This window comes from Ahaetulla prasina, chromosome 2, assembly GCF_028640845.1.
Source record: "Ahaetulla prasina isolate Xishuangbanna chromosome 2, ASM2864084v1, whole genome shotgun sequence".
In the NCBI taxonomy this organism is placed as follows: Eukaryota; Metazoa; Chordata; class Lepidosauria; order Squamata; family Colubridae; genus Ahaetulla; species Ahaetulla prasina.
The window spans coordinates 98,848,176-99,114,974 of NC_080540.1; the positions used below are offsets into that span (position 1 = coordinate 98,848,176).

At 39.2% G+C, this 266,799-nt stretch overlaps 3 protein-coding genes, 1 long non-coding RNA gene and 1 pseudogene across 6 annotated transcripts; 2 read left to right on the top strand and 3 right to left on the bottom strand.

The window, feature by feature from the left end:
- Nucleotides 1–2,179: 2,179 nt before the first annotated feature.
- Nucleotides 2,180–69,121, top strand: SLC22A4 (solute carrier family 22 member 4). 2 transcript variants are annotated; one of them, XM_058166054.1, is made up of 10 exons: nt 2,180–2,710; nt 37,662–37,765; nt 40,603–40,757; nt 48,133–48,304; nt 54,666–54,792; nt 57,718–57,815; nt 59,227–59,441; nt 62,163–62,345; nt 63,468–63,603; nt 65,615–69,121. In XM_058166054.1, the coding sequence occupies exons 1-10, from the start codon at nt 2,318–2,320 to the stop codon at nt 65,694–65,696; spliced, it is 1,665 nt and encodes a 554-aa protein (XP_058022037.1). In that variant the 5' UTR covers nt 2,180–2,317; the 3' UTR covers nt 65,697–69,121. The 2 variants fall into 2 exon arrangements, with proteins under 2 accessions (XP_058022037.1, XP_058022038.1); XM_058166055.1 differs by lacking the exons at nt 54,666–54,792; nt 57,718–57,815.
- LOC131189731 (uncharacterized) lies at nt 68,998–76,876 on the bottom strand. Its single transcript, XR_009153114.1, has 3 exons — nt 76,738–76,876; nt 75,555–75,657; nt 68,998–69,135 (listed from the first exon to the last, which is right to left on the bottom strand). It is a non-coding gene; the product is annotated as an uncharacterized LOC131189731 (long non-coding RNA).
- A 66-nt stretch (nt 76,877–76,942) lies between these two features.
- Nucleotides 76,943–110,177, top strand: LOC131189726 (organic cation/carnitine transporter 2-like). 2 transcript variants are annotated; one of them, XR_009153112.1, is made up of 11 exons: nt 76,943–77,528; nt 93,325–93,428; nt 94,255–94,409; nt 95,693–95,864; nt 101,028–101,154; nt 103,093–103,193; nt 104,506–104,720; nt 105,896–106,078; nt 106,380–106,515; nt 107,510–107,683; nt 108,372–110,177. XR_009153112.1 is itself a non-coding variant. In XM_058166053.1 (10 exons), exons 1-10 carry the CDS (start codon nt 77,136–77,138, stop codon nt 107,595–107,597), a joined length of 1,674 nt encoding a protein of 557 aa, XP_058022036.1. In that variant the 5' UTR covers nt 76,944–77,135; the 3' UTR covers nt 107,598–110,176. The 2 variants fall into 2 exon arrangements, 1 of the variants encoding a protein (XP_058022036.1); XM_058166053.1 differs by having other exon boundaries at nt 76,944–77,528; nt 107,510–110,176.
- On the bottom strand, nt 83,944–84,217 carry LOC131193587 (transcription elongation factor 1 homolog; annotated as a pseudogene).
- A 96,844-nt stretch (nt 110,178–207,021) lies between the features above and the next one.
- IRF1 (interferon regulatory factor 1) lies at nt 207,022–219,234 on the bottom strand. Its single transcript, XM_058166063.1, has 10 exons — nt 219,076–219,234; nt 215,158–215,251; nt 214,399–214,498; nt 212,824–213,000; nt 212,475–212,515; nt 210,946–211,072; nt 209,819–209,938; nt 208,814–208,836; nt 208,177–208,345; nt 207,022–207,938 (listed from the first exon to the last, which is right to left on the bottom strand). Exons 2-10 carry the CDS (start codon nt 215,242–215,244, stop codon nt 207,847–207,849), a joined length of 936 nt encoding a protein of 311 aa, XP_058022046.1. The 5' UTR covers nt 215,245–215,251; nt 219,076–219,234; the 3' UTR covers nt 207,022–207,846.
- Nucleotides 219,235–266,799: the final 47,565 nt, after the last annotated feature.

The window sequence follows — 266,799 nt, forward strand, 5'->3', positions numbered from 1 at the left end:
TATTATATTATATTATATTATATATTATATTATATCATATCATATTATATTATAATAAGTCATAAAATATGACTTCTGTAACAGTTATTAAGGCTTGGAACACATTACCTGACTCTGTGGTCTCTTCTCAAAATCCCAAAATCTTTAACCAAAAACTAACTACTATTGACCTCACCCCATTCCTAAGAGGTCTATAAGGGGCATGCATAAGAGCACAAACGTGCCTACCGTTCCCTGTCCTATTGTTCCTCTTCATTATATCCAATTAATATAGTTATTACATACTTATGCTCATATATATGCTTATATATTATATAGTTACTTCATGTTAATGCTTATATATACTGTTATGACAAAATAAATTTTAAAAAATCTAACTGGTCCCATCTCCCTACAGATGTTTGTGCTACCAGTCAATCCATAGTCACTAGCAAGTGATCTGTCCATGAAACAGATGAAATTCTTATATCTCCTACTACCAGACCATATTTCAACCATTCCATGGTATAAAATAAGTCTAATATGTAACCTCTTTTGTGTATTAGGTTTACGATGATTTGGGGCAAACCATAGTTATGAAATCCCAACTATCTTAAGTAGCTCAGGGAGAATAGAAATCACTCAGTACTATCAACTTAAGTGTCTCACCTAAATCACCTTACAACTAGGTTGTTCTAATTATAATTCAAATCATATAATTGGAAGCTGATTTAAATTTTTCATTTTTTTTTATAAACACTAGCTTTAGAAAAAACTCCGTCATCAACAACATCAACAGGAGTGAAACAATTGGCAATAGAGAAGGTAATGTTTTATATAAAACTTAAAAACAAGTTGATAAAAGAAGCAGCATGGCTGTATGCTGGCTTTTGATTCATGAGGCACTGCTTTGAAAAACATGAAATTCTGTTCTTGTGGGTAAACAAAAGCTAGTGAAGTATGTGAGAACCATTTTCTGTATGGATAATACTTAAGTTAATATTTGCAAATACAATAATTATTTGGCAACATTAAGTGGAAACAATTGTGGGCAGTAGGCTTAGAACATACCAATGCACACCAGCGGTGAAATCCAATTTTTTTTACTACCTGTTCTGTGGGTGTGGCTTGGTGGGTATGGCAGGGGAAGGATACTGCAAAATTTCCATTCTCACCCCACTCCAGGGGGAAGGATACTGCAAAATCCCCATTCCCTCCCCACTCCTGGGGGAAGGATATTGCAAAATCTCCATTTCCACCCCACTCTGGGGCCAGCCAGAGGTGATATTTACCGGTTCTCCAAACTACTCAAAATTTCCGCTATTGGTTCTCCAGAACCTGTCAGAACCTGCTGGATTTTACTCCTGATGCACACCCTTTACAAAGCAATTCTAAAGTCATTTCTCCACAATGAGAGATGAACAGAGCATTTTTACATAGCACTCTTATGGCTGTTTAATTTAAACCAGGGTTTGTGGAATTAAGTATTTTGGGGTTCTCATGAGAGATTGAATCACCAACTAACCAGGGTTGGAAGCCATCACACAATACACAAGAAAAAATGTGATTCAATGATGTCTGTGAAGATTCTCAGTCATCCAGGTCATGATAGTCCCAAAGGTGCTTTTTACATCAGGGCTGAAGAAGCTTCTTGGATGAGAAGCCAAATGCCTTCAAAGAGAAACAAGAAAGTCCACTTGAAAAAAGCACCAATGATCTTTGTCACAACTAGCTACTACTGTATGGCTGATTTCCAGCAAACTAGCCAGCCACATTTTAACCTCAGGTATTTGGTGAACTCAGACCAAAGGTTAGCTACTAGCTCAATTGTGATGCAAGCCTTAGACCATTGTGTGAGTTAACCACGAGTAACCCACGCCAAGCCACACTTCAGCTTCTGTCCATTTCTCCCGCAGAGCCTTCGCGAGCACACGCGAGTCCTTTTAGCGGAAAAAAAGAGCAAGAGGGGCGGGTAACGTCTCATTCTCAGGGCTCACCGCCGGCACATAAGCCGGCTTGTTTACGAGCGTTTCGATGCCTTTTCCCGCCCAAAGCCTAGGCGTCGCCATAAGGACGCCTCCGGGCGGGCTTATAAGCAAGTCGCCTTCCGGCAAGATAAAACCTCTCCGATCGGCTGAAGGTTGTCTCGGGCGGGGCCGATCAGAATCCAGCACGGGGTTGGGGTGGCGAAAAAGGCGGAGTCTGACCGGGAGAGACCCCACCTCCGGAGGGATGCCAGAACCAGTCAGAAGGGCGCAGCGCGGGCTCCTCTGTTTCGCACCCGGTGTGGGGGGTGTATCTCTTCCTCCGCCGGCCGTTCTTTGTGCCCGTAGCTGCTATGCGGGATTACGACGAGATCATCGCCTTCTTGGGCGAGTGGGGCCCCTACCAGCGGCTCATCTTCTTCTTGCTCAGTGCCAGCATCATCCCCAATGGCTTCAACGGCATGTCCGCCGTTTTCCTAGCCGGCACCCCCGAGCACCGGTGCCGGGTGCCCGCCAGCGCCAACCTGAGTGCGGAATGGTTGAACGCCAGCATCCCCCTGGAGGAACGCGACGGGCGGCAGGTGCGGAGCCAGTGCAGCCGCTACAGCCTGGACGCTCTCATCAATTTCTCCGCCTGGAACCTGGTGCCCGGCCGCGATGTTAATCTCAGCCAGGTGAAGCAAGAGAAATGCCTGGATGGCTGGGAGTATAGCCGGGAGGTTTACCTTTCCACGATCGTCACGGAGGTAAGCGAGCGCCCGATGCTTCGGGACCGGGACGGCCGGGAGAGGAATCGGAGGTCGCGGCCCGCTGCGTGGTTCCGGGGTTGGGCTGCGAGGCGTCGGGGAGGTGGGTGGGCGGCCGCGTGGACCGGAAAAGCGGCGACAGAGATGCAGATGCATGCATGGCCGTGTGGGAAAATAGGAAGGCGGCGAGGCGGAAAATGGAGTAGGTAAGGGTCGGGGCGCAAAGGCGAAGGAAGGGTGGGGCTTTACTGGGGCCATGTTGGGGGAGGCTTTCCCAGCAAGATGATATCCCCGTCCCAAAAAGAACCGCTTGCGCTGCTGCTTCTTTTTTTTTTTGAAAGAGAGGGAGAGAGAGAGAGAGAGAGAGAGAACGCGGGGTTTGTTGCCGGAGTGTGTTCGAGAAGCACATGGCAAGCCTGCGATTGCGTAGCTACAGTGCGGTGGTTTTTCAATTCGGCGGCGCCGATTAATAATTGCCAACTTCTCTGAAAAGGGAAAGGTTTTCGCAGCCGAGCCTTTGCGAGATCCTTCCTTAACAGAACGCCTCTTCTCGTGGTTTGGAAAAGGGCTTTTAGATAGAGGCATTTGTTCGCGGCGTTTTAAAATCTTGTAACTTGGCGGGGGTTTTCTTCGTCGCTCCTCTTTCAGGAATGGGGGGTTTGGAAAATAGCGATGCTTGTAATGCCTATTAAGTGTTTGGACACTAGCGATTGGTGATATTACTCTCTGATTGCATGATAAACCCTGTCTGAATGAATGTATCGGATTTCATACGTCGAAATGTTGGCAGATTGACGTTATACAATAATACCCGCATTTCTATTTACTTGGGCATTGAAAATTTCAAAATTATTGTAATTAGCATTTTTCCATTCAATCGTACCATATGAGCAGAACCAGAATAGAACAACAGGGTTGGAAGGGACCTTGGAGGTCTTCTAGTCCAGTGCTCACCAACTGGTAGTCTGTGGACCACTGGTGGTCCGTGAGAAAACGTTGGTGGTCCGCAGAAAAATTATTTGCATTTTTTATGTTGCACTAAACAGGGGTCCTCAAACTATGTCCCCTGGGCCAGATATGTGCAATGAACATTTGTGTTGCTGCAGAGAGTCTCCTCCTTCTGGGATCTTTTTGTGCGGGTCGGAGGGAGGCAGAAATTCTGACCTGGGTTCTGCTTCAGCCTCCTGGTGCGGGGCTTTGGGCAAAGGCTGGAGGGAAATGCCTCTGGTGGCGAAGAGCCGGAGGGCCTTGATCCAGTGGGACTGTATCATGGCCTGGAACTGGCTGACTATCTCAGCCTGCTGAGTCTCCAGGCGCTGATACCTGACCTTGCACTCCTGCAGATCTTCCCTCTGCTTGGAAAGCCTATGCTCGTAGTTCTCAGTGAGGTGCTTCTACTGAGCTTCCTCTGTCAGATCCAATTCGAACTGAGCCATCTGTTTTGCCAACTCTTTCTTGTGGTGGTTGCTTATATCCAACAACTGCTTCCTTTTGGGGCCCTAAGGAGCCGGGTGGGGGTTGGGTGGGGAGTCGAGGAATGAATGGCAGGGGAGGGGCAAGTAGAGGCTGGCGCAGCACCCTCGAAATGAGTGAAATTGAATTGGCCATGCCCATGCAGTCACATGGCCAACCCGCCCAATTTATCTAATCTCTTCTTAAAAACTTCCAGTGTTTGGAGCATTTTCTGGAGGCAAGTTGTTCCACTGATTAATTGTTCTAACTCTCAAGAATTTTCTCCTTAGTTCTGGGTTGTTTCTCTCCTTGATTAGTTTCCATCCATTACTTCTTGTCCTACCCTCAGGTGCTTTGGAGAATAGCTTGACTCCCTCTTCTTCCTGGCAACCCCTGAGGTACTGAGGAACACTGCTATCATGTCACCCCTAGTCCTTCGTTTCATCAGACTAGACATGTCCAGTTCCAGCAACTGTTTTTTATATGTTTTAGCCTCCAGTCCCCTAATCATCTTTGTGATTTATATAACATGATACTTTTGTATATAATATACATATACAGATGCTACTTATTCACACATACGCACACAAACAGAAAAATAATCATCATAGATCCAGAGACCATCAACTATTCATAAATTTCCAGATGAATGGAGAAGTCTTTAAGCCCTTAACCAGGATATTCCGATCGTCACTACTAGTCAAAGAGCGTTTTCTCTTCTTATTTCTAATGGTGGGAACAACTCGGTCTGCAGTGGGAATCACCAGTGTCAAAATAGCAGTGTGGCTGGATAATTGCACCTTCTCCTCTTTTTAACATGTATTTTTAAAGTTGTTAGCACACACACATCCCATGAACATTCATGGGAGGGCCATGAGATGGACATGACATTGATCTAGGTCCCATTTAAAGTAGAGCATAGGATTTGACATGGAAAGGTTGACAGCTATTATCCTTATGCTAACCAAATACATTTCAGTTTTTTGAATTTTTTTATATACTTCTTACTTATCAGACCACAACTTAAATAGATAAAGAAGTTACACTGATGTAAGATGTAGTAACAGGTAGCAGCAGAGTGGGAACTTTGGCTGTTTGCGGAAGTTAAATAGTTAAATAGAAGTTAAAAGTTAAATGGTCTAGTTATTATTTGAATAGGGGAATAATTGGGAATTCTAGGTCTGAAAAATCAAAATACATGCCAGAAAGGGGCAGTGACTAATCTTTTCTGTCATTCTGCCAAGATAATGGGATAGGTATAGTTGCCAAGGGTTGAGCTCAACTTGAGAGCTTTGTAGGATGTGTTGAAAAGTGTGGGGGAGGAAAAATTTAAATGATTGTTTTTATCCCCATTCTCTCAGAACCTTAGACGAAACTTTTTCTGTTGACTTAAAAACACATGCAGGCTGATAGAGGGAAGGATTCTCGTTTAAATTTCACACAGAGAAAATGGACTTTCAGAAATTGAAATGCTAAGAAAGCTATTAAAGAGAATGTAGTAATTGGAATATAATGTTTTGGAGGAGGGGGGAATGACTGAAAATCATACCTTGGTCAGATTCTATGGAATTTGCTTGGCAGGCAGTATTTAGCCTTACTGCCACCCCAGCTACTCTTGAGGTGTTATTGTACATGGTTTTGAGTTGCCAGTTTCCCATGACTGTCTGGAACAATAAAATAGTACTGAGTTTTGTTCTGATGGAACACAGCCAACTCTAAATGTTTTTTTTATTATTTGCATTTATATCCCGCCCTTCTCCGAAGACTCAGGGCAGCTTACACTATGTTAGCAATAGTCTTCATCCTATTTGTATATTTATATACAAAGTCAACTTATTGCCCCCAACAATCTGGGTCCTCATTTTACCTACCTTATAAAGGATGGAAGGCTGAGTCAACCTTGGGCCTGGTGGGACTAGAACCTGCAGTAATTGCAGGCAGCTATGTTAATAACAGACTGTCTTACCAGTCTGAGCCACAGAGGCCCAGTTTAACAGAACCTGTTGATTGGAGCTGTTGTTTCTTTATTATATAAAATAAATTATTCATTTCAAATATATCCATAGTATTTACTTACCTGTCCACCACTATTTTGTTGGATTCATTATATGTTTGCAGATTCCTGGGAGAGAAACCACTCTGATTATTTCCCTAAAAACCAGAAAAATGATCTAAAACTTTTTTTAAAGCCCGGGGCATTAAGAGCAGGGATGACTGGGAGGTAAACTTTAAAATGATCATCCTTATTCTCACTCGTAAGTCCCAGGACCACCTCTGACCTCCAAGGTACCTTTATGCAAACTTTTTTTTTTTTTTGCCATGAGAGCATCAAATCATATCACAAGACAGCTTGGTTTTCACGGCACTTCATTCTACATTTTCGTTTATAGCGCATGTACAGACATGTGAAGTAGTAACTGGGTGAGCTTCTCTGCAGCACTATTGTTCCCAACAATTGGCCCTTGTATCATGACATCTCTCTCCAGTGCACAAGTTGGGTAGATTTAGCAAGACCACTGTAAACAGGTATGCAACAGTGGTCTTGCTAAATCTACCCAAAATGGGCTGAAATTCATTGGTGTGATTTCAAGGTGTCTAGGGTCATAAATGGAATCTGATTATGTCTGCATGCAGGCCCACATGTTCCTCGTACTCTTAGAGTAAGCCAGGTAGTCCCAGTTTGAGAATTAGGGTTTCATAGTTCTGTTCCTCAGCTCTTAGATCATACACTGATGAATATATAAATCATCATTCTGCAGAGCATTAAAACTGGGTAAGTTAATAAGAGGTGGCATGGTACAGCCACAACACTTTCATCTTCATAATTAAGTTTTTTAAGCTTTTGCACAGTAGACATTTCTGGAGAGCATGTGATGGGACTTTAAAGACTCCTGATTGAATCAGTGGAGATGCTGCCAAGTTTCTTCAGCGTCTTATTCCTATACAAGGGAAAACAATGATAAATACAGATCTGCAGTAGATGTACCCTATCTTCACATGTGTACAGATTGATATCAGAAGCATTGACATTACCTTCACATGTGTACAGAAAGATATCAGAAGCATTGACGTTACCTTGTTCTGTATAGGAAGAAAGGCATTTGGTTAAAGCCAAAATATATATGTCCTGTTTGCCAAGTGCTTGATCAGAATGAAGTATAAATCATCTAAAGATGCAACCCTTGATGATTTAGTATCTAGTATTCTGATGTTTTAATGTAAAATTATGGGCTTAATTGATAAACTTAAAAAGACTTGTCAGATGTTACATTTTTTCTATCCTGCTCTATGGAGTAGAGAGTTCTCTGGTCTCTGCCAGAAAGCCACTTGAAGAGACTAGAAGCATTTGAAATGTGGATTTACAGATGGCTGTTGTATAAGCTGGGTTGACAAAATCAGAAATGAGGTGATAAGCCTCCTGGGAAAGCCAAGGAAAATCATCAAAACCATTAAAAGGCAAAAGTTAAGAATACTTTGGAGATGTGATGCGATACCCGGAAAAATACAGCATACTTCACTTAATCCTCCAGGGAAAGTTTGAAGGCAAATGAGGTCCAGGCAGAAGAACATCATGGCTTCAAAATCTAAGGAACTGGTTTGGACAAAACTCAGCGGCATTTTTTTGTGCAGCTGTTGATAAAAATAGGATCGCCAACATGATCGCCAATGTCCGATGACAGATATGGCCCAAGAAGAAGAAGAAGAAGAGACTTTTATAATCCATCTCTACATCATTTTTAAAAAAGTAATGTTATAAATAGTTTCTGTACTGGATAGGCTGCTAACTGGGGATTTGGCTCATTTTCTAAAGCAAGGGTGTCCAAACTTGGCAACTTTAAGACTTGTGGACTTCCTACTCCCAGAATTCCTCAGCCAGCAACCGGCTGAGGAATTCTGGGAGTTGAGGTCCACAAGTCTTAAAGTTGCCAAGTTTGGACATCCCTGTTCTAAGGTGTCATTCACTAACTGGAGACTTCCAGAGCTACACTGTGTGCATGTCACAAGGAATCAGGGAGTCTATTTTTATTTGTTCTGACCTAATTTTGATTATGACTGTAAATGTTTTATTAGCATGGAACTTAAAGATACAGATACAAATAAAAGCATATAGATTTCTAGCCCACAACTATCCCTATAGTCATAGAAGAAGCTAGCAGATTCAATTTCTCCTGACAATAGAGATCCCAACTGTAATGGCGCTATATGGAATTCCAAATAGTGATGATGATAATGGAAAAAAACTAACACAAATTAAAAAAATGTTTTATTTATAAGATTTGCATAACAATAAAAACTCTGAACTATAAAAACCATAACATTGTTAAATACAACCAAAATCTAGTACCTCAGTCATCCTATTGTGGTGCCCCAGCAACCAACACCAATGTCACTCACTCTATCCCAGCACCTGGTTAAAAATCCAGGTCTTGATGGCCTTCCAGAAGGCTATAAGAGTGGGGGCCTGGTGGATTGCTACTAAGATGTTCCATGAGTAAAGGGAGTCTCAGGAAAGTCCTGCTTCAGAGATCCCATGAGATGGCAACATTTTCAGGAGGAGACCTGGTGCTTGCCTACCCTATCCAATCTGATACTCTCAGGGAGAGTATCTTGCAAATAACCTGATTCTATGCCAGACAGAGCTTTAGTTTAGTTTAGTGTCATTGTACCTCATGCAATGAAATTAAATGCTATCTTCAGTGTACATTATAACAATAAAAATAAAACACAAACACCAGGGCCTCTGGTGGCTCTACAGACTAATGGAGTCTGTTATTAACACAGCTGCTTGCAATTACTGCAAGTTCAAGTCCCACCAGGCCCAAGGTTGACACAGTCTTCCATCCTTTATAAGGTAGGTAAAATGAGGACCCAGATTGTTGGGGGCAATAAAAGTTGACATTGTATATAATATACAAATGGATGAGACTATTGCTTAACACAATGTAAGCCGCCCTGAGTCTTCGGAGAAGGGTGGGATATAAATTCAAATAATAATAATAATAATAACAACAACAACAACAACATCCTTCACATTCTATACAATTGAATTGAAAACCCAGTATTGAATTAATATTGCACTATACAGCAGAATTCACTATAGTTACTGCCCTGGGATAGAAGCTGTTTTTCAGCCTATTAGTCGATTGAAAGGTCGACAGTTCAGCAGTTCGAATCCCTAGTGCCGTGTAATGGGGTGAGCTTGCCATTACTTGCCCCAACTTCTGCCAACCTACCAGTTTGAAAGCACGTAAAAAATGCAAGTAGAAAAATAGGGACCACTTTGGTGGGAAGGTAACAGCGTGGTGTGCACCTTTGGCGTTTAGTCATGCTGGCCACATGACCACGGAGACGTCTTCAGACAGCAGTGGCTCTTCGGCTTTGAGCACCGCCCCCTAGAGTTGGGAAACGTCTAGCATATATGTGCAAGGGGAACCTTTACCTTTACCATCTGCCAGATGGGTAATAGTTAAAAAAATGGGTGCCCAGGATGAGATGGATCTTTAAGAATGTTTTGAACTTTCTTAAGGCAGCGGGAGCTATAAAGCTCTTCCCAAGAGGGGAGAGGGCAACCAATGATCCTCTGGGCAATGACGTTAACCCCCTTACGTGCTGTCCTATCTGCCAGTGTGCAATTGGCAAACATACACAGGTGCAGCAAGTTAAAATACTCTCTATGGTGCAGCGGTAGAAGGCTACCAGCAGTTTTTCATTCAGCTGTTGTTTCCTGAGAAGTCTCAGGTAGTATAATCTCTGCTGCACCAATGCTGCAATGTGAGTGCCCCAGGTCAGGTCCTCTTTTATGATAACACACAGAAACTTAAAACTAGATTCTTGAAACCTATCAGAATTTCTCTCTGCCTGATATATCAAAGATAATCAAGGTGGGGTAACCTTGAGTTTCTTTTTCACCGCCTCCACTTTCTCTGAGTTGAGCTGGTATTTACATAATTGCTCTTGCATTCCTTCTTCAAGGTTATGTCCACATAGTTCTAGCTTTACAATTTTTTTTTATAAAAGTGACTAAACAATAACTCAAAAACATTTCTATTATTTCTAGGATTCTCAAAAAATTGTTTTTCAGTAAGATGGAGAAGAGGTAAACTAGTGACTAGCCTTAGGTATACCTGTCCCCTTACAAAACAATCTCTAACAGTAAAGACAGCGTTGGTCAGTTTTAGCACATTGGGCCAGTATACCACAAACTCAACTTTTGCTCAAGAATGCAGGTAGTCATTATCTTACAGCTGTTTGTTTAACAATGATCCAGAATTATGATGGCCATCCAAAATATGGCATTAGTATCCCAACGGTCATGTGTTCTTGATCTGGATGCTTGGCAACCTGTTTGCACTTGGCGGTGGCTGCCAAATGCCCTGGAATCATGTGATCGCTATTTGCAATCTTTTCTGCCAGCTGCCCTAGAAAGTCAATGGGGAAGCCAGCGGTGAAAGTTGTAAGATGCTACTGCCTGCTGATAGGATTTCCTCTCGAATCTGGGGGCTGGCAGAAACAACTGCCTGTCAAGGGGAAGTGAACTCTTTCGATAGGGTGAGAAATGGAGCTGAAATCCTGAAGATATTCAGTTGTGGTTCTTGCACCCTGGTTAAAGAGTTTCCTTCGGTGCACAGAGGGGAACTGGCCTCTTTCAGCAGGCAGCTCTATCGGCCAACCCCCAGGGATGAGACGGAGCCAAAATCCAAACAGAGAGGTAGCATGATAAAGGAGTGCAGGATGCCTCAGGCGGACTTGGGAAGCCTGGTACAGGCCACACAAAAGTGCCTCTTTGTTCAGGGACTGAAAATCCTACTTGGATTTTGTCAAGGAGGATTTTCATTTCCCGAGTGGATCTTCCTAGGATTTCTCCCACCTCTGAGGCACCCTGTGCTTCTTACCTGGGACTGCGTCTGCTTAATGACTCTTGAAATCATTTAATGGCCACAACTGGTGCCAGGATTGTGTTTGTTGAATTGGAGTCACATGGGCATGGAAAGGAAAGGAAAGGAAAGGAAAGGAAAGGAAAGGAAAGGAAAGGAAAGGAAAGGAAAGGAAGCTAAAATGAAAGTACACATCAGGATATATATCAAGCGAGAGATGGATCATATTTTTAAATTTTTTAATCATTTTATATGTTAACTTCTTTATAGAATCACTTTTCATGAGATGGGCAGCCATATACATTTGATGAATAAATAAATGATCAGCTAGCACAGAAATGATTGTAGTTGGCATATTAACTATAATTGAAGCAACTCTGATTTAGGAATCTGCAATTCCATCCGAAACAGGCTTCAACTTAATCCCTGACTCTTGTCTTGTCTTTTCCAACAGCAGCATTAGACAACAGAGTACTTACTAATTGTCTGGAGTTAGGCAGTAGGGAGCAGTAATGTGTATCATCAGAATATTATTAATATTCTGTGGCTTAGGGGCTAGGACGTTGAGCTTGTCAATCAAAAGGTCGGCAGCTCAGTGGTTCGAATCCCAGAATATTATTAGATCCCACTTTGAAACTTTGAATGAACTTCTCCAGTAGTTTTAAATAGATGTTAGGAGACAAGGTAGATCCCATGAATGGTCAATGATTTACATGAGAAATTGCAGTTCCCTAATAGTACCATCCAAGTACATCCTGATAGAAAGGACCAGAACCACTCAAATTAGAAACTATTTCTCTGGAAACCAGTCCTATTTTTAGACAAGTATGCATCTAATAACATCAAAATTTATGTCTTTGGTCATCTTTAGCTAAGTGTTTCAAATTTGGTTAGCTATTTGGTCAAATTATAAGGCTGTAATTTTAAGCTTCTTATTTAATTCTTTGGTCATATGCACTTGATGGTCCTTTGAAGACTATGTGGAAATTATAACTGATACAGAATGCAACTGCATGTGCAGTTTTGGGTACCCCTCAGTTTGCCGATAGATATGATCAGGTACTGCTTTTTGCTATTGCAAGTTACAATTGAATATAAATTTCTGTGCTATGAAAGGACTTCAGTATTAAGAATGAAATGTAGACATAAAACCAATGCCTATATATAGAACATACAATATCTTCTTTTTTCCTTATTACCTATAGCAATTCTTGCTTTTTAAAATCCTGACAACATATACATAGACCTACCTACAGGTCATCTGGTAACTATCTTAGGTTGTGACATAAAAGATATTTATTTACCTTTTTATATTTATGTTAAATATACATATTTATATTTATTTTCAGCTGCATTGTTTTGGTATATTTGATCTAGAGCAGGGGTGTCAAACCCGAGGTCTGCAGGCCAGATGCGGCCCGCGTGGTGCTTAGGTCGGGCCCGTGGGGCCGCCCTGGAGACAGCAAAGGACCCGCCCACAGTGCCTGTGCCAACGAAAATGGAGTGGCCCTCCTGAGCTCCGTTTTCGCTGGCAGAGAGTTGAAGGAGGCCATCCCAGCTGAAACCACAGATTGGGAGCCCGTTTTCGCTGGCAAAGTACTCGGGCCACAACAGGCACCCCCAACATGAGTGACATCAAGCTAGCCATGCCCACCCTGGCTACCCCACCCATCCACAAGGCAAACACAACCCTGATGGCGGCCCTCAATGAAATCAAGTTTGACACTCCTGATCTAGAGTCTTGAAAACAGGATCAACATTATTGTATTGGCTATGTTCACAGCAATCTTAAACAAGTATTTTTAAGATCATGTTTTTTGGACAAATTATAACGGTCTGGTTTCTACATTGATGCAAATACATAATTTTTTTTGTTTTGTTTTTACATTTATATCCCGCCCTTCTCCGAAGACTCAGGGCGGCTTACAGTGTATAAGGCAATAGTCTCATTCTATTTGTATATTTTTACAAAGTCAACTTATTGCCCCCCCAACAATCTGGGTCCTCATTTTACCTACCTTATAAAGGATGGAAGGCTGAGTCAACCTTGGGCCGGGCTTGAACCTGCAGTAATTGCAGGCTGCTGTGTTCTAATAACAGGCTTCTTTACAGCCTGAGCTGTAAATTTTTGCTTTCAAAATCTATTAAAGTTCTGTTAAACTAAAAGAAATATATGAAATATATGAATCTCTGTTTCCTGGCTGATATGAATGAGTAGAAGACTCTGGATTTTAGATGAAACCCTATGTCCTAGCATTCACAGTGTTTAAGATTCTGCTTAAAGCAGGTGGGTTGGAAGCACCTTTTGGTGATTTATTAAAGCACCCATGTCTTTTTCAGAAACAGAAATCCAACTATTTAGTGGAATCCTGTATGGTTGCAAATAATTTCATAGATTCAAGGACCAGAAGCATGAAAGCAAGTGCCTTTCCAGGTTCATGAATCCAGTTCTACTTTGTCTTGAAACTAATCATTATCTTCGTTCTCCAACAACAACACATTCTTTTTAATTTTAACCAAATGGATTCATAATTCTTAATTGCCACAATGCTTACTGAAATCATCTATGGCAGACCTGTCAAACTGGCAGCCCTCAAGCCAGATATGGCCCGCAGTGTCCATGCCCACCCCAGCTCCGCAAAGGCAAAAGATGTTGCGATACATCATGATCCGGCCTGTGACGTAATCGAGTTTGACACCCCTGATCTATAGTATGTCACTAATAGTGTATGCAAAGCATAATGTGCTTTCTTCACTGGAAATCAAGTAGAATAGTTATTCATACACATGGATGCGAAAATAGTGAGGAAAGATCTGTGTGAACCTTCCACCTCACACGGATGTTTTAATGATTTGCACAGATGCCTCATTCATACTCCTTCACATTGTTATCACAATTATTGCACTCTTCATTTGAATACTTTGCACAATGCTATTTATAATTATTGTACAAAGCAAGAATTGTTTGCGCAATATAAAAAAAAAAACAATTTGCAAGAACTGAGTACAGTGGTTTCCTATTATACAATAGTCTTTTAAGCAACCCAGAAATTATTTGGTTGACTTGGGATTTTGGGAGTAGTATTCCACTGTTGCTGGAGGGCACAAAGTTGCGAAAACTGTCTGTACCTAACTGCATTTAACATCATTTTGAGAAATGTATTTGCACTGTTGAAAGAATAAGAATACTAAGACTGCGCAGCTTGCTTGACTAGGTACTCTTTGTTGAGTTGTTGAAATTGTTTTCAGGACATGCAAAATTGGAAATGGATTAATGTTAGGGCATGTCAATCAAAAGACGAAGATATGGTATATAAAGGTTTTTATAATAATAAAGGCCTCAAAGTAATGATGAGGGAGTTAGAGTGCATTGCTTTCTAAGAAGGGGTGTGTGTGTATGTGTCAAATATCCTTAGAAAATATATCAAGCTATCAAAGGCAGAATAGAGTATTGTTATAGGAGTCATTTTGTCAGAATCTAACAATATGACCGTGAGTTGAGCAGACCATGGCCATAAATTCAAGGACTGGTCATAATTACCATTCATTCAGCATCATGAGTTCAAAAAATCACTGAATAAGTGATCAGTAGTCAAGGGCCACCTGTACAACTACTGCTTGCTGTGTTGAGACCTTCATTAAAGTAATCTATGAGGAAATTTTGGAATGCTATTTTTTCTATATCAGAAAAATATTAATGACTTTCAGTGGCAATATTTGGCACAAATGTAAATCAGATGCAGGAATATGTTGTTACCCACCCAAATAAAATGCTTAGGGTAACTGATACAATGAAAAAAATCAGGGAGGCATGCAAAAGAGGTTCTAATAGGATCAAGAAATCAAACTTGTGGAATATAGATGTTTATACTTTAGAACATTTGATATTGGAGCTGATCAGAAAGAAGACAATCCTAGATTGACGAACATTTTTTTTTTTTAAATTTATTTATTTATTTATTTTATTTGATTTTTATACCGCCCTTCTCCCGAAGGTCTCAGGGCGGTGTACAGGCATAATAAAACCGACAATACAATATACAAGTTTAAAATACGATTTAAAAAACTTATTTTAAATTAGCCCAATGATTAAAATTTACCATACTAAGAAAACCCCGTTTAAAATTAATAAATTTAAACATTAAAATCCCAATTTAAGCCAGCCCTGCGCGGATAAAAAGATGAGTCTTGAGTTCGCGACGAAATGTCCGAAGGTCGGGTATTTGGCGTAAATATTTTTAGATTATTAGGTATTTTCAGATTATGACTGCAATTGGAAGTAGAATTTTGGTTGCAAAGCAGAATGGTTGGGAAATACAACATTACATGACCACATTGCCTATAACAACAGTAGTCCTGGTTGCCATCGTGACCTCAGGACAGCATGGGTCATTAAGAAAGGATTTCACATGAGTATGAGTTAGGAAGAGATGGGAATCCTAGGCAAGCAGGCAACTCAGTGCATGTGGGTAGGTACCATGAGCAGACACTGTGGAGGGTGGTGAGTGGATGCCATGATAGGTGAAAAATCATTGGGAGCAGGAATGATTTGCAACCACATATGTTGCTATTTAACATCAGGCAGTCACTAAATGAATGGTCATGTGAAAGTATATGAGAAAGACTTTGGGAGACTGGGCCAAGGGACAGAATAGCTCTCAGCTGGATAATATGTGGGGCAAGAGGTTTACCCAGTAAAATAGAGCTAGTCTCTCTAGTTTACTGGGCTATAAAGGAGATGAGGGGGAGAGATTGTACTTTCAGAAGCAAGATTCTGTCAATGTAGTATTACAATAATGTGGAATTAGCTTATCTGGTGGTGGTTTATCTCATGTGACTGACAGATCATAACCCAAGGATTACCAGTAATCTTGAGTGGTAACTGTGGCCTAATGTAAGACATAAGTCTTGTGAAACCAATAGGAATCAGTGACCATATTATTGTTAAATTGAGCATACATGTGGGTGGGAAGTAGCTGATGGAACCTATTACTGCACAGTTACATTTTATTACAAAAGGGAAATTTCCAAAATGTAAAGGGGATTGATAAAAAATACTGAAATGTTTAATCAAGAAAGACATCCCCCCCCCCATAATGCGTGCACAATTCTATGCTAAAGGAGGACAAAAGAAAAAAGTATTAATTATCAGCAATAACATACCTACTGGTATGTAATACGTAACAAGCAGAATCACAGTTATAGCATTATCATATAGATGCTGGCCACATCGTGGAAACGTCTTCGGACAGCGCTGGCTCAAAGGCCTCAAAATGGAGATGAGCATCACCGCCTATAGCGAAATCTGTAGGGACTTTTATAGTTAGGGATGACACAGCGAAATCTGTAGGGACTTTTATAGTTAGGGATGGATGCCTATGTTTAGAATGTAAGAACCTAATCTAAAGACCAGATGATTTTTTCTAAGAAAGCTGTAAAATATAACAAACTTTTCTTTGGTAAACAGAACTTGCTATAATAAGAGAACAAAAAAAAGAGCACTAACTTTGGCATAAGCATTTTAAGGTGAGCATAAGGAATTATAAAATTGAGCAGATGGTAAGTACCATTCCAGGAAGCAAATATAACTTATTTAAATATATCTTTTATCTTCTTCACAAGAAATGTTTAGAATGCTGTGGGAGTCTTGCACAGAAAAATAAATGTGGAAACAGGGAGATATTCTACCTCAAAACATCAAATTAAAGAGTCATCCAATGAAACTGGCTAATCTCTTCCAATCAGTTAAATCACAGTGCTCAATTCACCTATTAAAATATGATGATAGCCACAAACTGGATGTCATTAAAGGGAGACTGGATACATTCATGAAGGACACAACTGACAAGACTATTGGTCTTAAAGAATTCGTGTTACATTGGGATTGGAGCGGCATTCCTCAAATTGCTGATTGCAAGAGAATATTAGCAAGAGACAGGAATCTGGTCAGGGAGAATATTTCTGTTTTACATCCCTAACTTTTGAGCTGGCCTGCCTCATCCCTCACCCCTTGAAATCCCCGCCCTCTTGGTTCCCAGCAGCTGCTGCATGCCATTAATAAATGACTCCAGAGGGATATTTTACTGAAACGATCTGCACACATTAAAAATAGTATTGTAAAATACTGTCAAGTTTATATCTGCTTACATTTGCTCTACATGCTTCTCACTATATATATATGTAGAATTCGCTGGTAAATATCCCTTTAAAATAATGCTTTGAACCAGTGATACACAAAAACAGTTTACATTGGACATGTCCTCCTTCCCGTTCACCCCAAAACAATATTGTTTAAAGTAGATTGGAGGACCTACCAATCTTATTCCAAAAATTTGGAGTCCAGCCTGAGCGGCCTTGCTTTTTATTTTTGAGTTTTTGGGATGCTGCACTCACAGAGATCAAAGTCATAAAGTTTGAGACTTTGTGCCCTCAAGAAATAAAAGAAGTGGGTTTGCTTAAATAATGTCATAATCAATTATGGTTCACTCTCATTCACTTATGGCTTGATTCAAGCAATCTCAGCAGATGGTTTTCCTGGCTCAGAAATTTTCTAATAAGTCCTGTGATTCCATTTTCCTTTTTCTTTAACCATGAGATTGGACAAAATTAAGATACACTTAGCAAACACTAGAAGGTATGAGTCTGTAGAGATTCTCAGTCATCCAGGTCACTGTTGTCCCAAAGGTGCTTTTTTGGGAGGCAACTGGACTTTCTTGTGTTTTCTTTGAAGAAGTTTCATTTCTCATCAAAGAAGCTTCTTCAGCTCAGACAGGATAGTGGGGAATGGAAAGATTTATATTCCTTGCAGACAGCTGATAATTTGCATCCTTTTAGAAGGTCTTTGAAGCACTTGGAGGTTTATCTGGATCCCCAGGGTCACCTGAGTCATGCTCCTGGTTCCTGTAGTCTGCAATTTTTCCTCTGGAAATTCATTCCTACTTCCGCACCATTCTTTTAGCTATACAATTTGGGATGAACACCCTTTGAATGGTGTGGGAGTCATAACATTTTACTGGGTTCAGATCCAGCAACAGCATAGGTTATTTATTTAAATAATGAGATTTGATTTTATTCTCAAATTACCGTATATACTCGAATATAAGCCGATCCGAGTATAAGCCGAGGTCCCCAATTTTACCCCAAAAACTGGGGTAAACTGGGGACTCGAGTATAAGCCGAGGGTGGGAAATGAGGCACCTACCGGTTGGGGAAACCCTCCCTCCCTCAGCTGAGAAGGCTGGCGGCTCCCCCGCCCCGCCCTCTCACTGCACCGGCAGGGCTTCAGTCCGGTAAAATGTGAAAAAAAGAAAAAAAAAAACTCGAGTATAAGCCGTATATACTCGAGTATAAGCCGAGGGGCTTTAAAAAAAAAAAACTCGAGTATAAGCCGTATAGACCCGAGTATAAGCCGAGGGGACGTTTTTCAGCACAAAAAATGTGCTGAAAAACTCGGCTTATACTCGAGTATATACGGTAGTTGTTTTAGCTTCTATACTGTAACTGTAATAATTTTTTTTCATTCCTCCTTTTATAACCTATACAGATTCATGAGCTTTGAGGTCTCTTTGGTGCTAGTCATTCCAAAAGTGGGAAATCAGTTTCTTTCTCTCATTGGAACTATGATCAGAACATCTCCCTACCTCAAGAGCAAGTGGCGAGATAGATCCACTGTAGAATGACCTATCTTCACTGTAGCAACATTCCCAATCAATCCCATAGACCATTTCTGTATCAATTTTCAGAACAGAAAAAGGACTGTTTGCCATTCCATCAATAGTTAAAAGTTTCAGAGGACTTTAAAATACCTGTATATCATTCTCATGTTTGGGGATACACAATAGCACTAATCTTGGGATAATGACCTTAACAGTATTAGATTGCCAACTAATTTTCAAGAAGTATCTTTAGCAAAATTTTATAAATAAAGAAATTTCCAATAGGAAAAAAAGAATGTGGTCAACTTTATTTCAGTTATTTTCCAGCTTCTTCCCTTTTTATTATTCAAGTAGAATATCTTAATTATAGGTTGTAGTTAGCAGCAGCATTGAGATAAAGATCATGGTCTGTGGCATACCAGAAACAGGACCACGGAAACAAGCAAAGCCTTATCCACAGGATGCAGGCATCCCTGAAACCACACACCCTCCAGTCCATGGAAAAAACTCTTTCCACAAAACTGGTCCCTTGGTGCTCAAAAGGTTGGCGGGGGCACTGCTTTAAACAGTTACTGAATGAATGGTCATAAGTTGAGGATTACCTGTCCTACCTGTTTGGCTTTCAGAACATTGAGTATATATGCTGTGTAATGTAAAAGTGTACTTAACTCTGGATTTCATCTGTACCCAGTCCTTTTAATTCCCATTAGTTTTCAATATGTAGGTCAAACACGCTGTATTTTGAAACTAGCATTTCTGCAAAGTTACATGTTCCATCCTGATAAGAGATTTGCAGGTCAAGCTTGTAAAAATGTTTTAGTGAGTTCAGTGAACTTTAGCAAGTTTGTGTAGGATTGTTGCAGATGGCAATATTTGAGGGGTTGGAGACTGTAACTCAACTTCCCAAATTTCAGGAAACCATCTGGCAGCCAAGAAAGAGCAGGCCCATCACTGGAGGATCTTAAGGGTGAGATAAGACTAAGAGGCCCAGGCAGGGTAAATCATTACTATGAGCACCTTTAAAACACATTAAAAAAAACTGAAAACAGACACTCAGTGGCCATTCTCACCCTTAATTTTACAAGCTAAAAGAAATAAAAATGCATTCCATTTCTAAAGCAGAGAGAGCTGCAGTGTTTCCGAAGCTGAATTAAATTCCTGGTGATTTCATTGACATAATTATCTTTTCTTGGCAGCAGTACAGATAGTGGTTTGCCACTGGCTTTTTCAGGGTGTTATTCCATCTTTCCATTTTAACCTACAAGCTGGGGTGCTCTGGGGGTCTCCTATTCAAGTCCAAATAAAATTCACCCTGGCTTTGTTTTTTGAGATGGCTATAGACATCTATATATCTATAGACATAAAGAACACGGTGGCTCATGTGGCTAAGATGCTGAGCTTGTCGATCGAAAGGTCGGCAGTTCAAATCCCAGATGCCGCGTAACGGGGTGAACTCCTGTTACCTGTCCCAGCTTCTGCCAACCTAGCAGTTCGAAAGCATGTAAAAAATGCAAGTAGAAAAAAATAGGGACCACCTTGTGGGAAGGTAACAGCGCTCCCTGCGCCTTTGGCATTTAGTCATGCCAGCCACATGACCATGGAGAGGTCTTCGGACAGCGCTGGCTGTTCGCCTTTGAAATGGAGATGAGCACCACCCTCTAGAGTTGGGAGCGACTAGCACATATGTCCGAGGGGAACCTTTACTTTTACCTTTATAGACAACATAATTTAAAAGCATACAAAAAAATCATATTCAGTTGGGAGCTGATATTGACAGCAGAATATGCAATGCACAGAGGCCTCTAATTCTGGGCTGGCCTAGGTTCTGGAACCAGCTTCTACCCCATAGTGATATCATATCCCTCACTTCTCTCCACATTTTAAAAATCTTGCTACTGCCTTCTCTGGTTCATTGCTGAAGTTGGAACTATCTGTCAAGGAGAAGAAAGGCTTTTCCTCAGCTTTGAATGAGATGAGGGTAGAATAGAGGTTGTCATTCTTCCCTTTAGCTTCAGATTTTAAAATGCCATTCAGCTTTGTCACATATGCCAGTAACTGGCTGAATAGTCGTCACGGCTGTTGAGATTGTCAAATATTTTTTTTTTAGTATTTCTGTCAGTTTCATTTGACAATTCAAACTAGAAGTACCCTTCCCAAACACAGCTGAATATTTGCCTAAAACCTTAATACATATAATAAAAAGCATTGAGTTTATTTCCCTCAGAGATCTCTATCACTATATAAATTATATTATTTTTACTTTATTATTATTATTATATGTTATTATATAGGGTGGCTCAGGGGCTAGGACGTTGAGCTTGTCGATCAAAAGATCGGCAGTTCGAATCCTTAGTGCTGCCGTGTAACAGGGTGAGCTCCCGTTACTTGTCCCAGCTTCTGCCAACCAGCAGTTTCGAAAGCACGTAAAAATGCAAGTAGAAAAAATAGGGACCACCTTTGGTGGGAAGGTAACAGCGTTCTGTGCGCCTTTGGTGTTGAGTCATGCCGGCCACATGACCACGGAGACGTCTTCAGACAGCGCTGGCTCTTCGGCTTTGAAATGGAGATGAGCACCGCCCCCTAGAGTCGGGAACGACTAGCACATATGTGCGAGGGAAACCTTTACCTTTACCTATGTTACTATATACTAAAATTATTTTATTTATATTATATAAATAGTTATTAAATTATATTAGAATTATATAGGCAGAATCTATCGCTATATAAATTATATTATTTTTACTTTATTATTATATTTTATTATATACTAATATTATTTTATTTATATTATATAAATAGTGATTAAATTATATTAGTAGAATTATTATATAGGCAGAATTGGAATCTTAAAACACTTTGAATTTGGGGGGGGGGTTGTCTAGGAAAAATATGCATTTTTATTTATTTTTCATTTTGAATATATCCAAGTTGTTAAACTTGATCCAGATGGAAATATTAGTACAAACCTCAGGAGATCTCTTTTCTCCTATTAGAAATTAGACTCTCATTTCCTGGAATATTGTTTTGGAAATTCATCCGGAGAGACTGTTATTGTGGGATAAGTCCCTGTTTTCGCTTCTTAGTTTTCTTTGTCAATAAATGCTTGTAAAATTTGAAGGCTAGCTGCTTCTTGGAATATGTCCTTCCGTGCCCTAGAGACTAACTGAATTCTTGCCAGATAGAGGGCTTCTCAGAAACTGAAGAACTTCCTAGAATCCCTTTTGTGAATTCTTAATAAATAGAGGATATCACACCTTAAACTTCACCTGTGTACATAGATTGCCTATGTAACTGATGTTAAAGAAATAAAAACTTCCCCCTTCTGTTGTGCCTGATTATGTGGATATATGTGAGTGAGAAAGAATAAGAATGTTTTCATGGTACACAATGCAATGTTTATTATGTAAATATGTTTAGTAATATTTTTTTTTCTTCCGCCCTAACAACTAACTGCTATTAAGATGTTGCCTATATCACAACTGCTCCTTTCTTAGACACCAAATGTTAGCATTATGTTGCTCCCTTGGGAACAGAAGTTTGTTGAATGGTTATGGACCAGTCACTCTCTCACAGGTCAGCCTACCTCATAAGGGGGTTGTTGTGGGGAAAATTAGGAGGAGGGAGCACTATGGATGCCATCTTGAGTTGTAAAAAAGTAAAGGCAGGAAATAAATCAAATTACAAAATAAAAAAAAGGTTTTGACAATTCACTGGCTAACTGGAATTTTCAGAGTTACATCTAAATTTTACCTTTTTTGTGCATGCAGTAATTTAATCTGAATATATGAATGTAGCAACTTATTTAGTATTAACAGCATTATGCAACTGCGGCTTGTGAGATTCTTGGGCAAAGAAGTGGGCTAATAACATTTGTTTAAGAAGCGAAAAGTGCTAAATAGATTGAGTCAAAAGTAGAAATACTGTGCTAAGTAGATTGAAGTAGAAATACTGTTAGAAATAGATTGCACTATATTGAACATGGTGCTAGTGGAGAAACTGCTGCTTATTCAAAAGAGTGATAACATATTCTGGTTATCTCCATACAGTGTAAGTACCCACGCACCAATTCTTGCAGTCTTCTATCTCATGCCAGTGCAGTCTTCATGGCTAATAATCTCACAGGCAGCTGAGGCAAACTTTGGGTTTTTTTTACAGTTTCCCAGTCTTCACAGTGCATACATAAGGGCATATAAGACACCCCGGCAGCATGTCAAGATACTCTGGGGAATTGGGAGTTGTTAAAAATATCTCTTGTTCACATCCAGTCTTTCACTGCTCACTCAGGCTAGATAAATTCCATAGCTTGAATAATTTGAATGAATGATGAAAGGGGAATTATGGGACATACGTGCTACTCTTCTGTTCCTGAAAGAAAGAAGACACAAACAGCACAAATCAGATCTACCAATTGCAAACTTCAATCCTTGTTTTTTTTCTAAGAAATGCTACAGCTGTATACGTGCAGGACTAAAACTGCATGGATTACTTCAGGAATCTAGATGGGAATCTTTTATCTGTTACCCCAAATACAGAAACCAAGCAATGTTCAACTTCTCAAGTTTCTGCGCTGGCTTTTTTATATGTAGGATATTAACTTACGTGGATTCCATTATTGTACCCTAAACAATCTGATTTTTTTAGGATAGTATTCGTCATCTATATATAATTGAAATACCACTCACGCATCATCACAAAATCTCCAGAACTGTAAAGCCTACAAACTTGAAACTTGCCACGTATGTTTCTCTTGGCTTCTAGGTGCTCACTAAGAAAGGATTTTTCTAAGTGACCATCAGAGCATCAGTATTTCCTATATTATTATTAACATACTCTGATGCTAAGGAGTTCTACTTCCCCTCCCCACCTGAAAAGAAATCTGTTCCAAATGCAAAACACAAGAAGAGGGAGGAGTTTCAGTTTCAGTTTTACTTTCACAGCAGCAAGCAGGGGATAGGATAAAGGAGTCTTCTGTGGGGCAAGCCTGAGGAAGAGAAGGGGATAGGATAGACGTTTCTGTGGGGCAAGGCTAAGGGAGAGAAGGGGGATAGTTTTGTAGTGGAGCACAGGTATTCAGCTAGTTAAGTTCATATTATCCAAGCTGTAAATAACTCCATCCTTTTCATAATGTGAGGTGTATGCTGTACAACATGAAAATTTAAGTTAGTCTTAAGTTAAGTTTGCTCTGACTGGGCTACTGGTCTCAAAAGCTTCTGTAATTCTATAAACTAAAATCTGACCAATTCTAGCCCTGCTCCCACATTAATAAAGGTACAGTATCTTTATTTCAGATTTCTAAAGACTTTGCCCTATGATAATGACAGAAACACTCTGGTTAATTAATGACTAACACACAAAAAACTCTGATACTTCACAGGGGCAGTTTACAAGTGCGCTATAAAAAATTAAAACTTCTATAGTTTGTATAAGATAATCATTTGAAAATTTGCAATGAGCTGGACTGGATGCACATGTTAAGAATTCATTTATAAATTGGTAATTTAGAGAAGTCTTAAACTGGATGGGATAAGCCATCACTTCCAAGGCTAGCTGGCTGATTCTGGATACAGCAGTAGATGACAAGGTAATTTATTGAACTGTTCAGCCTAACTCAGAGTAGTAAATCTGAGGTCCAAGGAGTCCAGTTCTTCCCAGTTCCTATTGTTTACATTCCTTTGAGTCTTAACTGAAAATCACTGGCAGAATTTTCAGCTATTTTTAGCAGCAAACACACCAAAAACGGTAGCATAAGTTCTAAAATAGTGTCATCATAATTAAAGTGCAAAAAATGTCCCCTTAAATTCCTCCCAAAATCATTAAAAAAAAAAACCTCAAAACCACGACTGCCTATGTGTATGATTTGGCTCCCCAGCCTGCTTAATTGCCCTCTTGGCTACAATCCTCATCCTTTTTAAAATATGTTAACTGCCACTCTAAGCTACCAAAAAATGTCTCTGACTTTACAGATGTTCACTATGTGGAATTATCCTGTCTGTTTGTGGGTACATATAGCTACCTGGATCTGTATAGGAAAACTAGCTATCCATGGGTATATTTGGGTAATTAATATACTTTTCAATAGAGCAGCTTCAATCTTTTTACCACACATAGAAATGCAAAATGGGGACTTATTACAGTACCACAAAAATACTTTGGAAATTACTACAAGTTTTCAATGGGATTCCTGGGTTTGACATGTCATTAACACTGATCTGCTAGCAGGCAGGTGCTGGTCGCTCATCATGCCCAGTTCCAACAAGTTGGAAGTAAAAATTACTGTACTTTTGTTCAATTAGTCTTGTTCAGTTTTTGTTTTATTTTGGTGGGAGATTGTACTTCATCAGAGCAAACTATATTAAAAACTAGTAGCATTGACAAATTCAAGAGGCCTAGCCCAACCTTGTGAGTCCAGGAAGATGCCAACAGAAAATTCACAGATTGAAAATAAGTGTAGTAGCGCCTTCTCACCTAGGTTTCTTAGTAATTACTATTGCGGTGCTTATTGTCTTTACAGTAACAGCCATGCTCTATATGACAACCCATATACATAGTTTATTGGCCAATTTGCCTCTTTGCTGGCTTCTACTTTCCTCCTAAGCAGCGTGACAAAAAAAATCACCAGTTAGTCTATTGTAAAACTAATGTGTTCATCTAGGGCTAGGCACAGATAAACCGGTCATTCCAGTAATAAGTCTATAGTAAAACTGTAATTAGTAAAAACTGCAATTAATCTACAGGCAACATAAACTAAAAACAGTTTCCTAGACAGGACATTGCTGCAGGAGCCAGTGGGGGTGAGTATATGCTTAACTTGAAAGTGTTAATCATTGCTTATCATTTGTCTTGCTGTCCTTTCTTAGATCTCTCACCTTATGGTTTCATCTAATGATTCTTCTAATTATGGGAGGGGGATGGCTTTTCCATTTTCTTGTTTTTAATGGGGCTGTGCAGTATTTACTTTTTCATTACATTATTTTCCCACAAGCTAAAGATTCTCAAACCTTAAAATCTCGTGAGAGATTAAATTGTGGTTTCCTTTTATTTACCTTGTTTAAAGTTTTACTGTGACTAAGGTATGCTGACCAAAATTATCCAAAGCATTTCCACTGCTCTGGGAACATAGATTTCTGTTCTCCATTATGCAACCTATATTTTTATTGATATTTATTCCTACATTATGTTTTTTATTCTTGCATTAATTAGCAATATGGAAGAGATTTTAGAATAGAATAGAATAGAATTTTTTATTGGCCAAGTGTGATTGGACACACAAGGAATTTGTCTTGGTGCATATGCTCTCAGTGTACATAAAAGAAAAGATATGTTCATCAAGGTACAACATTTACAACACAAATGATGGTCAATATATCAATATAAAAGAAAAGGATTGCCAGTAACAAAGTTACAGTCATACAGTCATAAGTGGAAAGAGACTGGTGATGGGAACAATGAGAAGATTAATAGTAGTGCAGATTTAGTAAATAGTTTGAAAGTGTTGAGGGAATTATTTGTTTAGCAGAGTGATGGCCTTCGGGAAAAAACTGTTCCTGTGTCTAGTTGTTCTGGTGTGCAGTGCTCTATAGCGTCGTTTTGAGGGTAGGAATTGAAACAGTTTATGTCCTGGATGTGAGGGATCTGTAAATATTTTCACGGCCCTCTTCTTGATTCGTGCAGTATACAGGTCCTCAATGGAAGGTAGGTTGGTAGCAATTACTTTTTCTGCAGTTCTAATTATCCTCTGAAGTCTGTGACTTTCTTGTTGGGTTGCAGAACCGAACCAGACAGTTATAGAGGTGCAAATGACAGACTCTTTCTCCTCTTATTCCATGATTGTTATGGGCAATCAAGAATCTTGAGTGAGGGTCTTTATCAAAAGCCTTTGAAAATTCAGGAAAACAATGTGCAGTAGGTTTTGTCTATTCAAGGAGTGTTGGCAGTCAGAGAAGGAAGAATTTATATTTGCATTAGCCATGTTGACTCTTGGGAAACAAAGTTGAATTAGATACTGTACTAACAGAAATATAATACTTTAGATTCCCTCAGTTCCTTTTAAAATAACAAGTGACTCCTTTGCTATTGACGCAAATCTTAGGCAAATGTTTTTTGAAACATGCTAATTTTTCAAATTTTGAAAACAATTTTATTTAGTTGGAATTATTGTCACCACTGTTATTATATTAAGTATTAAATCACTAGGACATGTAATAAGCTAAAAAGCAGTCACTGTTTCTTTCAAGAAAAGGTATATAAAATAGGTTTCTGAAATGTGTCAGCATATTATTTTATGAAACCCATATGCATATTATCTTTTGTTGATTGCACTTATGCTCATTGTACAGACAGACCTTGTTTAAAAATTCTGGAACCAGAATTTTTGTTGTAACAATCAGGTCATGAAGCCCTGTGCTCTGAAGTTTCTGCCGCCCAACTGACCTTCACTGTCTTTTTCCACTTCTGATAAGTCATGCCATGCAAGGCCTTCTTCCCAAGACTATGCCTGGCCTTCTCAAAGTTGCTGGTGGCCTTACTGAAGCATCTTCTTATGAAGGTCAGTTGGGGCAGCAGGAGCAGCAGAGCTCTGGGCGTCTTGCATACCCTCCTACCTTGGCGGCAGCAACTCCCGGCCCAACTGTGCTCCTGAAGATCCAGGCTAGTGCATCCGTTCAGTAACGGGAGGTACAAGACAGCAAAGGGACAGCAAGTGCAGAGAGCATAGGGCAGCCAAAAGACAGATAGGGGGAATTTGAAGCATGCACACTCCATTGTAAATGCAGGCGGGTTGCCAAGCACCCAAATTTTGATCATTTATTTATTTATTTATTTATTTATTTATTTAATCATATTTTTATACCGCCCTATCTCCCAGGGGACTCAGGGCGGTTTACAGCCAAGTAAAACATACATATAAGTACAAGTTAAAACCCCAATTTAAAAAACTTATTAAATACGGCCGAATATTAAAACCACAATAAAATAATAAAACCCCATTAAAACCAAATTTAAAATTTAAAATTCTAGTCCAGTCCTGCGCAGATAAATAGATGTGTCTTAAGCTCACGGCGAAAGGTTCGAAGGTCAGGAAGTTGGCGAAGTCCTGGGGGAAGTTCGTTCCAGAGGGTGGGAGCCCCCACAGAAAAGGCCCTTCCCCTGGGCGTCGCCAGCCGGCACTGCCTGGCTGACGGCACCCTGAGGAGTCCCTCCCTGTGAGAGCGCACGGGTCGGTGGGAGGCAATCGGTGGCAGTAGACGGTCCCGTAAGTAACCCGGCCCAATGCCATGGAGCGCTTTGAAGATAGTTACCAAAACCTTGAAGCGCACCCGAAAGGCCACAGGTAGCCAGTGCAGTCTGCGCAGGAGAGGTGTCACATGGGAGCCACGAGGGGCTCCCTCTATCACCCGCGCAGCCGCATTCTGGACCAACTGGAGCCTCTGGGTGCTCTTCAAGGGGAGTTCCATGTAGAGAGCATTGCAGTAATCATGTGATTGAAGTTGCTCTAACTTTGAGAATCGGTCATAAATACCATTTGTTCAGTGGTGTTGTAACTTCAAACTGTCACTGAACCAATAGTCATTGAACAAGGATTGTCTGATAGCATCATGACCTAAGTCCTTTATAATTGATCCTGGTATCAGATGCAAGTAGTTAAGTCATGTAGTTGCATTGCACTCTTGGTTATTTTTCTCTCCAATTCCATCGTATCTCACTTTGAGCCCACTGAAGAAACATATGACTAAGCCAGAAAACCTACAAGAAGCCAAGAAGCTGTGTGATCCAAATGTCAGCCTTGCGAGGACAGAGCCTGGCTAGGTGGCTCAGTGACTAAGACACTGAGCTTGTCGATTAGAAAGGTCAGCAGTTTGGCAGTTTGAATCCCTAGTATAGGTCTCCTGCGTGAGCCGGGGATTGGACTAGATGACCTCCAAGGTCCCTTCCAACTCTGTTACTGATTTGATTTGGAAAGACAGGAAGAATTTGACGAACTAATTCTACTTTATTGTAAGGTTACATTAACAGAATATTGCAAGTCTAAATTACATTTCTCCCCCGCCCAACCTTCAGACCAAAAACCAGACAGGAAACACGACTAGATTTTCCAATTATATTTTATCACAAGGCAACATTAACAAAATCTTGCAAGTCTGAAGGCACAAACATCCTGTTGCCACTTTTAAGTGCTTGATCAATTAGGAAGGGTGGGTCCTTCCTAAGATTCTTTTTCTGGTTGTTATACTGCTGGAGGTTCTTCCTTCTCATGTCTGGTTATTTCTTATATACCAGCGGTTCTCAACCTGTGGGTCGGGACCCCATTGGGGGTCGAATGACAATTTGCCAGGGGTCGGCTAAGACCATCGGAAATATGGGAAGTATACTTGCGAGTCAAAGAATCGCGCTCCAATGGTTGACTCCACAAGCCAGCTGTAGGCTCTTCAAATCACTAGCCGAATTCGGCTTCAGGCGCGATGAATTAAAAAAGAGAGAAATCTTTGCTCTGATGTCTCCCTCTCAAGCCAGCTGCAATCACTCCCAATCGCTAGCCTAATCTGGCTTCAGGTGCGATAAACGTAATAGGGGAGGAGTCTCCGCTTTAATGCCTCCGTCCTCAAGGCAATCGCAAGCAGTTCAGATCGCTAGCCAATACGGCTTCAGGCGTGATAAATTCAAAATGAAAATAATTTTACGGTTGGGGTCGCCATATCGTGGGGAATTGTACTAAAGGGGTAGCCACATCGTGGGGAATTGTATTAAAGGGGTCACAGCACGATAAAGGTTGAGAACCACTGTTCTATACCATCTCTTTCCTTCATCCCCCAAGGTCACCCATACATTTCCTTATAAGTGTACAATTCAAGAAACTAGAGAGGTTTCCTTCTGAACTGTTTGCCCTGCCCATATTCCTGCTGTGGGCTAAGTTGCCTTTTATCTGACCATTTCTGTTTCTTCTCTCTGTCTGTATATGGCTGTATTAAAGAACTCTAGACCAGGGGTGTCAAACTGGCGGCTTGCAGACCGGATGCATCAACGCAGGCCACACTCACCCCAGTGATTTGAATTTTTAAAAAATCTGATTTTTTTAAAAAGAATCATCAATTTTTATCCACCTTGTCCACAATTAAGCCCAAAACCTGATTGAGAGACATTTGTTAAATGAGTTTTGCCCCATTTTATGACCTTACATGGTTGTTAAGTGAATCTGGCTTCCCCATTGACTTTGCTTGTCAGAAGGTTGCAAAAGGTATTGCATGACCCCGAGAAACTGCAACCATCATAACTATGAGTCAGTTGCCAAGTGTCTGAATTTTGATAAAATGACCATGAGGATGCTACAACTGTCGTAAGTGTGAAAAATAATCATAAGTCATTTTTTTCAGTGCCGTTGTAATTTTAAACGGACACTAAAATAACTGTTATAAGTCAAGGACTGCCTGTATTGAGTGAGATCAAATATGCAGATAGGTCTAAGAACCTATACTGAATATTACAAACTCCCATTTACACATTGTAACAAGATCACATAGATCAGAGGTCCCCAACTCCCAGTCCGTGGACTGGCACCGGGCTGCATTATGCCAGAAACCGGACCACGCAAACAAACTAAGCCCCATCTGCGATATTCAGGCAGAAGGCGAAACCATCCCCCTCCAGTCCCTGGAAATACCTTTCTCCATGGAACTAGTTCCCGTGCCCCAAGGGTTGGGAACCTCCGACATCGATTATGCTGTATGCTAATTGGAAAATGTTAAAATTTCCTTACTCAGTGGTAGTCAACCTGGTCCCTACCGCCCACTAGTAGGCATTCCGGCTTTCATGGTGGGCGATAGGGGTTTTGTCCGATACTGAAGCACTTTTCTTTTTTTTTTTTAATTTAATTGACTTTTTTAAAAAAAATTCATAGCATTATTTAAAAACATTTTCATTAGGTTTTCATAAAATTCCCCATGACAATTTAAATTTCTGAAAATATACTATTTGTATCGCCCGCGCATAAGTTTAGTTCACGTTACGTAAGTGAAACTAAATGGCGCTATAGTGCGACCGCAAACAAAAGAGCCTCGTCCCAGAATAGCTCGCTCATTTCCTCCCCCCACACCACCCAACTGTAACAGACAAGCAGAGCTGGTAGCTGGCGTCCCCCCCCCCCAAACCCAATCCACGATGTGCGAGAGGCATGCGCAGACAACGATACACGGTGCATTACTGTGGAACCGGTGGGCGGTTAGAAAATTTTACTACTAACAGAGATACAAAAGTGGGCGGTAGGTATAAAAAGTTTGACTACCCCTGCTTTAGCTCTATCCATTCCTTTGCTACTAGTTTTACATATATGTGTGTATACACACACACTTTGTTTGGTGCAAGATGAATGAAGTGCATGCAAAGATTTACAGATGTAGGTAAAAGGACAGCGTATTTTGGACGGAAGTTGTTTTTATAGGAAATGTTCCCATCTACACTTCTTCTATTTTGTACAAATGTAAAAAATGGTGTTTCGTAATATTATGGCCACCCATTCCTGGAAGCAAACTGAAATAGGATAGGATAAAACCTTTTTTCCCCATGATAGATGAAGTAATGATTTCTGTGAGGCTTAGAAGAAAGTATGTAACTCTGCTAACTGCTCCAGCCAGAGGGAAGGAATTAAGTAGGTTTCTTAACTATTTTCCACTGAGCCGGGTCCTGAGTTAGATCCTTCTTGATGTATACTCTGATTTGATGGCATTTCCGGCAAAGAGAGAACTTGCGCTGCTGTGTATTCCTATTTATTGGCAGCTATGGACGTACTTCTCATTCAGAAATGCTTATAGTCGATATATTATCTCTTATAGGGAAGGACCATGCATACTGTTTGAGAATTTTGGCTTTAGTCTGAAAAAGAACTTTGGATTTAAAATTTGTGTATCATTGTTAGACTGATAGCATCTCAGCCATGTCTTGATTATTGGTTTCCCACAAGGTTTTAACAATGATCTCTTAGACAAAATCTAAAAGGTCATTAAATGGATTGTTATTTTTATTTATGATATTTATAGGCTGTCCCCGATGGAAAGTTCAGTAGAGGCAAACAGTATAGTATTACAGAAACAGCACATATATTTGTAGTTGAGAAATTAATTTGTGATAACTTCACTGTTTGAGAATAACGTGATCGGTTTCTCTGCCATTTTGGTTTCTTGTACTTGACAGCTTCCCTGTTTTTTAGGATTAATTAAATAAGGTTTATATAACATACCATATTTCAATCGCCTTTCATATCTTTATCTACACCGGCGTTTGAAAATTGGTGTAACTAATAGCAAAAATGAAAGGCTCTATCATCTAAAAAATAAATTCTGTTCTGACCATGTCCACACATCTTCAGTAGATATTTAGGTTCAGAGGCATTTATTCAAACATGGTTGGGAACACACAGGTATCATGTAATACCTAGTTTTTCTGCAGTCTTTCAACAGCCTTTCTTCTTGCCTCTAAATTTTGGTAGTAGGTCACAAAAATTTTGGTAGTAGGTCACAAAAAGTTGCCTTGCGGGAAGGAGTTACTGCATCAGCATCACATTATTTAAGGCCTTTGGATTTTTTTTAAGCGAGGCCCTTTAGCACCAAAAATTCACCACTCTTGTTTTAAAATAAAAATAAATAGGCTACTTTTATCACTGTTTGTGCAGCCGGTAGCCTCTGTAGCAAGGACCAAGCATGTCCTTCATTCAAGATTAAAGAGAAACACCTGTTCCTTGCCCAAGGAGAGAAGTGTTTTGTTGATCTCTTTTTCCAAAATATTTTATTCTGTGGAATATGCAAGTTTTCTATGCAAGTGAGTATTACTAATATGTGGCAACAGTTAAACTTATTTGCAGCCTGAAGCAACCTCAACCCACTATGCTTTGTAAGATGGAAAAAGAAAAGATCATAGCGATAACTTTGGAGAAAGCTCATCCACCCCTACCTTTAACACAACCCATCAGTTTCTTGTGTTCTGTATTCCCTTTTAAGAAGTCTGGGTTTTGAGGGGAAAATTTATTCTTTTTAAGAGCAAAAATAAATTCCAGAGTATTTTATAAATGGAGAAGATAGTGCTGACCTCCATTTGTAACTTCCCTATCTTGTCCCAGCACTTTTTCCAATTATTGTATTTATCATTACAAATTGTGTATATTAAAGAAGATGAAATTGCTGCACAATGCCCATAGCTTTAGGAACGTTCCATATTAACCTGGAAGTCTAAAAAAAAATAATACATTGCATATGTATACCATAGGTTCTGGTAAAGATCTAGTACCGTGATGGCGAACCTATGGCATGCGGAGCCCTCTGCGGGCACGCGAGCCATCGCCCAGCTCAGCTCCACTGCGTATGCACTCACACTTCCCCCCGGCCAGCTGATTTTCGAGTCTGCCCTGCAAGCAGGAGACACGTGGGGAGACCTACCTTTCTCCTCACTTTCTGCTGCCTGTGTCTTCCCAGATCTCTGGATCTCCAGTGCTGTTTTGGGAGGTGAGGCTTCCCTCCCCCCATCCCCAGCTGTTTTGGAGGCTTCCCCCCAGCTGTTTTGGGAGGCAAAGGCTTTCTCCCCCCCCAGTCATTTTGGAGACTTCCCCCCCCCAGCCATTTTGGGAGGCAAAGGCTTCCGCCGCCGTTTTGGAGGCTTCCCCCCTCAGTCATTTTGGGACGCAAAGGCTTTTTTCTCTCCTCCCAGTCATTTTGGAGGCTTTTCCCCCAGCCATTTTGGAGGGTCCCCCCTCCAGCCATTTTGGGAGGCAAAAGCTTCCCCTCCCCCAGCTGTTCATTTTGGCAGGCAAAGGCTTCCCCCCCACATGCTGTTTTGGGACCTGAGACCAAAAAGGGGGGGTGTCACACGCGCATGCATGGGGGGAGAGGGTCGTGCGCACATGGGGGGTTGTGTACACATGTGTGGGTCACGTGCATATGCAGGGGGGGCATTGGGAGTGGCATTGCATTATGGGTGTGGCCACATGTGCGCGATAATGCATGCATACACGTTTTTGGCACCCAAGGAAAAAAAAGTTTAGCCATCACTGATCTAGTACATTTAAAATACATTCTATATTTTTAATCAAACGTAATTAAATCAAAATAACATTTAATCTTTAAAATTAAAATCCATAAGCATCAAAGACGTTTTCTTTCTTTTTGCAGTCTTTCAGTGCTCACAATAGAAAGAACTTCTATTTTTAAAATCCCTTGCATTTCTTAATGAAAATGTGATATAAAGATATTTGATTCAGATGTCCATTTCAATCTGCCAGCCACCTGGTGGCATTAAGAGTTTGGGAATGCAAAGAGTGATAAAGCTTTTTAGCTGGCATGGGAGGGAATAAGGATTCCAAGACAGACAATATTATTTGGTAGACATAAGAGAGGTGCCACCATGAACTGGGTAGCAAGCAGTTGATCCTGTAAAGTCAATAAGGCATGAGAAAGAAATTCAGTAATAAATCTTAGGACAGAAACGTAGAGAGAGCTAGATTCTTAGACCCTATATAATCTGACCTTTGTCACAATTAGAACTTCTTGGTATCTGTAAGAAAGTTACTTATTTATCCAAGGTTTGCCCTTGAATCTCTTGCTAAGACCATTAATAAATATTCTATGTTCCGTCTGTTTCCACAAAGTAAATGGCTTCATTTTAAGTTATCAATCTGGCCAAATAAACCTATAAAACAGGGTGGATACAGTATAGTACATTATGATACCGGGATGCACTCATTTTAGATGGTGACACACATCTCTTCTAGACAGATACTTGATAATCTTATAGAAAGTTAGGAGTTGATTCAAAAGTCTGTATGTCTTTATTTACTGTGAGAAGTAGAAGGGGGTGGTTTGAGAATAGAATAGAATAGAATAGAATAGAATAGAATAGAATAGAATAGAATAGAATAGAATAGAATAGAATAGAATAGAATAGAGAATAGAATTTTTTTATTGGCCAAGTGTGATTGGACACACAAGGAATTTGTCTTGGTGCATATGCTCTCAGTGTACATAAAAGAAAAGATATGTTCATCAAGGTACAATATTTACAACACAATTGATGGTCAATATATCAATATAAATCATAAGGATTGCCAGCAACAAGTTATAGTTATACAGTCATAAGTGGAAAGAGATTGGTGATGGGAACTATGAGACGATTAATAGTAGTGCAAATTCAGTAAATAGTCTGACAGTGTTGATGTAATTATTTGTTTAGCAGAGTGATGGCCTTCGGGAAAACACTGTTCTTGTGTCTAGTTGTTCTGGTGTGCAGTGCTCTATAGCGTCGTTTTGAGGGTAGGAGTTGAAACAGTTTATGTCCAGGATGCGAGGGATCTGTAAATATTTTCACGGCCCTCTTCTTGATTCGTGCAGTATACAGGTCCTCAATGGAAGGCAGGTTGGTAGCAATTGTTTTTTCTGCAGTTCTAATTATCCTCTGAAGTCTGTGTTTTTCTTGTTGGGTTGCAGAACCGAACCAGACAGTTATAGAGGTGCAAATGACAGACTCAATAATTCCTCTGTAGAACTGAATCAGCAGCTCCTTGGGCAGTTTGAGCTTATTGAGTTTCATCTTGTTGATAATTAAATATAATACTTTCCCATATAGTCAAAGTTTATGCCTCCTTAAAAGTGAAAACAAAATATATGGGTGTCAGCCAAGGCTACCTGCAAGCTATTGCTACTTTATTAAGAATGTTGAAAGTGGACTTGTGATGCAACCTGCACACTTTTGAGTAATATATGCAATGTCTTGATCCCTGCATAAGAGGAAGGAGGCCTAGAGGAGACATTATGATGCTGACACAATACATGAACTCTTGCCTAGAAGCCATCTGCTATAAACGGTTTGTGCTGGGTTTTTTTAAACACAGGGCTAAAGCAGCAAATGGAAATTAGTTTGTCCTAATTCTTGCTGTCGTCCCCACCATCTCTCGAGAATGAAGCAACTTACAGGTAGAAAATATAATTCATAACAAACTGTCCATCTGCACTGATTACTTTTTGTAGAAGCTCATACAATAATATCCTTTTAAAACTTTAACACAAAATTAGAAGGGAGTCTTAACAGGGCATGTACCCATTCTGTGTTAGTCTCTTTTATAATACTCACCTGAGAATGTGAACTAACTGCTTGGAAGATAAGAGATCAACCTTATGTATACAGGTAGTTTCTTCATCTTGGTTGATAAAATCAGCTACACACATACTAGCTGTATGGATTTACTTAACGTCAGACAGTTTGGAAAGAAATAATGTATGTGTGTGTATAAGATCTGAACCCAGATAATAATTATTGAATCCAGTTTAAAGGGCTAGCATTGACCTTAAACATTCTAAAGTACTAAGCATTGGATTATTTTAAAGGCAGGTCTCCTGGTATGAATCCAACCAACACATAATATGAGAATGATCACAGCCTCTGATCCTTCTCATAAGAGCACGCTGATAAGTGGTTGTACCATAATTGTAGAATTCCATTTCTGCTATGCTCCCTCTCTAAATATTTTTAGAAAACACTAAAGACTTGTTCCAGACAATACTGCTTTTAATTTCCTGTTGTTGGCTTTTAAAATGTTTATCACTGCCTAGTCTGCTTCTCATATGTACTTCGTGGTTTTTTCCCGTTTTCTGGTCCTTTAATTGTTTTCAACTTGATTTGATTGTTTGTTTGTTTTTTGCTACATGTTTTTAGATTTGGGAATCAATCCCCAGCCTCCCAAAGGCAGGAAGTTTTCATCCAGTCTATTGAGTTGATTTCAACTAAAGGAGATATTTTGTAAAGAGAGATAGAGACTACTTAACACTTGCTGCCCTGAACAATCTTTCTTCATAAGTAGCTCTATGTTAGTTTTATCGAACATGAATATGAAATTCTCTACCTGATTCCCTAGCACAGATGGATTCTTCGTCCGCATCTGGGTCAAACTTTAAACTGCTAAACCACCTTCCTGGTTTTATCATTGGCCAAAAATCAGTCATTATCGGTACATGTTTCTGGTAGAAGCTGACATATCAGCAGATGGGCTGGTCACTGTGTCTCTCCACATTCACACAGCATATTGTTATCTGCTAAGAGCTTCCACTTGAGTGTATTGGTTTTACACATAGATACACCAACTCCCAAACTATCCATGGATCAGTATAAGGGAGGGCAGATGGATTAACAAATTATTATTTTAAACAATTTGACATGAGAATATGTGAGACCCTCCCCTTTCTTTGCCTTTGGTTGATATCCTCCATCCTGATATAGAATGCAGTAGACTGATAGTATATATATATATATATATATATATATATATATATATATATATATATATATATATATATATATATATATATATATATATATATATATATATATATATATATATTATTCTGATTACATTTCTGGCTTCTTTTTAATTTTAATCTGGGAGGTTGTGGAAATTGGAAGGAAACCCATACGTTTCCTCCTGTAGTACTTTTTATTGCATCTGTGGAAAATACTGTAGGTAGAATATCCAAGCAGGATATTTATCCAAAATAGAAAGGAGTGGATATTTTCCACTTTGTTCCAAGTGATTTTATCTCTAGTTGATATTTCCAGGTGTATGTATTCTGCAAACAAGATTCATGCAAGGTTATAATCCAGGGTCTATGGGAGTAAAATCTGTGGGTCAGCATTTTTCTGCTTACTCTACTCCTATTGAAAATACATTTGGCCTAGATTCCTGGAATATTGATTTCATCTTCACAGATCTAAAACAGGCAAATTTTAATAAGGAACTCATTTTTAAAAACATTTAGGTGCCAGTTATAAGATGCAGCAGTACATCAAATTATTTATCTGTTCAGAATGGTCTCTTTATTTGTTCAATAACAATTATTTTTCCTAGCTTTCTACTGCCAATTTATACTCTGTTATTGTACTTCTTAAATAGTTTAAACCATTGCAAAATGACATTAAGTTTGCTTGTCTTGTTTTGTTTTCTTACAGTGGAATCTCGTATGTGACAATGACTGGAAAGCTCCTCTAACCACATCTTTGTTCTTTGTGGGTGTGCTGCTTGGATCCTTTATATCTGGACAACTCTCAGACAAGTAAAGTATACATACTTAAAATAGCATTGGGGTGTGTGTGGGTTTAAACATATTTTTGTAATACTCTTAAAAGGATTATGCAGAATCATGCTTAACTTGATGGTTAATTCCAACTGAAAAAAAGGATCTGAAATCAAACATTTGTGGGAATTTAAGTTAGTAGACGACCGAGTTATCTATAAGTGTGATATATTTTTACATTTTTATGAGATATGTCTGCTCCTATATGAGAGATAAATGAATACATTTCAATTTTAGTACCAGCAGTTAAGATCAGATAAAAGAGATTGTCAGCATTTGTCAGAAATTTTACACAATCTGCTTGTCACTTTTTGTAGGGAAGCTGTGAGGATAAAAAAACATTAAACATTTCTGATGTTTTTTCTTCTGATTGAAGAAGAATTTTGGAATTCTGGTTTTGGACAGATAACTAAATAAGAAATATATGCTAACCTTTTCCCTTATTGCACATTTTCTTTTTTTTTTTTAAAAAAAACCTGTTCTCTGGGACATTAGTACATTTATTTCAATGTAAAATTTAATTTTCCCTTTAGGTTTCTGGTGGAGGGAACAATCAGTTTCATGCAATTCTAATACAAACCAAGCACAATATATATTATATGCTATTTATTTCAATGTTCCAACCCAGTCCTTTGTAAGACTGCCTACCACAGAACAGTCTTTTTTTATCAATCTTATCAGAAGTGATGGACTACAGCTTTAATCTTTCCCATCCAGTATAGAGATGGGAGCTCCAGTGCAATGCTTCAGGAGGTTAGATTAGCTTGACTGTTGGAAGTGCTGGATGATTGAACCCACCACATACAAAACCAATCATATAAACAGTGAAAGTAATATACTGCCACCATGTGTTCATCTCAATACATTACAGGTAGTCCTCGAGTTATGAATGGAATGGAGCCTGCCCATTCCATTCGTATTTCGCAGGATTCGTGGGAGTGAATCTCGAATGAGATCACTCCCTGCTTTCACCCATGCATTTAATTAAATGCCTGGGCGAATGCGTGGTTCATTAAGTGCACACGAGGTATCTTGGGGGGCGCTAGTGATGGGACAGGCCTCCCTAGCCCAGTAATGCTTCCCATTCCCTGCCGCGCTGGACTCATCTTGCAAAGATCTGTCTCCTCTCTGCTGCAGTTTGAGGGAGAGGAGAGTCAGTGGAAGCTCCTGGGCGTGACAAGTGTTTGCTGCACCTGTCTCCTACTCATCCTCCACCCCCGCAACTCCTTTCCACCACCACAGGGACACTTTTTGCCCAGATGGAGACCTGTCGGAGACTGGACAACTCATCTGCGTGCAAATGGGGCCTTTGAAAACAGTTCCTGCTGCACTGGAATAATTTACCTTACAAGATCTGTCTCTTCTCTGCTGTGACTACTTTCTTTTGAGGGAGAGGAGAGTTGATGGAAACTCCTGGGTGCCGTAATATTGCTCGAGTTCAGGCACCCATCCTCTTTTGCAGAGACTGGGTGCCTGAACACTTACGAGATCACAGACCCCAGAAACTTAACTTTCTCGGTGCAAAAAGTGTTTGCGGTTCCTGACTTCTGTTTCTCCCCCCAAACTCCTTTCCACCACCACTGGGACACTTTCACTCTGACGGAGACTGGAAGCTTCATGGAGGGATTCACTCCGTTTTGAAACACTTCATAGGCATCTGTGAGGCCTTTGAAAATGGAGGGATTTGCTTCATTTTGGAATGCCCCATAGATGCCTATGAAAACGGAGCAAAATCCCTCCATTTTGAAATGCTCCATAGACCCCTATAGGTCTTTGAAAACAGAGCGAATCCCTCTGTTTTCAAAGGCCTCATAGGTGCCTATGGATCGTTTCTCTCATAACTTCGAACAGGCGCTAAGTGAACACTCAGGCGCTAAGTGGACGCTCGTAACCCAGAGATTGGCTGTACTGAGAAAGGCAAGCCACATTTTATCAGTTAATGTTATTACATGATACTACTAACTGAGCATTTTGCTACTCTTGATCAAACTTCATTCACATTAGATAGAGGATGCTATCCATCTATATTTTTTGTAGTCCTCCAGAAATATTTGTGTGTGTGTTTTTTTAAATTTGTGTTTCTATGTTTGGTTTTTTTGTAAGTTTGGTGAACATAATGGATAGATTACCGTTTAAATTTGCATCTCAATCTGCCATTACGAGACTCGTATTTAGATCTATTTAGCAACTGGATTTGGAGTGCCCAAGATTCTGACTACAGGCTGTTTTCAACTTGAATTAGTTTTTTGTTTTGTTTACATTTATACCCCGCCCTTCTCCGAAGACTCAGGGCGGCTTACAGTGTATAAGGCAATAGTCTCATTCTATTTGTATATTTTTTACAAAGTCAACTTATTGCCCCCCCAACAATCTGGGTCCTCATTTTACCTACCTTATAAAGGATGGAAGGCTGAGTCAACCTTGGGCCGGGCTCGAACCTGCAGTAATTGCAGGCTACCGTGTTCTTAATAACAGGCTTTACCAGCGTGAGCTAAACCGGCCCTTTTCCTTTTATTTGATTGGAAGAATTCTCCTTTCCCACTATATCCTTTTGTATTTGATCCAAGTAACTCTAGAGAATGGAGTAAAATAACCTCTAAACTAAGCTTGGGTGATTCAGGCATAGATAACCTGGAAAGTTCTGTTGCTAAAGTAGAAATCTGTTCACATGATAATGTGCCTATATCTCTTTGAGATCTACTGATAAATAAAGGGGAGATTGGGTGGACCTATTCACTCTCCCTAAAACAAACAACAATTATATTCTGATTTCATTTATAATCTTTTGGCTTGCTTGTTCTTTTTTCCCCCAAAAGGTTTGGCAGAAAAGCTATTCTATTTGCAACCATGGGTGTACAGACAGGTTTCAGCTTCCTCCAGATCTTCTCAACCAGCTGGGAAATGTTCACAGTGCTTTTTCTTATAGTTGGCATGGGGCAGATTTCAAATTACGTTGTGGCCTTCATATTAGGTAAGATTTTTTTCACTCTTAAACTTTACTTGCCTGTTTCAATATGTCAGAGCAATCACATTTCACGAGAAACAAGCCCGTGCTTAAAATATTCCCACATATAAGTATCAAAACTTTATTTAGGAAAACTAGCTAAATTAAAAGAAAGGCTAAGAATTGGTAGAACCTGAGAAAATTCAGAAGTTAAAGAGAATAAAATTTGCCAAGTGAACGAAAATACTTTCTGTCAATTTAGCTGGTTGATTCAGCGACTTAGATGACCCATTCCCTCTGTATGGTTTTGAGGTTTAACATAGCTTAACAGAATATAACAGAATTGGAAGGGACGTTGCAGGTCTTCTAGTCCAACCCCCTGCTTAGACAGGAAACCTTATATCATTTCAGACAAATGGTTGTCCAGTCTCTTCTTAAAAACTTCCAGTGTTGGAGCATTCACAACTTCCGGAGGCAAGTTGTGGACTTGTCTGGACAAACATAGACATTTCAAAAATTTATTTTGGATTGCTACAGAAGTAACTTTCATTAGCTATTCTGAAATCTTTGTTAATTCGTCAGAAGCCAGAACTTGGTTAACAGGGAAAGCAGAGGGAATATTTGAGAAATAGGTGACTAGGCTGAGGAATATCATAAATATGAAAAGGGGGCATTTTTAGCATAAACAGCAGGATTCTTCTGAACTCCCTTAGCCATTTTGTCATGCTTTTTTTCAGATAGCCTCCTTTCCACCCCCCAGTCTTGAATAACATTTGGTCGCCACGATGTAAAAAGGATGTTGAGACTCTAGAAAGAGTGCAAAGAAGAGCAACAAAGATGATTAGGGGACTGGAGGCTAAAACATATGAAGAACGGTTGCAGGAACTCGGTATGCCTAGTTTAATGAAAAGAAGGACTAGGGGAGACATGATAGCAGTGTTCCAATATCTCAGGGGTTGCCACAAAGAAGAGGGAGTCGGGCTGTTCTCCAAAGCACCTGAGGGAAGAACAAGAAGCAATGGATGGAAACTAATCAAGGAGAGAAGCAACCTAGAACTAAGGAGAAATTTCCTGACAGTTAGAACAATTAATCAGTGGAACAACTTGCCTGCAGAAGTTGTAAATGCTCCAGCACTGGAAATTTTTAAGAAAATGTTGGATAGCCATTTGTCTGAAATGGTGTAGGGTTTCCTGCCTGGGCAGGGGGTTGGACTAGAAGACCTCCAAGGTCCCTTCCAACTCTGATATTATTATTATTATTACTATTATTATTATTATTATTATTAATAATAATAATAATAATAATAATAATAACAACATGAACTGGGAACTGTTGACAGATACAGGAACTCTTCTAGCATTCATAGTTAGGAAATTCATCCTTTGCTAGTATGATATTGAAGACTGCCAAGAGCCTAATGTTTAAATCAACAATGGCACTACTTAAAAAGCTTTGGCAGCCCGGCAAGGGGGTAAGGGGAACCAGCTTACCCAAGCTGAGCTGCACATGTCCATGCCGGACCATTGCCCATGCAAGTTGAGCTGTGCGTGCACATGCGCTGGCCAGCCGCTCACATGGCCCAGTTCCAAACAGGCCCCGGTAATGGGCTGCGGTGAGGTAAAGTCTCCATCATACTTTTTATGCCGACAGATCTACGTAGTATCATACTAAGTTCTATGCAGGTCACCAGTTTCAGATTGTAGCCTTCCTGGAGCCTGAGGTAATTATTTGGCTTCAGGGCGGTTTGTGAGTTCAGAGTTAACTAAAAGTTTCATGTTCAGATACAATAGGGAGTTAATTTCTTGCTGTTTTAGCTGGATCTAAAACATGCTCCTGGGAGTTGAATTGGCTCACTAGTTTTATTACAGCTATTTCTTTACTATGGCATTGCTTTTTTAAATGCTCTCAGCTACCAGATGACTACCAAGGGTTACCAAATTTGTCAGGTTGAATGTTGATGCTTCAGAAAGGGTATTAATTGGAAGTAAAGAATATTACTCTATCCCTATTTAAATGACAGTGTTTACAATTAAAGAATAAAGAGCAATGATATGTATTTTGTTGCTCTTTTATATAGAAAAAGAAATCACCACCACTTTGTGGAACAGGAGAAAAAAATACAGCTAAGAACAGTATTGACATTATGTTTTCTTATCAGATATACTTAATCCTCTAAATTTAAGCCTAGTCATCAAAATAATGCAGTTTTTTCCCTTGACATTGACATGAGAGAAAAACTTTGAATCTCAGCAGGAGCAGGGGTGTTTTGTTTTGTTTTTTAAAAACAACTACCAATTTGGTCATGAACCAATTTAGAAGCTACTTGTTAAAATATAAATATGTTAATAATTTATATTTAAATATTAATAACTTACATTTTAATATTTACTAATGGAATATTTTAAAAATATTGTTTGCCCTTAAAAACTAATTTTCCCCTGGAAAATTTGAATGACACAATGTTTTTTTAAATCAACTTTTCCCTTGTTGTTTATGGAAATATTTACCAAAATGTGTCAACCCTGTTCATGAAGTTCTACAGAATTATGTAACTATAATGGGGAGCCAGGGAGGAGGTAAAGGGAGGACATAGAGAATAGTGAAGTCAATGACTTACTATGCAGAATAAGTCTTCTATGAAGTAATCTGCAGGTGGTTACCAGATTGTGGTTGTTTACAAGTGATTATCCTCAGACTGGGTTTGGAAGTGTCTGAGAAAAGTTTTTAATTCTAACAATATTGGTCTTATGAACTTGGTCATAGTTTTGCTACTAATTCATTTAAACTTGCAATTTTTAAAAAATATTATCTTACGTTTTAGAAACTTTGACAGAAAATGTATTTAAATACATTAATCCCTTTGGGATGTCCCTTAGGACATGCTTATCTGATACATTTTAGATTTATAATATAGAAAGGGCAAATTGATGGGTGCTCTTTTTCAAGTGCAATAGCCAAATGTTTAAATCAACAATGGCACTACTTAAAAGCTTTGGCAGCCCGGCAAGGGGTAAGGGGAACCAGCTTACCCAAGCTGAGCTGCACATGTCCATGCCGGACCATTGCCCATGCAAGTTGAGCTGTGCGTGCACATCGCTGGCCAGCTCACATGGCCCAGTTCCAAACAGGCCCGGTAATGGGCTGCGGTGAGGTAAAGTCTCCATCATACTTTTTATGCCGACAGATCTACGTAGTATCATACTAAGTTCTATGCAGGTCACCAGTTTCAGATTGTAGCCTTCCTGGAGCCTGAGGTAATTATTTGGCTTCAGGGCGGTTTGTGAGTTCAGAGTTAACTAAAAGTTTCATGTTCAGATACAGTAGGGAGTTAATTTCTTGCTGTTTTAGCTGGATCTAAAACATGCTCCTGGGAGTTGAATTGGCTCACTAGTTTTATTACAGCTATTTCTTTACTATGGCATTGCTTTTTTAAATGCTCTCAGCTACCAGATGACTACCAAGGGTTACCAAATTTGTCATGTTGAATGTTGATGCTTCAGAAAGGGTATTAATTGGAAGTAAAGAATATTACTCTATCCCTATTTAAATGACAGTGTTTACAATTAAAGAATAAAGAGCAATGATATGTATTTTGTTGCTCTTTTATATAGAAAAGGAAATCACCACCACTTTGTGGAACAGGAGAAAAAAATACAGCTAAGAACAGTATTGACATTATGTTTTCTTATCAGATATACTTAATCCTCTAAATTTAAGCCTAGTCATCAAAATAATGCAGTTTTTTCCCTTGACATTGACATGAGAGAAAAACTTTGAATCTCAGCAGGAGCAGGGGTGTTTTGTTTTGTTTTTTAAAAACAACTACCAATTTGGTCATGAACCAATTAAGAAGCTACTTGTTAAGATATAAATATGTTAATAATTTATATTTAAATATTAATAACTTATATTTTAATATTTACTAATGGAATATTTTAAAAATATTGTTTGCCCTTAAAAACTAATTTTCCCCTGGAAAATTTGAATGACACAATGTTTTTTTAAATCAACTTTTCCCTTGTTGTTTATGGAAATATTTACCAAAATGTGTCAACCCTGTTCATGAATTTCTACAGAATTATGTAACTATAATGGGGAGCCAGGGAGGAGGTAAAGGGAGGACATAGAGAATAGTGAAGTCAATGACTTACTATGCAGAATAAGTCTTCTATGAAGTAATCTGCAGGTGGTTACCAGATTGTGGTTGTTTACAAGTGATTATCCTCAGACTGGGTTTGGAAGTGTCTGAGAAAAGTTTTTAATTCTAAACAATATTGGTCTCCTTGAACTTGGTCATAGTTTTGCTACTAATTCATTTAAACTTGCAATTTTTAAAAAATATTATCTTACGTTTTAGAAACTTTGACAGAAAATGTATTTAAATACATTAATCCCTTTGGGATGTCCCTTAGGACATGCTTATCTGATACATTTTAGATTTATAATATAGAAAGGGCAAATTGATGGGTGCTCTTTTTCAAGTGCAATAGCCAAATTTTATCTCCTTGAACTGTATGACACTATTTTTTCCACAGGAACAGATTGCAAAGAAAAAGAAATGTGAATATTTCTAGAATACTTTCACAAAATGTACAAAAACATGAAAATGAATTTTAGCACATTCTGAAAATATACATATCATTAACACACTTGTTAAGCAGCCTCTCGAAGTAACAGTAACAGAGTTGGAAGGGATTTGTTTAAGTAAAATGTTTACTCAGTTGTAGCTATTTGGAGGCATTTTTAAAGTGTTCTCGGTGAATTTAAATAAAATATATTTAAACTATTTTTAATTCTCTAATTATCAAATAAACTTTGAAACAATACCCTTCTCTTAATAACAAATCCCTTGCATGAATTTTTCATATATTTTTGATGACCTTAAATACCAAGCATTGGAATCAAGAATCAAACAGATATGTGATATCCTTTCCCCAAATGGGAGAAAATACATATATAGAATAAAATCCCAACCAAACAGCCCATCCTATTAATGCTTTTCCCTACCATTCCTTATAATAATCATATAATACTTTACAGTGCTTGCCTCAACACCTCTCGTATGTCTGCTGAGTTGTACACACACTTGAGTCACAAGTAATTGCTACACAATAGGGTGCAGCAATGTTTACAGGAAGGTATGTCTATAAACAGATTAGTAGTGAAAACTAAGGAAATTATGCTATTTTCAGAAGTCTGGAATCTTTAGCATACAGTACAGATCAAATTGTGCAATTTATAAGTGCGTTCAGTAGAAAATAATTATCTTTAGTTTCTTTTATTTGGATCAAACAGATTTATGACTATACTGGCTCATAAATGTTATTATACCAATTTCTTTAACACTGTACTATATCTGAAAAGTATATTGTTCTGTAATGTTTTTCCAAGAAATCATTTACAGAAATTATGAAGTTTGTACTCTTTAATGTCAAATAATGTGTTTCATAATGAGAATGAAAGAGAACATTCAATAAAAAAAAATATATCCCTTTATCATAGTTGAATAGAGGACAATACTGATGATTTTCCTGCTGCCCTGCAGTAAAGGAATGTTTTTCCCTATATGTGAATGAAGTGTCATAGTACAGTTTAGAAAAAAAAAACTGAAAGGTTTTGAAAGGTTTCCTTTCAATTTCATTGGAGAAGGAAAGGGAATCATGACACCAAGCATGCTATTGTTTATTTGGCTTAAGTACGTTGCAGTAAATTATGTGAGGTTATGATTACTTTGATTTTTTATCCAGTCCAGGACCAATTATTTTCTGATGGGTTAAGCATACAGTAAAATGTGGGAAGCAATATCTATATTCCTGGAAATGCTTCGTGAATATTAAATGGAATTCTAAAATATTTTTTAAATACTATCCAGCTAATGTAATATCTCATATATTCTGCATGGTTGTGCATGGCTTTCTAGTCCAACCATAGAATTACATTTGTAGATACTGTAAATTATTAATTACTTAGTTTAATACTTATGTAATATTCCCTAAACAACTGGCCCAAGTGAGCATTCTCCTTCAAAGAACTCAGTATGGCTTGGATAGTCATTGATATAATATTTCTGTGAAATTATCTGATATGAACATTTTTTATTACTCTTTAGAAGGGGTTAATTTATTTTCCTAAATATATATGGATAGATAAATAGATAGATAGATAGATAGATAGATAGATAGATAGATAGATAGATAGATAGATAGATAGATAGATAGAGTGAAAAGATGTGAGTAAATCATTTAGGCCCAGAAAACATTCCCTTTTTGCTGAGATTATTATTTTGTACATGTGTCTTCTAATTAGTCATAAAATGGCTAACTAAACAGTTTAATCAATCAACTTAAACATGGATTAAAATACATAGAAATAAAAGCAGTAATTTTAAAAAAACCACCAGTATTTTTGCTAAAAAAAATTAATCAAGAGTGAATTAAAATAGAGATGTCCTATCCCTAATTCATAGAATGAATGCATTCTTAATTTTTTTTTCAAAGAAAGTTTTTGGCTGGTTGGTTGTAGGTTTTTTAGCACAAATTTAATACCCTGTTTCCCCCAAAATAATACATCCCCTGATAATAAGCCCAATTGGGCTTTTGAGCGCATGGCAATAAGGCCAAGCATTTATTTCACGGTTCAAAAAAATATAAGACGGTCTTATTTTCAGGGAAGCATGGTAATGAGGTTGATCCCTCAGAGATTCTTAGCAGGACTGGAGTAAGGCATGTAATGCCTTAAGTATAGTTCAATAATGGTACCCCTTGGCCCCTCCATTGCTTAACTGGCTTAAGACATTTAATGAGTGCTGAAAACCAAAGTCAAATGTGTAGTGATTGCCTAAAAAGACTCCAGTTGTGGGACTTCTCTTTCTGGCAGCCCCAGTCAGTATGGTCAGTAGTCAGTAATTACAAAAGTTGTAGACTTAACAGTCTCCAGACTACAGTTCCATACTCCAATGTAGAATTAAAACTGATGGTTATTGAAAATGTAACCATGGTCTAACTGAACCACTGACCGGCTCAAGCTAAAGCAGTTCTAATACTCTTATGCATATTAAAAAGTATTTTCAGTTGTGACATGGCTATGTTTCAATAACCTCTCTTATTTCTCTCCAAAATATAACTGAAATATATTGACTAAATATATCAATTCTGATGCAGTGTGTATTGATGTGTAATTTAAGTTAAATTAAAGTTAAATTACACATCAGTACACATTATGCCTCAGAATTCCTTGCTAATCTTGTTCAACTTTAGGCTAAAATTAGTGCCATTCCTCTCTTGAAAACTGTAGGACATGGCTCCATTTAAAAGACTGTATTTTTCAAGCTGCAAAATAACATATTTTGGGTAAATTTTAAAATAAGAGTTAAATGCTAACCACACTCCTTGTTTTAAACAGGCACAGAAATTCTTGGCAAATCAGTTCGTATTATATTCTCTACGTTAGGAGTTTGCATATTTTTTGCAATTGGCTACATGTTGCTGCCACTATTTGCTTACTTCATCAGAGAATGGCGGATGCTGCTACTGGCTCTTACTGTCCCTGGGGTGTGCTGCATTCCACTGTGGTGGTGAGTTTAACTGTTCTGAAAGTTGTTCAGCTTCAGAAATGTCCTCTCTGTAGCTGATAACCTTCACCCTACACTGTTATATAACCAGCGGGCATTTTACAGCCTTGAGTTGATGTAGATATCTTTTCCCACCTTTGGCATTTGATTGCAGAGAGCAGTGGATTGTTTTGAATGTTCTTTTAAATTATCTTTATTATGAGTTTGATTTGACTGGTTCTACAGGACTTACCCTGTGTGAGTTCTGGATTATGTTATTCTGACCTCTGATTTTTAAAAAAATAGTTTTAAAAAAATTGCAAGTCATTGTCAGATGAGTTCTCCTGTTCAAATTTCTCCCTTCTCAATTATCTTTCAACTTTTTTCTGTCGAGGCACCAACAGAATTTTTTGATAATCAAAAACAGCCCATGATGTTTGTTTAAGAGCAGCTGCAGAAAGCAATACTACTGAATGGCTATTGCCTTACACAATGTAAGCCGCCCTGAGTCTTCGGAGAAGGGCGGGATATAAATTCAAATTTTAAAAAAAATCTCTCTGTATTTTTTCTAGTTAGTGGGTATGCATTGAATGTTCACAATCATGTTTATATCTTTAAGAAGAAGAATTCTAATAAATTAACTGAATAAAACAAATAACTGCATCAAGAAAACCCGCTTCCAATTGCTAGTACCAAGAAATATTGAAGCTATGAAATTATATACATTTTTTTCTTACTTGTAAAACATTCTGAAGGAGAACTATAGTACCTTACTATAACTAAAACTTGGAAAGTGTATGGTAGGATCTATTAAAACTAACCAATTTTATTTTTAAGCCTAAGCATCTGATAAACTGAGCTCCCACTTGCAAAATTTTATGCCTTTTAATAAAATTTATTAGACTTAAAAGATAGCCCAGACTTCTGAGTTTTGTACAGCACTCGTATCTTAAAGATCTGGCACTACTGACACATCTCCGTCAACATTCAAGTCTCAACAAGTTTTCATTTGTTGGCCTGTAATAATGATTCAGTAATAGATTCTGATATCGTATTACTGTCGGTATTTAATATGTCATTTTAAAGAATTTGTTTGCTATTTAAAAGATTGCTTGCAAAGGTATAGTTCACTAATACTTATATATCAGTTTTAGAGATTAAAAGCATTGGAAAGTTACACATTTTACAATGTTTTTAAGGAATTTAAGAATATAATCCTTGTTTCTGCATAAGTGTTATACAATTTTAACTCAGAGGAAATACTGTGGTTTCTAATTTATGAACCTCTCACATTTTACTTGATATTAAAACAAACATCTTTATGTTTTAGATCTCGATTCTTGCTTTCCAGTGTATCAGGCATTTCGTTCAAATGTTTATACTGGATTTGCTCTAAAATATATTAGAAGTGTATTTGGAGATTTATGTTTAAATGTCTCGGTATTTTAGCCTATGTTCTGCAGAAATAATGTTGCAAATTACTTTAATCAAAAACTTGGTTAATTCCTACATGTTTTGTTTCACATAGCAATTGTTCTGTAGAGACTATTTCTCTCTCTCTTTTTTTAATTTTTTCCTATACTTTATTGGCCTCCTTATTGCTTAACCATCTTCCCAATTAGCTCTATGATCCAGGAACCACATTTTTGTGATCAGTGGTATCAATAGAAAGCCACAAAAGTAAAAAAAAGTTTAGCTTTCTATTCCAGGTTTGCAAGCAGAGTGCCAAAAAGATAATCCAAAAATCTGATGGGACAGATGGGAAATATTTCTCTGGATCAGAATAAGAAAATTCTATTTCAGAATATCTACTTGCTAATAATGACAGGAACTACTTTTTGATTACTATTTCAAAAAGTAGTTGTTGCCACATCAGCATTCTTTGAATAACGTAAATAGAGATATTCATATGAATCGAATGTGAGGTATTATCTTTCCTTCACCTTTTAAAATGGCTTCTTTTTGTCTTGTTTGGCCTCTCCTCTCCTATTCAGTTCTTGATCTATTCAGTCTAGATTTGTGAACTCAACACCTCTTTGCATATAATCCAAATTCTCTCACCCCACCCCCAATTCTTGGTCATTGTACTTCTGGCTTTTAGTTGAATTTTCTTCTTAAAAATTTAGCTCACTTCCTAAAGTTGGTTTAAATGTATGAAATATGCAGTATGGAGCAGAAACAAATATTAAAAACTCTTGACTTTTAATGGTAGGATAAAGGGGAGATCTAGAAGATGGGGATCTATTTCACTTAGTTAGAGCTACCAGCTCTAATTTGCAAAAATTCCATACAATGAGATCAATAGCAAAACAATACAGAACTCTCCCTCCTGCATCCTTGCTGCCTCTACTGTTTGCTTCTGTCTAGCAATTTTTTTGATTGTTTCAGCCCAGCAATTGTCTGTTAACCCTAATATACGTTAATTCTACAAGTTACTTAGTCTGTAAAGGTCCTAACCAGTAAATATCCTCTTTTCTCCACTGATGCCAAAATATTATAGATATTTTGGGTATAGATATTGGTTTATAGATCAAGGGGATTATATTTTACTGAAATCCCTTGTAAATATATCATTCCTTCCTGTGAGTAGGAAACTGCATATAAAGGACATATCAAATGTATTGCTACAAACAACCCTGTGGTTCATGAATATTAAAACTTTTAGATGAAATAGGAATTTTATATTTGCAGTCGCCTCTGTTTTGATCAAATAATGAATCAAAGGTTGCATTCCTTGAAAATTCAAATAAAGATTCAGGTATTTTAAATGTAGGTTAGAAGAACAGGGCCGTACCACAAGCTTCTGTTTCTGACTACTATTATTGAGTAAGAAAAAATTAGGTTCATAAAATAAAAGTTTTTAAATTTCTTCAATTCTAGCCTGTTTGAAAATTGATAGTATTAAATATGATATTTATAAATTTGGTAGCTAAATAAATATGTTTCATAATTTTCAGTGTTTCCCTGAAAATAAGACCCTGTCTTATATTTTTTTGAACCCTAAAATAAGCGTCTTATTGCCATGCGCTCAAAAGGCCGATTGGGCTTATTATCAGAGGATGCTTATTTGGGGGGAAGGGGGAAACAGGGTATATGTATTTAAAAAACAGTGCAATCCAAATTTTCTTCCCATTGTGAAGCAAAAAATTCAGTACTCTTAAATTGCATTTCTGTGCACATATCTAGATATAAGCCACCTTAAACTTAGTGGAACACATCTGGATCTTCATACATAGGATGCTATGTTTTGTACTGCTTATTTCAATAGGTTGTCTTAGGACTAGCATACTTGTTTTATTAAGTTGCAAGGAGGGGCTTTTTTTTTTTATTTGCATTTATATCCCGCCCTTCTCCGAAGACTCAGGGCGGCTTACACTATGTTAGCAATAGTCTTCATCCTATTTGTATATTTATATACAAAGTCAACTTATTGCCCCCAACAATCTGGGTCCTCATTTTACCTACCTTATAAAGGATGGAAGGCTGAGTCAACCTTGGGCCTGGTGGGACTAGAACCTGCAGTAATTGCAAGCAGCTGCTTTTAATAACAGACTGCTAATGCAGGCCCCTGTGGTGTAAACATTGGCATATAAATTAAATAATTAACAAAGAATACGTTCCAGGGTTTTCAGGAAATAAAGCAATTTTAAAAATAGCAAACCAAATCTGTGGCTTGAAATCAGATCATAAGTATGTTAGTGGACAATTAGATTTTCCATGTGCGACAGAGATGGATGTTTCCTCTTTTAGAAAGCTTCAGATGATAGATGCATTTATAGCATTTGTAAGTGTTATAATTTGTTGGTATCCCACTTAACATTAATTAATTTAATATTTAAAGATCTGGTATTTTGCAACACTGTATTTATGTTATGTTGTAGTGGCAAAGCTGAGCTGGTAAGATGGAAGTTGGGAGGTCTCAAACTTGCTTTCCTAGCAAATCATAGCTCTGCCCTCCTGTCTTTTGGGCAGTGCTTTGGTAATTCCTGCTGTTGTCACATTGTTTCCTGGGAACACCTTATGTGGTGTTATCTCCTTAATCCTATTTATGAGACAGAGGCCTCCCACAATCTGTGCCGACTTATTGGCAACTAAAAAGGTTTGGAAAAAATCTATCCTGTAAGTCCTGGATATGTGGTATAGTGACTTGAGGTTTCATCAACAACATCACTCAAAAAAGGAGCAGTTTTACCAGAGATGGATCAGACTTATTCTTTTTTTTAAAAGAAAAGTTAAAAATGTACAATTTTAGATTTTAAAAATATATCCAGTTCAGAGATGCCTCAATTATAAACGATTCAGACATGCCTTCCAAATTATTAAGAAAAGAACTGTAAGATAAGATGCAAGCCAGAACACACGATGGCACTGGTTAACAACAAATACTATTGCTGTTCTTATAATTGCTAACAAATGGATTTTAGAGGCAAAACATTGCATTTATGGCCAATCTGAATTATAAATGAATGAAAGTTGACATTGAACACCCAACTTCCTATAGTTGTCCAACAAAACAAAGGTATTCAGGAACCCATTAAACAATCAAAGAATTGTAATTTGCGTACTTCTAGAAAAACAGGGATTTCTTGAAATTGCTGCTCCTCTTGCTTCATTTTACCTGGTAAATCCCTTTCTCTCTGAAGGCCCACTTTATTCAGAGGCTGCAAACTTCTAGCTCACTCCTGTTCCTAGTCCTCCACATGCCTTCCTCCTCCTCTGTTCCTTTTTGAAGTTATTTTCTTTTGAAAACCCATCAAAGTTTCTACAGGTAGTCCTCGACTTACAACAGTTCATTTAGTGACCATTCAAAGTTGCAATGGCATTGAAAAACGTGACCTATGACCATTTTTCCACATTTACAACCATTGCAGCTCCCCTTGGTCACATGATCAAAATTCAGCTGCTTGGGAAGTGGTTCATATTTATGACAATTGCAATGTCCCAGGAACATATGATCAGCTTTTGTGACCTTTTGACAAGCAAAATCAATGGGGAATCCAGATTCACTTTAACAACCATATTACTAACTTAACAAATCCAATGACTGACTTAACAACTCTGCAAAGGAAAGTCGTAATATGGGGCAAACTCACTTAACAAAAGTTTCACTTAGCAACATAAATTTTGGGCTCAATTGTGGTCGTAACTCGAGGACTACTTGTATCTCTAATTGAGAAATGGATTCTGAGTTCTTTCCAAATTTGCGCCACAAAAGGGAAGGAATTACTTCTTCATGAAGATACTGATTATACATTTGTCAAGCACATAAATCGAAAATATTTTTCCTTGCTAATTTTTAAGTAAAATCAGAAGTCCATATAAAATTTTATTAATATTTCTTAACTTTTTGAAAAAGTAATATTAATAATATAGCAGGCATTGAAATATTTAGAGGCACTAAGTTATTAGATTCATGAACTATTTTTCTGGATGTTTTAATAATTTCCTTTCCAAGAAAATATTCTTATGAAGAAACAAAGAAACTATCATCAAGAAGACATGGAGATTTATTGACCCTAAAGATAAGACCTTGCTAATTGAATTTTTCAGATGAAATCAACACATAGCTCCTAATGTATCAATTTACATAAAATAAATTGTGATATATTTAGGGTGGATTTACATAACAGATTTTATTCAAATGAGTGTGATGTCACCTGTTATTTTATAATACCAAATCTTCCTTGAAGCTTTGAATACTCACTGCAGAGAATTAGTATTACAGGTTTTTATACATATATTTCAGTTTTCTCCAAATTATAGAAAGTGGCTAGATAAGATGTACAATGTAGCTGAAGCGTTTGTAGAATTATTAATCAAGGAAAGAAATTAGGATGTAAGGAAGAACATTATATTAACATATGTTAGCTCCTATATAGCATTTATATAGGACCCAGTTGACTTAGTCTAAACTACAATCATGTCAAAGATACACTATCTGTATTCACTTATATATTGTATATTCACTTCCAAGCAAATATATTTATTATGAACACATTTATAGTCAACCTGCCCAGTTCAGTGGATTATACACACGTTAACACAAATTGTATTAGAATTAGCAAGTATTTACTCAAATTTTTGTCTTTTTATATTGAAAGGGAAGTCTTTTTAAACAAAGAGTTGCCTTGAAATGAGAAAAATGTAGCATCTACATATTTTTCTACATTTTTCCGAATTTAGCTTCCTGATCATTACAGAACAGCACAATGCAGTGAGTTAGTGGTTGCTCTCCATGGCACAATCCTTTCCATGCTTCCTATAGGCAAATGGACCAGACTTTTGGTTTCTCATATCACAATTAAGTGAAAACCCTTTCAATCACCGTGATGGCATCAATTTATGTAAAAAAAGAAAGCAATGAGATAATTTGAACTTGTTACAGGTTTATTCCTGAATCTCCTCGGTGGCTGATCTCTCAGGGAAGATTCAGAGAAGCTGAAGCTATTATTCAGAAGGCGGCAAAAACAAACAGGATTCCAGCTCCAGCAATAATTATAGATCCAGTGGACGTAAGTATCAGGAGTTGGTGTAGTGGTTAAGATACCTGGCTAGAAATCATAAATTCTAATCCTACCTTAGGCATAAAGCCCCAGCCTAGTCACTCTCTCTCCACCCTAGAAAGCAGGCAAGGTCAAACCATTTGTCCAGGAAGTTACCAGTTATTAACAATTATTTGAAGCCAAAGACTCAAAAAATTGTATATTTGTATTTTTGTTGTACTTGCTATAGCCCACTATTATAATAGTGACTGAGCTGGGTAATTTTGGACCAATCACCATCTTGCAGCCCAGTCCACTCACAGGATTGGAAAATAGGAGAAGGACATATTACATATGATCACAGCTTTGAGTTGCTTATAAAGTAATAAAAGTGGGATAAAAATCTAATCAGATAGATAGTTAAGACAGGAGACGACAAATAGATAGATAGCAGGTCTCACTTGTATTACTGGTCATGTTAAAAAACAAAACTCTTAAGGTAGAGCAAGTGATAGTTTGCATGCACCAGTACTTATATTTGAGTTAATTATTACTTATTATCAGTAAGAACCATTAGTGATTCATATATGACAAGGATCTTCAGAAGCATTAACAATTTTTCCAGGTGAACTTCACTATAAACCCAGTCATATGTGCAATAAAACACCACTATGTCCTTGAAGAGAACAAGAGCAGACAATATGCCATGAATGCCTGCCTGAAAATAATAAAAAAAGTATATAAATCTAGGTAGCTCATTAACACAGCCAAGATCACCAACAAACCTTCCTGATTCTAAATACAATGTGGTCTCTCATGTTTTCTGCCTACGTTCTGCTTTTCTACCCCACAGCAGGCATTTTAATATATTTCAGAGGCGTCAGCTGTAGTTCTATTCTCACTCAAATGTTGTAGATTAATCACATAGGCAGGGTTTATCATTTAGCCATAAATTGTTATAGATTGTGTTTCTGGTTTGGACAAGTATGCTGCCCATTTTTCTTAAAAGTTTCAGCTTTTAAAAGCTTTGGAAGCCATATTAGGCCGGAAGCTTCCATGCTGCCAGATGGCTTTTTACCGTCTTCTCATTTGCCAGGAAAAAAATCACATCCCTCCCCTTTTGAGCTGTAGACAAATAATCACACATGTCTGAACTTGATCGGGCCACCAACATAGTTGTGAAATGGACGTTGGACAAATTGTATTTTCCCCTCCTTCCCAAACATTTAACAATAGAAAAAGTCGAGAAAATGTGCAGTCCATCTAGTGTAGCTCATTTTCATCTTAGTCTTGAAATAAAGGCTGCTATATATGTATGCTACCAGTTTATTCCCTTGTAGCATTTTTTTTAAAAAAAGGATCTGGCCACATGGTATGTCTCAGTTTATTTTTTACAAAAACTTGGGAAGGGTAATGATTTTTGGAGTCAAATGGAACAAAGGTTGAGCAGCCACCTCCAATGTAATTATTTAGCAGCTAATGAATGAAGTTGTTTTCTCTCCCAATTATATATTCTTGGTTGTAGGTGGCGATAAAGCAGAAAATGGTGCTAAGAGAAAATAAAAATTGGCAATGCATTGGTTGGCTGTTGTGTGTCTCTTTGTGGTTCAGTTTGCAAGGAATTTTAACTTCATTTAATTTTGATATGCCTCTTCTCCGAACCTAACTCAATCAACACTGTTAAAATAAAGATTATAGAGGGAAACAAATGAACTCTTGTGGAAGGGCACAAAATCAGTTTTGTAAAGAGAACTCCTCTAATTTTACCAGAGACATGCAAAAAAACATTTTTTTTATTATTATTATAACTTAGGGACATACTTTTCACTGGGACTCCCCAACCAAATTCCTGAATGGAAAATCCCAGGAAAATGTTAATTCTGCTCTAAAAATGAAATCAAATAGCTGTACCGCATTACTACAGTAGTTGAGTATCTAGTCATCTCTACTTGTTGATTGCTCTGGTTTCATAGACATTACCTGTCTTTTCTAAGGAGCTAATGACTTGCAGCTGCAGTCATTAATGAAGAAAAGAAGCTAATCTGTCAGCTATTTTACTTTTGTTATGAGATTATTTTAAGGAAAAAAGTTTACAAACATACCCCTGATGGAGGAAGCTACAGTAATCCTTGCCTTACAACTACAGTTGGGATTGGAATTTCCATTGCTAAATGAAGGGGTCATTAAATGAGTCGGGCCCAATGCTGTGGCTTCTTTTGGCTGTTATTAAGTGAATCATCATGGTCATTAAGTGAATCATATGACTGTTACATGAGTTCAGCTTTCTCCATTGACTTTGCTTGTTGGAAGCCAACTGGGAAGATTGCTAAATATCCCTAAATACATGATGGTTGCCAAACACTCAAATTTAGATCAAATGACCATGGAGATGCAACAAGTCATAAGTGCAAGGATCAGTCGTAAATGCAAGAACCTTTTTCAGGACCATAATTTTGAATGGCCGTAAGTCTAGGGCTATAGTAGCTGTACTTCTAAGGAAACTACCCATGAAACTAGGGACCATATCAACACGTTGAGTATTTTATTTCATTTTTATTATGGAACTCTTGTTGCTTGAGTACGTGTCATGTGTTCATCAATAAACATAATTTATTGGGTCTCTTTTCCCAACAATCCTTATTAATTGATTGTTACTAATTTAGGCTCATTCTCAAACATAGACCGTTTTTCATACAATAAAGAATTTTGAAAAATAATTCACTTTTGAACTAGTCTCCAAAACAGGTTAAAATCTGTGCAGAATGAGAATGAAAATACATAAAATTGTCAAAATGAAAGCAACCAACCAACCAACCAATCAATCAATCAATTCATCTTCTTTAAACCAACGGCTTGATTTTCCTTTTCTTTGCCTTGTATGCTATCCAGGACATTTATGTTTGTTTACTTGCTTGGTTTTGGAATGTTCCCTTTTTCCTTTCTTTTCCTCCTAAGGTAGAAGATTTGAAAGCCAAGCAACATCAGGGTGTGTTTTTGGACTTGTTCAGATCACGAAACATTGCAATTATGACTTTTATGTCTCTTCTTTTATGGTAAGGTTCTGATAGCAGGCTCATTAAATGCAGAGGCCCATTAAATGCAGAGGCCCGATGATCTGGTGTTTTTTTTTTTGTTTTTTTTTTGTTCAGGGCAAGTTAGGCTGTTTGGGACATTCCAACCCTTATTTATCAAATGAGATTTTATTTTATATTTTTAATTGATCAATTTATGTCGCTGCCCTGCTTGGCGTATTCAGCTGCCTTTAACATGTGAATTGCCATTGAAACGTGATGTAGGTCAGAAAATTGCAAATGTTTTTATAAATAATTTTCTACGCCTAGAGGACGTTTATTAGATTGCTTGCTGATGCGTGTAAGTATAGAGGGATATTGGAGTTGTGAGCAAGGGAGTTCATGCAATCAGAAGCACTTCAGTAACTAAACTGCATCAGAACACTTTTGCCTACTTCTTTATGTTAATATTTTAACCAGACAAAGCTAATTACTAACCAACGGGATTAGATATAACACCAGACTAAACAATATCACACTATTATTATTTCCAGCCCTCCAGGTCAGATAGAAATAATAATAATAATAGTAGTAGTAGTAGTAATCATCATCATCACCATCAATTTAATTAAACAATGAAAAGTCAAGAAAAAAAGGAAACAATTTACATTTAAGCACCAGAGATGTCTTAGTCCAGTCAATTCTTTGCAGTTTTCTTTTTAATAATTTTATATTATTGAAAATACTGAACTTTTATTAGCAAAGGTAAAATGCAAGAAATAAAACCTGCTTATTTAAATAGCCATTTGGACATTAATTTTTAAAAGCTACTATTAATGCAAGCACTTTTGGCACCAGATAATAATGAAGGTTGTCACTGTACTATAGGTTATTAGGAGATTCAGATACAAGCTATTGTGTAGACACCATTTATTGTGTAACACTTTCCACAATCATACACATTTTCTGAATAGAAGGAATCAATATTTAACTCTCAGTTCAGTTAAATCTTTAGCATCTCATATACTGAATTGGACAATTGAGAATCTTGTCTCTTCTCGTATGAGCAATCAGCATTTAATCATTCATTGGATGGCTTGCCTCTAACAGATACATGCCATAAAACAGCACTAAAGATACTTTAGGGCAAATAATCAGCTTTTCCCTGTTGTCATTAGAAGGACTGAATTCTATTTCATCCAGGGATGATATGAATTTAGCCCCGTTTAATTAAGATGCTTGTTTACATAAATTATTGAAAAACAGAAAAGCAGCATCAAAACATAAATGTCCAGGGGGTTGTATGTGTAATTTCCCAATGCATATTCTACTCCATTCCAATTCAAAAAAGTGTCATCTGAAATAATAAAAAATGAAATAAGTCTGTTCTGCTATTGGGCTGATTGTGCCAGATTGTGGCTATTTATATTTGCTAATTTCTCTTTTATTTCAGGATGTTTACATCTATTGGCTATTTTGGTTTGTCACTCAGCACCCCCAATCTGCATGGAGATGCCTACTTCAATTGTTTTCTCTCAGCAGTCATTGAAGTCCCAGCCTATGTGATTGCTTGGCTCCTCCTGCGGGTTTTACCTCGACGTTATACAATATCTGGCACCCTCTTCTTAGGAGGAGGAGTTATTTTGTTCATACAGTTAGTACCCTCAGGTAAGATGTGTCTGTGTGTGTCATTCATTTCATGTCATTTGCGCTGTAGTAATTGACAATACTATATGAGGAGATGGAACGAATGTTAAAGAATTATTTTTTACACCTATGTCATATGGATTCTCAATTTTCTATTCCAGGAAAATTCATTAAGATTATGTATAGATAGAGATCTGCATTCACAGAACATTGTAGGAATGTTTATCAGTTTATTTTTGTGACCTCTGTGTGCCACACATCTACAAAATACATCCGTACAAATTTTTTTTTGAGGAAATGTCCAAATGGTAGAGAATTTGATGGAAAGCCAAACACGGTTGCTCAGCTTTTGCGTACTGTGATCTCTTACTGGCCTTCATTGGATTTAAGGCTGGACCAAAGAATAAATATATAATTGCTCTTTAATAATTACATTTGAATCTCTAAATGCAAACCTTCTTAAACTTAGGCCAGTACAATCCAGTTCTGGTAGCAATAACATTCTTTTAGTATTTTTATATAAATCTTTATTGTTTTATCAATGTATAAAATACAATGGGAAATTAAGGGAAGGAAAAAGAAGAGAAAGAAAATGAGGTACAAGGGAAGAGAGAAAAAGGCATTGACTTCCGACTCTTTTTAGCACAGTACAAGTTAACATTACAAACGTTACTACATGGTAGCAATAACATTCTAACATCATTCCCATTTTCTCTGTGCAAGATTCCTTTAATTGCTCATGATTCCCCAAGTGACTTCAACTCACGTTTGAGATGCCTCAGTAATACTCTTGCAGTACCTTCAATTATTCGGCAGTTGCCATACAAGCAGTCTCTACTTATAACTATTTGTTTAACAAATGTTCAAAGTTACAATTGCACTGTGAAAATTGACTTATGATCAGCCCTCACGTGCCCCTGAGTTTGTGGATTTTTAATTTTTTTAATAATTGCATTTTTGTAAGAGTATTAAGTTTGGAATTGATTTGCTTCTAACCAATGGGCATAGATTTCTTTACAGAAAGGAAATTACCACAAGGCCTTTTATCCTTGAAGTTCTTATTCCTTTCCCAAGTTCCAGAGTTATTGAGACACTCTTCTACACTCACTTTTGTTCAGAATGCCAGATTCTCAACAATTAATGTTGCTACCAGGATGCCTGTTTTTTCCAATCCTTCTTTAATTCTTGCTTCATGATCAGCTCCAGTGTTGATTTTTTTGCATTGACATTGCCTGAGATCCCAAGGGCCATGACTTACTTGGTCTTCTGTAAGGCTGTGAAAACCTGACTTTTCCTCCACGTATTGGGCCAGGATAATAGATCAACCCAACATAGGTATGGTTGTGTAATTCAGTTTATTGTATGGTGCCTTGGTTAACGTTTTGTAATTATTTTACCTTGTTTTCTGTTGTTCACTACCCAAGTTTTTTTTTATGCTAGAGCAACTATACACATTTTATAAAATAAATAAATAAAAATAAATTTTAAAGCATCATGGTTGATACCAATTTTCATGTGGCCTCAGTCTGGACAGTATCTCTAGCCAAATGTCTTCTCCTTTATATCTATCTGACTATACTTTAGATTTGAAAGATACTTTCTTTGCATGCCTATGATTTTCATTTTCAGGCCCAACAGGCCATTCCTTCATAGAAGAAGCAACATTAAAGAAACAAATCAAATCGGTCAATATTATGGTTACAGGCCAGCAAAATATTGAGCAGTTATTTTGCATGGGTTCTACTTCAGGTTTTATGGTGCATGACATCTCTTTACCTTTTGAAGACTGGTCTTTGTATCTGTGATAGTGTCCTCGGTTATTAAATGTATTGTAGATGAGTGGCAAAAAAAATAGCTAGAAAGATTACTAGTCAGGTTTTTTTTTTATTTATTTGCATTTATATCCCGCCCTTCTCCGAAGACTCAGGGCGGCTTACACTATGTCAAGCAATAGTCTTCATCCATTTGTATATTATATACAAAGTCAACTTATTGCCTCCAACAATCTGGGTCCTCATTTTACCTCCCTTATAAAGGATGGAAGGCTGAGTCAACCTTGGGCCTGGTGGGACTTGAACCTGCAGTAATTGCAGGCAGCTGCTGTTAATAACAGACTGCATTAGTCTGTTGAGCCACCAGAGGCTATGCTCTCAGACCATCATGCCTGCAGTTTCACATAGCTAGAGTTGTGCTTTCACCTGGGTAGCATCTTTATGAAGAGTATTGTTTGGATAGCTATATAATCAATGCCCGCATTAATTAGGTAATTTTTGCCAATAGTGATTTTTCTTCCTAGTCTCTGATAGCTTGCTCTAGTACCTTTTTTGTGATATGCCGCCATGAAGACGTAAGATAGTTATTTGTGATTGATCAAGTGATATTTCATTCATGCACAGTCATCTTTGTATGCATAGCCACTTCCGTTCTGGAGATGTCTATATTAGTATCATGATTCTTAAAGATTTTGTATCAGTTTCTGAGAATTCATGGGATGATACGAATTAGGCCTTAAAAGCATTCCTAAGGAAGTTTCTCAGCTTTGTATGGCAAAGGCCAAGGCAGTCATAGAATGGATCCCACTTGATAAAAAAGCATCTGCAGAAGAGGCCTTCATCCTGCAGTGCATAGACAATGACTAAAATGATGATGACGATGATGAATTGAGGTAGAAGTAGGACTTGTGCAAAGTTGATAATAAAAGAATCACTGAAGTTTTGTTTCTTCCTTAATTTCTTTCCACAGATCTCCACATTCTGTCTCTCATCTTAGTGATGCTGGGGAAATTTGGGATCACATCAGCCTTCTCCATGCTTTATGTCTACACTGCAGAACTCTACCCAACGATAGTAAGAAACATGGCAGTGGGTTCTACTTCAATGTCATCCCGGGTGGGCAGCATTATTGCACCATACTTTGTTTTCCTGGGTAAGAAATCTGTCATTTTTAATGTGCTGAAAATAAAATGCTCCCTAATTTAGCTTTGAGATGATGTAGAAATACTCAGTAAGTTTTTCTATGGTCTCATTAATCCTGTGTTCATTTTATAGGCTTAACTCACATTGTCTTTCAAAAGACCTAGATATTCCGTGCAAGCAATTGTTATTCTCCTAGAAGCAATAGCACTTATACCACTTATACCAATAGCAATATACCACTTCATGGTGCTTTTACTGTCCTCTCTAAGCGGTTTACAGAGTCAGCCTATTGCCTCCAACAATCTGGGTCCTCATTTTACCCATCTCGGAAGGATGGAAGGCTGAGTCAACCTTGAGCCTGGTGATATTTGAACTGCCAAATTGCAGTCAGTCAGCAGAGGTAGCCTGCAGTACTGCACTCTAACCACTGTGCCCCCATGGCTCAGCATTTGATTCCTAGTTCTTTTCCAATAGTGGATTATAATTCATGACCAGTAATTATTACCAGTAGTAGAGAACTATTTCAGGATAGTGGTTAAAGGTATCAGGCTCAGAAAGGAGGCCTTCTAGTCCTTCCTTAGGCACAAAGCCAGCCTGATGACCTTAGGCTACTAACTCTTTTAGCAATGGCAGTAGGAAGTAGCAATGGCAAACCATTTCTAAAATATTGCCAAGGAATCAACACTGATTTAAGGGCACAACAAAAAACCAATTCTTAATAAAATACCAAGAAATATTTTGTTGCGTAGTATGCAATACTGAAACATGGATTTCAAACATATAGATATTAATTGCCAGTCATTCATAAATCTTACCTAATAAATCACACTCTACATGTCTGACTTCTTTAAAACATACCTTCTATCTAAGGTGTGCAGTAAAAAACATATCTTAAAATGTGATTCAAAGGAGCAAAACCTGCACAATAAAATCACATGACAAATAGCACAACACTGCATTAGATAGTGCAAAATAATATCATTTTAAAGTAAAGATCATGGAAGATTGCTGTTATTAAAAGGAATACATCTAGATAAAATACAGGAGGAAAGGACAGGAATCAAATAGATAAAGTGATTATTAATTAATATTGTAACATTATATAATAAACCTACTTTTTCTGTTTTACCAGGTGCCTATGGTAAATTTCTGCCTTACATCCTCATGGGCAGCCTAACGTTATCGATAGGGGTTCTCACCCTCTTCTTACCAGAAAGTTATGGGAAACCCCTGCCAGAGACATTTGATGAGATGCAACAAATTAAAGGGTAACTTAATCTTACTGAAATAGAATTCCTTACTGTATTTCCATATATATGGAAAAAGATATGGAAAAAACTATGGGTAATTCATTCAAAAGATCTAGAGTTTCCAACCTCAAATTGGAATGCTGAAGAATGCCAGTGGACAGATAATAACTGATTCAGAGGGATCAAGCAAAAATGGAAGACTAAAATTCTGAATGTTATGCTAATGACCAACATACTTTAAAAATAATTTTCTGTTTATAAGAAATGCTTCTGCCAAAAAATAATTAGATCAGCATTATGACCATTATGAAATCAAAGGATTATAGCAACTGTATCTATATAAATATTGTAAACAACAGAAGAAGAATCAGTAAACCTAATTAAACTATGCCACCCAGTCTGGAAATTGACATGTTGGTCCAACAGATGGGAAGAGGTCATTCTACCAATAACAAGAAAAGGAAGCTTAACAGAGTTTACAAACTTGCAAAAATATCCTTGATTTCACATATAACCAAAACAGTGTTAAGGATTGTGCCATTATAGCCCAACTTGGAAAGAGAAATACCAGATGTTCAATCTGCTTTTAGAGACATTACTCTTACTCAGACAACTGGATAATTGAGAATGGCAAAGAATACCAAAAAGAAGTCAAGAAGGGCTTCATTGATTATAAAAAGCCTTTTGATCATACAACTACATCAAGCTATGGAATGTCCTTAGGAAACTGGGAATCCTAGAACATTTAGAATCACTGAAGTTGTTGGGTAGACAGCCAAATGAATCTATTGAAATAAATAAACTCATTGTCCTCATGAGAAACCTACACATAGGAAAGGAAACAAGGCTGTATGGAAGATGGTAAAACAGGAATGGATATACTCCGTCTTTATTTATTTAAACTTACATGGAATATATATTGAGAGCCGGATGGAAGAAGATTAATGTGATTTTAAAACTGGAGGAAGATACATCAACTTGTGCTGATGACAGGACTCTGATAAATGAAAATCAAAGGATTGTAAGCTCTAATAATGAAAATAAAGACACATAATGAAAAAATGGATCCGTGATTAAATATAAAGCAGATCAAACTAATGACAACAGATGCCATACAATAGAATTGACAAGCCATTGAAGTGGTGAACAGCTTGTTCCTTTTAAAACAGCAAGGGAACCAATAGTTGAAAAATACATCACAGGGCAGCGATAGGAAAAGAAAAGTATCTTGGAGAAGATATTCAGATGTCATGATATATATATACCGAAAAAGTTTGGAAATGTGTAGGCAATGTTTTTTCCCCCCTGTGATACCATATGGAAGCAAAAGTTTTGCTCTGAAGAAACAGTATATAAAGAACATTGATAATTTTGAATTTTTAAGTTTGGGAAGATTCCTGAGGATATCATTGATAACCAAGGGGAAAAAAAGTTATCATACCGGTAGATCTTGATTTAACAATCATTCATTCAGTGACCGTTTGAAATTATTATAGTGTCGAATGAAAGGATTTATGACCTGTGCCTGATTATGGCTGTTGCACTGCTCCCATGGTTACAGGATCAGAAGTCAGGCACTTGGCTGACTGATCACAGGGTGCTGCAACTGCCCTATTCCCTCCCTCCTAGTTTATGACCTTTGGCAGCAGCACTGGGCCTGGACCTGAAGTAGAGGCTTGAGGCTTTTAGCAGTGTCAGACAGCTGTCACCACCCCTGGCTTGGACTTTTCATAGAACAGTTTTTGGAGAAGGAATTACATGCAGAGTTTACAGAATGAGGTTTTCATTTTAGCATCCCATTCCTCCAAGGCCAGGTTCTCCAAAGTATGTTTTTCATTCATTTTAGTAGAAATAATTTCCTACTACCTGTCTTTGGGACTGATTTAATTAATCAGAGCCACTCCTTTCTTAAGAAGTTCACATTTATACCAACAAATATTTTGATAAGACTGCATTAGTCTTATCAATAAGAAAACTAATTGTTTGCTGCCGTCATTTCTAATGTACACAATTTCCTATTTGTTTTTAGGTTAAGCAAAAGAAAACATCTCTACAGGGTAGAGAATTCAGAGCAAAATGATCTGACCATCAAGAATATAACATCATTTTGATCATAACAATTGAATGGAGGAGTTTGTTGTTAACTGTTTTTCTAAAGATGTATGAAAGTCAATAACACTATTAGAGAGACTTTTCCTAATAATCCTGCGGTTCTCAAAACACTGATGTACCAAATATGTGGAATTGTGTTAAATTGCTGTGTTGGCACAAGTTACTTTTATCAGTAACTATTTCTATTCCTTGGCTTGGGATTTGCATTTTTGTGATGTCTTGAATATTTTCATCTCTTCTTGAGGTGCAGGTATTATTTTATTGTTATATGTCTATTTATACTTTATATAACATTTTAGTTTTGTGTTTCTTGAACTCCAAACATCATTTTTAAGTATCCTAATGTCTGGATTAAGATCTATAATGTTACACTTTAGAAAATAAATGGCAGAATTTTTTATGGATAGGGCTGTATCTTCTAAGGCTCGCTTGAAAAATCTTTCAAAGAAAAAATTGACTGTAATAAAATGTAACTTTAAACTTTAAAAATATATTTTTAAAAGTGACGCACATTTTTTGAAATTAGTTTACGTATTAGAAATAAATTATAACCATATTTTCCTCTGTAAACCAGAAAATAGCTCTGAAAATTCAAAATTTAAAATTAACTATCATTGGCTTCTACCTTATAGGAAATTTGCCTGTCAAAGAAAGAACAATGCGCACAATATGTAGACAGGTTTTCTCCACATTTCACATTCTAGTTATTTATATGATTAATTAATTTACTGGACCCAAATGCAGCTCTTTATTTTCTTCAGTGAGAAATATAAATCAGGTATTATGTTGGAATGTAAGTCAGCCTGCCAGAAGAAATTATTTCATGAAACTGGATTTTTAAAACATTTTAGGTGATACAGTAAGTATTAAAGATGACGGTGTGCATGAGCTTGTCAGCAATCCATTGCTGAGAAAGTCATATGATAAGATAATAATTTAAATCAAGTATTCAGACAATTGCTTCTTTATGTATAGATCACAATTTGTTGCCCATTTAACACTGGAATTCTTTATTTTTTGTCAACAAAATCATATGCCTACATCTATTTCTTGTTTGAAAAGCTTAAAATGGGATTTTATGAAAATGTTAACCTTTGTAATTCAGATCTAGCCTGCATCATGCGAGGAAACTGGCTTTCCTGCTTTTACTGGGCAAGTACCATTCCAAGTAATACATTAATCAGATTTAATTCATTAAAAAGTATGCAACCCACTTAACTTAAATGTCAGAATCATAACTGTAGCAAAACTGCACAATATGCTGTGTTTTTATACCATTAATCTGAACACGGCATGTTTTGTTATAATACTACTAGTCCAGAACAATTTGTTTTATGACCTTAGATGAATCTCCTCCAATGTGATGATCCCAAGAAAATGCTGACTATTTATGAGATTGATGGAGTTTATTATATTCTAATACATCTGATGGACAAGACTATCTTGGACATTGTGATGGTTCTGTGAAGGCTGCTTTAAATTTTACTTAGCAAAAGTTTTAAATATGCCAAAGGAAGTCTTTATAAAAGCAGCTTTTTCTAACCACTCCTTTGAAAACTAAAGATTAATAACTTCACATTCTGTATGGAGCATCTGTATCCACTTTGAAAAACAATGGCAAACGAGCAGAGCAGCATTTACATCAACCCCTGACTTTCAAGTGACAAATTCAGGACCAGTACCTCTTGTTCCTTGTAGGAGAACACTTTGCCTTATGAATCCTGTGCAGTGATGCTAACATTATATTAATGTATGTTATGTTCATTTCTTTTTCAAATTTTTATGATTCTGGTACAAAACATTTCCATAGTCTTTAACATGACACTTCTAATATTCAAGTTATTTGTAAGATTGCCAGGTTTTGAATCACAAGCTATCGCTGTGGATCAAGGGTTTTCTCAGGTTATTACCTATGGCAAACAGTCAGGATTCTGAAACACCATTTAGGGGGGGAAAAGTTCACACTAATGACTTTCTCAACAAAAATCTGTCAGATAAAATTGTTTAATAATGTATTGTAATCTGGCAATATATTATATATAAATATATTATGTATAAATATTTTAAAGAAAATAATGGATTCCTATACAGTTTTACCCTGTTGTAATTGTAACTGTTTCTAAGACAATATTTGTGGTACTTTTTTGGAGAATCTAGTTTTGCTAGAGTTTTTTCGTTGTTTAAGAGTCTCTTGATTTTTAGTTCAACACTGTCCAGTTTAGAAAGCTGCACTTTCTAGAAGATTGTGACTTTGCAATTTTATTTTTAATTTTTGGAGGGAACACTTCTCAAAACTATTACAGTATTATCTGATCTAGTACAAGTTGTAAAGACATTTTAACCTTGTGCTATATCCTTAATTTCTTATAATATAGCTGTTTTCATAACGAGGTCCAATTTAGTAGTTGAAGAAAGTCTGCTGAAGAAAACAATAATTGTATTTCTTTTTGCCTTTCATTGCTCCGTAGCTGAAAATTTATAACTTCCAGGCATGGAATTTTGACATTCTAAGTTCTGCAGTGTTGATCCTATAATTACTGCATCAAAATATTTTTCAATAAAATGTACATTCTTTGCCAATATAGACTTTTCTCAGGGATTTTTCAGATAATGATAGCAAACTTCCGAAGGACCACCATTTGCAATGGAAGAAGGCAGGTCATTGTCACATTTTAGTCCTTCCTTTACTCTATTTTTTTTCTGTAAAACAATTGTGGTGCTAGCCAAAGTTTTAATTATGTCTCCTGGTAGGCAGTATGCACAATTTTGTTTCATTCACTGAAAGACATTCACCAGTCATGCAAGTAGGGAATCAATACTTCAATACAGCTCCATTTTTATTTTTATTTTATTTTTTGCTACTGCCTTGAAAGACATTAAAAAGGAAGGAATCTGGTTCCTATTAGGTTGCAATAAAAGGCTACAAGTTATAAATCAGGCTGAACTAATTCCATTTAATTGTTAACTTTGTAAAGTGCCTTGTAGTCAAGTTTGGTGTTCCTTATTTAAAAAAAAAGACTGAAGTTTCTCAGTTAACCAAAGTGTGAGTTATCTATTCCATATATCTCATCTAACAGCTCTTTTAGATGTGTTTTGGATTGCACTTATACTGTATCTGATAATGTACTGAATATTGCTTGGAATCAGGTTCTCCTGTTGAAAGAACTGGTTTTGTGATTAGAAGGGGGAAGGAAGTGCAATGGTCTTTCCTATTGGAGGATCCTCAGAGCAGATTGAGACAAAGGTGTAAGGTAGAGAGGAACACCTATCTTAAACATTTATGTTCTATGTTGGACTCTTCGCTGTTCATTTGGATTGTGCCAATTTGTATAAAGTTTATGGAATCTGTCATGTATCACCCTGTAACAGTATCTCTTTATTTTCTTCATTGCAAGTAAAACATAAACAAAACCTTCAAAACTTATGCTGAGTTGTTTTCTGTGAAGAGTAAAAAAAAAAAGGAAATTCCGTAAGTATAGTAATATGTATAGTAATATAAAAATACATTTCCTTCAGATTCTGATAACATTGTCCTTATTTAGTACGAATAACTAACAAATCAATATAAAATATGAATATATATTGTAAGATGGAGGTTGGGGAACAAATGAAACTTAGCCTGAGGATGCTGATTTAGTATTAAATAACACAGATATATCAATAAATATGAAAGAATCACTTTAGGACTATTATGAGGGCACTACAATCAATATTGTGTTGTAATTTCAAATTTGGGATAGGGTATCTTACACAAATAATATCAAAATAAAGCAGCCATGATATCCCAAAGCAGTCAAAATAGTTTGAACAATTATCAAAGCTATTACCATAAATATTTTTTGTTCACATCAATACTTTTCAAGATCAAAAGAATGCATGCATGTACATTAGTTAGTTTGATAGTTCTTATCATGTGATAAATGTGGCAATTTATCAAGTGACATTCCAGAATAATAACTTGATTTTGCACCATAAAAAGAACTGTGCATTTTTAAAGATTTACCGATTTATACTTTGCACAAATTTATCAAAACTGCAATTCCTAAATCAAAATTATATACAACTGATTTGGGGACTGGGTCTCTTTAAAACAGCAGACTGATCTGTGTTTCAAATAGAGATGTACAATACATTACTAAATGTGGAAGTATTTCAGGCACAAAGTATTTCTCGAGTTCAAAACAGGTATCAAGATGGAAATTATACCATTTCAAGACTGAAACTTACAGAATAGTTGAAAATCTTCTATTTTGAATTTTGTGCTTCAAAATTTAGACAACTGTATCCCCAATAATAAATTTAAATATACATTCTTGCTTTGAATAAAAAAGGTGAACAAATAATTGGAAATAAATTATTCTCATTTTCTTAATTTCTAAAAATCTTCACAAAGTTAATATTTCAAAAATATCTTCTACTTGGAAAGATAAACTTTGAATTATAGTTTTGGAGACAATTATGACGGCCCCTGGTTATCTCAAAATGATTTTTGAGGTTTGGATCTAGTTAGTTTTAGGTTAAGAGACCACTTTGAAATTTCAACACTGAGGGGTGGAAATGGGTGTTTGCAAACAGATTTTGCCTTTCTACTTATATACCAAGATAATGTATTTTGAACTTGTTTCTCTAACATTTTATTAAATGAATTTTCAAATCAAATCTTTCTCCAAGTTAGCTAGATGTAAGCTGTTAGTTTATAAATACATCTACAGCCTCAGGTCTTCTGAATGATATCTTGCTAAGTGAAGTAGATATATACTAACAAGTTCATCTGTTTCCTATCTAAGCAATCATGCAATAAATAATCATTCTCCATTTAATTGGGAAATACAATAAAGCCTTTTCAAAGACTTTATTTGCAAGCTCTATCATTATTCAGGAGCTGTAGGAGAAATAAAACAAAGCAATGTCAACCATATCTGTATTGTTTCAAGGAAACCCATGGTCATCTCCATAAAGTCATCAAAAGCTGAGCTCAACTTCAGAGGCTTTACATTTTACCCTAAGAGCACTATCTTTCACAGGCAGAAACACACATTTGAGGTTTGTAATAATTGGCTTCTGAATTGGAGAATTTTTTTTTAATTTTAATTATTCAAATGCCATGGCACATTCCCTTCCTGGAGTATGTTCAAAGAAAAAAATGTGTAGAGACTTGTAGAAGCCTCAAGGATTGGTCTCTGTACAGACTTGTATGAAGCCTCAAATATTCGCAAGGTGGACAATTCCAAGATAGCAAGCAAGAGTTAGATTTAATTGAAGTATAGTATTTCATTGCTTAATGCAATAAAATTTTGAGTCCCTCCTGCTATATAATTGGAATATACATCAGGGGTAGGTTCTACTTTTTTTTTTTAATTATTTATTAGATTTCTATACCGCCCTTCTCCCGAAGGACTCAGGGCGGTGTACAGCCAAAGTAAAAGCAAACAATACAATATACAATTAAAACGAAATTTAAAAAACTTATTACACAATTGGCCGAAAACTTTAAAACATTTAAAATTCTAAAAACCCATTAAAATTCATATAAAATTTAGGAATATGGAATATAAATTTAAAAATACAGCAAAATTTAAGCCAGCCCCGCGCGAATGAATAAATACATTTTCAATTCGCGGCGAAAGGTCCGAAGGTCAGGTATTTGGCGTAGACCAGGGGGAAGTTCGTTCCAGAGGGTAGGGGCCCCCACAGAGAAGGATCTTCCCCTGGGGGCCGCCAGCCGACATTGTTTGGCGGATGGCACCCTGAGAAGTCATTCTCTGTGTGAGCGTACGGGTCGGTGGGAGGCATAAGGTAGCAGTAGGCGGTCCTGTAAGTACGCTTTACGGAGTGCTTTAAATGTAGTGACCAAAACCTTAAAGTGCACCCGAAAGACCACAGGCAGCCAGTGCAGACTGCGCAGGAGTGGTGTTACATGGGAGCTACGTGGAGCTCCCTCTATCACCCGCGCAGCTGCATTCTGGACTAACTGAAGCCTCCGGGTGCACTTCAAGGGGAGCCCCATGTAGAGAGCATTGCAATAATCCAAGTGAGAGGTGACAAGAGCATGAGTGACTGTGCACAAGGCATCCCGATCAAAAAAGGGGCGCAACTGGCGAACCAGGCGAACCTGGTGAAAGGCCCTCCTGGAGACGGCCGTCAAATGATCTTCAAATGACAGCCGTTCATCCAGGAGAACACCCAAGTTGCGCACCCTTTCCTTTGGGGCCAATAACTCGCCTCCAACAGTCAGCCGCGGCTGCAGCTGACTGAATCGGGGTGCCGGCATCCACAGCCACTCCGTCTTGGAGGGATTGAGCTTGAGCCTGTTCCTCCCCATCCAGACCCGTACGGCTTCCAAACATCGGGACAGCACTTCAACAGCTTTGTTGGGGTGGCCCGGGGTGGAAAAGTACAGCTGAGTGTCATCAGCGTACAGCTGGTATCTCATCCCAAAGCTACTGATGATCTCACCCAGCAGCTTCATGTAGATGTTGAACAGGAGGGGCGAGAGTATCGACCCCTGCGGCACCCCACAAGTGAGGCGCCTCGCAGTCGACCTCTGTCCCCCTGTCAACACCGTCTGCGACCGGTCAGAGAGATAGGAGGAGAACCACCGATAAACGGTGCCTCCCACTCCCAATCCCCCCAACCGGCGCAGCAAGATACCATGGTCGATGGTATCAAAAGCCGCTGAGAGATCTAACAGGACCAGGGCAGAGGAATAACCCCTGTCTCTGGCCCTCCAGAGATCATCCACCAACGCGACCAAAGCTGTCTCCGTGCTGTCTCCGGGTCGGAAGCCGGACTGGAACGGGTCTAGATAGACAGCTTCATCCAGGTATTGGGGTAGCTGCCGTGCCACAGCACACTCTACAACCTTCGCAACGAAGCGAAGGTTGGAGACCGGACGATAAACTTAACTTTACTACCGGTTCACAATGGGAGTGTGCATGTGCAGATCATCCATGATGACATCGGGGCGGGTGGGCTGAGCCTCCTGCCAGTTTTACTATAGGTTCTATAGACCTGGACCGAACCGGAAGCAACCCACCACTGATATACACACACACATAATATATAACTATTAGATGTAAAGGTGACAACAATACAATTGGCTAGATGAGCAGAACGGTCTAATGTTACATAATAAATATGGTTGCATATATATATTTTGAATGCATATTTATATATTGGCAGGGAGCTAAATCTAAATATTACTGTCAAGTCTTGGGCCAGTCATTCTCTCTCAACCCAACCCACCTCATAGGGTTGTTGTGGGGAAAACAGAAGAAGCTGTGTTGGATATGTTAAGTGCCTTGAGTTATTTGTAAAAATAAAGGATATAAATAAATAAAAAGAAAGAACTATTCAACCAATGTATGATTCTCTTTTCTGATTTATTTTTAATTAAAATATATTTAAAGGCTTGAGTTTTAATATGGGAGTACCATGTTTCCCCAAAATTATGACCTACCTCAAAAGTAAGTCCTAGCTTGATTTTTACACATGTGCTTAACATAAGCCCTACCCCCCAAAATAAGCTCTAATTAAGGCCCCACCCACTCGAGTGCAGGGGGTGGGGTGAGGTGCATGGATAAAAATGAAGCTGGGGGTTGGAGCTGCCCTACTTATCAGGCCTCACACATCCCGAAACCTGCCTTGCTGGCCTACTTCTTCTGCAGCCGCTTGCGCACATCACCCCCAGGCTCCGTTTTGCCATCAGAGGCCTTCAAGAAAGTGAACTCCCCCCAGGACTCCGTCAACTTCCGGACCTCCGAACCTTCCGTCGTGAGCTCAAGACACATTTATTCATCTGTGCAGGACTGGCCTAGATTTTAAATTTATAGGGGTTTTAAATTGGTTTTAATATTTATATTTATATTTTAAAATTTGGCATTAGAATAAGTTTTTTAATGGTCATCTTAATTTGTATATAGATGTTTTATTTGCCTGTGAACCGCCCTGAGTCCTTCGGGAGATAGGGCGGTATACAAATATGAATAATAAATAAATAAAATAAATAAATATGATAGTGAAAGGGAGGCCAGGGTGACATGCACAAGTGACGACAAGTGGGCTGGAAGTGGGCTCCTGCTAGGTGGGGCTGTTGGTGCCACCGCCACTCCAAGGTGAGTCAGTGGAAGACCCTCCCCCAAAAATAAGAAGTGGTGCCTTTTTTGGTGACAAAAAAAAAAGACGAGGTCTTATTTTTGGGGAAACACGGGTAGTAAGAGTTCTTTTTGCCTTTTACAAAACCTTTCTTATTCTCCCAGCCACTGTTTGATTTACAGTTAAGCACAAGTATGTAATTATTTTTTGTCTACATCATTACCTGCCTCATATTTCATGTGTCATACTCAGTCACAATATAACTTGGTTTTGGTTAAGCCACTGTGCTTTGCAAAACATGATTTAAAACTGTGTATATTATTTGAATTCAGTTTTGAGCAGATCACATATTTCACTTGTTATGTCGATTATATTTTGAGGTAGAAACTAAGGTTTTTCTCCTATTAAATTTCTGCTTGGTAAAACTCAAGTTTGAAGGAAAATGAGCATCCAGTATAGGAAAAGTCTCCTTCAGAAGGATTCACAGATTTTTTGCTGCTTTTGCTAAGAGTGATAAAAGCAGAAATGCTGTTCTTTGGGTGTACATACATGTGAAGCTATAGAAAAAGGCTTGGAAAAGGGTCAGGGCTTGGGTGAGGAAGCTGCCATGCTGTTCATATCATCCTCATTACCTTTGTTCTACTAAAAATACCCCCAGTCTACCTCAAGTTTGATTCCTCATAAATTCATGACTGTCTACATAGGCTTTTCTGGCATAGCATCAAAGGGATTTGCCTTCGTCTTTAGGTTCTTTTGACATCCCATTCATGGATAACCAGGCCTACCTAGTTTAACTTCTGAATTCAGGCCATGTCAGAAAACAGCTCCAAGCTAAAAGCAATCGCACACAGTTACCTAGAACGTTGTTCTCACCTGGATTCCTGATTATTATGTATCACACACACCCATATTATGTATACTTAACCTTTAATCAAGTTAACAGAAACAAATTTAAAAGCTTTTGCTACTCCAAGATTTGACAGTTGGTTTTATGGAAGCTCATTACTGATATTTATTCAGTTACTACTTGTATTTACAATTAATTCACCTTGTTTTAAAAATATACCTTATTATTTGCCTATTATGTAGTAAAATCTGCAATTAGCTTTACTTATATGATTGGATTTTATGTTCTGCCACTAGATTTATATAATCCACCAAGAGTCCTGAGGGATTTGAGAATACAGATGGTCCTCAATTTACAACAGTTCATTTAGTGACCATTCAAAATTATAACGGCACTGAAAAAAATGACTTTTTCACCCTTACCATTGCAACATTCCCATAGTCACATGATCAAAATTCAAAAATTTGTCAACTGATTCATATTCATGATGGTTGTAGTGTCCCGGGGTCATGTGATCCCATTTTGCAACTTTTTGACAAGCGAAGATTCACTTAACAAACATGTTACTAACTTAACAACTGCAGTGATTCATATAACAATTGTGGCAAGAAAGATTGTAAAATGGAGCAAAAATGTCTCAGCAACATATATTTTAGGTAGTCCTGTATAGAAACATTTATAATACACAGTACAAAGAAATAATCTTCCTGGCTCATTTTAGGTTATGAAATTTTAAGAACTAATCTATGCCTATTCAAAATATTTTTTTGATAATGAGGATACTAGGCTTACTTTACACTTTTACTTAGTTGTTTGAGGAAAAAAAGTTTAACCTGATCTTTTTTTAACTAGCTTGTATCAAAATGCTTAACTATACTAACTTCAGTGCTTTGGAATTTGAAGTAGGGTAACTCACCTGGAACGTTTTACCCAGCGCTTTCACTGCATTGTGGAGAAAGGTCACATAAATTGTGGTATGACTCATTTCAATAGTAATCATCATCACAGACTTCATTGCCCTAAAGAAATTTTGTATAGCAGCTGGTAAATCTGAGTAACAAAAATGCATTAAGAATTGTGAATATAAACAATTTTGTAAGTATTTACGGCACCCCAATCTAAACTTTTGGAAATCTGATAGTAATTTGTGAACCAATATCAACCTTTGGGTAACATGTTTTGTTTGTGTTTAAATGTATATTTTTAAAAATAATCCTACAGTAAATAAACCTCCAAACAGTCATTTAAAAGGTACTTTAAAAGCTGCGAAATGACTGGATTGGATAGTACCAAGTGCTTTTAGAACAGTCCATGTTTATACCAATGTGCAGTATTGGAATATGGTAATAGACACGGAGGGAATATCATTGTCTATTCCAAAATATTTGATAGGGGGGAATAATTAGGTTGGGAAAGGCTGACATAAGGTTGAATTCCATGTGATAACTGATCATTTAATTTAACTATGATTTGGTGAATATAATACAGTGGTCATAGTGCAAAGCCATAATGTATCAATTTATATTTTATGAGATGCCAGAAACAATAAACAAAACAAACATCATGGCTTTCTGCGAAATCTACAGAAATTGGTGTGAGCATTTCATTAGCCTAAATAAAATAAATAAAATGTAATAGTTTGTGGGATTGGGCAAGTAAGGAAATTGGGTAACTAACTTCTGTACTGTTCTTAGAAATTCAGGGCTAAACAGTACAGAGGCAGAGGAACAGATGAGCCACTAGATCTATTAGATATTCTCCTAGTTTTGTACATGTTATACAAATATGGTTGCCTAGGCCCTAAATATTTTATTTATTTATTTATTTTGTCACAACAATATATGTAGGTATCATACAAAAAGATTATATAGTAAATAAATTTATATATATAAATAAACAATGTGGTGTGTTTTTTTAAAGTAATGCATTTCAAACCACACTGCCTGTCACTCTCCCTTGCGCTGCTTGGATCTGCATCCGTTTTACACAATCAGCCTGTCAAGAGTAAAGGCGGACATGCTAAAAAAAAAGCCGTTTAAAAGGTTTGCTTTCCATCTCAAGAGAGAAACCTGAACCGAACAGCTCCCCTATTTACCCACCGGTACAGCAATGTACATTGTTGTTGTTTTACATTTAAAGCAAAATTCTCCGCGCTCGCTCTCTCGGGTCGGAGTTTAATAATAAACTCAAAGTCCTTCAGCCGAAGAGAGAGGCGGGCGGCGATTCCCTTTCTTCCGCGCGGGAACTTGCAGAAAGAGGCGGCCCGGGTTTCGGCGGTGGCCCGAGCGCGGCGCTCCAGCCCTTTGTGTACAAACCACACCTACTACCAGCCTCCTGAACCGGCCCCTGCTTCTTCCCATTTACTGCTTGCGGCCGGCTGGCTTTTCTTTTGCCCGGCTAGCAGGAGCCGCTGTATTTGCTAACTAGAGCGGCGTCTCGGGCCGCGGCCGTTCCTTGGCAGCCGTTCTGCATTCGCCCTGCCTGCCTGTCGCCAGTTATGTTCAACTACGACGAGGCCACCGCCTTTCTGGGCGAATGGGGCCCCTTCCAGCGCCTCATCTTCTTCCTGCTCAGCGCCAGCATCATCCCTAACGGCTACACGGGGCTGTCGGCTGTCTTCTTGGCCGCCACCCCAGAACACTGGTGCCGGGTGCCCGCCAACGCCAACTTGAGCGCGGCGTGGTTCAACGCCAGCATCCCCCTGGAGAAGCGCGGCGGGCGGCAGGTGCGGAGCCAGTGCAGCCGCTACAGTCTCGAGGCCCTGCTCAACTTCTCGGCCGGCAACCTGGAGCCCGGCCGCGACGTCAATCTCAGCCAGGTGGGGCAGGAGGAGTGCCTGGACGGCTGGGAGTTCAGTCGAGAGTACTACGACAACACCATTGTCACCGAGGTAGGCAGGTGCGTGCTGACTTTGGGGCTGCGGGGGGCAGGGAGGGGGAGAGGTAGAGGAAGGGGGGCCGGCAGCGTGACGGCCTCCCAAGAGATCAAGATCAACCGGGCGATGTTGGGAGATGTTCGATTAGGAGGAGAGAAACTTGGATTCAGTCCCCGCGCAGCCTGAAATTTGTAGGGTGACTTGGAGGCTGCTTCGCAGGGCAGACGTGGGTGTGTTAGGGCGGTTGGGGAGTCGGAAAAGTTACCGCCTCCTCGAGCTTCTTAAAAACGAAATGGAATAAAAATCGGACCGTAGATGGGTATGACTTCTCCTTCTCCATTCAGCTTTTTTGCACCCTCTGCGTCTGATCTTGACAGCATTGCAAATCTGACTATGGTAGTTTTGTGCAACTTCCTATTATCCTCAGGCTGAGGTAGGCTGATTTAATTTAGTTTTCCCCACCCCCACCCCCACCCCCTTGTCTTGCACAAACTTCTAGAATGCAGTAAAGGATTCTCAAATATCTAAAATTTTCCAATAATATTCATGAATTCAGAACATTCCACTTTCCCTTGGAATTCATCATTACTTTTCTCGAATAGCATTTTTAACAAATTAGGTTATTTCCATTCTACAGTATTAATGCACCCATTGCCTCTCAGTTGTTGTTGCCTGTTATTTTTCCTCCTCTATACATAAGGTATAAATCTCATACTATTTCAGGCATGGAATAGAAGCTGGGAAGGTCAAGATTACACAAACATATACCTTTCTCCCTTGATGGGTGTTTGGAGATGAAGGCTACTAGATAAATACTAGATTTCAGTGAGTGCATTAAGTAACATTCCAATTATTAGTAGAGTAACTAATTACTCATAGATATTTGTTTAAAAAATAGTAATTCTGTGACAATGAAAATATAATTCTGTGTGCGTGTGTGGTATGTGAGTATGTATATACATCTTCCTGAATAGATTTTCTCTGGTTTTATACATTTATCGTGTTTTTATACTGTACTGTACCAGTAAGTTCCCTAGGTGGCCTTCAAAGTGCATCTAGTCACCCAAGATCTAAAATATAATATCTGAACAGAAGATCAGCAATAATAAGGTAAAGGTAAAGGTTCCCCTCGCACATATGTGCTAGTCGTTGCCGACTTTAGGGGGCGGTGCTCATCTCCATTTCAAAGCTGAAGAGCCAGCACTGTCCGAAGACGTCTCCGTGGTCATGTGGCTGGCATGACTCAATGCCAGAGGCGCATGAAACTCTGTTACCTTCCCACCAAAGGTGGTCCCTATTTTTTCTACTTGCATTTTTATGTGCTTTCAAAACTGCTAGGTTGGCAGAAGCTGGGACAAGTAACGGGAGCTCACCCCGTTACACGGCAGCACTAGGGATTCGAACTGCTGAGCTGCTGACCTTTCGATCGACAAGCTCAATGTCCTAGTCCCTGAGCCACCGTGTCCCCAATAATAGAATAATAATAATAATAGAATAATAATAATAATAATAATAATAATAATAATAATAATAATAATAATAATAATAATGACTTAAAAAGCAGTAAATCTTATTTTTTAAAAGTTTAAATCATTTTTTAAAAAGTTGCTGTTGAACAGACCAGAATTGAAAAGAATGTCAGCATTGAAAAAGACCACTTATTAGGCATATCATATGCCTAATCCATATCATTCTATAAGAGGTGGATAAACTTCTTTAAATATGATCCTAAGATCCAGATAAATATATTGAGTTATGGGGGAAGATCATCCTATTCCAATCATAAATTTTATTCATTGAGTAGTAAAATAATCTGCTTTAGGCAAATGTGTGGACCAGAAGGACTCACATTCCTGTTGGAATCTAGCTATGGAAGTTAGGTTGTAGAATTTGCCTCACAATTCAGAATAACCTGTTTTGTTTGATTTGTTTATAAGATTATTTTAGCCCTAGCTGTTCATTGGTTTGATGTTGTACCTGTTTTTATGGATTTTCCAGTTTTGTATACTGCCCAGTCCATTGGAGTTGGGCAGCTAATAAATTCAAATAAATAAAAAACATCACAATCATCTCCTCCAAGCAGAATCAGCCTGTCCTGTCTATGCAGTACTTATGGAGATGCTCATGATTCCTTTACATCAGAAGTAAGAGGGACCAGAGCCTAGAATATCTTCTCAATGGTAGCCCCAAATTCTGAAATCAGCTTTTTGTAAACATATTTTTGATAAATTCCAATTCAAAAACTAAAGCCCCTCCCCCAGTATTTAACTGTTACATTCAACATCTGGCCCACATTTTTGAAGCCTTCTTTTCTGTTTAGAATTTCATAATGTTCAATAATGTTCAAACAAGCCTTGATGCATAAATTTCTCCAGGAAGTTGCACAGATTGAATATGTCATAGAATTGCCATAACTCATCCCTGAATGTAGGTTTAAATCTGAGACTTAAATATTGCACCTTCCTTTATCAAAACAATCCTTTTAGACTGTAATCCCATTTATGGTTATCAAATAGTAAGCTCAACTTTTAGTTTATATGAGCTCCTAAATTGCAGCCAGCCAGCCAGTTTGGTATAGTGATTAAGATGCTGACCTAGAAACTAGAAGACTATAGGAATTCTAATATTGCCTAAAGCATAACATAACATCAGAGTTGGAAGGGACCTTGGAGGCCTTCTAGTCCAACCCCCTGCCCAGGCAGGAAACCCTACACCATCTCAGTCAGATGGTTATCCAACATTTTCTTAAAAATTTCCAGTGTTGGAGCATTCACAACTTCTGAAGGCAAGTCGTTCCACTTATTAATTGTTCTAACTGTCAGGAAATTTCTCCTTAGTTCTAAGTTGCTTCTTTCTTTGATCAGTTTCCACCCATTGCTTCTTGTTCTATCCTCAGGTGCTTTGGAGAACAGCCAGACTCCCTCTTCTTTGTGGCAGCCCCTGAGATATTGGAACACAGCTATCATGTCTCCCCTAGTCCTTCTTTTTGTTAAACTAGACATACCCAGTTCCTGCAACCGTTCTTCATATGTTTTATCCTCCAGTCCCCTAATCATCTTTGTTGCTCTTCTCTGCACTCTTTCTAGAGTCTCAACATCTTTTTTACATCGTGGCGACCAAAACTGGATGCAATATTCCAAGTGTGGCCTTACCAAGGCATTATAAAGTGGTACTAACACTTCACGTGATCTTGATTCTATCCCTCTGTTTATGCAGCCCAGAACTGTGTTGGCTTTTTTAACAGCTGCTGCACACTGCTGGCTCATATCTAAATGGTTATCCACTAGGACTCCAAGATCCCTCTCACAGGTACTACTATTGAGCAAGGTACCACATATACGGTACTGGTGCATTTTGCTTTTTTTGCCTAAATGTAGAACCCTCCTTTTTTCACTGTTGAATTTCAATTTGTTACATAGCCCAATGTTCAAGTCTGTCAAGATCTTTCTGTAACTTGAGCCTATCTTCTGGAGTGTTGGCTATTCCTGCCAGCTTGGTGTCATCTGCAAATTTGATGAGTTCCCCATCTATCCCCTCGTCCAAGTCATTGATGAAGATGTTGAAGAGTACTGGGCCTAAAACAGAGCCTTGGGATACTCCACTGCATACTTCCCTCCATGTGGATGTAGTTCCGTTGAGGACTACACGTTGAGTGCGGTTGGTCAGCCAGTTACGAATCCATCTGGTGGTGGTGCTGTCTAACCCACATTTTTCTACTTTATCTAGTAGTAGGTTATGGTCTACTTTACCAAATGCTTTACTGAAGTCCAAGTAAATTATATCGACAGCATTCCTCTGGTCTACTAATTTTGTCATTTTGTCAAAGAATGCGATAAGATTAGTCTGGCATGCAGTGATGGTTAACCTTTTTGCCATTGTGTGCCAAATGCGGGGGGAGCACGGGGGGGTCACGTGTGCGCATGCCAACACCCGTAATTCAATGCCCCCCACCCCCTGCGCATGCGCACACGACCCCACGCATGACCCCAGCTTTTGGTATGCGATGGCACGGTGTTCCTGGGGAGGCCTGTTTTCTGCCCTCCCCAGGCTCCAGAGGCTTTCTTGGAGCCTGGGGAGGGCGAAAATGGCCTTCCCCACCCCCCAGAGGCCCCCTAGAGGCCAGAAATGGCCCGTTTCCCAACTTCTGGTGGGCCCAGAAGGCCCAAAAATCAACTGGCTGGAGCACACATGCATGCTGGAGCTGAGCTAGGGCAACACGTGCCCACAGATATGGTTCCACGTGCCATCTGTGGCACACGTGCCATAGGTTCGCCATCAAGGGCCTAAAGCATGAAAGACAGGTGTGTGGTTTTGGTGCAGCCACTCTCAGCCCAACCCACTTCACAGAGTTCTTATGGGGAGAATAGGATAGAGTTTTAGGTATGTTCACTGCCTTAAGTTAGTTATAAAGTGAGACGGATGGCATAAAAATCTACTAAATATTATGTATTAGGGCAGTCAGAAGCTTTGCTGTGCATGGGAGCTGAATGTAATGCCTGTTTGCTACTCTTTAAAGAGCTGCATCTTTTGCCAGAATCATGTGGCAGCTGCAAAGAGAAAGAATTCAGCTCTTTCAAGAATTACAAACAAGTGCTATGTTTGTACACTATTTTTTCTGAATTAGTTCCAAAATGTTCCACAGTTTTGTTAGGTGTTCCATTAGACGTAGAAGATGTGTCACCCTATTTATTTTTATAGATCAGATGCTGGGTCACTCAGCTTTATTGAATACGAGACAACCCATGACCAGCTGGGTCATTATTTCAGGGACACTTCCTTACTTAAACAGAGAAGTAGAATAACCATGGGCAGGCAAAAAAGCAATAGGAACAGAGGAACTTCTGACTTACTGCCAGCTTCCTCTTTGACTTTCCTTGTAGGAAGCTGATGGGGAGTGTTATAAATGAAGATCACATGACTACAGCACTGTAGCAGGGACAACTTTGCCAAATTTCAATCCAATAGGAGTCATGGATCCCAAACTTTGGACACATTGATTAAAAATTGCTTCCCTATGGCACACCATTTCACTAAATTGAAGGTTTGCAAACAATCAAATGGATAAAAAAGTTTTAGTAATATATATATGAGATATGAATGACTCACAATTTCAATGGTTAGTAGGTGAGATTTGATAATTAAGCATATGTGTGTGTGGATGGATGGGTGGATGGATGGATGGCACCATGCTTCTTCCTGCCAAACAATATTTTTGCTTTTAATTAATAAAACTATTTTGTTCAATTTTTTAAAATCTCTGTGTGGTCCTGACTTCATACAAAAAGAGAAGCAATGGTAAAATATAATAAAACAATAATGAACACTACTAATTAATCATCAATGGTTTAGATTAAAAGAGTGAAAAATGATATGTTCAGAGATAAAGAATGTCCTCACCAGTCACAAGTTTGGCAGAAGCTTATTTGCCCCTTGTCTGACTCTCTAAAAACCTGTTATAATTGGTGTTTCATTGGCAAAGTTTTATTGACTCTAACCGCTTTTGAAATGTAAGCTGTTATGTTCCTGAAGAAGTTGTGTAAGTTGTACATATAACCTTTCACACACTTTTTCAATTCTAGTTTTACGTTTGTTTAACTCTTAATCTGTTGATTCATTCTTGCCAATTTGTTTCCAGCTGAGCTGCATGTTTTAGCTTCCTTTGTCATTTTATTAGAGGCTGATCTCTCCTTGAGAATGAGCCTTCCATGACATCTAGGGGGAAAGTGCTTAAATTTGGTGTAAATTGCATTCCGTCTCTTAAATCCCCATGCTTTATTTTCTAACACTTATTTGGAAATGCCTCCTTTTGGGGGATGAGTTATGTGACAGAGTATCAGGCTCACGCACTCTTCTGAGCCACTGTTCACTTAACCATAGTGCTTTGACTAAACCACAATACCTGACTTCACAATATATACAGTTATCCTGACCACATCACATTATGCCTTGCTTTCTTATATAAACCTAGAATTTTGAATTGTAAACTGGTTTATGGTTTAGCGTTTTCTGTGAAGCTAGCCAATTGTGGTTTATTCAGTAATCATTAACCAAAACATAACTTGGATGAATCTACAAATCAGTTCAGTGTTCCAAACCTGCTCATATTCCTCAGCCTTCAATTTCTAAAGACTAAAACTTTTCAACTGCAGTTCTGTAACAAACCCCACCTGTATCTCTTTTAAAACTTATGTTTCAAAAGTACTGAACGTTATAGAAATAAATGTGATTTTTATGAGAAAAGCAGTTGCAATCCCTTCTCATTACATATTCAGTAAGAGTTTCTTAGGTACCAAATTAAAACAAGTTACATTTCTAATATTAATTTTGCATTTAAGTGTAAGGTCACCAATATCCTAGTCATTTCAGCTGTATCTCCAATGTATTATGAAATGAATAGTCCCATCCATGAATAAGAAACATTGTTTAACTTCTAATAATCTCCACTACAGTTGCTGTTATTGATTACTGCCTCACAAGCATCTATCCAATCACGGTAAATATCCATTGGTTCTGAAGGATGAGTGATAGGAATCTTAAATTCTTCTTGACATACAGTATATAAGATATCACCCCAGTTTTCCAAGCTCTTTCCATCTTAACGTCACAGGATTTAGAGAAAGGATATGTAAATTGGATCTAAGGGGTTCCAGTCATCTTCCAGTCATCTTGTGTTTAGACTTCCACTTAGATTCCCTACAACCCATTCCCTACAACCCATCTTTGCCTGGTCAGAGAACTCTAAAACCTGTTATAATTGGTGTTTCATTGGCAAAGTTTTATTGACTCTAACCGCTTTTGAAATGTAAGCTGTTATGTTCCTGAAGAAGTTGTGTAAGTTGTACATATAACCTTTCACACACTTTTTCAATTCTAGTTTTACGTTTGTTTAACTCTTAATCTGTTGATTCATTCTTGCCAATTTGTTTCCAGCTGAGCTGCATGTTTTAGCTTCCTTTGTCATTTTATTAGAGGCTGATCTCTCCTTGAGAATGAGCCTTCCATGACATCTAGGGGGAAAGTGCTTAAATTTGGTGTAAATTGCATTCCGTCTCTTAAATCCCCATGCTTTATTTTCTAACACTTATTTGGAAATGCCTCCTTTTGGGGGATGAGTTATGTGACAGAGTATCAGGCTCACGCACTCTTCTGAGCCACTGTTCACTTAACCATAGTGCTTTGACTAAACCACAATACCTGACTTCACAATATATACAGTTATCCTGACCACATCACATTATGCCTTGCTTTCTTATATAAACCTAGAATTTTGAATTGTAAACTGGTTTATGGTTTAGCGTTTTCTGTGAAGCTAGCCAATTGTGGTTTATTCAGTAATCATTAACCAAAACATAACTTGGATGAATCTACAAATCAGTTCAGTGTTCCAAACCTGCTCATATTCCTCAGCCTTCAATTTCTAAAGACTAAAACTTTTCAACTGCAGTTCTGTAACAAACCCCACCTGTATCTCTTTTAAAACTTATGTTTCAAAAGTACTGAACGTTATAGAAATAAATGTGATTTTTATGAGAAAAGCAGTTGCAATCCTTCTCATTACATATTCAGTAAGAGTTTCTTAGGTACCAAATTAAAACAAGTTACATTTCTAATATTAATTTTGCATTTAAGTGTAAGGTCACCAATATCCTAGTCATTTCAGCTGTATCTCCAATGTATTATGAAATGAATAGTCCCATCCATGAATAAGAAACATTGTTTAACTTCTAATAATCTCCACTACAGTTGCTGTTATTGATTACTGCCTCACAAGCATCTATCCAATCACGGTAAATATCCATTGGTTCTGAAGGATGAGTGATAGGAATCTGAAATTCTTCTTGACATACAGTATATAAGATATCACCCCAGTTTTCCAAGCTCTTTCCATCTTAAAGTCACAGGATTTAGAGAAAGGATATGTAAATTGGATCTAAGGGGTTCCAGTCATCTTCCAGTCATCTTGTGTTTAGACTTCCACTTAGATTCCCTACAACCCATTCCCTACAACCCATCTTTGCCTGGTCAGAGAACTCTCCTAAACCTTATTTCCAAAGGAAATCAGCAGATATTCTTATCTTACCTCTTATCTAAAAACAAATTTGTAAAGCTCTGAAAAATTCTCATAATTCAGTCCTGATCAAGAAAAATACATTAAGAGTTGGCAGAAACAACAAATATAATGTCCCAAAGGTGATTGCTTTTCAGTTTCTCTTTGCCTTTTGTCTGGAATTTCTTTATATGTTTATCCCATCTCTTTTGTAAAACAAAGATAAGAAAGTTATCCAAACCATTCTTCTGATTTATTGTTCACATTTCCCTTTTAATTATGAAGATCTTAGTTGGTTTCATTTTAAATCTAGTTCCTTCCCTGTAATGTCCAAGTATCAAAGTCCCATTTTATCGCCTTTCTGTTTAATTGTTTAATCCACAATCTTTTCCCAGAAAATATTCTCCTAATTAATTTCAAAATCTTATTTCAAATCCATCTGATTCCTTAATTTATATAAAGTAATTTATAACTTTTCAGATCAACATTCTAATCCACTTTTGCTGTTTATTCCAAAATATTTTTTAAAAGTCCTTGCATAAAACTTTCTTTCATCAAGGATTGAAGGAGATTCACCCCACATGATAAGACTTGTCTTTCCAAAAGTTCTTTATACTGTTCTGTTCTGTTCTGTTCTATTCTAATTCTAATTCTAATTCTATTCTATTCTATTCTATTCTATTCTATTCTATTCATTATTATTATATACACATATACACAGTAAACAAGCTATTTCCAGAAGTGATTAAGAACAGAAATATGTGAACCCAGTGGCTCAGCTCCCAGCACTCTAAAATCCACAACTGTCTTCTTGTCTTCTCCCACAGAACCACTGTATGGAGCACTTGTAGGCAATCCAATCCTCCCCTTCATTATTATACATTTCCTTCATTATCTGGCATTCTTCTGAAGTGATCTGAAGTCTGTTTAGGATTTAGATTTAGGATTTAGAAATGTAACGTAAACACAATCTCAAGGTTGAAAAAGCCTTCAATCTATGGAATTACCATCTTTCAAAGAAATCCATGTAAGCATGGTTTGGGGATTAAGAGACTTTCTAAGTAATTCATGGGCTAGATTCACTCATAGAATAATATGTAAACTTCTCAGTGGAATGAAGCTGTTAATATTTTCCTAGCAGAGACCTACTTCATACTTTCCATTAATGAACAACTAATAATATACCTTGTGTTAGTTACCTTCATATAGCCTATATTTTTTTAGCTTCTATTTTTTCTAGTATTGCAAAACCTACGGCTTATTCAAGAAAATAAATGCTATATATTTAGTTAAGAATCCTGATGATTCCACCTGGATTTTATTACCTCATTTTTTCTGTTAATCAATCAATATTAATCCAGAAGCCTTAAAGCAATATTCTACACATTTTCAAAATGACTTTCGCAGATTATTGGCATTATTGATAGTCTTTATAAATATTAACAAACACAAAGATACATATTTTTTAAATAACATTATTGCTTGGAGATTACACACATGCCTTGTAAATTGAAATTCTAAATTCCAATTCCTGTGAGATGCCAAGCAAGGACTTAAAAAAAGGCAGCTATCAGCAAGTGTGTTACCTTTTGCTCCAGGGAGCTGTAATTCTTAAGGCAGACAACTGGTTAAGGTTTGTAAAAAAAAAGGTACCTCATCTTGTGAATTGAACTTAGAAGCAAACTTCTCACTTTGAACTGTTTGTTGTGTGAGAACAGTAATCATGTTTTGTCCTTGTAAACTGCCTTTGATTGGGGCCGGGATAGCTCAGGCAATAGAGAAGCCTGTTATTAAAAAACACAGAGCCTGCAATTACTGCAGGTTCGAGCCCGGCCCAAGGTTGACTCAGCCTTCCACCCTTTATAAGGTAGGTAAAATGAGGACCCAGATTGTTGGGGGGGCAATAAGTTGACTTTGTAAAAAAATATACAAATAGAATGAGACTATTGCCTTATACATTGTAAGCCGCCCTGAGTCTTCGGAGAAGGGCGGGGTATAAATGTAAACAAAAAAAAAATTATTATTCCGATTCCGGCCTTTTGATTTTCACCTTTCTGTCCCAAATGTTTCTGTTGATTCCAATTAACCTGTGATTTTTCTAGTCCATCTTACTAGCCCTTACCCTGTGGAGTCTCTGACTCTAGCTGGATTATTAAAATATATTGGTCATTTTCCCATATTGCAGTGCATTTTCTAGATTCATACTAAAGCAGCGATATTCAGACAGGTTTTATATTACTTAAAAGTAAGATGAAAGCTACAATAAATCAATAAAAATAACTTTGAACGGTCACTAAATGAACTGTTATATATTGAGGACTACCTGTACCAGGATTAAGACTTTTATATTTATTTCATTTCTTTGACCTGTCTTGCTTATTCAACCGGATTTTTGTTTTTTGTTTTTTACCTTTTCTGATTTTTTTTTTAATCAACTCAGAAAATTCCAGACAGTGGGTAGATAGAAAATATAGTTTTAAAAATTAACTATATTTATTGAAAAGCAGTTGCAATTGTTTCTGGTATCCATTTGAACAGATTTGGATTTTTTCTTTGCTGTTTGTAGTGATTTATCTTTGTAAGAAATCTGCAGTCCTGAGACAGTGCTCAACTCAGGAGTGTACTCTTTTATGCCAGGTCTGCAAGATCATTAATCATAAGTGCCTCTGCAGGTTAAAGTATTGATGTACATTGTGATTCTTACAACTTTCCATGTGATGCATCCCACTATTTTACTAATAACAGTAAACAAATGTTGTTCATTACCCCCATGGAAAGTTTGCCATTCTCTAGTTAGAATTATGACTGACCCAATAAGATAGATAGCGTGTCCATATTTTAGATTTCCTATGACCATGCTTGTAAGAGTGGCCATTTAAGTTCAATCGTATTTAACATGGGGTGAGTTATCAACTGTACGCGGATGACACCCAGCTGTACATTTCCACCCCTGACCACCCCAATGTAGCTGTTGAAGTGTTGTCTCGGTGTGTGGAGGCCGTACGGGTCTGGATGGGGAGAAACAGGCTCAGGCTCAACCCCTCCAAGACTGAGTGGCTGTGGATGCCGGCATCCCGGTACAGTCAGCTGCAACCGCGGCTGACTGTTGGGGGCGAATCATTGGCCCCAATGGAGAGGGTGCGCAATTTGGGGGTTCTCCAGGATGGACGGTTGTCTTTTGAAAATCATTTGGCGACCGTCTCCAGGAGAGCTTTTTACCAGGTCCGCCTGGTCCGCCAGTTGCGCCCCTTTCTAGACCGGGATGCCTTATGCACGGTCACTCATGCCCTCGTCACTTCTCGCCTGGACTACTGTAACGCTCTCTACATGGGGCTCCCCTTGAGGTGCACCCGGAGACTTCAGTTAGTTCAGAATGCAGCCGCGCGGGTGATAGAGGGAGCCACTCGTGGCTCCCATATAACACCGATCCTGCGCAGGCTGCACTGGCTACCTGTGGTTTTCCGAGTGCACTTCAAGGTGTTGGTTACCACCTTTAAAGCGCTCCATGGCATAGGACCGGGATATCTTCGGGACCGCCTTCTGTTACCACATGCCTCCCACCGACCGGTACGCTCTCATAGAGAGGGCCTCCTCAGGGTGCCGTCAGCCAGACAGTGCAGGCTGGCGACCCCCAGGGGGAGAGCCTTCTCTGTGGGGGCACCTACCCTCTGGAATGAGCTTCCCCCAGGACTTCGACAACTTCCAGACCTCCGGACTTTTCGCCGCGAGCTTAAAACATATCTATTCTTTCGAGCAGGACTGGCTTAATAGGGTTTTAAATATGGATTTTATTGGGGTTTATTTTATATTTTGTATTGTATTTTAAATTTAGGCTATTGGAATAAGTTTTTTAAATATTGTTTTTATTGAAATGTATCGTTTTTATTTTATCTGCCTGTTCACCACCCTGAGTCCTCCGGGAGAAGGGCGGTATACAAATTAAATTATTATTATTATTATTTATTATTAACAGTAAAATCATTGGTTTGTGTTGTTGTTAGTACAATCTTCACACACGCACACACACACGCACATTTCTTTATTCAGTCATGGATCAGCATGTGTACAGTCTGCATTTTCCACATGAACATGACAGCCTAGAGCAGGCCAACACATTTATATCTGTTATTCACTTGAGAATATTATGAGATTCTTTGAAGCTGTTTCATAAACAAGAAAAACAATGTTGAATACTAAAATCTTAGCAGGCATCTCCAGTTGACCACTGTTTTCATTACTCAGTTTGTTCCAAAAGTGTTTGAAAGCAATATACAATCATTCTGCAGTTCAGAATTCCTGAAAACAGATGAAAATTACTATTTAAAAGCTTTACAACCAAAATCCCACAGCTCTACATAAAATGGTAAGAAAGAGAGAAAAATTGAAAACCTCAGCAGCTGCTTTTCAACAGCTGTTTTGGGGATGAGAAGAGAAAAACTGTTAATCTTAACCATTTTCAAGTTTCCTTTCTTTGTCTGGACTACTTAGGAGTTTTGGTATCTTCTATCTTCCCAATTAGCATTCTAGTTAAGGCTGATGGGACTTGAATATTAGATGAAGGGTCACATTTCTGATGTAAAGATTAAGTGGTACATATATTTGTTTGGGCGGTATATAAGTTTGATAAAAAATTGATAAATTTAATAAAGAAATTATTTTATAAATAAGCAAGATGCAACAGATTTTCCTTACCTCACATTTTTAGTCAAACAAATTTGTTTCATCTTCCGTTCCAAAAGGTGAATTTTATTTTAAAAGCAATTTTTCATTGCAGAAGCAATGCTCTAGTAGATTGTATTATTAACTGACCACAGATGAACATGTTTCAGCCCATTATCATATACAATGCTAAAAGCAAGGAAGTCAGAAAATATTTTTCCAAAATCCAAGTGATAGAGAATATTTTTCCCTAGTGTTTGGGAGCGGGAGCGGGAGCGGGGGCGGGGGGGGAGATCAAATATCACATTTTAATAAAAAACACCTTATTGGTACTTTTAAAAGGTTATAAAAAAGCAAAATTAAACACACTTTTTCTGTCACCAAATATTCTTGGATACATTTTACTTCATTTGAATGTGGTTGGAGGTTATAAATATAATCCCCAAGTATTTGCTAGGCTAACTGAATATCACATGCTGAGTAATCTACCTCACATTTTGGTGTCATGCCATTGCATACTATGTTAAATATGACCTCAACTGTTCAGTGTCCTCCTCCTTCTCTGTCATTATTGAATTCCTGACTGAGAAGATGAATCTTGTGTTCTGATTGGCCCTGAGACTCCAATAAAATTGATTGATGGGCTGACTGACTGTTCTGCATACTCCTGTGTGTCATCTCTGAATTTAGCCCTTTTGAATTGTTAGTTTATTTATTAAATTTGTGTACCATCCAACTCGCATCAAATCTAGGCAGTTCACAAGTAAAAACATTTTTAAACAATTACAACAAATAAATAAATAAAAAGTAAACGATAGCAAATATGACAATAATTGGATACGAACAGGAAAAAAAGGACTATCCAAAGGGGCTTGGCTCACTCTTGCTAAATGCTAGGGAATGAGCCAGGTCCCTTCAGAACACCAGTGGTGTTAGTAAATGAAGATTTGAGAACTATGGCTAAGTTTTCTTTTATTACAATCTTCTATATCTTGTGTATTGTGTCTAAAAATGTAATATTAAATATAGTACTATAATAGGTGGACAGCCTAGGTCAGTGAACTTCAGTAACCTATCTTGGAAAGCATTAGAGAATGAAAATAATTCTTGCCTGAGCTGATACACTATACAGTAGTGTGTTCAGTCCAAGCAACATTTCTCTGTCATAGTATAATTCTGCATTTGCATGGTAGTGGTGGATACTCCCTGTGCAAACATAACTTTAGTGGTAATTAATATTGTTCCCTGTCAGCTAGTTTCTGTTCCCAGGATGAAAAAAGTGATGGAGTTCTGCTGTTCTGAAAGATATTTGTAAAATCTTGTCAGAGAAATATTTATTATTTCCCCCTATTCTTTGAAATTCGGGAACTGAATCAAGTAACAATGTAGAATTTAACACATTTTGCTTTTTTCATTCTGGAATATTCAGTATTTACTTTTTATTCATGTGGCAATAGATAATAATTTGTGACATTAAGCTGGTTTTTCTACGGCAGTTTATAATCACTAGGGATATACTGTAGATTGAATTCACATGTTGTACCAAGCCAAGTCTCAGTTTGTTTAATTTTATTTTATTGAATAAATTACAATTGGTTGGCTTTCTAGAACATTTAAAGCCATTAACATGGTCTGTGAATTAATTGGCTATATTCACACCATGTGCAAAGCCAAAATTAAATAAGTTATATATGTCATATAATATTCCAAAAAGTTGGCCTCAGGTTACAGCATTTTTTTTTTATTTACATTTATATCCCGCCCTTCTCCGAAGACTCAGGGCGGCTTACATTGTGTAAGGCAATAGTCTCATCCTATTTGTATATTTATATACAAGTCAACTTATTGCCCCCCCAACAATCTGGGTCCTCATTTTACCTACCTTATAAAGGATGGAAGGCTGAGTCAACCTTGGGCCTGGTGGGACTCGAGCCTGCAGTAATTGCAAGCAGCTGTGTTTCTTACAGCCTGAGCCACCCACGGCCATTTCATGTTTTGTTTTATTTTTTCTTCTTGACCCTTTGTTTATCTGTGATCTGATCTGTGTCTGCCAATAAATATCATTCAAAGGTGATTTTAATATAGACAGTTCACAAAAATTAGCCGTCTGGTTCATTTTATGTTCTTGTGCAAAACTACGGGTTTTAACTAGACATAATAAAAGGCTTTTGCTCTTCTGGGCATTTAAAAACTTGGCTTAAAATGACCACTAGAAACCGCTTGAAAGTGTGGGATAAAATATAGCACTGATTTCTGCTATCATTAACACTGCTTGTGTGCTGTGCCTAGCAATTAACTCCTTATGTTGTTAGGAAAACAATGAGGAAACCTAGCATTAACATTCAGTATTTATTTTCAAAGTGGAAAATTCCTACTTATTCATAGTGACCAGCATGCTATATAATTTATGTGTGTGACATCTACACAAATTAGCAGTCTTGCTTCTCCAAATGTTGGCACTTATGTAGTCAAAATAGCTAGTTCTAGTTGTACCAGAGGCTCTCCAAAACAAAAATAAAAACTCAAATAAACCAATCAATCCTGGGAGAATGAACTATATAGCCTAGGTTTGAATTTGCTCATTTTTTACAGAGCGTTGGTTGACTGAAGTGGGGAGAAATGGGGGGGGGAAAGGGTAAAATGGAGTTCTGTAGACAAATAGCTGCCTGTAAAGAGAATGGAAAAACTTCACACTGTAGTAGTTGTTGCAGTTTTTACGGGGCCAATCAATGCTGTTTTACTGTAATATTTTAGTCAGTATACCTACTAAACAGTTTTAAAACAACCAGAGGTTAAAAGCCAAGGCCTTGTGTGAATAACCAATATATGACTAATTTATCCCCCCAAAAAATTATGATGAATATTTGTTTAACTATTTGTATAATTGGTCTCCCTACTTTGTGAATGCATAGTGTAAGTTAGCCTTAACAGATAAGAATTTAAGAGAATAGTTTTCATATGACAATGAGAATAATAAATAATTGTAAACATTTTTTATCAAGTAATAGATTATGGAATGGTTATTAGGAAAATAATGTTATAAGAAGTTAAAAATAGATATTTTAAAACAAGTTAAAATGCTAACCCTCTTTTTTTTTCCCCCAGTGGAAACTTGTTTGTGACAATGACTGGAAAGCACCATTAACTGTCTCCTTATTGTTCGTGGGTGTGCTGTTGGGATCCTTTATATCTGGGCAGCTATCAGACAGGTATAGAATATGTATGATAAGCTCTTTATTTATTATTTTCATGCACAACTCATTCAGGATCACATTTTAGGATGTCATTTTTGTCCAGCACTATATATTTATCTCTAATTAGATAACATTTATTCATTTATAATTATTGGTATGCCATTTACATCAGCAGTTCGCAATATTTTGTATGCAAATAAAATATTAAAATATTGTTTTAAAAATCTTTAAAATGTGGTACTTTTTTAAAAAAAAGTCCACAAAAGACTTGAAGAAAAGGTTGGTATTTTTTGTCCCAAAGGTGCTTTTTCCATTTTTTTGTTTTTTGTTTGAGAACGTTTTGCTTGTCATCAAAGAAGCTGCTCAATTGCCTTTCGGAAAAAGCGCTTTTGAAACAATCATGACCTGGATGATTGAGAATCTCCATAGATGTTGGTATTTCTTCTGTTTTCCAAACAATCAAGCAGGGAGAATAGCCTTACCTCAGAGTGTAACCTGTTTCCAGGGTGAAGAGGCTGCCACTAGGAATGTCATTTTTCCTTTTCCTACCCCTTTAGTTGCTCCAAGGGTCTAAAATCCAACCATCTGTTGTTTTCTCATGTTTTTTGTGTATGTATTAAATTTAAACTTGTACAAAGAATCTTTATCATCATCTTTCTTCCTTTAAAGGTTTGTTGAAATTTCATAAAAAGATTCCACTGCGGTCTTCATGTTCATATGTTTGAGAATTGGCATATCTTTCTAATGCTAATTAGCTGGTCTCGGCTAGTTCATTATTTTCATAAACTCTTGTTTAATAGCCATCTGATTTGTTTTTATTATTATTTTTGTCTCATTACAGATTTGGTCGGAAGAATGTGCTGTTTGTAACAATGGGGATCCAGACTGCCTTTAGCTTTATCCAGGTCTTCTCAACAAGCTGGGAGATGTTTTCTGTTCTCTTTCTTATTGTTGGAATGGGCCAAATATCTAATTATGTGGCAGCGTTTGTTCTTGGTATGTGATTGTCTTTATGCAAACAGAAATTCTCAATAGCCTGACTCACTGGCTCAGTGAGGGGCATCTTTAGTTTCTGTCTTCTCCACAACAGTATTTCCAACATTGCTAAGCAGAACATAATTTAAAAACGTATCTGATAAAAGTAGAACTGGTAGCCAACCTTCTTATTTTAAACTTGCATTGAACGTGTATGTTTGTTGTATACAACTGGAATGAGCATCTGATATGAGATACCCTTAAACTCTTCTGATGTTTTGACCATGCACTATCCTTCCTGCAAGGGCATTAACAACATCCAGTGTACATCAGCCGGAAGGAACAATTTTATTCCTCACTAATGGCCTTGATGATTGTAATACACTTGCCAATTGGTGAGCTTCTCAACCCTCTCCGGTTGTTTTTCAGCTATGGTAGATTATTTCCCCTTACTTAAATATTAATATTTTTTTAACAGCTTGCTCAACGGTCTCGCAGAAGAGGAGGAATTCTTCTCCTATTGGAAAATGTTTTTTATCTTTGTGATTCAATCTCCTCTCCTCCATCTCTTTCCTGTGAATGTGTTTGTAGGTAATATATGCTCACAACCTACTATCACTGCATACTATCTTCTGAACACAAAATACATAGTTTTCTGTATACCTATAATACAAACTACCAAGAGGTTGTGCCTTGAAAGAGTGGCTGACAGGTAGAGCAAGAGTGTTCAGGCTGGCTCCAAAGTACCAGTTCAGATCTGATTCTGCATTCCTTCAAGTAAGAATGGTTGAGATACAGGTAGTCCTCGATTTACAACAGTTCATTTAATGACCGTTCAAAGTTACAACTACTGAAAAAAGTGACATGACTTTTTTCACACTTACAACCCTTGCAGCATCCCCATGGTCACATGATTTACATTTGGATGCTTGACAACTGACTCACATTTAAGACAATTGCAATGTCCCAGACTCACGTGATCCCCTTTTGCGACCTCCTGACAAAGTCAATGGGAAAACCAGATTCACTTAACAACCATGTTACTAATTTAAGAACTGCAATGATTCACTTATACAAATGTGGCAAGAAAAGGTAAAATGGGCCGAAACTCACTTAACAAATTTCTCACTTAACAACACATTGGGCTCAATTGTGGTTGTAAGTTGAAGGCTACTTGCATATAAACTCACAGAAGAAGCAACAGTTCAATGTATTTTCATCAGTTTTTCCCATATTTAGTACATAAAATAATTGGTTTGTATATTACAGTAAACGTGTTAATTCATTCTTCCTTGTTTGAACAGGTGCAGAAATTCTTGGCAAATCCATCCGCATTATATATGGCACATTAGGTGTCTGCATATTTTATGCATTTGGCTACATGATGCTGCCACTGGGTGCATACTTCATTCGAGACTGGCGATTGCTGTTAATGGCTCTTACTATTCCTGGGCTGTTATATTTTCCATTGTGGTGGTGAGTGTTTACTATTTTGAAGTCCCCATTGCCCTTCCCAAATTAAATGACAACACCTTTTATGTTAATTGTGATAATTGACATAATTAAGGTACAATGGGTACCAGCTAATCTTGATAATTGGTTTTTGATTTATTAATGAAATAGTAGTACTAAGTGATTATTTTGCTACTTATTTGCTAATAAGCAATCTGTTCCAAACAAAAATGGCTAAATTGGATTGGATTCCTAAGGAAACAAAAATAAGTTAACAGTTCTCTTAGAACTACCGTACATTGTTAAGAAAGATTTAGGATTTGAATGCAATGCAAGTGAATGCAATTATACAGTGAAGAGCATTAGTGCATTAAATTTCTGACCCATTCCCCTAAAGTTTCAGACGAAGAAAAAGACCCACAAGAGAGAATGACTTGGGAAACATGCATTTCTCTCAAATTTGGTCTAGCACAGTTTGTTATTCATCCAGATTTGGTTCATGCTCAACTTATTAGAAAGGACTTAGTAGCATTTTTTACGATAATAAGTAATAGTCATGCCTTAGGACAGGGGTGTCAAACTCACGTTGTCATGGTGGCATCATGTGATGTATTGGGACTTTTCCCCCCTTCAGTAAACCAGGCGTGGGCGTGGCCAGCGCGTGACGCATCTGGTTCATAGGCCAGGAGTTTGACAGCCCTGCTCTAGGATATTCAGTCCTCACTGCATATTTTAAAAGTATAAAAGTCCTACTGAAATACTGTATTTTCTGATATACAGTTCATTTTTACTACCCATCTAGTAATAAAACAGTGTTCTGAATTTAATTTTTGTAACTAATAATAACTTTTATATAAATATATTTCTACAGTGTACTTGGTTGGTGACATAAAAAAATCATAGGATCTATTTTGAAATTCAAACACAACTGTGGGGACGCTGCAACCCCCCATCACATGTCTCTTCCCTCCTATCTCAGACACCCACCCATCTCACCAGCACTCATAAAGCTACTGTGACACAGGAGGCCTCACTCCACCACACCTGGTGGGGCAGTCCCTCTCCTGCCCAACCAGACTCAGATCCACTTATTTTTGCCTTTTGTGCAGCTGCTGACAGGTGTGTCAAACTCTAAAATATGAGGTGCAGACAGACAGCTAGCAAACACAATATTTCTGAAGGATAAAAAGAGGATTGTTCTAACTTTCAGGATAATCATAATAAGAGTGCCATCTCTTACAAAGTTTCTGGCTAGAAAGCTAGTGAATGCGATGTCTCTGAAGAGTAGAAAGGCTAGCACATGAAAGGGAAGACCTGTGGTGGGCTGGAGAAACAGTGTGTATTGCCTTACACACTGTAAGCCGCCCTGAGTCTTCGGAGAAGGGCGGGATATAAATGTAAATAAATAAAATAAATAAAATAAATAATAAATAAAATAAAGGATCTGAGCTTCATTTCTCCAGCCCACCACAGACGTTCCCTTCTGCTCATGGCTACTTCATGCCTACCCTCTTTCAATTGACAGTTCTTTCACTCCATCCACTCAATGACCCATGCGATTACTTAATGACCACAGCTGAAAAAGCGAGGATTGTGGTCATTGAGCAAAGCTGTCATGTGGGCCTCTCAATTAATAACCATAACAACTTAACAGCCAAAATTCAAGGTCCAGTTGTAGTTGTATGTTGAGGACTACCTATATATAACTGTTCAATTCTCACTGGCTCAAGGTTAACTCAGCCTTCCATCCCAGTTCGGTAAAATGAGGACCCAGATTGTTGACGGCAATATGCTGATTCTGTAAACCGCTTAGAGAGGGCTGTAAAAACACTATGAAGTGGGTACATAAGTAAGTGCTATTGCTATTGCTATAATGAATTGGAAATTAACCAAATGGATCCATTTTTCCAAACTTTCTAAAAAAAACTAAGCTATGCTGTAAATGCATTGTAGGTTGTTATTAATTAATCTGTGAATACAGATTTGGATGACCTTTTGAGATCTCTTGTTGTTCTATGATTTTATATCTTGGTTTGTTTATTATTTGGCAGTAGTCTGATGTAGGAAGATACATTGTAATAATGTTTATTCAGCAGGATCTTCAATCAAATCATTCTTCTGAGTTTAGAGTTAATTCCAAAAAAACTTTAAAAAAAAATAGAAAAAAGCTACTAAATAACAATTCTGCCATTGAACAACTGTGTGGATAATTTATTAAAAGCATATAACATATTACACCACAAGATGGTGCCACTGTACTCTTAAAAATTGGAGAAGATACACCAAGCTAAAGTACTTTAGAATCCTATGTCCCAAATTTTGAGATATCTGTTAGTCCATAGTTATTTTATTTCTAGAACAAGTTTAAATATATTGAGCCACTCCATCTGAAATGCTTGGATGCAGCTAATTCCATCAATCAGAGCCAAGGTATTTGTGGAGCATCCCGACAGCGATAGGCCTGATCACAGTTTCTATTATATTGACCTTTCCTTAGAGAACTCATTTTTTCCAAACTTTCTAAAAAAAACTAAGCTATGCTGTAAATGCATTGTAGGTTGTTATTAATTAATCTGTGAATACAGATTTGGATGACCTTTTGAGATCTCTTGTTGTTCTATGATTTTATATCTTGGTTTGTTTATTATTTGGCAGTAGTCTGATGTAGGAAGATACATTGTAATAATGTTTATTCAGCAGGATCTTCAATCAAATCATTCTTCTGAGTTTAGAGTTAATTCCAAAAAAACTTTAAAAAAAAATAGAAAAAAGCTACTAAATAACAATTCTGCCATTGAACAACTGTGTGGATAATTTATTAAAAGCATATAACATATTACACCACAAGATGGTGCCACTGTACTCTTAAAAATTGGAGAAGATACACCAAGCTAAAGTACTTTAGAATCCTATGTCCCAAATTTTGAGATATCTGTTAGTCCATAGTTATTTTATTTCTAGAACAAGTTTAAATATATTGAGCCACTCCATCTGAAATGCTTGGATGCAGCTAATTCCATCAATCAGAGCCAAGGTATTTGTGGAGCATCCCGACAGCGATAGGCCTGATCACAGTTTCTATTATATTGACCTTTCCTTAGAGAACTCATTTTTTCCAAACTTTCTAAAAAAAACTAAGCTATGCTGTAAATGCATTGTAGGTTGTTATTAATTAATCTGTGAATACAGATTTGGATGACCTTTTGAGATCTCTTGTTGTTCTATGATTTTATATCTTGGTTTGTTTATTATTTGGCAGTAGTCTGATGTAGGAAGATACATTGTAATAATGTTTATTCAGCAGGATCTTCAATCAAATCATTCTTCTGAGTTTAGAGTTAATTCCAAAAAAACTTTAAAAAAAAATAGAAAAAAGCTACTAAATAACAATTCTGCCATTGAACAACTGTGTGGATAATTTATTAAAAGCATATAACATATTACACCACAAGATGGTGCCACTGTACTCTTAAAAATTGGAGAAGATACACCAAGCTAAAGTACTTTAGAATCCTATGTCCCAAATTTTGAGATATCTGTTAGTCCATAGTTATTTTATTTCTAGAACAAGTTTAAATATATTGAGCCACTCCATCTGAAATGCTTGGATGCAGCTAATTCCATCAATCAGAGCCAAGGTATTTGTGGAGCATCCCGACAGCGATAGGCCTGATCACAGTTTCTATTATATTGACCTTTCCTTAGAGAACTCATTTTTCCCCAAACGCACAAATGTCACATTTCCATCACATCACCTTTAATATTAGGTGCAAGTGATGCTGTGTTATTTGCGCTCCTGTTTCTTTACTTTTGTTGCTGTTCTTGTCCACTCTGTATGATGGGTCATTTTCATGTCTTTGAAAGCTTTCTGATGTAAACCAGAAAAATCACATTTTCAGACATTATAAAATAACGAATGATCTTATTTACCTTTGTTGGGAAAAGGGAAAGCCTTCAAGTTACAGCATCTCTGCATTTTTCAAGTCTAAATAGCATATCAGCAAAATAATCAACTTACATTTTACAGAAAAAAAGAAAATTCAGTAGAAGAGGCATCCTAGTTACCCTTCTCTTTGTCGTGTCCCACTCCTCCGCTGACGGCCGGGTCAGGGAAATCCGAATCAGGTGTGCCTCTGCAGCTCTGCCAAAGTCCTAGCAAAGTCCTCAGGGCAGGCAGGAGACCAGAAAGTGACTTCAGCAAGATATGTTTAGACTTTGCCTGACTCAGAGAATGCCAGAAAGCAGATCCTTTATATAGGCCATGGGGTGTGGCTCCATGACTCAGCACTTATCCAGGCCTGCCCCTCCCTTCCTTCTGTTGCCTCCACCCATCAAGTCTTCTGACGCGAGGGTCACTCCAATCGGCAGCTGTTGGTAATTGACCTTCCTCAGGCTCACATGCTGTGGAGGAGGGGGAGGGGTCTAGTTGCTCCGTTTGCCTGGGCATGGAGCCAGAGCTGGGGCTGGAGATACTTGCTCTTCTTCAGCCTGTCTGGGCATGGAGCCAGGGCTGGGGCCGGGAGATGCCCCCTCCTCAGCCTGTCTGGGCATGGAGCCAGGGCTGGGGCCGGGAGGCATGCTAGGACATTCTTCAGCGTTCGGAAGCAGATAAGCAGACCCCGGCTGCGGTGAGAGCGGGCAAGACACAACACTCTTCCCTATTCTCCACTAAGGACAGCCAGTCCTTTCAATAATTTTTGGACCAGAAAAGGGAACATTGCCATTGAGGGAAAATTTCCTGGATGCCCATTAACCAGTTTTCTCTGGCAGTCAAAACTGAAATAGTCCCGGCGGCAAAGAGCCCTGTAGCTGGATAGAAGAGGCAATCTTTCAGTGAGCCAGTTGGAGCTCTGCAACTCTCTCAGGCTCCTCTTCTATGTGACATAAAACATTTACTCAGAAGAGGACTTAATGCAGTTGTCCAATGAAAAATACTAGTTTCCTTCCAGATCACCTTGATCCAGCCTCAGGCTCCCTCAGCAACAGACCAGCCTGAAAATGGAGTTCTGATGTGAGGGTATATACATTTTTAACCCAAGCATTCTTAGCTGACTAAAGACTTTCTTAATGGACATATTTTTTCCTGAAATAGGATTTGCTTGATAACGTGGGAAAAATATTTGGTGATATGTATATCATTAGGTCTGCAATTCAAGTTATTCTATTGATGTATTAAAATACTTGCAGGTACATTCCAGAATCTCCTCGCTGGCTACTCTCTCAAGGAAGGATTCAAGAAGCAGAGGATATCATTCGTAAAGCTGCAGAAAGGAACCATGTTGTAGCCCCCGAAGTAATATTTGATCTTGCTGAGGTAACCATGTGTACTGAATTTGCGAATAATTTATTGCCATGCTCCTGTGCTTGGACAAAAATAACATGAATTAAAATATTCTGTCCTATAAGTCCAAAGCCTTCCAGACCCTTTTCATGAAATTGCTGGTTATTGATTCTATAACATGATACTGGGACATGATTCTAAAATAGGTACTTCTTATGTGAAAATTATTCGATGCCATTTGTTGTAAATTTGCAGCAGTTTACTTAACATACTGTCTTTTTCAAACACAGTCACGTCCGAAATTGTTGGCACCTCAGAAATTTTTCCAGAAAATCAAGTATTTCTCACAGAAAAGTATTGCATTAACACATGTTTTGCTATACACATGTTTATTCCCTTTGTGTGTATTGGAACAAAACAAAAAAAGGCAGGGAAAAAAGCAAATTGGACATAATGTCACACAAAACTCCAAAAATGGGCTGGACAAAATTATTGGCACCCTTTCAAAATTGTGGATAAATAAGATTGTTTCAAGCATGTGATGCTCCTTTAAACTCACCTGGGGCAAGTAACAGATGTAGGCAATATAAAAATCACACCTGAAAACAGATAAAAAGGAGAGAAATTCACTTAGTCTTTGCATTGTGTGTCTGTGTGTGCCACACTAAGCATGGACAACAGAAAGAGGAGAAGAGAACTGTCTGAGGACTTGAGAACCAAAATTGTGGAAAAATATCAACAATCTCAAGGTTACAAGTCCATCTCCAGAGATCTAGATTTGCCTTTGTCCACAGTGCGCAACATTATCAAGAAGTTTGCAACCCATGGCACTGTAGCTAATGTCCCTGGGCGTGGACGGAAGAGAAAAATTGATGAAAGGTTGCAATGCAGGATAGTACGGATGGTGGATAAACAGCCCCAAACAAGTTCCAAAGAAATTCAAGCTGTCCTGCAGGCTCAGGGATCATCAATGTCAGTGCGAACTATCCATTGACATGTAAATGAAATGAAACGCTACGGCAGGAGACCCAGGAGGACCACACTGCTGACACAGAGACGTAAAAAAGCAAGACTACAGTTTGCCAAAATGTACTTGGGTAAGCCAAAATCCTTCTGGGAAAACGTCTTGTGGACAGATGAGACCAAGATAGAGCTTTTGGTAAAGCACATCATTCTACTGTTTACCAAAAACGAAATGAGGCCTACAAAGAAAAGAACACAGTACCTGCAGTGAAATATGGTGGAGGTTCAGTGATGTTTTGGGGTTGTTTTGCTGTCTCTGGCACTGGGTGCCTTGACTGTGTGCAAGGCATCATGAAATCTGAGGATTTAACAAAGGATTTTGGGTCACACTGTAGAGCCCAGTGTCAGAAAGCTGGGTTTGCGTCTGAGATCTTGGGTCTTCCAGCAGGACAATGACCCTAAACATACGTCAAAAAGCACCCAGAAATGGATAACAACAAAGCGTTGGAGAGTTCTGAAGTGGCCAGCAATGAGTCCAGATCTAAATCCATTGAACATCTGTGGAGAGATCTTAAAATTGCTGTTGGGAAAAGGCGCCCTTCCAATAAGAGAGACCTGGAGCAGTTTGCAAAGGAAAGTGGTCCAAAATTTCTTCTTTATAGGAAGTGACTGGTTTCAGTTATTTTTTTCCAAAGGGTGTGCAACCAAATATTAAGTTAAGGGTGCCAATAATTTTGTCCAGCCCATTTTTGGAGTTTTCTGTGACATTATGTCCAATTTGCTTTTTTTCCTCCCTTTTGTTTTGTTCCAATACACACAAAGGGAATAAACATGTGTATAGCAAAACGTGTTACTGCAATACTTTTCTGTGAGAAATACTTGATTTTCTGGAAAAATTTCTGGGGTGCCAACACTTTCGGCCATGACTGTAAGTAATGTTTGCAGGTTATCTGCTTATAAGCCAACAGGTGTCGTTTGATTCTCATATGTATGTATTATTTTATATAGCTGCAAGAATTGAATTCCCAAGTTCAGCAGTCCTGCAGCATTTTGGATCTAGTGAGAACCCAAAATATACGAACAATCACTATCATGTCTGTGATTCTATGGTAAGCAACTGATAAATCAATTCCTAGAAAATGCCCAACTTTCCAAAGTCCAGATTTCAAGAAGACAATGTCATGAAATTATTTTATTTACTTGCAGATAAATAAGGGCATGAGACACTTCTTAGACTTGCTCATGGAAATCTATATATCAATCTAAATCTTAAGCATTTATTAGCCCAAGTACCATCATCTTTGAAAATTAGCTTTCAAAATATCATCCACTCTAGAGATTTCATATCTCTCTGCTTAATACGAGTATGTCAGTCTCAGATGATTTTCTAGTTGAACTGTTTCCAGGAGCAAGTTTAAATTCTCCACATACAAACTATTATGTCTGTCCTGGTTAGCTAATTATAGGTATTCTGAATGACTTGGAAGTTGAAAGAATACTAAAACACTCATTCTGCCTCTTTTTACAGTTACACTATTTCAGCATGTAAATTGTAAGATGTGGCTGGCCTCTAGAAACCACCTTTCTCTGTTGTTCATAATGCCCACAGCCTTCCATTTTATATCTCATCTGACATTTAGGCTAAGGATTCCTTGTAGATAAGGATCTATGTATAATTATTGTACATTTATGCTGGTTTATGACTGTAATAAAGATTGATTTATATTAACACACGCATACACACATGCCCCAATTTATATCATCTTTTCTCCTTAGCAAAAGTTATACATGTCCAATACTCTGTTGTGTGCTCATCTTGGATTTCTATGCATAACAAAGGGAGAAGGGCACCTTCCTATTCTGTATGAATGGAGCACAGCCCTGGAAAGAAATTTTAATAATATTTACTCTCTGAAATTTACAGGCAATTGTTTTGTCAATTATATAAAAATGGTATCAACAGTCTAAAGCAGGGGTGTCAAACTCGCAACAACATGTCATCACGTGACATATCACAACTTTTTCCCCTTTTGCTAAAATGGGTGGGCGTGGCCAGTGTGTGACACATCTGGCCTGTGGGCTGCAAATTTGACACCCCTGGTCTAAAGTAAGGAATACAAGTGCATACATAGAAAATTACCTCATAGTGTATAACATAATAAATATTCTGTCATTGCAACACTCTAGTAGAGATGCAGGTAGTTCTCATTTAACAGCCACAATGGGACTGGCAATTCTGTCACTTAAAGATGCAGCCATTAGCAAAACATCACATGACCACAACAGACTTACAATCTGTCTTACTGCAGCATTCATAAATGCCCACTGGTTGCAAAATCTACCTGTATGGCACAGCTCAAGTCCATGCAGAATAGTGTCATTGCCCCTATATGTTTATTATCACCTAGATCTGTCTTTCAGGATGGTGATTTCCATAGGCTACTTTGGCCTCTCTCTGGATACCCCTAACTTGCATGGAGACATCTACCTCAATTGTTTCCTTTCAGCAGTAATTGAAGTCCCAGCTTATACTATCTCTTGGCTGCTCCTTCAGCATCTGCCCCGGCGTTATTCAATGGCAGGAGTCTTGTTCTTAGGAGGCTGTGTTCTTCTTTTCATTCAGTTTGTGCCTGCACGTAAGACTGCTTTCCTTGACATTTTTTAGATATAATCCATGGAGATAGCCAACTAAGTTTTTTTAAAAAGCAATATTCCATAATAATGCTATGATACACAGAGGTATGTTACAGACCTATTTCATTTTGTGTTCATTTTGTTTCTCTAGTGCAGGAGTGTCAAACTCGCGACGTCACATGACGTATCAAAACTTTTTCCCCCTTTGCTAAAACAGGGTTGGGTGTGGCTAGCATGTGACGCATCTGGCCCACAGGCTGCAAGTTTGACACCCCTGCTCTAGTGGTATAAAAAAAGATGTGCTGTATTTCTGATTGTTTTTATTTATTTGTTCTTTAGTGTAGTGGCAATTGAACACTAATATATTAGTTTTGCATTTGATGTACCACTTCATAATTAGAAAAAAAAATAGAAAATCTAATTCAGTAGATGTATCTGGTAAAGTAGGTTCTTGCCTGAAGCAGAACTAAATAGTTAATATACCATAGAATTATAATAAAATACAGATATTCCTCATTAACTGTCAACAGTTGGGACTGATAACTCCATCACTAAGCTAAATGACCATTAAGTGAAAAATCACATGACCGTGACTGTGCTTTCCTTTTCTCCATTCCCCCACCCTTTGGAATCCCCCCCTCCTTCTACCCACAGCGCTGAGATAGTTGGCTTAAAACTAATCAGGCTCCTAATCACTTCCCTGCCCTTTGGAATGTTCACTTGGGCCCTGGGATAATTAGCAACAAGGGAATTAATGTTTGTATTTACATTCATTGGAGAAAAAGAGATTATAAGAGAGTAAGCAGGCACATGATGGAGAATACACATTGAAACCAAGCCGGTGGCAGTGGCAACACTGAGCATGCTCAGCTCACTGCCAGTATTTTCCTCACTGTATGCCAGCTTACTCTCTTGTAATTCTTTTCCTGTACAGTGAACAGGAAAAAGAAAAACAACAGGTCAGGCACAGGGCAATGTGCACTGACTGTAATGGCATTCATGTGATTGTGGTGATATGGTTACTTAGGGACAGCACCATCATAATTTTGAACAGTTGCTGAATGAGGCACTTGATAAGTGAGGATTATCTATAAATGAAGAAGAATAAAAAGGTAGGCAATTGTTTTATTGTTTTCCTGGCAGCTTTAATTACATTTTGTTTGGCTCTTGCTTATAGACCTCAATGTTCTGTCCATCATCCTTGTGATGATTGGAAAATTTGGGATCACAGCCTCCTTCTCAATGGTTTATGTGTACACTGCTGAGCTATACCCAACTATTGTGAGAAACATGGGAGTTGGAGCTAGTTCAATGGCCTCCAGAATTGGCAGCATTCTCTCGCCTTATTTTGTATATCTTGGTAAGTTGCCTATTTTCTCTTAATTCAAGATTGTACGTCCTGCTTTTTAGCATTACAGCAAATGCTTACTGGTTTCTGATGTACACACTTATAACATGTTGCTGCTAGGAAAGATGTATAGAGATGGAGAAGCTGATCTCCATTTCTGATCTTCATTTTGAGGAAGTCATGATCATCTTCCAGATCAGATCCAAATAAATCTATAAATATAAACCAAACCTCAAAATCACAATATTAGGAAATGTAAATTGTTAAGCAATCTGGACATGAATAACTCATTGCTACTTGTCCTTTCTACTAGGTGCCTATGATAGATTTCTTCCCTACATCTTAATGGGAAGTTTAACAGTGCTTGCAGGAATCCTGACCCTGTTTCTCCCAGAAAGCTATGGCACTCCTCTCCCGGACACTATTGAACAGATGCTAAGAGTTAAAGGGTAAGGATGTTGCAGAATGGAAATAAGCAGAAATACCAGCTAATATTGTAGCAGATCATTTTGGGAAAGTGTCTGAAATTTATTACAGAAAATACTAGAATATTGTAATATTAGGATATTTAAAAGAATGGCATGAAGAATAATATAATGGAAGAAATATTTGAGTCTAAATTCATGGAGTCATTGAGAATTAGCAGCATACAAGTTTAGTAAATTATAAATTATTAACGTTTAAGAAATTATTATTAAATTACTGAAGAACAGAGTTACGATACGCAAGAGAAATTCCAATTGTCCCTTTTCTAACTTTTGAGACCAAATCACAGTCCCGTAAATTAAAGCTATGTAACAATTTCACAACAACATTTTCTGCAATTATTTAGCCTAGATTGAAAGCATGATTTAGATCTATAGTAAGTTCCTCACAGCTGAAAAAGGTGAGTTGAGTTGACATTTGAGTAAGACGTGTTTAAACATAACAAGCCAACCATATATTTTTCATGCTCACTTCGTTCCTGAGTTTAACTATTCTGGGCCAATAGGCTTTTGTCAAGATCATCTCTGTCATCTTTTCCAAATCACTAAACCCAAAATGTCTAGGTAGTTTCCAGAGATCTCTAGAATGCTACTTTTGTATTATATGATAAGCCTATATAAACTACAGTAGGTTTCCCAAGTGACACAGCCATAGACTTCCATAGAGGGGTGAAAATAGAGTTTAATGAATTTACACAACAGCACAATTCTACTCTTTATGTACTTGCACAAAGTGTTTCAACATAATATGATAGGGATGACTATCTTTCTGACCTCATAATGCACGTTTTATCATTTATGCCTTTGTGCAGTGGTTGGTTTGAAGCTAGGTATGTAGACATATTTACTGCATATTAAAGAACAACCATATTTCTTAAATATGAAGTTGAAATATGCTTAAATTATCCTGGAGGACTATGTTATGAAAATGTCTTTTTTTCCATTTCCTTTTTTACAGAATTAAAAATATAAAAGCACTGAAACATCAAAATAGAGCAAAGCATACAGAAGAGAATTCAGTTATTCTAAAGACCTCAACATTCTGATGAAGCTGCATTGCTCACAGTATTATACCTTGAACATTTCCTCTAATTTGCTTCCAGAAAAGACTAACCACTTTTTTCCTAGGATGGTAAATATATTTATTAAAAATACATTCATTTTGGGAATGTAGATACAATCTATCCCAATATGGGATTTTTGCCAGCAACTGCTTCATGGAACAGTGTTGGATATGGAATCTTGTTCACTTTTAGGACATATTAACAACTATCCTTTTTGTGATACTGCATTTTTAAAAGATGCTTCAAGGTGCAAGTTAAATGTCTTAATATCACTTTTTCCACACATAGTGGCAAAAAATTAAATAGGTAAGAGAGTTTGGATATTGTCACTGCAGCTTAAGATTTTGCACCTCTTTTCTTGAGAGAAAAAATAAGCTTGAAATGATATAGAAAAACTGGCAGAGTAGACCTTAAAATAATTATGCAGATGACTGAATGCAATAAAAGAAGAAATTGAAGCTGATTCTTTTTTATGAACAATTTGACCTAGAAATGAAAAAACAAATGTTCTAATGCAAAACACCGGCAAATGAGTTTTGTTTGCAGAATTAATTTCTTCACTGCAGATTTAAATGATAGCTACATACAGTTGTTTACATCTGGGAATAATGTTTTGTCTTATTTAGACATGTTTATTTTTTATCAAAAAATTGCATTTTTAACTCTTTCATTTTACTGTTCATTGAATTTCCTCTGATGCTAAAAGACTGGAAACACGTGCTCATCTGTATTTCCATTTTTTTTAATTTTGTCCAGTTTCTGCGTAAAATAGATGATACAGGTATGTAATAAAGATATTTTGTAATGCAGAATGTGTTAATTTAATGGGAATGTACCAATCTGGGTCCTTCAACTTACCTAATTGTTGCCCTTGGAATAAGCAGAGAACTATTTAAAGTGAGTATCATGGCATTTATAAACAAGGTTGTTGATCATACAGTTAGAACAAATCTACACAAAAATGTTAACCTTAGATTCCGGGAACTATAAATTGCATTTGTATGCTGTTTTTTAAATCAGGACTCTGATTTACATACTATATTATTAAAAAATTAAATGATTTTTATAATGCATATAGTGCAATGAATTTTACACAGATTAATAAATCTGATGTAATATCAAGCTGTACTTCTGCTGTGATAATTTGTTGGTTGCTTTAAAACTCTAGCAAAAGTGACACATAAATATTTGAAATATATAAACGCTTTTGCTTCTGGTAGATACAGAGGATATAAATATTTCAAATAAATGTATGGAAGCATTGTAGATTGTCCGTACTCGAATTGCTACACCTAATTCTTTGAACTCACTGTTTTCCCAGTAAGAATATGTATAGCATCTTATCATGGCAGTAACTATTGTGTTAATGTTAAAGACATCTCCCAGATGATGTTGTAGCACCATGCAGAGCATGCTAGAACTACTTGCTTCATCTGATCTGTTTTGAAAACCTCGTAATGAAATCTTACTCAGCGATACATGATAGGTTTTCAGCATTAGTATTCTAAAAGCCTTTTGTACCTTAAGTTTTCCTCAAGAGACTATTGGATTTCATCTCTTCAACAAGTATCCTACAATGTTTCTTTGAAAACCAGGTTGTCAGCCTTACAGCTTGGCAGACTACTAACAGGAGTCAATAGAGTTTATAAAGAAAATAATAGCGTACTCTCTTAAAAATATTGTGCCTAAAAATATTCCCAGGTCTGTGGCCTTTGTATGTGAAGTTGCATTTTATCAAATGTTTTTTCTCCAAATTCTGAATAGTAAGTCTGAAATGGTTTATTTATAAAATATTTTAATATTGGGATGTCACATTGATTCAAAATAAAAATGAATTTATTTCTTGGAAAAATGTGTTACTCTTTTTGAAAGTGTTTTCTACATCTCTCATATTTGCTCAATGTGAGCAACAAAAATCTCAAATTTGGAAAACCTCTTAGGAGAAGTTCTTGATCATTTTCACTGTTCTTTTCTATATCAACTTTTAGCAGCCAAGTAGCCAGAACTGTACAGAGTTTTCCAAATGCAATAACATTGTAAACATTACAATGTTGTTGATTTTGTGACTTTTATTCGTACTCTGGGATTTATACTTTTCACTGTGGTGGTAGATCCTGCACTAGCACTGATGATGTTACCTAGTAATGAAACTTCTGCAAGAAAACAGCCAAGCTCAAAGAGCACCAAGGACCCCTCATTTCAGTCCTGAGCTACAAATATTCTCCTTCTCCACTATCATTTTCCATCAAACTTTATGGGTCACAATTTGCATCATGGATGATTGAAGACAAATAAGCACTATGAGTTATGTTCCCTCTCTGGATTCCAAATGTACAGTGCTTGTTTTAATTGTTAGTGGTGAGTTCCAGGAAGAAAGAATGGAGGCCTGGAGCAGGACTGGTTTATCCAGACGTCGCTAGCCGTCCATCTTCCAGTACTGTGCATTGCTTAGAGTTCTTTTCAGGACTCTGCAAAAGCACAGATTCTCCATCTGGTTTTGAGAGACCTTTTATAATGAGACTATAGAAATGCAAGTATGGAAATACAGTATGGTATGAAAATTGATTTTTCTTTTAATATTTGCCTAGTAGAATAAAATTTCTGAATTGTCAATGCCCTTTGTTGTAAATTACTATGGAAATGAATAATCTACATTCATGCAGTAAACTTGTATGCAGATTAGTTTCATATCTTTATTGTCAGTGCACAACCTATGTACAATGAGATTGGTTGAGCTCCCTCAGTGCATCCCCCCAATACAATAGAACTCACATTGAAGACAGAAAATCTCTAACCCAATAAATCATATTAACAAAACACCCAGTCCTATTGCATCAGTGTGAACATGTTACACATTGCACTGGCCCTGCAGTCCATCATACTATATAGTTATGACGTTATTTCTCATTCAGGAGTCTTGACAGCCCATGGATAAAAACTGTTCTTCAGTCTGTTTGTGCGGCTGGCTATACTTCTATATTTCCTTCCCGATGGTAGGAGAGTAAAGAAGTGATGACAAGGGTGAGAGTTGTCCCTGAGAATTTTCCTCATTCTTCTAAGGCAGCGAACCCTAGTGATCTTCTCTAGTGGTATCAGAGGACAGCCCACAATGTTTTGTGCTGTGCTCACCACCCTCTGTAGTGTTTTTCTATCCGCAGCTGTTAGACCACCGTGCCATACTGTGATGCAATAAGTGAGGATGCGTTCTATTGTGGACCAGTAAAAGGTCATCAGTTGTTGTTCCACTCTGTTTTTACGCAAGACCCGAAGGAAATGGACTCTCTGTTGGGCCTTCTTGGCCACCTGGATTGTGTTGTTTTTCCAGGTGAGGTCTTTGCTGGACTCCCAGGAATTTAAAGGAGGAAACTCTCTACACAGCCCCCCTTAACGTAAAATGGGGCAGGTTCCTCTCTCTTCCTCCAGAAGTCCAACATCATCTCCTTGGTCTTGCTGATGTTTAGGTGCAGGTTGTTTTTTAAGCACCATGTGGATAGTTTTTGAACTTCCCCCCTGTACGATGTTTATTATTTATTATTATTATTATTATTAATTAAATTTTATCTCCACCTGTAATAAGACCCAGTATAGTGGTGTCATCTGCGAACTTAATGATCACAGTAGATGGCTCTGACGGTACACAATCGTGTGTACAGTGAATACAGGTAGTAGGGACTGAGCACACAGCCCTGCGTGGAGCCAGTGCCAAGCTTCAGGGGGGTGGATATGACACCCAAAATGTGACAGATTAGTGCCTGTAATGATGCAATTGAAAGAGTTTCAAGTACAGTCAGTAGAGAATCAAGATAGCAAATAATAGCTTTGGCCCGCCAAGAATTATTTCTGCAAATACCAGATTCCTTTTTGATTTCAACAGTGTATCATAATATTAAAAAATGATTAGGGTACTGGAGGCTAAAACATATAAGGAATGATTGCAGGAACTGGATATGTCTAGTTCAATGAAAAGAAGGACTAGGGATGACATGATAGCAATCTTCCAATATCTCAGAGGCTGCCACAAACGAGGGAGTGAAGCTATTTTCCAAAGAACCTGAAGGCAGGACAAGAAGCAACAGGTGGAAACTAATCAAGGAGAGCAGCAAATTAGAACTAAGTAGAATTTCCTGACAGAACAATTAATAAGTGGAACAACTTGCCTCCAGAAGTTGTGAATGCTCCAACACTGGAAGTTTTTAAAAAGATGTTGGATAACCATTTGTCTGAAGTTGTGTACAGTTTCCTGTCTAGGCAGGGGGTTGGACTAGAAGACCTCCAAGATCCCCTCCAACTCTGTTATTCTATTCTAAACTTAAGTTCAGAGTTGTAGCTCAGATTAACACAGATTCCTCAAACATTCACCTCTCTGTGAACACCCTTTTCATTTTCTCTTTCTGAACCCGGACATAAAACAGTGCAAAAATAAAAGTGAAAGCAATCGTAATCTTGTTTTGATTTAGGAATCGGAGGCTTGCAGTTGACAGAACTGAATGTGAAAGAGAGCCAAATAGAAAAGAGGTTGTTTTAAACATTGAGAAGTAATCAAACCTGCCAGCAACACCTGGATTAGGATTGCTAGTTGTTCCTTTTTCTTCTATATGACCGTTTGAAGGATATTTGAAGACTCCTGAAGAAAAGAAGCAATGCACTGGAGGTACCTTGATAATTTCGTGAGGCAACAAGTTGGAAACCATCTTGAAAAGTGCATAAAGAAACTCAGAAAAGATAAGTTGCTTATACCCAGGAATAATGAAAAATAGAAAGGAGAGGAGAGGCCAAAGGGTAAGGACCTCTTTATTATACTCAAAAGACTTTTATTTCCTTCCTCCTTTTCCCACCCTAATTTTGTTTGAGCCCAACCAACCCTTTTGTGAAACTGAGGAGTTGGCTTTCTGATTTTTAATTGGCCCTAGTCACTATAACTGAAACTTTTTCATCTGCATTTTTCATCTTATAGGTCTAAAATTAATCGTAAAGGAAGATGTTTGGTGTATTGTTTTGGGAAACTAGTCCTCAGTTCAATAGTCTACTTTTTATTTGCAGTGTTTTTGTCATAACAGGGCTAGACGGTTTGTGGACTGACAAAACAGTACAAATATTTTTATAAAGGAGCATTAGATACTTTTAACTCGTACAGATGATGTAGCCATGATTAATGTTTTCTTATCTATCAGTGTTACCAAAAAATTTTCACTGTACATGATTGAAAGAGCTGTTTTCACTTACAGCGAAGAATGCAGGGGAAAGAGAAGCTTGTAAGAGGAAAATGTTGACATTTGTGTCACAGAACAGATGTGAACAAGAATAGCTAGCCCTTCTTCCCCTTCTCTCACTTTCCCCTGCATTTATTTTGTTTTTTAAATATACACATAGCCTTCTGGAGACTACTTTTGGTTAGTGAAGGGACAAGGCAATTTGTTTCCTAATGCAAGCTGTGCTAATAAGTTTTACATTATAAGCTAAAGCTGCTGCTACATTTTGATAAATATTTCACCCAGGCATATGCGCATGCTGGTGAAAAGTTCAGCCTTGATTATGTATTGACCGCAAAGAAAGGATATCTCTGTATAAGAAAGTTTCTGATCTTTATTTTCAAAGATGTTTACAGCAGGCTATTTATCAGTAAATAGAAGCAAATGAGAGCAAAATTCAACTGTTCTGATCAGTTAGATCTTTAACTAATGTCAAATAATCCCTTCACACATTTTTAAAAGATTATTGGGAAATGCCTTATAGCAGTGATGGCGAACCTATGGCACGTGTGCCACTGGTAGCACACAGAGCCCTCTTTCAAGGCATGCCAGCCATTGCCCAGCCCAGCTCCACCGCGCATGCGTGCATGCCTTCTGCTGGTTAGCTGGTCAGTGGGTCTTTGCCACACATGCATGGTATCTTCCCCAATCACCGCAATTTCTCCCCCCAATACGCGTTAGCTTTCTCTTGCATTTTTTCCACCTGTGCCTTCCCTGATCTCTGCAGTTTCCACCTCTGCAGGTGCCTCTTTGTGGCAGAAATGCAGGAAAAAGCTAGGGCATGCTGGGGGAGAGAAACTGAGGAGATTGGGGAAGGCACAGGAGGCAGAAATACAGGAGAACCAACCTGGAAGCCAAAACGGAAGCTGGGGAGAGTGTGGCACATGTGCCGGGGGGGGGCATGCATGGGGAATGCACATACATGCATGGGGCCAGGATGCATGCACGGGTGTGTGTGCTTGGATTGCATTTTGGGGGTTGGGGCACGCACACATACATTCGCGGTTGCGTGTGCTTTGGGCACTCAGCACCAAAAAGGTTAACCATCACTGCCTTATAGCATTGCAATATGCCTTGAAATATATTTTACCTAGGGCCCTGTCTATGATTTTTTTTCTTTAGAAAAAAGATATTGCATTATTGTTACGTTTGGTGACACAGTCAGCCAGATGGTAGACTGGATTTGGCATTTTAGCCACCTATCCCAAGCACCTGCAATAGGCAGATGTTTGATTGTGTTAAAAGGTATCCATCGCAAAATGTAAGCTGTTCCAAGTAAAGCTACCTTTTGCAATTGACTGATGGTGATTTTGTTAGTGCCAGTGGTGTTCAAGAGGTGCCATAACTGTTTTGGGATTAGTATTACTAATCAGCACATTTCTTAAATTTCTAGAGAATATTGGGAATACAATATTGGGAATATATTGATTTAATTGAAACATCACACCAAACCCTGATTTTGCATTTAGAAATGCACAGGTTGTAGCTCCAGAGCCATATGCCACTTAATGAATTCTTGTGGTGGCTCCAATAGATCCCCTCATCCCCAGAAGTCACTAGCAATGCAATTTTTAGTGTGCCAGAAGGGAGAAATTGTTAGTATACCTGAGGAACAATAGTATTAAATCTATATTGAAATACTTTCGCTTTCACAAAATGAATCACATTAGACTATTCTCCCCCACTTTTGGGAGTGTAGCTCCCAGTACACCACAGAACAAAGCAATTCTTCACTTGAAACAGTTTTACCTTTCTTAAAAACCCAGTTGACCATTCAGTAGCAGGGCTGGTGTAACACTGTACTTCTCTGTGTATTGATCCTTCTCACAGAAACATCCATACAAGGGCAAGAACTTTCACAAGTTACGGTCAGAAATTTAATGAGAACTATTCTTTCAGAATGTGGCCTCTACTGATTAAGTTATTAAGTTATTATTCACTACTGAGACATCATTATCAAGCCCAGCAACTGTATTTGTGATATTTGAATTTAACTACTATTTTTGTGATCCTGGATAATTGTTCTCCCTTTCCTTTATTTATTATATGACCCGCTGAGTTTATAAACAGCCAGTATTGTAGCTGGGCTTTCAAAAAGGATATGGTTGGTAATGATGTCCTTCTGTACATCTTAGAACCTGGGTCTCTATTTTTGTGTCCCATCACAATCCTGACATGCTTCCATTGCTAACTTTTGGTCCTAGGAAAGCACCGGAACAAGCTTGAGAGTTGACATTTTCTATCCTTGCTTCTGGGGATGATAGACTTCCATACTTTAAATGCAGGAAATACTGTGTACTGCGCAGTATTAAGCAGCAGGCTCAAAATTTCTGTTTGATGAAGATGAATTTAAGTGTTACAAAAAATTTAAGTGTTACAAAAAAGGACTGTTAATAAAGGTGAACAGGGATTTTTCCTTTTTTCCTTGTTTAGATACAAGTAACCACAAAACTGTTTTAACTGATTGGGATAATAAAAAACATTTTAACTTGGGAAGCAACAAATGTCATTTATTACTTTGCTTAAGACAAATTAATTAAGAAAATGTAGGTTGCTTTGCTGCAGGGACAGGAAGAAGATATTGTAGATTGTGATCTCCTGACAGATTTAAAAAAGCTTTATTGTAGGTTAGTGTAGATTTCTGATTCCCAGTTAACTAATAACTGCCATATGTAGAATACTCTTTCCATGTAAAATTAGTAGGTGGAAAGGAACATTTGAAGGAAAAGAGGCAGTGGATGGATGGATGAATTATTTGATCAGAGTGATTCTGGTTCGGTTACAAACCCCTGATGTCAGCAAAACTGCACACACACACACACACACACACACACGATGTTTGATGTTTCTGTGTAGAGATATAGTGAATTTCAGGATGGGCAAGCACTCAACCTAAACTTACCTTTCCTGAAATTGAGTTAGATGGCATACAGTACTAAAATCAAATTCTAAACTGCAGCAAGAACAGCTGCCAAACAAGTTTCCTTCCAAACAAAAATGTTACATAAAACAATCAGGCAGAGCAAACACACTCGTGATGCATTTCTTTCAAAAATGCAATTGCTTTCTTCAAATGCTGGTACTAATAATATGAATACTTCTAGAAATATATTAGGTATTATAAGAGGGAAAAGATATAAAACAATCTCTGGTGAATATAAGTTGTGGTTTATCCAAGTTCTTGTTGATCAACATGAACCCCATTTTTCCTTGAAGGAGGCAAAATATACATATATATGCTACAGGAATTGAATTCAATTTCTGTATGTCTTTTGAAAATTGTTTTCCACTGCTTTAAGATCACATACTTTGTTTTATTTGAATTGTCAGTATGGCAAAGTTATAGTGGTGCTTAAATGTCTTAGTTTTAGGACTTGTGTGGAGAACAGATTGCGTTTTAGCTCACATTTATATTGAAACATTGAAAATTCAAAATATTTAAGCAGCTCTGTAGGTGTTTCCCTGCGCCTGTTTCCCTGAAAATAAGACCTATCCCAAAAATAAGCCCTGGCATGGTTTTTATGTGTGCACCTAATATAAGCCCTACCCCCAAAATAAGCCCTACCTAAGTGCCTGCTCAGCTGGCCACCGCCTATTCCATCTGGTTGCTCGTGGTGCTGCAGCCACAGGGAAAGGTGGGGTGGTGATGGAGCCGCCCCACGTGCCCCACACCAGTTTACTTCAGGACCCCTGCGGCCATGCCATCCATGCCCTGACAGCTACCTCATGGTGGCAGCATCAGCACCCATGTGCAGTAGGAGCCCACGTGACCGTTGGCCCACTTCTGCTTGCTTGCGGCTACAATGGAACAGGAGGCAGAGTGGTGTGCTGGTGCTGTGGCTGCGAGGCGAGGCAGGTGTCAGGGAGTGGATGGCCTGGCTGCAGAGCTCTGAGGTAAGCCAGTGCAGGGCATCTGGGGCTGTTCCACCCACCCACACCTCACCTCATGGCCGCAGCACTGGAACATCACTCAGCTCCTGCACCATTGCAGCTGTAAGCAAGCAGAAGAAGTGGGCTAGTAGCCACCTGGGATCCTGCTGGATGGGACTGCCAGAACCACCACTGCGAGGCGAGTCAGTTGTCAGGGCCTGGATGGCCTGGCTGCGGGGCCCTGAGGTAAGCCAGTGTGGGGCACATGGGTCAGCTCCATCTCCTGCCTCGTGGTGGCAACACTGGTATGCCACAGGGCCTCCTGCCCCGCCATGACCAAGCAGAAAAAGTGGGCCTCCCATACATGGAGGAAAAATAAGACAGCCCCTGAAAATAAGCTCTGGTACTTATTTGGGGCCCAAAAGAAAATAAGACCTGGTTTTATTTTTGGGGAAACACAGTATGTGTTCCTTTAATGCATTCCCTTAATGCAGACATTAAAATGTCTGTTTGCAGCCTGACATTGATGAAAGCATAGCAATGGCAATGGTGGGGGGGAATTGGTTCTATCAATAAGATTAAATATATGATGCAATTTTTTTCCTCTCAAGTTCATAGCTCTCTAAGAGTTTTGGAAATAGAAATTTATTTGCAAACATAACCAGCTTCAGCAACATCACCGCTTAATAAATCTCTTGATTCTGCATTTTAGAAATGTTGGTCTGTCCTCGTTCTTTTGTAAAGAGATGTTTGGCATTGATAGTCATGTAATCATGACCGTAATGGCACCTGCCCATTGTGGTCTCAAGTCGTGATCATTGTTAAGTGAGGTGACCATGTGATCGCTTTGCTTAATGATCCCCACCCCTGCTTTTCCCAAATAAGTTGTTAAGCAACTATGTGGGTTGTTAACCAATGAGCCATGGTGGCGCAGTACTGCAGGCTACTTCTGTTGACTGCCGGCTGCCTGCACTTTGGCAGTTTGAATCTCACCACTCAGCCTTCCATCCTTCTGAGGTGGGTAAAATGAGGACCCAGATTGTTGGGGTCAATAGGCTGACTCTGTAAACCGCTTAGAGGGGCCTCTATAGCACTATGAAGCAGTATGTAAGTCTAAGTGCTATTGCTATTAAGTAAAGTATGGGATGCCTCAGGGATGGACAGGTCATGAGAAGTCTAGAATAAGTCCATATTTGATAGTTGTAGAAAAATAACAACGGATTTCAGTGATGTCTTAAAGATGGCTGATTTAGTTGAATCTCTTTATTGCTTCAGCTGGAGCAAGTTGGCTTTCCAGAATCTTAAATATAGTCCTCATTTCATACAACCATCTAATCTGGAAGAAATGTAACCTGAAATTATTGTAACACTGTTGTAAGGGGAAGCTCTAATCAGTTGAATATAAAAGTTACTCACTAAATTCAGCCAATTTCTGAACAGTTATTGCCTCCATTTCATCACAAAACATGCAATGCAATCCTGTATAACATATTTTTTTGATGTGTACTGGAGCACATAAGGCTATTGTGTTAGTTCTGGAGAATTCATTGTAGTGTAAGAAGTAAGTTGACATCAAATCTGCCGGTGGACTTAAAAATAAAAATGAACTTGGCCTTTGAGTGACATGTTACAGTACACTCCCCCAAAGTGGGTGGGGCAGGACAAAAACTAACTGAATTTGTTTGAATAGCATTAATTAAATGCTATTAAGATGCTGACTGTCCCATACATTCACTGATTTCTTCTTGTCCTACTAAAAGAAAATCTGGCTGCTGCAAATGTGCATCTGCTAATAACTGAGGTAAAGTGGAAATTCTTCACACCAATCTAAGGGAGCTAAGATTTAAAACATAAGCACATGTGCTAGAAAATGGCTCATGAAATATTGGGGTCCTTTATTTCCAAAGATTTTTTTTGTTTTAAAGAAAGTTAATTTGAGACTACAATGCTAAAACCATGTTGTGGGGGAACTAGTGTTTAGAATTTAACAGATATATCTGGTGTCAGAACATCAGGGAGAAATGACGGATTTTCTCAAGCAAGAAAGACAAACTAATGACACCTGAAGAAGCCTAATATCGATTAAAACAGGAATCCTCTGTTATTTTGGGCGACAGAAACATTTGGGATTGAGAGCCAGTGGTAGGATTCAAATTTTTTTACTACCAGTTCTGTGGGTGTAGTTTGGTGGGCATGGCAGGGGAAGGATACTGTAAAATCTCAATTTCCTCCCGATCAGCTGGGACTCAGGAGGCAGAGAATAGATGGGGATGGGGCCAGTAAGAGGTGGTATTTACCGGTTCTCCGAACTACTCAAAATTTCCGCTACTGGTTCTCCAGAATTGGTCAGAACCTCCTGAAACCCACCTCTGTTGAGAACATGTGATGAGTGTTCTTCCAAAATGACTACAACAATAGATGTGGTCATTCATAAAAAAAGTAGTCTATTTACCAAAAGTAAAGCCAGCACAGTGAGATTGCATCCCTTAACATCTTTGCATCCCTACGATGCTTCTCTTTGCTTTGTCTCCTAAAGAAGGACACTTCCACCCAGAGTCCTGATTTGGAGTCCTCTGCTCTTTTATTTTCTAATATCCCCATCTATATATGGGGCCCATATAAATCCAATCACAGGAATTAATACAATATTAGATATTAACACTGTATTTTAGACATGCTGACTTCCATTTTAAAAAATGCAAATGAGCATTTTAATGTTGTGGCTCCAGTTTAATTATTATGTTTTAGCAACAGTTTGGTTATTTTGCTAATAGGTGAAAACAACTACAAAGCATGAAATAGGGAGGGCGATTGGGAGATAGATTAACACTTTCTGAAATATACCCAGCTATTTAAAGTCACCCCTCTCTTCTAAGCATTAAGCTAAGGAATTAATGTAACCTAATTGCAATTTGACTGGTTGTAAACTGGAGAAAGAAAGGACAGGGTGGCTCAGTGGCTAAGACACTGAGTTTGTCAATCAAAAAGTCGGCAGTTCAGCGGTTCGAATTCCTAATGCTGCGAAATGGATGACCTCCTGTTACGTGTCCCAGCTTCTGCCATCCTAGCAGTTCGAAAGCATGTAAAAAATGCAAATAGAAAAATAGGGACCACTTTTGGTGGGAAGGTAACAGCGTTCCTTGCGCCTTTGGTGTTTAGTCGACTACATGACCACGCAGACCTCTTTGGACAGTGCTGGCTCTTGGGCTTTGAAACGGAGATGAGCACCCACCCCCTAGAGTCGGGAATGACTAGCTAGCACATATGTGCAAGGGAAACCTTTACATGTACCTAAACTGGAGTAAGCTGCAAAGAGAATTACTATAGTTGCGCTATTCTACTTGACACACTTTGCTTCCTTTAAAAAAAGTTTCTTGAATATCTAATACAAAAGCTCTCAAAAAAAAAAAGGTTCTGTAAAATTCAGAAATACTTCTACAGAAAACTGTGTGAGACTTTGTCTTTACGTAGTATGACCAAATTAATTTTGGTTTATGTGCGTTTTGAACCAAAAGATGGCAGCATTCTTCCAGAACAACTTTTTGTATCTGTGTTTTAGGAATAGGATGAAAATATTCAGGGGGAAAAAATCAAAACCCTTTACCCTAATTAGTTTTGTAGTATAATCTAAGTACCATATAATATTTATAATCAAAGCAGGGCAGTTTTATACATGCTTGCTCAAAAGTGAGCCTGATTGTGACTTGTAGTCTAAAAATACACAGAGAAGAATATTCAAGATTGCAATATAAGAAAATGTATAGATTAGATAAAACAGACAGTCATTATGGTTCAATTTCTTATTTCATAGTTTATTCTGCCTTGCAAAAATTTCTCATACATATTGGGATATTGATCTTCCATGACATTATAAGAGTTCTTATAATTATTAACCATATTAAGTATGTAGTAGTATTTTGTTGCAAGAGGCCCAGTCACTTTTGAGGTATGGGCAGCTGTATAAATTTGATATATATGAGATCTCCCTCACTCCCTCACTCCCCCACCTACCTACCTACCCCCCCCATCTATATTGTGTGTGAGAGAGAGGTGGGGGAGAAACAATTTGGTATAGTGGTAATGGCACCAAGCTAGAAACCAAGGGACTTTGAGTTTTAGTTCTGTCTTAGGTGTGATGAAAGCTGGTTCCCAGCCAGTCACTTTCTCTCAGCCCAAATCACCTCACAGGGTTGCTATTGTGGGGACAATAGGAGGAGAAAAGAGTATTGGTTATGTTTGCCATCTTGAGTTACTTATAAAGTAATAAAGATGGGATAAAAATCATTCTCTCTCTCTCTCTCTCTCTCTCTCTCTCTCTCTCTCTCTCTCTCTCTCTCTCATTAGCAGTGTTATTTTCAGTCTGAAATATTTTTCCAAAATACTATTGGTATTCCAAAATACTATCTGTGTGCTTCTATATTGTGTAGCAGGAATAGGCAATTTTGGGAGCTGCTCACACACTGGAAATGTTAATGGCCTCAACATTATAAATTATTTACTCTTCAAACATTACTAATTATATATAATTATTCTACCCAATGTACTCAGTTATATTTACATATATTACATCACATTTTGGGTTTACAAATCCTGATTATTTCCTGTTCCAACTCCCACCTCTTAGTTCCATCCATTGGTAAAATCTATTCCATATATCATGATATTCTGTCTCTCCTTTATTTTTTAATTCTAATGTCAATTTATCCATTTCTGCGCAAACTATTTTTTTTATTATCTCCCTTTCTAAAGGTATACTTCATTTTTCCATTGTTGGGCATATACCGTTCTCGCAGCTGTTATGATGTGTAATATTAAATATGTTGACCCTTTACTATGTCCCTCTGTTATGAATCCTAATAAAAATAATTCTGGTTTAAATTCTAATCTTTGTCCAACCATTTCATCTAATCACATCTGAATCTGTCGCCAAAATTCTTTCATTTTTTTGCATGTCTACCATATGTGGTAGTACATGCCTGGTACTTAATTACATTTCCAGCATTTCAGGGATATATTACTAAATATTTTAGCCAATCTTGCTGGAGGAAGATGCCACCTATAAAACATTTTATATAAATTCTCCTTGTACATTGTGGCAGTGTTAATTTCCTATTTCTTTCCCACAGCTTTTGCCACTTTTCCAATTCAATATTGTACCCAAAATTTTTAGCCCATGCCACCATTGTCTCTTTGACTTGTTCTTTCTCCATTTGATGCCAGGATGGTTGCACTGCGTCCAGTGTTTTAATAAGAAATGAATAAATAAATATTTTTTAAAAAATTATAAATTATTTTTCTACTGAGTATAGAAGCGTATGTTCTGAATGATTTGTTTTCTGCTTGATCATATTTAAAGGAATAGAATCTCTTGCAAAGGGGGAAACCAGCACAAGAAGGATGTAAATTTAACAAATATTCCTCAGGCAAGCACAGTATCCTTGTAATTTCCTCCGGATCCACCAGGGGGCACTCACAGGAGCAACGAGTCCAGAGTACAGTTAGTCAACCAGGAAGCCGAAGGGAAGTGATGTCATCAAGATTCTCATAGTGAAGGCGGAAGCTGGGCGCCACCATTGTTCCCCAGAGGGAGGGGGGGCCTCAAACCCTCCCTCCTAAATTTCTCCATCACCTCTTCTCTCCAGAGCTCCACAAAACCGGTAATCTTGTTATTTTAAGTTCTCCTCTCTCCAAAGTGATTCGTGCTCCTTCCAGTCGCAGGGGAGAGAAACCCCCGCACTCGAGCACTCCACTCACATTGCCGATATCTCCTTCCTTCTCCCTTCCTCAATTCTTCTCCGTTCCTGTTCGCCACCAGGCTGCTGCAATTATAAATCAAAGCCCGGTGTCACGGGCACAGCGGCAGGCGGCGACCAAAATAATGGCGCGGCCTGAGGCCTCGAACCCCTCCGAGCCTAGGGGCGCCAGCATCGGTCCCCCAGTCCTGTATATCGGCTGGGAGACCCCTGGCGAGCCGTCCGTGCGGCAGGTGTCCTTTTCGGAACACCTGGCCCCTAAGGGCCTCGGAGGCGGCCGGATTCGGACACTGGAGGCAAGAGAGGCACCTCCAGATGTCCGTTGCCGCCGGATACCGGAATTTAAAATTTTTTTAAATGGCAAAAGGTCAGAGACCAACTGCTGGAGAAATGGAGAGAATTTTGGAAAAGTTATCTAATATGGACAAGAAACTGGATGAAATAAGAGCAGAAATTGTGACTATCCAAAAGGATTTAAAGGACACTCAACAAGTCTCAGCAGAAAACAAGCAGAAAGTGGAAGGTCTGGAGGGTGAGATGCGGGCAGTGCAGAAAAGAGAGGAGACGACAGGCAATGCTGTGCTTGGACTACAGATGGATAAAATGTCTTATTTCCTTAGGTTTCAAAATCTGGAAGAAGTGGACCAAGAAGACTTGAGAGATGTTGTGACTAAACTGTTGGGAGAATTTCTTGGGAGAGGTGTTGACTTTATGAATTGGGATGTGGATCGAGTTTATAGAGTTAATTCAAAATATGCACGCATGCAGTTCCTAGAGAGGTTCATGTCAAATTTGTGAGAAGAGGCGAGATGAAATTCTTAGAAAACATAGGAGTGGGGCACTGACTTATAGGGGCAGGAGATAGCCATTCTGAGGCAGATTCCCAGACAGGTCGTGAAATGAGAAAGAAAATATTACTTTTGTCAAGCAAATTGTACCAGAAGGAGTAGGCTTCAGATGGCTGATGCCAGAGGATTGATGATTTTCCGGGAGGGCATTACGAAAAAATTAGTACAATTGCGGAGGCTGCGGCCTCGTGGAGGAACACAAAGCCCTCCTGGAATTAGATGACCCAGGAGTTGAAGAAGGGAGGTTATAGACCATGGGGGAGGCGGCTGCGCTGTTGCGGCCCTGGAGTTGGGTCAGGCTGAACCCAGAGTTCTGAGATCCAAAACTAGGAAGTGACAATGATATTTGGTATTGTGTTGGTTTTCCTTATTCTCCTTTGTATGATATTCTGATTATTCTTGACCCTTCTTTATTGCGTATGTAAGATTGATAAACTTAGCTACTTCGTATCACCTGCTTGCCATATGGCTGTTGTATGTGTTTAAAATTTTGAGTAAAATTCTTATCTTGTATAAGAAAAATGAAAATTTACCATACCTGATATGTATTTGTATAAACCTTTTTTGACCAATAAAAACTTTTTGGAAAAAAAAAAAAAAAAAAAAAAAACAACAACAAATATTTCACAACATTGCTATTTAGGGAAATTATATCATTTAAATATTTTGCATTCTGAGTCTCAGTCTTTCTCCCACCCAATGTTCAAGAAACCTCTTTAACTGAAATTTCTGGGATCGGACATGGCTTAAATAAGATTATTATCCTTAAAACGGCATGGACATTTGCACAGTAGAACAAGGTTTTTCTTCAACCTTCATATGGACAAGTATGATTTATTTTCTTTGCTTCCTACTTAACTGATCTTGAGAAGCAGGAAGTTCTGCGGGAAGAAAGAAGCAACAAATAATTGAAGAATTCAGGCATTTCATTATTTGGAGCAAATAACTGAGTGGAGGAAAGTACAAATCAGTCAAAATATACGGTAATTAAAATGTTTGTACACTAAAATATGCAGCTGATAAAGAAAATATGTTTTGAAAAAACATGCCCACTTTACTGGGTGTATTTAAACGGGATCTGAGCTCTTGGTATTTATTACATTTCTTTCCCACCTTTCTCTGAATTCCAAGGCTCAGGGCAGCTTACATTGACAAAATGTTTAATAGATAAAACATAATAAATTAAAGCAAGTAAAATCAAAGCCAAAACTAAAATGAATCATTATAAGAATTAATAATGAAAAGATTGGAGGAAGATGGAATTTTATCCACTTCTAAATATTAGGAGAAAAATACATCTTTCTTAAGCATATGCCTTCCATAGCCTGGAACTACAAAGAAGGCCCTTTCCTGTACGGTTAATAATCAAATCATGTGGGGAAATTTTCAGAAGGGCTTTTCTGCTGTTCTTAAGATCCAGGCAGGTTTACAGTGGGAAAGGCAATCCCTAAGGCAGGGTTCGGCAACCCATGGCTCTGGAACCGCATGTGGCTTTTTCATCCCTCTGCTGCGGCTCCTTGTCACTGGTTGGTTCCACAATTGATAGGGCTTTCAGTTAGGACAGGTAGAGGAAAAAGGACACCATGCTAGGAGGAGACGCTATGGTGGGGGAATTGGTGGCTCCAGACTTGAACAGGGGGGCTTCCGGTTAGGACCTTTGTGACTCTTTGAGTGTTTAAAGTTGCCGACCTCTGCCCTAAGGCTAATCCCTAAGCCATTTAAGGTCAGCAGCAGCTTTTAAAATTGTGCATGGTAGACAATTGTTAGCCAGAGCAGATATTTCAGTATAGACACCATATATGCCACATACCTTGCACCATTCAGCAGTTTGGCCACTACATGTGGCACCAGTTGCAATTTCCTGAAACTTTTCAAGAGTAGCTCCATGCTAGAGTAGTTGAGGTGGACTGTAATTGTATTACAGGCTGTAAAGCATGGATAATTGTGAGTAAATCTGACCAGCTCAAGAAAGGTTGGAATTAGTACACTAGCTATAATTGTGTGAATGTACTCCTCACAACAGATTCTACCAAGAAATCCACAGTGAACACTCCCAAAGGGCAAACCTGTCCTCTCTAAAACGGACTTCACTTTAATGTCTAAATTTAGCTTTGGTCCTAACCAATAACAATTCTATCTTGACTGGCTTTAATTTCATCTTATTTCCCCTTACCTAGCCCATTATTAAGTTTAGAAAACATTCAGGGAGAATTGCTTGCTTCCTTTGAGTTAGAAAATAGGGATGGTTGTCTTCAGCATGCCTTCAGCATCTCAGTCGAAAGCTGTGGATGAATTTTTCCAAGGGTTTCATGTTAATGTTATGCAGCCTGGAGGGCAAGATAAGAACTCCATAGGACTCCATGGTTGCCTAAAAATGTCAAACAGTAGCACCTGACAGCACCACCTGACTGCTACCATTGGGGGACCAAGCTCATTCCTATATCAGACAGACCAGAAGGATACAATGGTAGATGGCTTTTGAAAGCTATTGATAGATCCCAGAGAATTAGCAAGGTTGCAGAGCCCATCTTGCTTCTGATGTAGGCTATCCATAATTGACTTAAGCCAGGGGTGTCCAAACTTGGCAACTTTAAGATTTGTGGACTTCAACTCCCAGAATTCCTCAGCCAGCTTTGCTGGGAGTTGAAGTCCACAAGTCTTAAAGTTGCCACGTTTGGACACCCCTGGCTTAAGCAGTCACAAAATTCAATCACTTCTAGGAACATATTAATCAAGTTTATAACTATTAGCCTTTTACAAACCTTTTCTCCACACTCCAAAAGCAAAAGCCTCCTCCATCATCATCCTATTTCCCAAATAGAGAAGAAAAGGGGTGTTTTTGCCTGCCCATGTTGACTTTCTGGACAGAAATAAGGGCAGTTTATCCTGATGTTTCCCACAATCTTCTTTTGATGGTCTCCTTTTTGTTCAGTCCATCTCAGTTTACATTCCAACACTTCCTTCACCTGCATTGCAAAAATAAGCCCCTAAAACTGTTCAAGCCAATTCAGCAAAAGCAGACCTTGATCAAACATCACTGTGTTGGATAGTCCTTGCATATTTCTCATTAGCTCATGATTGCCCAAATACATTGTGGTCAAGCCTCTTTAACACTACTGTTCTTAGGAAGGATATATTAACCGCAGTTAAATATCCAAACAATTGTGAAACAGGAATGGTAAATTGTACCCAAAAATAGGCTTTTATAAAGGCAGTTGCATGAAAACACAGACGTTTGTGATCTACTTGCAAGCTTTATATAAAGAATACTTTTCAAGACTCAGGTTTAATTCCTTGAAGCTTGCCTATATTAGCTGAAGCTTTCACGCTGAAACTTGTCCCACCCTTTCCTGTATCAAGACAGAGGTTATCCTTTGTAGAGGAACAAAGCCTCGCATTTGGCAGCATTTGCTTCGTTGCAGCTGGGTGAACTTTATCCAGTGTTTTTATCAATAGCTTGTTGGAGATCCATTTCTATCATCCAAGCAACAATAGCTGCAGGAGCTCCATGTAGCAGCTGTAAAAGGCTTGGGTCACAGATCTCAACCTTGATAAATTGAGGAAAAGGTGACAGCTTCTATCCCTTCAGTGCTTCTAGTCATTTTTTTTGTAGGCTCAATTGCTTTCCCCCTTTTTTTAATTAACCAAAGAAGCTGGCAGAAACAGGTCTTTCCTGATGAGGACAAAATTGGAGACCCGTTTCTGCTAGCTTCTTTGGTTGGATAAAAGGGTGAATAGGGAAGCAGCTGAGCCAAAATGACAGGTCTAGGACAACTTGCCACAGCCAACTCATCTTGGCCAATTCACCACAGCCAACTTGCTGCAGCCAACTTGCCATGGCCAACTCACCATAGCCAACTTGCCACAGGACAAGTCACCGTGGGACAATTAGAGTTACACTAATATCAAAGAAATGGTGGAATATAATCATTAAAGAAAGGATGGCATAGGAGGAACAAAACGAAATGTGAATGACAACAATTATAATATTTTTTTATTTTAAATAATTAAATTGAATTGTTGAATTGTTCCATAGTGAGTTGTCTTATGTTGAATTGAATGTGGTGAATTAGCCATGGCAAATTGGTTGTGGTGAATTGGCCCTGGTGAGTTGGCGTGATGAGTTGTCCCATTCAAAAAAAAAAAACACCATTACCTCACTTCCACAGATATTCAAAGTGGGAGCAGTTTTGAGTTACAAAAGAAGTTAACCATTAAATATGCATATTCGTTAACATATGAAGATTTTATGCAAATCCTCCTTTGTCTTACTTCTTGACTCTGCATAAATGATCACCTCTTAGAAACTATATGATATTAACATGCTGATTAGGGGTTTGGAAGGAAAAATTAGTGAAATGGTTGAAAGCATTGGGCATAATTGCCCTGGAAAACAAAAGATTGCAGAGGTACATGGTAGCTGTTTTCAAGTATCTCAAAGGCTGTCAGGAATAGATTGGGAAGAATTGTTCAGAATTGTTTCAGAAAATAGGAAAATACACCATGGCTTTAAATGACAAGGAAGCAGGTTTTGAAGAACATCAGGAAATTTCCTTATGCTAACTGCTGTTCAGCAATGGAACAGATTGCCACAGGGAGCAGTAGATTGATTCGTCATTGAAGATGTTTAAACCAAGGTGGGTGGAAAACTGTTGGGGATGCTATAGTAATGAATTTTTGCACTGGAGTTCAAGTTGGACTAGGCCATCTCTAAGCTCTATTCTAGCCCTTACATTCTGTAATTCTATTATTCCTGCAGGATTCATCTGGTAGCCTGGATTTCAATAGAGGTAGTCCTCAATTTACAACAGTTCATTTAGTGACCATTCAAAGTTACAACACTGAAAAAAGTGACTTATGACTATTTTTCAGTATCCCCATGCTCATGTAATCAAAATTCAGATGCTTGGCAACTGGTTCATACTTATGACCATTGCAGTTTCCCAGGGTCATGTGATTACTTCTTGCAAGCAAAGTCAATGGGGAAGTAAGATTCACTTAATAACCAGGTTGCCAACTTATCAGCTGCAGTAGTTCACTAAATAACTGTGGCAAGAAATGTAACATGGGCAAAACTCACTAACTAATGTCTCACTTAACAGAAATTTTGGGCTCAATTGTGATCATAAGTCAAGGGCTACCTGTAGTAATTACAGCAGTAGCATGGCAGTTTTGAGGAAACACATACTTTCTCTTGAGCAACTATTGATTGAATACTTTAAGAAAACTTAGAATGCTACAGATGTGGTGTAAAGTGTTTAATCCTTTGGTACATAGACAATTGTACTCCAACATTAATATTTTAGAAATGCAGCAAGAAACAATTCCTGGTTAAAGACTATGCTAACATGTATAAACATGTTGCATGTATTCATATTTTTGTCCAGTACAAGGTCTAATAATTCATTCCTTGTTTTGTGAAGAATAATAGATTCTTTGAGATTATGAATGTCATGTGAAATTGTAAAGGAAAGGAAAGGAAATTGTAAATCAAAAGACTGCCTGTCTGTATAGAGTAGTACCTCGATACTCATCCTTAATTGGTTCCAGGAGGTAGGATGAGTACCAAAAATGTTACGTACCAAACACATTTTTTCCATACAGAATAATGTAGTGAGTCACAAGGTAGCCGACACTGACAAGTTCTAGCTTTTGCATTGAATACCAAATACCGGGACAAAATTTACACATCAAAATGTGTTGAGTACCAAATTCGATGCATTTCAAAGCAGTTGAATACCAAGGTACCACTGTATATATAAGTATTGTGACTATGTGTGTTTATATTTATGGATGTCTAGAATGAAATCCAAATTGGGGTGGAGTATATTCTGACCAATAAGTAGTCCTCACTGCTTAAAACAAAAAGAAACCAAACCCAAATGCTTTTACTTTATTAAGTACTATGTTGTAAATATTTAAATGGAGAGAAGAGAAAATAATGGTAGAGAAGGCAGGGAAAGTCACAAAGTATCACCTTCTTCTCTACAGGGATAACTTTTCCATGTGTCAGTCATATATTTTTCTTTATATGAAAATTCTTTTAAGGCATATAGAATATAGAATAGAATTTTTATTGGCCAAGTGTGATTGGACACACAAGGAATTTGTCTTGGTGCATATGCTCTCAGTGTACATAAAAGAAAAGATACGTTCATCCAGGTACAACATTTACAACACAATTGATGGTCAGTATATCAATATAAATCATAAGGATTGCCAGCAACAAAGTTACAGTCAAACAGTCATAAGTGGAAAGAGATTGGTGATGGGAACTATGAGAAGATTAATAGTAGTGCAGATTCAGTAAATAGTCTGACAGTGTTGAGGGAATTATTTGTTTAGCAGAGTGATGGCCTTCGGGAAAAAACTGTTCTTGTGTCTAGTTGTTCTGGTGTGCAGTGCTCTATAGCGTCGTTTTGAGGGTAGGAGTTGAAACAGTTTATGTCCAGGATGCGAGGGATCTGCAAATATTTTCACGGCCCTCTTCTTGATTCGTGCAGTATACAGGTCCTCAATGGAAGGCAGGTTGATAGCAATTATTTTTTCTGCAGTTCTAATTATCCTCTGAAGTCTGTGTTTGTCTTGTTGGGTTGCAGAACCGAACCAGACAGTTATAGAGGTGCAAATGACAGACTCAATAATTCCTCTGTAGAACTGAATCAGCAGCTCCTTGGGCAGTTTGAGCTTACTGAGAATACAATTCTTCTAATATTCCAGCATTTCCCTCCTCAACAGGTTTTCTATACCAAGAAAGGACAATGGTAAAGCATTTTGATTAAAAAGCAATGTCTCTGTCAAGTTAGGTTGGACTGCTAGTAGCTATGTGGACACTTCCTGTCAGCCTCACCAAGTACAGAAGGCAGGAAATGCAACCAGATAAGCTAATTCTATTTTATTGTAAGTCTGCATTAACTGCATCTTGCAAGTCTGAAAGTGCAATTCTCCCACTGTCTCTTTTACAGTCTGAAAGACTAGAGAGGACCCTTCAGAACCTCTTGCCCCACCCACCATCCAGTTGCAGGCCATGCTGTCTCTTATCTGACCATAGGCAGTATCCATGTCTCCCAAGGACTTTCTCACATACCATTACCCTATCTTATTATTTTCTTGGCAGCATTTTTGGAAGCAGCTTTCCAGTGCCAACCCTGCTTAGTTTTTTTAAGATTCCCAGGGTTGATTGAGAAGATTACACATGGTAGCAAATATACTCTGGGCTCACACAAAATTGTTTTGTAGGCTGCCTGTTTATCATACAGTGGTTATTTCAGGGTTATTCTGAATAAAGCTATCTTCCCATTCCTCAGTCATTGACCTCTTATCATCCAATCTTATGTACTTTGTAACTGTGAAAACTTCTAGCTGATGCCTGATTCTATACAAGGCAGCTGTCACTCTTTGCAAGAACAACGTGCTAGATTGTGGCTTTGATGCCTGGGGAAACTCAATTACCTTGGAGGATTTGTAATCTGGCCATGATGGGTAGGAGTAAACTTGCTTATTAGCCTTGATCCAGTTCCCAAGTAACATATGACAAAATTCTCTGCCTTTTCCCCCCTTTACATTGTATTGTTAATAGCAGCTGAACTTTAAATAGAAAAATAGCACAAGCATTTTTATTAGTAGTATAATGGGCCACATGGGTTCTTTTTTATTAGGTTCGGAGGTTATGGGGGAGGAGTGTGTTCCTATTCGTGAGGGTGGTTCTATTGACACGGTAAGTGGGAGAGGCAGGTATGGCGGAAGCGAGGGGTCATATCAATTTCCGGGAGCGCGTGCTCGATGTCTGAAAGCGATCACGCGCTCCAACCCCTTGGACTTCTCCCGTTCCCCGGATGGTCAGGATCCTCAGAGCTTGGGCCTTCGGTTGATGTTGTGCAATGCTCGGTCCGTGGTGAACAAAGCCCCCCTCATTTGTGATCTTATACAGGGGGGCTCCGCGGACCTTATGGGCATCACGGAGACCTGGTTGGGCACTGAAGGGGGGGTGCCCCTTGGGGAAATGTGCCCACCAGGTTTCCGAGCATTCCATCAACCGAGGGATCAAGGTAGGGGTGGTGGGGTGGCGGTTGTTATAAAAGAAAGTCTGGAGCCGAGGGAGACCACTGTTCCTCAGATTGCCAGTTGTGAATCCCTCCTTGTGAAGTGGGGCCATAGGGGTCAGTTGGGCCTGTTAGTCACGTACCTGGCTCCTTGCTGCGTAACGACAGCCCTGCCCGAGTTGTTGGAGGTGGTTGCTGGGGTGGCGGTTGAGACCCCTAGACTTATGGTCATGGGGGACTTTAACCTGCCTTCTTCCGGCACATCATCAGCATCAGTTCAGGAGTTCATGGCCTCCATGACGGCCATGGACCTGACTCAAGTAGTGGATGGCCCCACCCACATTGGGGGAGGCACACTGGACTTGATTTTTATCTCTGGTCAGTGGATGAGTGATCTGGTTTTAGGAGACGTAGTCATTGAGCCATTGTCATGGTCGAATCACTCTCTCCTTCGTCTAGATTTTCAGACCGCCATCCAACACCGCAGGGAGACGGGACCAATACGGTGGTTCCGTCCCAGGCGCCTGATGGACCCGGAGAGGTTCCTGACGGAGCTTGGGCCATTCCCTGAGGATCTTGCCCATGGCACGGCTGAAGAACTAGTCGCGGCTTGGGAACGAGCCGCTGGGGCTTTAGACCGTGTCGTGCCTTTGCGACCTCTGACCCGGCGCAGGTCTCAACCAGCTCCTTGGTTCTCTGAGGAGCTGAGGGAGATGAAACGCCGGAGAAGGCGCCTAGAGAGTGTTTGGAGATCCAGCCGTTCGAGGCTGATCGGACACTAGTTAGATCCTATAGTAGGACCTACCTAGTGGCACTGAGGGAAGCGGCGTTGCTCGCCTCCTCCCTCATTGCGTCGGCAGATAACCGCCCAGCCGCCCTGTTTGGGTGACCCGTTCCCTCCTTCACCAGGAGGCGGGATGACCCGTTGCAGGGACGTGCTGAGGAGTTTAACGGTTATCTGTACGATAAAATCGTTCAGCTTCGGGACGGTCTGGATCAAAATTGCGGCGATTCAGATGGGGTGTCTGAGGGCGGTCTTGTTGACATTGTTTGGGATGAGTTTGACCCTGTGGCTCCTGAGGACATGGACAGGTTGTTGGGTAGATTGAATGCCACCACGTGTTTACTGGACCCGTGCCCCTCCTGGTTGGTACTGGCCACTCAGGAGGTGACACGAGGCTGGCTCCAGGCGATTCAGTGCTTCATTGTTGGAGGTGTCTTTCCGAGCGCCTTGAAAGAGGCGGTGGTGAGGCCCCTCCTCAAGAAGCCTTCCCTGGACCCGGCTGTTTTAGGTAATTATCGTCCGGTCTCCAACCTTCGCTTTGCGGCGAAGGTTGTAGAGAGTATGGTGGCACATCAGTTTCCCCTTCACCTGGATGAAACTGTCTATCTAGGCCCGTTCCCGTCCGGTTTCCGGCCGGTTACAGCACTGAGGCGGCTTTGGTCGCGTTGGTGGATGATCTCTGGAGGGCCAGGGATAGGGGTTGTTCCTCTGCCCTGGTCCTATTAGACCTCTCAGCGGCTTTTGATACCATCGACCATGGTATCCTGCTGCGCCGGTTGGAGGGATTGGGAGTGGGAGGCACCGTTTATCGGTGGTTCTCCTCCTATCTCTCCGATCGGTCGCAGACGGTGTTGACAGGGGGGCAGAGGTCGGCCCCGAGGCGCCTCACTTGTGGGGTGCCGCAGGGGTCGATTCTCTCGCCCCTTCTGTTCAACATCTATATGAAGCCGCTGGGTGAGATCATCAGTGGCTTCGGTGTGAGGTACCAGCTGTACGCTGATGACACCCAGCTGTACTTTTCCACACCGGGCCACCCCAATGAAGCTATCGAAGTGCTGTCCCGGTGTTTGGAAGCCGTACGGGTCTGGATGGGGAGAAACAGGCTCAAGCTCAATCCCTCCAAGACAGAGTGGCTGTGGATGCCGGCATCCCGGTACAGTCAGCTGAGTCCACGGCTGACTGTTGGGGGCGAGTCATTGGCCCCGATGGAGAGGGTGCGCAACTTGGGCGTCCTCCTGGATGAACGGCTGTCTTTTGAAGATCATTTGACGGCCGTCTCCAGGAGAGCTTTTTACCAGGTTCGCCTGGTTCGCCAGTTGCGCCCCTTTCTAGACCGGGATGCCCTATGCACGGTCACTCATGCCCTCATGCCCTCGTCTGGATTACTGCAATGCTCTCTACATGGGGCTCCCCTTGAGGGGCATCCGGAGGCTTCAGTTAGTTCAGAATGCGGCTGCGCGGGTGATAGAGGGAGCCCCTCGTGGCTCCCATGTGACACCTCTCCTGCGCAGACTGCACTGGCTGCCTGTGGCCTTCCGGGTGCGCTTCAAGGTTTTGGTAACCACCTTTAAAGCGCTCCATGGCATAGGGCCGGGTTATTTACGGGACCGCCTGCTGCGACCGAATACCTCTCACCGACCCGTGCGCTCTCACAGAGAGGGACTCCTCAGGGTGCCGTCAGCTAGGCAGTGCCGTCTGGCGACACCCAGGGGAAGGGCCTTCTCTGTGGGGGCTCCCACCCTCTGGAACGAACTCCCCCCAGGACTTCGTCAACTTCCGGACCTCCGAACCTTCCGCCGCGAGCTTAAAACACATCTATTTACTTGTGCAGGACTGGAGTAGATTTTAAATTTTATATTGGTTTTATATTGGTTTTAATGGGTTTTATTATGTATATGGTTTTTTAAAATAATTGGGCTATGTAGAATAAGCTTTTTAATTGTTATTTTATCCTGTATTTATATGTATTTTTATTTGCCTGTGAACCGCCCTGAGTCCCTAGGGAGATAGGGCGGTATATAAATATGATAAATAAATAAATAAATAAATAAATAAATAAATAAATAAATAAATAAATAAATAAATAAATAAATAAAACTGCTTAATTCTGATAATGCTGTCTTAGTTGCAGGAATTTACCTGGCTCTATCTTGGAAAGTTTTCTTTGGCTGCTGTAAATGTTGGCTCTTATTGTCTCCACATGACTATGCATGTGTACAGGCAACACTTCTGTATGGAAAGGGGCATGCACACTCAGTCAGATAACTGGAAGACATGTTAATGCAATTAAGCCAAAATTGTTGAAGGACATGGTTGCTTTAATGTTTCAAGAAGGTTTTCTTGAACCATAATGCTTTGCAAGGAGTTCTTTTCAGAGTTTTTCAATAGCTGTTATTAAAAGCTGTACATTAGAACTGTGCATTATACATTGATAGGTATGGATTGAAATGGAAGAATAGTTCCGGAAATATGGCTACATCGAAATAGAATCTCATTGGCCAAAAGCATGGATATGTCTGCTTCATTGAATAAAGAATTTATTTCTTTGAGAATACCCGTGGCCACCTGAAATATTGCTATTCACCCTAATTTACCATATTTAGAAATCTAGACTGTTTAAATTTTTTGAAAGAAAGCTCCTAAGGAACTTCTTTGATTAATATTCCTACCTCTCACCAATCTGGGAGAATCTTGGACTTCCAATTTCCAAAATCCTTCATTGGTATCAATGATTACGTTAAGCACAGTGGTGGGTTTCAAATTTTTTTACTACCACTTCTGTGGATGTGGCTTGGTGGGTGTGGCATGGCTTGGTGGGCATGGCTTGGTGGCTGTGGCAGGGGAAGGATACTGTAAAATCTCCATTCCCACTCCACTCCAGGGGAAGGTTACTGCAAAATCCCCATTTCCACCCAATCAGCTGGGACATGTAATAAATGGGGGCAGGGCCAGTCAGAATTTTTCCTACCGTTTTTCCAAAGTACTCAAAATTTCCGCTACCGGTTCTCCAGAACTGGTCAGAACCTGCTGAAACCCACCTCTGGTTAAACATCACACCATTCTATAGTCTTTCATATTAAGATAACAAATACAGCATACACTACATAAGTGGCCTTTAGAATCCAGATGTGGTATTGTAGCCTAACATGTCTAGAAAAAAATATGTCACATTCCATATAAATGCATAAAGCATTTATAAACAGTTACTTGTGCCACACTTATCTAGATTACTGCTCTGCTGTACAGGGAGCTTCCTCCAACCCAAAGACCCATAGGAAAATATAGCTGGTCCAGAATGTAGCAATGTAAGTAGCATCTTAGTATGTCTATACTGCACCTCTACTTTGCAGGCTGCACTGGTTACCAATTCCTTTCCAAGTGCAATTCAACTAGCTGTTTGTCATTTACAAAGCCAGGATCAGCGGTCACCAACTGGTGGTCCGTGAGAAAAATTTGGTGGTCCACAGAAAAATTATTTGCATTTTTTATATTGAACTAAATACTATTTATCTTTTAAAAAATTCATATTAGTGGTCCAGAGGATTTACAATTACGAATTTAGTAGTCCCTGAGGTTTGAAAGGTTGGTGACCCCTGACCTGGATCATTATGGAAGCCGCTTACCTCCAATTGTTCTGCATGTCCTATATAAGAACTGGCAGAATTGGCATTCAGGGTTCCAGAGGTCAGCCTTCCCGATCACCATAGTCCTCCCAAGGTCCATTTGGCTCCAAAGCACTTTGTCAGAAAAGTGGACCATCAGGAACATTTACTCTTTCCCATAGACATTTTGTGAATCCACACAAATGTCTGTTATTTTAATTCTTGTACTTCCAATGGGCTCCTACTCTTGTATTGGTTCCTGTACACTTCCATTTTTATGAAGTTTTGAAGTATGGTATACACTGCTTTTGGTCAGTACCAACTAATACTATCATATAGGGCCAATTAATAAGATGCAGGTGCATTGTCAGCAACAAACGGCAGTGGTGAAATCTAAACTGGTTTACTACTGGTTCACTGCCAGCATGCATGCTGTGCGCCAAGCGTGCGCTGTGCACATGTGTAGTGCATACCAAATGCGCCCTGTGTGCGCACATGCGCAGTGCACGCCAAAGGGAGGCTTGGGAAGGTAAGTAGAACAGCGCAGGGGGGGAATCAGTTGTGGCGGGTGATCTTGGGACCCTTTTAAAAAACTTTTTTAAAGCATTTTTTACTATCGGTTCTCTGGAACCGGTAGTAAAAAAAATGCTTTAAAAGGGTAAAAAAATGGTTCTGATGATCACAGTTGCGGTATGCGATCTTGGGGACCTTTTTAATACTTTTTAAAGCATTTTTACTACCGGTTCTCCAGAACCAGTAGTTAAAAATGCTTTAAAAAGTAAAAAAAAAAAATTCCAACGATCACGCGTCGCTCAGTTGATCTTCGGAACATTTTTTTTTTTACTACTGGTTCAGGCATACTAGCACGAACTGGTAGCATTTTACCCCTGAAATGCAGGTTTCAAAATGGTGGGCACTGGACAATCAAAGCCCCGTCTCATCTTACGTGCGTGCAAAATGGGGCCATATGTTAAAAAGGAGCAGGGCTTTGGTTGCCTTGTTGCATCTGCCATTTTGAAGGCAGTTACTGTCATAGCAAATGGCTCTGTTAGGTTATAACCTTATAAATGTATTTATTTATTAATATTTATATATGCAATATTACAGTTGTGTGACTTTTGCACAAAAGCCTGTTGGCATAGGGATCCTTGTGTACTGGAGTGGCAGGAAGTACAAATTAACCATATTGCATGTAGAGTACCAGCAATCATATCTTAGCACCAGCACTTTGTTGTATTTGTTAGCGTGGGTGGTAGTCATTACCAAACACCTAGAGTATCATAGAATGGACTTTTGTTAGTAAGTTAATGATTGCCTGGAGACAATAAAGATAGCAGAAGATGGAAAGGTGTGAATTCAAAGGCATATGTTAATCTATCCATTTCTGGAGAATGACTGAAATAACCTTACTAAATTCAGAAGAAAGATAAATATCTGGAATTGTATCCTTTTCTGCTTTCTTTCTGAGATATGCAGAGACACATCTCAGAAATGCTCCTTACATTTCCATACCCTTCTCCAAGTTGTTACTTTTCATACGCATTTGAAATGGGTATAGGTACAACATGTCTTTGGAGGGGAGCAAGTTTGAAAAGGGATCCCGATATTGTTATACTGGATGTGATTGGCTCTTAGAAGCACCAATATCATTTAAAAGTAGCAATAAAAATTATTGCAGGTGAACAGTCAGTTTCCATCTTCACTGAGACTCATTCAGAAAATCTTCTTCTATATCTATGATGAGTTTGAATCTTTGGGGACAACATACAGTGAAGAATAGTATATACTGAAAGAGTTGTGGTTAATTTGTGAGATACTGTATACTGCTAGCTGGGATTGTACACAGGAAGACCTAACAACTATGCTATAAGCAAGTAGCAATAGCTATGCTGGAACTGTGGGGAAAAATCCAAATATCTGAGGCAAATTGCCTTAAGCAGTTGCCCTATATTATGGAAGCCCTGAGGATGTTTTAATTGAATTTTGGAATATTTTAGAATTGATTGATTGATTGATTGATTGATTGGTTGATTTCTGGTCCTTATTGTTTTTATAAGTACCTCAAGGTGGCAAACATATCCAACATACCTTCCTCTTCCTATTTTTCCCACAACAACAGTTACCTCATGGCATGAGGTGTGTTGGACTGAGAGAGAGTGTCATGTATTTATGAGAGTTGCAATGTTGTTCTGGGGTCATATGATCACCTTTTACAACCTTCTGACAAACAAAGTCAATGGGGAAATCAGTAACTGGGTTACTAACTTAAGTGAGTGATGAACAGCTAGGGAAAGAAAGGTTGTAAAATGGAGCAAATTTCACTGAACAACTGTTTTGCTTAACATAGGAAATGTTGGGCTCAGTTGTGGTCATAAGTCAAGGACTATCTGTACTGCAATTAGCCTGGTTCAAATGATGAACCTGTGTTTCTTCAACTTCAAACAATTGCCTCTGTCACTTGAGAATTAACAATTCACTTGAGGCTAATAGGGGAGGTTATCTATTTCCCTTTTCATAATGCAGAGTAAGAATTTTATGAATGAATAAATTTTGTTAAAAGATTTTACCATCCAGTCTCCCTCAGTCTTTGTAGGAGAAAGGAATTATCACATCCCCTTTTGGTCACAATCCTGATATTGTAGGAGTTAAACTTCAAAGCCACAGATGAAATCCATTTTTTTAGTGGATGGGTTTATTATGGTTAAATGGTAGCTACTTCTATCTGCGCTTTGAGCAAAAAATAGACTTATTATGGAAACAGAATCTATCATATTTAATTAAAAAATTGGTAAGAGATGGCATAACAAGCAAGCATGGATATTCGATCCAGGATAAATCATTTATAACATTTGGGATGCTTTGGGATAGATAAGATGCAGTGATAAACTTTCTACAAGTGGATTACAATGACAGTTTTGTTAACAGAGAGTTTTGAAATGTTAATTCTGTTTTGCTTTAGTATTATTATTCTTCCTGCTTACTACTTTGTCACTAATATAACATATAGAAGATATGTCAATAATTTGCAAATAGATTTAATATTATAAGAGCCTGTTTTGCAGGGGATGGGAATTAAAGTTGTAGTAATGTATTAATCAGTATTCACCTGGAGGGGATAATATGTGTACATGTGGTGAGGGTTTTTTGAAGCATCTTTTTTAACGTTTTGGGGTTTTTTTGTGTTTTTGTCTTTTTTATATTTTGTATTTTAACCTTGTCTTAAACAAAATTAGAGAAATAGAGATGATAGATAGATAGATAGATAGATAGATAGATAGATAGATAGATAGATAGATAGATAGATAGATAGATAGATATTTAAAAAAACTACAGAAGCACAGAAGAAATAGAAAAAGAAAGATTATAGAAGGGCAAAAGAAAATGTGAAGAATAACAAGAATCAAGAAAAAGAAAAATATCTAAAGAAGCAACTTCCTATTTTCTTTGCAGCTGTTACAAACCCATCAATTGCCATCTTCCCCCTCCCATATTGCATAGCATAGTTCCCTTCTTCCCACAAACAAACCTTTTTAATCAAAGGATTAAGGGAAAAAAAGATAAAAATCATTTTTAAGGATTTGCTGTTATTTAATTTGTTATAAAAAGTGCAGTGGTTATTATTTTTTTAAAATGGGAAAAATAATGGCGATGATCCATATTATCTAAACTACCGGTATCTCTATCGGTTGGAAGAAAAGCAGAGAGAAAGAAGACAATAGAGGTTCTAGGAAATACTGCTGAATGCATTGTCCAAATGCAAAGAAAGACATGGAGGACTTTAGCACTCCCAACAGATTCTGGAGTATTTTTAGTCCAAGCTGCTCAGTGCACATTGCAGCTGCAAGGATGATATCAGCTCGTCTGACTCAGGGTTTGACTTGGCAGCATGCCTCTTTGAGGGCAAGTCATGTGATTTGAAGGAATAGCTGAGCCGGAACAGCATTGCTGGGTGTGATTGGTTTCTCTTGAGAGAAAGGAAGGGACAAAAATGCAGACACAGAAAAAAACAGCTTTCAAGGGTTGGCAGATAAGCGTGCAACTGTGTTGTCTTTCTTCAAAGTACCTGCGATTAGCTAGCCAATTCCTTGAGTTTCCTGGAGTAAAAAAAAAAAAAGTACCTGGGTGGGGTAAAAAAAAAGATCAGAAACCACAACGAGGTGATGGTTTTGACTTGGAGTAAGTGTGGGAGGTTACAGCTGAAAACATGCAATGCAAATAAAGAGCGGTAGCGAGATCGAATATTTGCTCATGCACAGAGGCACTGCCCAGACCTGAAATGGTGACAGATTCAAGGCAGATCAGGAAACAACTGAGGTCAACAGAAAGAGGTTGCTTCCCATGTGACCTGACAATTAAAATGCAATCCTGGTCAGCCGATAGAAAGTTGAGTGGGTGCTTCCCTTAGATTAGATTAACAGAGTTGGGAGGGACCTTGTAGGTCATCTAATCCAACCCCCCCGCCCAAGCAGGACACCATTTCTGACAAATGGCATTCCAATCTCTTCCTGAAAGCCTCCAGCGATGAAACTTCCAAAGGTTGTGGGAGCTGATCCATTGGTTGATTGTGACATTTTAGGAACCCGTTTTAGGTAAAATCCTGTGATCCCAGGCAGAGGGTTCCCAGTTTCATCAGGGAAAAAGTTTTGGAAAGCTTTTCCTACGGAGTGGACATTTTCTTGTTGGGGTTCCCACTGGAAGAAAGCAAAACCTGGATTCCTCATCAGGGAAGGGAAGATCCTCATGTGAGGTCCCTTAGCAGCACTTGCACAAATGTAACTGAAGCAGTCAGTGTGGCCTTTTGTGTTTTTGATCTGCTGTGACAAAAGATCACTTTTTTTAAAAAAAAAAATGAAATTCGAACAATTTTAATCCTTTGAAGATTCCTCAGTTATGAAAGATCCAAATTTAAATGTAAAATCTACACTAGGCAGAGCTGTAAGTTTGCGTTTTTTCCTTTCAGACTCAAGCCTGTGGTTTTTAACCATGATTTTTTTTAAAAAAAGAGGCACAGGGTTGATAGGGCTTCCCACCAAGAAAAAAGACCTACCATCATGACTCTGAGCCATCTGTCTTTTGCTTTTAATAAAACAGATAAAACACAGGACAGGAATGAAAAACAAAGTGTCAAAATATAAACAAAAAGCTGAAAACAGGAAAAGAAAAACAAGAAACCCATTTGGAAGCATTTAAAAAAAAACTTTAAATTGCCATCTTCAATATTTCTATCAAAAATGACGTTTGTATGAAAGAAGGGAAATTAAAATAGCTAAGGAATGGTGATTTAATGTGAGAAAATGTCTCCTAAATGATAGGATTCTTTAAAAACATTTACATGGATTTATTTCTTTAGGCCAAAGTATGCTGGGCCTATCTTAGATGATTTCAAAAATTGGAAAACAAAACAAAACCAATCCTTAAGCAGGACTGGGTTTAGTCAGTACTTGGAAAGAGGATTACTTGGAAATTCCCAGGTTGTAGGAAGTTGAATTTAAAAAAACAAACACCTCAGGCAGGTAATAACGGCAATCTATTCAATTGTCAAGTAGATAATGATTTGTCCATATAATCATTGGGGGAATCAAGGAAGCTATGCAAAGTACTGTGTACTCTCGCTAATACAGTATCAAGGCGATTGTATCTGTGGCAGTTGGGGTGGTGGATTTTGTACTACAGGATGTGGCCAAAGTCAATGCACTGGAAAGTATCGTGTTTCATGCTGACTGTGGTGTCGAAGGAAAAATGGTAATTACATTAGAACTTTATCCTTCCGTATCATTCACTTGGCTGCAGCATCCCTGTAAGGGGATCAGCTTGGAAATGAGCCAGGTTAATTTTCAACCTGGGAATAATATCTGACAAAGCTATTTGGTGGACTTTATCCTGCTAATATTTGAACAAACAGCTGTTGACATGTCATTTGGTTCTACTGGACAACAGATTTTTTTTCCCCAAAAAGTTTTGTTTCCTGAAAAACTTCTGGTGTTTATAGCACACCTCTTCAAACTGAACACCAATATAATTTCAGAATGACTGTGTCATATAGGAATCTTATGAAATATGAAATTAACATTTAATGTTTATAATATGTTTAGTCACATAACATTTCCAACATGCTGTATGAGTTCAACAGTGCTAAAAATGTTTTGCTGCTGATTTCTGTTTGTATGGCATTGATGTATCCAGTTTGCCTGATATTGTTTTTCCATAATGGCAATGTCCTGGTAAACCATTCGCTATGTTTATGACTGACTGCACCTAGATTTTGGGGAAAAAGGCCAAGTGTGAATGCAAAAAATGAATCTTCAGTGACATGTTGCAATTCATGGTCTTGTATAAACTTGTAAGAAGTTTATCAACCAGCTAGTTTGGCACTCTGTAATCAACAAGAAAATCCTCAATAACATCCTTGAATGCTTTCCAGGTGATTTTCTCTGGATCCACTAATAGATCTTCGAGCCATTTGTCATTGATGATGTACTTGATCTGCGGACCAACAAAAATGCCTTCCTTAATCTTGGCATCAGTTATTCTTGGAAGCATCTGCTTCAAATGACTAAAACTTCACCTTCCTTGTTCGTTGCTTTCGCAAATTTTCTTATCAGTCCAAGTATTATGTGAAGCGGAGGCAAACATATCTTTGTTGAGTGAACAAGTGATTCATGTGCCACATTTTTCTATCCTGGAACCAAATTCTTTTTAATGTAATGTGACTCTCTTGCATGGTTGTCCCATTCACATACGTAACAACAGTACTTGGTGTATCTGAGCTATATTCTAATCAGCAGAACCACTACTTTTAAACCTCCACAGATACTCCAGGTGTATTTCTGTACTTTGTGTACTGGCTGTGCTTCAATGATGGTTTCATGCTTTTGTATGTTTCTTTCATGTGTGCAACACAAACAACAGATACCAAAAAGTATACATTGCTACTATGTAAAAAGACAGTCTTGAAGCTTAACTCTGATGAATCAATAAAGAGATGTCATTATCATGGATATTAGTAATTAGTGAACTTAAAATGAGTCAACTTAGACAATTAGTGAAATTATTACCTTAATTGTTAAACTTAAAATATCACAAAAACAGATTTGTGTAAAACGATATGTGATAGATCAGGGGTGTCAAACTCGATTTCATTGAGGGCCGCATCAGGGTTCTGTTTGATCTCTTGGGGCCGGGGAGCATGGCCAGGGTGGGCATGGCTAGCTCGATGTCACTCGTTGAGGCTTCGTTTTCTACCGCAACAGCCTCCTGCAGCCCTCTGCCAGTGAAAAAGGAGCGTGTGGCTCCACTGGAGCATGCAGGAGGTCATTGGGCCAAAAATGGAGCCTGGGCGGGCATTGCGTGGCCTCCATGAGCTCTGTTTTCACTGACAGAGGCACCACAAGCTGGTCCTTTGCTGTTTCCAGGGCGGCCCCGCAGGCCAGATCTAAGCACCCTGTGGGCCAGTTCCAACCCCCGGGCCTTGAGTTTGATGCCCCTAAAATAAATCAAGTTACAGATTATTTTCGTGATTAACAACCAAAAATCTATAAGATCTATCCAAAAATATTCAGGAAGCAAAATCTTTTTTGTCTAAATTATTTAGTGGCCATTGCATTTAAGAAGCGGCTAATAATGAGTGTTGTATTTGCAAAACAACAGCAAGAAGTGAGGCAACGCAGGAGAACCATTAACAGTTCTTTTATTAACTACAAACAATTAACTGAGGTGAGCAAGCGAACAAGCTCTAAACTGACAGCCCTTTTATATTAGAGCTGTCAACAGCTCAGCCAATAGGAGCTCCTTAATTCTCCCGCCGGCTATAGCATCGGCGGTTAACCAATCAACTGCTGGTTACTGGTCACGTGTTATCCAGCCGAACACAACACCCCTCCCTTCCTGGATTGCACAAGCATAATCGGCCAAGTAGGCTGGGCGTCTTCTGGCTCACTCCGACCTGCGCAGTACAATTGTACCAGGTGCTGTTGATGGGACCCGCACAGGAACTTCACGAACTTCTGGGGCTTGTTCAGCCACGCTGGATGGAAACTCGTTGGACCGGTCCTGATGTGGCCTTTGAGGTAAATCGACAGCTGGTGAAGTTGTGGGTGGACTATCAGGGTTGGGCATGTTTTCTGGACGGGACTCGTTGCTTTGTACAGGTGGTGGCTGATTCGATGCGGCCAGATCTGTGTTGCTCGGTACATTGGATGGGGGCATGTGGCGGCGGTGCAGTTGATCCACATGGCGCCGCCACATGCGACCATCTTCCAACTGAACCCGGTATGAACGGGGGCCGGTCACTTCTTCTATTTGACCTGGTAGCCACCGCGGGTCCCCCCCAAAATGCTGGGCATACACCCTATCCCCCACTTGGAATGCGCGGGCTCCACCGGTAGAATCAGGGGGTTTCTCTGGCAAGTACTCAGGGTGCAAACGATCTAACACAGTCCTCAATCGCCGGCCCATCAGCAGTTCTGCCGGGCAGCAGTTAGTCATGGGGCATGGAGTGGTGTGTTGTGCCAATAGGTAGGTCGCTATTTTGTCTCGCCAATCTCCGGAAACTAATTTAGCTAGGACTTCTTTAGCTGAGCGGACTGTCCTTTCAGCCAAGCCATTCGAGGCAGGACGAAATGGAGCAATAGTGGCATGGCGAATGCCCTGCTTTGCCAGGTATGCTTGGAAGGCCGCTGAGGTTAGCTGCGGCCCATTATCTGACACTAAAACATCAGCCAAACCATGAGTGGCGAAAACTCTCTTAAGTGCATGGATCAGTGCCTCTGAGGTGGTAGAGGTCATTGAGACAACCTCAACCCACTTAGAGTAAGCGTCAACGATAATCAACAACATGTGACCTTGGATGGGGCCGGCAAAATCTATGTGGACGCGGGCCCAGGGGCTTTTTGGCATCTCCCATTCAGTGGCCACTGCCGCTGGAGGAGCTGCTCTATGGATCTGGCACCTTGGGCACCCGGCCACCCACTCAGCGATTTCCCCATCTAGCCTTGGCCACCACAGGTAACTGCGGGCTAACACCTTTGTCAAGGTTCCAGAAAAACCTCTTCTGCATAAAGAAAACTCAGAAGCCATTGTCTTTAAGAGTTCTTTACTAGCATGAGGAAACTGGCACACGATGATAGCTCAGGCTGGTACAGCCTGTTATTAAGAACACAAAGCCTGCAATTACTGCAGGTTCAAGCCCGGCCCAAGGTTGACTCAGCCTTCCATCCTTTATAAGGTAGGTAAAATGAGGACCCAGATTGTTGGGGGGGCAATAAGTTGACTTTGTAAAAATATACAAATAGAATGAGACTATTGCCTTATACACTGTAAGCCGCCCTGAGTCTTCGGAGAAGGGCGGGGTATAAAAATAAATAAATAAATAAAATTCCAAAACTGAACTTCCGGATTCTTTTCCCAGTTATACAACCCCCAAGAGTCCCACCCCCCCTGACCCCTTTGATGGTCACATGGTCCCACGTTCTCCCAGTTCATTCGAATATCCTCTCGCCACTCTTCCTGCAGGTGTGAACACCATCCGACCTTGACCGTCTGAAGAATGTTACCATACCCCTCAGCCCCCCTTCTTCCCCTCAGGGGAAAAATGTGGCAGCGTCTGGAAACCTAAAGTCTAGTATGGTTTCCAGGCCTGACAGCCTTCATGCGGGCGATGCCTGGGTGGCCTTCATGCAAGACTAAAACTGACAGCCCTTTTATATTGGAGCTGTCAACAGCTCAGCCAATAGGAGCTCCTTAATTCTCAGCAAAATGACCAAAAAAAAAATGGTGAAAAAGCTCATTGGGGGCAGGCTTGTCTGGGGCAGATTCCTCATCCTCTGATAAGTTAAAATCTGCCATGTCTTCTTTTCCCCCAAAAAAGGAATCCTCACTGTGGTGGGAAGGGGTGGGAGAACGTGTGCGTTGAACGCGTTGTCTGGTGTGATGGCTTTCAGAGTGGGATCTCTGGCCTGAAGATCCAGTTGGAAAAGGGGCTGGAAAACCTCTCTGAGTAAAGGCTATAGCATGAGCGGTTAACCAATCAACTGCTGGTTACTGGTCACGTGTTCTCCAGCCGAACACAACAATGACCATGGATACTTCCCCACTGCCAGATTACGGTGTTAACCATTCATTCTTGAAATCAGGATAAATATGAAGTGGACTGTCCCCATTGCTGATGATTATCTTGTTCTCTTGCCTCTCCTTCCACTCAGGGTGATCCCCTGACTTTCCTCCAAGGTTAAGGTGACAAGACCCAAGTGTTTTTATACACCTCACGGCTTCCTCTACGCAGTTTTAGAGTAAAGAAGAAAATGCTACTTAATGCTAGTACACCCTACAAAGAGTTAAAATCATTTGTTTCATAGGGCTGGCCCTGAGAGGAGGAATCAACAAAGAAAATAAATGTCATGTCCCACTCCTCCACTGACGGCTGGGTCAGGGAAATCCGAATCAGGCTTGCCTCTGCAGCTCTGCCCAAAGTCCTAGCAAAGTCCTCAGAGCAGGCAGGAGACCAGAAAGTGACTTCAGCAAGATAAGTTCAACTTTGCCTGACTCAGAGACTGCCAGAAAGCAGATCCTTTATATAGGCCATGGGGTGTGGCTCCATGACTCAGCACTCATTAAGGCCTGCCCCTCCCTTCCTTCTGTTGCCTCCGCCTATCCAGTCTTCTGATGTGAGGGTCACTCCAATCAGCAGCTGTTGGAAATAAACCTTCCTCAGGCTCACATGCTGTGGAGGAGGGGGAGGGGTCTAGCTGCTCCGTTTGCCTGGTCATGGAGCCAGGGCTGGGGCCGGGGGGTGCCCCCTCCTCTGCAGCCTGCTTGGGCATGGAGCCAGGGCTGGGACCGGGAGGTGCCTCCTCCTCTTCAGCTTGTCTGGGCATGGAGCCAGGACTGGGAACGGGAGGCATACATTCCTCCGTGTTCGGGAGCAGATAAGAAGGCCCCGGCTGCTGTGAGAGCGGGCAAGACACAACAATAAAAATTGTAAAGATTATTGCACTGCTCCAAGGAGTCTTAGAGGGATTCTTAAATAGGAAAATAACAAATAAAAATATTATAAAATGGTAGCTTGGTACTCAATTGCTTTGAAACTCATCAAATTTAGTACTCAATGTATTTTAACATAAAAGGTTTGTCCCAGTATTCATCGTTTGTTTGGTACTCAATGCACAAGTTAGAACTTGTCAGTGTCAGCTACCTTGTGACTCACTACATTATTCCTTATGGGAAAAATTTGTCCAATAATCATCACTTTTGGCACTCATCATGCCTCCTAGAACCAATTAACCATGAGTTCTGACATACCACTATAAATAAAATCAAATTCTACCAAGGAAGAAAGTCCCGAAAGGTGATGCCAGAAGTAAATTATCATATCTTCCCAAAGACTTTGAGGAAGGATCCCATGGTCTTCCAGCTGTTGCTGAACAACAACAATTCTACAGCAATCCAGATGGGATAGTCATGGCTGAAGGATGCTGGAAATTATACCACCAATGTTTTATGTGTTAGTTGGGAAAAGTTTTGATTGGGTGGATGTCTTCAGTACCAAACATTGTGGGTGCTGAAGACATCCACAAACTGGATGTCTTCAGCAATCAAACATTCTCATTAAAAGAAGGTCCAAATATTTAATCTCTGGCCATTCAGTGTTGGCTCTGCCTTCTTTGGCCCTAAGGTACTGGAAGGCAGAAGTGGATCATGGATTTTGAATTGCCTATCTCAACTCTAAGTAATGCCAGGGGTTCTTATAAAGCACTTGGAAGGATGAGAATCAGTATCTTTCATCTCTTCAAGAAACTGAACAACATACGGTCCTTTGAAAGTGCACAGAGCACATGGTATTTGCTGTAAAGAGAAATACAGTCTGCCTTGTTTGTCAATTATAAGTATACTCTTTGACAAAATGTTTAATGTAGAGGTTTTTCTTATCTGTCAGTCTTGTGGATTGGGTTGGGGTTTTGCTTTGTTTTGGAGGTATTTCTGGCTTTCAAATCTCTAATTGCAACCAATTCAAAGCCAGAAGCATGAAGATAGGGCAAATGCAGATAACAGAATGATAGAAGATGATAGAACATATAGACATAGGGTTTGATTGAAAGGGGAGAGCAAGGGCAGAAGTTTCAAATCAAGTCAAAGCATTTATTATACCCACAAGGCAAAACAGTATGGATGAAAAACCTACAAGTGAATGTGTGTGTTTGTGTGTATCTATATCTATGTGTGTGTGTGTGTGTCTGTCTATCCATCCATCCATCCATCTTTCTTCCATTCAATCATGTCTGATTCATGGAGAGTGTCTAGACAAGTCCCTACAGTTTTCTTGGCAAGAGTTTTTTCAGAAATGATTTGCCACCTTCCTAGGATTGAGAGTCAGCCAGAGAGCTTTGTGCCCAAAGTGGGATTAAAATTTACAATGTCAGCCTGATGCCTTACCCTCTATACAAAACAGGCATTTTAAATAGATAGATAGATAGATAGATAGATAGATAGATAGATAGATAGATAGATAGATAGATAGATAGACACAGAAAGACAGAAAAACAAAGACATATATAAACACACAATAAATCAATATGATAAATAGCAGAACAATGGTTGAGTAGGATAACATGAGTAAAGCAGAGAACATGGCTTCTATTTGCTGTTCCTCCTGTTTGGTAAGAACTCAGGTACTTTCTCCCAGGTTAGTCTTCAATTTGTTTTATCATCTTAAAAGGTAAAGGTTCCCCTTGCACATATGTGCTAGTCGTTCCCGACTCTAGGGGGCAGTGTTCATCTCCGTTTCAAAGCTGAAGAGCCAGCGCTGTCTGAAGATGTCTCTATGGTCATGGTTTAGTCTATGGCCGGCATGACTAAATGCCAAAAGCACACAGAATGCTGTTACCTTTCCACCAAAGGTGGTCCCTATTTTTCTACTTGCATTTTTTACGTGCTTTCGAACTGCTAGGTTGGCAGAAGCTGGGACAAGTAACTGGAGCTCACCCTGTTACACGGCATTAGGGATTCAAACCACTGAACTGCCGACCTTTCGACCTTTTGATCGACAAGCTCAGCGTATTAGCCACTGAGCCACCACGTCTTATCTGGAGCTAAAAGTTCCAGGTAAGTAAAATTAGTATAATAAAGTTTATCTATACTAATATTGTATGTTACTCTGCTTTACCATTATTGTACTAGTTAACTTGTATTTTAATTCTTTGTTATATATCTTATATTTATGTGTATGCATGCATACATACAAACACACACACACACAGAGAGAGAGAGAGAGAGAGAGGGAGGGAGGGAGGGAGGGAGGGAGGGAGGGAGGGAGGGAGGGAGGGAGAGTGTTTGTATACTGGTTAAGGTGCCAAGGCTAGAAACCCACAAGTTCTAGTTCCACCTTAGCCATGAAAATCAGTTGGATGATTAGGGCCAGTTATTCTCTCTCAGCTCACCTCAGCTCACAAGTCTGTTGTGTGAAAAACAGAAAGAGAGAGAAAATAATATTAGGTAAATATATATATATATATTTGTTTTCTGAGGTTTTCACGGGTGTTTGTATGTAGGTCTTTGGTTGTTCGGGTTTTCTCCCGTGTAAAATTGGAAGTGTCTTGGTGACGTTTTGACGAAGTCTCATTCGTCATCTTCAGGCTTCAGCTTCGTGCTTCTGGGAGCAATGTGTGATCGCAGCTGTTTCTTCCTTTTAACTGCTAGTGGGGGTTTGAACTGATTGGGTGGGAGCTTGGCTGTGCTCTGATTGGATGGGGGGTTTTTTGTGCTCTGATTGTCTGGGGGTGTGTCCTGTGTTGGTGGGGGCTTGGTTGTGCTCAGTTTAGTCTGTGTTGCAGGGGGATTTGAGCTGGTGAGTTGCATAGCTGTTGTTTGGCTTTGTGGTCGTGCTACATCTTCATAGTGGGTGTCAGTCTGCTGCATGTATGGATTGGAGGGGTTTGAAATGGCTAATGTTGCAGCTGCGGTCTGGCTTCTGGTCCTTGGTCGTGCTTCATGATCAGTGTGGGTTTGGGTCTGCTTTCTGGGCGGATGTGTGGTGGTGACATCCTGTGTGGACCTCGTGAGTGTGGGTCTGGTGTCATTCCTCATGTTAGGGACTCGTTTGTCAATAAGGACGGGTTTCCAAATGGCTGGTAGGCGGGAGGTATCATCTCGTTTGTTCATGCTGTGTGGGCGTTTTTCTATCTCAATGGCTTCTCTGATTATTCTGTTGTTAAAGTGTTCAGTTTTGGCGATAGTTCTGGTCTTTTTAAAGTCAATATCATGTCCTGTGACTTTAAAGTGTTGGTCTTCCCTGGTCCAGATTTTTTTCAGAGTGCAATTGAAGGTCCTGTCCTAAAGGTGCTTTTTTCAAGAGGCAACTGGACTTTCTGGGGTTTTTTTGAAGATGTTTTGCTTCTCATCCAAGAAGCTTCTTCAGCGCTGACTGGATGGTGGGGAATGGAATGGACAGCTGGTCATTTGTATTCTTTTAGAGAGTTGGCAAGGTCACCTAGAGGTTTATCTGTGTCATCAGGGTCATCTTGATTGATTCCTTCTTTATTGCCATCTAATCAGCCTTGGGAAGTCTTTTCTGTAACAGCCTGTGTCCTGTGGAACTCTCTGCTCTTTGATATCTGTCAGGCCTCTACTTTTTTAACCTTCAGAAAACCTGTGAAGAGCTGTTTTTCCACCAGGCACTGGGACAGTGAAATTGGAGCCTGGAGACGATAATAAATTGGTATTGTGACGGATTGGGCATCTGGTTTCTCTTGATTTTTTTTTCTTTTTTGTATTGTTACTGCTTGTGTTTTTATTGTTCTTAGCATTGTAAGCCACAGGATGGGCAACTATATACTATGAATGAATGACTGACTGACTGACCGACTGACTGACTGACTGACTGACTGACTGACTGACTGAATGAATGAATGAATGAATGAATATGTGTTATGTACAGTGTAACAGCATGGGATCAGAACTCTCTTCAAACTAGCATTTGAATATTGGGCAACATGGCATGGGCAGTAGGGGCCAAGGTCCATGTGGCACTGTCATCCAAGTGGCATTGGCCTAATCTCGATCTGATTTTGGCAGATTTTGACAAAGCATATCAGGATTGGACCTGGTTAGTATTTGGATGGGAGACATGATGAAATCCCAGGGCTTTATACTAGAGCCAGGGGCCTCCAACCTTGGCGACTTTAAGCCTGGAGGACTTCAAAATCTGGGAGTTGAAGTCCTCCAGGCTTAAAGTCGCCAAGGTTGGAGACCCCTGTACTAGACTGAGAGATTGGGTGGGGGGAACATCCTGGAAGAAGATAATGGCAAACTATTTCCATTTTGTTGAACAGGAAAACTACAAATATATGTTGATGAAGTCTGAGGGAGACTTTACTTGATACAAGAGACTAAAGGAACTTATGACTTTGTGGGGCATAACTCGTAGACAGTATTGAACTGGAAGAAGTTGCCATTGGAGCCAGTAAGCAAATCTTCTGGGCTTTCAAGTCTTTACAACATTTTAGGGAGAGAAGCTTTTGCCTGATGCCAAGAGGATCATCAAGTTATTGGGGAACACAACCATACAAACCACTTCTTGATGGCAGACACTATTGTACTGGCATTTGAAATGGGAGACACCAAGGGGAGACAAAACTTCTCTATGTACCCAAAAAGAGGACTCTTAGCCTACATGCACTTTGCTCTGGACTCATCGAATACAGGAGGTCCCTACTGATTTAAAAACCATGAAATACTGGTTGGAAACAAAACATTGTCAGGATTCCAAAATTTGTTTTGATTGCTGCCCAAGATTATAGAAGATGTTTAGCCTCTTGGGGAAGAGATGACGCAATTCAACATTTGCTTGCCTGTCATTGCAGAAATGATTGCAGTGACTGCAGACACTGTAGAATTAAGCAAAAAAGAAGAAGAAGAAGCCCACATTTCTTACAAATTATTTATCTGGAGAACTATTTGAACAATCTTTCCTCATTGCTAACATATCCAACAGTATTTCAGTCTTCTGCCCTTGTGTTATCTTTTTGGTATTTCCTTTTGCTCAGTTCTCACATCTTGGAAACAGATACACAACTCCACCCAAGGAAGAAAACAACATGGTTAGAACTTGTTGGGCTTGGTTCATGCTGAACGTTTTCCCCCCGAAATGATAAAAATGGTAGGATGCCCTTTGGCACAATATCCACTTTAGCCTGTGGATTTAATAAATAGATTTTTAAACATATCAAACAGCAAACATATATTGTTAAATAGATTAAAAAACCTCCATGGAATATAAATGTACTTGCCTAGAAGTAACTCAATTTGATTTTAATAGAAGATTTCCAGTAGAAAATTCATATTAAGCTATTCTTTTTTAAAAAATTAGCTCAAGTAATGTCATTACACCGATTGCCATTGTAACTGAATTCATCCATCTTATTGTCGGTTATTCTTTTTTCCACTTTCTTCAACTTTCCCCAGATTTTTCAGAGAGCTGGGTAGTTTATAGTAAAAGTTACACTCAGACAACAGGGGGAAAAAGACATTAAAATAAACAAAACCATCCAATAAAAACATCAGACTCAGATCAAAAGTAACACCAAAGCATTTCTAAAATGCAATTCAATGAAAAGGATGACTACTCTGTTTCCCTGAAAATAAGACATCCCCTGATAATAAGCCCAATTGGGCTTTTGATCTCATGAGATAAAATAAGCCTTCCCCTGAAAATAAACCCTCCCCAAAAATATTTGAATGCAGAGCTGGAAATCAGGTAAGATGGCAAGTGGAGGCCCATCTTGCTCCATGTGCCCCAAAATAATAAGACCTCCCCGAAAATAAGACCAAGTGCTTATTTCGGGTTCAAAAAAATATAAGACAGGGTCTTATTTTCGGGGAAACATGGTATTGGGCATTATATAGGTCAGGCATGTTCAACCCATGGTGGATAGTAATGCAGTCTCACAAGATGATAAACTTTTAACGTTATTTATACATATATAAACATTAAGTATATTAGATACTTTATACACGGCCCAAGACAATTTCCCTCCAGTCAGTGCAACCCAGGTAAGCCAAAATATTGGACATGCCTGAAATAGATTTCACTTGAAAAGCTTCACATTAACTTGAGTAACACTCAAGACTGTAACTTCAAGAAAATCTTTACAGAAGATTTTCTTGAAGTTACAATCCCTGTTTCCCTGGGCTAGATTTTTTTATTTTTTTTTTTTATTTATTTTTGTCACAACAGTATACACAAACATTGTCATAAATAAAACATCATATCTTGAAGAATATATATATATATATATATATATATATATATATATATATATATATATATATATATATATATATATATATATATATATATATATATATATATATATATTTTCTGAGGTTTTCACGGTGTTTGTATATAGGTCTTTGGTTGTTGGGTTTTCTCCGTGTAAAATTGGAAGTGTCTTGGCGGCGTTTCGGCGAAATCTCATTCGTCATCTTCAGGCTTCAGCCGTGCTTCTGGGAGCAATGTGTGATCGCAGCTGTTTCTTCACATTGCTCCCAGAAGCACGAAGCTGAAGCCTGAAGATGACGAATGAGACTTCAAAACGCCGCCAAGACACTTCCAATTTTACACGGAGCCTATATATATATATATATATATATATATATATATATATATATATATATATATATATATATATATATATATATATATATATATATATATATAGGTCTTTGGTTGTTGGGTTTTCTCCGTGTAAAATTGGAAGTATACTTCAAGATACTTCCAATTTTACGGGAGAAAACCCGAACAACTGAAAGACCTACATACAAACACCAAAACCTCAGAAAACATATATATATATATATATATATATATATATATATATATATATGTATGTATGTATGTATGTATGTATGTATGTATGTATGTATGTAAAAAAAAATATGCATCAACTATATTAATTTGATATAATGAAGAGAACAATAGGACAGGAACTTTTGTGCTCTTATGCATGCCCCTTATAGTCCTCTTAGAAATGGGGTGAGGTCAATAGTAGATAGTTTTTGGTTGAAGATTTTGGGATTTTGAGTGGAGACTATGGAGTCAGGTAATGACTTCCAAGCATTAACAACTCTGTTACAGAAATCATATTTTCTGCAATCAAGTTTGAAGCAGTTTGTCGTGTCCCACTCCTCCGCTGACGGCCGGGTCAGGGAAATCCGAATCAGGTGTGCCTTTGCAGCTCTGCCAAAGTCCTAGCAAAGTCCTCAGGCAGGCAGGAGACCAGAAAGTGACTTCAGCAAGATATGTTTAGACTTTGCCTGACTCAGAGAATGCCAGAAAGCAGATCCTTTATTTAGGCCATGGGGTGTGGCTCCATGACTCAGCACTTATCCAGGCCTGCCCCTCCCTTCCTTCTGACGACGACGCCTATCAATTCTCCTGAAGCGAGGGTCACTCCAATCGGCAGCTGTTGGTAATAAACCTTCCTCAGGCTCACATGCTGTGGAGGAGGGGGAGGGGTCTAGTTGCTCCGTTTGCCTGGGCATGGAGCTAGAGCTGGGGGCTGGAGATACTTCCTCCTCTTCAGCCTGTCTGGGCATGGAGCCAGGGCTGGGGCCGGGAGATGCCCCCTCCTCAGCCTGTCTGGGCATGGAGCCAGGGCTGGGGCCGGGAGATGCCCCCTCCTCAGCCTGTCTGGGCATGGAGCCAGGGCTGGGGCCGGGAGGCATGCTAGGACATTCTTCAGCGTTCGGAAGCAGATAAGCAGACCCCGGCTGTGGTGGTGAGATCGGACGAGACACAACACAGTTGACATTAAGCTTGAATCTATTTTTTGCTCTTGTAATATTGCGATTGAAGCTGAAGTAGTCTTTTACAGGAAGGATATTGCAATAGATGATTTTGTGTGTTAAACACAGGTCATGTCGAAGTCGACGAAGTTGTAAGTTTTCTAATCCCAGGATTTCAAGTCTGTTGGTATAAGGTATTTTGTTGTTTTCGGAATTCTGATAGTATCTTGGATACAAAAGTCAGCAAAAATGGACTTTGGGTCAGTCCTCTTTACTCTGCCTGAGAAGATGCTGGCAAACTACTTCTTAAATGTTGCATTTTGGATCTTATGGATATCACTTGTGACTGCACGACAATAATTTTGTTGCTTGTATCCTTGCGATTTATATTTATATGGATTGTTTCTTAGTATGATTTGACTGCTTATTGTACTGAATGACTGTCACTGGGTGTTGTACCCTGTGATTCTTGACGAGTGTATTTTGTCTTTTATGTATACTGAGAGTATATGCACCAAAGACAAATTCCTTGTGTGTCCAATCACACTTGGCCAATAAAGAATTCTATTCTATTCTATTCTATTCTATTCTATTCTATTCTATTCTATTCTATTCTTTTTTTTTTTTATTCAAAAAGTTTTACAAAATTTTTCCCCCCCTTTCCCCCCCTGCTCCCCCCTCCCTTCGCAACCCCTCCCCGACTTCCCGGAACGAGCACAAGGTATAGTTAAAAATAAAACAAACATATGCTAAAAATTTCGTCCCAACTTAATTATACCCTACAATCATCAATTCCTAACTTCCCCAAAAGCAATCAAAATAATACATCATAATCATTCAAAAACAGTCTGATAACTCTTAGTCTGATATCTACGTTGAATATAGTCAATCCATTTTTTCCATTCCTTTAAGTATCTTTCTTGCGTATTATCTTTCAAAAAGGCTGATATCTTGGCCATCTCAGCCAAATTGGCAACTTTCAATATCCATTCTTCTATTGTTGGTACTTCTTTTTTCTTCCAATATTGTCCTATTAGTAATCTTGCTGCAGTTATTAGATTTAAAATCAATTTAGTCTCAATTACTGTACAATCCGTAATAATTCCCAACAAGAAAAATTGCGGCAGGAACTTTATCTTCTTTTTCAGAACATTTTGTAAAATCCACCAAATTTTTATCCAAAAGGCCTTTATGTCCTTACAAGTCCACCAAATGTGAAAATATGTAGCGTCATCACAATTACATCTCCAACATTTTGCTTGCATTTCTGGATACATACACGATAATTTTTAGGATCTAGATGCCATCTATAAAACATTTTATAAAAATTTTCCTCAGATTCTGTGCTCATGTGAGTTTAACATTTCTAACCCAAATTTTTTCCCACGTTTCCAATAATATTGGCTCCTGAAAATTTTGTGCCCACTTTATCATACAGTCCTTTACCAAGTCCCTTTCAGAATCTATTTCAAGTAACACATTATACAATCTCTTTATATGCTCCTGTGACTGATTTCTAATTTGCTTTACCAAATTTCCCTCATTCTGCTCTATACCAATTTTCTGATCTCCCTTCCATCTAGCACGTAATTGCTCATATTGAAACCAAGTATAATTTTTTCCTTCCTCTCTTAATACTTGCAGAGATTTTAACTGCAAATTACCTCTTTCAGTATACAAAAGATCTTTATATGTAATCATTTCCTGATTCTGTTCTATGTTTATATTTTCTACTGTATGTCTAGGACTTGCCCATATAGGAACCTTATAATTTAGTTTATAAGAGTATTTTTCCAAACACGCAGAAGGGCATTTCTTAGCACATGATTTTTAAAGGCCTTATCCACTTTTTGTCATAAATTAAATATGCATGCCATCCATATAGCAAATCATAACCTTCTATATTCAAAATTCTGTCCTCTGTTAAATTAAACCAATCACTTATTGCAGAGAGAGCAGCTGCTTCATAATATAATTTAAAATTAGGCATTTTAAACCTCCCTTTCCGAGAATCTTGAATTATTTTCATTTTAACCCTAGCTTTTTACCTTCCCATATAAATTTGTTAATTCCTTCTGCCATTCCTCAAGATTCTTATCTTTCTTAATTATTGGTATCATCTGAAAGAGGAATAAAAATCTAGGTAAAACATTCATTTTAATAGCAGCAATTCTCCCCAGCAAAGATAATTGCAATTTTTCCAAACAATCAACTCCTTCTGAACTTTTGCCATAAAACCTCATAGTTATTCTTATACAATTTCACATTTGACAACGTAATATAAACCCTAAGTACTTAACCTTCTTTACAATTTCAAATCCTGTTACTTCCTCTAGTTTTTCTTTCTGTTGTCTGGCCATATTTTTATTATCACTTTTGTCTTTTTCTGATTTACCTTAAACCCTGAGACATTCCCATATTGATCAATTATTTCCAACAAAGATTTACTAGAATTTATAGGGTTTGTTAAAGTAATCACCAAATCATCTGCAAAAGCTCTTAACTTATATTCATACTGTCTAACTCTAATTCCCTCTATCTCCTTTACTTCTCGTATTTTATCCAATAATGGTTCTAGAGTTAAAATAAACAATAATGGTGATAAAGGACATCCCTGTCTTGTTCCTTTCGCAATCTTAAAAGGTTCTGTTAAGCTACCATTGATTATAATCTGTGCTGTTTGCTCTCCATAAATTGCCTTAATTATTCTTAAAAACCATCTCCAAATTGCATCTTTTCTATTAATTTAAATAAAAAATCCCAATGCAATCGATCAAAAGCTTTCTCTGCATCGAGAAAAATAAATGCTGCTGGAATAAAATTTTTCTTTTCTAAGTACTCCAGTAAATTAACAATCTGCCTAACATTATTCCTCATCTGTCTCCCTTTTATAAATCCAGATTGATCATTATGAATTCTTCGCTGCAGAATCAACATTAATCTATTAGCTATTATTTTAACAAAAATCTTATAATCATTATTTAAAAGTGAGATTGGCCTATAATTCCCAGGTTTAGAACAATCCTGTTCCTCTTTTGGTATCAATGAAATAAAGAGGTTCTCCATGAGGGGAATTCTCCTAGTTGTATCTGATTAAATAATTCCTTAAGTGGACCTAACATCTCATCCTGTAAATTCCTTTAATAACTAACTGTGAGCCCTTCGGTACCAGGAGTTATCCCCAAACATAATTGTTTAATTACCAAAATAATTTCTTCCGAAGTTATAGGCCGATTCAGTTCATCCGTTTGTTCTAAAGTTAAATTTTTAACCTTATATTCCTTCAAATAATTATCAATATCCCTATTCAATATATTATCTTTAAGATATAAATTTGTATAATATTCTAAAAAAGCTTTTTTAATTTTATCCTGTTGATATCTCTCTCTACCTTTATATTCTATTTTTTCTATAGTACGTTGTTTTTGTCTTTTCCTTAAAGTATATGCTAACCACCTACCAGGCCTATTTGCATTACAAAAAGTATTATGTTTGGCATATTGTATATTTGTTGCCACCTGATCAGCCATTATCATATTAAATTGATTCTGTAGTAACTTTATTGCATCTTTAAGTTTTTGATCATGTGGATTATGTATTAATAATTGTTGTTTCTTATAAATTTCCTCTTCTAAATACCTACGCTGTCTTTGTTGCTTATTTCTCTGTCTATTATTAAGATATATTAATACACCTCTCATAAAAGGAGTCCCAAACCATTTCTATCGATGTTTCATTATTCAAATTATAATCAAAAAATTCTTTCATCTGCTTTTTACATTGATTTACATTATCCTGATATCTAAACAAATTTTCATTTAATCTCCAAGTTCTTCTACCCTCTTTTCCATATTGCAATTCCATCCAAACAGGACTATGATCAGACAAACATCTTGGAAATATCTTAGTTTTCTTCACCCTAAAAAGCAAATCATTAGAAATTAAAATAAAATCAATACGTGAGAAGGATTGATGCCTATCAGAGAAAAAAGTATAGTCTCTTTCCTCCAAATTCCGCAGTCTCCATACATCTCTTAACTCAAAATCTTCTATCATATCAAAAAAGGATTTAGGCAGCTTTGCATGTGCAGGTATCTTCTTGGAAGAAATTCTCTTGTCCTTTCGTGTATCTATTACTCCATTCCAATCTCCCAATATAATGCACGATTTATAATCCCATAGATTCAACTTATCATATAACATTCTATAAAATTTTTCTTGTTGCTGATTGGGTGCATATATACCAAGCAAGAGAGTCCTTCTATTCTATTCTATTCTATTCTATTCTATTCTATTCTATTCTATTCTATTCTATTCTATTCTATTCTATTCTATTCTATTCTATTCTATTTCTATTCTATTCTATTCTATGAAAAAACTGTATGAACCTGTCCATTTAGTTTTCAGGAGCTAAGATTGACTTGAAGGAGCATAACAAAAAAGAAAGCCCTGCAGGACAACCTCATTTATCCTTTATAATGGATAAATGAATATTTTTATTGCGGTTACTGAACATAATTGCACATAGGTACTGACACTACCTTTATTGTATAAGGTTATAGTAACAGAATCTTGAAAGTCTGAAAGCACTTCTCCCCCTTTACTTTTCAGATGATGAAGGGAGATCCCTTCTGAGACTCCTTCTCATTTCTTCTTGGGCTGAGATATCTCTTGTCTGATCATTGTCCAAGCTGTGGCTCCTCCTCCTGTCTCTCAAGGTTATTCTCACAGGATTAAGGTGAATCAGATAGGGGTATATAGCCATGGGACCAGTGGTGAAATTCAGTTTTTTTTACTACCGGTTCTGTGGGTGTGGCTTGGTGGATGTTGTTTGGTGGGCGTTGCAGGGGAAGGATATTGCAAAATCTCCATTTCCACCCCACTCTGGGACCAGCCAGAGGTGGTATTTGCAGGTTCTCTGAATTACTCAAAATTTCCGTTACCGGTTCTCCAGAACCTGTCAGAACCTGCTGAATAGCACCCCTGCATGGGACACTAGGAGGACTCCACAGGCAGTGCTGGGTAGCTCTCAGCTGGATAGATCAGTGCTGGATAGATCTGAAGGCAGAGAGAGAAGTAGCTGCAGGAGTGTCTGGAGGTTGGAGTCAAAAACATCAATCATTTAATCATGAGGTCATATCTGCCACCTTGGTTATTTTTTATTCCTACCCCTCCAGAAACCCCTAGACAAGATGGAAAAATTCATCTATCAATGGAATTCCTTACTGAACTAGTTGGAACTTTAAGCACTATTTTAAAAGATTAATAAAGGAAGATTTTGGACTCAAACTGAGATCTACTGAAATCATGAAACTGTGTAATTTTCTTCTTCTATTCTTTTCTTTATTTGGAGCTACTTCCAGCAAACTGATAGCTTGTGATTAATGTGGTTAAATACAACAACTTGTGGGGCAGAAATACATAGATACAGATTCCTCATCTGGGAAAATGTTTGCATCTTATGGGTACCAAATGTTGCTTAATCTGCAAGCATCAGCACATTTTTTTTCTCTACGACTATCAGATTTTCCAAGGCAAAGGCCTTTGAGAACACCACAGTTCTCCATTCCTCTGCATGCAAACTTCATCTCCCAGCTAGAAATTAGATTTGAACTTTATGCAGAATACTGAGAAACCTTCATAGTTTCAAGGTTGGAAGAGCCATTCAGGAGAGTTTAAGCCCCAGTTGATAGATGATTGATGATAGACAGACAGACAGACAGACAGATGATAGATAGATAGATAGATAGATAGATAGATAGATAGATAGATAGATAGAATTCTTTATTGATCAAGTGTGATTGACACGCAAGGAATTTGTCTCTGGTGCATAAGCTCAGTGTACATACAAGCAACAAGTGATAAATCATGATCATAATCATCATAAAATACATTCATCATAAATCATAAGATATAACATATAGTGATAATCATAGAATACTAACTAAGCAATCAACATAAATCATATTAAGATACTAAATAAAACAATTAACATAAATGGTAAGATACAAGCAACAAAGTAATAGTCATAAGAAGATAAGGAAATAGGTGATAAGAAAGATAAGAAGGATAATAGTAACAGAACCCTACTAGGTAGTTTTGGGAATTATTTAGGAATCTGTCTTAAAAGCAAGCCAAAGAGATGGCTCTATAGCTTCTACTTGAAGAGCAGCCTACTTCTGAAAAATTAGGTGTTCAATGCTATTGAATTGCTCATGTTGTTTGGCTGTTTTTCTAACATGCAGTTGGAAACCGTAATTCATATCCATTATTCTCCACTCTGGAAAGAGAGAACGCAGGCCTTGATCTTTTTTCTGGGTGACACCTTTTTACATGTTAAAAACAGAGGTGGTATTCCGCAGGTTCTGATCAGTTCTGGAGAACTGGTAGTTGAAATTTTGAGTTGTTCGGAGAACCAGTAAATACCACCTCTGACTGGCCCCGCCCCTATATATTCTCTGCCTCCCGAGTCCCAGCTGATCAGGAGGAAATGGGGATTTTGCAGTAACCTTCCTCCAGAATGGGGTAGGAATGGAGATTTTACAGTATCCGTCTCCCCACACCCACCATGCCATGCCCACCAAGCCACGCCCAGAGAACCGGTAGTAAAAAAATTTAAATTCCACCACTGGTTCAAAGAGTCCTATCAATAATAAACATTTATAATACTCTATTGATTCGAATCAAGTAGCCCCTCAGTTGTGAAACTCTACAGAGAGTTCTAATAAAACCCAATAAATTGAGTTGAAGAGGATCTATAACTTCTTATTCCAGCCCCAGCTTACCTGATTAACATCCATTTACTGGGGTTCCAGGCTCCAGTGTCAAGCTCTTGACACATATTTCAACTTTAGCATGAGGAAACCTTGAATCTAGCGAGATTCCAGTTAAGTGCTAAATTCAGTAATTTGTGAATAAACAGAACTGAGCTAACATTATAGGTATTGCAGTGTAATCATATACTCACTTCTATGGACATAAGTTTGATTGAAGTGATTAGAAGTTACAGGTAGTACTCAGCTTGCAACAGTTCATTTAGTGACCACTGAAAGTTACAACAGCGCTGAATAAAGTGACTTATGACCGTTTTTCACAGTTACAACATTTGCAGCATGGACATGTGGTCAAAATTCAGAAGCTTGGCAACTGTTCATATTTATGATAGTTGCAGTGTCCCTGGATCATGTGATCATCATTTGCAATCTTCCGACAAGCAAAATCAATGGGGAAGCCAGATTTACTTAACAACCAGGTTACTAATTTAACAACACCTGTGATTCACTTTTTTTTTATTTGCATTTATATCCCGCCCTTCTCCAAAGACTCAGGGCGGCTTACACTATGTCAAGCAATAGTCTTCATCCATTTGTATATTATATACAAAGTCAACTTATTGCCCCCAACAATCTGGGTCCTCATTTTACCTACCTTATAAAGGATGGAAGGCTGAGTCAACCTTGGGCCTGGTGGGACTTGAACCTGCAGTAATTGCAAGCAGCTTCTGTTAATAACAGACTGTCTTACCAGTCTGAGCCACAGAGGCCCACTTAACAACCGGGGCAAAAAAATGTCGTAAAATGGGGCCAAACTCACTTAACAAATGTCCCACTTAACAACAAAAAATCTGGGGCTCAATTGGGATCGTAAGTCAAGAACTACCTGTACTGCTGAGCAGTTCTCCAGAGAATTGCCCTTCTACATCCTGGTTCTGGCTTTATTACTCAGGCGAGGTCAAAAGGAAGGGGGAAAAGTTTATGAGACTTATGTTTTTGAGAAAAAGACTGTCTGAACTAAAAATAGCTCACAGTTTGGTTTTGACTCTGATTTACATACAGTGAAGGAAGACTGCAAGTTTACAGCGAATCTATGCACTTCAGTACCAACTTACCTCTTGCATACTCTGTCTAACTTAAGATTCATTGGCTGTTCTTTGATAAACCTTTTCACTTGGAGTTCTCATCTCCAGCTCAAAGTCCACAAGACCCCGATCCTTGGAGGCAATATCAGGTTGGAGAACTCTCCCCCACTTCGTTTCTAAGGGCAGCAACTGTGAGAAATATTTCAGGCAATCATTGAGCTACGTGTCTGCCTCATTAAATGGTGTGGGGGGGGGAGAGAGAATTCAAGGCTCTCTGAATATAGTAACAGTTTTATCTGCAACAGGAAGAGCTGCCAGATTTCCTTTCTGTTTTTAATAGTCTTGTTATTAACAATTATAATTAAAATAAAAATAAAAATGAATACAAAGTATAAAAACTTTAAAAGTTCAGAAAAAAAAACAAAAATAGAAAAAATGATAAAGAAAAATAAAAGAAATATATAAAGAAAGGAATTCTACCCTCATTATGATTTTAATATTCCATCTCATTTATAAATCAATTCTTAAAGCATCATTGTTCAGTCCTGATCAGACAAAGTCCATAATGCTTTTTCTTCACTTGTGTTATATGGTGGCACCAATATGCCTCAGAATGCTTTTTTTCTGTCATGTCCTCATTACATTGACATCATTTAACAGTGAGATCCCCAACCCGCAGGCCATGCAAATGGCAGGTGAGTGCATGCGCAGCTGTACTTGTGCGAGGGGCAGGCACTCGTGCTCGCATGCGAAGCTCCATTTGCGTGGGCAGCAGACACTCATGTTCACACACGAAGCTTCTCTTGTGTGAGCAGCAGGCATGCGAGCTCATGCATGAAGCTCCATTTGTGCCAGTGCAAATGGAGCTGTTTGCACTCATGTGTACACCTGCCAATTGCACACAACTATCCCGTCTACCCCTCCCTTGGCAGCATTGCTAAGCTGAAAAGAAAGACAGGACCACTGATCTAACATCCAGTCCATAAAGCAGTACCAGCATCACAACTTAACAACCTAAATCAGTCTGAATAGTTGTTGACTATTGTGTATGAATGGTCTTCTGAAAATCTAGTTCAGAAGAGAAACTGTGAAAGGATTCCAAATTATTTTACAAATTACAACAGTAGTTAAAAGACAATATTATAGCTAAGCACAGCTTGAGAGCTGAATAAAGAGCTGGTTACATACAGTTCCTGAACCTGTGCAGACAAATAAAGTTTAAAACTGACTGACCACCAAACAGGAAATGGGTGGAAAAAACTAACACAATTTCTTGATTAGTCTGCTTACCTACTTCTACCAAAGCAGCAGCATTTTTTGAAGCAAAACCTCTGTTACTTCCTTCAGTTGAAAATGTATGAGAGAGAATAAGAAGCCGCTGCGACAGTGGTAAATTCTATTCTTCTCCAAACTCAATCTACATATTTCTACTGAGCTTGTATCCTTGATTTTTAAAAAACTCCAAAACCTGTATCTCCAACAGCAGATACTCTGTATATTTTCCCTCCCTATACCCTGCCAACAAAAGTGTGTATTGTCAAGGCTATGGTTTTCCCAGTTGCAATGTATGGCTGTGAAGGTTGGACCATAAGAAAGGCTGAGTGCCAAAGAATCGAGGCCTTTGAACTCTGGTGATGGAGAAGACTCCTGCGAGTCCGTTGGACTGCAAGGCGAAAAAACAAGTCAGTTCTAGAGGAGATCAACCCTGCCTGCCCTTTAGAAGGCAAGATCCTGAAGATGAAACTGAAATACTTTGGCCACCTAATGAGAAAGAAGGACTCACTGGAGAAGAGCCTAATGCTGGGAAAGGTTGAGGGCAAAAGAAGAAGGGGACGACAGAGAGTGAACTGGCTGGATGGAGTCACTAAAGCAGTAGGCGTGAGCTTAAATGGACTCCAGAGGATGGTAGAGGATAGGAAGGCCTGGAGGAACGTTGTCCATGGGGTCGCGATGGGTTGGACACGACTTTGCAACTAACAACAACAACAAAAATATTCTGCCTCTGTATGTTACTAAGAGTCACACCTCAATTCATGGATGTGGATTCTGCCTGAACCTGAGTGGGGGGAAGGCAGTTTGACTGTGAATGTCAGAGTTTATAGATGCAATAGATGCAATCTACATAGACTTCTGCAAAGCTTTTGACTCAGTAGTACACGATAAACTTCTCCTAAAACTAAAATCCTACGGCATTTCAGGACCCCTTCACAAATGGATATCTGCTTTTCTGTCTAACAGACAACAAGTGATCAAAATTGGCAATGCTCTATCAAATCCTGTTCCTGTCAAGAGTGGCGTTCCTCAAGGCAGCGTCCTTGGACCAACACTCTTCATACTATACATTAATGATCTTTGTGACCATATCACAAGTAATTGTGTTCTCTTTGCTGACGATGTCAAATTATTTAACACCACAGACAATGCATCTATCATCCAAAAAGACCTTGATCATCTAACCACTTGGTCTAAAACTTGGCAACTCCAAATCTCAACCAGCAAATGCTCAGTCTTACATATAGGAAAAAAGAACCCAAACACTAAGTACATACTTGATGGACATTACCTCACAGATGACCCCCATCCCGTTAAAGACCTTGGAGTTTTCATGTCAAATGATCTCAGTGCCAAAGCCCACTGCAAATACATAGCAAAAAAGGCTCTAAGAGTTGTAAACCTAATCTTGCATAGCCTCTTTTCCAAAAACACTACACTACTAACCAGAGCATATAAATCATTTGCTAGATCAATTCTAGAATACAGCTCACCTGTTTGGAACCCTCACCATATCTCTGACATCAATACAATTGAACGTGTCCAGAAATATTTTACAAGAAGAGTTCTCCATTCCTCTGTAAACAACAAAATACCTTATCCCACTAGACTTGAAATCCTGGGCTTGGAAAACTTGGAACTCCGTCGCCTTCGACAAGACCTAAGTTTAACTCATAGAATCATCTATTGTAATGTCCTTCCTGTCAAAGACTACTTCAGCTTTAATTGCAATAATACAAGAGCAACCAATAGATTTAAACTTAATGTCAACCGCTTTAATCTAGATTGCAGAAAATATGACTTCTGTAACAGAATCATCAGTGCTTGGAATACTTTACCTGACTCTGTGGTCTCTTCTCATAATCCTAAAAGCTTTAACCAAAAACTTTCTACTATTGACCTCACCCCATTCCTAAGAGGACCATAAGGGGCGTGCATAAGCGCACAAATGTGCCTACCGTTCCTGTCCTATTGTTTTTCTTTTCTTCTTCATATATATATATATATATATATGCTTATACCTTTATATACTATATAACCTTTCTGTATGATAGTTACATATATTGTTGTGACAAAATAAATAAAAATAAAATTTGCAGCCTTCAGACTCTCTGTCTATCAAAGCTTTCCTATTCCTTCAGGCCTTACCTGTGTTAAGACCACTGACAAGGATGCTTTCCTGCCAGCTAGTGGATGCTAGTGGAAGAGGAGGAAAGCAATGCAGCAGAGCTGTGCCATGTACACTAAAAATAGGTACCACTTGTTGGCATCTTAACCCTGAAAAAGAGCCTGTGATACAATACAAACTGAGCCTCTTCATCAGCTCCAAGCAGCTACCAGGATATGTGCAGGTCCTTAATTCAGAGACCGTAAAAGAGATGTGGCAAATATGAAAAGAATCCATGTGACTTGGCAATCCAACTCACTTAGCCCACTGCCTTTTAGAAGCCTTTAGAAGTTTCCATCATCTTAATGCTGTAAGGTGTTGTGGAAACTGTAGTCCAGGAAGTAAAAGACAGGCTTGGCCCTATAAAAGTGTTGTGTTGAACAGAATGAAAACAAATGGCTGCACTTTTACTTCCTGAGGAAGTGTCAGAAGAATAATCCTCTAGTTTGAAAAAGCAGAAGTTGAACTCTGCATAAACCTTTGGGAAGCTGTACAGGGGAAAGGTAGTTAATTACCGTGACTACTGCATATGAAGGGGGGGGAATCTGCATAGGGTTTTTTCCACCACTCAAAAGCCACTGCAGTGTCACCTCTACCTTTAACCAAAAAAAATAGAGACTTGTGGCTCTGAGCTTCATTAAATTATCTAGAAGAGAATTCTGTATTTAAGGTGGATGTTTTTGGTGCATGGTCACAATACATCTCCTGCTTATAAGCTTTTCTTTTTGTGATAATGTCCTTGGTTCACCAAAAAGGACATTTGTTCCTCTGCAACTGTTGATCTTATATTTAACTTGTATCAAAGCTGTAACTGTGGAGGTGGTCAATAGAATTAAGTATCTGGGGGTGCAGATAGCTAACAATCTGACTTGGTCTTTTTCTACGTTATCTTCAGAGAAGCGTGCAAATCAGTGCTTGCATTTCCTGCATCAGATGAGGAGGGCACATCTTTCTCCTTCTGTCCTGGCCACTTTTTAAGAGGCACAATTGAGAGCGTTTTAACAAATTACATCAACATTTGGTTTGGTGGCAGCAATGCCTCAGATAGAAAGTCCATACAGAGAGTGGTAAGGACAGCTGAGAAGATTATAGGAAGCTTGCTTACTGTTATTCAAGTTACTGCTTATAAGCGCTATGTGCTTAGAGCTCAAAGAGACCCCCACACACCCACTTCACGGTCTGTTTCTGTTGCTCCCCTCTGGGAGGAGGTTTCGAAGTATTTCTAGTAGGACTGCTAGATTCTGTAACAGCTTTGTTCCCTATGCCATCCATCTGGTAAACTCACAGGATTCCCCCCCCCCCGCCATGTATATGTATACATTTGAACTAGACTGTGATGTTTCTCTGTGTCATGTATGTGTGTGTATGCAGATATATGAATAATGGTTATCTTTTGAGAGCTGAATGCAATGAAATTTCATTTTAATGTATGCTGATTGGTGTACACTTAAAGTAACAAAAATTTTATTCTATTCTATGCTATCATTAGAGATCCTGGAGTGTATTGAAAATGTTGAAATGTTACTACTTAAGGCTATTTATTTATTTTATTATTTATTTATTTATTTATTGGATTTATAAACCGCCCTTCTCCCGAAGGACTCAGGGCGGTGTACAGCCAGTATAAAAAAGAACAATATACAGTTAAAATACAATTAAAAAACTTATTATACAGTATGGCCGAAATAATTAAGAATTAAGAATCTAAAAACCCCAATTAAAACCAGAAAGAAAATTTAAAATTTAAAATTAAACAATTTAAGAAAGCCCCGCACGAACAAACAAATATGTTTTCAGTTCGCGGCGAAAAGTCCGAAGGTCAGGAATTTGACGTAAACCAGGGGGGAGTTCGTTCCAAAGAGTGGGGGCCCCCACAGAGAAGGATCTTCCTCTGGGGGCCGCCAGCCGACATTGTCTGGCGGATGGCACCCTGAGAAGGCCCTCTCTGTGCGAGCGTACGGGTCGGTGGGAGGCATGGAGGTAACAGAAGGCGGTCCCGTAAGTACCCAGGTCCCAAGCCATGGAGCGCTTTAAAGGTGGTTACCAAGACCTTGAAATGCACCCGAAAGGCAACAGGAAGCCAGTGCAGTCTGCGCAGGAGAGGTGTCACATGTGAGCTACGCGTGACTCCCTCTATCACCCGCGCAGCTGCATTCTGGACCAACTGAAGCCTCCGAGTGCATCTCAAGGGGAGCCCCAAGTAGAGAGCATTGCAATAATCCAGGCGGGAGGTAACCAGAGCTGTATTCAGAAATAGTACTGATATGGTTACATCTATGGAGATTCTCAGTCATCCAGGTCATGGTTGTCCCAAAGGTGCTTTTTAAAAGACAACTGAACTTTCTTGTTTTTTTCCTGGAAAACATTTTGCTTCTCTTCCAACTTCTTCAGTTCTTCACATCTATTGATGTAGTTACTTGAGATAGGAACAGTGGTGGGTCACTACTGGTTTGCCCCAGTTTGGGTAAATTGGTAGCAGCAGCAGTGGGAGGCTCCGCCCACCTGCCCGGACATCATCAAATACGATCTGCACATGTGCAGAAGCTTCTGCACATGGGCAGAAGTGGCAGGTGCACAAGCGAAGCAAGTAGCAAAGGTAAGTGAAACTCACCCCTGGAAGCTCCACCACCACCATTTTTTTTAAGGCAGTAACTGGTTAATGTGGTTAGATATCTTGCGGCCTCTAAATCCTGTGGACCACAATTCCCATAACCCAGTCCATGCTAAAAAAGGACTTCTGGAAGTAATCACTCCAAAGATCCAGAGCTGTCAATTGCCTATCTTTAGCATATGGAAGGTATCGGGTCAGAACCTTGTCGAGCATCAAATCAGAAACTAGTCATTCGTCTGATAGCTTGCAGAAGGCCAGTCTTTTATCTTCTATCCTTTCTATCTGTGTGATTTAATACACATGAACAAACACAAGAACACACACAGGCACACAAGGTTCTTAAAGTCAAGGTTGTTATGTCTATATTTTTTAATGAAGGGATGAGACAGATCATAGCAGCTGCTGCTCTGGCAAATAGGGAGTTCTCAGGAAAAAAAAACCCTCCAAGGATCTTTGTTTTGTGGAATTTACATCTGGGCTGTTCTAGATAAAATTTGGAGGCAGCTACTATAAATTTATAGCCCTACTCTGTGCTGCCTGCATTCCAACCTGATTATTTTGTTTGCTCACTCTTTATTGTGTCAACCTGTAAAATAATTTTGCTTAAGAGGGGGGGGGAAAGCCCAGAAAGAAAAGATGACAAGCATCAATGTTCCATTGACTTAGTGGCACAGATTTTCTTTATAACCTAAGCAATGGGGGGGGGGATTCTTTTTATCATTATCTTTAATCTTAGCCTTCTCTACAGAAGCTAAACAAATAATTCCCTCAACACTGTCAGACTATTTACTGAATCTGCACTACTATTAATCGTTTCATAGTTCCCATCACCAATCTCTTTCCACTTATGACTGTATGACTATAACTTGTTGCTGGCAATCCTTATGATTTATATTGATATATTGATCATCAATTGTGTTGTAAATGTTGTACCTTGATGAACGTATCTTTTCTTTTATGTACACTGAGAGCATATGCACCAAGACAAATTCCTTGTGTGTCCAATCACACTTGGCCAATAAAATTCTATTCTATTCTATTCTATTCTAGAAGATGAGAAGGGATGATTAAGCAGAAGTCCATATGTGTTAAAACTGACTGAGTTGAGAAACGCTGAGTAATAACATCAAAAAATAACCAAGCAACTTAGTCTATCCAGAGTTCAAGATTAATATTATTATTATTATTATTATTATTATTATTATTATTATTATTATTATTATTATTATTATTATTATTATTAATTCGATTTTTATACCGCCCTTCTCCCGAAGGACTCAGGGCGGTGTACAGCCAAAAATAAAAACAAGCAATACAAGCAATACAATATTAAAGTAAGCCGCAAACACTAAAATGGATGGAGTTGCCTTATATGTTTGAATGAACACAAGGACAGCTACTTACTCAGGTTGCAACCTTAATGTAATGTAATGTGTAAACCCAGCTGCACTCAAATGTAACAGAATAGCAGAGCTGGAAAGGTCCTTGGAGGAGAATAGAATAGGAATAGGAATAGGAATAGGATATTTGGAAAGGACCTTGGGTGTCTTCTAATCCAACATTCAGCTCAAGCAGGAAACACTGTACCATTTCAGACAAATGGTTGCCCAATCTCTTCTTAAAACCTCCAATGTTGGAGTACCCACAACTTCTGGAGGCAAGCTGTTCCACTAATTTATTGTTCAAACCGTCAGGAAATGTCTGCTTAGTTCTGGGTTGCTTCTCTCCCTGATTAGTTTCCACCCATTGCTTCTTGTTCTACCCTCAGGTGCTTTGGAGAATAGTTTGACTCCCTCTTCTTTGTGGCAGCCCCTGAGATATTGGAACACTGCTATCATGTCTCCCCTAGTCCTTCTTTTCATTAAACTAGACATACCCAATTCCAGCAACCATTATTTATATGTTTTAGCCTCCACTACCCTAATCATCTTTATTGCTCTTTTCTGCACTCTTTCTAGAGTCTCAATATCTTTTTTACATCATGGTGTCCAAAACTGGATGCAGTATTCCAACTGTGGCCTTACCAAGGCATTATAAAGTGGTATTAACACTTCACGTGATCTTGATTCTATCCCTCTCTTTATGCAACCTAGAACTGTGTTGGCTTTTTTGGCAGCTGCAGCACACTGCTGGTTCATATTTAAATGACTGTCCACTAGGACTCCAAGATCCCTCTCATAGGTACTACTTTTGAGCAAGGTACCACATATACTGTACCTGTGTATCTTGTTTTTCTTGCCTAAATGTAGAACCTTATTTTTTTTTTCACCATTGAATTTCATTTTATTAGATAGCGCCCACTGTTCAAGTCTGTCAATCAAACTTCCTGGTCCAATTCTCTGCTCCATGGTACCTTATACAGTACCATTTCAGACAAATTATTGTCCAAAAACTCTAGTGGTGGAGCACAAACAACTTCTGAAGGCAAGCCATTTCACTATGTCAAAATAAGCCAGTTTTATCTTGAAAGAAGTGAAGAACAACGGGTCTGGCATAATACTAAAATCCAGTTAATAAAAATCAGACAAAAGCTAACTTTCCTAGGAGAAAGGCCCTGGCTGGCTGAGGATACCCAGAGCCTATGTTGACTAATACTTCTGCTGGAATAACAGCAATGACTAGACTCCATCCTTCAGAAACTTTCTTTTTCTGGTTGCAGGAGGAGACAGAGACATCTGACATACTTTGCAAAGAGAAGACCATTGATACTGGAGATAGTTCTCTCCGGGAGCAAGACTTCTCTTCCCCAAAGATCTACTTTCTATTATCCTGTTCTCATTCCCAATCCATTGCTGTGAAATATCAGGTCTTAATTAATGTCCATTCCATCCATTGTAATACCTCAAGAAAGGAGGACAGCTTTATATTTTATTTTTGTACTTTAATAGGTGACTCCTATGCTGAAAGCCCTTACAATTGAACCGAGAGGAAAGTTTACATGAAATTCCTAATAATCTAGTCACATGATATATTGTACTGTAAAGTAGACAACAATGTTTAGCCTGACAGGTACCTAATCCATTTTGTAGTTTATGATTCAGCGTGACTTGTAACCTAGAACACTGGAAGATTTGAGTAAAGTCTTGTTAAGTTACCGGTTTAAACATGTTGAGCAATCATGGTATATACTCACAGAATCACAGCCTACAAAGACATCAAATGTTTGATAAAACTATGTGAAAAAGATAAAAATGTGAAAATATTTGCAGATCCCTCGCATCCTGGACATAAACTGTTTCAACTCCTACCCTCAAGACGACGCTATAGAGCACTGTACACCAGAACAACTAGACACAAGAACAGTTTTTTCCCAAAGGCCATCACTCTGCTAAACAAATAATTCCCTCAACACTGTCAGACTATTTACTGAATCTGCACTACTATTAATCGTTTCATAATTCCCATCACCAATCTCTTTTCACTTATGACTGTATGACTATAACTTGTTGCTGGCAATCCTTATGATTTATATTGATATATTGATCATCAATTGTGTTGTAAATGTTGTACCTTGATGAACGTATCTTTTCTTTTATGTACACTGAGAGCATATGCACCAAGACAAATTCCTTGTGTGTCCAATCACACTTGGCCAATAAAATTCTATTCTAAAGTTTGTCAACTAGTTTATTCTTTCAGGAAACATTCTTATTTTATTGACAATATAGAAGAGAAATGGAGGAAAAAAGCCTATTTATTCATGCAAAATAAAGTTTAATAAATGTTAACTTCATTCATTGGCTTTTATTAACTGAGTAACAACTGGAATTCCAATAAAAAATTGATAATATTGCTTAGCAATACAGTTGGCAGTAGCAATCCTTCCACTAAAGCATATTTTGCAACCTGGAAATGTAGTAGACTGGTCTTATTTTAAGCCTGGATAAAGCCAACATTTACTTTTGAAAGGAATCCAGCTATCTGTACTGAAGTGAGCCATTGGCTTCATCTAGGAAGCCTGCAGCTGTGGAGACATTATGCATCAAAACACTTGGCAACAATTAAAAAGCAATAAAAGATTCTTACTCATCAAAGATACCACAAAACTGAATACAAATAGAGAGAATATTTGTCATAGGGGTAAAAAAATATATTAGTCATAAGATCAGGACATAATAGTTCGTGGGAATAGAGTGGGGGAGTATAATTATAATTGGCAACAATTCCTCCATCCTATTACATTAAATAATGTTTGTATTTGTCTTGCTTTTGGCCAACTCTTCAGTTCCAGAAAAGGCTTCACTTGGATTGTTCTCACTGATGCATTTATAACCACATTTTAGAGAGCTTCTGTTCAATATTCATTCAGTGCTGCCTACAGTATATATTCTGCCATTTTTTTCTGAGATCTCAAAGTCCTCCTCCTCCTCATCTTCCTCCTCCTCCTCCTTCTTCTTGCTGTTCCACAGGTTAATTGTTCTCACTGTTAAGAAGTTTCTCCTTAATTCCTTCTAATTAAACTCTTCCTCCTCCATGTACATTACTTAATATCAAGACTTAAGGCCAAAATTCATTAATGTATAACTAACACTTCTATGCAACTTGCATTGGTTTTTTAATGTTATATTCTCAGCAAATCTCTCAAATTACAGTTCAGTGGAGGAAATGGTGAATTGCTTTAACTCTGAACAGCTCAGAACATCTGAATACAGCTCAGGTGTTGATGGCCTGAAAGAAATGGACAGTGATAGTCTAAAGCAGTGTTTCCCAAACTTAGTAACTTTAAGTTGAGTGGACTTCAACTCCCAGAATCCACCAAGCCGGCATGTGATTATTCTAAAGCTATGCTCATTGGGACATGAATGTGCATGTATTTTTTTTTTCTGGGAACCTGACTGGTCTGTGATGAACATTAGATGATATGATACAACAAGGGACATGGATCATAAAACTGATGTATCAAAGATCAAGGTTTGAGAGAGCAAATGTATATACAGGATATGAATATGTCTAAAGCAAACAGAAGAATTTCCATTCTTTGATAGAATGTTTATAAATTATAATTATAGGTTAATGGATGGAGAAAGGTTAAGGTACACAAATCTTGGATGAAGTGTAGTGGATAGTTTGTGATCTGTCTTAAGGAATTAATATTTGTTGAAAAAACTGAAAATGTGTATAATTGTACTTCTGCCCACTTTGTTATATGGTTGTGAGAATTTGATATGGCAGGAGAAATAAAGATTTTTGATATGGCAGGAAAAATAAAGATTTTGGGGATTCCCAAAATCCCCAAATCTTTAACCAAAGACTATCTACTATTGACCTCACCCCATTCCTAAGAGGTCTGTAAGGGGCGTGCATAAGAGCACCAGCGTGTCTACCGTTCCTGTCCTAATGTTCCCTTTGATTGTATCCAATTCATATAGTTATTTCATGCTTATGCTTATATATATATGCTTATATATCGTATAGTCATTTCTTGCTTATGCTTATATATACTGTTGTGACAAATAAATAAAATAAAAAATAAATAAATAAAATACTAAAGTATAATGAACACAGGGGTAATGAAGTTGTTAAGTAGTGTGCACATTCAACCAATCAGCAAGAATGAATGAGTCCTGAATGAATGGGGATTAAACACAGAAGTGAGTAAACAGAATGAAAGAAATACATTGAGGTAAAGTAGTTAAATCCTATAAAGAGAATGAATGAAGAATGAATCTCAAAACATCTAGGAAGGAAGGGTGACTCATCTGAAAGAAGACAATTGCAGAATTTCTTTCCGCTCCAAACTTGATTGCAGAAAATATGACTTCAGTAACAGAGTTGTTAATACCTGGAATGCACTACCAGACTCTGTGGTCTCTTCCCAAAATCCCCAAAGCTAACCAGAAACTATTTACTATTGACTTCACCCCATTCCTAAGAGATCTGTAAGAGGCGTGCATAAGAGCACAAGCGTGCCTACTGTTCCTGTCCTAATGTTCCCTGTAATTGTATCCAATTTGTATAATTATTACATACTTATGCTTATATATATGCTTATATATCCTATAGTTATTTCATGCTTATGCCTATATATACTGTTATGACAAATAAATAAATAAATAAATAAATAAAATAAAACAATTGAGAAAGCCTTGATTAGAAAGAGCCCATGGCATCCTCAAGGGCCAATTCTAGTTTAGAGGTTGCAAACTATAGAGGACACCCAAACTGAAAAGATTTCTGAAAAACAGAATAAAGTGAACAGTAGTATGTGTGTATCAGTGTGCCTGCTTGAAGGTTAAATATAATTCTGCAACAATGGGTGCTGATGTAATTAAAAATACTTACTGTGATTCTCAGTAAATAGGGTGAAAATGTCTGAGAAAAGAAAAAAAAATCGTCCAGGGCTAAAAATCAGAGGCACAAAGCTAAAAAAAAAAAGTGAAGGAAAAAAAGAAAGAAACAAGAGGGTGCCTTTTTGAAATTCCTAACAAAATTGGAAGATCAACCAAACTAAAGGAGGCACCAGAATGTGATTTTGCCCAAGGGCAAAAGAGTGTCAACCTTGGCAACTTTAAGACTTGTGAACTTCAACTCCCAGATTTTCCCAGCCAGCCATGCTGGGAGTTGAAATCCACAAGTCTTAAACTTGCCAGGATTGGACACCTCTGGTTTCCAGCCAGTTCTGGAACTGTAAATGCAGAGAGGTGAGAAGCTTCAAAAGCCAACATACATAATGATCTATGGACATGTTGGAAGCATAGATAGAAAGATCTGGAAAATGGTTTGGACAAAACCAGGATTCAGCTATATTTAATTTCATAATTTCTTATGTTTCCTATTTCTTATGTTTCTATATTTCATTTCCTAATTTCTTCTGTTTCTTATATCCTTTTTGTATTTAATTTCTTTGGATTCAAATTTTTTGTTCTTTTCTTTTGCTCTGTTACTTACTTCAAAAGTGAATAATGTACGGTGTATGCTTGTATGTTTTTTTAATTGGAAAAAAGTGTCAGTATCACCTTTCTGACAGGCAATGCTGTGTTCTCTGGTTCAGGAAATAGTGGTTTTTTAAAAGAGAGGATGTAAATGTTCGCAACATTCTGCCTGCTCTTTTTTTCTCATGACTCCTCTTCAAGGTTGCTTTTTTTAAAAAAACCGCTGAACTGTGCTCAAGAAAATTGTACTATAGGATTACATACTTTTGAATAAGGCTACGTTGATGGATTGTAGAAATTTGACCTTAAGGCTTAATTTTCAATTTTTTTTCATCATGAGCCTTTCTTCAATTCAATTCTGCGCCTTCAGATTTTATCTCTTCCTCTTTAACCTATTTGTAAAAAAAATTGAGTCTTTTCAAGATGGCCTTCCATATATACAGAGGGTGGCAAGAAAAGTGATACAGAGCAGTGGTGGGATTCAAATTGTTTTACTACCAGTTCTTTGGGCGTGGCTTAGTGGGCGTGGCAGGGAAAGAATACTTTAAAATCTCCATTCCCACCCCACTCCAGGGGAAGGTTACTGCAAAATCCCCATTCTCTCCTGATCAGCTGGGACTCAGGAGGCAGAGGTGGTATTTACCAGTCAGAGGTGGTATTTACTGGTTCTTCAGTAAAATCAAAATTTCCACTACTGGTTCTCCAGAACTGGTCAGAACCTGCTGAAGTCTCTGATACAGAGACTTCAGGACATGTCCTGGAAAGTCTGAAGGAACTTGGGATGTTTAATCAAGAGAAAAGATACCAAGGAAGATATGTCAGTGAAGAGAACCACAGGAAAATGACAAAAAGTAATTTTTCAGTGGCCTTAGGAACTATGAAATAATAGGTGTATATTTATTTTATTTATTTATTTTATTAATTTAATTTATTTATTACACCAACCTATATTGAATTTGAATTTAAATTAATTTTTTTGTTTGTTGGTCCATATATTTCCCACATTTATTAGTTTTATAAATAACTCAAGGCAGCGAACATACCTAATACTCCTTCCTCCTATTATTCCCATAACAACAACCCTGTAGGGTGAGTTGGGCTGAAAAAGAATGACTGGCCTAAAGTCACCCAGCTGGCTTTCATGCCTAAGACAGGACTAGAACTCACAGTCTCCTGCTTTCTAGCCTGGTGCCTTAAGCACTAGATCACACTGGTTCTGAATTGAAAGATAAAGGAATAATAATGCCTTGAAAGAGGTGGTGGTGAGACCTCTTCTCAAGAAGCCTTCCCTGGACCCAGCTGTTTTAGGAAATTACCGTCCAGTCTCCAACCTTCGTTTTACGGCGAAGGTTGTAGAAATCTTGATGGCACGTCAATTACCCCAGTACCTGGATGAAACTGTCTATCTCGACCCGTTCCAGTCCGACTTCCGGCCCGGATACAGTACTGAGACGGCTTTGGTCGCGTTGGTGGATGATCTCTGGAGGGCCAGGGATAAGGGTTATTCCTCTGCCCTAGTCCTATTAGACCTCTCAGCGGCTTTCGATACCATCGACCATGGTATCCTGCTGCGCCGGTTGGAGGGTTTGGGAGTGGGGGGCACCGTTTATCGGTGGTTCTCCTCCTACCTCTCTGACCGGATGCAGACGGTGTTGACAGGGGGGCAGAGATCGACCCCGAGGTGCCTCATGTGTGGGGTGCCGCAGGGATTGATTCTCTCGCCCCTCCTGTTCAACATCTATATGAAGCCACTGGATGAGATCATCAGTGGTTTTGGGGTGAGGTACCAACTGTACACTGATGACACACAGCTGTACTTTTCCACCCCAGGCCACCCCAACAGAGCTATCGAAGTGCTGTCCCGGTGTTTGGAAGCCGTACGGGTCTGGATGGAGAGAAACAGGCTCAAGCTTAATCCCTCCAAGACGGAGTGGCTGTAGATGCCGGTGCCCCGGTACAGTCAGCTGCAGATGTGGCTGACTGTTGGGGGCGAGTAATTGGCCCCGATGGAAAGGGTGTGCAACTTGGGCATGCTCCTGGATGGACGGTTGTCCTTTGAAGACCATTTGACGACCGTCTCCAGGAGAGCCTTTTATCAGGTTCGCCTGATCCGCCAGTTGCGCCCCTTCCTGGACCGGGATGCCCTATGCACGGTCACTCATGCTCTCGTTACTTCTCGCTTGGACTATTGCAATGCTCTCTACATGGGGCTCCCCTTGAAGAGTACCCGGAGACTCCAGTTAGTCCAGAATGCGGCTGCGCGGGTTATTGAGGGAGCAGTTCGAAGCTCCCATGTAACACCTATCCTGCACAGACTGCACTGGCTACCTGTCGTCTTCCGGGTGCGCTTCAAGGTATTGGTTACTACCTTTAAAGCGCTCCATGGCTTAGGACCGGGATACTTACGGGACCGTCTACTGCCGTCCTCTATCTCCCAACGACCGGTGCGTTCTCACAGAGGGACTCCTCAGGGTGCCGTCAGCCAAACAATGTCGACTGGTGGCCACCAGGGGGAGAGCTTCTCTGTGGGGGCTCCTACCCTGTGGAACGAACTTTCCCCTGGATTTCGACAACTATCTGACCTTAGGACCTTTCGCCGCGAACTTAAAACCCATTTATTCCACCTTGCTGGACTGGCTTGATTTTTAAAATTTAAAATTTGATTTTATGGGTTTGAAATTTCTGTCAATTTTATAGGGCGTTATTACATTTTAAATTTGGCCATTTGAATAAGTTTTTTAAGGGTTGTTTTTTAGTATTGTATGTATTGTTTTTTTTGTATTTTATTTTGGCTGTTCACCGCCCTGAGTCCTTCGGGAGAAGGGCGGTATACAAATTAAAATATTATTATTATTATTATTATCTTATTATAATGAAAAAGGAAATATAAGAAAAAAACCCTTGCCAATGGTAAGATCTGTGCAGTAGTGAAATAGGCTACTTAGGGAGGTTATGGATTTTCCAACTCTGGAGGTTTTCAAGAAGAGGCTGGACAAACTTCCTCTCCTAATCAGAGGTGGGTTTCAGCAGGTTCTGACCAGTTCTGGAGAACCGGTAGCAGAAATTTTGAGTAGTTTGGAGAACCGGTAGTAAAAATTCTGACTGGCCCTGCCCCCATTTATTCTCTGCCTCCTAAGTCCCAGCTGATCAGGAGGGAATGGGGATTTTGCAGTAACCTTCCCCTGGATTGGGGAGAGAATGGAGATTTTGCAGTATCCTTCCTCTGGAGTGGGGTGGGAGTGGAGATTTTACAATATCCTTCCCCTGCCATGCCCACCAAGCCATGTCACACCCACCAAGACGCACCCACAGAACCGGTAGTAAAAAAAAATTGAAACCCACCACTGTTCCTGATGGTTTAAAATGATTTTTCTTGCATGCTGCAGAAGGCTGACTAGGTGTTATATGTGATCCTTTCTGGTTCTACAATTCTACGATGCTGTAATTGATGGGCTACTACGAGTAGTCCTTGCTTAACAATGGCACTTGGGGCTGGCAACTCCCATTGCTAAGCAACCCAGTCATAAAGTACAATATCATATGATATTTATACAAAGGCAGTTGTAGCTGTGGTTGTTAAGTGAATCCTGCACAGTGCAGTGACTGCCATTTCTAACCTCTTGCCAACCTTCCCACTGATTTTGTTTGTTGGAAATCTGTGCTGAAGGTTACAAATGGCATTCAGGTGACCATGGGATATTGTGACTGTTGTAATTGTGAGCCAGTGACCAGGTGCTCAAATTACAATCACATACTGCAGGGTTACTACAATGACCACAACTTCAGCAATGAGTAACTTCCTCATTCCGTGTTGCCATAACTTCAAACTGTTGCTGAATGAAGTGGTTTACTAAGGATTACCTGTACTAGAGCTGGTTTCATCTTTAGGTGAAATGAATACATGGATTTCAGGGGCTTCAGTGAGACAAATAGCCAGCTAAATATCTGCTACCCTCTTTACATCTTTTCTACAGTTTTCCACAGCAAATATAGTTTATTATAGAGGTACACTTGTCAAAATTCTGTATTGTGCTATATTATTTCTGTCTCATGTTTGTAAATTACTATCAATATAAAAATGTCGTCTTTAACTAGTGGATCAAGGGTTCTAGAGAAAAGTATTGAAACAACTATGTAGATATCGCCCAATAATTCATTTAGCACTGCTTAAAAGTATGTGAGAAACGTTCACTGATTGAATAAAGTTATGAGCGTCATAAGTACTTAGATGTTCCTTTGAAATTGCTAGTCAGATAAACCACAACATATTAATTGTGAAACCACCATGCCAAATTTGTCTGATTATGGATAGGTGTGAATTATATGAAAATTGCAAGCTGACATAAAAGCAAGCCTTCTTCTCAAGCTGTTTCTTACCAATAAAAATATACCATCCTTTGGACCATGTTGTGTGACCGTGTTTTTATTTAGTTTACTTCTAAGGGGGGAAAAAATTAGTTAACTCAGCTGAATACTTAAAAATATTTCAACTTTAGGTCTACTAGTTTATGTCATGAAAGTCAGAGACATCACATGTCTTTTTTAATTATTTATCTTCTCCAGCCTCCTCAGTCGATGTTAAGAATTATGCATTGGGTGAGAACTCCCTATTTAAGCCTGGCGAAAGCTCCGGATCCGGGACCCTCTGCATTAATTTATTAATGCAGAACAAAATGCCGCGACCATCTCTGCTATCAAGATGAAGATCAATCTTAATTTACTTTAAGCAAACGGAGCAAAGGCAGGAGGACAGGCTGATGTAAGCACCAGACCTCAACTCAATCTTTGAACGGTACTTGAGAAGAAAGGAAATGGCGCCTCTGCTTAATAGGGCGTGAAAACGAAAGTTAAGGAAGTTAGCGCCCTTAACTCTGTTTAAACTTGCTGGATTTTATACTTATGTGAAGAAATGTTAAAGAGAAAAGTTGAAGGACTGCAGAATTGATTTACCCACCCAAATAAGGAGTTTATGAACAGATTTGACTTTGTTGCAAAGTATAAAGTTTAAGTAAGATGGCTTCTGTGCAATTAAAGCCTGCTGTTTTTAAGGAAACTGGTGCCTCATTAGCTCAAATATATAAATTACAAGAAGAGTTGAAGGAATTTCTAAAGGCTCAAATTTTTGCTATAGACCAAAAGTTCAAGGAAATTGAAGAGAAAATAATGAAAGTTAAAGATACTCTTGAAGCTCAGGACGAAGAAATAAAAGAAGACACAGTGGCAGCATTTAAAAGTTTTCTTGAATACACAAATCAGCTGGATGAAAGAGTTGAAGTTAATCAAGTTAATTTGGACTTAAAAAATAAAATAGAGGAACTTCAGACTAAGGTAGACACTGCAGATGAAGAACGAGTTTTGTTGCAATATAGAGTAATGGAATCTGCATTGAGAGTGAGAGGTTTGAAAGAAAATAAGTGAGAGAATTTAAAGATGTCTTTGCAGAGATTTTTGCACAGATGATTGGACAGAAACCTGTAGATCTTAAAACATAAATTGAAAAAATCTATCGTGTTAATTCATGGGTTAAAAGAGAAAGACAGTTACCAAGAGATGTAGTGATTTATTTTACAACTAGGAAGATTAGGACTGAGATTTTACAAGCTTCTTATAAAAATAGAACTCAAATATTAGGACAAGAGGTATTAGTGTTAAAAGAAATTCCCTCAAAAATTTTAAGAAATAGAAAAGAGTTTGCTTTTTTGGTGGATGAATTTAGAAATCGTCAGATATGGTTTAGTAAATTATGCAGGAGAGAAATATTGACTTAATACGGTGTTTAAAGCAAGAGATTTTTATATTAATGTATTGAAGGCTGGAATTCCACCACTGTTAGAAGTTAAAATGGGAAGAGAAGTGGATGTGGTTAAAAAGTATGAGAAGGTAGCAAAGCAAATGCAATCTAAAGGAGAGGCTGTGACTAAGGAAGAAAGGTTGAAAGCAGCAGGGGAAGAGCAAAGAATGATTGTAATTACTAAACATAAAGAACAAGGAGTAAAGAAGCAACAATTTCAAACGAAAAGAGCTTCTTTTTATAGGAAAGGGTAAATCACAAGCAAAATTTTTGGATATAAAAAGTAGAAAGGGTAATTTATAATTGGCTTTAGTAAGTAGTTAATTAGATAAGTATAAAACTCAGGGGAAAAATTTTTCTTTTTTTTCTTTTTCTTTTTTTTCTGATATAAAATGCTTTATAGATGGTATTTGGAAATTAAATTGGGGTGTATATGTCTTAATCTGTAATTTAAATGTGGGAGAAATATTATATTGATGTTATTCTATATGGTGGATTTAGTTATGTTGGACAAAAACTGATGTTGGGTCATATAAAGTGTTGGAAAAAATTTTTTAAAAAAGAAAAGGAATTGGTTAAGGCTTGTATGACAAAATGGTTATAAAATATTTGGTAACTCATTGATATGGAAATATGGGGGAGGAAAAAAATGGGTTAAATGTTAATTGTATATAAGTTTCATTCATTTCATTTCATTTCATTTATTAAATTTCTATACCGCCCTTCTCCCGAAGGACTCAGGGCGGTTCACAGCCAACGTAAAACAGAATTCATACAATATATATAGATAAATTAAAAACACTGTAAAAAACTGATTTTTTTAAAAAGTTAAGAGAGAAGTTAAGAGTTAAGAGAGAAAAGGGACAGGGGTTGTTCCTCTGCCCTGGTCCTATTAGACCTCTCAGCGGCTTTTGATACCATCGACCATGGTATCCTGCTGCGCCGGTTGGAGGGATTGGGAGTGAGAGGCACCGTTTATCGGTGGTTCTCCTCCTATCTCTCCGACCGGTCGCAGACGGTGTTGACGGGGGGGCAGAGGTCGGCCCCGAGGCACCTCACTTGTGGGGTGCCGCAAGGGTCGATTCTCTTGCCCCTTCTGTTCAACATCTATATGAAGCCGCTGGGTGAGATCATCAGTGGCTTCGGTGTGAAGTACCAGCTGTACGCTGATGACACCCAGCTGTACTTTTCCACACCGGGCCACCCCAATGAAGCCATCGAAGTGCTGTCCCGGTGTTTGGAAGCCGTACGGGTCTGGATGGGGAGAAACAGGCTCAAGCTCAATCCTTCCAAGACAGAGTGGCTGTGGATGCCGGCATCCCGGTACAGTCAGCTGAGTCCTCGGCTGACTGTTGGGGGCGAGTCACTGGCCCCGATGGAGAGGGTGCGCAATCTGGGCGTTCTCCTGGATGAACGGCTGTCTTTTGAAGACCACCTGACGGCCGTCTCCAGGAGAGCTTTCCACCAGGTTCGCCTGGTGCGCCAGTTGCGCCCCTTTCTAGACCGGGATGCCCTATGCACAGTCACTCACGCCCTCGTGACATCTCGTCTGGATTACTGCAATGCTCTCTACATGGGGCTCCCCTTGAGGGGCATCCGGAGGCTTCAGTTAGTCCAGAATGCGGCTGCGCGGGTGATAGAGGGAGCCCCTCGTGGCTCCCGTATGACACCTATCCTGCGCAGACTGCACTGGCTACCTGTGGCTTTCCGGGTGCGCTTCAAGGTTCTGGTGAACGTCTTCAAAGCGCTCCATGGCATAGGGCCGGGCTATTTACGGGACCGCCTACTGCTACCGAATACCTCTCACCGACCCGTGCGCTCTCACAGAGAGGGACTCCTCAGGGTGCCGTCAGCGAGACAGTGTCGTCTGGCGACACCCAGAGGAAGGGCCTTCTCTGTGGGGGCTCCCGCCCTCTGGAACGAACTCCCCCCAGGACTTCGTCAACTCCCAGACCTCCGAACCTTCCGTCGCGAGCTTAAAACACACTTATTTATCTGCGCAGGACTGGATTAGTTTTTAAATTTGTGGGTTTTTTAATGGGGTTTTTTTTTATCATTTATTCTAAATTTTAATTTCGGCCAATTGAATAAGTTTTTTAATTGTATTTTAATAGTATTTATATTGTAATATTATTGTCTATTTTATCTGGCTGTGAACCGCCCTGAGTCCTTCGGGAGAAGGGCGGTATACAAATTTAAATAATAAATAAATAAATAAATAAATAAATAAAATTTTATAAAATGTTAAAGTTTGGTGGATTATATAAAAAAAATCTAAAAGAAGATAATGTTTATTTAGTAACTGATGTTATTGGGTATGGATGCTAAAAGTACTGAACAGTTGGAAGCGGTGGAAATTTCAGTGTACCTGAATGAATACCCACAAGAAAATATACTGGAATGAATAAGATGGACTGACTACAATTAGAACAATTATTGGATGAAGAAATATCAAATATCTTATGAATGAACATTTCCTTTTTTCCCCCCTTTATTATGGAGAAGGAGAGTTGAGGTTATAGGGGAGGGATGGGAATTTATGGATAATTAGTGAATGAACATAATTAGTGTATTTTAGCTTATGACTGTTAGATCTTATAGCCTGTATTTTGCTCTGGGAAGTCCGTGTTAGGTTCAGGCAATGAAGAGGCAGGAGACCAACGAGTGGCAACAGCTCTTTAGTTTATTGTGACCCAGCAAAAAACAACCGGCAAAAACCCCTCTTTAAATACTCTTTTGGCTGAGGCTTCAACCAATCAGCAACGTGCAATTTTCCCGCCCAAAATTCCCTCTCGAAGTTCAAAATACATTACAGTCCGGGTGTGTGTGTGTAAAGATGGGTGGGGGGAGTGGAGTGGGATGTATTGAAAAAATTCTTTATAAAACTCTTTAATTAAAAAAATAGAATTATGCATTGGGGAAGGGTCTTCACTAGATGAATGGGGTCATAGCTTGTATATCTTTTACACAAAGATTATATTTAAATGAGCCTTTGCAAAGCATTTAAAGGTTTGTGTGCTTTGCAAAGCAGTGTAGGTTGGTGTGAACCAAAAGCCCTCTCCTGGAAGCTTAAAAAGCCTAAAAAGCTTAGGCTTAAAAAGCCTAAAAACATTTATTTTAAGAATTCTTAGTGTAATGGGTGTGCACACTTATGGAAATCAACTGGGAAGGACTTTGAAATAGCTTGGTTAAGCCTTCTTTGTACTTCAAAGAAGTACTTCATTCACACTAACATGCTTTGTGAAACACCTCTTCAGGTCTTTCTGTCAAAATGTGGGACTGGGTGAAGTTCACAAATCAAGGGAAGTGCCTGATAAATTAAGAATTGTAGTTAACTCTAACAATTCAGATACTTGCTCACAGTTTGTATTTACCAGGTTAAAGCCAAACATAAAGTCTTATTGCATCTTTTATTTATTTATTTATTTTATTTAATTTAGTTTGTCAAATATGTACAAGATAACAGGTATAACTATAAACATGGACATGAGCACATGAAATGAGTACAAATAAATGGGAACAGTAGGATGGTCTACTCTATCTGCTTGTAGTTCCTCCTCAAAAAATCGAACAAAGGCAGTATATTTTTTTCTTACCTAAGTCTGCTGCTTAGGGGTATATCTAGACAGTCAGTTTAATGTGCTTTTCTCTAGTCTGTGGAGCATCATAAGAATAGGCTAGAATCATTTGATCGATCTATGTAGCCAGTCTCAACTTTGTCTCAGTAAGGAGGATGACCATATTCTAATAAATTACTGCAAGGAAAATTATGGGGCAGAGACAAATGGATCTCACCCCCTGCCCCCAATTGAGGAAAAACATCCACAGATTGCTCTACAGCTGGGAGTTCCGAAGTGAGTTTGAATGGATGGATGGATGAATGGATGGTACAGTGGATGGATGGATGGATGGATGGATGGATGGATGGATGGATGGATGGATGGATGGATGGATGGATGGTACAGTGGATGGATGGATGGATGGATGGATGGATGGATGGATGGATGAATGGATGGTACAGTGGATGGATGGATGGATGGATGGATGGATGGATGGATGGATGGTACAGTGTGTTTAACCATGCCATCTATCAGAAATATTAAATGTAATTACAGTTCTAGTGACTAGATGTGGTCTGCCTGTAAGATAGTAAACACATGACATTAAAGAGCAACCTGTTTTTCTATGTGGGGTTAATAGGCAGTCACTATATAAAGTCCTGGTCTACCATTAAGAAAAAGTTTGGTCTTCCTACTATCTCTACTGTAGCAACAAGCTCATTAGGGAATGTGGTAGACCAGGACCTCTCTAAGATGACCAGCGTATTCACAACAGATATCTTGATAATGGCAATGGCTTTAGAGAGTTCTGCTCTATAACGTTTTTTTAGAGATCTTGAAGCTGCTTTCTCCTAATGGCCTGAGGGAGAAGCTGGAAGGATAAATTCCTACATGACCTGAAAACAACCAATAGATCTTAGCAGATTCCAACCTCTATTGCATTTTCACCATAGTTGCATTAAATATGATACAAATTGTGCATATAACAAAACACCTGTCAGGAGCGGATGGCACATTGCCATATCCAGTCAGACAAATCCAAAATTAACTGACCTTGATTATAGGCTGGGGATGAAATGAAGGCTACGTTAAATAGACGTCACTGAAGAACAATCAGCAAGCCACCTTTGAACCAAAATTAGGGGAAGATGTTAAATGTGTCCTAGGGGATGTTGCATGTGATTTTTTAAACACAAAAATTCTAGTAACTAGAGAAGAAATAACAGTGTTTTCTTATTTCTGAAGCTAGAGTTACAGGAATCATGTTTCTTGCACCCAGATGAGCCCCAGCCAAGGTTAGAAAGATCTCATGAAGAATGTTGATTAGAGAGGATTGGACCATGTGCACAAAGAGGGAATTATTTTACAGCTGATAAGACTATGAGATAAGAAAGGGATGCCCAGATATCATTCAAAATGGAGAGGCACTATAGTATCGTTCTTTGAAATGCAGTATAGCAACTTTGATTTGTGAGAGGTGTCCCAACCCTAATTGTTATTTTAACAAGCTGCTCCTGTACTTAATTGTGGAAGGAAAAGAGATAAGAAAGCAGTCATGACACATCCTTGCAATCTGTTACATTTCACCAAAGACATAAATTCTATAACTATTTGAGCTCCTTGACAGACTTCTATAAAGAATCTCACAGTGAGATGAACAACTAGGAAAACACATTTGAATTACCTATTTTAATATTAACTACTCAAAAATCTATAACTAATTTTAGTCTTATGTTGTCTTTCTACAGTACTTGCCACTATGCAAAATATAATGAAATATTTAGAAACATAAATCCAAACTGTTATTTCTTTAACACAAGAAACCACGGACTAAACGAAGTGGAGAAATGAGGTATTTTCTCTCTTAGATATAAGTCTGACTTAAGTGATTACCAATTTGGTTTTTGTATTTGCTGCATTGGTACATTCCAATTAATATGTGGTTTTTCCCCCCTGCAATTGGCTATCACCTACAACTACCAGTCAAAAGGTAGTAATCTGGTTCAACTTCATACAAAGCTATGGATTGCTTAACTATGATTTAAACCAAGTTGTCTTAACCAACTATGATTTAAACCAAGTTGGAACAAACCAAATTGGCTAAATTCATGCAACATAAAAGTATGGTATATAGACTTTTATAGCCAGGTCACATAGAATGCTAGATCAGGCCACACAGCTCAGATAATGGCTTAGCAAAGTCTGTCATTCCATCCATTGAGTAGCTATTCTGTCCTTTCTTCCTCAATGGATTTTTCTTGTAAGAAAAAAGTAAGACAAAAATATAGAGGAATACAAACAGAAGATATTGTCACACATTTACACAATCATAACTTCTGAAAACACTCCTTTCTTAGTAAAAACATCGTCAGTGCTCCAAAAAATAGTATTACTAAACAAGAGACACACCGTTTTTTCAAAATTTTGGTCAAGCATTATTCAAGCTAGACAACATTTTAAGAATCACAGTTTATCTTCTCAGAGTTTATAAGATATCTGAAGTGTGTTACGAGACTGAGGAGGGTTTGCCCCAGGGGTGAAATCCAGCAGGTTCTGGAGAACCTCTAGCGGAAATTTTGAGCAGTTTGGAGAACTGGTAGCAGAAATTTTGAGTAGCAAATACCACCTCTGGCTGGCCCCAGAGTGGGGTGGGAATGGAGATTTTGCAATATCCTTCCCCCAGGAGTGGGAAGGGAATGGAGATTTTGCAGTATCCTTCCCCTGCCATGCCCACCAAGCCACACCCACCATGCCAAACACGCCCACCAAGCCATGCCCACAGAACAGGTAGTAAAAAATTTTGAATTTCACCACTGATTTGCATGGGGTGTGTGACTCTATGCATGCAGATATTTTTTTTATTTTTCAACCGTAATTGATTTTGTGTGTTACAGTCTTGAGAGGAATTATAATTAGTGGAGTATGTAAGCAGAAATATAGCCTTCTTCATTTTTACAGATATCACAGGATTTAAAGACCTTAACACAGTACAAGGCTGGTCTTAAATCATCATCTTTCTGGATGTATTTGGAATGGAACATACACTTGTAAAATAGAAGAATGATTCCAACAATGCTGAGAAACCATTCATAAGATTTGGATATCTCTACATCAGGCTGGATCCCAGGTCAGATGCATCACATACTAGCCACACCCATGGCCAGTTTAGTGAAGGGGGGGGAGTCCTGATACATCATGTGACGACGCCATGAGAACGTGAGTTTGACAGCCCAGCTCTACATGATATCTTTTGCCAAGTCTGTCTTTCCTAAACACATTCATTTATAGAGCACTCTGACCTAGTTGGTGTTCTCCAAAGTCCTGTTTAGTTCCCTGCTTACCTGCCTGAAACCTTTGATCACCTTTGGAGGCCTTCATTCAAAAGCTTCCACCAAGCAAAGCAAAATAAATGGGCATAAGGGAGCAGATCTTCTCCGATCTGAGGAATCATGGGCATCATAAGCATCACTATACTTCTATAGTCTGTTTTTAGTTAGTATATGTTCATCCTCCAGGAATTATTTTCTTTAAAAGTATCAAATACCACCTCTGGCTGGCCCCAGAGTGGGGTGGGAATGGAGATTTTGCAATATCCTTCCCCCAGGAGTGGGAAGGGAATGGAGATTTTGCAGTATCCTTCCCCTGCCATGCCCACCAAGCCACACCCACCATGCCAAACACGCCCACCAAGCCATGCCCACAGAACAGGTAGTAAAAAATTTTGAATTTCACCACTGATTTGCATGGGGTGTGTGACTCTATGCATGCAGATATTTTTTTTATTTTTTTTGTAAACCTCAATTGTAAACCTGGCTGTAAACCGCCCTGAGTCCCTCGGGAGAAGGGCGGTATACAAATTAAATTATTATTATTATTATTATTATTATTATTATTATTATTATTATTATTATTATTATTATTATTATTATTATTATTATTATTAATTTCTAGAAACATTCATAATGAAAATTTGTTCTTCTCCCATGAGTATCTGCCATTCAGCTAATGCCTAATGAGGATGTCCTCATGAGCTACCACATCTCTTGGAGGTTCATTGTGACCTGGAGAGAGACTTTTTAGTGAAACTTGTATTTTATTAATAAACTAACCTGAGCAAGTAGACAGAATGCAGCTTGAGGGTGAGAATTGCATGCAGAGTTCCAATTGAAGGACTTTCCTAAAATCACAAATGAAACTGTAAGGTGTAAAAGAATTGACTAGACGAGGATAACTTATTGTGGTTTTAATGGCATTGAAATGAAATGAAATGAAATATAGGTTTGTTTCTCCAAATCTCAGTATGAGCTTTAGCATTCCACTTAAAAACTGAGTGTGGTTCTCAACCTAAAAAAAACCTCTCCATTAAATTTATGAATTGGGGGTTGCAACCAGGGGTAAAATCTAAAAATTTTCCCTACCGATTCTGTGGGCATGGATTAATTGGTGGGCATGGCTTGGTGGTCAGATGACTGGGTGGGCATGGCCAATAACAATAAATAATAAAAATAATAAACAAAGTATAAAAAACAATAAGAGGTACCAAAAACCAACTTTCACACTTTACACATACACACCACAACACAACCGACTCACACACAATGTAAAAGCAGCTGCACTTCACACTTCACACAGCCACAAAAAGCTCAAAAACCAACTTTCACACTTTACACACACACACACACACACACACACAAAATGCCACATACAGCTTTCTGAGATTTTGTGTGTTTGTGTAGTTTAGTTTAGTTTAGTTTATTCAAATTTGTATACCGCCCTATCTCCCTAGGGACTCAGGGCGGTTCACAGGCAGATAAAATACATATAAATACAAGATAAAATGTCTGTTAAAAAACTTATTAAATATAGCCCGATAATTAAAACAATATATATAAAAACCCATTTAAAATCTAAATTTAAAAAATTTTAAAAACCTAATCCAGCCCTGCGCAGACAAATAGATATGTTTTAAGCTCGCGGCGGAAGGTTCGGAGGTCCGGAAGTTGACGAAGTCCTGGGGGGAGTTTGTTCCAGAGGGTGGGAGCCCCCACAGAGAAGGCCCTTCCCCTGGGTGTCGCCAGACGGCATTGCCTAGCCGATGGCACCCTGAGGAGTCCCTCTCTGTGAGAGCGCACGGGTCGGTGAGAGGTATTTGGTAGCAGCAGGCGGTCCCGTAGATAACCCGGCCCAATGCCATGGAGCGCTTTAAAGATAGTTACCAGCACCTTGAAGCGCACCCGGAAAGCCACAGGCAGCCAGTGCAGTCTGCGCAGGAGAGGTGTCACGTGGGTGCCACGAGGGGCTCCCTCTATCACCCGCGCAGCCGCAGTGTAGTTAGAGTGTAGTTAGAGTGAAACACTACAGAAACACACCAAATCTCAGAAAGCTGCACAAATATTTTATTTTATTATTTTATTTTATTCTATTTTATTGTGGACTTCAAATCCCAGAGTTCCTCAGCCAGCAAAGCCAGTCAGTTGATCACCAAAGAAATAGATTAGCTAAGCGATTGATTCTGTCTGGCTGAAACTGAAACTGCTTTCGGGCTGGAAAAAGAGCCATGCGTTCATCAGTAATCAGGTAAGTGCCTTAGAATCTCTACTCTTACTTGTAGAAAACATGTTTTCTACAAGTAAGAGTACAAGTAAGGTTCTGCTGATGAGGAACTCAGGTGAGATCACCAGAGGAGACTTTAATTATTATTTTTTTAAGTTTAAAGTCTCTGCCGATTTCAGCTGAGGGGCGGGATCCTCAAAGGCTTTTTTTTACTTTTAAAGGCATGTTTCGGCTGAAGCAAAACCGGCTTTTAAAAGTAAAAAAAAAAAAAAACCTCTGCTGATGGTGCAGCTCAGCAGAGGCGGGGGGGCGGGGCCAGGGATTTTTGCTACTGGTCCTCCGAACCAGCAGCCACCATCGCTACCGGATCGCGCGAGCCGTCCGATCTGGGAGCGTTTCAGCCCTGGTTGCAACCCATTTGTCAATATACCCCCTCTCCATTGATAGGATATGAGGAAAAGTTCCTTTCTCTCCGTTCCCCCACTGCTGAACATCCTCCAAATCTGCCCAATTAGATTAAAGGAGTCTCTGAAGCAGATCTAAGAACACACGGAGGTTGAAGGGTAAACAGCCAGAATGGTGTGTAGCAGTTAACTATGGATTAAGGTGCAAGTCTTCCCTTAGCCGTGAAAGATCCCTGGATGACTTTGAACCAAGCAATCTGTCTCAGCCAAAAACATTTCACAAAGTTGTTTCAGTGATAGAATGAAGGAAGATTGTCATATATGTAGAGGTGGGTTTCAGCAGGTTCTGACCAGTTCTGGAGAACCAGTAGCAGAAATTTTGAGTAGTTTGGAGAACCGGTAGTAAAAATTCTGACTGGCCCCGCCCCCATCTATTCTCTGCCTCCCAAGTCCCAGCTAATTGGGAGGAAATGAAGATTTTGCAGTAACCCTTCCCTGGAGTGGGGAGGGAATAGAGATTTTACAGTATCCTTCCCCTGCCACACCCACCAAGCCACACCCACCAAGCTATTCCCTCCACGCCATGCCATGGCACACCACGCCCACAGAACCAATTTTTGAATCCCACCACTGAATATATGTCACTCTGATGGAGGAAGAGAGAGTTAGGAAAGATTGCGAAAGAGAGGAGAAATCCCAAAGTTTGCTTACCTAGCATAGAATACGTTCTTTAAAATGTGCAAGGCAAAAGAACCGCCCCCTCCAATATTGTCATACATATGTATGACTGCTATTTAGTAGTAGAAAGTCCATGGGATTTATTCCAAGTAAGTTGAAAAGATTGCAACCTTTAATATCTAACTATCTCATGAGGTATCTTATCTGAGCTAGTAAACCAAAACCTGCAGTGCAAAGTCCTCACTTGATCTACCTCATTTATTAATGTATTACTTAATAGTATAATGGCACCATCTGAACAAAGACGAATATTGTACAGTGCCAAATGGCACTGCTGTAATACATTCTCTGTATAAATGGGCTTCACAGCACCTACGGGAACTAACTTTGTCTAGTAGTTAAGACATTAGATTAGGAATGGGAAAACCTGAATTCTGGTCCTGTTTTCGGCCTGGCAGTTGGGTGATTTTGAGCCAATTGTTTTCTCCCTGCCCTAGGAAGGAGGCTATAGCAAACTACTTCCGAAAATGCTTGGATTGCTAGGACAGGAATCAAATCTGATTTAGAGGCATTAATAAAGGAGAATATTTTTAACTCAGAATTGATATAAGGGGTCCTTGGTACTCTCTGAGCTTGGTTGTTTTCTTGCAGATGTTTAATTACCCACACTAGGTAATATCATCAGTGATCCTTTAGAGGCAATTAAAATAATAATAATGCACCCCTCCCCCCCTCAAATCCTTTGAGCTGGATTTTGGCCACATGTTCCAGTTAATTTCCTTTTAATAACTGTCGCTTTGCCTGAATTGGTACCAACAGAACAACAGGATGTGTTCTCTAAAATCACTGCATTTTTAAGCCAGAGGGAATTTTTGTGTCACTATATTCCAGGTTCTTCCTCCAGCAGAGCTATTTCTGGACATGGATTGACCACTTTTTCGAAGCTCACCCAACTTGTGCTTAGAAAGAGCCCAACTGATGGATCACAGGTATGGTGGAGAGGTTATGAAGCACACTTGGGATGTTCCTCCAGCTTCATCCCATGCCTTTCCTTTGCAAAGTCAGGCTAGTAGCAGGCTTGGAGGGAGAGGCCCTGGGTGAAGTAGGAACTCCATTCTTGCATAGTGGTGCAAGCGACTGTCAGTGAGGGTTGAGAGTTGCTGGCTTGGCAGTGCCCAAAAACACAGTGTGGAGTACTGCCAATTCTACTCCCCTCCCACTAATGAAAACAGCAAAGAGTATCACCATGTAAAACCACATGTTGGCCCTCCACCCCATCAGCCCAAAACAAAATAGCCAGCAATATAGTAAGGAGCTGAAAATTTAATATATCAAAAGCAAGGTGGTTGTAGTTGATAGGGAAAATAACATGAATAATTACAGTGTGTGTGTGTGTATGTGTGTTTGTATGAATTTCAGATAAGTGACTATCGAGACTCTTCTTAAAAACATCCAGTGATGGAGTGCCCACAATTTCTGAAGGCAAGATGTTCCACTGATTAATTGTCCTCCCTGTTAGGAGGTTTCTCCTTAATTCCAGGTTGCTTCTTTCTTTGATTAGTTTCCAACCATTGTTTCTTGTCCTGCCATCCAGTGCTTTGGAGAATAATTTGACCATCTCTTCTTTGTGGCAGTCCCTCAAGTACTGGAATACTGTTATCATATTGCCCCTAATTCTTCTTTTCTTTAGACTAGCGAAACCCAGCCGTTCTTCATATGTTTTGGTCTCCAGGCCTTTGATCGTCTTAGTTGCTCTTCTCTAAACTTTTTCCAAAGTCTCAACATCTTTTTTGTAGTATGGTGACCAAATTAGTTGCAATATTTCAGTTGTGGTCTTACTAGGGTTTTATAGTGTTAGTAGTACTATTACATATTAAGACATGCAACAGTTGATGGACAGACAGCAAGTAGAAGGCAGTTTGTTGTGAGGAACAAGCATCAGAAGAGAAAATGGTTGTATACAGGTAGTCCTCGACTTACAACAGTTTGTTTAGTGACTGTTCAAAGCTATAATGGCACTAGAAAATATGATTTATGACCGTTTTTCACCATTATGACTTTTGTAGCATCTCCATGATGTTATGATCAAAATTCAGATACTTGGTAACTGGTTCTTATTTATCACCGTTGCTGTGTCCCAAGGTCATGTGATCACCTTTGTGACCCTCTGACAAACAAAGTCAATGGGGAAACCAGATTCACTTAACAACCAGATTACTAACTTATCAACTGCAATATTTCACTTAACAATTATGGCAAGAAAAGTCATAAAATAGAGCAAAACTTGCTTAACAAATGTCTCATTTAACAACAGAAATTTTGTACTCAATTCTGGTCATAAGTCAAGGACTACCTGCATAAATATGGTGACCATATTTTCTTGGAAAAAATAAAGGACAACAAAAAAGGCAAGCCTAAAAAAGGCAAATCTGAAAGAAGTTCAAGGATAAAAAATATTTCTAACTTTGCTTTACAATTTTCAAATATTTTATTAGTTTATAAATATATAAAACGCAGAAATACAAAGAAAAATGAAAATAATGGGAAAATAAAAGAGGAAAAGGGGAAGACAAAAAAATGTAGGGGAAAGGGGAAGGGGAAATAAAAGCATTGACTTCTGACTCTTTTTGGTGCAATAAAATAAGGTAGTAGCATAAAACATCAATTTTCTACTTTTATATAAAAAGATATATTAGCTGCTTCTATAACAACAAACCTATCCAATCAGCAAAACCCAAAGTTTCACTTCTTCCCCCTCAAGGACAAAGTGCAAAAGCAGTTTCCAAGCTGGAAAAAAAATGGATTGTGTTCTTTTTTTAATCAATCAAGAATCTTGTTTTACAAAGGAAAAAATCAAGAGTAAAACCAGACAAACTTTGCAAAAACACATACATCGAGGGAAGAGATGTCTTTCAGTAACTATGATTCCTGGCAATTGCCTAGATTAGTTCCTGTAGTTTTCTCAGCAAGATTTCAGAAATGGTTTGCCATTGCCTCCTTCCTACAGCCGAGAGACACAGCCTGGCCCACGGTCACCCAGTTGGCTTTATATTTCAGATAGAATAGAATAGAATAGAATTTATTGGCCAAGTGTGATTGGACACACAAGGAATTTGTCTTGGTGCATATGCTCTCAGTGTACATAAAAGAAGAAGAGAAAAGAGACCTTCATCAAGGTACAACATTTACAACACAAATGATGGTCATAGGGTACAAATTTAACACTTAATGATAATCATAGGGTACAAATAAGCAATCAGGAACAATCAATATCAATATAAATCATAAGGATTACCAGCAACAAAGTTACAGTCACAATCATAAGTGGAAAGAGATTGGTGATGGGAACGATGAGAAGATTAATAGTAGTGCAGATTTAGTAAATAGTTTGACAGTGTTGAGGGAATTATTTGTTTAGCAGAGTGATGGCCTTCGGGAAAAACTGTTCTTGTGTCTAGTTGTTCTGGTGTGCAGTGCTCTATAAGCGTCATTTTGAGGGTAGGAGTTGAAACAGTTTATGTCCAGGATGTGAGGGGTCTGTAAATATTTTCATGGTCCTCTTCTTGATTCGTGCACTATACAGGTCCTCAATGGAAGGCAGGTTGGTAGCAATTATTTTTTCTGCAGTTCTAATTATCCTCTGAAGTCTGTGTCTTTCTTGTTGGGTTGCAGAACCAAACCAGACAGTTATAGAGGTGCAAATGACAGACTCAAAAAAAAAGAACTCTAAAAAAAAAGAACTCTAAAAATTAACTTTCTGAAATAGAGACATAATGAAGGATGATGTATGGTCATTTTATGTATAAGTGAACGGTTCTTCCCACACTTACAGAAATGAGAGTTGGGGTCTCTCAGGAGAAACTGAACAACCAAATGCAGTGGGCAAGAGTTATTTAAGAGTGAAGGGTAAAACAAGACAGGTTAGGATCAAGAGTGAATAAAGGCTGAGTTACGCTGAATTGAATACAAAACAAAGTGGTTAGTTCCAAAGAAATAGACTGAAGGACTTTGAGTATAAGAGAAAAATTAAGCGTGAATCAAATGTAAAAAATAAGAATGAATGGTTTAAAAACAGGTCTGCACAACAGATGTTCTCTGGGCCATATGTGCTCTGCCAAACAGCCTTGGACAGCCCAATGGCATTTTTTGAAATTTGCTAGTATCCAAAATATCCACTGTTGAATGCCTCCAATGTCTCCCAGCTTTCATTGCTGCTGCCAACATTCCAACTGTGTGGTACAACAGTTCTTTCTTTGCAACCCATGATAATTTTTCAGTTATCAGTGTAGCCCTTTCCCCTCAAGGAGATGTGCAGGTCTGGTGTAGAGGAGAGGGGGAAATTTGATATATTGTGGTTGTGTGGAATTGATGGGATCCTGAAAAAAAGAAAAGGCAAGAAGTCTCAAAGACAAAGGGCAAGGTAACCAAACAGGTAAACCTGGGTATAGAATAGATTTTGTTACATGTGTTTTGCTTACCACATGTTTTAATTTCTGCAGCTCACTATTTCTTGCTCCTTTCTTCAATTTACATAACATTCCTTAAGCCTCAGGCAGGAAGCCCTATACAATTCTAGACAAATGGTTGTCCAATCTCTTCATAAAAAATTTCAGTGTTGCATTCATAACTTCTGGAGGCAAGTTGTTCCACTGATTATTTGTTCTGCAGGAAATTTCTTCTTAGTTCTAAATTCCTTCTCTCTTTGATTAGTTTCCACCCACTGCTTCTTGTCCTACCTTCAGGTGTTTTGGAGAATAGTTTGACTCTTTCTTCTTTGTGGCAGCCCCTGAGATATTGGAACACTGCTATCATGTCACCATTAGTCCTTCTTTTCATTAAACTAGACATACCCAATTCCAGCAACCATTTTTATATGGTTTAGCCTCCTGTCCCCTAATCATCTTTGTTGCTCTTCTCTGCACTCTCAACATCTTTTTTACATTGTGACAACTAAAACTGGATTTTCCAAGTGTGGTCCAGCACTAATCCAGCAGTTGCTGGAAACCATCAAAAATACATTTAAGTGCATGGAATAATGATGGGAAGAACTACTGGCTAATAGATCTGTTTTTAGACTCATTCATCTGAATATTTGAGAAATATTTGAGAAAGCTATTATACCATAATACTATGTAATATATAATACTTTTGTTGGATTTCTATATTGTTTACCTTGTATGGTAAAAATGGCCATAGGAATTTTAATCTTTGAATGAATAATTCAAGTGCAAAATAAATTGCTAGAAAACATATTTGCATTGTCTTATATATCTTTTCAATTACATCCAAGTACATTAATTTATAGAGGCATTTTAAGCTGTACCTAATTAAAAATAACTATCATGTGTTGAATGAAGTTGTAAAAAGCTGACACAGTATCGCCTTTCTACACAGGGGCCATGAATAATGCATTATCATGTTGGAAACATGAAAATTTGCTTGAAAAGTTTATTTTAGTGTTTGACCACATAATTGACATTCTTTTAATGAAAATATGGAAGTATATAATCACAACACTAGAAAGAGTTTATTTCAGGGGGGGAAATTCTGCAAATATAATTGGGTTTCCCTAAATCTCCAAAGATTTCTAATTACTAACATTAATTTATTCTATCTAGGTTATATATTTTATTTATTATGTCCTCTATCATTTATTGATACATGGGTGGAGTTTTCAGCACCAAGGTTTTAAAATATTCTTTGAAATCATAGCATTGTTTAGACTCAAAATATAATTTTTCTTGTCTGTACACTAAAACTTAATGATATCATATTGTATGACTAGAGTTGAGAACTAAATTGTTAACCTTTTTTAAAATAACTGAATATTAGTAATTACAGCTAGTCCTTGACTTATGACCATTCATTTAGCAACTGTTCAAAATTACGACGGCACTGAAAAAAATGAGTTATGACCAGCCCTCAAACTTATAACCCTTGCAGCATCCCTGCAGTCATATGATCACAATTTGGACACTTGGCAACTGTTATGTATTTACAATGGTTGCAGCATCCTATAGTCACATGATCACCAGTGGTGGGTTGATCAGGCAAACTGGTAGCGGCAGTGGCGGGAGGCTCCGCCCACCCGCCTGGATGCTTCTGCGCATACGCAGAAGCATCACACATGCCTACAAGCAAACTGGTAGTGACGGGATTTGCAACCCACTACTGACGATCATCATTTACAACCAGCTGGCTTCTGAAAAGGGCAAAGATTGTAAAATCAGGTAGGGTCACATGATGATTTACTTTTTTTAAAAAAAAATTTATTTGCATTTATATCCCGCCCTTCTCCGAAGACTCAGGGCGGCTTACACTATGTTAGCGATAGTCTTCATCCTATTTGTATATTTATATACAAAGTCAACTTATTGCCCCCAACAATCTGGGTCCTCATTTTACCTACCTTATAAAGGATGGAAGGCTGAGTCAACCTTGGGCCTGGTGGGACTAGAACCTGCAGTAATTGCAAGCAGCTGTGTTAATAACAGACTGTCTTAGCAGCCTGAGCCACAGAGGCCCTCAACAACCACATCGCTTAGTGATGGACATTGCAGTCCCAATTGGGTTTGTAAGTTGAGGGCTACCTGTAGATGTGGAGGTATTGAATTAATAATAGGGAAGTACGTGTACTTATTCCAATTGATTTATTTTTATTGTATTTTCTTGTTTATTAGTGGAATGATAGATCACCCAACTTAAAAGGGATTTGTGATAAAGAAAAGCAGTAAACATTAAAAAACATGCAACTTGTCAACTTAAGGAGAGACCTGACTGAAAAACAAATTCTAATCATAACAGCTGTTCAACAATGGAACAAACTAACTCTAGAAAAGGTGGGGTCACCTTGATGTTTAAGGAGAGACTCTTAGGGATGACATAGTGGGTTTTCCTGCACTGGGCAGGAGGTTGGGTTAGATGATCTTTGGGCCCCTTCCAACCCTTATATTCCCTGATTTTGTTACTCTTTGCTGTTGTATTCATTTTTCAGTCAGTGCTAATTCTCCTATTTTGAAATATCATTGTTCCAAAAAAAGATCTACTTCCATTTTTGAATGTTTTGTAATAGTAAATCTGTTGGGTAACGGGAAAAAATGAATTTCTTGTAGCACAACAGCTTAGGTCTTTGATAATGCTAAAGGATGAACTTACCTAGAATTAATTATCAACAATTGCTAAGTGTTTTTTTTTCAATTTTCCAAAATAATTTTCACCAACATCAATAACTAAGTGGCCATTGCTATCAGAAATGCTACTATGAATGAAATGTATTACAATCTAACCAGTCAATTCTAAAAAAAATATTAAATTAATGTAATGCCATTTTCAAATGATAAATTCATATTTATGAGTTATTTTTATAATATATTCTGGATAACTAAACTCTGAGATCGATTCCTCAGGATTTTTCTCCTATAGGTGGGGAAATCCTCAAAGCCCCCGCCCCCATATTCCTTTATATACCCACCCTTACTTACATCTCCCCACAAAAACTTAAAACTTGCATTCAGTTTTGGGCACCACGATGTAAAAAAGATGTTGAGACTCTAGAAACAGTGCAGAGAAGAGCAACAAAGATGATTAGGGGACTGGAGGCTAAAACATGAAGAACGGTTGCAGGAACTCAGTATGTCTAGTTTAATGAAAAGAAGGACTAAGGGAGACATGATAGCAGTGTTCCAATATCTCAGGGATTGCCACAAAGAAGAGGGAGTCAGGCTGTTCTCCAAAGCACCTGAGGGTAGAACAAGAAGCAATGGGTGGAAACTAATCAAGGAGAGAAGCAACCTAGAACTAAGGAGAAATTTCCTGACAGTTAGAACAATTAATCAGTGGAACAACTTGCCTGCAGAAGTTGTAAATGCTCCAACACTGGAAACTTTTAAGAAAATGTTGGATAACCATTTGTCTGAAATGATGTAGGGTTTCCTGCCTGGGCAGGGGGTTGGACTAGAAGGCCTTCAAGGTCCCTTCCAACTCTGTTATTATTATTATTATTAAACCAACCTTTGGGGAAGTTATTGTTCCCTCTTTCTCTCTTTTCCTTTTCTGTAGAATTATGAAAGAAAGGGGTGCATGTTTTCTGTAGAAATTAAATCATTTTTCCATCAATATTCCCAAACGCTCAAAAATAGTTTCAAATCAGTCCCATTGTGTTTCCATCCTATTGGAGGTGGGAGTGAGTAAAAAAAGAGGAGCAGTCTACTTTTTTAATGGATGCCTCCTGCAGCCAATCTCATCTTTAGAAACTAAAAAAAGAAACAAAACAAAACCCTTAAATTGGCCTCACTTGCCCCTCACTTGCCCCTTAGAACTGCAGAAAAAACAGTTGCTACCAACCTGCCTTCCATTGAGGTCCTGTATACTGCACGAGTCAAAAAGAGGGCCTACTATTAATCTTCTCATCGTTCCCATCACCCATCTCCTTTCCACTTACGACTGTATGACTGTAACTTTGTTGCTTGTATCCTTACGATTTATATTGATATTGATAGTTTATATTGATATTGATAGTTTCCTGGTTGCTTATTTGTACCCTGTGACTATCATTAAGTATTGTACCTTATGATTCTTGATGAACATACCTTTTTCTTTTATGTACACTGAGAGCATATGCACCAAGACAAATTCCTTGTGTGTCCAATCACACTTGGCCAATAAAAAAATTCTATTCTATTCTATTGCATGTCTTCAGGTGCCTCCTGTAGTCTTCTCGGTGGTTGGAAGCATGAGTTGTCCTTCCCACTTCTAACATGCAGACTTTCAATCGGACTCTTAGCTGCAGAGCCCAAATCTTCAAGACTTTCATGAGAGCCTGTGATAGTTGATGCAGCGTTGAAGTTATTTCTCTGATTTAAAATTATGTGGATATACCGTGTTCTTAAAAATACTAGTAACAGTTCTGAAAACAATAAATATTTAAAAAGATGGTGGAACTTGTTTCATTTGTAACCACTTTGGAAGCATCAACTGATTCTTTAGTACAATGCAGCTTAAGAGCCATGGTGGCGCAGTGGTTAGAATGCAGTATTGCAGGCTAATTCTGCTGACTGCCAGCAGTTTGATTCTCGCCAGGTTCAAGGTTGACTCAGCCTTCCATCCCTCTGAGGTCAGTAAAATGAAGACCCAGATTGTTGGGGGCAATATGCTGATCTGTAAACTGCTTAAAGAGGGCTGTAAAGCACAATGAAGCAATATATCAGTCTAAGTTGTATTGCTATTATTAAGAAGAGAACCATTTCTCATACATGGTTAGATCTTTAATGTTGTCAAATTTCTCTGTTCCTATTTTTTTTGCATAGCTCATATTTAGATATTTGAATGTTCTCTAAATGATAGTTTTGACATGTGGTTCTCATATGTCTTGCTGTTGAGCCCATAGAAACATAGATGCTCCCATGGGAGACACATCTGGATCTCTGGTTACATTTCAATCTATGTGTGACCATGTTCCCACAAACTGGGAAATTTCGAAATCTAGTTTTAGTAGATGTCAGAAACTGAATTATGGTTCTGAACTGCACAACATCTGGAAATATAGATACAATTTCTTATCTATGCTGCATCTTCCCTGGGATCTGAGAGGGCTTGCAAAATCTTCAGTTTACTCCTAAAGATTCTCAAATGAAACGAACCAGGAAGCCAAGTATGCATCATTTGGGAAATGTTTCTGTCCTGACATGACAACTGTTTTTTTAAAAATGTTATTTAAAGTTTGTTGATGAATCATTTCAAAGGAAATTCTATGAATCCTTAAATGTACTGTTAAGAGGGTAGATTGTGTAATGCACACATATTGGTCTGTTTGTTTTGCTAGTGTTAGTTATTGTTAATTAGTGCTGACACATATTTTTCTTTCAAGACAATTAACAGATTCAGAACAACATTTTGTGTTAAGAGTAATAACAGATGAATGTGGCCTGCTCAGATCAGATCCTTAATTGTGGTTTCTCTTCCCTAAAGACTTCTTCCCTCCCAAGATGCTTGTTCATCACAGATACCTTTGCATTTTAAAAAAATATACCTGCAACATAGGTCGCTAAATGTAGCATTCATTTAACTGTACCTTACAGACCTAAAAGCTGCATCCATCTGGGATCAGTACTACACTCTGCATTCCCACAACCCCATTAGTCTTGGGCAGATCTTCTGCAACTGAGGTAATTCACTTCCAGCTCCTCTGCTGTTTGAGAGGGAATGTTAGGAAGACAGCTGGCAGAACTTTTTCTGGAGCCAGAGGTCAGCTGATGTCCATTGATGGGAATCCCTCCTCATCCCACTTCTTGCATCCTAGGATTTTCTCACTTCTTTCTGGAACCACCTCCCCATTTCTTCTTATTCTGGCGTTGTTCTAGTTATTCTAGAGGAAACTTTGCCATGTCTGCCATACAGTCATGAAAGTCAAGAAAGAGACTCAGCAAGGAAATGATTTGCAACAAATTGAACAAGAAATTATGAAAGGTGGAGCAGATAGCTGGCAGAGCAGTGAGTTTCCTATTCTGCATTAGCTAGTGGGATGGTCTTTCAGACTTCTTCATTCTTCCTAGGAACAACGAGAACAATATGGCAGTGCAAGCCAGAAGTGCCCTGGGACAGCTAAACCTGCCTGGAAGCAAAGAAGTTTTCAGTAGCTGAGTATACTCTAAGAATTGTCCTATTTGGCTTCTACTAGTGGGAAGGATCAGGACCATTCAAAGGGTGTCTTGGAAGATTGAGAGGTTTCTTCAGGGCAAAATTCATTTGGAATAATCAGGTTGTAGAAAGAAGAATGAAAGTGAATGTGTCGCATTCAAATCCACATAATTTTTTAAAGATATTTGATCCAGCTTTCATTATTTTTATAGATAACTCAAGGCAGCAAACCTAACTAATATACCTTCCTCCTCCTATTTCCCTTCAAAAACATCCCTGTGAAGTGAATTCGGCTGAGAGAAAATGACTGGCTCAAAGTCACCCTGCACTTACTTAACAACCACATGCTTTCATACCTAAAATTGTCTTCTGGCAACACATGGCCACCATTGAATAAATGACCATTTCTCAATCTACTGTTCTTCAATTGTATTGGCCATTGGCTATTGGTCATGCTGGCCTGGGAATTCTTGGAACTGTAAACCATCACATCTGGAGGACACCAGGTTGGAAAAGATTAGAACAAGATGTCAGTGGGCGTGAAAGACAGAAATAGCCAAATGAGATGTCACTGGTGCAGATAATAGTTGCTGAATCTTCTACCCCGGTCATCTGTGGATGTCTGGCCCTTCAAGCACGAAGGGCAGTGATTAGGGTTTATTCATCTCCCAGCAAATAAAGCTGGGTGGTAGGAGAAGCATATAGAGGAGAATCCACTAATCCAGGGGTCTCCAACCTTGGCAACTTTAAGACTTGTGGACTTCAACTCCCAGAGTTCCTCAGCCAGCAGCTGGCTGAGGAACTCTGGGAGTTGAAGTCCACAAGTCTTAAAGTTGCCAAGGTTGGAGACCCGTGTACTAATCACTCGCCTTTATCTCACCTTAATATAATGAGAATACAAATAACTAGCCCCTCAACTAAGGTAGAACAAAGCTTGGCTATCAGACTGAGAGAATTATGCCATCATGCCTTTCTGCTAATTTAAGCATGAGAGAGAACTATAACCTTACAGTGAGGAAGAGTATGTAATCCAGCCTTTTGTTCCTCACAGTGACCAAATTGATGCTTCTCAGGTGGTCACTGCATAGAAACATGTCCACCAATGTTTCCTTGCACTTGGTATCCGAAATCATGCTGCTTTTGTCCCCATAGCAAGACTGATTTTTCGAGACCAATTACTCTGGATGAACTTACCCTCCATCAATTTAGCCAGTCCTGTTTTAAAGCCTTCCAGGTTAATGGCCAGCAGATCTACAGAATAATTGCACACTGTGTGGATACTTATTTTGTTCTAATTGCTTGCGATGATATTTTCTGTTGTGTCCTGAGGAACTGTGGAATTTTGCAGGGGGAAAAAAAAAGGATTCCCCAGTTAGGAAATCAGTGAGTAAGTTACATGGCATGTAAACTTTCTGCAACTCATTAATTTCCTAAAGGAGAAAATAAGTGTCTTCTGCATTAGAAACCTTCTTTGTACAGTCACAATAGCAAGCTGGGAATTTTGTCCTAAAGCAGAGTTGTGGGTAGACTTGTGGTTCTATTTTACTGTTTCACTGGAATTCTGAGGTTTATCAACTTCAGCCAGAAAACAAACAATGATTCATAAACCTTTTTTAAAAAAAGGGGGGGGGGCGAAGAGCTTAAGCTTGCAGTCAAATCCTGTTGTGCATGATGATGATGATGATGATGTTATCCATTCAGTCGTGTTCAACTCTTGACAATTCTATGGGCCAGGTTTCTTCCCATCTTCCCATCTTGCACTACTTCTTTGTTCTTGATTGTGCCTGTTTGGTAGTGTTAAATCATAAAGAGCTTAAAATTCTTGCTGATTTGTTGCAGACAACAAGTGCTTCCCTTATACATATTTACCTTTTGCTGTCCTTGTTCTAGGCCACGGGTGTCAAACTTGCCCCGTCACATTTCTGTCATGTGACATATCACAATGGTTTTTTCCCCTTCGCAGAGCTGGGGTGCGTGTGGCCTGCACGTGACGCAGGCCGCCAGTTCTAGGCATATCTGGAGTAATTTTAAAGGGATAGTAAGACTTAGAAGAACCTCTGTGGGGATTTCTTAAATGAGAATGACAATCCAATAATAAAAACTGCCTTATTGCCTAATAATTACTTTACATGAATCCTCTGGCATTGTAGGAACATTTTTTGTTTCAGACAGGAAACGAGCAGGAAGTATTGCTCTGGTTGTGATATTTCATTTTTCTAGCTTGAACTGGATAGTGTTTAATTCACTAAACGAAGCTCAGTTCTGGTAGTTCAGGCTGGGCATCACCAACTAATTAAAGGCTCAGTTACAGAGTATAGAAAGTGTTCTATCAGATTCTCACAATGAAAATAAATCTAATTATTATTATTTCTTTATGGAGTAGAAATATGTTTTGTTTTGTTTTTTGTGAGCGAAACAAGTGTTAGGAAAAAACCATTCATGTTGAGCACCAAATGAGTGGTTGTCTCTCTGTTGCTTCTGTGGCTTTATAGTGTCTTTTATTCTTGTTTTCACAGCACATTTTGTGTAGGAAATCACCAGAAGTCCAGGTTTTATTTAAACACGATTAAAACATAAAACTGAGGCATCTGTAGAAGGATTGGAAAATTATGATTGGCCATGGGTGTTCTCGTGAACAGAGTCGCTTTGGATAGTGAGATTGGGTGGCATATAAATAAACTAGCTCTGCCAAACACTTTTTTTAAAATGTGAGAGTGGAAAGCTTGAGTAATCAAGAAGGCTGGGAGTTCCCCATAGTTGACCATTGACTCTGAAGCAAACTGACTGTGGTTCTGCAATTCATGGACTCCAAGAGACTGATGGATTTCTTACATCTGTTTCCTAGCAAACAACATCTGGGGAGTTATTGAGGCAGCATTTCTCAAACTGAGACTCAGGATCTGCAGTGGAATTTGAGATGTTTCCAGGAAGGTGTCTCCTAAATTCTGCCAGACAGAACAGCAGAGTGATGGGCAGATTAGAATAAAAATTCACTGCAGAAAATCAGCTATTGTTTTTTTCAGGAATAATCTTTTTATGCTCTGGGTCCATTTCTATCCACCGCATGAAACATTTTGATTTTGTTTGTCCTTTCCAATGGGCCCAAACAGTAGATGGCCTGAGAAATCCTGTATTGGAAGACTGACGGCTGATCTTCACAACTTTCTAACCTTGGTAGGTATATTAGATTTTATTTGATTTACTTATTTGAGATGATATGGAATCATCAGCGCAGAAATATGCAATGGATGGATTCAGGTATAATTGTAATTTGAATTGATACAGTGGTATCTGCACCCAATCTAAGCAGAAGTAACCTTAACCCTCTCTATAATTTTTTATTTCTTAAATTTATATGATGCCCATTTCACGAAGTGACGTTGGGTGGTTTACATCATATAGTACAAAAATGTTACATTTTTTCCTGTACTCTGTGATAGCAATAGATGTTAAAATCTTCAGCAGAATCCAGAGATTCAAATGTTGAAAAAAGTGAGAAAGCTTGTATTTTGAAGATCTACTAGATTATACCGTAACATAAGCAGCCATTGACTTGATAGCAATACAATTTTTCAGTAGTTTCCTGTAGTTCCTGTAGTTTATTGTATATAGGAGATAAATTTCTTACAATAATTAGCAGGAAGCAATAGAACCAGTTGAGCTTGCAAATTATATTCTATGTAATAAAGTGTGTATAATACAATATAAATAAAGCTTATATAACAAACTTTTGTTGTTGAGTAGGGTTTATTTGTAAGTAAACATCAGAAGATGAGTTATCAGTAGAAAAATGTGCCTTTCTGGTTTATTTAATCTAAAGGGTTAAGTAGGAAATCTCAATTTACAAAATGAAAATCACTCTTAGAAACACAAATACCAAATCTCAATATTTAAACAGATTTTTTTCCCGCAAGACACTTAACTAAAGAGGGAAGAGCTGTTATGGATGAGTTAACATAAACTCATAATATAAGCTATCTGATACATTGTGAATAGAACCTGTCATTGTTTGCACGCATACTAAGTGCCAAGAGCAAAACAAGGATCTTTCTATTGTGGCACAGAGTATCTTTAACAAACTGTGGAAAATCTAGCCATTATGGATATGTATATAATCTTAGAAAATTCAGTAAATATGCTGCACTGACCCCCGAAGGAAAAAGAACCTTGGACAGTCCACCTACATTGGTGGACCTTGATCTACTGACATTCTTTTCAATATTCATATACTATATATAGTAGTCTTTGACTTACAACCATTCATTTAATGGCCATTTAAAGTTACAATGGCACTGGAAAAAACGACTTACAACCATTTTTCACACCTATAACTGTTGTAGCATCAGTTCCCATGGTCATGTGATCAAAATTCAGATGCTTGGTATCAGGTTCATATTTATGATGGTTGCAGTGTCTCAGGGTCATGTGATCACCTTTTGCAACCTAATGACAAGCAAAGTCAACTTTAGAAGCCAGATTCTCTTTTAACAACTGGGTTACTAACTTAACAATTACAGTGATTCATTTAGCAATTGTGTCAAGAAAGGTCGCAAAATGAAGCAAAAAAACTCACTTAAAACCTGTCTCGCTTAGCCACAGAGATTTTGGGCTCAACTGTGACAAGTCGAGAACTACCTGCCATGCAGAAACTTCATTAATTCAATGCAAATGGCTGGTGCAATATGGTTGCTGTTTACACACTTTTAAAGAACTGATCAAAATAGACTTATACCTTTTCCATGATCAAAATAGACTTATGCCTTTTCCAATCTATATCTTATTTGGTTTCCAAATCTGATTCTCAAGATGATTTATGTGATTTAATCTTAGGGTAACTAAACCTCAATAAACCTTTTTTGAGATTTCTTTAGTTGAAAACAAATTTATTTGTAAACACCATTCTTCAGAAGTTCAAGGAAGTATAAAATGCATAATGGGTATGTACCCTATTGTTTGAGATAAAATTTGAGTATAGCAGCACTAAAAAGTCTTGTATAGAGAAACTCTAGTCGAGCTAAGAAAATATTTTCCTAATTTCTTTGTCAGCAACAAACAGGTAATAAAAAAGAAAATCAAACGTATCTCCATATATAATCTTTTATTAAGACAATTGTAATTTATATACAACAAGGTATGTACAAGGAAAAGAATGTACAAGAATTTAAGCTGCAGCCTAGCACTCTGACAGTTTGGCAAATTCTTTTCTTTATCTTCTGGTTTAGTATATCTAACCCTATTATGCATTTTTTGCACTCTTCACAATACCTATTCAGTTGACATCTTGAAAAGCAGAGTGCAAATAATCCATACCTATCAACTTATCAACTTCAAAGCGTATTTTCACTGGAGAAAATAATGTAATGTAGCAATAGTCTACAATAAGTCCAAAGTAACCAGCGGAATGTGTTATAAATAAATTTCTGAAGAAGTATGGAACAAACAACTATTTGTTTTTCACAGTTTAACATGCTAAGACAGGGCTCTAGACTAAAACGGCCAAGATAAATTTGAAGAGGAATAAAAAGATAATCCAGAAATATCTGGTTGGGCATCACTAGTCTTCCAGAGAGTAACTTTATATTTTGGATGGGCTTAAAATATATATCAATTTACCAACAATGAAAAGCTTGTTCCCCCCTCCCCCATATTTGAAATTATTTATACTCTAATTCTACTGATGGATGAACAGAGTGAAAGAAGCAGCAAACAAGCCTTAATTGGCTCATAAGGTAGTTTAGGCATAAATGTACACTTTTATCACAAAGATATTCCTACACACGTATAAACTGTACACACATCGCTTGGACTTTTCCATTCTAAATATGTAGACTGTCAATGAACTGATCAATTTGTCAAGTCTACAAATAGCATTCAAAATAAAACAATACAAGTCTAGTGATAAAAAGGTTTAAATGCCACAGGATATAGAGGGTACGTAGTGTGTTCGAAAGTCCAACAAAGTGCATTCTGCGCTGGCTTTCGACTCATGTGGAATTACTTCTGCGGAAAAAAAAGAGAAATCAAGATTTAGAATGTGGTTTCACTAGAAAATAGTGAATATTAGAATAGTGAGTATTAGAATAATAGAATTTCTGAGAATCTATCACAAGTTCAATGAAACTGCCAAAAATCATATTTGTGTGTGATGATCTTCCCTTCCCCAACAGAGCTCTGGTTAAATTTGAAGAGGTGGATAGAGGTCTAAAACTACCCAACTATATAGGTGAAATGTTTATACCTAGCTTTGGTATCTCAAAGGTAGTATCTTGCTCTTGCAAAGTCAAGTCAAGGGAGAGGTTCTGCATTCCAGCTTCACTTAACAGGAACCCTTTTCCAATTCCAGCTTCATTTAACAGGAACCCTTTTCCACCAATGATGTTTTGTTGCCACTCAGAGCTGTTAAAGAGCTGCCAGAGAGGAGAGATAAAAGAGATCAACAATCTGAACTGTTTTCTAGTTCAATTCAAAAACATTGCTAATTCCTTTCTAAGATGCAGGTTACAAAACAAAGATTGCAGCTGCATTCTTAGGTTACATGGATTCTTGCGATCTAATGTAGGGGTTCAGAAGCAAAAGACATCCTAAACCAGGGGTGTCAAACTCGCATTGTCACAGGGTCGTCGCATGACATATTGGGACTTTTTATCCCCTTCACTAAACCGGGCCTGGGCGTGGCCAGTACATGACGCATCTGGTCTGCGGGCCAGATGACAGCCCTGCCCTAAAGTATCCCTTCTCGGCCAAGACAAATGGGAACTCTTGTACACATTGCATATTCGCCCACCCCTTTGAACCTACCCTTAGACTTCATGTATTGTCCCAATGCCAAAATTATTTACAAAGCCAAAGTTATTTAAAAAGAGAGAGAGTCTTACATCAAAGAGCGGAATATCCTCCTCTTCATCAGTTATTGTGAGGTTATACGAAGCCATCAGGTAAGGGAAGGGGAAGAGAAAAGAAACATATCCAATGAATCTCAGAATTCTTGTTTACTAAATGTTTATTTTCCAATTTTCTATTATCAACAATAACCTTTCTAGTCATTAAAATAAAATATTAATATTAAAATATTAAAATAAAGCATTGGATAATTTATGCTCATACAAGTAATGCCTGTCTTCGGTTCACACTGGCTTAATATCTAGAATTCTTTTAGTGTAAAAGGCAGGTTGTAATTAAGTATTTATAAGCTCTATAGTTCAACAGGAGAGATTTAGATACATATTTCTAGTCTTTTAATGAGATTTACATTGGCTTAACTTTCACTGGGCGAGGCCTGTAGTAAACTATTTTTTTTTAAAAAAAGACCACTTTTATATCATTACATCACTCTCATAAAACCTATTTCTAATCAAGAATGCATCCAATATGAGACTACATAGGAAGCTTTCACTTTTTAAAAAGGTAGAGAGTAGACAGACAATCTAAACATTCTTCCTTATTCTGAATCTCAGCTCCAAGGAGCTGAAAATTGTATTTTTCATATTTTATTTTAGTGTATGGCATGTGTCAGCCAAGGATCACTGAAGTGGCTGGCTGCCTCTATGAAAGGAATTTTTTCGAGCGGAGTTATCTTGCCCGTGGGATGCCTGAATCCCAGTAGGCAATCCGGGGAGGCTCCTTTCCTGTCCCTATGCAGTTTATTCGCTAACACAGGAATCGAGCTGCTGAGCTGCCAACCTCAGCGGAGCGAAGGTTCAGCCTCTTACCACGTGAGCCACCATGGCCCCCTAATAATCTAATCCCATAATCTAAGGGATTATAGGATCTGAATGTCCAATCTATGTAGGCAGTTGACCTGAAAACTCTGCCGTTCTCTTGGTTCTGTTCCTCAATCTGTTTATGATCAATCAGCTGGTTCAGAACAATTAAATACTAACCTTCAGAAGAAGAATAGCAGGGTGAAACCTGAAGTCTGTATATGTTGTTTGTACTGTCAGGGACCTGAATATCCAGCGGGCAATTTTTCCAGGGATTACTGTTCATGTCACATGACAGACCTAAAAAATGTCCATTGAAAGTATGTGATTTATAATGCAAGAGATATTTTTCCCCTTAGATTGTTCTACAAACTAAAGAAGCCATTTTGTTTCACACAAACAAACAAAATGATTGACAGCACCCCTCCCCCCCCCAGCCGGAATGAACAAAACATGAGATGCTATGCCAGACAAATAAATGATATTGTAGCTTAAGCCAGATTTGGGGCCTGGGTACTTACGTAACCGCCTGCTGTTACCTCATGCCTCCCACCGACCCGTACGCTCACACAGAGAGGGACTTCTCAGGGTGCCGTCCGCCAAACAATGTCGGCTGGCGGCCCCCAGGGGAAGATCCTTCTCTGTGGGGGCTCCTACTCTCTGGAATGAACTTCCCCCCGGTTTATGCCAAATATCTGACCGGACCTTTCGCCGCGAACTGAAAACATATTTGTTTGTTCGCGCGGGGCTTTCTTAAATTGGTTAGATTTTAAATTTAATTGTTATTAAACAATTTAATTGTTATTTAATTGTTATTAGTTTTAAATTGGGGTTTTTTAGATTATATATTTTAATTTATCGGCCTAACTGTATAATAAGTTTTTTAATTTATTTTTAATTGTACATTGTTTATTTTTATCTTGGCTGTACACCGCCCTGAGTCCTTTGGGAGAAGGGCGGTCTAGAAATCTAATAAAATAAATAAAAAATAATAAAATAAAATGATCACAACATCACACGAACACTAATTCAGTGTCTTGAGTTCCCAAAACATACTCAGCCACAAACCTAACCAACCCCATTTCAGCCAGTCATATAAATCCAGCCTTTTCATTTTCTTTAGTTTTGAGAAGTTCTCCAATAGTTTGTTGGGAATTTAACAATGTAGAACAAAGAAAAAAATGTCTCAATTCCTTAACATCCCTGACAGCCTATCTTTTCATTACTCAAGCAAGCTGAAAAATGGGACTCAGCAGGCCCGGCTTTTCCTTGTGAGACCCACACAACTGATTAAAATGGTTTCTTACCAAATGTGCTCCCCACTTCCATGTCTTGTGCTGCATAGCCAGGAAGCGCATAGCTACTGTGGTCATCAGGCAACTGAATGCTGTGTGTTGCTTCGACTGTCTCTTCTTCCTTGATATCCTCCACTGACTGCAAAAGATGAAGGACCGGATTATGGCAAAATGTCAACTTTATGTCTTTTAAGGCAGCAACCCACAACCTTTTGGGCACCAGTTCTGTGGAGAAAGGTTTTTCTGCAGACTGGAGCGGGCATGGTTTCACATGCTGCCCGCTTCCTACAGATGGGTCTTCTATTGTTTGCGTGGCCCAGTTTTTGACAGGCACGGACCAAAGGTTGGGGACTCATTTTAAGGTCAAGACGTGTGAATGTATTTATTTCATTGTAATCAGTATTATCCCATTGGGAAGTATTTCTGCACAGTTTTTGGCAGAAGTAAATAGTTGCAGCTTTTCTTTTCTTGCTTATGAATCATTTTCATGCAATGAAATGGCCTTTAGATGGCAATTGTCTATAGCTAAGGTATATGAATGGGGCAGTTGAGCAAGCTGGGAATCCAACAGATTTTTATTTTGAAAGATTCAACGCTGGCGATAATTAGGCAGAAGGAATGGAAGACTTTTTTTAAAAAAAGAATTAGCTGATTAAAAAGTGATCAAGAAACTAAAAATATGTCAACTGAGTCCCAAAATGCTTCTCTACAGGTAGTCCTCAACTTACGACCACAATTGAGCCCAAAATTTCTGTTGCTGAGCAAGACAGTTGTTAAATGACTTTTACAACCTTTCTTGCCACAGTTCTTAAGTGCTTCATTGCAGTCGTTAAGGTTGCTAAGGGCATCTCGCTTCCCTGTTGACTTTGCTTGTCAGAAAGTCACAAAAGGGGACCACATGACCCCAGGAAGCTGCAACTGCCATAAATACATGCCAAGTTGCCAAGTGTCTGACTTTTGATCCTGTGACCCCAGAGATACCAGCAACCATTTTAAGTGTGAAAAATAGTCATAAATCACGTTTTTTCAGCACCAAGTTTCAGAACTTGGAAAGATCACTAAATCAATGGTTGTAAATGGAGAACTACACGCACTTCCTTCAACAGGAATGATTTCTGCCAGCAGCCATCTTCTTGTATCTTCCACTAACTTATTCTCAGTAGGAAGATTTTCAATGGATGGTGAGACAGGAAGCCCCCCCTCTGTATGAAAGCTGGACAGTGGCATCTTCGGGGGAAGAGCAGGGTTCAGATCTACAAGATGGCAGGCACAATTTCTATCCTGGTTGGGCCAGTCGCCTTGTAGATTTTGACTTCTGCGCTGCAAATGCCCACAAATCTGTGCCCTTTTAATATTTCACATGTATGTTTTACTTAAGCTATTGAAGAAAAGACATACGTTGCATGCATGGTTTTACATCGTTTATATGTTATTTTATGATACGTTTTATGATTTTTATAGTTCTGGATATTATTGTTGTGGCCAGCTAACCAGAGTTGTGTTTTTCAGTGGATAGCCATACAAATCTTTTAAACACATACCTTTCTTGGGCTCTTGCTTTTCGGAGACTTCGACTTTTTTTCTGTTTGAAAAAACAAAACGAAAATACAGGCTTAGAATTAAACACATTTTAAAAGCGAGTGGGTGACACAACAATGCAACTGCCAGACAATTCTGGCATTATCCATCTTATAACATTTTCTTCTCAAGTTTGCAATAGTGCAATTCTGTTGGCCACAAAGCCATAGCCATTCTTGGAATTTTTTCCTATGGATTTCAGTTGTTGCCATAAAACTGACAACCTGGCTGCCTTTTATGTAACACTGGAACCAAATTTTATATTACAAGTATTGGGAATAATACTCATCCTTCGTAAGTTTTGAGCAATACCTTTTTTCTCTGATTTTACTGGGGGTTTCAGCATCTTATAGACTCGAACAGCACTGGGTCCTTTGCTAATGCTTTGATCCTTCACTTCTTGAATGTCAGGCAAGGAATTCATGGCACAACGGAAATTTGCCTTCCATGTTTTTGGATCAGGGTCTACATCACCTTCTTTGTATCTCCCTGTAAAAAGACAGATGGGATAAGTCTAGGTATGCAAAAAACAAAATAAAAGCCACATCCAGCCAGAGGGATCCTGGCATGTATTACTAAGGTCCTGAGAGGAACCCACTGTCACTTCTGTGTGCTTAACACTGGCTCTTTTCAGTCTGTGCAGTTCAGTGTAATTCAGACATATAAATGTACATAGATAACAAACCTTAGTTATTGAAGGTATCAACTGAACTCAGAAGTTAGATATCACCAAGTGAGCCCACTGATTCCAATGGGCCCAATCCACGTATGACTAGATGACAAATATGACTAACTGTATCTAACTATTCCTATGAACAACTTCTTGCTTATCTATTGCTAGTGAATCATGACTTGTGAAATGGCACAAAGATGGCCTTGTTATTGTCTTTTTATTTTTTATTTGCAATTTAGAGTTATAGTGATTAAGATGTGCAGCAATACATGTTTGTTTGTTTATTAAATAACTACATAAATTTTGAATACATCAGACAAACTTTTTCAACATACAAGAGCCATTTTTCATAACCAAAAATCAAGGGGGGAGGTTAAAAAAAATACAGAAAGGCTCAAAAGACAGTTGTAATATTATCACCATCACCTTTCTGTAACAACATACATATTAAGGAAGATTCAAGAACACTTCACAATGAACAATCAATTACTCATTGTAAAAAGAGGTTTTGTCAACATGCCAATAGCATGTTGACAAACCCAGAAATCCACTCCATGGTACAGTACTAAACATACAGAGAATGACCAGCCTATCCTATCTCCCGAGGTGATAAAAACTTGGAAAAAGATTCCTATTTTTCTCTCATCAGCCGTTCATGTAGACTGGTGGTCAAAACTCTTAAGAAGTTTATAACTCTGACATGGAAATACTGTGTACAATAGCACAAACTCATGGGCTTCTGCGTGCTATGCACGTCAGCAGCTGAACATATTATCAACTAGTAGTTCCAGGATAAATAGACAGTCCTTTGAGGAGAAGAGTCTTTCCAGTTGTTTTAACTAGTAAGTGCTGGGGTTGCACTTGCTTCAAAAACTATTTAGAGGAATTGTTTTGGAATGTCCAGGAGCAATATCTGTTTCTCAGACTTTCATGCAAGCTTTCAAAATGTTGCATGTTTTAAGAACGCACTGCCTTTGTGCTCTGTTGCATTCTGAAACCCAAACCTTTTACAGTGTGCAACTCCCTATTAGTACACTGACCACAGTTACTCAAGAAGAAACCACAAACTCTTTGGCTAAAGAGGCAGGACAAGGAAAAGGGATCCCTTTGGCTAGTGTTAATATGATGATTCCTCCTTCAAATACAGTAACCGTTTGATTCTCTAGAAAATTTCTAGAAAAGTTTCGCTATCCCCAGGACGAAACAGCACATACCAGTATGAACAGCCCAGTTTTTGAACAGGCAAGCATCTTTTTCCAGTTCCCACCCGTGCTTAGCTGCATGTTTCCAAGGGATCTGGAACATTTTATCTTTCTGCAATTGAAAAAAAAAATACAATTCTGAATAAGCATCACTGAATTGCACAGAGAAAACAAAATCAAGAAAATGGTAGAAAGCTGAAAATGAAGAACAACCCCGACCTGTGAATTAATCAAGCAGTAGACAAGCGTACATTTCTGATGATTTATTTGATTTAGCATTTGTCTTGTCTACTGTATATAGCCTCCAATTGAATAGCAGAGCACTTCATAACCAGGTGTTGTATAAAACAAAATAAACAAAGACATATTGATTTTTTTCCCTAGTTTACTATAACATAGGTAAATATTCTGGACATAGAGAAATAAGCCTATTAGCTCTGCCTGAATCTCTTACATATCTCAACTATTATCAAGTTAAGTTAGTTGTAGAGTTCAGGCTGACATTAAAATTAATTTTAAACATAACATCAAATGCATTAAATATTTAATTTGCATTCTCAATTTCTTTTCAATATTTTTGCTCCTTTGATCTTGGCATTTTTTTTTCCTATGGTAGTTATTCTTAAGCAACAAATTATTGTATTGAAGCCTCACTACTTTCCTCACTACAATGTTTCATTTTCTATAACAACCTTGTTTTAAACTTGAAGCAAGAAAAGTACACAAAACTAGCCTTTTAAAAGATATTGCATGAATGAAAGTTTTCTATACCTTATTGATCCAATAAAGCCCAGGAATTTTATTTGAATTAATCTGCTGTTCCAGCCAAGGTCTCATGCGCATCCTTGTTTGTGGCATTCTGGCTCTAAAAAAGAAAAAGTCAGGAACTGTAAGCACAAAACAAAATCTCTAACTTCTAGAAATATCATGGAGACCAGTGGCTCATATTGTAATGGACAATGTGTTTCCCCCAATATCGTTTATTAAAATCTATTTCCCCTAATTTCCCTTGTAAAGAAAGCAGTATTTTTATTCATATAACATCATCTGTATGTACAGTGCTTCACAAAATACAAGATACTAGGGAAGTTAGTATCATCACATCATGAGTATTACACTTTTATGTTACTTTTAACTGGATAATGTGAAAAGCGATCTAGTTAGCAGTCAAGATGCTGACCTAGAAGCCAGGAAACTGAATTCTACTCCCGTCTTAGGTGTGATAGCCATCTGGGTGACTTTGGGCCAGTCACTCTCTCTTAGTTCAACCAACCTCAAAGGATTGTTGGGTGGTGGGAAAGGAAGCAGGAGTCTAGCTAAATTCCCCTCCTTGAATTATATTCAAGGAGGGGAATTTATATTCACCGTGCAACCTTGGAGCGGTTGTTGCCTTGAGGACATTCTCTCTGCCTTTTATCTTACTTTTAATCTGTAAACTGCTAAGAGTCATAATAAGATGAGATAATGGGATATGTTAATAGGATTTAAATATAAATATAAATTAGACATAATTCTACTAATAGTAATAAAACATCTGCCTATCCTAGGTTTTTGGTAAGGACTCAATTTAAATAAAAATGCCAAATCAAGTCTAAAGATCTGGCTGACTGTGTGACCACCCATAATAATTCAGCTGACAAATGCTTTGAAGCCACTAACAACCCATTTAGAATTCAACCAAGGTGAGAAAAGACTGCTCCCAAATTACTTATATTAGGTCAAATTATACCCGGAATTCTACCCCAGGCTTCCTATTTATTCTCCCACTGAAGTATCTGTGTGTCTACACCCACATTGGGCAGCTAAGAGCATCTTCCAAAACAGCCATTGGAGTCTGGAAAAAAATGTTGCTGCTTTGATGATTTGTAAGGAGGTGCTTCTTCTGCTATGTTCTGAAATACCTCCTTCAATGCATAGACCTGGTCTCTATTTTTCCTCTCTCAGCACAGGATGCAAGACGGCCATTGTCCATGCAGAAAATGGCACCATGTGTTTCTGCTCCTCTGCTGCAGAACCTAACATATATTTGATCTAAATAGCAGGAAGGGCTGGATGAAGATATCAGAAATGCATCAAGAACCATATTACCACTGGTCTATGTATACACAAGGCTTAGATTGCCACACCTCAGTCCAGCTTTTATCACATTGCCCTCAGGCCCCCTAATGCAGCTGAATCCATTATTTCCTAATATTCAGTTTTGACAACTCTTTTTAAGTTTAATGATATGTTTAGCTAGTGAACTTTCCCTGAAATGCCTGACAGATGCAGAGTGCCCTTTATGCATGATAGTAAGAATCAGAACTGAAAATGTTCCTTACACTTAGGGGAATTTTTTGTAAAACAGCATGAGATCCTGCACTGGGAATGTTGTCATTTGTCACACAAGCAAACACAAGGCTTGATGATTTCCTCTTTGCAAGCTTTGGATTGGGGCCAGGTGGTTTCAGACTGCACAACTTCATTCAGGGAGAAACACAATTAATTCAACTTCAACTTTTATTCCTTTAATAAAAAGGATCTCATCTTTCTTGTTTAAATGCTTAACAAGAGCATTTATGAAGAAAAAGGTCAAGGATATCTGCTTTCTAGAGATTTACAATTAGCCTTTTGAATCATCTATGTTCCAACTACTGATAATAGTAGGGATATATGAGCTGTGGTGGCGCAGTACTACAGGTTACTAATGCTGCCTGCCGGCTGCCTGCAATTTGGCAGTTCTAATCTCGCCCAGCTCAAGGTTGACTCAGCCTTCCATCCTTCCCATGGTAAAATGAGGACTCAAGATTGTTGGGGGCAATATGCTGACTCTGTAAACTGCTTAGAGAGGATTGTTAAGCATTGTGAAGCGGTATACTTCACAGTGCTACTGAAGTGCTATTGCTATTTAAATAGCATGGACTTGCAAAGGTTCCTACCCCAGCCAATTCAAGCTTGTAATTCAGCTCTGGCTGGTGTCTGATTCCTTCGTGCAAAGCATATTCCTGCATGTGACACTGATCTCCAAGGCTCCTGTGCAAAGGGTATTCCAAAGGGTGAACCAAAGCAATTTTGCATTTTCATGCACTTGTTACAGGATCAAATATTATTATTATTATTATTATTATTATTATTATTATTATTATTATTATTATTTGATCAATAAACATTATTATATATATTAAACATTATTATTATTAAATATATATTAAACATTATTATTATTATTATTATTATTATTATTATTATTATTATTATTATTATTATTATTATTATTATTTAATTTTTATACCACCCTTCTCCCGAAGGACTCAGGGTGGTTCACAGCTAAGTAAAAACCAACAATAGATAAATGTGATATAGATAAAACGGCATACATTTGCCCTAGGATGTTTATGGAGACACCTGCAAATCATATATTTACTTCCATGTTGAATTCAATGAGGGTTTATCAGTAAAGTCTGAATGGTCAAATCGAAATGTTTACATTTGAAGCATGATTCTTCCTCGCCATGATGATTCTCCTGTTCCACCAGTTTGTCCCACATGTATTCATCCCTGCAAAGGTTTCTGGAGAACAACCTAATGGAGTATCTGTACTCTTCTATCCAGCCTTTTCCAAAACCCTTTCCAAGATTCTGGTTTGTTTTAAAATTTATTCTCCTGTTAGAACTTCTGGACTGCACTCAAGGATACCCACAGCTAACAATTGGCCCGTCTCTCCTCACTCCGCCCCTTTCTTTTCTCTCTCCAAGCTCTACTTCCTGGTCCAAACAACAAAAGCAGCAGCAGCACCCATTACTGGAAATCATGGTCACACAATTCTCTTCTGCAAAACTCGGGATACAAACAGAATCAACCAAGCCACTAATTTTTTGCAACTTTGCAAATAAAAATTATTACTGTTGCAATCGTAAAAACCAATACAACACACGCGCCTTTCTCACTTCGCAAGAGTTCCCTTATGGAGTAGCCGGAGCGCCGACTGCATCCTGCGCTAATTCTACTGAAGCCGCGGTGCGTGCGCGCTTCTGCAAACACCTGACTCCTCGCTTACAAGCGGCGGGGATACGTTTTATTTATAGATATCCGCCTTTATCGGTTTTTTTTTAAATAAAGAACTGAAGGCGACGAAAATATTGAATATTCCTTCCTCCTCCTATTTTCCCCAGAACAACCACCCTGTGAGGTGGGTTGCGCTGAGACAGACTGGCTACCCCAAAAGACACCCAAACCGACTTTTCTGCCTGTGGCGGGACTAGAAGTCACCGCACCCACCCACTCACCACCGTGTACTTGAAGATCATTTCCGCCCTTTTTAACGCGCTTTATAACAGGGGAGTCTCTCGGCTCCGGAGTAGGTCCCAACTGGTCAGGAAGTTTTTAAAAAGAAATTCTTACTGCAAACGGCTAACGGCTTCGGATGACCCCAGACTAGATTTCTCCCCGTCTAAATGGGGCTAAGTGGGGAGGGGGCCTGCAGATCATCGCAATGCTAAAATAAATAAATAATCAAGTAAACCCCGGTGGATCTATGCTTGAACCTCCGATCCTAGCCTCGGTGGTCTTAAGATCGCTCCGGCCACCCCACCCGCCTCATTCCTCATCCCGCTCCGGTGGTTGAAAGTTATTCAGGTGACCCAGTCTTAACTTGCACCGAACTGCGTGGTGCCTGCCTCGATTTTAGGCAGCTGCTGGACCACGACCCACCTTGCAGGACTTGATCGAGGATCACACCCTTCTGCAGCACCCGAGCGACTGACAACGTCTTCCCGTGCAGGCTCCAGCTCCGCTCAGTTCAAGAGACTCTCCGTTTCTGCAGACGGCTATCCAGGGGAGCCTGTATTATTCTACAGGTCACCGGGAATCCCCCTGTCGGAGAGGGGGGGAGACATAATCGCGCCCGCCTTAGCCAATCAGCGCCCTGAAGGCCTTGCGCCGCGGCCAATCAGCACTTCAGGCAGGCCGGTGTTTAGAGGAGCCTGATTTCTCAGAAATCAGGCTATTGAAAACCAGCGGCGGGAGGGGAAGTCCGGCTTCTCTTCCCCGCCCCTTTCTCAAACTTTGGCGGCGTGTTGGTTACATTGCACGAAGGAAGAAAACACTTGATTCTTATTTTGGAATGCAAGAAGCCGGGGCACGTGGACCGTTCCCAGGTCTCCGCAAATCTTTTCCTGCCAGCCTAACACCCACGCGCACGTAACCAGCCGAATTACCCCTGCCTGTTGTAACGGCCTGCGGTCCAGCCTGCCTTGAAATCGAAGGGTTGAATCGTGCTCGCATGAGGGTGACGACCTCGTTATTTTCAAGCCCACCCACACCCCATCCAGGAGGTGAACAGTTGGAGAGGATCGCAGCTGTTCCTTAATTTAAAACATAGTTTTCGGGGTCAGAGTCCGCCAAGTGTCAGATAAATCCTATAATTTATAGGTTCAAACTATGAAAACAAAGCGGCATATTTACTTATTCCCAGATCTGGAGCGAAACGAAGTTATTCCTTTTATTTGGGGAGGACTTCATAAATTAATTTTTCATTTTTAAAGGACCTCCAACATAATAACCCAGTGCCAGAGGGGAACTTTAGCCTGGGACACAGCTGAAACATCTGAAGCTGTCCTAGGAATGTTTTATGCCTCCATCCCAAAACCACCCCCAGATATGCCAGACTACAAAACCCATAATCTCTACTCGAGATCTCATGTGTTGGACCCCAAGCAGAAAAATACCAGTTTTGTCCTTCCTGTAGGTAGAAGAATACGCATAGATTCTCTTCTTAATATAATATGCATGGGTTCTCTTTGTTTTCTGTATATGGCTGCCTTGTCTTGAGAAAAGAGCCATATACAGAACATTAAGAAGTCCCCTCCCCAAATACAACCTTTTTCCCAAACATGGACAAAGTTTTATTTAGGGTCAGATCAGTTGGGCTCAGAAGTGGATCACCAGTGCTGGAAGCAGAATGGCCTTTCCCTTTCCTGGTTGCCTTTAAGGAGAGGCTGGAATACTCTCCAAAGCCAATGACGCTTTTATCTGGATTCCTGCAAGAAATCAAGGATTGGACTCCACCTAAAGACCCTCTTTCAACTCTAACATTGTATGAAATAGGTTTATTTCTGCAAGGGTATGGAACTTGCTTAGCTTTGGCTCTGGAGTGCCCTTAGTGGAGCATTGTTTGGAGGTTCAGCAAGGTTCAGTGGAAGGGGAAGGATATGGCAGACAGCGTTGTCAAGGAGGAAAAGGAAAAACACTAGGTTAAAAAAATGGGGGGTGGGCAGAAGTGTATGTAGTTAGCACAGCGAAGGAGGGAGAACCAGGCTAGGAGGATCCAGTGCTCCAATCAAGACCTTCAGCATCCAATCAGTCCATAAGTTTTTCCTAACAAATTCCAAGGAGGAATCTTAGAGAGTCACACACACACACACAACAAACACACATCACCTTTCCTAATCCAGTGTTCCTTCCAAACTTCTGGGACTCTTGGGATCCTGACCATCACAGCGTGCTCAGAGGATGGCAAGTTGGAGAAGGTATATGTATCTGAACATCCAGCGCTCCATTATCCTTTCCCTAGTATGCCCTCAATATGAACTGGGAGAGAATTCAGATGATATCGGGAAAGCTAGTTGATCCCACCTCCATTTCATGTTGGAATCCTGTGCATGCACACAAAAAGGGAGAATGATACAATATACCATGAGCAAAATATCATAAGAAACGCAGGGCATTAGTCCAAATATACCTTGAAGCAGTAGTGAAATCCAAATTTTTTTATTACCGGTTCTGTGGGTGTGGCTTGGTGGGCGTGGTGTGTTGCTTTGTGGGCCTGGCTTGGTGGGCGTGGCAGGGGAAGGATACTGCAAAATCCCCATTCCCTCCCCACTCCTGGGGGAAGGATATTGCAAAATCTCCATTCCCACCCCACTCTGGGACCAGCCAGAGGTGGTATTTGCTGGTTCTCCGAACTACTCAAAATTTCCGCTACTGTTTCTCCAGAACCTGTCAGAACCTGCTGGATTTCACCCCTGCCTTGAAGGCTCAAGGTTAGGGAAAGGTGACAAAATATATCTAGCTATAGCAACTTTCAAAGATACTGGACTATGGACTATACATTACTCACAACCCTATTGTGGGTTCCCATTCCAGGAAATCACTTGACTGTCATGATAGAAAAGACAAACTACCCTTTTGACTGAAATGGATTTAGTATAATCTGTCATTGTTGTTACTGTTTAATTGATGCCATTATTATGGAATCCTTTCATCCTTAATACAACACCTGTCAAGCAAAGCTGGGAATATGAATTTATAACTTACTGGATTCACGATGTCTATGTAATTTGACTGAAGAGGAAGTACAAATTTAAAGCATGTGTAATAAAATATTACATCTTCAGGCCTTGCCTAGAAGCAGTAAGACCTTATTTTAATAACTATACAGTTTGCTTAGTTTAGCCATATTTTTAAAAATTCATTCGCATCCACAGATCTACTGTTCAAACCCAGAAGATTCATAGAGAGGCAAGATGAACTGTGTTGTTTCCCCACAAGTGTTCTTTTGTATCTAGGCCAGCTCATCACAATTAAATAAATACCTTCTCTTTTTTTCACTTTCTTCTAGAGTAGTGTTGGGGAGAATTAGGAACACATTCTGTCTTTCATTCCTTCCTAAGCTGCTGTCAGCTGCCTGAATCCTTGTAAATCTATGCCCCAAGTACTGTAGATATTGTTCCTTCATGTGAGTTGGTATTAAATTCAAGCAGCCCCACCATGCTTACATTTTGCAGAGCCTTGAGGCTTGATTATTTGCCCTGGCTTTTGGCTAGGCTGGTTGAAGCGTCTTCTAAGTAGTGTATGCGTGTTTTCACTACCAGTCACTTTTCTTCTTTTTGTCCCCTTGTTTTTATGGTTTTATTACTATTCCTCCCTGTGTTTTTTACTTAATGAACCACCCAGAGTGGCTAAGAGTTGGGCAGTATCCAGAAAAAGAAGAGAGAGAAAGAGAGAGAGAGAAGGAAAGAAAGAAAGGGAAAGAAAGAAAAAGAAAAAAGATAGATAGTATTTAGTATTTATTGGATTTTTATACCTCCCTTCTCCCGAAGGACTCAGGGCGGTTCACAGCCACAATAAAAACAATGACAATATACAAATAAAAACAAAGATTAAAAAACTTATTATATGTTTGGCAAAAATTTAAAACATTATACCGTTAAAAACCCATAAAATTTGTATCAGATATAAATATTAAAATTAAAACTCCTTAAAATTTTAAAATTTAAAATTTCTAAGCCAGTCCCGCGCGAATAAACAAATACGTCTTCAGCTCGCGGTGAAAGGTCCGAAGGTCAGGCAGTTGACGCAGTCCAGGTGGAAGTTCGTTCCAGAGGGTGGGAGCCCCCATAGAGAAGGACCTTCCCCTGGGGGCCGCCAGCCGACATTGCTTGGCGGACGGCACCCTGAGAAGTCCCTCTCTGTGTGAGCGTACGGGTCGGTGGGAGGCATTCGGTAGCAGTAGGCAGTCCCGTAAGTACCTTGGCCCTAAGCCATAGATAGATAGATAGATAGATAGATAGATAGATAGATAGATAGGTAGGTAGGTAGGTAGGTAGGAAGGTAGGTAGGTAGGTAGAGGAAACAAGGAAGGAGGGAGAAAAAAGGGAGGGAAGGAAGGAAGGAAGGAAGGAAAAGAAAGAAAGAAAGAAAGAAAGAAAGAAAGAAAGAAAGAAAGAAAGAAAGAAAGAAAGGCCTTATCCAGAAGAAAGGCAAAAACCTATATTGGATTATCGAATTTCTCAGCTGCCCTATATATTTAATCTTTTTAAAAATTGTTCCTGTAAATTGGTTTTTAGTTGATATCACGATTGTTCACAACCCAGAACCACTGGCATGAAATGGGCAGTCATACAAGTTAAATAAAGAAATAAAAATAAAGGTCACATGGCATAAACCACAGCATTATTAAAATGACCCCTGAGGCATCCCAAAAAGAAGGTCAAAAAGTAATAGTTCCATCAAGTCAGCTTGGTTAAGGCTGCCTATCACCTGATTAACTGCAACTTGACATTTCACTTGTGGTGGATAGGAAGGAAGTTAGTCTCATTTTTTGCTTTGCTTTGTTTGCATTTCTTCTTTTGAAGCATCATGGCCTTCCTTTGAGCACAACAGACTGGCGGCTTTGCACTACAGCAGATGGCATAGAAGTTAGCTCTTTTTTTCTGGCTGTTGAGAAATAGGTTTTGGTGCATCACAATTTATTTCTTTATTTGCAGGACTTGTCTCATTCAATGAGTTCAGGCAGTTTACAACAATCCCTTGAAAATGATTAAAAACAAAAGTACCCGTTTCCCCAGACAGGTACTATGTTACAATGGTGTGAACACTGTTATTGTTATTATCAACATTACTGTAATAATAAGAATAGCACCTTTATTTACTTATCTATGATCAATACTAATCATTTCTATTATGAAAACAGCTGAACTCAGTTCAAAGAGGACTTTGCTCTTGTTTCAGTTTTTTTGCTATGCCACAAAGTTTACTGAAAAGGGTGGTTTAGTTGTGAAGAGGTTCTGCATCAAATGTGTTATAAACTGTGGGTACTTCTGTAGAGCCATATTTACAGTGCTGTCATTCATTTCATAAGTGGAGGTAGAAATGCAGAAAGCCATATTTTTCCTGCACCCGATTTATTTATTAGACTTTATCCCTTCTTGATTACTTTATATGTAACTCAAGGCAGCAAACACACTTAATACTCCTTCCTCCTCCTGTTTTCTCCACAACCACCTTGTGAAGTGGGTTGGGCTGAGAGAGCCAACTTTCATGGTTAACATGGGACTAGGCATCACGGTCTCCTGGTTTATGAATATTGTAATCTAATTCTCAAGTTTCTGTTTTGAAGCATTGAAAACTATTACTTTGTGATATCCACGAAAACACACATAGATGCACACACACACACACACACACACACACACACACACACAAACAGAGGTGGAGGAAGTAATTAATGTGGAGGAAGTAAGTAATGTGAAGGTGACAGGAAAAGAAAGTTGTTATTTGAGCTGAAACCTCCAATTTTCTTAAAAACATTAAAGATGAATAACATAAATTACAGCATGGAAGATATTTGGAACTCAATTTTAGATGAAAATACAATTATTTGTTGGTTGTTTTAATTTTCTACCTCATGTATAAATTATTCCAGATTTTTGGAAACCGGATTCCTAGTCTGGCAACCACAGAAGGTGGTTATTTGCAGTTCCACTATTTTCAGAAAGTTTAACTATTCAAGTTGATTAAAAAAACAGTGTGCCTGTGAAGAGTTCTAGAATGATTACACAGGGTAAGTGATCAACCAGTGGCAAATGCAGTTCAGTTGAAGGAAGTAGAAATTTAAACCAGTTATGCAGTATAAAAATAAAAAGCTTTTTTTCAGCCCTAACAAGGTGCTAGCAAGTGAAGCTATCTCTGTGCTTTGCCTGCTTTTCTCATTGCATCTCTCTCCAAAGATCAGTTGTGCTTTAGAAGCTGTTTTTTTATCCCCCAAGTAGGGGATAAAAAGCATGCGTAGGTGCTCAAAACCAGCAAACTAATTTATTTATTTATTTAATTTTGTCATAACAATATACACAAGCATAACAAGCTGAACACAAAAGATTATATAATATATAAACATATATATGAGGAGAAACAAGGTAGTATAAGCATATATATATATAGGGGAAGAAACAATAGGACAGGAACGGTAGGCACATTTGTGCTCTTATGCACGCCCCTTAGAGTCCTCTTAGGAATGTGGTGAGGTCAACAATGGATAGATTTTTAATAAAACTTTTGGGGTTATGAGAAGAGACCACTAATCAGGTAATGCATTCCAAGCATAGATAATTCTGTTACAGAAATCGTGTTTTCTGCAATCTAAACTGGTGCGGTTGACATTAAGTTTAAATCTGTTGGTAGCTCTTGTGTTATTGTAGTTGAAACTGAAGTAGTCATTGGCAGGAAGGACATTATAACGGATGATTCTATGAGCTAAACCCAGGTCCTGTCAAAGGCGACGAAGTTCCAAGTTTTCTAGACCCAGGATATCAAGTCTGGTGGAATAAGGTATTTTATTGGTTACGGAGGAGTGGAGATCTCTTCTCGTAAAATACCTTTGGACACGCTCAACTGTATTGATATCAGATATATGGTATGGGTTCCAGACAGGCGAGCAGTAATCAAGAATTGGCCTAGCAATGTGCTGAAGCTGACCAGGCTAAGGACACTAACCAGATGAATATCTAGTAGGCAGATTTTTTCCCCCTATTTTTCTCCCCAAAAACTAAGCTGCGTCTTATACTCTTAAAAATACAGTAATGTATTCATATATTTCACAGCATCCTATCCTAAACCCTGCATATGAATAAAATATTACATATTACATTATTTATAATATACTGCACATTATAATATGATATTTACTATTTACTGAATCTGCACTACTATTAATCGTTTCATAATTCCCATCACCAATCTCTCTCCACTTATGACTGTATGACTATAACTTGTTGCTGGCAATCCTTATGATTTATATTGATATATTGATCATCAATTGTGTTGTAAATGTTGTACCTTGATGAACGTATCTTTTCTTTTATGTACACTGAGAGCATATGCACCAAGACAAATTCCTCGTGTGTCCAATCACACTTGGCCAATAAAATTCTATTCTATTCTATTCTATTCTATATAAAATATATGATCTATATAAATATTAAGTAAAAAATAAAGATTAAAAGGATATCTTGTTATGATTGGATGTGGAGAATTTCCTGACAAGACTACTTCTTAGTTGTCATAACATTTACCTAACAGTGGCAAGAGGTGTTTAAGAATAGTAGAGTTCTTAAGCTTTTTCTATAATAGAATTTTGATATCAAATTAAAGTATCAAATTAAAATGCAATACCAGTGAGTGAAGTTCCTGCTCCAAATCCAGCTTGTTCATTGTCAGGTATGTTTTATTGGTCAAGCCAACCACAAAGCTTCCAAAACAAATATCTGGGCCTCTGACATAAAATCCCACTCTGCATGGAAAAAAATGAAAACCATGCATATAGCAATTCAAGGATTCTGATTTATGACAAGCAAATTAATTGTAAGGTATTGAGACATTTAGTGGATAAGATTCGGACATTAAACATGCCATTTAACCAGCTTCCTAAAATTGTTTATCAATGGCCATGATGTCTGGAGATATATTTGGAGAACTATATATTAGAACTTTCCTTATGGTCCAACTTGGCTGAGTGCCAAAGAATTGAGGCCTTTGAACTCTGGTGCTGGAGAAGACTTGTGCAAGTCCCTTGGACTGCAAGGCAATCAAACTGGTCGGTCGTAGAAGAGATCAATCCTGACTGCTCTTTAGAAGGCCAGGTCCTGAAGATGAAACTCAAATACTTTGGCCACCTAATGAGAAGGAAGGATTCACTGGAGAAGAGCCTAATGCTGGGAACAATTGAAGGCAAAAGGAGACAACAGAGAACGAGGTGGCTGGATGGAGTCACTGAAGCAGTTGGCATAAGATTAAATGGACTGCACAGGATGGTAGAGGACAGGAAGGCCTGGAGGAATGTTGTTCATGGGGTCGCGATGGGTCAGACATGACTTCACGACTAACAGCAACAAATATTAGAACTTTAATGAATTAATTATTCACATGCTCAGTGTAGGTTTCTACAGAGGAATTATTGAGTCTGTCATTTGCACCTCTATAACTGTCTGGTTCGGTTCTGCAACCCAACAAGAAAAACACAGACTTCAGAGGATAATTAGAACTGCAGAAAAAATAATTGCTACCAACTTGCCTTCCATTGAGGACCTGTATACTGCACAAATCAAGAAGAGGGCCGTGAAAATATTTGCAGATCCCTCGCATCCTGGACATAAACTGTTTCAACTCCTACCCTCAAAACGACGCTATAGAGCACTGCACACCAGAACAACTAGACACAAGAACAGTTTTTTCCCGAAGGCCATCACTCTGCTAAACAAATAATTCCCTCAACACTGTCAGACTATTTACTGAATCTGCACTACTATTAATCGTTTCATAGTTCCCATCACCAATCTCTTTCCACTTATGACTGTATGACTATAACTTGTTGCTGGCAATCCTTATGATTTATATTGATATATTGATCATCAATTGTGTTGTAAATGTTGTACCTTGATGAACGTATCTTTTCTTTTATGTACACTGAGAGCATATGCACCAAGACAAATTCCTTGTGTGTCCAATCACACTTGGCCAATAAAAATTCTATTCTATTCTATTCTATTCTATTCTATTCTATTCTATTCTATTCTATTCTATTCTATTCTATTCTATTCTATTCTATTCTAATGTGCATGACTTAAACACCAGTCATAATTTTTCCCTCCCTTCCTTTCTGTGAAGAATGCTTTGAAAAGTTTGTACACCATTCATTGTAATTCAAGGTTTTGGGGGGGGGTGTCTCTCCTTTTTCTTGATCATCAATAACATAATTGCTTCTTTGGTGTATATATTATTTCAGAAACAACTAATGAGACATGTTAGAACTGAAGCTGAAACAGCAATGAGGAATGTGTTCTTAACAGCACTGACATCCCTTCTCACTGCTGTGTAGATCTGTTTCCTGCCAAAAAATCTTGCAGGGGTAAGATATGGGCTTGAACCGGCCATGAGACTAAAACGTCTGCCTACAAATGACTCAGCATAAAAAATATCCTACCGCTCTGGCTATGAGAAGCAGTATTATTTATGTGTCTCCCGCCCTTCTCTGTCCCTCCCTTGCCCCAGTCAGCTCAAAGCTGTTTCCATTTCTTATAAACAGCACTGCTAAGAGGAAATGATGAGGAAGGAGCTTGATTTCAGCATTGGTGAGATAAATGATGTGAACTCTGGGGAAGGTTTGCTTACCTGGCATTAACTGATGTTGATGGCTGTTAGAGAGACTCGGATGAAGTTGTCCAAAAATGGGCCAGTGACTCTTTCTTGGAATCTCTATTTACTAAATGAGGGGCTTAGTCTCGTGCTGATTGTTAATTATATCCATTCCCTTTGTTTTGAAAGGAGCAAATTAAAATGTCTGCTTGTGACTCACATTTGGGTTTATACCAGAGGTGGGTTTCAGTAGGTTCTGACCAGTTCTGGAGAACCAGTAGCAGAAATTTTGAGTAGTTCAGAGAACCAGTAGTAAAAATTCTGATTGGCCCCGCCCAGTGGTGGGATTCAAGTAATTTAACAACTGGTTCTTTGCCCTAATGATTTCTCCCAAAAACCAGTTTACTAAACTGTTCAGAAAGTTAACAACCGGTTCTCCCGAAGTGGTGCGAACTGGCTGAATCCCACCACTGGCCCCGCCCCCATCTATTCTCTGCCTCACAAGTCCCAGCTGATCAGGAGGAAATGCCTTCCCCTGGAGTGGGGAGGGAATGGAGATTTTACAGTATCCTTCCCCTGCCACGCCCACCAAGCCACACCCACAGAACCGGTAGTAAACAAATTTGAAACCCACCACTGGTTTATACCTAGAGGTAAATGCGATGTTCTTCCTTCAAATTGTAAGAACTGAAGTGCATTGCAAAAGCGGGGAAAGGAGTCTTTAGGGATCACTGGGAAATAGTGTTTGCTAAGGTAGGTACCCTGCCTTACAGAAGTCCTCTCCAAAGCAGCCCTGCCATCAGTTCACACCCTGCTGATGAAAGCCAAGACACGCTGGGCAGGCCATGTTGCAAGGATGCTAGACCATCACATCCCCAAATAGCTCCTCTATGCTGAGCTGTCCCAAGGAAAGCGATCGCATGGGGGACTAAGCAAGCGATACAAAGACACGTTGAAAGCCACCCTCAAGTCCCTGGATATCGACACCCCCTCCTGGGAAACCCTGGCACAAGATCGATCGACATGGTGCACGCTGATCCACCAAGGTTGCCAGACATCTGAGGACAGCAGAACAACCATAGCACAAGAGAAGTGAGCACTCCGCAAAGCCAGAGCTGCAAATGCTGCAACAATGGTGCCCACACATGTCTGCCCGACATGTGGTAGAACATTTCATGCCCATATAGGCTTCACCAGCCACCTGTGGATACATTGTGGACAGCTCACACACCTGTTAGATGTCAAGGTCCTCTTTGAACACGATGGACGAACATCACCTTGCAAGGCATTTCTGGAATAGGTGGCAGTTGTCTGAGATGCAACTCCAGGTTTCCTGGCATTCAGTCTAACATGGCCTCAGTATGTCCCTGAAAAGTGGATCCACTGTTCTGCTGGAGCAGCTCCACTAGATAACTTGACTCTGGTAATTTTCTTGGCTGTCTCATATCTCATTGACCAGCCCTCCAGCCTGGTGCTTTCAGACCTGCATTCTACGATGAAAGACAACCCTTTGGGGAAGCCTGACATTGACAGTGTCTTAGCTGAGATGAGTTTAGGGTGTCTAAAAGTAAAACTCTTTTAGTGCTTTTCCTTGTGGCCTTTTATATTCCAAGCTCTATATTACAAGGTTATAATCTTTTCCCATATGCTTCTGAACATCTAAATCAAGGGTGTCAAACTCGATTTCATTGAGGGCCACATCAGGTTTGTGTTTGACCTAGGGGAGCCGGGGTGGGAGTGGCCAGAGTGGGCATGGCCAGCTTGACGTCACTCATGTCGGGGGTACCTGTGGTGGCCCAAACACTTTGCTAGAAAAAAATGGGGTCCCATCCCGAGCTCTGTTTTCAACCGCGACAACTTCCTGCAACCCCCTGCCAGTGAAAATGGAGCTGGGGTGGGTGCACGCGCAGCCCTCCTGGGCCCCATTATCAGATGCGATGGGTTCCTGAAGCCCTCTGCCAGCAGCACCCCCAAACTCAGTTTTCGCTGGCAGAGACACTGCGGGTCAATCCTTCACTATTTCCAGGGTGACCCCGTGGGCCAGATCTAAGCACTCCGCAGGCTGGATCTTACCCCCAGGCCTTGAGTTTGACACTCCTGATCTAAGTGAAGCAAAAATGGTGAATACATATCAAAGAGGACATGCCACAACATTCTTGGTGATATGCTATTGTTCTTGTGCAATTTTCAGAGATTGTGGAAGCCATACAAAAATAGTGTGATCTCTTGATGCTTCCTGAGCCTCTGGAAATCATGTGAGAACAGGATGTGTTTTACATAATTTTTGGAGGCTGAAGATGAACGTTGTCCAAAGCGATTTAGAGAGTGAAGGCCTCATGTAACCCACAGCAGACTCTGGTAAGCTACGGGGCCTGTTAATAGAAAGAAAACACTGCCAGAAGGTAAGTGGAGAATGGCAGATTTGGGGAAACAGAGGCAATTGTACGATTTCCCAAGGTTTGCACACCCTGGAAAATGACACAAGGCAACCTTTTTGAGTCTGCCATCCATCCAATTTATTGGCCACCCATCTTATCCCCCTGGGTGGCTTACAATATTAAAAATAATACTAATTAAATAAATGTTGGGAGTGGTTAATACAAAAATGTTATATATTGGGCACTCTGGATTATTCCTATAGCAATAGCAGTAGCAATACTGCCCCATAGTGCTTTACAGCCCTCTCTGATGGCAATGATGATAATTGTTTCCATCAGTTGTGTCTTTTCTTGAAACTCTTGGGTCTGCCTTTGGCCATTCCTATATTAGTTATGATTTCCAGGTGTAACTGTCCTTGAGGAGAGATGGAACTCTCCATATAGACAATCTGTCTAAAACTTGAATGCTCATTGCACCAGCTTTAGATCAGTCTCCCAGGCTGACAATTGGTTATCAGGTTTAACATAAGGTGAATCATTAAACCTGAAGTGCTAGTTGAGTCTAATGGTTCCCTGGATTCTGAGCTCCAAAACTTTGCTCCCCTTCTGGGCCCTTGGACTATTGGACTATTGGGGACCAACAAAAGGGCCTTTTACTTGATGATCCTTCACTACAGAATGCTCTTCCTAGAGGAATTTAAATATTTTCCTTGTCTGCTCATTATTATTATTGTTATTATTGTTGTTGTTGTTGTTTACTTTATTCATTAAACATGAAACTCAATCAACTGAACATTCAAAAATGCATCACAAATACCATTGATTGGTGCTGATGGTTGATATGGGTTGCTGCCAGCATCCTAGGTATCAACCAAGTACCTTCTTAAGATGTACGATGTTCCAAGTAGCGCAATATTTTGCAGTTCTGCTGGTGTTATTGCAGGAAGCTGCAATTTGTTGATGTATATTATAAAATTCTCGGACATGGTACCAAGTGCCCTGATGACAATGGGTATCACTTTTACATGTTTCATCCATAGCTGTGTAGTTTTGGTGGCCAGGTCACGATATTTCGTGATTTTTTTCACTTCTTCTTCTTCTTCTTCTGATGATGATGATGATGATGATGATGATGATGATGACAGTATAGACAGCAAACGAGATAACTATGCTGGATTTCGTATCACAGATCACTAGTCGAACACTTCCCAAGCGTTTAGGACTGCGTGATGTATCGGCGAATTATGCGAGCAGATCCCAGTAAGGTGGCCTTCTGCAGCTGACCAATGGTGATCTTATCAGTGCCAATTGCTTTTAAGTGCTTGCCTAGGTCTTTAGGCACAGCTCCCAGTGTGCCGAGTACCACTGGAACGACCTGCACTGGGGTTTTTGTGGTTGTTGTTGTTGCTGTTGTTGTTATTATTATTATTATTACTACTACTACTACTACTACTACTACTATTACTACTACTATTACTATTTGCTTCTTTTGTTTCATTTCCAAACATGAGTGGCACTAATGGTCTGATTTTATCTTTAATATTTTTTAAGAGACGCTAAGCCAAAACTCATATATCAGATGGCTAAATATCTTCATCAACTTAGACAACTGAGCAAAATTTTTAATTCGATTTGCCATTCTATTGTCCTACTGTTTTTCCCTTTCCCAATAATGAATTGTGTCAAACGATTTCTCTTTTTTGTTGTGAAGACTGGCCAAAGAGCGTTATAAGGATTTTTATCCCAATTATTCCAATTAGTTTCAGAGTAATTAACTTTAGTGGCAAGAGAAGATCCATCTGTATACTCCTTCGCACATTATTTATTATGCAAGTTTATTTTATTGCATAATATATTGCAATCAATGAAGAATAAGGTGAAGATAAGGTGAAGTGTGCATGATAGTTTCTACTTTGCTGAATTATTGGGGGTTCCATTTCTGGGTTGTTGTTTTTTTGGTTTTTTAGAAAAAGTGTTTTAAAAGAATATCAAGGTAGTTGTTTTAGCCAATGCAATCAGATAACAATTTGACATTTAGGGGAAACAGAGCCGTACAGAAGGTCTGGAATTTATCAAACACCCTTTCTTCTTTTTCTGGTATTTGAGAAAAATAAAGTATGGCATCTGAAAAGCTAATTTATTGGATCAGTGTGGACTGAGTAACCTACCATATAACAATAAATTAGTTTTCAGGTCCCACAAAACTCCAGAGTTCTTATCTTTTTTATAATTTATGGTCAATTCTTTATAATTTATGGTCAATTCTTAAGATAAAGAAGAACAAGCTTTCCAATAAATAAATTATTTTAATAATATGATTATTTTTTTAAAGAAAATTGCCCAAGAAAACTAGTTGCAATGTGCATACTTATCAGCAATTCTAAAGTTACATAGTGATTATTCCTACTGTCCATAGGACTTTTTTCAATGTTAAATTGGAAGTCTGACATTAATCAGTACGACTAAGGGTTTACACCTCAATTGTTCAGAAAACTGCAACTAAATGGTAATTAATTTGTCAGAATTGAACCCACTTTTTGAAAACCATTGCTGAATTACAGGGGTTTTTTTTTAAAGAAGAAGTAGCACATAACTAAAATAAAAGTAACAGTACCACTAACAAGAGTTCTACATCACCACTAAATTTCACCAGACCAAGGGGGGAAAATAAATTTTTTTATTTATTTATTTATTTATTTATTTTATTTTATTTTATTTTATTTTATTTGTCAAGCATATATAAGATAACAGATAAAAGTATAAACATAATTTGAATACATAAAAAGGATACGAGTAAAACAGAACATTAGGTAGGCATGCTGGTGTGCTTATGCACCAGGGGTGGGTTCTAAATTTTTTTACTACCAGTTCTGTGGGTGTGGCTTATTTTGTGGGCATGGCTTGATAGTCATATGACAGTGGGTGTGGCTTAGTCATGTGACTGGGTAAGCGTAGTTTGGTGGTCATGTGACTGGGTGGGCGTAGCTGGGTAATCGTGACTGGGTGGGTGTGGCCAACTTGATGTCACTCACGTCAAAAGTTGATGTCACTTTTTTTTTTTACTTTTTTTTTTTTCTAAAACTATACACATTCAACCTCACTTACTACATTTGGAAAAACACACCTAGAGTCCACTTTCTGCCACACATTTAACTATAACTTTTGTACATTTAGAACATTACACACACTTTCAGATGTTCTTCCCTAACTTGCACATGACTGTTAGAGCCAGGAGAGATCATGGATTGAGTAAAATGTGGTGAAACTCACTTAACAACACTCTTGCTTAGCAACCAAAATTTTGGACTCAATTCTGGTCATAAGACAAAAACTATCTCTGCCTTCCTCTGCATGGCAGCCTTGTCCTAGTAAACTCCTTCTCCTTTCTGGCAGTTTTCCTCTCTCTTAGAGGCACCAAAATAATCCAGACGATAGAAGGTTTCCTGCTGGAGCAGGGGGTTGGACTAGATGGCCCCTAAGGTCCCTTCCAGCCCCAGATTGCTGTCCTGTTTCAAAGCATCTTCTGAAGCAAAGTCTAGTGCCAGGGTTTGTGGTCCTTCCTTCCTCTTCTCTCTCTCTCTTTTCTCTCTCTCCCTCTTTCTTTCTTTCTTTCTTTCTTTCTTTCTTTCTTTCTTCCTTCCTTTCCCTTTTTCTTTCTTTCCCTCTTTCTTTCTCCCTCCCTCCCTTTCTTTCTCTTTCTTTCTCTCTCTCTCTCCCTCCTTCCTTCCCTCTCTCTCCCTCTTTTTCTCTCTCTCTCCCTCCCTTCTTTCTCACCCTCCCTCCCTTCTATATTTATTTCTCTCTCTTCCTCACTCCCCTCTTTCTTTCTTTCTTTCCTCTCTCTCTCCTTCTTTCTCTCTCTCCTCCTTCCTTCCTCTCTCCCCTTTCTTTCTCTCCTCCTCTTTCTCTTGCTCTCCCTCCCTCCTTTCTTTCTTTCTCTCTCTTCCTCCCTCCCTCTTTCTCTCTTTCTTTCTCTCTCTCCCTTCTTTCTTTTTCTCTCACTCCCTCCCTCCCTCCTTCCTTCTCTCTCTCTCTCTCCCTCTTTCTTTCTCTCTCTCTCTCTCCCTCCCTCCCTCCCTTTCTTTCTTTCTTTCCCTCTTTCTCTCTCCCTCCTTTCTTTCTTTCTTTCTCTCGCTCCCTCCCTCCCTCTTTCTTTCTCTCCCTCCTTCTTTTTCTCTTTCTTTCTCTCTGTCTCTCTCTCTTTCTCCCTCCCTCTCTCCGTGCAGAAGGACCAAACCTTGGCCATGCCAAGCCAGAAGCCTGCAGTCCTTTGGCACATTGGGACTTGGGGTGAGCAGTAGCTTCCACAACCTGGCACCCCCCCCATGTGCGGGGCGGGGAAGAGAGCCCACCCCACCCCCAAGATCCCACCCCTCGGGAAGGAGCGGGAAGGAGGCTCTGCTCTTCCCCAGCCCCCAGCCCCTCACTCCCCCAACCCTTCCACAACTCAGCTTTTCTTGCGCAAGCAAGAGGTTCTATCCCTGCAAAACACTCTCGGAGTTGGCGCTTTTCTCGGCTGCGCCTGGCGCCCCTGCTGGCTCCTTTTGCATGGCTCCCTTCCCCAGTTTCCTGAGCAGATCCGGGTCAGGGGAGGGAGAGGTGGGCGGGGGGGTCTCCCGCCGCCTTCCTATGGGATGCTGCCCGCCTTCCTCCCTCCCTCCCCTTGGGGGCCGGTGCCAGCCGGTATCTGCCACTGAGAAGGATCCGGTCTTTGAGGCTCCATTCCAGTGCCAGCCACCACAGGCTGCGGATGGAAGCGGTGAAGAGAGCCAGGAAGAAGACCAAGCCCAGGGCCAGAGTCTGCTACATCCCAACGGGCCACCGGCTTGGCTCTGCTCTGCCCAGCCTCCAGGAGCTCCCGGAGCCTCTCGCTTGGCACTCCCCCCCCGCAGGGGCAAGAGGCAGGGACTGGAGCCAGCTGCTCCCCACAGCCCAAAGCCCGCCCTGCCCCGCCCTGGCCGGCTGTTTGAGCGAAGGGGAGCAGCGCTGTGTGCGCCTCCTGGATCAGTGCAGCCCCCGCAGGCCCCCCTCCCTGGAAACCCCCTGACCCTTCAGAAGGGCAGCCCCCGCTCAAGCATCACCTCATGACGGCGCGCTTGCCCTTCACGTCGGCTCCGATGTAGCAAGCGACCTCCGGTTGAGCAGCAAGCGAGTGAGGCAGAGAAAGAGCAAGGGAGGTGGCGGGGGTGGTGGCTCCTTTAAGACTTGTGGACTTCAACTCCCAGAGTTCCTCAGCCAGCAAAGCTCTGGGACTTGATTGGTCCACAAGTCTTAAAGGAGGCAAGTTTGAAGATGCCTGGAGGTGGCGGGGCAGCAGCAGCAGTGGGAGCGTTGGGGATGGCGGGGCGGTGGCAGTGGCGGTGGGGGGGCAGCGGCGGTGGCGGCAGCAGAGGTGATGGTGAGGCGGCAACAAACATGGCGGCCAGGGCCAGCGACCGGCGACTGGTTCGGGGGCATGGCCAGCCATCTTTTACTACCGGTTCTGTGAACTACTAAATATTTTTACTACCGGTTCTCCCGAACTGGTGAGAACCGGTAGCAACCCACCATGTTATGCACACCCCTGACAGACCTCTTAGGAATGGGGTGAAGTCACCAGTAGATAGTCTAAGGTTAAAGTTTTGAGGGTTTAGGGAAGAAACCAGAGTCAAGTAGTGCATTCCTGGCATTGACCACTCCATTACTGAAGTTGTATTTTCTGCAATTGAGTTTGAAGCGGTATACCTTGAGTTTGTATGTATTGTTTGCTTGTGTATTGTTATGGTTGAAGCTGAAGTAGTCATTGATAGGTAGGAAATTGTGGCAGATAATTTTATTTACTATGTTTAGGTCAGACCGAAGTCGGCGTAGTTCTAAGTTGTCTAAGCCCAACATTTCAAATCTGGTGGCATAAGATATTTTATTGCAGGTAGAGGAATGGAGGACTCTTCTTGTGAAATATCTCTGGACTCTCTCAATTGTATTAATGTCCGATATGCAGTGCGGGTTCCAGACAGATGAGCTGTATTCAAGAATTGGTCTAGCAAATGTTTTGTATGCTCTAGTTAGTAGTACAATATTACCAGAGAAGAAGCTATGCAAGATTAGGTTAACAACTCTTAATTCCTTTTTGGCAATGTTGTTACAATGGGCTCTGACACTTAGATCTTTAGAAATGAGTACTCCAAGGTCCTTGACAGAGTGAGGGTCATCTACAAGATCAGGCCCATCTAATTTGTATTTTATGTTCTGAATTTTTTTGCCAATGTGCAAGACAGAGCATTTGTTGGTTGAGATTTGAAGTTGCCACTTGTTAGACCAATCTGACACGTAGTCAAGATCTTTTTGAAGGGTAGTTGCATTGTCAGTGGTGTTGAATAGTTTTACATTATCAGTGAAGAGAATGCAGTTGCTTTTAATAGGAACACAAAGGTCATTTATGTAAAGTATGAAGAGTGTTGGACCTAAAATGCTGCCTTGGGGAGCACCACTGTTAACAGGTACAGGATTTGACAGAGCGCTTCCTATTTTGACCACTTGTTGTATGTTCGACAGAAAGGCAGCTATCCATTTATGTAGGAATCCAGAAATGCCATAGGACTTCAGTTTTAGAAGTAGTTTGTCATGTACCACTGAATCAAAGGCTTTACAGAAGTCTATGTAAATTGTGTCTGTTGCATCTATTCTGCATCACCACTAAATTTCACCAAGACCAAAGGGCGGGGGGGGGGGGGAATAAAAATGTCCACGTTGGGAATGAATAGATATCACAAAAAGAGATGCCTCTTCCATGTTAGGTTAACTGTTTGTGTGAAGATGGATGGATTGCAAGCCCAAACATGAATAATTCACATTCCACTTTTTGTTTTAAAACATTGCAAGACTGCAATTAGTGAATAAATATTGTACAAAGCTAATGAAAACAAAAGACACTATCAGTTGATTGTACAGATCATGATGGATTATAAAAGAGAAGATGGTCTTCCAACATGGGTGATCCAGCTTTTGTATCTAGATTGCTACATTCATAAAAGAAAACTCAAGGACACCTCCCTTGCTCTGTAGCTTCACTAAAAGAAAAGCTTTGGCTCCATCATGACACACATTCTCCATCATGACACACGGTAAAGAAAAGGAAACCACAACTACCAGAATAATGATTTATGCTCTTCTGCTGTTTTGTGTTCCATTGCTGAAATTATAAACATCCAAACATTCGAACATAAATTTAACTTTGCCGTTCAAGACTAAGCATGATTCCTCAAAAATAAATCATCCAATTTACTTCAAAGTTAGTGTGCAGAAGCCTATAAATGCAACCTACTGAGGATCCATGAACTTCGCTAGATTTAACAACCGCCAATGAAAGTATAAATATTTATAAAAGAAGAAAATTGTAGCAGCATTCAAAAGGGAATCAAAATAAAGCCTATTTCAAACATGTTTAACATTAATATCACGCCATAATATTAGGACACAAACTTTAACATCAACCTATATAGGTTTATATGCACAGAAATGATTTTGTAATGAGGAATCTTCACGTTTTTTGAGACAAATGCCAAGATTTGGAGTTTTGAACAACAAATTGTGACTCTTGGGAGCACTCTCACAAAATACTTTCCATATGTCACAAGTCAGCAAATACTCATTTACCAGAAAGATGAAATATGAAGTAGTTTTCTACTACCCTTTCTATTACCCACATCAGGATGATGTGATCACCTTCCATTATAATTTCTTAAAAATAGTATTAACATCCATTCACTCTATAAGATGCATGCTTTTGAGGGGGGGGGGGGAAGTGCGTCTTATACACCAAAAAATACGGTATGTCTGCTCTAAAGTTGCAGTGGTTTTGATTCTACAGTATCTTTAGTCATTTTGCTCTTTAAAAAAGAAAGAAAGAAACATTCCTTTTCTTTCCTTGGTATTCTTATAGCGAAGAAGCAATGGCAAACATTTGTGTGGCCTTTTAAGCCATCTTTCTCTGACCTTGTGGCGTCCAAATATTCTGAACCATACTTCTTACTTATCCCAAGTTAGCATGAAATAACAACTATTGTAATTCAATATATCTAGAAGGCAGCTAGATTAAATTAATATATTGTAAATCTGAATAAGGATTGAGCCCATTATAAAGCTTGCTTTGTGGACATGATAATAGCAAATAAACTGTACATATATATGACCTGCTTCATGTATAGCTGCCTATACAAGGAATGAGAGAATTTTTACATCTGTGCGAAGGCTATCAGATTACAGCTGTAAAAAAATCTGGATAGCCACAGGATTTATCTATCTAGTTATCTAGCTATCGGATTGCAACAAAGGCTTACTAGTTTTCTGACTCTTTGTTGCCATTTAACAGTCATGCAGATTTTTGCAGCCCAGACCTGTTTGTTATAATCTATGCCACAAATTAAGAAAGATTTTTTACTACAGATGATCTAATGTGGTATGTTTGTTTAACATTCATATTGTTCTAACTTGGATAACTATTTAATTGTCAATGCTTGACTAGTGTCTTTCTGGTTGTATTTGTTTAGATAAGTTATTAATTTCTGAGGCTATTGAGCAATCAATGGGTGACAACTTGTTTTTCCAGCTATTGCTGTCTTTTTTGTTGACTTTCAACTAAGGGAGTTTGAACAATGTGGTCTAGAACAGTTTTCTATGATCCAGATTCAAGGTTGAAAAGATTTTTAGGTGGTGAATGTCTCTTATCATAAGCAGGATTTTAAAGGAGGGGGGGATGCTTTTTGGAGTTAGTCATGGTATAAATGGTTGGTTTGAATTTGGTTTGCCTTCCTATCACTCAGCCATAGGAAGCCCCCAAAGACTTGCAGTAACTGAAAACCCCCAAAGACTTGATTGAATTCAAAAACCTTATAACATGAAATTTGAAACGTCTGCTGGGCTTAATGTATAAACTGTTTTAAAAAAAACCTATTCTTCAGAAATTGAACAAGTCAAAGAATGTATGATTAAATGAATGTTGAATTTGAATGCAATAATACAGATGCAATAATGGGAAATTCAACAGAAGAATATTACATTTATTCTGAACATTGCAGAGAATGTTCAGAGAACATTGGTGCAAGATGTCCTCATCATTCCTGCTAAAACGGATAATACGTTCTCTTTAAAAAATGCTGCAAACGTAATGAGCAAATTTGGTGACTTTTGTTGTTAAAGCTCAACTAACTAAAGGATCCATGCTAAAATGAAACAAGTTTTAAAATGTGAACTTCCATTTTAATTTGCTATACTTACTGTATGTTCAATTTTATTAACCCATACATTCCTTCAAAGTATATTAATTAGCATTTCTCTGTTAATTACTACATATTATGTGTTTCTTATGGCAGTATTGCTTGATTCCCTCTTTGGAAAAATGATTAACTTAAATTTTGGGAATATGTTTTGAATCTGATGCCCAGAATAAGCTTGTACCTTAAAAGTAAATTTGAAACACTATCTGATTCTAATTGAAATTCATACATACAGAACAATAATTTAACTTTATGGTTTAGACAACCTCCACTTCACTGAGTCATTGTTTCAGAGATCTTCCCTCCTTTCCTTCCCTTCCTTCCTTCATTTCTTCCTTCCTTCTTTCCTACCTTCCTTCTTTCCTTCCTCCTTCCCTCCCTCCCTCCCTCCCTCCGTCCTTCCCTTCCCTTCCCTTCCCTTCCCTTCCCTTCCCTTCCTTCCTTCTTCACTCACTCACTCCTTCCCTTCCCTTCCCTTCCCTTCCCTTCCCTTTCCCTTCCTTCCTTCCTTCCTTCCTTCCTTCCTTCCTTCCTTCCTTCCTTCCTTCCTTCCTTCCTTCCTTCCTTCCTTCCACAATTTCATGTTGAATTCTCTCACTGTGGAGCTTACCCAAACTCAATTCTAAGATACCTTGAGGACCAATGAAATAAATTTGAATAAATTTGGCTGGCTGGTTGAGGTCTGGCATTAAATGACTGATGTAATGATGGATTTTTCCTTGAGTAATTGCAGAGGGTTTCCACCTGTTCCTCATTGGAAGAATAAGTTTGGCACCAAAGGATAACATTTGGAAGAGGCTGCATATTGTCTGATGTTCTTCCTAAACTCCTTTGCAATAGGGTCGTCATTATTATATGAATCCAGGAGTTCATTAGGTAGACATTGAAAATTGCCTATCCTGACCTTTCCCTTCATAGGGCAGAAACTGGCAGATTTTTTTCAGGGAATAGGGACGCCGAACAGTGAGGGCAGACTTTGACCATGGCACCACCCTCAGCAGAAATATTATATTGTGCAGATCGTGCATTTTGCCTTGCCCTTTCTTTGTTAACAAATTGTGATTGAAGGCACTCTTGCAGTAATTAATTTGCCATGTATTCATAAGTTGATATTCCCTTTTCTCTTCCATCTTTTCTCGTCTCCTCATTCTGCACCTATACCTTTCCTTGTAGTTTATCTATTTATTTATTTATTTTATTTGTCAAGTATGTATCAGATATGACCTCACCCCATTCCTAAGAGGACTATAAGGGGCGTGCATAAGTGCACAAAAGTGCCTACCGTTCCTGTCCTATTGTTTCTTTTCATTGTATGTGCTTGTATATAATGTTGTGACAAAAATAAAATTAAAAAAATAGATACAAGTATAAACATGATTATGAATACAGGAAATGGATATGAATAAATGGGGACAGTAGGACAGGAACGGTAGGCACGCTGGTGCACTTATGCACGCCCCTTACAGATTCTGTAAGATTCTAAGTTTCGGGGATGTGCAGCCTTTTCATCCTGTTTCTTCATCTCTCTTCCTTGCCCCACCCTAATGTTTGGTGTCATCTCTTAATCATAACATCCCCGCTTTCCACCTGGCACAATTATGCTGACAGTATTTTAATTAATTAAATTTTGTACCACAATGTTATACATTGCTCAGAACAGTTTAGAATCCCTGCTGGCTTCTGCATTGAATTGTAGGAAGCTGTTTAAAACTAGCATCACATGACTTACGGAGGGCTAGGGTGCAACCACCAGTCTTTTTGATTGATCTGGTTGAAGGAAGGGTGTTCTGTCCCCTCCCGGCCTCAGCCACGCGAGCTGGCTAAATGAGCCAGTAATTGAGTTCACGGCTGCTATCAGTCCTGGCAGGGAATCTGCAGCTGCCTGCCAAAGTCTCCCTTATCTTGGGGTTGCTGGGCAACCAGGAAGTCAGCAATACAGGCTGAATGTTCAGCTCAAGTCTCCACGAGTCAAAGAGTTCAGCTCACTTCTCCATGAGTCAAAGAGTTCAGCTCAATTTTTGCTCGTCACGCAGCAGAAGAGCAGCCAGGGCTGCTTTTATACTCTGTGGGGTGTGGCTCCGTGACTCAGCACTCTCTAGGCCTGCCCCACCCCTTCTTTTGTTGTAGCTGCCTCTCATATCTCTGAAACCTGGGATCTAGCCAGGCCTGGTTTCCATCAGCCGGCCTGGAGGCATGGCCTGGGGGGGAGAATCAGGGGACGAAGGCCTCGTTATCTCCTCCATCTGGCCTGCCTCTGGCTCATGGAGTTGAGCCAGAGGAGCCGGTGCTCCAGAGGTAAGTCCTGATGGCCCTCCCCCTCACTTTCCGAGTAACTTTCTGGCAGGGGGGCCAGTTCGGGGGGCGCAGACACAACAAAGGGCCTGTCTAACCTTGGTCTCAGAGTAGTAAGCAGTTGAAAAATGAAACAGATTTGGCAAGGACTATGGTGACTAATGTATTTGACTGACACCAGAAATCCAGTCTCTGCTCCATCTGCAATCATAGTGGCTCAATTGGTGACTTTGATCACAACCTATCTTACAAGGTTGTTGTGAAGAAATACAGAAGGATGGAGCATTATGCATGTGCCTTGAGTTCTTGAACAGAGATGCAATATAAATACCTGTGTGTGTTTGTGTGTAAGAGAGGGGGCACATAAAGCAATTCAAAATATCCTTTAAAGTTGCTGCTTCTTTAAGCAATACATGCTGAGTCAATTCCTTGTCTCTGGGGGGGTGGGAGTGAGGGATTATGTGACTGGCTGGGAAACTGTCACAGAATGCTCAAAATGATCATTACTTGACTGCAACAGCATCCTGAACACAGGAGCAGCCCGAAACAGCCTCAACTTTCCCAAATTTCATTCCCTTGAGAATCATGGGTCCCAGATTTTGGACATACATTAGCCCATTTGAAGTACCTTGGTTCTAAATTGTTGCCATATTATGCACCGTTTTTCCCAATTAGTAGTAATGACAAGAATTTTGGGAATACATTGGTTAATTTAATCTATTATAATTTCAGATGGTGATTTATACCTTTTTTTCCCTTTTAAATTTTTTATTTTCTTTTAATACAAAACATTCCATCATTCATTAAACAGTGTGGGTACAAATTTTTGGTGTCATAACAGTTAAAGCTTACCACCATATTCATTATTTATATCTGCTCTTATTTTAATATTAATACTTGACATCTCTATTATCATAACATTTCTCTTCTTGTGTAACTTTATTATGCATTACTTTCATATTTATTCTCTAACCATTGATAAAATACATCCCACATATTGTAATAATCAGATTCTTCCTTCCCTATTCATTTCTGCACATCCCAATATTTTCTTAATTACATTTTCATCTACAGGAATCTCTTCACCTTTCCAATTCTGTGCAAATACAATTCTAGCCACAGATATTACATGAATAATAAACTTAATAGTAATTCTTAGACTTTTAAAACAATATATTTTATTATTCACAAGTAATTAATGATATACTGAAGAACAGTAAAGACTAGAAATTTGCAGAACACAATTAAATTAAAATATTTTTTTCTTGAGAATCTAAAAAAGCCTATTTTGGGAAAAGGAGTTCAGTAGTGTTAGTGAATCAGAAAACATAGTTCCTAGCAACAATCAAAACCAATAAAGGAGACTATTTGTAGCTCAGGCTTGAAATGAGGGATAAAAACAGAATATATTTAATAAAAGCTGAAAGCTAAATTGTGTATTTCATTATAGGTCTGCAAGACTTTTGTCCAAAAGGTTTATTTTTCTCCACTTGTAAAATAAGCTTGGGAGAAAAAGTTAAGGAAGGAGGTATCCAGCTAATCCGTCTAGAACTTTGCTTTCAAATGCCAGATCTCTTACTTCTGCCAATACTAGGGGGCTTATATTTATACAGTAGTTTTGTACTTATAACTTATTGTCTTGAAGATATAATGAGTATTCACTAGTAAGTCAACAAATGCAAAGGTTTGGCTGAAAGATGACAATGTGATTCTCATTTGCCCTGGACATCACCTCTAGGTGATGAAAGTTCATGAAAGAAACCTTGCTTATAGTTATCGAATCTTGCTTTTATGGCTGTTCACACAGATTAACCGCAAGCAGAGTGACCTGAAATGACCCACATTAAGCCGTTAACATTTGCACATTAATGAGACTGACTGCCATATAAGGCTGAGAGGAATTGTTCTGATTGGAAAACTATGGGCATGTAACAATAATACCTATCTAGTTCTGTTCTTAAATATTATGTTTCCCAGCTGTTACTTTTAATGTATGTAACAATATATATATTTCTTCCTCTAATGGATTGTTCTTTTTAAAAAAATAAAGGCAAAACAAATGGTTCTTTATAAGCATTAGAGGTTTTATGACAGTAAACCAAAAATGTGTGTGTGTAAATATCTATCTCCAAGGAAATGGCCTGCAAATGTATTCCTTCCATCCATTCCTTCCATTCATGTCCAATTCTCAGATTAGTCTACGCAGTTTTCTTGGCAAAGTTTTCAGAAGTGATTTGCCATTGTTTCATTCCCAGGGCTGAGAGAAAGTGACTGGCACAAAATTCTAGTGCCACCTTTGTGGCAAAGGTGAGAGTAGAACTCATGGTCCCATGGTCTGTAGCCTGGTGCCTTAACCACCACATCAAACTGGCTCTCATTTGGGATTTTCCTAACCCCTTGAATCATAAGTCCAGTTATCATTTATAAAGCAGCCAAGAAAAAGTGCAAAGAGGTGACCATCTGGAGTACTGAAAATTATTAAATTTATTTTCCTAGTGATTTTTTTTTTTTGCTATGATGCTTTGATTGCAAGGAGAAATAATGATGATGATGGTGGTGTTGGTGGTGGTGATGGTGGTGATGATATACTTGGTTGATACCTAGGACGCTGACAGTAATCCTTATCAACCATCAACATCAGTCAATGTATTTCTGATGCATTTTTGAAAGTTCAGTTGACTGAGTTTCATGTTTAATAAATAAAGTAAATAATAATAATAATAATAATAATAATAATAATAATAATAATAATAATAATAATAATAATAATAATAATAATAATATCTGGCAGAAAAAAATGGAATGAGAAAGGGGGGTGTCCTTTGGCAAAATACAGAATTGCCAAACCACAGTATTGGGATGGCTGGCTATATAATTTCTTACGGGCAAATCTACCATATTTGCATAAGGTTCAAATGGCAAAAGACAATTTTTCTCATGTCATAACAGCAATTACAACACCAAAAAAGGGCATTTTAGAGGATAGTAAATGGGAATTATCTACTCTGGAATGGGCACTGAAAAGCACAATATGGGGAAGGAAAATATGCTGGAGTAAGGAAATAAGGGAACGTACATTTTAAACTTATTAAGTTTTATTTATTTCCCACCTTTATTGTTGTAACAGTTAACTCAAGTGAACAGACCTAATATTCCTTTCTCCTCCTATTTTCCCCACAACAACCTTGTGAGTTGGGTTGTGATGTTTATTGAAGTTAAAAACATTGGCTTGGCCTGAAATTTGTCTGTTGATCTTGACAACCCAGCGAGGTCCCAAACATTCCTGTAACCAGCATGAGATCCAACCAGAGAGAAATGGTGTCTGCACAAGGCCACCCATGGTATCAGTCCCTCCTTCTCTTCTTAATGATTAGGAAATTACCCAAAAAGCTGGAGAGAAGGATGGACAGATAGAAGGATAAATGTTAAAGCAGTCTCATCTTGGACATGTTGGAAGAAATGTCCGTCTGGGTTCTGTTCCAAGTGGGGATAAAGACACTGGAAACACGGAGACTGCTTGGAAAGATGGTTTAATGATGGACAGGATCACATGGCTTGAGTTCCTGAACAGAAAAGGGCGAGGTGCTGAGCGCCCCCTGGCTTTATGCTTTCTCTGAGCTTTGAACTCCCTGGGGTACAGGAAGTGTATCCTGATTGGTTGTCAGACTCCCAGGGGGTGGGGTTTTTAGCTAGCCTTGCTGGCTGATGTAATCTTCCCAAGTGCCATGTGGTGAGTTTCTGTTGCTAGATGGGTCCTATTGTGTTGCAGATGATGGTCCCGTTGGCAAAGGTGGGGAGAATGAGTTTCTATCTCTGGCCCATTGACAAAGGTGGGGGGAGGCAGGAAGCTGCGCTTTGTCCTTAAAACATGTTTCTCCATTTCACATCCAGGGAAATATATTCTGCTTTTTTAATATTTTCTAAAATATTTCATTCTTCTAGGAGGGGGTGGGTGCTAACTTCCTACAGACAGAAGCAGCATTTAAAAGTACGTGAATTTCATTTTTTTAAAAGTGTGTTTTGAAGGCACCTTGAGCATCCGATTCAAGGGGTTAGGAAAATAGAAACACCATAAATCAATTCATTGCGCCCTCTCTCCCTCCCCCCCCCTTCACTAGAAGGAAAAATAACAAAATTTTGTCTCTTATTTTGGCCATATCATGCTGTAGAAAATAATTAGGTTGGGAACAGCAGTGAAAGGAAACCAGGCCACCAAAGAACATGGTGGCTGGACACCTTCAGACCTGACACCAGCCACAACATTAAAAAAAACAAAAAAAAACCTCAAAGCAGCAGTGCAAAACTAGAAGATTCGTTTGTTTGTTTTATTTTATTTTATTTCGTCAAGCATGTATTTTATGACAGATACAAGTGTAAACATAATTATAAATACATGTAAAGGACACGAATAAAAGAAAACATTAGAACAGGGACGGTAGGCACGCTGGTGCGCTTATGCACCTAGCCCATAAAATTGCCAAGAGTTGGGGACACGACTGAATGGACACCATCATCATCATCATCTCTTTCTTCGGCCTCTCTTTCATTCCCTTCCTCCTCCTTCCCTCCCCACTTCAGCAAACAGAGCCTCGCCTCCTGTTCAAAGTAAACAACCCGCCCACAACCGTAAGAGGCGGACGGAGCACTGTCTCCTCGGTTTCTTCCCGCCACTCCCCACCCCGATCTCAAGGAAGGGCTCTGGAGGCGGCCCGGCGGTATCGCTGAGCAGAGAAATCGGGCTACTTTCGGCCTTCCGCCTTCGCAGCCCCGCCTCCCTCCAATGGTTACAAGTCGGCTGATTTACAGAAACTCCCAACGAGCAGCGGCGGCTCACGCTTCAGAGGAAGGCAGCGCCTGGGAATCAGGGAGGGAGGAGCAGCGCGGGGGCGGCGCAGGCGGCGCTGTCTTCCTTCCCTCTCCCGGCGTTTTTAAGTTTCGCTTTCTCGCCAAGGGAGCGTGGTCTCAAATGAAATCGAGGATATTCCCGGAATCGCCAACTACGTTGGCGGGTCACTAAAGGACAGTAGCGCCACACACAGAGAAAGGCGCGCGGCACACACACACACACACACACACACACACACACACACACACACACACACACACACACACAAAAAGGCTCAGGAAGAGAGGGAATTTCCTGAGAAGAGAACGATCAAAAAAAGAACTTGGGATTCCGTGGGGTGGGGGTGGGGGGACTTTTTCGTGTGAGGAGAAAAGGCTGGAAGGATTCTTCGAGGCGGTGATCTTGCCGTATTCTCTCACCGGTTCTCACCGGGGGGGGGGGGGGGGCAAAGAGCAAGCATACAGAATAACAGAATAACAGGGAATACAGAATAACAGAGCTGGAAGGGACCTTGGAGGTCTTCTAGAATAGAATAGAATAGAATAGAATTTTTATTGGCCAAGTGTGATTGGACACACAAGGAATTTGTCTTGGTGCATATGCTCTCAGTGTACATTCTAGTCCAACCTCCTGGTCAAACAGGAGGTCCGATTGTCCAGGCTCTTAACAATCTCCAGTCACCAGTCGAAGAAAGGGACCTGTGATTTTTTATTTTTGTTTGAGGGGGTGTGGGGGCTTCGTTTTCCTTTCCAAGAAACAGTACCAGCTGGGCAGGGAAGGCAGGTGCTTGAAATGGCCACTTTTCAAGTTCCTCAGCTAACTAAAAGGTGGCAGGCCCTAAGGCAGGGGTGTCCAAACTTGGCAACTTTTAAGACTTGTGAACTTCAACTCCCAGAACTGGCTGAGGAATTCTGGGAGTTGAAGTCCACAAGTCCTAAAGTTGCCAAGTTTGGACACCCCTGCTCAGGGGTGAAATCCAGCAGGTTCTGACAGGTTCTGGAGAGCGACAGGTAGCGGAATTTTTGAGTAGTTCAAAGAACAAGAAATGCCACCTCTGGCTGGCCCCAGAGTGGGGTGGGAATGGAGTTTTTGCAATAACCTTCCCCCAGGAATGGGGATTTTGCAGTATCCTTCTCCTGCCACGCCCACCAAGTCACGCCCACAGAACCGATAGTAAAAAAAATTGGATTTCACCACTGCCCCTGCCCTAAGGGATGGGCTTGGGGGTCACCCTAGTGAGAGCTCCTCAAGTATTTGCAACCTCTTCAGGTTGCAAAGCTCTTCTAATTGAACTGCCTGATTTCAGATATGGCAGGGACTAATTAGGAGCAGACAGGGAGGGCTGGGATGAAGCCATCAGCAACCAGTAAGTTTTTTTTCCTCCTTGATTGGTGTTGCAGGGGAATGGTAGCATGAGTCCAAGCAGTCCAGTTCCAGTTCTAACCTTGTGGGCCCCAGTGCCTGGAAGTGTGGGCCTCTGGTGGCTCAGCAGACTAAGTCTGTCTGTTATTAACACAGCTGCTTGCAATTACTGCAAGTTCATGTCCCACCAGGCCCAAGGTTGACTCAGCCTTCCATCCTTTATAAGGTAGGTAAAATGAGGACCCAGATTGTTGGGGGCAATAAAAAAGTTGACTTTGTATATAATATATAAATGGATGAAGACTATTGCGTAACACAGTGTAAGCCGCCCTGAGTCTTCGGAGAAGGACGGGATATAAATTCAGATTTTAAAAAAGTGGCCACTGGATGGCCAGGAAGAAGTCGTGATTGTGATGGATCGTGATTGTGATGGATCAATAATACTGATCATTATGGAAGCTTGTGCTGCAAAGAAGGAATTAGGAAAAGCAGCAGCACTTCCCGCTAACCCACTGGCTTCTCAACTTCAGCATCTATAAGATTTGTGAACATCAACTCTACACATCTTAAAAGTTGCCAAAGTTGAGAAACACTGCCCTAACCCCTTTCATCCTAGACATCATTAGAAACTATGTTGCATTACACAAAATATCAACAGGAACTGCAATGTACTAAGTTGTAAGATAGTTGGCTAGCTAAGGCAACAATCTGTATGTGAATCCCCAGAAATAATAAAAAGTAATACAGATATAAAAAGCCTTTTGCCAAGGACAACAGAGGAAAGTCTGTCCTGTATCCAATGTTGCAAGGGAATGGCAGTCTTGACTGAGAATATTTAAAAATATCAAAGTATCAAATTTTGTTTGCAACCATAAGGCAAACTGGTAGGAAGTAGCTCCTTCTGACAACAACATCAGTACTCCATGGTGTAGGTAAAAATAGTGTAGGAGTAGGCCATCATGTCTCTCCATTGCATACGCAACAACGCCATAAGGAGAGTAAAAATTATGATGATGAAAAGCTCCTTGGTGGTAGATACAGCAAGAAATGTGTAATGCACTCATTGGTGACAGAACCAGAAAGGACCTCATCCTCAATGCCCATTTTAAGTCCATATTCTGTTTGGTATTCTTTCAAAACAGCACTAAATCATATGCTTGTGGATGTTTGTAGCTACCGTAACTCCGTCTCCTGAGTACTGGAGGAGCTTGAAAAGACATTAGAAAACAATGTCCAGGCTTTATGTGCACAGATGCCTCTGTGGAAGCCAGGTATTTGACCTCCTCTGTAGGTCAACCCAGAAACACCATAAGGGCCACTACTCAATGACAAAATAAGAACCAAAGTGACCAGGAGGAGCTGGGCAGATCCCCTAACTATTGCATAGTTGAAGATCCCAATAGAAGAAATGAAGTGTCCAACTATGGCATAAATCAGGGGTCTCCACACTTGACAATTTTGAGACCTGTGGACTTCAACTCCCAGAATTCCCCAGCAAGCACAAGTCTTAAAATTGCCAAGTTTGGAGAGTCCTGGCATAGATGAAGGTGCCACATTTGCATCAGCATCAAGAATTGGGTTGAGATAAGCAGAACAGTGGTACTTTAAAGCTGACACAGCAAGACAGTTTCAAGTGGCCTTACCTATGGGCTGGGAATGATATGAAGTGATATCATGAGCAATGTCATAAAAAACAGTGACGGGGGCTTATGGATAAGCTCAGTGCTCCAGAGCTCCTTCTTATCAATGGCTACAGGGCTAATTGCACTGCCTATTTATGGTTGTGGTGAGTCAGTGTTGGGCATGGATCCATGGGGTGTGACAGAAAGCAGCTGGAAGTTCCAAAGTTGAGGGGAAAATCCATTGGCTTGGGACAAATCCTTTCTGAAAAACACCTACTGTCCCATGTTGTTTGTTCATGCTTCTATCTTGGCTAAAAGATCAACAAAAATGGAATCAAAAACTCAGCATGCTGAGTTAAAAAGGAATGTAATAAAAGAAAAAGATCTGGCATAGCCTTTGCTATAGTGTGCATTCAATCAACTTCGATGTTCTCAATACGAGTTGAATTGAAGCCGAGTGCCATCTAGAGGCAGCTATGGGACCTGAATCTTTTCAGCTGATAGTTAATTTTGATTCCTATAGTAAATTATATATCTTTTTAGTTTCACGAATTAATCAGAATCGGTCACTTTTTACTACTTATTTATTTATTTATTTATTTATTAATCACATTTATATACCGCCTTATCTCCCGGGGGACTCAGGGCGGTTCACAGGCAAGTAAAAGACATATAAATACAGACTAAAACCACAGTTAAAAAACTTATTCTACAAAGCCGAATTAAAAAGCAATATAAATAATAAAAACCATTTAAAACCAATATAAATTTAAAAACTAAACCAGTCCTGCACAGATGATTAAGTGTGTTTTAAGCTCGCGACGGAAGGTTCGGAGGTCCGGAAGTTGACGGAGTCCTGGGGGGAGTTCGTTCCAGAGGGTGGGAGCCCCCACAGAGAAGGCCCTTCCCCTGGGTGTCGCCAGACGGCACTGCCTAGCTGACGGCACCCTGAGGAGTCCCTCTCTGTGAGAGCGCACGGGTCGGTGAGAGGTATTCGGTAGCAGTAGGCGGTCCCGTAAGTAGCCCGGCCCTATGCCATGGAGCGCTTTAAAGATGGTCACCAAAACCTTGAAGTGCACCCGGAAGGCCACAGGTAGCCAGTGCAGTCTGCGCAGGATAGGTGTCACACGGGAGCCACGAGGGGCTCCCTCTATCACCCGCGCAGCCGCGTTCTGGACTAACTGAAGCCTCCGGATGCCCCTCAAGGGGAGCCCCATGTAGAGAGCATTGCAGTAATCCAGACGAGACGTCACGAGGGCGTGAGTGACCGTGCATAAGGCATCCCGGTCTAGAAAGGGGCGCAACTGGCGCACCAGGCGAACCTGGTGGAAAGCTCTCCTGGAGACGGCCGCCAAATGATCTTCAAAAGACAGCCGTTCATCCAGGAGGACGCCTAAGTTGCGCACCCTCTCCATCGGGGCCAATGACTCACCCCCAACAGTCAGCCGTGGACTCAGCTGACTGTACCGGGATGCCGGCATCCACAGCCACTCTGTCTTGGAGGGATTGAGCTTGATAGTAATACTTACTATTACCATTAACAATATGATGCTGCAGTTATTATCATCCTGGGCTGTGTTGTCTGCATTTTATTCTTCTAGGCTTTTGAGATAAAGATGAATTCTTGGGAAAGCCCCAGAGGTTGCAAAACAACGGCAGGAAACACCACTCTTACATAAGTATGTTACTATTTTTCCGGGTCATTGTTGAAAATAATAGCCACAAAGATCAACCTGACCCGGCAATTTCTGAAACAGAGATTCCAGAGCTACTTCAGCAACTCTTTGAAGTTGAAAAACATTTTTGAAGGCAAAAGTGCCAAGCCATGATTATACAGCTGCATTGTGTGGACATGCCCATGAAGTAACCAGGGCTCCAGCGGGACTCCAAGGGACTTTACTTTTTAATCTTATTTTTATGGTGAGGATTATTTTCAGATAACAGCCTGCTCTTTTCTTACTCGGTTGAAATTCTGCAGCTTTTGATATTATAAAGAAGAAATACACAAAAGAATGAAAAATGACGAAACATTCAGTGCAATGCCAAAGCAAGAGGTCCTGATCCAACTGCCCTCTGTAAGAGCTCAGTCTTTAACTACTTTGACTAAGACACTGAGCTGTCAATCAGAAAGGTTGGCAGTTCGGTGGTTCGAATCCCTAGTACAGGTCTCCTGCGTGAGCAGGGGGTTGGACTAGATGACCTCCACGGTCCCTTCCAATTCTGTTACTGTTACAAATGGCCAAGAAAGAAGCAGATCTAAGCTCAAATGGGAGGCTGTTCCACAGGGTCAGTGCCACCACTGAAAAACAACACTTCTGAGACTCGGCCTCCCAAACTCCCTGAAGTGAGAACAATCAGCTGCTTTCCCCATCACAGCTGTTGAAGCCAGGCTGACTTTCTGTAGGGAGATATGATTCTGTACACATAGTATTTATAAAGTGTACTTTTTTACTTGGAACGATAATAGGACAGTCAATTTCAAGACTAGTTTGTGTGTTTTGCTACTTAAAAAGTTCTCTTCCAATTATGCGCATGTGCGTGTGTGAACTGAAATTCATCTCATCAGATAAAGTAGCTAGGTAAAAGTAAATTAAATCCTACATCAACCTAGCCGCAGGTAAAGGGGTAGGTAGATGTAGGATTTAATTGAGATAAGATAGGAGGGAAAGTGGGGAAGACAGTTATGCAGACAGAGATTATGTAATGTCTTCTAAATACATTGTGTTTAACACATTGCAATTGTTAATGTTAAAGAGTAAATTAAACTTAATTGGTGTAATACATCAGTGGTTAATTATTAAGGTATTTGTATTCTGTTTCAAATCTGATGTAGTGATTAAGGCAGCATGCTAGAAACAGATACTGAGTTTGAGTGCTGCCTTAGGCACAAAGCCAGCTAGGTGAATTTGGGCCAGTCACTTTCTCAGCCCTTGGAAGGATGCACTTCTCAAAAACCTTGCCAAGAAAGCTTCAGGAATTTGTGCAGGCAGACACTGAGAATCGGACACAACTGAACAATTTAAAAAAAAAAACTATTACTGTACTGTGGAACCTCCCCTCACCTTTTCTCCCCCATCTCACCCCAATTAAATCCTATATCAATCCTATGCATTTCATGTAGCTGAAGCTCAGAAAAGCTTAGAACTTTTAATAAACTGTCTTAGTCAGAAAAGTTGTTGCCAGACTCTTTTGGATGCTACCACACAATAGACTAAGACAGCTCTTGTATACTGTAGTTTCAGAACAGAGTTTCTAATATAGAGCATATCCAAGTCTACATTATAATCGCATGATTTTTGTGGTGAAGTTTGCCATTTTCATGGTTATTGCATATGAGACTGACACAGGGGTGAAATCCAAAATTTTTCCTTACCGGTTCTGTGGGTGTGGCTTCGTGGGTGTGGTAGGGGAAGGATACTGCAAAATCTCTATTCCTACCCCACTCTGGAACCAGCCAGAGCTGGTATTTGCCGGTTCTCCGAACTACTCAAAATTGATGATGCTGGTTCTCCAGAACCTGTCAGAACCTGCTGGATTTCACCACTGGACTGACAACATATGACTACTATATGGGCAGGTATCACTACTGTCACTATTTTTTTAAAAAAGTTTTTTATTTTTATTTCTCATAAACTTGTATTAAATGTACAGTCTTTTATCCATTGTTGATCATACATATTCTCTTCTGACTTTCATATTAGTTCGTTCTTCATCCTAAACAATTTAAGTATGCTCGGGGTTGCTCTTCTACCATTCCATCTCCTTTATTTTACAACAATCCTTCTTCTCGATCTCCTCTCTTTCCCTTTTTTCCCTTCTTCTATCCTCTTCTACTTTCTTCTTTCCTCCTCTCCTTCCCCCACACCTCCCTTCTTCCTCCTTCCTAAGCTTCTCTCCTACTCTTATTTCCCCTCCTTCCTTCCTCTCCTTTTCCCTTTTTTATGTTCCTCTCTCCTTCCTCTCTTCTCCCCTCCTATCTATCCCACTACTCCTTTCCATTCTCTCTCCATTGTTGTATTCATTTTCAATTAAATATTGTCTAAAATGGTATCTGAGCAACCCCGATTTTCTATTTATATTTACTTTCTTTTAATTTCTTTTCTATTTTACTGATTTCACACATAACATCATAAATGTATATTTATAAAATAACATTTTTTCCTTTTTTGCCCCCTTCCCCCTTTTCCATTTACACAGGTGTCATCTGGGTTTCTATTTCTTTTTTGTCATCTCTCTCATTTACTTATACCTTATCTAATTTATTAATCTATAACCTTTTATTCATATTTCTTTTCTAACCATGCATAAAATCATCCCCATGTCTTAAAATACACTGATTCCTCTTTATCTTTTATTCTTAATGTTAGCCTATTCATTGCTGCACATTCTAAAATCTTCTTTATTACCTCTCCCTCTGAGGGGATTTTTTCTGCCTTCCACTTTTGTACAAATACAATTCTTGCCGCTGTTATTATACGAATAATCAAACAAGTATCTTCTTTACTATATTTCTCTGGCAATATACCGAATAAAAATGCCTCTGGTTTTATGCGCTAGTGTAACATTTCCTCTAACCATGCCTGTAGTTTTTATAGTTTTTTTGCTTCTGTACATGATAATATGATAATATGATCCCGGCAATTGAAAACATTTTCAACATTTAGCTGATTTATCCTTAAACATTTTTGCTAATCTTTCCAGTGACATATGACATCTATAAAACATTTTATATAGGTTTTCTTTATGTGCAGTTGCCATTGTTAATTTGTAATTCCTTTCCCATAGTTGTTGCCATTTCTCTAATTCTATTGTGCAACCAAAGTTTTTTGCCCATGCTATCATTGTCTCTTTTACTTCTTCATCTTCTAATCTGATTTGCAATAATTATACAATTTCTTAATCATTTTTTCATCTGACCCTTTTTTGTTTTTCTCTCATATTTTAAGTATAATTTTTGTCTTGTCTTTATTGATTTTCAATCCCGTTACTTCTCCATATTCTTCTATTTGCTCAATTAGCTTTGGACCTGTTTCTGCTGATTCTTTCATAATAAACACTAAATCATCCGCAAAGGTTTGTAATTTGTATTTTTCTTTTTTGATTTTCATTCCTTTTATTTCTTTGTCTCGTCTTATCTTTCTGTTTAAAATTTCTAATGTCAATATGAATAATAATGGAGATAATGGACATTCTTGTCTAGTTCCTTTTCTAATGTCCACTTTTTCTGTCCTTTCACCATTCATGATCACCTTTGCTGATTAGCCTTTATATATAGTTTTAACCATGTTTATAAACCTATCCCCAAAGTTCATCTTTTGTAATTGTAGTCATAAATTGCCAGTTCACATTATCAAATCACACTGTAAGCCGCCCTGAGTCTTCGGAGAAGGGCAGGATATAAATGTAAACAAACAAAAAAATGCTTTCTGCGCATCCAAAAATAATAACGCCATTTGCTTTTCTGGGTGTGCTTCATAATATTCCAATGTATCCTATATAATTCACATATTATCTCTGATTTGTCTTTTAGGTAGAAAACCATTCTGATCTGGATGTACTGTGTAAACTCATTTAACATTCTCTTCAATCTTTCAGCCATAATTGATGCAAAAATTTTATAATCTGCATTTAGTAGTGAGATTGGTCTATAATTCTTTATTTATTGTAAGTCCGATTCTTTTTTTGATATAAGAATTATATATGCCTCCATCCATGAATTCAGAACTTTGGCTTCTAGTAATAAATCATTAAATACTTGTAACATTGCATTGCTTAATACATCTTGCAGCATTTTATATAGTTCTGCTGGCAATTCATCTATTCCTGGTGTTTTACCATTCTTTTGTTTCTTAATTCCCTCTATCAGTTCCATCATCGATATTCTTTCTTCTAACATCTTTTCAAATTCTTCTGGAATTTTAGCTTTTTCTAAGTATTGTTCTATCTTTCTTTCTGCTGATATAAACTTTTACAATATTTCTCAATAATTTTTTTCTTTTCCTCATTTTGATATCTTTCCATCTTGTTCTAATAATTGATTTATCATTTTATTTTATTTTTCCTTTTATATGCCAACCATCATCCTGGCTTATTCGCATTTTCAAAAAAAATTTGCTTTGTTGATTTTATTTTATTTGCCAGATCTTCATTTTCCATTAAGATCAATTTATTTTTTTGCAAGTCCATCAAATTTTTGATATATTTTTTTTGTCTTTTGGATTCTTCTGTAATTTTTTCTCTAATTTCTTATACTCTTCCTCCAACTTCTTTTGTATTTGTCTGTTCTGTTTATTCTGTTTCCTAAATATGTCATTGTCAATCCTCTAATAAATGCCTTGCTAGTATCCCATACATTTTGCAATGATGTATCCTCTTTTCTATTTTCTTTAAAGAAAAAAGTCAATTCTTTTTCCATATATTGTAGAAAATATTTTTCATTTAGTAAGTTTTGGTTTAATGTCCATCTCATTCTTTTTTCTTTCCCTTCCCTTTCTCTTTCCCTTCCCTTGTCATTGTTATTGGATTGTGGTCTGCCCATGTACTTGTTTCTATATCAATCTTATATATCTTAGAAATTAATTCTGTTGAAATCCATATCATATCTATTCTTGACCACAACATGTGCTGTTTGAATAAAATGTATACTCCTTTTCTTTCAGATTTCTTTTTCTCCATGCATCTTGCAAGCTTAATTCATCTGTCATGTCCCTACAAGATGACTATGATACTATAGGACCCCCAAAAACAGCTGGCACTTTTTTCGGAGCCCCAAAGTTTCACGCCGTGTTGCCGTGACACTGGCCACCCCACCCCCCACTACTGTCACTGTTGAGAATTATCTGTATACTGAATTGGCTTTTTTTTTTTTTTTTGGTACCTGCTGCTGACCTACTGATGCATAATATCTCAACAGGTAGTAGCATCTGGGTGGCCTTGTCTGAGATCAGAAGCTAAGCAGAATCACTTTAGATGGGAGATCTCTAAAGCAGGGGTACCCAACCTCTGGGCCATGGCCCACTAGTAGGCCATGAGTTGTTTGCAACCAGCCCACAGAAATGGCAGGTCAGCAGAGCCAAACTACTACTGGCCTGTGTCCTGCAAATCATGGATATGGCAGTGATTATGATGCAACTTCAACTTTAAAGATCACTTTACTTTCCTGACCTTTTATGCTGAGTTTGCTAAGTTTGTGAAATTTGGCTCTGAATCTTCAGCAAGGTTCAAATGAGGAAAGACAGTTTTGTTGAAATTTATCTGGTATCGTGGGGTTCAGAGTCCAAATGCCACAGAGAGCCATTATTCAAGCAGGCCCTTAGCCCGTTTCATAGGCTGAAGAGAAAGATCGTTTTCTTTTAGCTGTAACTTGGCCACTGTTTGCACAGAATATTTTCTCTAGGTCTACCTTCTGAACATTGATCTGATTCAGCTTTATGTGTAGCTTCTGAATTCAGACAAGATTGGCCAGGTGCTGCCACCTACTGAGCGTATATATAATCCATGCCACTGAAACCCACATTGAGTAGGATTCAGTTGTGTAAACTGTCATTTCCCATTCTATTTATAAAGTACGGATCAGATTGAATTAATTTGCTTATTCAAAGCTGTTTCTCCAAAGTGTGATTGCCACTCTGGATCACTTACAAATCACATCAATCAATCAGAATACATACATCAATATATATATATGTATTTATACATCACAAGCTCACAGGTGCAAATGAAAGAGTACAATAGCATAAATAAAATGGAGAATAACATTAAAATTAGAGAGTGTCTGAAACATATTCAGTGCCTGTTTGAATTATAATAAGGTTCCTATAATTGGATGCCACCATAAATGTAGCAGTGAAGTCTTTTTTCCTTCCTAGTAATCCTGCTCAAGAATGGATGTGTAAGTTTTGTGTTCATTCCTAAACCACTATAAAAAGTTAGCACCCACATCTCCCCTAGAAGAATGAAATATTTTAAGAAATATTTTAAAAGCAGATTATTATATTTTTCTGGATGAGAAATGGAGAAACATGTTTTTAAAGCAGCCCCCACCTTTCTTAATAGCTCTCAGCAGATGTCAGTATTTAAGAGTGTAGGAATTTAGCACCCACCCCCCCTCCTACAAGAATGAAATATTTTAGAAAATACTTAAAAGGCAGAATATATTTCCCTGGATGAGAAATGGAGAAACATGTTTTAAAGACAAAGCAGCTCCCTGCAACTTCCTGCCACCCCCCACCTTTGCTAATGGGCCATCATCTGCATCATAATAGAACCCATCTAGCAACTGAAACTCACCACATGGCACCTGGGAAGATTACATCAGCCAGCAAGGCTAGCTAAGACTCCCACCCCCTGGGAGTCTGACAACCAATCAGGATACTCTTCCTGTGCCCCAGAAAGTTCAAAGCTCAGAAAAAGCATAAAACCAGGGAGCACACAGGATCTCAGCGCCTTTTCTGTTCAGGATCCCAAGCCATGTGATCCTGACCACCATTAAACCATCTTTCCAAGCAGTCTCCATGTTTCCAGTGTCTTTGTCCCCACTTGGAACTGAACCCAGATGGATATTTCTTCCAACAAGAGATAAAGAGCTTATTGAAAGAAGCCAAGTATCTAGCTAGCTCTATTCATAGGCAAAAATTCCCTGCAGCAAGGTAGGATCAGCCCTCGGTCACAATAGGAATTGCCCAATATCCCTTCACTGCATAGGCAGTCCAAACTTCAACCAAACCTGGGAGGTCAGACAACCTACAGAGCCAGCTATGACCCCTACAACAGCCAATAGAATACATGTTCTTGCACAGGAACAGGAAGTTCAAATGCAAAGCCCAAGAGAAGATATAAAAGCCACCTACTCTCAACTCCATGTGGTCAGCTGCCTAGAACTACCCATGTGTTTGGTGATTCTGCATCATTAAACCATCTTTCCAATCAGCCTCCACCCTCCATTTTGTCTCCAGTGCCTTTCTCCCAGCTTGGAACTGAACCTGGTGGCTATTTCTTCCAACACTACCTACATTGTTTATGTCTCAGAACAGCCCATGTGCAGGGGGATCAGCCTTTTTCTTCTTATTAAAACTCCCCAAATAAGGCAAAATTGCACTAAATACATAATCCTTAGCTGCCCTGTAGCTATTCTTGTGTTGTGCATGTGAGAGGAAACTTGAATGAATGAGGAAATGATTATATGGAAACCTAGTGTTGTTTTCTGGGTTGCAACAGTTGGCAATTTTGATTTTTAACAGTGTACTGCCATCTGCTGGTTCCAATATATCGTTGGCATTTCTAAATTACTGCCCTCTGCTGTTGTCTGATATTATTTAACTGATATTGTCAATTCTGATATTCAGAACTCAAATTGCAAACTGCAACCTCCTAATTGTTGAGAGAGTAAAACCAATACACCAAAGAAAAGCTGAACTGTTATGTATTCTTGTATGTACCTTTAAATATTTGGGCGGGAAATCAGCACGTTGCTGATTGGACGAAGCCGCCAGTAGAACTGTATAAAAGGAGAGGTTTTTCCCCCAGCCCGTTGCTGGGTTCACCCTATATTAAAAGCTGTTGTCACTACCCTGGTCTCCGGCCTCGTTACTTCCAGAACATAACACTGGCGACGAAGGTGGGATCTCGAGGCTAAGGAGAACCAGAACCGAGCTGAAGCACAATAGACCCGAACCCAGCAAACACAGGGCAGAAAAGCGGAGATGACCAGTTACACTCCGCCCGCACCGTTTGACCCAGCCAGAGAGAAATGGGGAACGTATATGACCCGTTTCGAAAGCTTTCTAGAAGCCAACGAACTGCAAGGAGTTCCAGATAACCGCAAAAGGGCTTATTTCTTAAGCCACTGCGGTCCGGAGGTCATCGATATCGCGGAAGCCCTGGCAGAGCCAACGCCGATACAATCGGTATCGTGGCCAACTCTGCAAACTTTGCTAAAAAACCATTTCGCGCCAACACCGTCCAAATACGTGCGGCGGTTTGAGTTCGGAGAGCGAAGACAGATGGAGGGCGAATCCATAGGTGACTACATGGCCGCCCTAAGGAGAGCGTCCAAGGACTGCAGATACCGAGACCTAGACAAGGTGCTGCTCGAGCAACTCATCCGAGGGGTCAGAGACATCCGTTTGCGGCGACGGCTGCTAGCAAAGAGCAACCTAACGCTGGCCAACGCTCTGGACGAAGCCAGAGCACATGAAATGTCCACCCAAGCGGCGGAGACACTGCAAAAGCCTCTCCCACCAAAGGCGAGCGCAAAGCCAACTCCAGTGCACCAGGAGGAGATTCAGACCGAATCCGACGGTGAAGATGAGGAAGGGGTCTGCCGAACCGAGAAACGCGACAAAGAGGACCGAGACGAATGCGGAAGCTGCGGAGGTCAACACCAGCGCCAACGCTGCAAGTTTAAGGACGCAACATGTCGGCGGTGCGGAAAGAAAGGGCACCTAGCTCAAGTTTGTCGAGCGGCCCAACCTTCCGCCGAAAATTCAAATCGCCAATCAGAGCGCTGGATCAGCAAGGCGACCCGCGATTGGCTCAAACAAAAAGGCGGATTCAAACCAAACGACTGTGGTCATAGGCCGCGCCTCAACCCGAGTGGAGAAGAAGATCTTCACCAAACCCAAAATAGAAGGAGTACGGTGCCGGCTCGAAGTAGACACGGGATCAGCGATCACCATCATGTCCTGGGACACTTTGGCGAAGTCACTGCCGTCAGTCGCGGAGCGCCACCTGCAAGCACAACGGCTACGAGTCCACGACTACCAAGGGAATCGCATCCCTGTTCGAGGGACCACCTCCGTCCGAGTCGAGTACGGACCACACAAGAAGACCCTGCCCATCACGATCGTCGAAGGGACCCTGCCCAGTCTGTTGGGACTAGACTGGTTTCGTGCCCTGGGCATGGGAGTGACTGGCATCTACAGAAGTGACTGTAACCTGAAAGACATTCTCTTTAACGAGTTCGAAGATGTCTTCAAGGACTGCCTGGGCAAGTACAAGGGGACCCCTATTTCCTTCAACTTAGACCCCCAGGTAGCTCCCATTAGGCTAAAGGCGAGGAGAGTCCCTTTTGCCCTTAAACCAAAAATTGACAAGGAGCTAGATAAGCTCATAAATCAGGGAATTTTGGTACCAGTCGATCACGCAAAGTGGGAGACGCCAATCGTCACCCCAATAAAACCAGACGGGTCAATTAGAATTTGCGCTGACTACAAGGCGACGCTAAACAAAGCCTTACAGAAAAGCGCTTACCCGGTTCCCGTGGTGCAACACTTGCTGCACTCTTTGGGGCGAGGGCAAGTCTTTGCAAAGTTAGACTTGGCTCAAGCCTACCAACAACTGCCCGTAGACACCCGCTGGCGAAGCCCAACCGATTGTAACTCACAGGGGGGCCTTCAAGTGTACCCGATTGCAATTTGGGGTGAGTGTGGCACCAGGGCTGTTCCAAAACTTAATGGAACGACTTCTGCAAGGGCTCCCAGGGGTAGTTCCCTACTTCGATGATGTCTTGATTTCAGCGGAAAACGTAGAGGAATTGGGGGAGCGTTTGAGAAAGGTTCTGGGCATTTTCCGGACAGCGGATTAAAAGTCAAGGTAAACAAATGCCAGATAGGGGTCGAATCCGTCAATTCTTGGGCTACGGATAGACAAGAAGAATTCACCCACTGAGAGCAAGGTCAAGGCAATTAGAAAGGCTCCAGCGCCCAAAAACAAAGCAGAGCTACAGGCATTCCTGGGGCTAGTGAATTTTACGCGGTCTTTTAAAAACAAAGCGACCGTTGCTGAACCGCTGCATAGGCTTTTAGGAAAAATACTGTTTGGTCTTGGGAAAGTCGGAGAACAGGGCTTTCAAGCAGTAAAAACCTGCTCTCAAGTGATAGCCTGCTCATCCAATATCATAACTCATTGCCCCTAGTGCTGGTTTGCGGCGCCTCCCTTACGGGGTGGGGCTGTCCTCAGCCACAGACTTCCAAACGGTACAGAAGCCCCTATAGCCTTCTACTCTAGAACAATGTCCTCCCCAGAGAGGAACTATAGCCAATTAGATAAGGAAGCGCTAGCAATTGTGTCAGGGGTAAAAAAATTCCACGAATATGTTTTTGGGCGGGATTTTGAAATTGTGACTGACCACAGACCGCTGTTGGGAATACTAGCCGGCGACCGCCCAACGCCTGTGGCACTTTCGCCACGATTGACTCGATGGACTATTTTCTTAGCCGCTTATTCTTACAAGCTACAGCATCGACCAGGGAAAGAAGTGGGGCATGCGGACGCGTTAAGCAGATGCCCACTACCAGGGGCGATCGAAGACCCCACTCCGGGGACGCCCATCCTGCTTATTGACTCTTTGGACTCTGGCCCAGTCACATCTAAGGAAGTGGCTCGGGCATCATACCGGGACATTATGTTGAGGACTGTACTCGGTTGGGTACAAAGAGGGTGGCCCGCTGCGCCGGGCGAACGTTTTAAGGAATTTGTTAAAAAACGTGATGAGCTCTCGGCTCAAGGGGGGTGCCTGTTATGGGGCGATCGTGTGGTAATTCCGGATAAATTAAGGGGAAAGGTACTGGACCTCCTCCACGAGGGTCACCCAGGGATCGTAAGGATGAAGGGGCTGGCAGAAGCTATGTGTGGTGGCCACTCATGGACTCAGAGATTGCTGAGAGGGTAGGGAAATGCCAGGCCTGCCAAGACCCCAGCCCGCTCCCCCCAACGGCCCCAGTCAGGGAATGGGAAAAACCCCAAGGGCCCTGGTCAAGAATCCACATTGATTTTGCTGGCCCTTTCCATGGCCAAACTTTCCTAGTGGTTGTCGACGCATTCTCTAAATGGTTGGAGATCATACTCATGAAATCCACCACGGCCGAGGCAGTAATCGCAGCCCTCGCCACCTATTCGCAACCCACGGGTTGCCTGACACTCTGGTGTCCGACAACGGCCGCAATTCACGGCAGCCCAGTTGAAGAATACTTGGCAGAGGAGGGCATCCGACATGCCCTCTCTGCGCCTTTCCACCCTGCATCGAATGGCCTTGCAGGCGTTCCGTCCGGGCGCTAAGGAGGCGTGTCAGGCTCAAGCCAGGTGACTGGCAAACAAAGATAGATTTCTTTCTGGCGTTCAGCACAGAACCCCAAGCACTGCTACCGGCAGAAGCCCAGCCGAATTATTGATGGGACGGAAACTCCGGTGCCCACTTGACCATTTGAATCCCATTACACCAGAGGGTTACAAGGGGAAATAGACAAAACAAGGAATTGGGCATAGGCGACCGAGTGTGGGCCGCAACTATGGGGACGGCCCAAGTTGGCTCGCAGGGCAAATAATAAAAGCAACCGGTCCAAAGTCATACTTGGTGAATTACAAGACAACCGAGTATGGGCGCCACATAGATCAGATAAGGAGACGAATAACTGAACAAACCGAGCCACATGAAACAAATCATGACCACTCCTTATTTGAACCCACAGCTGACCATGACCCGGGGGAGGCGCAAGACTTAGCTGAGGTCCCGGAGGTCCAGCGACGCCATCAGGTTCCCGAGGGAAACGACAGGGAAAATTACAAAAGTAATCCAAGGCCGGATGGCCAAGAAAAAGAGTCTGCAAATAATCCAGGGCCCGATGGCCTAGAGAAAGAGCTGGGGGGAGAAAACAGACCCTCCGAACAGCTCAAAAAACCACCCAGGACTGAACCGCGCAGGTCTGAAAGAACTAGGAGACGCCCAGGTTATTTGCGTGACTACGTCGAAAAATAACATGTAAATAATATGTAAATAGAGGCAAAGTGTTTTCTGGGAGGGGAGGAGTGTTATGTGTTCTTGTATGTACCTTTAAATATTTGGGCGGGAAATCAGCACGTTGCTGATTGGACGAAGCCGCCAGTAGAACTGTATAAAAGGAGAGGTTTTTCCCCCAGCCCGTTGCTGGGTTCACCCTATATTAAAGAGCTGTTGTCACTACCCTGGTCTCCGGCCTCGTTACTTCCAGAACATAACATGAACAATTTTGCTGGCTGACCTATTTTGATTGCTTTTGTTGTTTTTAATCTAGCCATTGAAATATTTCTAGTGTCAAATAATCTAAAAAACAATACTAAAACTTCTTGCTGATTAACATTAGCTGGTACACCCAAAAAAATTATAGTCCTTAGATTAAATATTTATGTCTAGTTTATTAGAAGAGATATAAAATCAAGCAGACAAAAATCTATACCATTTCCACATACACAGAGAAGTTTATCAGAATTGGCAAGTTTGTTCTTAGCCTCTTTAAGCTATTCAGGAACTGTATGCATGGATAGAAAATAGGAACAGCACTGTGTTTCTTCTGCCTTCATCATTCTAGTTGTGGAAATGGTCTGGGGAAAAAATCATAACTACATTTAGGTGGACATCTACAGTACATCATAAGTGGAGGACTCGGATTCCATAGGATTCCATTCCCATACAGTATATTCTTTTTATTCTATTTATTTATTAAATTTATATGGTGCTCATCTTTTTAACCAAAAGCAACTCTAGTAATAGTACCTGCAGGTTTTTCTTTTGAACCTAAAAAGTTGAGAGCCATCCCGGCTGGAAAGGCTGCCTAGTGCCCCAAAATAGAATTCTGAACAACTGAGAAAGGCATTTGTCACGGTCAGTGTGATAGATTTGGAACTGTGTGTCTATGTTACAATTTTTGGTCATGCCCATGCTCCCCCAAATAGCAAAAATTCTACAAGTGTGATCACTTAATAATTGTAGAATTTTTTAAAGAATTTAAATGTTGCTATTAAAAATTGTCCTGCTATAGCCAATGCAGACTTTGTGACTGATGTGGATGATGCCTTGCAGATGATCAAATCCAAGTCTCTGAAAGTATCCAATCCCTGAGCTTGATTTTTTTTTTTTAAGGAGCAAGCGCATCGGACTGCAACCTTCAGTTCCAGCCAGTTGCATGAGATGAATGCCCATCTCTCATATTTCAGACTGGGGAAGGGGACAGCTGAGGCAAATTGGAGAAAATGACTTGGAATTCCAATGACCCACAGAAAAAACTATCTCCTCAAATTTCCCTGACCTAAACCCAAGGTTATATGTAAAAATCTTATGCTCTGCAGTTAACTTTTGTTTTTAAAAAAAAAAACAAAATACAGCAAAATGATCCCTCATCTCAAGGTTTGCTGTTGGATTGACATATTTGGAATTTATTTCTCCCATGTAGTCCATTGGTTTACCACAACTTTTTTCCCAAGATGCTTTTTAACTTCCCACCTAGCCTATGATTTCCCTCATCCATGGACTAACCAAATTCTGCCTGTTTAGCTTCTAAGGCCTTCAAGGCCAATTAGAGGCTGTCTAATATCCTACCCTGCCCCTTTGATTGGTTAAAATCTGGTTAAAATTTTCTAGGTACAGGTATCCTCGACTTACAACAATTCATTTACAGCGGCACTGAAAATGCACGTATGACCATTTTTCACACCTATGACCGTTGCAGCATCCCCATGGTCATGTGATCTAGATTGAAATGCTTGACAATTGACTCATATTTATGACGGTTGCAATGTCTCAGGGTCACATGATCCTTTTTTGCTACTTTCTGACTAAGCAAAGTCAATGGGGAAACCAGATTCACTTAACAACCGGGTGACTGATTTAACAGCTACAGTGCTTCACTTAACAAATGTGGCAAGAAAGGTCGTAAAATGAGGCCAATGCCACTTAACAAAGTTCTGTTAGCAACATAAACTTTGGGCTCAGTTGTGGTCGTAAGGTTGAGGACAACCTGTACTGTATAAGCCTGGAGCGACTTCCTCGTTCCTAAGCTGCAGGCTCTCACATGCAGGATAAACTCATGTAGAGATGCCCAAGACGCTCCCAGTCATAATTTACCGAGGAATTATTGAGTCTGTCATTTGCACCTCTATAACTGTCTGGTTCGATTCTGCAACCCAACAAGAAAGACACAGACTTCAGAGGATAATTAGAACTGCAGAAAAAATAATTGCTACCAACCTGCCTTCCATTGAGGACCTGTATAGTGCATGAATCAAGAAGAGGACCGTGAAAATATTTGCAGATCCCTCGCATTATTATTATTATTATTATTATTATTATTATTATTATTATTATTATTATTATTATTATTATTATTATTATTATTATTATTATTGTTTATATTTATATACCGCCCTATCTCCCAAAGGACTCAGGGCGGTTTACAGGCATTTAAAAGCAATAAATACAATTCTAAAAACAATTAAAAAACTTATTCAAAAGCCTAATAATTAAAAATATAAAAATTAAAACCCAAGATAAAACCCACAAACTAAAATCTAACCCAGTCCTGCGCAGTTAAATAGGTAAGTTTTAAGCTCATGGAAGGTCCGAAGGTCCGAAGGTCCGGAAGCTGACGAAGTCCTGGGGGCAGTTCATTCCAGAGGGTGGGAGCCCCCACAGAGAAGGCCCTTCCCCTGGGCGTCGCCAGACGACATTGCCTCGCTGACGGCACCCTGAGGAGTCCCTCTCTGTGAGAGCGCACGGGTCGGTGAGAGGTATTCGGTAGCAGTAGGCGGTCCCGTAGACATAAACTAGCATCCTGGACATAAACTGTTTCAACTCCTACCCTCAAAACGACGCTATAGAGCACTGCACAACAGAACAACTAGACACAAGAACAGTTTTTTCCCGAAGGCCATCACTCTGCTAAACAAATAATTCCCTCAACACTGTCAGACTATTTACTGAATCTGCACTACTATTAATCGTTTCATAGTTCCCATCACCAATC

What these genes read in the sequence shown, in the direction of transcription:
- LOC131189726 (XM_058166053.1), top strand. Translation starts at nt 77,136, where the DNA reads ATGTTCAACTACGACGAGGCCACCGCCTTTCTGGGCGAATGGGGCCCC. An exon ending in ATCATGTCTGTGATTCTATG is followed by an intron (nt 103,194 to 104,505) that starts GTAAGCAACTGA and finishes TCTGTCTTTCAG; the next exon opens with GATGGTGATTTCCATAGGCT. An exon ending in GCCTTATTTTGTATATCTTG is followed by an intron (nt 106,079 to 106,379) that starts GTAAGTTGCCTA and finishes CCTTTCTACTAG; the next exon opens with GTGCCTATGATAGATTTCTT.
- SLC22A4 (XM_058166054.1), top strand. Translation starts at nt 2,318, where the DNA reads ATGCGGGATTACGACGAGATCATCGCCTTCTTGGGCGAGTGGGGCCCC. An exon ending in CGTTGTGGCCTTCATATTAG is followed by an intron (nt 40,758 to 48,132) that starts GTAAGATTTTTT and finishes TGTTTTAAACAG; the next exon opens with GCACAGAAATTCTTGGCAAA. An exon ending in TAATTATAGATCCAGTGGAC is followed by an intron (nt 54,793 to 57,717) that starts GTAAGTATCAGG and finishes TTTCCTCCTAAG; the next exon opens with GTAGAAGATTTGAAAGCCAA.
- IRF1 (XM_058166063.1), bottom strand. Translation starts at nt 215,244, where the DNA reads ATGCCACAAACAAGGATGCGCATGAGACCTTGGCTGGAACAGCAGATT. An exon ending in CTGCTATTCTTCTTCTGAAG is followed by an intron (nt 208,837 to 209,818) that starts GTTAGTATTTAA and finishes TAACTGATGAAG; the next exon opens with AGGAGGATATTCCGCTCTTT. An exon ending in CTTTGAGATACCAAAGCTAG is followed by an intron (nt 207,939 to 208,176) that starts GTATAAACATTT and finishes TTTTTTCCGCAG; the next exon opens with AAGTAATTCCACATGAGTCG.